Genomic DNA, 246,180 nt, shown 5'->3' with positions numbered 1-246,180 from the left:
GTCCAATTGTATATACTAACATGGAAAATATATTGCTTCGGGAGTCTACAGCTTATGTAAGAGACACAAACTCTCTCAAATGTTTGGAAATTCAATGAGAAAGTCACTGAGTTCAGAGGCTATAAAATTAGCAAGTGTTCTATTTCTTCCAAAATCTTGCTCAATTAAGCCTCATAACAACCAGTTTTGTCCCTTAAAAAGAACAATGGAAAGGAAGGGGGATGGGGTTTAGAATGCTTATAGTCTGGGGTCTTCTTGGCAGATCCATGTACGGATACTGTAAAATCTCCACCCCAATCCCTCTGGATTTCTGATCACATCACTACAGGTAGTGGTCACTGACCTGCCCCTAAGAACATAGGTCATAGTGATCCTGCATATCTATGGGAGTGCTGTACCCATTGGACTCAGTAGGCCTCTTCACTCATTGGATGCTAGCATAGCATCCAATGCAAGCTCATTGATGCAAGCTCGTGTGTGTGTGTGTGTGTGTGTGTGTGTGTGTGTGTGTGTGTACATGCCCATGTGCGTGTGTCTTGGGGCTTGAACTCAGGACCTGAGCTCTGTCCCTGAGCTTATTTGCTCAAGACTAGCACTCTTATCACGTAAGCCACAGCTCCACTTTTGGCCCTTTGGTAGTTAACTGGAGATAAGAGTCTCATGGACTTTCTTGCCCAAGCTGACTTTGAACCATAATCCTCAGAGTTCAGCCTATTGAACAGCTAGGGTTATAAGCATGAGCCACTGGTGCCTGGCTCTGGATCACTTTTAAATGAAATCGAACTATATCAGGGAGTGGAATGTTCACATCTAGTCCTCAAGTGAGGACTAGAAAAGTGAGTGAACTTGAGACTGTTCATGTTCACATCTGCTGACACTGGCGATGTTGGACAGCAGCCCTCACCTCTCAGCTGGTGGGAACAGCCATGCCACAGCCTCAAACATGGCCAAAGTGCATCCTATATCCAGTGAGGACCCAGAAGGAGAGAGCTGCTCCTGCACATAGAACAGCAGAGAAGCCACGAGACCCAAACCACCTTCAGGTCATCTTGTGACTGAGGCCACTGTGTATATGGGAAGCCATAGTCACACCAAGCACAAGGGGAGATGGGGCAGGGACAGTGCTCAAGCCTCTTGCCCCTCAGCTTGACTTGGATTTCCATCTAGTTAATATTACACAGACTCTCCCCACACCTGGAGCCCTATCTCCTTGCCTCCTATTCCTAGTTCACCCTATGCTTCCTGTTCAATAAGGCCAGCATTCAACATTCCTAGTTTAATTTCAAACAGGCAAGTGTTCATGGCAATATTAAAATATATTCAAGACAATGCAACCACTCAACAAAATTATATTCAAAGTTAGCCTAATTAGCCCAGCACTAGTAGCTCATGCCTATAATCCTAACTACAAAGGAGGCTGAGATCTGAGGATCACAGTTCAAAGTCAGCTCAGGCAGGAAATGTCACATGACCCATCTTCAATTAACTATTAAAAAGCTGGTAAAGTGCTAGCCTTGAGCAGAAAACCTAGGCCGTGAATTCAAGCCCCAAGAATGGCATGTGCGCACGCACACACACACACACACACACACACACACACACACACACACACACACACACAATTGGCTGGACTAGAACTTAATATTCCCAACCCTAGCAGCTTGTAAACACTGGCCTGGGTTTCAATTGTTGTTACCAACTCCCAGTTTGCCATGAAGAAGATATAGGAAGTTCCCACAGGTAGATCCTGATTTTTCTAAATTTGATCTCTCCCATCTAGCCTCCAAGAGGCTCTTGACATCATCTTTGACCCCTTCTTTTCTCATCCCAATTGGAGTCTTGAACTCCTGGTATTTCTCCCGCAGAAGATACCCTCAGGTGATGTGGATTTCACAGCCTTGATGTCTCATAGCAGACAGGCCACAAGTACCTTGAAAGATCAATGATCGAGCAGAAGACTCCGCCGTCAAAACTGAATAGGGTGCTCCTTTCAGCAGTAGGCCTACTGGGTACAAGAATAGAAAGGAAACAAGACCTTTGAGAAATTTAACAAAAAGTGTTTTCTTCCTGATCCATACCTAGCTACATTTCAAGGTCCCACTCTCTGGAATCAAAACAAACTAGGTTTATACATAGTACCCACGTACCTGGGGACATTATTTTGCCAGGATCATTCACATGACTCTTAGAGTATCTCCTGATTCTGCCATTGCTGGTTTATGCTCTATGTGATAAACTGTACACACACACACACACACACACACACACACACACACACACACACACACACACACACGCCCCATATCCTAGCTATGTACCTTCCAAGGAAAGTCATGCTTTGGTCCTGTAGTGTATGTGGAATAGAAACATCACTACATAACTAGAATACTGGCCCAGTAGCTTCAGGTCTACCCACATCCTCTACTCCTCCCTGAGTGGCCAGGGAAGACAACGTTTCCTAGAGCAGTGGCCATCATTGACCTTCATCCTTAGTGTTTTCCACTCCTCTCTTCCCTCAGCCTGGGAAATCTCACTGGCTGAGGAGGCTGAGGTCTCCTATGATCTGGGACCAAGCCTCTGGCTCCTAATCCTGGTCACAGCTTGAAGGGCATCTCCCTGTCTTCCACACACTCAAAGCTCCTAAATTGCTCCTTCAATATAAGACTTCAAATTAGTCATCCTCTTTTTATCTCAGACTTTAGACCACAATCAATATGATCTAACAATCCAGGCAAATGCTGGTTTCTACTTTAGGAGTCATAAGAGGAAAAAAGCAGAGCATTACCTGTTCTATTAGGACAAGGCACACAGAGACTGGGCTGTTAATAGGAATGGAAGCATCCTTTCCACAGAAGAGAGTTCACAGAGAAATAATAGCCCATTTGTGGTGCCTGGCCTTAGTAAGGTGCCTCACTAAGGTAAGACACAAGACACATGTGAGGATTGGTCCTGTGTGGCTACCAGCACTCATAGTAGCTGTCCACTGTTCTGAGTCAATTAGTTGATGTCAGCTCTACGCTCTACTGGGGACTGGAGAAAATGCCTGCCCTCAGCCAATGCATCAATATTACTGAGTGAGACCTGAGAGAGAGGCGGTGGAGTGTGAGGACAGTGTCAGGGAAACTACAGGATGCGTTTGTCTAGGACTGGGTATGGCTTGAACTGAAAGAAGCTCAGCCACAAAGGACCTTGTTGCTGAACCAGGGCACCTGGATTTTTGCCTAGGGTGAAGAATCTAGGGTGAGTGGCACAGTCCCCAGGCTCTTAGCATGAGTTGTGTGGTAGAGCCTGGTGATGTCAGAGACAGAACAGTGTGCTGTGGGGGTGCGGGAGACACAAGTCTGAGGTGAACAAGAAGAAAAGTAGCAGATCTCCCATGACGATGGAACCTATGGGCTGTCTCAGCCTTCACTACTATTTTGAAATTTCAGGAGGCTCTCAGGTGAAGGGACTTTGGATCCCTATTCTAGCACTTTCCAGGTCTCACCTTGGTTTTTATGACCATCTGGGAATCAGCCAATGAGGGACCAATGGGCAGGATCTAGACCGTCTCTTCTGAATGCCACAGAGGGACTGGAGACTTCCTGGACACGCTCGGACCCATGGCGTAGGCAAAAGGACATGGGTGCCAGGTAAGGATGCCAGTGGGGGATTCCCCCAACTTTTTGTATCTCAAGTGAGGGGCAGTTTGGTGCTTGGCCTTTTGCTTTATCAGAAACCTCAACTTCCTTACCAGAGAGAAGGAGGCTTTGCTGGAACTTCTGTGGGGAAAAATAGGATTCAGCAATGTCTAAGAGTCCTCTCTCCACAATTGGGGAGAGGAAATTATCCTGCAACGGGGAGCCATCTCAACATACTAGAAGTATAGGCAGCCTGTAACAGAGCCAGAATGGTGGGGGAGGGAAGCAGGTGGGAGGGTAAGGTATATATTAGTGCTCCATGTAAGACATTGTATTAAATGCTCAACAACAACAACAAAACACAAGACAGATCTTATTTTCCCTTCATGCAGTAATGACACACAGGCTCAGAAATGTTGGGTAGCATGTCCAACACCACACAGCCAGTTTCCACAGGCTCTTTCTGAACCCACATCTACTACCAGTGGTGGTATGAGGCTTCCTCTTGGGTGAGAGTAAAAAGACACACTCTGGAGCAGGGTGTCCATGGAGGTTCCTGGAGGTTGGAAGCTGTGTGGGAACTCACAGGACTTCCTCTTTCTCCTACAGGGCTACAGGGAAGGTGTGAACTAAGGTCTAGATTTGGGTCACGGATGCTGGTATCTCAAACAAACACCTCCCCATGGCTCCTTATCACATCCGCAAGTACCAGGAGAGTGACTGCAAATGGGTCCTGGCCTTGTTCTCCAAGGGCATGGAGGAACACATCCCTGCCACCTTCCGCCATGTGCTGAGGCTGCCCCGAACCTTCCTGCTCTTACTTGGGTTACCTATTGCTCTACTCCTGGTCTATGGCTCATGGATTTTGGCTGGTTGTTGCACCTGCATGCTTCTTCTTTTCCTGTGGTTCATTGCAGAATACCCTTGGAGGCGCTATATGTCCACCTGTTTACGCACAGATCTGGCTGATATCACCAAGACCTACCTGAGCTCCCGTGACTCCTGCTTCTGGGTGGCTGAGTGTGAGGGGCAGGTGGTGGGCATTGTGGGTGTCCTGCCTGTCAAGGATCCTCCCTTGGGGAAGAAGCAGTTAGAGCTGCTTCACATGTCTGTGGCCTTGGAGCACCGGGGGAAGGGGATAGCTAAAGCTCTGGTCAGGACTGTTCTCCAGTTTGCCCGTGACCAGAGCTGCAGTGAAGTTGTCCTTGAGACCACAATTATGCAACATGGGGCTCTGGCTCTCTATCAGGGAATGGGATTCCAGAAGACTGGCCAGTCATTTTTTACCATATTAAGAAGGCTAGTGGATATACCTACATTTCAACTAATGTACTGTCTCCCTACTGTTCAGAGGGTGGACCTATAATCTTATTTCTCTGTGTCAGAATGAGGTTGATGCCAAAGTAACAAGTAAATCCTAAGATCTCAGTTGCAAATCATTAAAGTCCATATTTTATGTACAACCAATGCCAGTCTGCTTGGTGGTTGGGTGTGGGCACTGTGGATTCAGTCCATTCTTTTCGAAATTCTGTGTTTAATTTTTCTAACAATCGTGGTAATGTTACACCAAAAATGATAGAAACAAGACTTATTTCACTAATAAATCTGTAGATAAGGAATGTCTCCCAGAGCTTGACTGCATAGCTTTATGTGTATCGGGACACCTCTGGAAGCATCCTATATTGCCTGAATTTCCAGGTCCCTGTGCTTCATCCTGTTCCAGTGTGCCAGCTCAGGCAGTCTATAAGATCTTGGCAAAGAAAAGTCAAAAGGTGCAAAATATTTTTAAAATTTTGAATTATCTTTAACTAGTTGTACAAAGGAGATATCATTTACCAAAGCAGTTAATGAATACAACACATTTTTTTTATTGTGAAAATACTGTACAGAGGGGTTACAATTACATGGGCAAGATAATCAGTACATTTCTTATCAAGCATTGTAGCCTCCTCCTTTGTTTCCCCTTCCCATCCCTTCCCATCCTCCCCCCATCCCCCCCCAATCCTCCCCGCTCCCCCCACCCCGCACGAAAGTTGTAAAGTTCGTTTTCGACATAACGACTTGTCCATCTCATTGTTGCAATGGGTCCACCTGTATCCCTATTTAAGCGATTTGATTTTCCCCTTCCCCTCCACAAATATTACCGACATCAAATACAGTGATCGCAGGGGTTATACTGTGGGGGAGGGACATACAAAGGAATACAACGCATTTTAACCAGTGTCATCACTTTCGCCATTCCCATCCTCGTTCAATCCACTCCTTTCCTTACTTTTCCTAATTTTGTGGCTATATATATAATGGATTCTTGACTGCATTCTCCTCCCCATTTCCTCCCTTTAATTGTCTCTCCTTTTCCCCTTAGCCCTACATGCCCTCTTGCAAGTATTCATTTCCTGGTGCTTGTTTTGCTGGACTGTGACTTTGAATGCAAAAGGTTTCCAGAGACCCTGCAAGTGATTGTACAGAATAATCTGACACTCAAGTTGTTAGAGCCACACTGCAGTAGAGAATTGGCACAATGCAGGTAAAGGCAAATGGTGCAGTCGTGTGAAGAGGCAGTGATTATTTTATCTGTTCTGGAACCAGGTCTGTGCATGGGAGGAGGGTAGTGTCCAATGAAGTGGTGACAGAGGTTTTTATGGCCCGACATGGACATGGTGACCCCTCATGGCTATCATTGGATGCAGCTTCTTTGCCAGTATGACTGAAGGGAAGGCAGAATATAGAGGGTCAGTATTGTGCTGGAAGAAAATGTGGATTGGTACGTTCCCCCAGAGCATCCATCCTTGGGATCCAGGCTGAACCCTCCCCCTTTCCCCAATAGCTCAAAGACTCTAGAAACTTGTATATATCAGCTATGACCTTGTCAATCTGGAGGTCCCCAATAGAAGAGAGTGGGGACATAGGTTTGTTCTGATGTTGTGGATCATCTCTCTTTCTCAGCTTCTTCATCTCTATCATTGGGCACCTGTGGAGGACTGGAGTCTCTCAACCAACCCAGAAGCTGATCTCTCATTTATCAAAGAATGAAATATACCCTTCAATCCGTATCTTATACCACTAGGCTGGAATTGGACGTGTGCTCCATTCTGGCAAGGTGTCTGGCTTATTGCTATCTCCATGGAGGGTCATATGGGCAACTCTGCCAGTCCTGTAACTAGCTTTGTCACATACCCATATCATACATGGAGACCTTTTGCTAGACATTGGATGGTTCCAAACACAAATCACTTGCAGATTCCAGGTTTTGCATACCTTCCCATGCCACTGTTCTAGCCTTTGGGCTTGAAAGCCACCACGGAGCATCCTCCATGCCTGCCTCTGTGTGCTTTTCTGAAAATTCAACCATCACACACTCATTCCCTGCTGCTTCATACTGTTCATACAATGTGTTTTCCTGTTTAATGTGGACAGCTTCATGTTCAATGGAGCCATCAGAATAGCCCCTTGAAGGCTGACAGGTGCTGGGCAGATAGATTATTTCCTGTTTTAGGACCACCAGTTCTCTCCCACCAAGACCAGTGCTTCCAGAAGCTTTTCCAAGTCAACTGGTGCAGGGTCACGATATGAGGGAGGACCATCTTAATATTTTCTCTAAAGCAAGGAAATCATCAGAACACTTGTGGGCAGGCCCTGCTGTGAATCAGAAGAGCCAAGGCCAAGGAAAGGCCACGTGGAAACACTGGGATATTAGTGAGGTGATGGGGGAGTGAACACCTAGGAATGCTGAAAGTACCTCCCTGGTGGAGGCACCGCAGAAGACCAAATCGTTGTTCCTGCAACTTGGGATTCTGCTTTCACCCTGGACTCACTCCCCCAGTGCAGCCAGATGCTCTGGATCAATCAGTTTTACTGGAGACTTTTAACTGTGCTACTCCTTTGGCCTGGAACATTCTCACATCTTATCTCTATCCATACTTTTGTCCATCCAGCAATAGCAGTTGTCAAGTGGGAAGTAAGATGACTGTGATGGAAATATAACTTAGTAGAGGCAAGAAGGCCCTTTCTTCTGCTTGTGTTCCAGCTGTCAAAAATGTAGCTCTTTGGGCTGGGAAGGTGGCTCAGTGGTAGAGCGCTTGCCTTGCATGCCTGAGGCCCTGGGTTCAATTCCTCAGCACCACATAAGCAAAAAGAAAAAAGCCAGAAGTGGCACTGTGGCTCAAGTGGTAGAGCACTAGCCTTGAGCTGAAGAGCTGAGGGACAGCGCCCAGGCCCAGAGTTCACGCCCCATGACCGGACTCCCCCCCCCAAAAAAAAGAAAACCCAAATAGAATTTTTTGGAAAGACTGGTGCAGGGAGAGAGAATTTAAGGTTATACATTTGAGCTTGGCAGTCAATGTGTGTCTTTCTAGATGGAAGTTTCCTTCTTGGAAACTTAGAATGTATAACTTTGTTATCTCTTGTTTGGTCATACACGTCCATTGATGAGCTCCTATCAGCTGGTAGACTTGCTCTGGACACTGAAGGACATCACTGATATATCAGTGAAGCAGAGGTCAGATCCCCCTGGGTGGGGAGGGGGTTTAAGAACAAGATACATGTACAGCGTTTACATGCTGGAAGATGCTGAGAGAGCTTTGGTGTAGATAAGGGGAGGATGAATGAGAGGCCAGGGTAAACTTCACAAGAGTCATGGGGAGGACTGGTAGAGAGGAGGCCTGGCATGAGGCTGTGGTTGGAACCAGCCACCCCGGACATTCAGGAAAGGAGGGTGGATGGCTCAGTGGATGGACCTAATGGCCTTTTGTCAGATGATTTAGGAAAAAGATGAGTTCTGGACAAGCATCCATTGGGAAGGCTGGTCTTCCTTCCACAGCAGGCCCCACATGCGTATACCAAGAAACCTTGGTCTTGAAATGAAAACAAAGTATTTACTAAGGAACAATGGTTGACTAATGGGACAATGGCTCCATGTGGGACTTCTATCTACTGGCTGGATAGATATTGACTGAGGAGAAGCTGGGGTGCTGTGTCGCATGGGCAAAAGAGCTGAGGGGAAAGCAGGGGTCCTCCTTGTCATGGAGATCAGAAGGAGGTAACAATGTGGAGCTCAAGTACAGGCTAGCAAGGCCTTGGGACCTTTAATGCCAGGTGCCAGAGGCTCAAGTCTGTAGTCCTAGCTATTCAGGAGGCTGAATCCTCAGAATGGCAGGTTAAAGCCAGCTTGAGCAGCAAAGTCTGTGAGACTCTTATCTCCACTTACTTACCAAAAAGCCAGCATTGGAACTGTAGCTCAAGTGGTAGAGTACTAGCTTTGAGCAAAAAGGCTCAGGGACAAACCCACATGCACACGTGCGCGCGCGCGCGCGCGCGCGCGCGCACACACACACACACACACACACACACACACACAATGTCTTTACTATGCCACTAGTCCTCTACCTTGCCATGGCCTTGTCTTACTCCACAACCAGGATTGACAAGATAAAATCCTTTGTGACAAAGTAACAAACATAACCTTGAGGTATCAGGCATAAATACTGAGGCACATTAATGGCCTCAAGCTTTAGACCATGGCTTCCTGGGACTCTAATAATCCACTGCATCTTATCCTTACATAGTACATGGTTGAGGTAGGGGGAATTGTAGATAATCTTCCTTTACACTGACAAATTCACTTTTACCCACATCAGAGTCCTAGGAACACACATTATCTGCAAAGCAACCTACCCTCTATTGGTATTTTATCCAGATTTACTCTCTAGGTCATCCTAATAACCAGGTAACCTGAGTAGCCTGGCTAGACCTGCTCTGGTGCAGGAGAGGCAGAGTGGGCTGAGCTAAGGGAAATCTCACTTGTCCAGAGGTGTCAGAAATGAAAGTGCTCAGAATTCCTCTTTCTAAATATTATAGGGTTCCTGGAATCTTTTAAGAGGTTCTTTTTCATGGAAATAGTGAACAGAAGTGTGAAGAATGGATGAATGTTTGTTCTAATTTTGCTGCCTGCTAGATAGTAGGATTAGAACGTCTTCCAGACTTGAAGAAATAAAATAAAAATCCCCCAATGTAGAAGGCTTCCAAAGGAATAGGATAGAAAGAAAATACTTTCAGTGATGAACATTGTTTTACCGCAGGGGCTGACACATCACAGTCATCCTATGAGAATATGGCAAAACAAAAAGGAATATCACCTGTATAGAAGCCCATGGATACATCTGCTTCACTCTCTCTTGATGAGATAATATTCTCCTGATGATAAATAGTCCTTGGTAGAGCACTGACCAGCACCAGGGACACAAATTGTCACTCTAGGTTCATCCTGGATACCTGCCCTTCTTATTACTCACAGAATCTTCGGGAAAGGAATCAAGAACTTCTATCTCCATGACTTGCACACCCAGCCTATGTCAGGACCACCTAGTCTCCAAGGCCTTGGGAGAAGCTCTCTTCCTGGTCATATCAAACAGGATGCCCAAGCCCAGTGCTAGTGGTTCACACCTGTAATCCTAGCTACTCAGGAGGCTAAAGATCATAGTTAAGCCAGCCTGGGCAGGAAAGTCCATGAGACTCTTATCTCCAATTAACTACTCAGAAAAAAAAAAGCGGAAGTAATGCTGTGGCACAAGTGGCAGAACGCTAGCCTTGAGAAAAAAGAATCTCAGGGATAGCACCTAGACCCTGAGTTCAAGCCCCCTCTCCCTGCCACACTCCTAAACAAATAAACAAAAAAACCAGGATGCCCAAGTCCTTGAGAAGACAATTGGCAAGAGGCCTATCAGTTGTTAAGGTCTGTACACATTTCATCAAAATTAAAAGGTTTTCTGAAGACTCTTCTTTTTTCAAATGTGATGTTTATTACATGTTTATTACTGTGCCCATCATTAAAATAACCAAAGAAAAATCAATTTAAAAAATGCCCAACTGGGGCTGAGAAGGTGGCTCAGTGGTAGAGCGCTTGCCTTGCATGCTCAAGGCCCTGGGTTCAATTCCTCAGTACCACATAAGCAAAAAGAAAAAAGCCGGAAGTGGCGCTGTGGCTCAAGTGGTAGAGCGCTAGCCTTGAGCTGAAGAGCTGAGGGACAGTGCCCTGGCCCAGAGTTCAGGCCCCACGACCGGACCCAAAAAACAAACAAACAAACAAAAAAATGCCCAACTGTTAGTCCAGGCAGTATTGACGTTTCAGCTTGACTGGTTCATGGTAGAGCATAAATGTGTGGGCATCTGAAGCAATTCCTTACAGACCCAGCTTGGTTCTCCTCCAGTGTCTTCTCTTGGAGTTGTACCTGATTTTGTTACCAGTTTTCATCTAAATCCACGGGGAAATGGGGCGATTTTGCTTTTGCTTCTTGACCAGAAACCGCTTGATTCTGAAAGTCCTGTGAGAAGACATTGTGAGAAGCTCAGGAAGGCACATAACCAGGATGGTGAACAAAAGCTGAAGAGCTGAAGACTCTTAAGAAAAGCCAGAGATGACATATCTTCCAACACTCAAAAAAGAAAAAACACACCGAGAATTCAAGTTTTCATTGTAATTTTTCCTTAACCTTACTCTGCTTCTAAGGGTAGTCCCAATACTGCACTATCAGGACAACAGGACCTCCAGCACTAACACAAAGACTGTGAATGGGTATTTTCTCTTCATCTGAAGGAATGGGAGGAAATGGGCTGGCTTAGGCTTTTGTGAAGAATTGCCTAATTCATAGAACAATCCTAACGCTGAGGTTTATAATTAGCTAACACATCTGGAGGCGCTTCACTGTTCCTTTGCCAACTTCCCTTAGCAAGGCCTCGCAGTCACCACTCACTGTCACACGACAAGGTCTGAACCACAAGAACTTTTGCCTACAGGATACACCACATTCCTTCACTTATCCACTATGGTGAGATCTGCAGTAGATATCCAATTCCAGGCAGCTCCCAGGGCCTCTGGGACCCTACCATTGTTTAGTAATTGCAACTAAACTAGAACCATGAACTCTGCTAAAGAAGACATATGAGATGGTCAAGTTTGAAAGTTCTGAACATTCTAGAAAAAGAGACACTTTCATTATTTGATTTAGAGAGTGATTTTGGACATTTATTTTAGCCAAACTAGCAACCTTATCACGTGTGTCGTATATTTTGCCAGAACTAGTCTTGCTCATAGCTCCCTGAAACCATCAACCATGACCTTCAGGACTGGGCATGTAGCTGAGTGTTAGAGCATGTGTTTTGTATACCTGAGGTCGTAGGTTTTTCTCCCTAACAATAGGGAGAAAAAGATTTAACAAAGTAGCTGAAAAAGTCAAGAAAAGATTTACTTTGTCTCAGTGTCCAGGTTTCCATTTATGACCATGGAGTTCATTGTTTCTGCACCTGTGGTGAGGCAGCAAGCACATTACATTAGAAGAGTGTGATGGAGCAAAGCTGCTCACCTCATGGTGGCCAGGAGCAGAGGAGGGGGACTCACAGACAAAACTTATCCCTTATGGTTACATCCTAGTGATCGAGTGTCTCCAATTAGGAACCACTTCCTAACATTTCCACCACTTCTCAGTAGCCTATCAGCTTAGAAACAAGCCTTCAAACAAGATTCAATGGGGGAACATTCTGGATCCAAACTGTAATAGTGCTCCCCACCTCCACTCAGTATGTGTTTTTATCTCTAGTTCATGAAGTATTTACCTCCAGCCTGAAGGCAAGGAAGCCAGGTTAGCCAGCATTCTCCTAAATGTGTTGTTTGTGTCAGGTAGGTCTTGAAAAGCTCCAATCCTAGAACTGAATGACGTTTCATTAGAGGTTGCCTAGATGCTTCCACCTTGGGTGTTCTGAGGCTCTGGGCTGGACTAATGCTCATCAAAGTACTGTGAATGTGCTTAATGACACTGAATTGCAATTAAGAACAGTTTTCCTTAATCCAGGTACATGTAGGCATTGTAAGAATCACATCACTTTTCTATTATTATATGTTATTATTATAATCACTTGAGTGCTATCCTCTCCTGTCTTCCCTTAGCCTGGAAGCTCTCCCTACTGCCCTGGACAAGATATCCTCTAGTCCAGGACCAATCACCCTACCTGGGCATCCTTATTGCCCTCTCTTTCAGTCTTTCTGTTTGAACCCTCTGGAACCTGGTTACAGCTGTGAGGACATCCATCTGGCTCCCACACACTCAAAGCTCCTGAGTTGCTCCTTCAGTGTGAGACTGCATGTCAGCCACAACATTGTTCACCCCCTGTACTATCCCAACCCTTTGTCACATGATGAAATGTTCAGCATGAACAACACACTGTAGGCAAATACTTGCTTCCACTGTCAGCCACTTCAAGAGCCAAGAGATGGAGAAGATAGGGCTTTAACTTCTCTACAAAGTTGGGCATGAAAACAGAGGCTGAGCTATTTTGGGAACAGGAGCATCTTGTTCACAAAACAGAGTCCATGAAGAAAGGACTGGCCTTCTGTGGCGTATGACCTGTCCTAGTGAAGTGCATCCTTGGCTAACATACATGATGAGTGTGAGCACTTGTCACATCAGTAGTACTTCTAGGGGGTGCTACTGTCCTGAACCTGTCAGCTGATGTCAGCTCTGCTTGGGGAAGGAAAAAATCACCTGAAGTTTAGAAGGCACATCGATACCACTACTGAGTTGAGAAGAGAGTGACAGTATAGGGGAACCACCCAGATATATTTGTCTAGGCTCAGGAGCAGCTCTGGCAGAGGAGGACTGTGAAGCTGAGCCAGAGGATTTGGACTCTTGCCTAAGATGAACAAGTCCAGGATGAGTGACATAGTCCCCAGGCTCCTTACAGGGTTGTACAGAGGACCAGGGTGAGTGTCAGAGAAGGAAGAATGTACTGGCAGGAGAGATGCTAGAGCCTGATTGAACAAGAAGAGAGATGCTGACCTCTTTTAGATGAAACCAAGGGAATGGAATGCCACTTCTCATCCCACCTGTCAGCTGGTGGGGAACAGAGATGCTACAGCCTCCAACATGGCCAAAGCACATCCTACATCCAGTGAGGACCCAGAGGGAAAGAGCTGTACCTGCACACAGAATAGCAGAGAAGCCACGAGACCCAAACCACCTTCAGGTCACCTTGTGTGTGACTGAGGCCACTGTATGTGGAAAGTCATAGTCATACCAAGCACAAGGCAAGACAGGGCAGGGACAGTGCTCAAGCCTCTGCCCCTCAGCTTGAATTGATTTCCACCTGGTTAATGTTGCATAGACTCTAATTATTGCACCCCACTGTACCTAGAACCCTACCTCCCTGCCTGCCCTTCCCAATTCACCCTCTCCTTCATGTTCAATATTCAAGGTCAACATTGTTACTTCAACTTCTAATGTTCAAGTGCCAGAGACACTATTAAAGTGTATCTAAGACAATGTAATCATGTACATTAAATATATTAAATGTTAGCTCTAAACTGCGATTAGAAGTTAATATCCCAAATATCAACAGTATCCACCAGGGCCCTCAGTTCCAGCTCCCACTCTCAGCTTCCAGTTTGCCATGAAGAAGCTGCAGGCACTTCTTACTACAGGAGGTCCTGGTCTTTCCATTGCCTCCACCCAGTGACCTCAGGATGCTCTTACCACAGTCCATGCTGTCTCTGCCCCCTTCTCTGTACTCATGCCCATTGGAATCAATTAACGCCTCTATTACTGCTCACTATGCATATCCAAAGAGCTCAGATTTCAGTGTCCTGACTGTCTCAGGTCCCAGGTGAACCTATAAGGTACACAGCTAGGGCAGAAAGCTCATTTGTCAGCACCAGTAAAGGAACCTCCTTTAAACAATAAGCAAATTGAATGCATATAAGCATCGAGAACTTTGTAAGTATCAAGACCTGAGTAGGCAACCAAGACCTTTGGAAAAATTATCCTCCAAATGTTTATTCCTGATCCACTCTCAGTCAAGTGTCATGAGTCCTTTTCTAGGAGTCAATATAGACTAGGTATTAGTTCCTAGTAAGCCTTATAACCAGGAGTTTCTGTGCACTGTGCAACCTAAACACCTATGCCTGGGTACCTTATTTTCTCAGCAACATTCCACATGTCTCTTGGATTATCTCCTCTGTAGTATATTCATGCTCCATGTTAACACACATACACACACACACACACACACACACACACACACACACACACACACACACACACATCATACACCATGACTCAGTCATGCAGTTTCACAGTTAAAATTATACTTATGGCCATCAATGCTACCTAACCAGGATGCTGATCCTGCAGGGCCTGGCCCTATGTGTCTTACTCATTCTTTCCCTCCCTGCCTAGGTCAGCTGGTTTATCCAAAGTGATGGCCACCATCCTCCAAAAACTATGCTTCAGCCTTCCTGAATGTCTTCATTTCCACTGCCTAAGAACTTCCTTCACAGCCCTAGAGAGGACTGTCTTCTAGATTTCCTGGACCAGGGCTGCAGTGAAGTTGTCCTTGAGACTGGCACATTGCAGTCAGGTGCTCTGGTCCTCTACCAGAGAATTGGCTTTCAAAGAGCGGGTGGCCATAGAAGCAGACTTTTGACAGAAAAAGTCCTCGATCACAGGTCCACCTATGTTTGCCAAGTTGCTTTACACAAAAGAAACAGGGACTCCTATCCTCATGATGAAATGGATTTTCTCACATTAATGCTCATGTATCCCAGAACCTGAGAGGTGGGAGCCACCTCCCTGATGATTCCAGCTCCAAGAAGGTCCTCAGGTCCTAGAGAAGGTGCATAACTGACTAGCGACTCATTCCTGTAAAGTTTGCTCACATCTCAAAGGAGCAGAGGAAGGTTTGACAGTGACATGCTTTCTAAGACAGTGCTCTAAGAAAAAAAGGAAAGAAAATAACTTCCTTTTTTTAGTTTTTAGTTTTAAAATGTATATATATTTATTGTTTTGTAAAGGTTGTGTACAGAGGAGTTATAGTTGCATAATGTCACCCTTTCCCTTGCTCTCTCCCAGTAACTTTTCCTTTTTATTCTTTTCTTTTCACTCCTTAACTCTCTTTACTTCCTTCCTTCCTTCTTTCTCTCTTTCTTCCTTCCTTCCTTTCTTTCTGTTGTGGAACTGAACACAAGGATTCAAGAAAGCCAAGCTGGATCTTTACAACTGAGCAACAGGCCATTACCCTTTTTTTGTTGGTCATGGGGATTGAACTCTGGGCATGGGTGCTGTCTTTAAGCTCTTCAGCTTAAGGCTACCATTCTGCCACTTGAGCCACAGCACCACTTCCAGTTTTCTGGTGGTTAATTGGAGATAAGAGGCTTACGGACTTTCCTGCCTGGGCTGGCTTTGAACCATGATCCTCAGATCTCAGCCTCATTAGTAGCTAGGATTACAGGTGTGAGCCACAGGTGCTTGGCTTCCATTACCCTTTTCTAACAGCGAAAAGTTAATCTCTAACTTTTCATCTTTGTTTGCCTTCACATTGCTTCTGAGAGCTATGGCCTGAGGCTCCTGGGTCAGGCTACCAATACTTTGAGCTGATACACAAATTCTATAGAGGAAAAAATTATCTTCTGAATTACTTAGCCATCACCAAATAAAAAAATCAAATAGCTTACTATTTTGTATGAATGTCCTGCATGTTGCTTTCTAGGAAATCCTTACTGAAAAGCAATGTGACAAAGGGAAGACAGCTCCTGGTACTAGGTTGTTCTTGTGCTCCATTCCCTAACCCAGGCCTCCTGGGTTTTACTTATATGCACAAAGCCTGACTTGAATCATAAAAGCATTTCTATCCAGGATACATGCATATTCACCCCCTTTTTAAACTTTGGAGTGATTGCAGAAAATGTCCTGGTAGACCTTTGGACACATCGTACACTCTTTTTGTCAATGATTAATTGTTCTTTTAATAATAAACCTTAAACTTGAGAAGCAATAGCAAAAATATACCCAACTAATAAAATCCAGAAAACAAGAATAACTTTGCATTTGTTTTTAATGTTCATAACAAAAGCACCAAGAGTTCAGTTAAAGGCAGACAAGAAGCAGAATTATGTTTTTGAAGCAGCTATAATAATTAATTCTCTTAACTTTATTTGGGTCATTAAGGACCAGATCTCCAGGATTTCCTACAGATTCCATAACAAGCAAGAATTTCACCTGACACTATTAAATGATGCAATAAAAACTAACAGTAATGTACCCACTGGTATGTTACATTAACTTACAATTAAACTGTACTTGCTTCCCTTCCTCCTCCTTTTTTTGTGCCAGTCCTTGGGCTTGAACTCAGGGCCTGAACAGCTTGAGCTTTTATGCTCAAGGCAAGCACTCTACTACTTGAGCCACAGCTCCATTTCCTGTTTTTATGGTGGTTAATTGGAGATATGATTCTCATGGACTTCCTGCCTGGGCTAGCTTTGAACCTCAATCTTCAGATTTCAGTTTCCTGAGTAACTAGGATTACATGTATGTGCTACAGGAGCCTGGCTTGTACTTGCTTTTATTTTTTGTTGTTATTATAATAGTGATGTACAGAGGGGTTACAGTTATATAAGTCAACTAAAGAGTGCATTTCTTTTTAGACAATATCACCCTTTCCCTCACTCTCAGTTTTTTCCTCCCACATCTTACTCTTTAGTAATAAACTAGAACCACAGAGTCTTTAAACAGAAAGATATTTCACAAATGAGTTACTTGGCTAGTTTGGACATATTTGAAGACCTGGTATAGAAAATTATCCCACAAATTTGTCTCAGTTAACATTTGAATCCAAACTAGGCTGACCTATAGCTCCCTGAACCCATCAACCATAACTTCCAGCAATCAGCAGACCTGGCTCAGCCCACTGAACTGCTCAAGTTCAAGACCTTTGTAAACTATCTGCTCTGCCTGGCACTTCCCCAACTTGTAACTAAATCCCTCTTACCCCAAGCAAAACTTGCACCTGTCCAGTCCATGTCATTCTCCCCTCTAGCTGGAAATGTTTATCTCTTCTCCTGTGCAGGGAAGCCTGCCTAGCTATGATTGGTCTGGACATTATTTTATACCTTGTCTTAGACATTAGGAAAGTCCAAACATAGAACTGAGTCCTGGAATTTCTCTTGTATTTTGACTGAAGCTCATACCCAGGACGCTAAGGTTCAGATTTGAACTAAAAAGAATAAAAAGAAAGAAAGGAAAGGAAAGGATAAAAGTACTCTTTCCCATATTGCAAAATGGTGGGTGAGGTCTGAGAAGCCACACATTAAGGAGAAGAAATTGGAAGCCACAAGGGCTAGTGCCCATGGCAAGCTGCTGAAGGCTACCCTGAAGGCTAAAAAGCCCAAAGGCTGAGGCCCCGCTGCAGCTGAAACCGGGTCTGGGTCTGAGGAATGTTAGATACTCTTGAGCTGCCATGTATGCCAGAAAAGCCAAGGATCAGAGGAAGTAGTTGACTGCTAAATCCAAGGTTGAGAAGAAAAAGAAGGGTCTTTGTGTCACAAAACCAGTTGGTGGTGACAAGAATGGTGGTAACCTGGGTGGCTAAGCTTCATAAAATGCCTAGATAGCATCTCACTGAAGATGTGGCCAGGCGGCTGCTGAGCCATGGCAGAAATCTTTCAGTCAGCATCACTCCAGGGAACACCCTCATCATCCTCACTAAGCGCCACCGAAGCAGGAGAGTAGTTTTCTTGAAGTAGCTTGGCAGTGGCTTACTACTTGTGACTGGACCTCTGTCCAGCAAGCATGTTCCTCTGTATAGAAATGTGTTATGGCCACCTCCACAAAAATCGATATCAGCAAGGTGAAAATCTCCAAATGCCTCACTGATAATGACTTCAAGAAGCAGCAGCAGCTGTGGAAACCTAGAAACCAGGAGGGTGAGATCTTTCGCACAGAAAAACAGAAATACAGGTTACAGCGAAGCACAAGGTTGAGCAGAAAGCTATGGACTGACATTCTACCCCAAATTCAAGCTATTCTTCAGCTCCAAGGCTATATGCCATCTCTTTTTGCTCTAACAAATGGAATTTATCCTCACAAAAGAGTGTTTAAACTTACCATTTGTACATTTAAAAAAATCCAGTTCTCATCGCACAGTATTGGAATGTCCTTACTGCTGCTCAGTTGTGCACCTAAGATTGCTTACAATGGTAAGTTCCATGTTCTCCATATTCTTACCAACTAGCCAAAAGAAGATGGACTCCGGGTTTGTTTCTCCCACAGCACAAGCTGTGTGCCATAGTTTCAGCTCTGCTCAGGGTGGCGACATGGCAAAAACAAGGACGGCAAGCAGGGGACCTCCAGCCCCAACCACACCGAGTCCATATGAAGACTGGGTACTGCATGTGTGGATGGTGGTAGGAGTGACAGATCAACGGTGCCCACCAGCTTTATACTCTGTCAGAGCAGCCATGACCTCTGAGCAAGTTGGGGTAACTTCATTGGAGTCAAGGTCCAATTTAGCTCATCTTAACTCAGAGAATATAGCTTCTTCTTGAAACCTGCACTAGGAAAGTGACTCATTTGTTTTAGATATCAATGAGAAATTTATTCAGCTGTCAGAGGTCCAAAACTAGAGTGTGTTCTCTTATCTCCTCTAACGTTGTTCCCCATTGCCCATCAAAGCAATTCTAGTCTTCCTCCTACTTGTCCCATAATAAGCTCCCATAATGAGCTTATTATGGGACAGGTAGGAGGAAGTGGGCAGGTGGGAAGTGGGCACTCAGAATATTCACTCTGAGATCTCAGTGTCTTTGTAAATCCATGAGTTCAGAGGTGTGTAAACACTTGCTGCTGCCCACCAGCACCCATGCTCCACTAAGGACAAATTCCCCCATAGTGAACAGTGGTCATAGGCAAATCAGTCCCCCAGATCCTGGGAGCATTGTGTTCCTTCTATCTGTGAGAGTGGCAGTCACCACCATCTCCCAGTATCCGCCTCCTGTATTTGGGTTGCTGCCCTATTTGGCCTCACAAAGGAGCTCTTGTACCGTTGGGTTGTCTGGATGTGTGGGCATGAGTAGACTTCCATTTCTGCTTTATAGTGCTGGCATCCCTGGGACAGGATCTCTGTTCAGATTGCCCTGAGATTGCTGGATCCTGATGTGAATTGTAGTGGCAACAGCTAGGAATGGGAGATGCTTTGAGATTGACCAGTTAACATTTACTGACACTGGGAATTCCTCAGCTTTAGTGGGTAGGGGACAAGGAAGCCACAGCTTCAATCAGAGCAGAAGAGCATCTGATATCCAATGACGTCAGTGTCAAAAGAAAGGTAACAGCAAGCACCGAATACCACCAAGTACTTTGTCAAACCCATCTTCAGCCGGTTACCTTTGTTCATGGACATGTCAGCTTGAGGAGCAATTCCATTCACTAATTCCTCAAGCCAGTTTGTAGGTGGCCTACTGATACTTACTACATCAAAGCCCTAATTGCCTGGTTCAGCCTCCTACCATAGTAGTTCTGGGTTGGATGTCTCCAAGCACTGACCATGACCTCAGTCAGACCTTGTGTGTTGTGCTAAGAGAACATGACACAAGGTAAGAACTCACTTGCTATATGCTGAATAAAGACATGAGTCAGGAAAATAAATCCCAGGCTCCTGTGGAAAGGGCCTCAAAAGTATAGATGTATATTAATGCCTGAGAAAAACTAGATCTTCAGTGTAAAGTAAGGTTTTAGAGAAGATACAGTCACCAAGAGCCTATGGGAGGAAGAGGACAGTGTACCAGCTTCTTGCCTGCTTATTTGGACTTGGTTTCTGCCTGGTTAATGTTGCCCAGACTCCCATTAGGGTGCTCACTTGCACCTGGAGTTTTCATCTCCCCATCTCCCATTCCCACGTTAACTTCTGCTTACCATTCAAGTGTCAGGGGCAATACTAAAATGTTCTGAGAACACATTATTCATATGAAATGGTAAACATCTGTCTTGAGTACTTAGAGGGTGTGGAGGATCACAAGGCTCAGCTGTCTTCACCCAGGTTTAACCGGTGGTTGCAGCATCCAGTTTGCCCGAGGAGGCTGCAGGCAGCACCCCCAGCCACATCCTGACCTTTCTAAATTGGTCCTGCCCCCTAAATGCTTTGCTATATTCTTGGCCATCATCTCTGACCCCTGCCAAAACTCCATCCTCATTTGAGGCATTCTCAACCCAAATGCAATTCTTGGCGATCCAGGTCTCACAGTGATGATTGTCATGCTTTGGTCACTATCATGACACTTGAGCCTTTGCTAATCTGATGACTATCGTGAACCAAAGTACTTTGCCTTCAACCATTGAACAATACCTTTATGCGAAGTAGAAATCAGTGCCTTTTCTTCTAGTGAGGCTTGGCAAATTCTGGCTTCCCCTTTCTTGCACTTCAGGAGCCATTAGAGAAGGCCAGGGCCTTAAAATGCTCCACCAGGGCAGGAAACAGGGCAGGAGGCTGAGCTTCAGTGGGAAAGAAATCATCCCTTCCAGGAAGGAGAGGCCATGGTGCTTGGCTTGACTTAGGAGGCCCACCCTTAGCTAACACATGCAGAGCTCACAGCAATTTCCCATTGTCCTGGCCTGTCAGCTGGACGTTAGCTCTGCTGGGGAATGGAAGGACACCTACAACACAGCAGGTATATTGACACCAGTGCAGAAAGGGGGTTGGCAGAGAGGAGGAGTGGAGGATGGTGTGGCAAATACTAGGATCTGTTTGTTTGAGACCAGATTCAGCTTGAGCACAAGAAGCCCAGCTGTGTGCTCAGGGAACTAATTGGAGGCCAAATGCATCCAGTGAGAGACACTGCAGCCTAAAAGGAACAAGAAGAGGGCTGGCAGGCCTCCCATGACTGTGCGAGCACTTTGGCAGGGGTTCGGCAGGAATCATGGGGTGAATGGATTTGGATTTTTACTCTCACTTCTCAGTTCTTTATGTGCAGTTTTGTGATTACATAAGAGAAAGCTATTCAGGCACCAACCCGGATCTACTCCCTAGAGATCAGACAGGACCCACACAGACTCTTCTAGACACCACTTGGAGGCTGAGGCCATGCCGGACGCTCTCGACTCTAGAAGGTGAGAGATGATCGGGGAGGGGGGGGGGCGGGTAGGGTCTCCTGGGACTGCCCAGGACCTTCAGGGACTCAGAAGTGGAGTATGTTGTGTTTGGTTCCTTGCCATGTCTGCAGACAAGCCCTGTATACACAAGCTGGAAAAGAGCTTTGCAGAAACTTATGCTCAGAAACACAAGACTAGAGAGGAAACAAAAAGCTGGTTACATGAGAAAGTCCCGTGACAAGGAGTCATGGCAATGTACCATGAAGTTTCTCCTCATGGGACAAGAGGGAGAGAGGGGAAGGGAAGATAGGGATGTGTATGAATTTCATGCAAGATCCTCAAAAAGATCCTAAAGTGAGGAATGTTTTACCCTGTGAACACACAGGCTTAGAGAGGTGAAGTTGCCTGCCAAATACTTCCCAGCTAGAAAGGGGAAGAACTTAGGGTTTCAAGAAGCTGTTTCTGATCTCACACCTTCTCCCAGTGGTGAGGTCATGTTTCCTCCTGAGTGACAGCAGAAAGAAATGGCCTTGAGCAGGCTCTCTATGGCTCCTGGGGCCTGAGAAGCAAGGAGCTCACTCACCTGGTATTCTCTGTCTCCTACAGGGCTGTAGGGAAGGTGTTCAGATAGATCAAGTCCTGGCTGGTGAACCCTGAGATTTCAAGTTATAGACGTCTCTCCATGGCTCCATATCACATCCGCAAGTACCAGGAGCGGGACCACAAAAGGGTGCTGGAGTTGTTTATCAGCGGCATGGAAGGAAACAGCCCTGCCACCTTCCGTCTCATGCTGACGTGGCCTCAAAGCCTGCTGCTCTTAGTTGGGCTGCCTGTTGCCATGCTCTTGTTCTCTGGCTCATGGCTTCTGGCCATTGTCTGCTGCTTCACCCTGCTCCTGTTCCTCTGGCTCTATGCCAGATATCCCTGGAAAACACATGTGGCTAAATGTTTGCACACAGACATGGCTGATATCACCAGACACTACCTGAGCACACCTGGCTCCTGCTTCTGGGTGGCTGAGTGTGGGGGGCAGGTGGTGGGCATGGTGGCTGCCCAGCCTGTCAGGGATCCCCCCTTGGGGAAGAAGCAGTTGGAACTGTTTCAACTCACTGTGGCTTTGGAGCACCGAGGAGAAGGAATAGCAAAAGCCCTGGAGCCCTGGTCAGGACTCTTCTCCAGTTTGCCCGGGACCAGGCCTACAATGAAGTTGTCCTTGTGACCAGTGTAGTGCAGCAAGGTGCTCAGGCCTTATACCAGCATATGGGCTTTCGAAAGACACATGAAGTCTTTTGGGACCTGACCCCGAGGCCAATGGCTATTGGTATAATCCATTTAACATACCACATCTCTTCTCCTCAGGAAAGGGGGCCGTAATACTTAATCACATACATATTCATACATATATATCCAGTTTATCCTGCCATGGTTAACACTCAGTTCCTGACATTTCTGTAGTTTAAATCATTAAAGATCATTTTTTGTGCATATCTGACTCTAGTCTGTGTGGTGGTGAGACATGGCTTCTGCAGTTTTGTTTTCTCCTTTTTTGAAGTGCTGTGTTTTGTTTCTAAAATGCCTAGGAAAGTGTTAGACATATATATCACTAGTGAGGCTGTGGAACAGTTATGTTTCTCCCTAGGCCTGGCTAGGCAGCTCTTCCGGTCTTAGGAGAGCTCTGTAGGTGTCCTAGGTGGCCTGTCAAAGTGCCAGGGCTAGCCTACTTCATCTTGTCTCAGCAGCTCAGCTCAAGCAAGGCTCGAGGTCTATCCAAACCAGTCAAAACAGAAGCAGAAAGGAGGGGGAAAATTCCAGGCCTCCTCATAAGTCACATGTGCAAAAACATCTGAGACTTTGATCTACTTCCTTGGCAGTGGAGCTGCACAATCAGAGGGCAAAGGTTTGGGGCATAGTCCTGTGAGAAGAATTGGGGCAGTGACATGCTCCATTTGCTCCATAACCAGGTATGTACAAAGGTGGAGAACAGTGGCCACCGAGGCTGGTGGGGAGGACTTCATGGTCTGACCTGGACGTGGTGACCCCTCAATGCCACTAGTTCTATGCCTTCCTCTGTGCTCAACCATCTACCCACTGGATCTCTTGCTAGTATTTCTATCAGGTGTCTGTTGCCACTTGAGTTCTGTTCCTCCCCTTATACTCATTGGCAGATCCCTAGGCACATCCACACTGTTCCCAGAGGTGCAGGCCGTGCAGCCTCTGTCCTAATGTGCAGCGTCTGGTTCTCCTCCCCGAGCAGGCCCAGTGCTTCCAGGTTCAGGTCCCAGGGGGTGGCATGAAAGTGGACCATAGTGATTTCTATCACTATCACCATAGTGATTTAAATGGTTTTTTTAATTCAATATCAGGGAGTTGCTTTCATTCCCGTAAGACTTGTGCAGGCAGGCCCTGAAGGTGCCCAGATGACTGAGAGGCAGAGGAAGCACCAGGATGGAAGGGATTGTGAAGGGTTGTGGGAATCCTGTGAACCTGGAAATGCCAGGAGAAGCCCCATCCCCCTCCCTGGTAGAGGCTGCTTCAGGGACCACATCCACTCCTCCTAAATACTCAAACCCCAAGTTGCCGCTCACCTTCTTGGGCTCTAATCTCTGCATTCATTCCTCAACTAGCCAACTTTTTTGCTTCATTCAATGCTGCCAGATGCCCTGTGTGCTCTTTCTTGGCCTGATTTGTTTTTCTTTTGTGTTTTTTTTTACGTTATTGTTATATTAAAGATAATGTACAGTGGGATTACAATTACATGAGTCGTGTAATGAATACATTTCCTTTAGTATAGTGTTTCCCATTCGCTCACTCTCTCCCAGTCCCTCCTTCCCATCTCCATAGTTCATGAGTATCCAGTGAACTCTCTTGCTGCAATTTTGCACCCTTTCCTTCAAACTCTGTAACCTTCCTTCACCCTCCTAAAGATAACGCACCACATATTAAGAAGACAGCATCACCAAAATATAAAAGATAAAAAAGAGCTCTCCTGTTCCTATACCTTGGAATTCATTTTGATATACACACATATAATTTTTTATAAATATAAAGAGGCATATATGCATTGCACCACCTTTGTGTTTCTCTCCTCTGGGTATCCCCTTTTTTGGTCTCATAGTGTGTGAGTATCTAGAATCCTGCATAATTTATCATATCCCAGTGTATTTTAGGTCTAATTTCCTCATTTCAGAGAAATCATGCACTGTGTGTCTCTCTGAGCTTGGCCTACCTCACTTAATATGATTTGGTGTTGTTTTATCCATTTCCCTGTAAATGGCATCATTTTATTCTTTCTAGTGGCTGTGTAAAACTCCACTGTGTACCACATTTTTTGGATTCCCTCATCTATTTTAGGGCATCTGAGCTGTTTCCATATCTTTTTTATTGTGAATAGTGTGGCAACAAACACGAATGGACAGGTGTCTTTATCACTAACTGGCTTTTGATGTTCAGGGTAGATGCCCAGGAGTGATATGGTTGAGTTGTAGGAAAGATCTTTGTTTGGTTTTATCGAGAAAACTCCAGACTGCTATTCAGAGTGGTTGTACCAATTTACATTCCCACCAACAGACATAAGGGTTCCTTTTTCCCTGGTTCATTCTTATACCTCCTTTCTACTCATATCTTTGGGGTTCTACAAGAGCAATTTTTAGGTGATGGGATGATGACTGCTTTGGAAATAGTGAGCAGGGAAGAGGACCTTCATCTTGTTTGTATTCTGGTTTCCATCGAGATTCACTCTTCACTCTTCCAAGTACAGTCCTTATACCAGCCACCACATTACCCAGATGCCCTTTGAAAACAAAAGGATATATGAAGCTTCCTTTGTCCTAAAGACTGAGACCAGCAGCATGTGAATGTTCGCCCTACACAGCTCCTTCCACAGGCAACATGGCAGCCAGCCTCCAGGAGGAAGAAGGGATAGGAGAGTTCCTTGTTCTTTGAGGCTCTCAGGACTTATCACCACTGTAATAGCCAGGGAGTGAGGGCTCCGGCTCTCACTAATTCATCCCTGCTTATCTTTCTGGTCCAAATCTGTACTTGCAGTAGGGTAACACAGCTTTTCCTGAAGGACTCAGTATAGAGCCCCACATCTTGTCAAGTGTGTGTGTGTGTGTGTGTGTGTGTGTGTGTGTGTGTGTGTGTGTGTGTGTGTGTACATCAGAGTGGGCATTATGGTTCATGGAGTGAGGGTAACATGAGAGGAGATACCATTGGATGACTGACTGGGAAACTCACATGATAAAAAAAAAGAAATTGCACTATGAGATCTGAGACAAATAATGAAAACCTATAGGAGGTCATCAAAGAGCCTGGAGGTGGCCAGCTTCTGCTCATAGTGCTAAAACGCTACATCTTTCCTTATTAAGTCACTATCCACAGAACTGTTTTTTCTCTTGCCCAGTTCTCCAGAAGAATGAGCCTTTCAGGGGAAAGGAAACAATTCAGAGGTCTAAATAGTAAAGTTGAAGAAGCAGGAAGAGAAGGAGCAGGAGGAGGGATAGAAGAAGAAGAGGAAGAACAAAGAAGAATTATTTAACTCCTCTGTACATGATCTTTATAATAACAAGAAAAGAAAAAGAATTATGAAAGTGTAAATCAGGGGCTGGGAAGGTGGCTCAGTGGTAGAGTGCTTGCCTTGCATGCATGAGGCCCTGAGTTCGATTCCTCAGCACCACATAAACAAAAAGAAAAAAGCAGGAAGTGGCGCTGTGGCTCAAGTGGTAGAGTGCTAGCCTTGAGCTGAAGAGCTGAGGGACAGCGCTCAGGCCCAGAGTTCAGGCCCCACGACTGGACCCCCTCCCCCCAAAAAAGAAAGTGTAAATCAGACCACCAGGTCAAAAGCTCTAGCTTGTCCTCTAGATGAGAGGTGTTATACTCAAGCTGAAGTATGCGCATGTGCGTTGTGAATGTAGCTTCTTACTATGGCACTCCCAGAAAGAATAGTAAAATAGATGGCAGATATGGTATGAATGATTGAAACGTAAAACATAAAACAGTCTCCACAAAGATCTATGCCTTATCTTTTTTAGTAGCTTCCATATAACTAAAGAATATTTAGAAATAAAATAATTATTTCAAGCCAGCCCCTTTTTCTTAAAAATTTATCTATGACAGTAGAAATAAGAGGTCTTCCTAACACATTAATTAGCTAAGCTTTAAAGCTCAAGTTTCATGTACTATTTGTGGCCTCTAAATATTTGTGGCCTTTAAAGCATTTGTGCTTACACACACACACACACACACACACACACACACACACACACACACACACACACTCACACACTCACATGCCTTACTAGATTTAGAACTCAGTTCCTTGTAGTCCACTTTCACTTGCCTTTTGCCCTTATGGTTGGTGGTCTGTCACTTGAACCATACTTCCAGCTTTGACCTGGTTATTTGGAGATAAGATTCCCAGATTTATCTACTCAGGCTGGTTCTCAGATCTTAGCCTCTGGAGTAGCTAGTATTATTAGTGTTAGTCACCAAGACCAGGAATATACACACACACACACACACACACACACACACACACACACATGTATATGTATATCTTGAACTAAGGGCCTGGGCTCTGTCCTAAGCTTTTTTAGCTCAAGGTTGTACTCTCCCGCTTGAGCCATGGCTCCACTTCGGCTGTTTTGGAAATAAGTCTCAGAGACTTTCCTGCCCAGGCTAACTTCGAACTGCAATCCTCAGATCTCAGCCTTCTGAGTAGCTGGGACTAAACATGGGAATCACCAGTGTTAGTTTAGACGTATATTTTTTATATGCATGAATATTTCTATAGCATAAAAGAGAACCAAAACTAGTAATAGCAGTTGCCTTTATGGGGAAAAGCAATATTTTCTGTGCAACTAAAATGTCTCCATCTAGTAACCAGTCACCATCCTGTGATATTTCCTGGTACTGATAGTTCCTGAAATTATTACCTTCTCGACTTCAGTTGTAATGATCATCCATGTTGTTTGTAACCAGCCAGCTATGTCAAGGGTATGAGTCCTTGCAATGCAGCTAAATAATACACTCGCTCCCCGCCCCTTCCCCCCTGGTTTGAATGGGAATTTTCCACTGACTTTATCAACCTCCTCCAACTGTAATATTTAGCTGCTCCATTCCCAGCCCTGTTTCTAGCCAGCCTTGGTGAGAAGAATGTGTGCCTTTGCCTCCAAAAGGAGAGTATCTCATCCCAAAAGGATAGTATGCTGCCCTAGTAGCATCAACAATTAGAGTGTTTTCCAAGCTCATTATATTACCCCATCACTCTAACCAACTGGAAAATAATCATGAGCCTGACTCCTTAGCAACAAAGGAAACGACAATGTCACCCTTTGTACTGAGATAAAAAACAAGCAAGCCTCATACCAGGTATGCCTGCCTAGATCTGGGAAGCATAATGGCAGTGCACCCCTCTTTACAGAAGTAAAATGCCTTGATGAAATCTCCTGTATCACTTGTGTGTCTATTTTTCCAACACTTCGAGAAAAAGAATTCAGTGGCTATAGTAGAGGGTAAACAGATAAGAGAGACACAATTATTCAGCTTTCTGTAGTTTCTGAATCTCTGCTATTGCAAGCTACTCATTAATTCAATTGATATCTGTATGTGTTTATTATGAAGATACCATGGGAAGTTAAGTGAAGGGATAGTTTTAGGGATTCACTGGAAGCTTGCTTGCTTCAATAGTTGTTTTATAGTTGGAGTAGTGCTTCTGAAATAGTGGCTCTGGAAAGCAGTCCATCTCATGTAACTGAAGCAGTCCTCTGGAGATCTGGTATTTTTACTCTCCATTTCATAAACCTTTGAAAGTCATGCCCAAGGGATGCTTGAATTCACTGGCTCTCTCAGAGTGGTCCGTGGGTCTTTGAGAGTTGCTGAGGCCCTTTCAGGACATGTGCAAGATCAAAGATACTTTCAAACCACTAAGGCCACTGTGTGTCTTTTTCTCTTGTTGTACTTATGGAGGCAAAAATCAATGGAGAGGAGCTTAGGACTTCAGAACCACTGTTGAAGACAGACAGCAGCACCAATCTGGTACCAAAATGTCAGCAGTGCCATGCAGCACACAAAGCACTTGTAGTCCACCCTGAAATCTGGTAATCTGACTTAGGAATATGACAGACATTCTCCTGACAAGGAAGAATGAGTTGCTCACTTCAGCTGAAGAAACAGCTGACAGTATTAACTGCCAATGGAAACAAGTGAGCTTAAGAATACAATTCTGGAACACTTCTATCTACCTAGACAAGCTTGAAAAGTGTCCAGTGCTTAGACTTTTCACTGGATCAGCAGTAATATTAACAAATGTGACCATTTTTATCACTTTTAAGTAAATTTGTCAACACTGGAAAATCTGAAGAACACACTTGCCAAAACATTCCACATAAAACTACCACTTTTTGGGTTTCAAGAAGATTGAGCTGGGTGTGGTAGAATATATCTATAATGTCAGCACCGGAGAGGCTGAGGCAGCAGGAATGTGAGTTCCAGGCCAGCCTGGGTTACAAAACAAGACTGTGGGGGCTGGGAAGGTGGCTCAGGGGTAGAGTACTTGCCTTGCATACATGAGGCCCTGGGTTCGATTCCTCAACACCACATAAGCAAAAAGAAAAAAGCCAGAAGTGGCGCTGTGGCTCAAGTTGTAGAGCGCTAGCCTTGAGCTGAAGAGCTGAGGGACAGCGCCCAGGCCCAGAGTTCAGGCCCCAAGACCGGACCCAAAAAATAAAACAAAACAAGACTGTGCCTCAAAGAATCCAAAGCAGAAAGGATTGATTACCTGGAAAGAGCATTAAGCTACTTATTTGTCTAGGTTCTGGTTACATATATGTGGAGTCTGATTCTTTAAATGTGTACTTTAACTAGAATGACATGTGACAACAGACAATTCAGAGGGAAACAGGAAGTCCAGCTGACTTCCTTTAAACCACAGAAAGAGATTTGTTAAAAAAAAAAAAGTAAAGCAGTATCAGCCTTCTCACTATAGTTTTTTGTTGTTGTTGTTGTTGCTGTTTTGGAAGATATCTTTATCACTTAAAATAGACTACTTATGGTAGTATACAATAGGCTTATTATTATTTTTATCTTATTGCTGCTTTAAGTGGGTTGAGGAATCATTTTTAAGGTTGGAGGTATGGCTCAAGTAGTACCACATTTTGCCCCTGTTTTCTTTTTTATTTTATTTTATTTTATTTTATTTGAGAACATACTGTACAGAGGGGTTACAATTACATGGGCAGGATAATGCATACATTTCTTACCAAGCATTGCAGCCTCCTCCTTTGTTTACCCTTCACCTCCCTTCCCAGCCTCCCCCCCCACCCAATCATACCCCCCTCCCCCCCCACACCGACATTGTAAAGCTGGTTTTGACATGACATTTTGTACTTCTCATTGTTGCAACAGGTCCACCTGAATCCTTAAACGACTTGTTTGTCCCCATCTCCTCCACATGTTATACTGACATCAAATATAGTGAAAGCGGGGGTTACACTGTGGGGGAGGGACATACAAAGCAACAAAGAAATAATCTTATAAATGCGTTAGAAACACATGCATGAAAGAAACGAAAACATTAAAATACATATTTAAGGGTTCGTTTTCCTAACATCACATTATCTGACCTTTTCCGCTTGACTCATACCTATACTAGATATTGCAAATAAGGGAAACCATGGGACCTATGTTTCTTTGGGCCTGGCTTACTTCACTTAATATAATTTTTTCCAAGCCTTTCCATTTCCTAACAAATGGGGAAATGTCATTCTTTCTGATGGAGGCATAGAATTCCATTGTGTATATATACCACATTTTCTTGATCCATTCATCTACTGAGGGGTATCTGGGTTGGTTGCCCCTGTTTTCTTTAACCCACTATTTCCCTAAAGTGACTTTTAGTGGGTTTCTTCCTGTTCATGAGCACCACACCCTAGATATCCAGCCATCCAATGTGATGATGGGATACAGCAATGCTGGGCTAAATGCTTTCCTTAAAATGGTTGAGTTTAGAGAGGTTTTTGTGAGATGCATTCACATACCTCTGTGCCTGCTAACCTCATTGCTTTCTGTCTTCCACTGGTGTCATTTCTCTAAGGATTTATGAGCAGCTTCCAGGAGTACAGGAAAAGAGAGAAGTGGAGAAGAGAAGATCAAAATATAAGTTCAAAAGGCTACAAGCTCAGTTCTTCAGAAAGGTCAGCTGAATTGTTCCTCTGCTCAGGGTGGGATAACCAGGTTTATCAGGGGAGAAAGAGGTGGAGAGAAACAGTCTGACCTATTTGTGCAATCTGTTGGAATTGAATTTGAAAAATGATGTTAGCTCAAAAAGCACTGCTATAGTGCTAGTATTTTGGGCATGAGACACCTGTGATCCGCTTTAGCTCCTCAACCTTAATTGCAACAAAACCAAATTTTACACATAGGAAGTGATTTAGATAGCATGGTGGAAAAATCCAAAATAGCAGACTTGATAGAGTACCAGTAATTTTCATTCCCCTCATGGGTAAGTCAGATACCTCCAATTTTTTTTTACATGAACTGAAAAATATCAGTTAGAATTAAAAATATTGTTTGTAGCTTGGGTGTCAATGGCTTATAACTGTAATCCTAGCTATTCAGAAGTATGAGATCTGAGAATCATAGCTCAAAGCCAGCCCAGGCAGGAAAGTCTATAAGACTCTTACCTCCAATTAACCAACAAGAAGCTGAATGTGGAGCTTTGGCTCAAGTGGTGGGGACTGCTCTCAGGCCTCGAGTTCCAGTACCAAGACCAACATATACACACACAAAAAGCATTGCTTGTATATCTTCTTTATTAAATGCTTGAGGAAGAATTACTGGTTAATTGCTATCATTTCATAGCTTAATAACATAAACAAGGAACAAAGCATGGGGAGAACTACTGGGTCTCTTCAAAACATAACTGGGGTCAAGAGTTTCATCTTCCCTACAGGGAAAGTTTACTTGACTTCTTTTCAGCCTTTTTTTCTTCCATAGAAATTAATCAATCAACTCTTGGAATTAATGTAAGATTATTTGCCTCAGAGTCTTGGAGTTACTTTTTAAATTTTAATCTATAAGTAGTTGTATAAAGCAATTTACAAATACAATATACCTTGGTCAATGTCACTCCTTTCAACATTTTCACCCATCTCTCTCCTATCCATCCCTTTCCTCACTCTTCTTAATTTTGTAGGATATACATTGGTTTCTTGTCTGCCTTTCCCCCCCCTTCTTCTCTTGTTCATCTGCCCTTTCCTTTTGGATTCACCCCCACCCCTTTTGAGTATAGGCTTCCTAGTGTTTTGTTTGTTTGTTTGTTTGTTGCAAAAGTTTGACTTTGCCTTTCTAAGGAATAACACTATTTGAGATCTCCTTTGAATTTTTGAATTTTAGTTAATACATTTGTATATATACTTGCATGCCATCAATGTATTTAATTATGAGTTTTTTAACTAAATATAGTGCTTCTATTAGGGGAAAAATGTATCTGTTGTCTCTCTGGGACTGACTTACTTTATTTAACATAATTTTTTCCAAGTCTTTCCATTTCTTACAAATGGTACAATATCATTATTTCTAATGGATGAGGAAAAATCCATTGCATATATACATTTTCTTGATCCATTCACTCATTGAGGGGCATCTGGGCTGATTCTATACCTTGGCTGTGGTGAACAGTGCTGCAATAAACATGGTTGTGCTGGTACTTTGACTGTATCTTGACTTTTAATCTTTTGGGTGGATGCCCAGGATTGGAATTTCTGGATCATATGGTAGTCTATGCTTAAGTTTTTGAGGAACCGCCACACTGCTTTCCAGAGTGGTTAAACAAGTTTCCAATCCCACCAACAGTGTATTAGGATTCCCTTTTGGCCATATCTTTGCCAGAATTAATTCTTGTTTGTTTCTTGATAATTGCCACTTTAACAAGGGTGAGGTGGAATCTTCAATAAATGGTGCTGACAAAACTGGATGTCCATATACAGAAAACTGAAACTAGCATCAATTCAAAATGGATTGAGAGCCTCAATGAAAGACCTGAAACCAGGTAACTATTATAGGAAATTGTAGGGAAAACATTAGGAATTCTGGGCACAGGTAGAACTTTCTGAGTAAAGACCCAGAAGCACAGAAAATCAAAGACTTGATGAATGAGACTGCATTAAACTAAGAAGATTCTATATGGCAAAAGACATAACCAACAAGCTAAAAAGATATTCTACAGAATTGGAGATTTTTGCCAGCTATACATAGACAATGGCTTAATATCCAGAATATAAAGACAAGTTAAAAAGTTAAATCCTCCAAAAACCAACAACCCAATTAATTAATGGACTAATGAGCTAAACAGTCTTTTCAGAAAAAGTAAAAATGGCCACTTCACAATGTCACTAGAACTGTTACCATGTTCATGTCACAACTGGGAAAAGTGAATAAAGTCTCACGGGTTAACAGCAGAATCTCTTGTTCATGGAGTATATACAGAGCTCTTGGCTCTTCTAGTCTGGAGAACCAAGCAACTTGCTCTTCGAACATCAGGAGCCACTTTCCTCAGACATGCTCAATACCTTTGCCATAAATGAATGCAAATCAAATAACATTGAGATTCTTACTGATTTCTTAAGGGGACTGAGGAGTAATCACACAGGAGAAAAAGAGAGCTTTACAAAAGTAAAACTAATGTCTGGTTTCTGGGAGGGAACTCTTGGGTCATTTCTACTGCCATTGCCCCTTGTTCCCCAAGATAAACATCCTCTACTGAGGAAACTCCATTCTTAACAAACAAAATTATTTCCAAGAACGCCCTTGTTACTTTTTAAAGGGAATTACATTTGAAATTTCTTTTACATATGTTAACATGGATAGATGCAGCTCTTAACAGGTCCTCTCCTAACTTTAAGAAAGCCATGTTTGGCCAGAAATAGTAACAAACCATCTCCTCTTTAGGCATTATGGTACAACCTGTGTACATGTGTACATTTCTCGCTGTGTCCTTGGAACTGTTTCCTCCAGTTCTAGTAGTTTTCTTTTGAGTACTGGTAATGTTGCAACATTGGGATCCAAGACTCTGTACTGGACTTAGAGAAATGGAATTCTCTTCACAGGTTCAGCTCAACTGTCTTGAGCCTTGGATATTTGAAATGTTTCAAAGGAGGTTTGACCAAATTTACATAATCCTGTGGCTCCTGACCAAGTCTGATCAGAGTATACAATCAGACTCCACTTAAGAGCCCAACATTAGAGTTGAAGTAAAGCCCTCAACCAACTGTAAGGCAGATGAAGTTAGACTGAAAAACACAATCCAGTTTTGTTTATGAGACTAAATTACAGAAATGGTGGTAAATGTTTCAGCACATACTCACTGTCCATTCCTAGACCAGAGGCTGACAGTTTTTTTGTTTTTTGTTTTTGTCGGTTGTGGGGCTTGAACTCTGGGCCTGGGCGCTGTCCCTCAGCTCTTCAGCTCAAGGCAAGCGCTCTACCACTTGAGCTACAGCGCCACTTCCGGTTTTCTGGTGGTTTATTGGAGATAGGAGTCTCACGGTCTCTCCTGCCTGGGCTAGCTTTGAACCGAAATCCTCAGATCTCAGCCTCCTGAGTAGCTAGGCTTACAGGCGTGAGCCACCAGCGCCCGGCGAGGCTGACAGTTTTGACCAGACAGGACTGGAGAGAAAAAGATGTACAGGCCAGCACTATCTCCTGTCAGGAGTCCAGAAAATAACTAGGAATATAAAGCTATGGAGTTTAGTGGTGTTTTGATGTTTGTTTGGTTGTTTGCTTGGAAAGCTTTGTTTCCTTGTTTTTATTATACCCTCAGCTGTGAGAAGGCAAGACTCATAACTGCCTTGTTCACTTTATCAGGCCAAGCACATGTGTAGCTCCATAAAAATCTGTGGATTGCCCCAACAACAAATCCTCAAAGAAACAACTGCCCAATAAATAAGTGGGCTAAAGACTTAAAGAGAAACTTCTCTGAAGAGGAAAGAAGGATGGCCAATAGACACATGAAGAAATGCTTAACCTCCCTAGCCATAAAAGAAATGCAAATCAAAACAACATTGAGATACCACCTCACTCCAGTTAGAATGGCTAAAATGAAGAACTCTAATAACAACAGATGCTGGAGGGGATGTGGACAGAAGGGAACCTTACTGCATTGTTGGTGGGAGTGTAAACTTGTTCAACCACTTTGGAAAGCAGTATGGAGGTTCCTCAAAAGACTCCACATAGAACTCCCCTATGACCCAGCAATCCCACTTTTGGGCATTTACCCAAATGTTTACAAACAAGACCACACTAAAGCTATCAGCACTAGTATCTTCATTGCAGCATTATTTACTATAGCTAAGATATGGAACCAACCCAGATGCCCCTCAGTAGATGAATGGATCAAGAAAATGTGGTATATATACACAATGGAATTCTATGCTTCCATCAGAAAGAATGACATTGCCCCATTTGTTAGGAAATGGAAAGGCTTGGAAAAAATTATATTAAGTGAAGTAAGCCAGGCCCAAAGAAACATAGGTCCCATGGTTCCCCTTATTAGTATATGTCTGAGTCAAGCAGAAAAGGTCAGATAAGGTGATGTTAGGGAAATGAACCCTAAAATATGTATTCAAATTTTTTTCTCTCATGTGATTGTTTCTAACACATTTATAAGATTATTTCTTTGTTGCTTTGTATGTCCCTCCCCCACATTATAACCCCTGCTTTCACTGTATTTGATGTTGGTATAATTTGTGGAGGGGAAGGGGAAAAACAAATCGTTTAAATAGGGATACAGGTGGACCCATTGCAACAATGAGATGTACAAGTCGTTATGTTGAAAACGAACTTTACAACTTTGGTTGGAGGGGCAGGGAGGATGGGAAGGGAGGGGAGGGGAAACAAAGGAGGAGGCTACAATGTACTCATTATCTTGTCCATGTAATTGTAACCCCTCTGTACAGTATTTTCACAATAATAAAAAAAAATCTGTGGCTTGATACACAGAGGGTGATCAGCTCAGACTTGAGGCCAGTAGGCTCTAGAAAGGGGATTAAGTAGCTAACTGATCATTTTCCTAAGGCACCTGAATATTATAAGGAAACATTAAACATTCCGATAATGTCTAAGGTTAAAGAGATGAGACACAGAAATCTGAGTACCGACAAGAATATAACAGGTTTTCTTCCTTCTGACTTTCCTAATCAAATGCTGTTTGTTCAACAGTCTCTTTGACAAGACTGAGAACAATTGGCTGCCAGTGTCTTATGTGAACATGTCTCTCTTGCATGGATATGCATATTCCAGATCTGGTCCTCAAAAACACTCGTTAATCCTTTAATCAGAAGGTGGCAGCCCTCCTAGGCTCAAAAACCAGCTCTCTGAATTTCTCAGGCCTGAGTCAGCCCAATTCTACTGAACTCTCTAGCTTCAGTGACTGATTTGCTAGTGCTGAAGGTCTACTACAATCCAGAACTGGAACCATGTGTGCTTAAGTTACAATTCTTCAAATGGGCCTTGCTAGGCAGAAGAGTTCCAGAGAACTCAATCAGATGTGTCCATCCTTCCTTAGGATTCCTGCAGGAAATTATATCGGAACTGAACTCAAGTTTAGAATTCTAGCTAGTATCCACAGGAGAGTTGCCAGATTTTACAATAAAATATATCAGACTCCAGTAAAATTTGACTTCCAGAACAAAAAGTGGTATTTTTTTTAGCAGTATTGAGGATTAAACTTAGGACCTCACATGCTAAACAAGTCTACTACCACTTAAGCCATTCCTCCAGCATCTCATGGAACTGGTTATTTCTGAGGTAGTCTCACCATAGTCCTCCTACTTGCACTTCCTGTACCACTGGGGCTGACAGCTACCCACCACTATACCCAGGCATTTTGATTCGCCTGTAATGGGGATGTAACAAGTGCATGCCATTGTGCTCAGATAGTAATTAAGAGGGGTCTCAAAAAAACTTTTTTTGCCTGGGCAAGCTTTGAACTATGATTTCTTATTTTCTGTTTTTCTCATAGTTATGATTACAGGCTTCAGCTACTGCTCCTAGATCAACCTTTTTTCTTTTTCTTTTTTTTTTGTGCCAGTCCTACGTGATACCAATAAACTTTTCTTTCTTCACCTTTACCTCCTCCTGCGTGTTCTTTCCTTGCCTAAAACCTTACACTAAGGGCTTGAACTAAGATCCTGGGTGCTGTCCCTGTGCTTCTTTTGGTCAAGGCTAGATAACACTCTACCACTTGAGCCACTGCTCCACTCTTGTTTTTGTTGTTGGTGGTGGTGGTGGTAACTAATTGAAGATAAGAATCTCACAGACTTTCCTGCCCTGGTTGGCCCTGAACCATGATCCTCAGATCTCAGCCTCCTAAGTAGCTAGGATTACAGGCATAAGCTAATGGTACCTGGTTTGACCATTAGTTTTTCGTGTAAATCTGTCATGTGCTAGCTGGGCATCTAGGGCTCACACCCGTAATCTTAGTTACTCAGGAGGCTGAGATCTAAAGATTGCAGATGGAAGCCAGCCTGAGAAGAAAAGGCTATGAGGCTCTTATCTCCAACAAACTACTCAGAAAAAGGCAGAAGTGGTGCTGTGGCTCAAGTGAATGCCACCTACATGTCCTCCAGTGGCTGATCAAGTCCCCAGGTAAGTGAAGAGTCTAAAGGCCTAGATTTCACTGTGCAGGCTCTGTGCCTCTCTAAGGGAACTTCAGGGCCCCCCCTCTGAAAAACTTGGCCAAGTACCTAAGCCACATTTCTGAGAGCCTCCGTGGCTGAGGGACAATGTGGCAAAACATGGTGACATTTCCCACTGGTTGTTTCCCACTTTCTGGGCCAAACTGCACTGCGCAGGACGCTTCATAGCTGCTTTTGGTTCCAGATCACTGACCATGGGCAGGACACAATCTAATATTCCTGACATTCCTCAGGACTCCCCCATGGGTGTTCTCCTAAATAATCTAGAAATGCTTAACCTTGAATCTGACATTGACTCACAGGAGCTCATGCATTTCTGTACTGAGATCTGGCCTGAATATCCACTGGACAATCAGCCCACGTGGCCCATTCATGGGACACTGGATCCTGATATCATACAGAATCTATCCAACTTCTGCAGGTGGTTGGGCAAGATGCCTTCTCTTTCTTTCTGTCCTTCCTCCAAACTGAACTGTTGGGAGCCAACAATCTCACTGGAACATCTTGAGGCTGTTTCACCTTCTCACCCTGCCCTAAGTAACGACCACCTTTTCACCTTGCCCTAAGCAAGCACCCTGCAGCTGCTTCGGCCAATGAAAAAGCTTCCTTATTCTAAGCATATAAATACCACTGTGTGAAAAATAACAATTGGCAGCTAGATCAGAATCCTTGTCTTGCTGTCATTCTTCGTGTCTCTTGTCCCTTCATTCCTTCTCGCTTAGGTTCACTGCCCTCATTGAAGTCCTGCGGGTCGGGACACTGAACTTCTTCCTGAGTCCTTATGTTCTCTGCCCAACTCCTCCTGGCCACTGGCTTATAATACAGACTCTATTCCAGATCTGGTGAATGAGTTGCCACCATTTTAAACAGGTGGGGCAACAGCCCCTCCTGCTGTGCCACAGGAGGCGGGACTTCCACTAAAGGAGATGGGACTTCTGTCAAAGGGGGTGGGACTTCTACGGGAGGTGGCAGCCCCCTCTTCCCATTGATTCGGCAGCCCCCAGCCTGCCAGTCACCCATTCCTGCACCCTCTGCTCCTGCACCAACCAAGGCCAAGGCCCCCTTCCATCAGCACCCCTTCTTCCACCCCAGGACAAAAGCGTGCCTGGCCTGGCCACTGGGAACCAGCTGCCTCAGAAACATTGAGTACTATCCTTACCCAGGCCCAAGAGCCTGCTACAGATCAGAGTTCTACCTCAGCCCACGTTCTCCCATTCCTGAGGTGGCAGGGGCTGATGGTATAGTCACAGTGCACATGCCGTTCTCATTAAATGACCGAGCACAGATCAAGACACGCCTGGGATCTTTCTCCAGGAATCCACCTACAGGCATGTATTCCTATCCTATGAGGTAACCTGGCGTGATATATACTTAATCTTGAGTAATTCCCTTTTACCAGGGGAACAGCCGAATGTTTGGGAAAAGGTCTGCTGCTATGCAGATGAGATCCACAGGACCACTCCCATCACCCAATTGGGACCAAGGCAGTGCCTGACCAGGAGCCTCACTGGGATTAAAATTCTCAGGGTGATCGCCAAAGGGGAAACCAATTTACTGCCTGTATAATTAAGGGTCTCAAACAGGCAGACCACAAAGCCATTGACTATGACAAAAGCCCATGGTCACACAAGACAAAAATGAAAACCCATCTGCCTTTTGGGCCAGACTGAATCAGACCCTCCTTCAATATACTAACCTAGATCCCGAGTCTGTGGACAAACAGCGCTGTTTAATGACTCATTTTATTAATCAATCCACTCTAGACATCTGGGATAAATTAAAAAAAAAACTAGACAGGGGGCCACTAACACCCACTAGTGAGGCTATGGAGGCAGCCTTTAAGGTGTATCCTGCAGGGAGGAAAAGGCCAAACAGCTCAAGTACCAGATGCGAGTCAAAATCTACCAGCCTCTAGCTTTGCAACCAACCCCTTCCCGACAGGGTCCACCTGAGCCCTGCTATGTCTGTGGTCAAAAGGGACACTGGATGGAAACCCGCCCCCTGAAGAAGTTGTCCTACCATTGTGGCCTGCCAGGCCATAGGGGCCCAGCCTGCCCACAGCCACGTGAGCCAATCCAACCATGGCCCAAGTGCAAAGTTTCAGGGCACTGGACCGTGGACTGTCCATCATCCTCTCAAGGATGATGGCCATCCAGGAAGGCCCCAATGCCCCCTCCTGGCACTCAGGGACTGGCAGCCAGAGAAGACTGAGGCAGTCCTGAACTCCTGGCCCTGAACACTCCCATCACCGCACAGGAGCCCAGGGTGACAATCATGGTTGCAGGTAGGATGACCTTGATTTTGGTGGACACAGTTGCTCACTGGGTTCCATGGCCAGACCTACCTAACTGATACTTCCATAGTCAGGATGGAGAGAAAACCTTATACCCCTCCCCTTTGTCTTTTTTCAGGCGTAACCTGTCATTCCTTCCTTGTTATTCCTCACTGCCCAGTTCCACTGCTGGGCAGAGACCTTTTGGTCAAATTTGGAGCCTCTATTACCCTATGCCCTTCCCAATTGACACATATTGATTAGCCCCCCCCCCCCACGATCTCCTTTTTGATGCCTTTAGTAGGCTCACCTAGCAACCCCTCAGATTTCCCTTTTTCACCCTTTGAGGTGGACCCCAAGATGTGGGATACCCTCAACCCCTCTATTGCTAACCTTCATTTGCACTGGTTGCTTACTTGTCGAAATGCCTAGACCCCACCACTAGGGGCTGGGCTCTTTGCCTTCGTGTTCTAGCCACCTCTTCTGTCCTATTACAGAGTCAAAAAAAAAAAAAAAAACCCACTAACCTTTGGTGCAAACCTTACCATCCTCTCCCACCATCATCTCTCTGAGTTACTAACCTACAAGGGGTTGCAAACTATGTCTCCCTCCAGTATTGTCTCCCTTCAGTGTCGCTGGTAGAGGACCCCATGCTAACCTTCCAGTCCTGCCTTCCATTAAACCCCTCAACCCTATTACCCATTCCAGATCCGACTCCCCTTTCCCCCTCCCCAATGCTGTCCTCTCTCCTTCAGCACCTGCGCACTTTTCTCTGCAAGTATGTGGACCAATATGAACCTAAGCCCTCCACAGTGCTCTCCGAGCCTTCCATCAAGGCTGGGGACCTAGTGTACTTTTCAAGAAATTACCTGCCATGGGCACCTAGTTCCACCAAGCTGTCTGCTAAGTGGGAGGGACCCTACTCAGTAACTCTCTACTCCCACAGCCGTGCAGGTTCAGGTCTGTCCACATTGGATTCACATGTTAAACATCAGGTGCCTGATGGGCGCTCACATACATCTGTGCCAAGTGGACCCCTGTCTATACGGATAAAACAGATTGGACCCTGTCTTCCTCCAGTCATTGAGGACCCAGAGGACCCTGCTCTGGACAAGTAACATCTTCATAACCACATGACCTTGGCCAGCTTTGTGTACAGTGCCTGGCGTCCCTCTCCCCTTCATTGACTACAGTGCCCCTCTCAGCAGGAGGTAGCTCCAGAAGAAAAGGCCTTTGTCCATATTCTCCGCCCAGTACTGTACATATTAAACCAAAAAGGGAAGAAATGTAAGGAAACACCCACAACGCAGGCCTAATCTCTGCCCTCCAAGGCAGCGCATGCGCAGTAGCAAGGCACCGCCCACTTCCGGCCCCCAATATAAAAGGAGCCTCCAAGGAGCCAGACGGCGCCATTTTCTCCCTTTCCTCATGAGAACTTGGCCTTGTCAGCTCTGCTGGCAATAAATCTTTTCTTCTACTTGACTTCTGTCCACATAGTCTTTTGGATTACTTTTTTGGGGGTTACTTCCTGCCTAGGTTTAGATTTTCTCCTTCATGATCCAATAAGACATAAGAGTTTTTTGCTTGCTTTGTGGGATATGGGGCTGGAAAACAAGTTTACCCCATGTACAGGTCTTGTCCTTCTGTTCATCCTTCTATTGGCTTGTACCAGGCAGGCCTAAGCTACAGAGGTTTTGCAGTGTTTCTGTGTTGCCCATACTGGCTTCAAACTCACAATATTTCTGCCGTAGTCTGCCAAGTGCAGGGATTACATATGTGTAACACTATGAAATACAAGTATTTTTTGTTTTAAACATTGTTATTATAAAATTGATATACAGAGAAGGGCTACAGTTACATAAGTCAGGCAAAGAGTACATTACTTTTTGGACAATGTCATTACTTCCCTCCTCACCCACAAGTTGTATTGTGCATTTGCAACAGAGTGTCTAGTGAGTACCACTGCTGTACTAATGAAATGTCAGGAACTGAGTGTTAACCATGGCAGGATAAACTGGATATATACGTATGAATATGTATGTGATTAAGTATTACAGCCGCCCTTCCTGAGGAGAAGAGATGTGGTATGTTAAATAGATTGTACCAAGAGCCATTGGCCACGGGGTCAGGTCCCAAAAGCCTTCATGTGTCTTTCGAAAGCCCATATGCTGGTATAAGGCCTGAGCACCTTGCTGCACTACACTGGTCACAAGGACAACTTCATTGTAGGCCTGGTCCCGGGCAAACTGGAGAAGAGTCCTGACCAGGGCTTTTGCTATTCCTTCTCCTCGGTGCTCCAAAGCCACAGTGAGTCGAAACAGTTCCAACTGCTTCTTCCCCAAGGGGGGATCCCTGACAGGCTGGGCAGCCACCATGCCCACCACCTGCCCCCCACACTCAGCCACCCAGAAGCAGGAGCCAGGTGTGCTCAGGTAGTGTCTGGTGATATCAGCCATGTCTGTGTGCAAACATTTAGCCACATGTGTTTTCCAGGGATATCTGGCATAGAGCCAGAGGAACAGGAGCAGGGTGAAGCAGCAGACAATGGCCAGAAGCCATGAGCCAGAGAACAAGAGCATGGCAACAGGCAGCCCAACTAAGAGCAGCAGGCTTTGAGGCCACGTCAGCATGAGACGGAAGGTGGCAGGGCTGTTTCCTTCCATGCCACTGATAAACAACTCCAGCACCCTTTTGTGGTCCCGCTCCTGGTACTTGCGGATGTGATATGGAGCCATGGAGAGACGTCTATAACTTGAAATCTCAGGGTTCACCAGCCAGGACTTGATCTATCTGAACACCTTCCCTACAGCCCTGTAGGAGACAGAGAATACCAGGTGAGTGAGCTCCTTGCTTCTCAGGCCCCAGGAGCCATAGAGAGCCTGCTCAAGGCCATTTCTTTCTGCTGTCACTCAGGAGGAAACATGACCTCACCACTGGGAGAAGGTGTGAGATCAGAAACAGCTTCTTGAAACCCTATGTTCTTCCCCTTTCTAGCTGGGAAGTATTTGGCAGGCAACTTCACCTCTCTAAGCCTGTGTGTTCACAGGGTAAAACATTCCTCACTTTAGGATCTTTTTGAGGATCTTGCATGAAATTCATACACATCCCTATCTTCCCTTCCCCTCTCTCCCTCTTGTCCCATGAGGAGAAACTTCATGGTACATTGCCATGACTCCTTGTCACAGGACTTTCTTATGTAACCGGCTTTTTGTTTCCTCTCCAGAGTCCAGAATCTTGTGTTTCTAAGCATAACTTTCTGCAAAGCTCTTTTCCAGCTTGTGTATACAGGGCTTGTCTGCAGACATGGCAAGGAACCAAACACAACATACTTCACTTCTGAGTCCCTGAAGGTCCTGGGCAGTCCCAGGAGACCCTACCCCCCCCCAATCATCTCTCACCTTCTAGAGTCGAGATCGTCCAGCATGGCCTCAGCCTCCAAGTGGTGTCTAGAAGAGTCTGTGTGGGTCCTGTCTGATCTCTATGGAGCAGATCCGGGTTGGTGCCTCACTGGCTTTCTCTTATGTAATCACAAAACTGCACACAAAGAACTGGGGAGTGAGAGCAGAAATTCAAAGTCTGGTGACCACGTGATTCCTGCAGAACCCCTGCCAAAGTGCTTGCACAGTCATGGGAGGCCTGCCAGCCCTCTCTTCTTGCTCCTTTTAGGCTGCAGCATCTCTCATTGGATGCATTTGGTCTCCAATTGGTTTCCTGAGCACACACTGAGCTTCCTGTGCTCACGCTGAACCTGATCTCATACACTCCGCCTCTCTGCCAACCCCCTTTCTGCACTGGTGTCAATAAACCTGCTACAGGCATCCTCCCCAGCACAGCTAACATCCAGCGGACAGGCTAGGACAGTGGGAAGTTGCTGTGAGCTCTGGATATGTTAGCTAAGGATGGGACTCCTAAGTCAGGCCAGGCACCAATGAAAGGCAATCCTTTCTCCATGGCCTCTCCTTCCTGGAAGGAAGAATGATTCCTTTCCCACAGCAGCTCAGCCTCTGCCTCTGTGCCCTGCCCTGGTGGAGCATTTAAGGCTCTGTCTTTCTCCTCTCTTGGCTCCTGAAGTGCATGACAGGGGAAGCCAGCATTTGCCAAACCTTGCTGGAAGAAAAGGCACTGATTTCATTGTTCAAAGGTGAAAGGCATTGTTCAAAAGTTGACAGTAGTTTACATTGGTTTATGATAGTCACCAGACTAGCAGAGGCCCAAGGGACATGATGATGACTTAGACCAGAGCAAGACAATCATTGCTGTGAGACTTGGATCTCCTAGAATTGCATTTGGGTTGAGAATGCCTCAAATGAGGATGGAGTTTTGGCAGGGGTCAGAGATGATGGCCAAGAATATGGCAAAGCATTTAGGGGGCAGGACCAATTTAGAAAGGTCAGGATGTGGCTGGGGGTGCTGCCTGCAGCCTCCTCGGGCAAACTGGATGCTGCAACCATAGGTTAAACCTGGGTGAAGACAGCTGAGCCTTGTGATCCTCCACACCCTCTAAGTACTCAAGACAGATGTTTACCATTTCATATGAATAATGTGTCCTCAGAACATTTTAGTATTGCCCCTGACACTTGAATGGTAAGCAGAAGTTAACGTGGGAATGGGAGATGGGGAGATGAAAACTCCAGGTGCAAGTGAGCACCCTAATGGGAGTCTGGGCAACATTAACCAGGCAGAAACCAAGTCCAAATAAGCAGGCAAGAAGCTGGTACACTGTCCTCTTCCTCCCATAGGCTCTTGGTGGCTGTATCTTCTCTAAAGCCTTACTTTACACTGAAGCTCTAGTTCTTCTCAGGCCCTTTCCACAGGAGCCTGGGATTTACTGACTCAGGTCTTTATTCAGCATATAGCAAGTGAGTTCTTACCTTCTGTCATGCTCTCTGCTTGGCATAAAAGGCAAGAGATGTTGGAGATGTGGCTCTCGCCCTTAGCACAACACACAAGGTATGACTGAGGTCATATAGTCAGTGCTGGGAGACATCCAGCCCAGAACCGCTGTGGTAGGAGGCTAAATCAGGCAATTAGGGCTTTGATGTAGTAAGTATCTGTAGGCAACCTACAAACTGACTTGAGGAATAAAGTAAATGGAATGGCTGTCTTGTCCATGAATAGGGTGTAGGTGACTGAACATGGGTTTGACTATGAATAGGTTTAGGTGACTGAACATGGGTTTGACATAGTAGCTTTCTGGTATTCCGTGCTGTTACCTTTCTTCTGACACATACCTCATTGGATATCAGTTGCTCTCCAGCCCTGATTGAAGCTGTGTCTTCCTTGTCCCTCACCCACTAAAAGCTGAGGGATTCCTACTGTCAGTAAATGTTAACTGGTCAGTCTCAGAGTCTCTCGCATCTGCTGAGGACTAACTGTCACAACTACAATTCACAGCAGGGACCAGCAATCTCAGAGGAATCTGAACAGGGATCCTTGTTTCCCAGGATGCCAGCACTGTGATGGAGATTGAGGACTGATGTAATCCCAGGAAACCAGATCTCAATCAGAAATGGAGGTCCACTGCATGCCCACATGTACAGAAAACCCAATGGTACAAGAGCTCCTCTGTGAGGCCAAATAGGGCAGCAAGCCAAACACAAGAGGAGGACACTAGGAGATGTTGGTGACTGCCACTCTCATGGAAGCATACAGTGCTCCCAGGATCTGGTGACTACCACTCACCGTGACGAATCTGTCCTCGGTGGGGCATGGGTACTGGTGGGCAGCAGCAAGTGTTTACACACCTCTGAACTCATGGATTTACAAAGACACTAAGATCTCAGAGCGAATATTCTGAGTGCCCACTTCCCACCTCTCTGCTGATCTTATTATGGGACAGGAAGGAGGAAGAGTAGGATTGCTTTGATGGGCAGTGGAAAACAACGTTAGAGGAGACAAGAGAACACACTCTCATTTTGGACCTTTGACAGCTGAATGAATTTTTCCTCAAGGTCTGAAGTAAATGAGTCACTTCCTACTGTGGCTTTCCAGAAGAAAATATATTCTCTAATATGAACCAAACACTCTAACAAATTTACCTCATCTTGCTCAGAGGCCACAGCTACTCTAAGCTGGTGGGCACCGTTGCCTCTGTCACACCTTCTAGCACCATCCACACATGAAATTCAGGAGTCTTCACAAGGACTCGGTGTGGTTGGGGCTGGAGGTCCCCTGCATGCTGTCCTTGCTCTTGCCATGTCACCACCCTGAGCAGAGCTGAAACTATGGCACCATTGTCCACACCATGTGCTGTGGAAGAAACAAACCCGGAGTCCATCTTCTTTTTGCTAGCAGGCTAGAATATGGAGAACATGGAACTTACCATTGTAAGCAATCTTAGGTGCACAACTGAGTAGCAGTAAGGACATTCCAATACTGTAGGATGAAAACTGGATTTAGCACATGTCCTTTGTTGCTTTTCAAGGAATATATAAATGTTAAATGTAGAACACTGTTTTGTGATAATAAATTTCATTTGCTAGAGCAAAAAGAGATGGCATATAGCCTTGAAGAATAGCTTGGTTTGTGGGTTGACTGTCAGTCCATAGCTTGCTTGCTTGCTTTCTTCCCTTTCTTCCTTTCTTTTTTCTTTCTTCTTTCTTTCTTTCTTTCTCTTTTTTGTCGGTCATGGGGCTTGAACTCTGGGCTTGAGCGCTGTCCCTCGATTCTTCAGCTCAAGGTAAGTGCTCTACCGCTTGAGCCACAGCGCCACTTCCGGTTTTCTAGTGGTTTATTGGAGATAAGAGTTTCACTCACTTTCCTGCCCAGGCTGGCTTTGAACCAAGATCCTCAGATCTCAGCTTCCTGAGTAGCTAGGATTACAGGCATGAGCCATGGCATCCAGCCCTTCCTTCCTTTCTTTCTCTTTCTTTTTTTTCTTTTTCTCCATTCCTTCCTTCCTTCCTTCCTTTCTTTATTTCTTTCTTCCTTTCTTCCTTTTCTTCTTTCTTTCTTTTGTTTAGATCTGAACCTTACTGCCCCTGGGTGTGAGCTTCAGTCAAAATACAAAAGAAATTCCAGGACTCAATTCTAGGGTTGGGCTTTCCTAATGTCTAAGACTGGGTACAAAATAATGTCCAGACGTATCATAGCTAGACAGGCTTCACTGCCACAGGAGAGGGGATAAACATTTCCAGCTAGAGGGAAAATGACATGGACTGGAGGACAGGTTCAAGTTTTGCTTGGGGTAAGAGGGATCTACTTACAAGTTTGAGAAGCACCAGACAGAGTAGATGGTTAAGAATGTCTTGAACTTGAGCAGTTCAGTGGACTGAGCCAGCTCCTCTGATTCCTGGAAGTTTTGGTTGATGGATTCAGGGAGCTGTGGGTCAGCCTAGTTGGGACAAGATTTCATTCTCCTTATTCAATTGATGATTTAACTAAGACAAATTTATGGGATAATTTTTTGCACTAGGTCTTCAAAAGTGTCTAAGCTAGCAAAGTAGGTCATTTGTAAAATACTGTATCTTTCTTCTTGAAGACTCTGCGGTTCTAGTTTATTACTAATGAATAAGGTATGGGAGGGAAAAATTGGGAGAGAGTGAGGGAAAAGGTGACATTGTCCAAAAACAAATGTACTCTTTAGCTGACTTATGTAACTGTAACCCCTCTGTAGATCACCATTATAATAACAATTAGGTGAAAAGCTAAAGTCATTTCCTCTAAATTCAGAAATGAGACAAAGATGTTCCCTCTCTCCACTCCTCTTCAATTTTAGTATTAGAATGCTGCTAGAGCAGTAAGACAAGATGCAAACATAAAGGGAATCCAAATAGGGAAAGATGAAGCAAAACTCTCCCTCTTTGCAGATGACATGATCTTGTATTTTAAGAATCCCATGGACTCCACTCCCAAGTTACTTGAGCTGATCCAAAACCTTGGCAAAGTAGCAGGGTATAAAATTAAACCTCAAAACTCAATGGCTTTTCTGTATGCCAGTAACAGGAAAAGTGTGTCTGAAATCAGGAAAGCAACTCCTTTTGTAATAGCTCCACAAAAAAAAAAAAAAAAAATCTAGGAGTTAACTAAAGAAGTGAAGGACCTCTTTGAAAACCTGAAAAAGGAAATTAAAGCAGAACTAAGGTAGTGGAAAAACTTCACATGCTCCTGCATTGGGAGGATTAACATCATGAAAATGGCAATACTGCCAAATTCTGTCTACAAATTCAATGTGATACCTACCAATATCCCAGCCTCATTTTTCAATTAAATAGAAGAAGCAATCCAAAACTTCATATGGAACAATAAAAGACCCAGAATAGCAAAAACAATCCTTAGCAGAAAAAACAGTGCTAGAGAAATATCAATACCAAATTTCAAACTCTACTACAAAGCCAAAGTATTCAAAACAGCTTGGTACTGGCACAAGAACAGACCTGAGGACCAATGGAATGGGACTGAAGACCCAGAAATAAACCCACAGACCTACAGCCACCTAATCTTTGATAAGGGAGCTAAAAAAACAGAATGGAAAAAAGACAGCCTCTTCAGTAAATGGTGGTGGTAAAATTGGCTAAACACCTGTAGAATACTAAATCTAGATCCTTATATATCTCTCTGCACCAGAATCAACTGCAAATGGATCAAAGACCTCGAAGTCAAAGCAGACTCCCTGAAAACTTTACAGGATGGAATAGGAGAAATTCTAGGGCTCCTTGGCACAGGCTGAAATTTTTTTAATAAAGACCCAGAAACACAACAAATCAAAGAAAGTTTGGACAAGTGGGATTGCATGAAACTGCAGAGTTTCTGCATGGCAAAGGACATAGCTAGCAAGATCAATAGAAAGCCACATGGATTGGGAGAAGATCTTCACTAGCTATACAACAGAGAAGGTCCTCATATCTAAAATATATTTAGAATTCAAAAAATTAAATCCCCAACAACAAATCCTCAAAGAAACAACCGCCTGATTGAAAGTGGGCTAAAGACTTAAAGAGAGACTTCTCTGAAGAGGAAATAAGAATGGCCAATAGACACATGAAGAAATGCTCAACTTCTCTAGCCATAGAAGAAATGCAAATCAAAACAACATTGAGATTCCACTTCATCCAGTTAGAATGGCTATAATCAAGAAATTTAATAACAAGAGATGCTGGAGGGGATGTGGCCAAAAGGGAACCCTACTGTATTGTTGGTGGGAGTGTAAACTTGTTCAAACACTTTGGAAAGCAGAGTGGAAGTTCCTCAAAAGACTCCACATAGTGCTCCCCTATAACCCAGCAGTCCCACTTTTGGACATTTACCCAAACGATCACAAACAAGGCCATACTAAAGCTACCAGCACAACTATGTTCATTGCAGCATTATTCACCAAAGCTAAGATATGGAACTGTTGGGAGCCAAGAAAGTGTATGGAAAGATAAGATTCCTCCAGCTCTAAGCAAACAACATTTGGATAACCATAAATATTCCTCCAGCCCTAAGCAAACAACATTTGACTAACCATAAATATTTCTCTTATCTCCAGCCCTAAGCAAACGGCGCCTGGCTAACCATAAATATTTCTTAGAAAGACTAGCACAACGGCCAAAGGAAAAGCATGACCCATCCCTGACCCCGGGACTTCTCACCCTTGCTTCTGCAAAATTTTTTCATTCTTTCCCTTCCCCTGTCCCTTCGGGTATATAAACCCTGCCTCACTTCAATAAAGCAGACCTTGACGCGACTCAGACTGACTTTGTCTTTCTTTATGCGCTTGGTCTCGTTTCTCTCTCGCCCCCATTGGTTTTTAGGAGGTGCCTCCTCGAGCCTAACGAATAACTGAACCTGCTGGATGGGTCATGGAACAAACTCAGGTGCTCCTCAGTAGATGAATGAATCAAGGAAATGTGATATATATATATATATATATATATATATATATATATATATATATATATATCACACATACATACATACATATGTACATGCATACATACATACATACATACAATGGAATTCTATGCCTCCATCAGAAAGAATGATACCACCCCATTTGTTAGGAAATGGAAAGACTTGGAAAAAATTCTATTAAGTGAAGTAAACCACACCCAAGGAAACAGGTCCCAGGGTTTCACTTATTTGCAATAACTAGTATATGTCTAGAATAATATTACCAGACAAGCAGAAAAGGTCAAAAGCTATGTACATATGACCATATAAGATGATGCTAAATAAAATGAACCCCAAGATAGGGACACTTTTTGTTGTTTTTAATGCACTATGTGAGTTTTTTGTTTCTTTTGTATGTTCTTCCCCCATGGTACAACCCCTGTTGTCACTGGATTCTGGTTCCCTGCATCTTGTATATACATTTTTCTAATTTGGGGAGGGGAAGGGAAATAACAAAATGCTGAAACAAGAATATAGGTTGACCCATTGTAACAATGAGATGTACAAGACACTATGTTGAAAACAAACTACAACTTTGGGGGTTGGGAGGAGGGAGGAGTTGGTGAGGTGGGGAGGGAAGGGATGGTAGGGGAAAAACAAAGGAGGAGGTAACAATGCTTGATAGGAAAAACAAAGGAGGAGGTAACAATGCTTGATAGGAAATGTACTTATTACCTTACTCATGTAACTGTAACCCCGCTGTACAGTATCTTTACAATAAAAAAATCAAAAGTAAAAGCAAGTACAAGACTCCAGTCACCTATGCATGTAATCCTAGCTACTCAAAAGACTGAGATTTGAAGACTGAGGTTTAAAGCCACCCTAGGCTGGCTGACAACTGAAGGATTGACCCCCCCCACACACACACACACCCTGTTTTCCCAGGTGCATACTGAAGTTAGGCAAGCCGTCAAAGTATGTGCAGACTGCCTGCCAGTGTGAGGGCAATCCACCTAATCCTGGCTGTAAACATTCCATGGGCCAAACTGAAGAGTGCCTCACCTCCCTAGACCTAATGGCTTTTTCATTAACCTCTGATCAGAGGTTAATTAACCTTATTGATCAGACCTCATAAAAACCAAATTCCTGTCTCACCTCTTTGCACAGTCTCCCAGCTTGCGGGAAGGCTGTGCCGGGCTCTGCTATATCTCAATGAACAGTCCTCACCTATGGAATAGAGTCCTGCCTGTTCCTTCCTTCCTCTTCCATTTTCCTAATATATGGTGCCAATACTTGGGAGAGGAGAAATGCCAGGAGTGGATGGTCCCCTCCACTCACCTTTTGGCCACCTCTCATCAAGCCTCATTCTTTCTGAGGCCTCTCTCCACCAGGAGCACAGAGCCCTCTGTGCCTCTTCTTGCTCCATCTTCCTCTTCTATTCCCTCTCGTCTGTCCTTAGACTCCCTATCTCCAGGCAGGATGCTCTTGGCCATTTGATGATGCACTCCATCCATCACGCAAAAGCCTTCAGGACAAGGTAACCAGCCTTGGTCTGTGGCAGAGGCACCAATATGGGAATTTTAGGAATCCCTCACTTTTCATCTGTGGGGACACCAGAGGCCCCAGGAATCTCTCACGCTTTGCTGACCCCCTGATATCCTTTAATTAGGACTTTGGGGATGGCCTCTCCTAATTATTGGACCATCTGTTTGCCTTCCCAAAGCCTCAGGGACACCTGAACTGGCAAAATAGGTCACTCCAGATCTGGCCTCAGCACAAACTCAAGCCTGCATTTAATACTTTTGATTTTAACTTATTGACTTGAAACTATACGGCGAGGGGTCCGAGGAGCTCTACACCCAAGCCTTGCTCTATTTCAGCTCCAGAGACCACCCATCCTGTTCTGCCCACCAAGTCATTCTCTGACCTCCACTTGAGGTTCCCCTCTGCTAATCCTGCCCTGCTCACCAAGGCCTTCTCTGCCATAACCCTCCCAACCATCTCCTCTAAAATGTTAACTTTCCTTGTCTTGTAGCTGCTCAATCTGTCTCCCTCCCCACCCCACCCCACTTTCTCTGACGACCTCCAGACTGGAGATTATTTACCATTAAATTGGCTCCACTCCAGCCAACAGACCTTCGGCTTGTGTCCTTGAGAATGGGATACAGGCTGGGTCCCAGGGACCCCCTCTAGGTTCCTTCTTAAAGGCTAGCCATCCTGAATCAGAGGTTCCCTAAGCCCAGGTCTTTTCTGCTTCCTTGCTCTTGTAACTACATTCTTACTTTCTGAAGTTTGTCCAGATTCTCTAAGCTAAAACTGCCTGTCCTCTAAGCAAACTTCCTCTATCGACCTTTGCCTGTGTGCATGCCTGCCTGCATACCTGTTAGCAACAAGCTAACAGCCCTGCTTAAACTCCAAAAGACAAACTTCACAACCAAAGCAACTTAATGAGACTTCTTCCCTTTGACACTCAACCTTCCATAAAAATTCCCCTCATGGACAAGGCCTTACACTATCCACCTTTTCCATACTTCCAAGTGCTTCTCCAAATGCCTGCCCCTCCTCATAAACCTTGCCAAATAAGCCCCTTTGTACTTACACATTTCCCAACCCCCTTCTCTGGCTAATATACCTTCTTCTCTTCTAGACCCTAAATAAATGCGCCTCTGCTCTGGCTCTCTCACTAATCTATCACTGACAGTGGCTGGCTGGCCAACACACTAGGGCCAGCTTCTTTCTCTTACTTCTCTCTCCTTTTCCCACCCCAAAAACCCATAATGGGAGCAGTTAGACAGATAGCTTACCCCAAAACAAACCCATCCAAGTGGGAGGGAAGTGATGGTAAGGGAAAAACAAAGGAGGAAGTAACAATGCTTGATAGGAAATGTACTCATTTTCTTACTCATGTAACTGTAACCCCTCTGTACAGTATTTTTACAATAAAAAATTCTTGTACCCAGATAAGGATCCTCAAAGACTACCAAGGAGCTGATTCTGATGTAAGCACATGAGAGTCATTTATTACAAGCTTGAGCCTGGATTCACAACCATCACCGACGCAGTGGGTCAGAGTTGAAAGCCCTGACGCTTCCTCTAGCAGGGTTTTTATAAGGTTTTTAGGGACTTCTGTGCATCATTGCAACACTTAACAAATCATATCACACTGCGGGAAAATCATAAAATAATTCTAAAAGATGATTAGCGTAACCAGTAGTAGGAACTGACCAGCTATTAGGGATTAGCTGGTTCACGGAGTTGATGCTCTTCAAAATGATTGGCTAAAGAAGATGGTCTGAGCTGCAACCAAGTCGTCTTTAACTTGCAGGAATGTCTGAACTTTGGGTTTTTCCTGTTATCTGCTGATTAGCTATAGTTAGTGGAATTTACTGTAAAGAGGGTTATTCCTGGAATTTGCACTCAAGGGGATCAAGGGGAGCTGCTGACACATTTCCTAGATGAAATGGAATCCAAATCTAAAATTGCTATATTTTGTTCAGGCTTCACAAAAATATATTTTTTTAAAAAACATCCTTTTTGTCTTTGGGACTCAGACACTAATCCAGTCCTATTCTCTTTCCTGAGTCTACTCATTTTAGAATTTGGGTTCTTAATTTCTCCTTTAAGGCAAACTCCTTTAGGAGACAGCTAAAGCCCCCTAGAGAAACTACTCCTCCCCCCCACCCCCCAGTTTACTATGAAGGTCCTGGAGACTGACACCTAGGAAGAGACAAAGGACCCATGATGGGTTTTTCTGCAATCCCTACTCTTCTACCAGGCTTACTCTGTCTTCACTCCTCTAGATGTTCAAGGTCCATTCATATACTAATGTGCCTCATTACCAAATTGTCTTAAAGATTTTGTTCTTGTTATCAATGTTTGTTTAAGAATGGAGATTCTGTTAAATTCTCTTTGTTGTTTGTAGAAGTTAAAGTGCTTCTGCTTTGTTGCCACTTGAGTTTTGCCTTGTATTTTGTTTGGCATTGCCTGTTTTTCTAGCACTGTCCATGTGGTTCTATCATACAGTGGACAAAAAACGAAGTCTTTTGCCATTGTAATTCTAAAACATTTATGGCAGATTTTCATTTTTTAAAAACCTAAGCACACCTTAAAACTTTTGTGCATGTGTGTGTGTGTGTGAACATGTTCAAACTAATCTACATTACATAAAAACTGTCATCATGGTGTAAAAAAGTAATCTTTTTCTATTTTTTGGTACTGATATTGAAGTGAGGAGGCTGAGTCTAAATGACTTCTTACAGCCATCCTGGTGCCTCTTGCTGGGTGGAGAGAGTTCTCCACCCAGTACTGAAAAAGCCTGCAGGTGAGACCTGGACCATTCATTGAATGCAGATGCCAAGATCAAGGTGAGCTAGGAGAGCCCTGCTTCAGAGATTCAGATGTCGTAGCCTTACAGAATTCTGATTCTGCCTTGATTACCTCCCTGAATGGCTTGAATTACCCACCTCTGAGGAGCCTCTAACATTTCCTCTATATGGAAAGTTGAGGCATATCTTCCCTAGAAGGAAAAATTGTGCTGGTACCTGAGCTTGTACCTGTGTATGTCCTAATAAGGTCTGCTTTTGCTTAGCCCCCACCCCAAGCATGTGGTCTTTGTCCTTAAAAGCTTGGTGCAGGCTCATTCAGGGATGCAGATCTTTGAGACAGTGGTCCATCTGCAGTCACCAGCCTCCAATAAAGACTCCAAATTTGACTTCTCAAAATGTGGCTTCTCTGTTTTCTCCTGACTGGATTTGTATCTGATTTACTGTACAACATTCCTTCTTGAAATTATTTGTTCCTTGACCACAAGTGTAAATCTGTGTCAACAGAGTTCATTATCAAGTGTTCTGCTTGTTAAAAGGAAAAATATTTATCAATGGAAACAGTTAAAAGGAATGAGACCCAGCCCCATTCCTAGCCAGTGGTGATGGAGATAAGGAGATAAAGAAATGTAAAGAAAGCGGAAAGTTAGTAAACAAAGTGTTGGGAAAGGAATTGAGGAAACAAAAATTGGTTTCTTTTGGATAAGAAAGGAATTGGGAAGTAAGAATTGCCTTAAATGTTTGTTCCCAAATGGAAAGACAAACTCCAGAAAGTTCAAGTATGTAGCAGATGGTATGAGTATGTCTTTTTTTTTTTTTTTTTTTTTTTCAGTCATGGGGCTTGAACACTGGGCCTGGGCATTGTCCCTGAGCTCTTCAGCTTAAGGCAAGCACTCTACCACTTGAGCCATAGCGCCACTTCCCATTTTTCTGGTGGTTTTATTGGAGATAAGAGTCTCACAGACTTTCCTGTAGTGGCTGGCTTTGAACCACAATCTTCAGATCTCAGCCTCCTGAGCAGTTAGGATTACAGCCATGAGCCACCGGTGCCCTGTAGTATGTCTTGAAAGATAAAACTTATAAGTAAAACGGGTAAAGTTGGAATGTAATTAAGTTGTGTACTATTAAGTTTGTAACACAAAACTAAGTTGAAGTCAGACAATAATTTTCCTTCTAGTACAGTGTCAGTAACCATGCATAAGAGCATTTTTGGGGGGGTCACTTTTGGGGCCTGAACTCTGGGCCTGGGTGTTGTCCCTCAGCTCTTTAGCTCAAAACGAGTGCTCTACCACTTGAGCCACAGCAACACTTCTGGCCTTTTCTGCTTATGTGGTGCTGAGGAATCGAACCCAGGGCCTCATACATACAAGGCAAGCACTCTACCACTGAGCCACCTTCCCAGCCCCAAGAGTATTTTTTAAAATAACCTCTTAGCTTTACTTCCTTTTGGAAGTTTGTTTACACAGTTGACTCAAACTTATGATCCCCGTTTTAGTACTGCTAGTGCTGGAATTAAAGGCATGTATTACCACATCAGCAAGACTCGATTTTATTTATTTATTTATTTAGTTAGTTAGTTAGTTATGCCAGACCTTGGACTTGAACTCAGAATCTGGATACTGGCATTGAACTTTTTTGCTCACAGCTCTATCACCTGAGAGCCACAGCTGCTGCTGCTGCTGTTCCTCTTCCTCCTCCTCGTTAATTGAGGACAAGAATCTTCTAGTCTTTCCTGACCCAGCTGGCTTTAACCATGATCCTCACATTTCAGCTTCCTGAATATCTAGGATTACAGGCGTGAGCCACCTACAGCCAGCCAACTCCATTTTAATTTCTTTTTTGTTTTTTGGTAAGTCATGGGTCTTGAGTTCAGGGTCTGAGCACTGTCCCTGAGCTCTTCAGCTCAAGGCAAGTGCTCTACCACTTGAGCCACAGTGCCACTTTCAGTCTTCTGGTGGTTAAATGGAGATGAGTCTCACAGACTTTCCTTCCCAGACTGGCTTTGAACCGAGATCTTCAGATCTCAGCCTCCTGAGCAGCTAGGATTACAGGCGTGAGCCACTGGCAGGCACCCTGCTCTCCATTTTAATTTTAACAGCACCTAGACTCACACCCTCGAACAGTTCTATGTGAACACATCATTGATCAGCTACCATGTGGTTTGGTTTTAATTGTCCCTCCTAGCCAGTATGAGATTTTTCCTGGTTGGTCTGGACTTGATCCCAAATTGGCTGGGGGTGGGGGGACAGGAGGAGACAGTGACAGACAGCTTGTAGTCCATACTAGTAAGACCCCTTTGGCCAAACTCAAGCAACTATGAAGTTTAGGAGTGTCTCATAGACTGACTTTATCAGGAGTCTAGTCTTAGAATTCTGTCTGCTCTGTAGGTCCTATTATCTCAAAACACTGCTCATGTTGACTTTTTAGTGGTTATGTTTTTGCAGAATATAAACAGGTAACAGTTATAGGGACTTTCTTGACCAGGTTTGCCAAGGACTCTTATTTCCAATTAACTACCAAAAACTTGGAAGTGGAGGTATGGCTCAATGGTAGAGCTCTAGCCTTGAGCACAAAATCCCAGGGACAGCATCTAGGCCCTGAGTTTAAACCCCAAGATAAGAACCAAAACAAAAAAGCAAAAATGAAATAGCCCCAGTCTCTGATCATTTAGTTCTTGGAATTCCAGGAACAGATTAAGTTTTTCTCAATGCTTAATAAATCAATATACAATAACATAGGAAAGGTTATATTAATTCAGGACTCATTCTTCAATAAGCCTTCCAGTTTATAAGTTTTTAATTTGTTATTTTAAAGATGAAGTACAGAGAGATTACAATTACATGAATCAGGTAATGAGTATGTTTCCTTTTGTACAGTATCCTCTGTTCCCTCACTCTCTCCCAGTCCCTCCCTCCTGTCACCAACCACAAGTTGTATTTCACTTTCATCATGTTGTAAGGGAACTCAGTTACAAGAAATAGAGAAGCCACCACTCAAGAGGCCAAATTGGGATTCTTTATTAAAGGGCTAGTGCCTGTATGGTAGATTCCTGTCTCAGATCAGCAGCAGCAAAAGCAGCTAGCATAAAGCTTATATAGACCAAAACCACATAAGTCCAGGGGAAATCAAGGGCCAATTGTCTAAGGGAAGTTAAGACTTTACAGGAGCTTAACAATTTAGGACATATTTGTAATCCAAAGGATGTCCTCTATTACCTCTAGACTTTTTTTCAGAGCTGTGTAGAAATCCTCCTGTGCCCAGAAAGGCACAAAATGGCTTGGAAGGACAAGGTATATTGCTTCAAGGCATATTGTTTAGACGCAGTCTCCTTACTTCATCAGTGTCCAGTGAGCTCCACTGCTGCACTTTTTTACCCTATTCCCTTGAGTTTTATTAGTCTATAAAGTTTTGGGTTTTTTTTTTTAAGGTAGGTCATGGGGCTTGGACTCTGGGCCTTGGCACTATCCGTCAGCTCTTCAACTCAAGGCAAGTACTCTATCACTTGAGCCACAGTGCCACTTCTGGTTTTCTGAGTGGTTTATTGGAGACAAGAGTCTCATGGAGTTTCCTGCCCGGGCTGGGTTTGGACCATGATCCTCAGATCTCAGCCTCCTGAATGGCTAGGATTACAGGCGTGAGCCACCAATGCCCAGCTATAAGTTTTATAGTTACAAATAAACGTTTCCCTGAAGACTTCCAAGATGGAAGATTAAAGACATACCATCACATGACTTTATCTCCATGAATCAGAGATAAAACCTCTCTCAAGGAAAGGTGGGCAATTTGGAAAAGTAGGAGAGGACATCAGTGTTTTAAAAAGAAACAAAAAACATGAGTGAGAAAGAGAAATTTAAATTTAGAATTATTGAAAATTACAGTTATGAAAGAAATGAAGAGAAGGCTTTGTTTAGGAGAAACCCAGAACAGCCACACACTGTCCCCCTGTCCAGTGCTAGTTGTAGGAGTGAACAAACTGTAGCAGGTGTCTTGAGCTATGCCATATTTATGTGGCACATGTTACTTTGCAAACATAGCACCAGTAAGGCATTCTAGGGCCAATCTCATTACAGCTGAGACAGGGGGCCAGGGCTACTCAAAACCCTGAGACCCCTCCCAGGGCAAGCCACAGGCCCTTGGCTGTGAGAGTAGACAGAATCCATGGAATGTGTCCTGACTCACTCTACCCCTGTGAATTTGGGTGACAAGAGTCAGCCACATGCAAACAGAGCAACAGCCCAGTATTGAGAGGAGATGGCAAACTTTGCTGCAGATGAGCTCGAGTTACTTAGCACCCTGAATCTTCCATCTAGAGGATCCAAGGCAAGCAGTTGAAGGGGGAAACATAGCAGCTCACACCTCAACTCACTAGCTATGCTGAGCAACCATTCTATCCCCTATAGCCATTGCCATACACCCCTGGAGGAAACCCATCTCCAACACAACTGCTGCCATGGGCCCCTCTTTCCACTACTACCCACACCCCCATCAGGACATGGTCTACCTTCCTAATATTCATTTTTTAAAGTTATGTTAATTGTTCAGAGTCTTTTCTATTGTGTCTCACAGACATATGCCATATGTATGTTTACATGTATGTTTATCGTTTAGTCTAACATCTACTGTTACTTTTGTGCTTCCTAACCTAGCTTACTTCACTTATATGATGGTAATCTTCAGCTCCATCAATTTCCCTGCAAATGATAAAGTTTCTTTATGGCTGTGTAACATTCCATAATATACATACACCATATTTTTTATATTCATCAGTTGTATAGGGCATCTGGGCTATTTTCATAGTTTGGCAATTGTGAATAGTGCTGCAATGAACATGGATGTTCAAATGCCTCTCTTATATTCTGCCTTACATTCTAATCAGTGTCCAAGAGTGGTATTGTAAGGTAGTTGTTTTTTTTTTTTTTTATTTTGAGAAAACTTCATCCTAATTTCCATAATGCTTGTAACAGTTTACATCTCCACCAACAGTATATATGGATTTTTTTTTTTTTTTTTTGCCAGTCCTGGGGCTTGAATTCAGGGCTTGCTTGGATGCTATCCCTGAGCTATTTTGCTCAAAACTAGCACTCTACCACTTGAGCCACAGTTCCACTTCCAGCTTTTTGGGTAGTTAATTGGAGATAAAAGTCTCCGACTTTCTTGTCTATACTTGCTTAGTACCATAATCCTCAGATCTCAGCCTCCTGATAGCTAGGATTAAAAGCATGAGCCATGGGGTCCCCAGCCCATGAGGAATTCTTTTATCCTCACATCCTCACCAACATTTGTTGTTTGTGTTAATGATGGCCACCCTGACTAGAGTAAGATAAAATCTCCTTATTTATATTTCCTTTAGGATCAAAGATATTGAACATTTCATTATATATTTACTGGATATGTGTAATTCTTTTGACTGTTCAGTTCATTTGCCCATTCATTAAGTTGTTGATTCATTTGGGGCTTGAACTCTGGGCTTGGGAGCTATCCCTCAGCTTTCAGCTCAAGGTGAGCGCTTCTCTAAGTAATTTTAGAAAGAAGAGTTTAGATACACTTAAGCCATATCCAAAGAAACACAGCTTGCATGTTTCCCACATTTGTGGTAATTAGGATATGCCTATAAATCTACAAGTAAACGCACTGAAAAATTTAACTGTATATGTATACATATATATACATGCATATATCCATACACTGGGGCATGATAAATTGTACAGGTCTCTAGACATTCACAGATTGAGACCAAAGGAAGATATGCATAGAACAGATCAGCTATGTGCACATGACCATACAAAATATTTACAAAATGAACTCCAAGAAAAGGAAATCAGATTTTTTAAGTTGCTGTTTTTGTTCTCTTTTCCTTTTGTCTTGTTTGACTTTGGGAAGGTAATGGGGGCAAAGAAAAGCTGGAACAATGGGTGAAAAAATACAACAGTGGTACTCACTAGACACTATATAAAAATGAATTATACATCTTGTGGGTAGGGAGAAGAGGGGAAAATGGAGATAATGAAGGAAAGAGATACGTGGTTCAAAAGAATTGTACTCATTACCTGACTCACGTAACTGAAACCCCTCTGTATATCACCTCTACAATAATGAAATATTAAAAAATGGGGGTAAAATCTAAGTTGGGTAAAGGCGGCCAGGGAGAGCAAAGCTGTTAAGTTTTATGGGAGAGTTGAAGCTATATCATCTGCTTTCACCAAGCCACCAGGAAAGTGGGAGGGGCCATGCTGAACCCCAAGTCCACTGGCTACAGAGACTTTAAAGGCATTCCTTTGGCCAGCCTGACACCATATTCTATCATGGAAGAAAACTAGTAATAGTACTGACAGTTGCCATTGGAACCTAAAGATCATTGTGTCCCTAAGGGATTTGAACTTGGGCCAAGCAGGCAGGCTGTTGCTAGCTGGGAGCCATGAGAAGGGAAAGATATTGAGGGAGGCAGAGATTGCTTTTGCCTGAGGTAGGACTATGGGCAGTGGGACATGGCAGCCCTTGAATTACAAGGCTTCAGGAAGTGGACAAAAGCAGATTTGTAGGAACTCATTTGTGCAAATGAATGGAACATTGATGATTTTCCAGAAATTAGGGAGCGTTGGGGCCATGTACAAATCATTCGACATTCAATAGGTAGAAAATCTAGGAAGCTGATTCCAGATTTTTTTATTCTGTTAACACCATTTTGTTTTCAATTTGAAGGGAAAGATTTTTGCTTTGAAAGTGCTAATAACAGACACTAAGATTCCTTCTTGTGTTACTAGTATACTGGTATTCCAAGTAGCCTTCATTTTTTGTTTTTGATTTTTCTTCTCTGGCCTATGTATCTGCCCAGCCCCCCTGTGTGCATGCTGGAGGTTGTGGGTGTGTGCAGGAAGGGTCTGCCAGCCCAAGCTACTTCAGCCTTCCCCAACCTATATTGTGACACAATTTGTGCAAAATACAATGGGCCATTTAAAAGTGTACAATCAGTGTACTCATTACCTTTGCAATATTGTATAACTGTCATCACTATGTTTTTTTTAAACTACCCAAACAGGAACTGTGCCCACTAGGAGAAACTTCCTGTCTTCTCCATCCTCTGCCCTGGCATCCTTGGTTCTGCTTGCCTAGTCTATATCTCATGTAAGTGGAAATATGACTGGTTCTTTTGGGTCTTGCTTCTTTCATTTTTCTGATTCATTTTGTGGTAGCTTCTATCAGAGTTTTCTTCATTTTTAAAGGTCAGATTTATTCTACAATATGTGTACACCACCTTTTATTTACTACTGATGTCATGTCAAGGCATAACAGCTACCCTTCTCCTCCATTACCCTGTCATGTTCACATGTTCTTTCTTTCCTCATTCTTTCCCTTCCTTCACCCTACCTTTTCCTTCTCCCTCCTTTCTCTTTCCCTTCGTGGTATTAGGGCTTAAACTTAGGATATGCTTACTAGGCAGGTGATCTACCACTTGATCCATGCCCTCAGCAATAACTTTCTCATTTTCAAATTCTGTCCTTTCCCTTTAGATCATTTGATTTTTTTCTCACTGTTGTAATACCTCTGAATGGTATCGCTTAATATGTAAGGCTTCTGATTTCCTGATACTTTCTGCTTCATGACTCTGCATATAAATGGAATGGCATAGTATTTGTCCTTTGTGTTTCTTTCTTTCCCATCCTTGTCAACTACCATCCTTAAAAACCTTGTATCTCATGGTGTTACATACCTGTGATCCCAGCATTGAAAGGCTGGCAGAATTGTCAATCTGAAGCCAGTTTGGGCTTGAGACAGAGACCCTGTCTCAAAAAAGCTACAGCTAATGCCTGACTGGTGCAAGCCAATAAAATGATGAGCAGGAAGACAAGATCTATACATGGTGGTATCCTGCTTCCCATCCCCACACCCCACAAAACAAGCAAGGAAACTGCTAGTATCCTCTTGGTTTGTAATGTTTTATTTGCACTCTTAAGTGATACATTTATTTAATTTATACAGGATTTCACCAAATGGCCCAGGTTGGCATTTTTATGTGTGTGTATCAGTCCTGGTACTTGAAAGGCTAAGGTGCTGTCCCTGAACTTTTTTTGCTCATGGTTAGCACTCTACCACCTGAGCCACAGCTCCAGCTTTGTGGATTGCCTGCATTGTTTCCTGATACAATCTGGGTTCTCTGAATCTTTTTTCCCACCTTTCTCCACAATCCATACAAAACTCTAAAGCTTTATTCTATTGCTACTTCTGCACATGTCCCTGTTGCTGCAGGCCTCAGCCTAGTATGTCCTCCAGTACCTGTGCGTGAGGTTTGGCAGATAAATATGGGCCCTAATGTTTATAGAAGCTTTATTTTGTAAGTGCTAAAGATTTTACTTATGAACCTGTTTAACAATCTAATAAACCATTAGAAAACATCTGATACACTAAAATGTATGTGTTATATACAAACATATTATATATTATATAAAATACATTACATAAATTAAATGATCATTCATGAACATACCACCTGATTGATGAATAAAGGTCTCTTTACTGTAGACAAGACTTTTAAAGCTGTGTCTCTTTCCCAAGCCCATCTCTCTGAAAAGTGAAATTTTTTCTCAATTTAATCAGTCTATCATCTATGTATGTTTCTGTCGGTCTATCTGCTTATGTATTTCAAAACCACCAGGGTCCACATGTCACTGAACACCTTTACTCTGGCTTGTTTTTGAACTTTATTTAGCATCACACTAATAGTCCTTCAACCTCAGTCTTCCTGTTTTAGAACATTAATAATGACAGTATTGTACAATGTATTCTGTAGTTTTCTACTCAGTTATTCCTAAGATTCATCAAAATGAATTGGCTGTTGTTTATTAATTTTCCCCTCTGTCTAGAATTCTTTTGTGTGAACATGCCAGTTGCTTACCCATTCTCTTGTGAAAGGGCATCAGAGTTGTTTCCAGTTGTTTACTGTTCATTATATATTCTGAATGAAAACCCTTTGTAGTTTACATGAGCTACAGTTATTCTCTCCCATTTCCCACATTGTCTTTTCACTGTCTTAAATAACATTATTACATCTTACTTATACATTTACTCTTCTTGTTGTTTGGTTTACTGTGAGTCAATCAGAAGTGATTTATTTTCTAAACTAAAACACATAAAAAGAGGGGCTCATTCTTGAGTACAATTAAGACATAATACCATTGGGATTTACAACACTGTGGCAAAAGCCTCTATGGAGAAAGAACTGCTTTTAAACCATCTGTCACTCTACTTGACACACTGCCCCACATCCCAGAAATGACTAAATTACATAAGCACACAGAACACAAAGAATAAGCTTTATTAAACCAGATCCATAAAAATAAGGACTATGTTTCTCCGGGTTCATAAAAAAATAACTCCAAGACTCTGAGAAAATAATCTTACATTAATCCCACGGAACTTTTCTTCCCAGGAGTTGACTGGTCAATTTCTGTGAAGGAAAAAAAAGGCAAAAAAGAAGTAAGTGTGCCCTCAAAGGCAGGTGGCACTACTGACCCCAGCTTTGTTGTTGAAGAGACCTAGATGGTTCTCTCCACAAGTTGTTTCTTGTTTATGTTACTCAACTATGAAACTATGACAATTAAAGAATTCTTCCTAAAGTGTTTAGAAAAGATAATCTACAAGCAACATTTTTAATTCTAACAGATATAGACAATCTCTAGTCATGACAGACTGAGCACACCATAAATATATAACACACAAGCACAGCAAAGGGATCAGTTCTGTGATGCTAACACAGTAGCAAGGCCACACAGAGCCCTCTGCCTTCCCCAGTGTGGGCTCAGAGCACTCCAGAGACAGTTCTCTAAGTCAGTGTGGAAGGATCTGGGATCCAGTCTTTTGGTAATTGACTTTGACAGTACTCAGAGGTATAGTGAGGAGGCTGGGAGGAAACAAGAACAGTAAAGGCATGGTCCTCCAAGCCCAGTGGCCAGTCTTCATCCCAGGGAATCCATTTGAGCAAGACTCTTGTTCATTCCACCATGAGATAATATCATCTCCTATGCGCTGGTTTCATTGCAATTAAGGTTAAGGAGCTGAAACTGATCACAGGTGCATTGTGTCTGAAATACTAGCACTACAACAGTGCTTTTTGAACTCACTCCACTTCTCAGGCATTGAGAGGTGCTTCCCTTCATCTCTCTCTTAATAAACCTGGTTATCCCACTCTGAGCAGAATGACAACTCAACTAACCTTTCTGAAGAGCTGAGCTCGCAGCCGGTTGGACTTATATTCTGATTTCCTCTTCTCTTCTTCTCTCTTTTTCTGTACTTCTGGAAGCTGCTCATAAATCCTTAGAGAATGGCACCGGTGGAAGACAGAAAGCAATGAGATTATCAGGTATAGAGGTATGTGATTGCATCTTACAAAACATCCCTAAATTCAACCACTCCAAGGCATTTACTCCCTTGTACATGTCCAGCACTACTATGTAACCCATCATCCCATTGGAAAGTTGATATCTAGGGTGGGGTGCTCATGATCTAGAATAAACAGGTCAACAAAAATATAACAAAGCCTTATCAGTAGTCACTTCTGGGAAAATAGTGGATTTTAAAAAGTTGGGGGGCAAAATGTTCTACCACTTGAGCCATGCCCTAGCCTTAAAAATTACTTATTTCTTAACCGACTTAAAAATAACAGTAAGCTGAAACATAGTAAGCCTATTACATGTCTAAAAATAAAGGTATTTTCCAAAACCACCACAACAATAACAAAAAACTGTAGGCTGGTACAGTGTTTTACCTTTTTTTTTTTTTTTTAAACAAATCTCTCTGTGGTTTAAAGGAAGTCAGCTGGACTTCCTATTTCCCTCTGAATTGTCTGTTGTCACATGTCATTCTAGTTAAAGTACACATTTAAAGAATCAGACTTCACACATATGTAACCAGAACCTAGACAAATAAATAGCTTAATGTTCTTGCCAGGTAATCAATCCTTTCTGCTTTGGATTCTTTGAGGCACAGTCTTGTTTTGTAACCCAGGCTGGCCTGGAACTCACATTCCTGTTGCCTCAGCCTCTCCAGTGCTGACATTATAGATATATTCTACCACACCCAGCTCAATCTTCTTGAAACCCAAAAAGTGGTAGTTTTATGTGGAATGTTTTGGCAAGTGTGTTCTTCAGATTTTCCAGTGTTGACAAATTTACTTAAAAGTGATAAAAATGGTCACATTTGTTAATATTACTGCTGATCCAGTGAAAAGTCTAAGCACTGGACACTTTTCAAGCTTGTCTAGGTAGATAGAAGTGTTCCAGAATTGTATTCTTAAGCTCACTTGTTTCCATTGGCAGTTAATACTGTCAGCTGTTTCTTCAGCTGAAGTGAGCAACTCATTCTTCCTTGTCAGGAGAATGTCTGTCATATTCCTAAGTCAGATTACCAGATTTCAGGGTGGACTACAAGTGCTTTGTGTGCTGCATGGCACTGCTGACATTTTGGTACCAGATTGGTGCTGCTGTCTGTCTTCAACAGTGGTTCTGAAGTCCTAACCTCCTCTCCATTGATTTTTGCCTCCATAAGTACAAGAAGAGAAAAAGACACACAGTGGCCTTAGTGGTTTGAAAGTAGCTTTGATCTTGCACATGTCCTGAAAGGGCCTCAGCAACTCTCAAAGACCCATGGACCACTCTGAAAGAGCCAGTGAATTCAAGCATCCCTTGGGCATGACTTTCAAAGGTTTATGAAATGGAGAGTAAAAATACCAGATCTCCAGAGGACTGCTTCAGTTACATGAGATGGACTGCTTTCCAGAGCCACTATTTCAGAAGCACTACTCCAACTATAAAACAACTATTGAAGCAAGCAAGCTTTCAGTGAATCCCTAAAACTATCCCTTCACTTAACTTCCCATGGCATCCTCATGATGAACAGACCAAATTAAGTAAATGAAGGTAATGTTTACAATGGCACAGACTCAAATGGTATAAAAAGGTAAATATTTGTGTATTTCCTATTCTGGCTTCTGTAACCTAGCCATAAATTTTTTCCCCCCAAAAGGATCCGCTATTACCAGGCTTGTGTGTGTGTGTGTCTTATAGAGATATTATATAATATATACACATACACACATATACAAAGTACATTTACATAAGCACAAATGCTTCTTTTTAGAGGCTCCCAAATAGCACCTGTCTATGCATGCTTTTGTAACTTGATTTTGAAAGCCTAACTAAATGTGCTGGAGAGAATGCTTCTTTTTCACTTTATTAGATAGACTGCTAGAAATAGTATTGCTAAGAAAAAAAGATTAGCCTCAAATACACAAATTATTTTCTAAATATTCTTTAGTTACAAAGGCATGGACATCCATAGAGCCTATTTTTTGTTTTGTATATGAATCATTTATACCTTATCTGCTATCTATTTCACTATTCCTTTTGTACTGAGAGCCATAAATGAGGGTAAGGTAGAGTTCTTGACCACCTAGTGGCTTGATATACATTTCCATAATTACCTGTTGTTTTTTTTCCTTACCGTTTAGACCTCTGAATCATTTCCTTCCTCCCAATAGGTTTGTTCTTCTGGACCATCCTAAGAACTAAGAAAGAAGTGATATTTATTGATTTAATCAGGAAAGGTTAGTGATAGTCTAGAGCTACAAGAAGAAGCTGCTAGCCTTTGACCTCCTAACCTGAGCTACCCATATCAGATATTGAACACTGACTGTGGCCAAGGCCAAAGCAGGACTGGATAGGGCAACTGTGAGAGCAGCCTGTGGTCCTTGTGGCACAGACCAGACAGTGGGAACTCTAAGAACAACCAGTTTACAGGTTGTGATGACAGCATTAGGTAGTACTTCACAGTTTTCACAGCTTTCATGTTTCATTGCTTGAGATCTTAGGTAAATATCTTAGATATTTATTGTACCTACCACAAGATGTACTATGAGACCACCAGAGAAGGTGGAAGGATTACTACCGGTTTCCAATTGTTGTTACTACCATCATATGAGGTAGACAGCCAGAATTGGGTCCTTCTTCAAATGAATCAAATTGTTCATGACCCACAGCTAGTGTATTAAAAAAAAACTCTTTTTACACATGTTCTCCTTTGTAAAATGCAGTGACTGGTCAGAGTAACTGGTGTACTTGGAACACAGAAGTGTTGAGAACTAGGTTGTGCTGGTCTGCTACCACAGAGATTTGAGTCTCAGCAAGCAAAAGGCACATTCAACCCTCCTACGTGGCCTCACACTCAGCAGCACTTTCCAGCAGAGCAGCAGCCCAGCCTTCTCTATCACTCGTAGGTACCTACCTCTCTTAGGCAGGGGGTGCATGGCATTAAACAGCGCATTCCGCTCACTCTGAAACACATTCTGCAGCTTCCTTTCCTGGACTATTAACTTGAGGCGCTTAACCCGCTCTCCAGAGCGAGAGATGAAGTCAGGTCTGTGAAGCTGAAGTGATTCCTAAGGAGAAAAGGCCCAAGCTCATATGAATGATGGAGTCTGATCTCTTAAGTGCCCAGAAAAACAGCCCTTGCCTAGCAGGTTTGGAGATCCTCTTTCTAAATCACAGAAAAAAATCTAGAATAGAACGATTCTCTGATCACACAAAACTGGGAGAGCTCTAGAAGGGAAATCAAAGAGCTCAAAGAAGTGTTTTTGGTTTAAGCTCAGAACTAAAACTGTGGCAGTTACAACTTTCTCAAATGTTGATAAGACAAGAGTTTAATACCTTTTTAATATCCTCTTCAAACATACCTATCATTAAATAACATTTATTTTAGCCCTCAAAGAAGACATTTGTTGAGGGCTGAGTGTCATTCAGAGGGGCAGTGCTTGCCTAGTATGTGCAAGGCCCTGGGTTTAGTGATCAATACTGGAAATAGAGTAAGAGAGATAAGGTAAGAGACAGAGACAAAGAAAGAAAAAAGAGAGAGAGAAGAGAGAAAGAACACAACACAATTACCAGGTGCCTTTTGATTTTTTTTAATTTTTTTTTTCCTTTTGTTTGTGGTGCTGAGGAATCGAACCCAGGGCCTCATGCATGCAAGGCAAGCGCTCTACCACTGAGCCACCTTCCCAGCCCAGCCAGGTGCCTTTTGAATCTTGTATAAAATAGAAACAGACTACCTAAGTACAGAAACAAATACAATGTTGGCATACACCAGGCTTCTATGAACTCCACAGGTTGGTATTTAGGCATTTGACAAGTAGTGCCATAATCACTTCCCTTCTATTGGCTTGTCTCCACATTTCAGGTGAGATACACTATTTAAAGCATTATGAATATTACAGACGTTGACTAATGAGAAACCAAGCCCTTACACAGTGAAAGAGATGAACTGCATAGCTGCTAACAAGGTCATGTAACTAAACCCCAGAATGCCAGTCACACACCTAACTCATCTGTGACTTGTCCTTTTCCACTCTAAAAATACCTGTAGAGTTGTCCTCACGAATGGCGTCAGTTGCTCTTGGCCAACATCTCCTCCTGGGCCCGGCTGTAATCCCCAACCAACCATGCACTGCTTCTGCCAGTTCTGTTCTCGCAGTGGCTCTCTCCAAGGTTTGGTTCTGGACATTGGCTCAAACCAGGAGATACCAGGACCATAACTCTTAGGACAGTTTTCTTTCTTAGTTGCAGGCTTCACATTTTCCACAGGAACAAACCAGGAAACTCCTACAGGAAATATTTTTAAGAAGAAGAGAGATTTTTTTTTTTAGTCCCACCCAACTACCATCAAAGACAAGTATATAATACAGACTTTTAGGGGCTCAGCTGTCAGGTACCCCTAGGGTGCCCTTGAGTATTAACTGCAACACTGCAAATATTGTTCCAGATATTTTCAAAATTTGTCCAAATAGTGGATGGGGGTTGGAAGAGCCAATACAGTCATCCAAAAACAAAGACTCTCAGCATTGTAAGAGACTTCACTCACTACTTTTTCTGCCACAATGATTATAAGCTAACTGGAATGAGAACTCAACCTTCAAAATAAAAATTACAAAAGAAAGAGAAAATGCACTGACCTTCATAGGAATTCTGCTTACTCTTTAACTTTTTGTCTTCAAGAGGACTGGCAAAGAGTGTTTTCTCTTTGATTATTTCTTCTGACACAGAAGTCTCATCACTCTCCTCTTCTAATCTGGCTTCACTAGAACATGGAGTTGGGAAAGTCATTCCAACATCACGAGTATGTTTTTTGACACCATCCAAAATCTCCAAGTTACCTGAAAGAAAGATCACAGATGTCTCTGGAAACATCTATGGGGTTTAGGTGATGATGGTTTTATTTTAAGTCAACAGGTAAACCCTGCAAAATGATTCAAAGAAATGTTGCCTTTTTAGTGAGTAAGGAAACAAGAAGAAAAAGGGAAGCATGGTTAAGAAATTAGAGACAGGAGGAAGAAGAGAAGGAGAAAGAAGGTTTTTGTTTCTAAGTTTACATATTAGAGACAAAGACTAAATATGCATTCATATGTAAATGATTTGGTTCTGATCTCAAGTGAGAAAGACAGTAAGCACTTGGGAGATCCTTAATGGCAATTACCAAGGTATGGAAGATGTTTATAATGACAACTACAGATACAGACAACTAAAGGGAAGAAAAACAAGATCTTTACTTATTGTTACTTTATAAAGTCAAAAGGTACAGAAAGGTAAAAACTGAAAACCCTCCTTCCACCCTTGTGTTTTATTCACTCCATGAATCTTATCATTCCAGAAAATTGTTTTTATAGGTTCAAGAAATTCTCCTGATTCCTTTATTTAGAAAAAAAGTGTGTGTGTGTGTGTGTGTGTGTGTGTGTGTGTGTGTGTGTGTGTGTGTGTGTGTGTGTGTGTGTGTGTGTGTGTGTGTGTGTGTGTGTGTGTGTGTGTGTGTGTGTGTGTGTGTGTGTGTGTGTGTGTGTGTGTGTGTGTGTGTGTGTGTGTGTGTGTGTGTGTGTGTGTGTGTGTTCTGGCCAATGGTAGCTTATGCCTACCTACTAAGGAGGCTGTATCTGAGAATCTCAGTTTAAAGCCAGCCCAGGCAGAAAAGTCTGTGAGACTCTTTATCTCCAAATAACCACCAAAGATCTGTGGCTCAAGTGATAGGAGTGATATCTTTGAGCAAAAAAGCTCAGAGACATTGCCCAGGCCCTAAGTACAAGCCCCAGGACCAGCCCCAAAATCAGTTAACCAACCCAAAAAAGAAAAAAAAAAACCACATGTAGTAATAATAATCCTTTATTTAAAAAAATATTTTGTTGGTCATGGGGCTTGAACTCTGGACCTGGGCACTGTCCCTCAGCTCTTCAGCTCAAGGCAAGTGCTCTACCTCTTGAGCCACAGAGCCACTTCCCCATGTAGTAATATACTATACACTATTATATCCCTTGAGGCTTTTTTTTTTTTCCAATTATATACCTTGGAGATCTTTCTGTATTAGGACAGAGAGAGCTTGCTTATTCTACACAAGATTTCATTATATGCAAGTATAAGAACTGATTTAATCATTCAGCTACTGATGAGTACCAGTTTTAATTTTCTTCTATCTGAGGTAATATTTCAATATTCATACTTGACATTTTGCAAATATCCAAGTATACATATCTCCAGGCTAAACTGCCACAGCAAAAATGATGGGTTAAAATAATTTTGCTAGAAACTGCCAAATTACTCTCGCAGAGATTTTACCAAGTTATACCCTTACCAGGAGGAGCATAAAAACTAGATAATTTCTAGCTTATATACTTGGATTTTTGTCAATTTATAAATGAAAAGTAACACCTAGATGTCTATAGTTTTGATGTTGATTTCATACTTATTTATCTATTTATTTACTTATTATTTTGCTGGTCCTGGGGCTTGAACTCTGAGCCTGGGCATTGTCCTTGAGCTTCTTTTGCTCAAGGCTAGCTCTCTACCACTTGAGCCACAGCGCCACTTTTGCTTTTTTTGAGAACTGGAGATAAAAGAGTTTCATGGACTTTTCTGCCCTCGCTGGCTTTTAACCATGATCCTCAGACTCCATCTCCTGAGTAACCAGGATTATAGGCATGAAACATCAGCACCTGATTTTATTTCCTTTAATATGTGAGAGGTGAATCTATGTTTAAGAACCCTTTTTATTTTAATAGAAGAGTTGATTTACCTGCTTGGATGCCTTTGTTGAACATGGGCACTATTTGCTCAGTGCAAAGAGTAGACTCCAAGCTCAAGCAACTACTGGCAGATGCAACAGAGTCAGAAGAAATCCTGTGGTTTGCCATCTGAAAAGTCAAGAGACCCTGTTGTAATTATCTGTAAGCAATGACACAACCATCTCCAGGATAAACAAGCTTACTGGTTCTGAAGAGTCAAACAGTTTGTTGAGATGCAATTGGAGGAAACTGTGAATGATGTGAACATGGACCATGTATGTGCCAGAGAGAATTCTGTTTCAGCAGAACAGAGACCATGGTGTTATAAAACAGGAAGACACAAGGATGTTATTGGGTATTTTCCCAGGGCTTGGAAAAAAAAAAAGATGCTCCTCTAACCTTAGCCTGATGCCTCTCCAGAATGATATTTTCACTTGACACCTATACATAATTTTGATGCTACCTAAGAAGGCCTGGGAGGAGCTAAGTGATGAACTGCATAGAGTGCTCTTTCTACTCAGAGTGGATTTGGACACTCACACAAAGACAAATAGCAAAGCACTAAAGGACCTGTGATGTTTCTTGAGTAAGTGGAGTATTATAAATCACAGGGAGCCTGAAAGGCCTTTACAGCTATATTATGAACAAGTAGAACAATAAAGATAAATTGTTATTGAAACTGATAGAATGTTGGTGAGAAATGAAAAGATCATCCAAACATAGTTGAACAAATATAAAACAGTATTACTTAAACTTGTTTCTCAAAGAAATGTCTTGCCCCAGGTTGTGGCTTCAACATTGTAGGAGGAAGGTTGTCTTCTTGATGTGTTGATGAGCCTGAAGCAGTCTTACAGACTTTCCTAATCAGGCTATCTTTGAACTATGATCCTTATCACTTAGCCTCCTGCACAGCTAGGATCACAGCATAAGCCATGGGCACCTGGTTCTGGAACAGTCTTTTAAGACCCACCAGAGCATCTAATTTGGCCAAGATGTCCATCTGAGGAGGGCAGTAAAATTCCCAGACTCAGTAACCACCAGGAGTATTAAATGTCCAAGGACAAGTACTAGATTCACATCATTTTTTACTCTAACCTGTTTAATTGAAAAAGTTCTAACCTTCCATCTGTGATGATCCCAATGGATGGTTGAACTAATTACCAACCATAATTGTCAACCATAACCCTACGTGGGCTAATGTATAAACAGGGTTCAATATAACATTGCCTTCAGGAAAAAAAAAAAGACATCTTAAATGAGGTTAATGAGAAATTTCAGATCCTTCACCAGGCTGACAACAAAACACTCCAGATCCAAGAAATTCAATACTGACAAGGTTGCTAAATTAGAATCCAAATTCAGATGATAACATACTCCAAGTACATCATTATCCTAAGTGTCATGCAAAGGTTCAACAGAAGGTATCTAAGACAGATGTTTAAAAATTACATCAGAGGACAAATAACCCCTGAAGTCTGGTTAGAAAAAAATATACCAAACCTACAGGCAAATACTAGGTTTGTTCTAGAAGCCTCTGAAAATATATGGACTATCAATATGACCTTCACTGGGCAATACTAAGTGAAAACTACAGGACTGTGGGCATGAACGCTTCTTAATTAACATAGCCCACAAAGTCTATAATGAGATGGCTTAATAAACCACGGCTTTTGCTGAATCACCCAGAATTAGAAATCTAGAACTGAAAGTCCTACTTAAAAAGGAAAAAAAGTTCTTAGGGGAAAACTGATATGCATACTTTGATGAGTATTAAAAGACAACCAATTCCAAACTCTTAAAAAAAAAAAAAAAAGACAGCTAAGTGCTGGTGGCTCACACCTGTAATCCTAGCTGCTCAAGAGGCTGAGATCTGAGGATCTCAGTTCAAAGCCAGCCCGGGCAGGAAAGCCTGTGAAACTCTTATCTCCAATAAACTACCAGAAAACCGGAAGTGGCACTGTAGCTCAAATGGTAGCAAGCTAGCCTTGAGCTGAAGAGCTAAGGGACAGCGTTCAGGTCCAGAGTTCAAGCCCCATGGTGGACCAAAAAAAGAAAAAAAAGACAGATTTGAGAAGTTTGTTTTTTTTTGGTCGGTCATGGGGCTTGAACTCTGGGCCTGGGCACTGTCCTTGAGTATTTCAGCTCAAGGATAGTGCTTAATTACTTTGAGCTCACAGCACCATTTCTGAGAAATTTCTGATGACAGGAATCAATGGTGATTTTGATGGGGACTAAGAAGTCCTCTGACAAATCTTTAGGCTCCAAACATTACTTCCTCACAGAAGATTAGGGCACACAACTGACAGTGTAGTACAAGCCCATAGGTTCCTAATCAATAATGAAGCTATATTATTTAATGACTCCTTTAGCAAAAAGGACTAATTGGATTCTACCTATTACTGAGTATTGGGAAAGCCCCAAAAGCAGATTTTCCTACAGCCACTAAGGTGACCTAGTATTCTGATTCACAGCTTTCTGTATGTGCTAGTGTCTAGTTCCACTGGTATGGACAAACTTGCTCTGTGAGCTCAATTATTAAGTGACCTTCCTCCCAGAGAAGCAGTAAATACAGGTGTATGTGCCACCTGAATAGGCACTCCATCTTCAGCTGATGTTAACCCAGGAAAAGCCACCAAAGTGTCATGCCTTCTACTGTCGTCGTGTTTCTGTTTAAGATACTCTAATTCCACCACTTAAAGGTTTAAAAGAAAATAAAAACCAAAACAGTAGGCATTTGAGGGAATCCAATTCATAACTCCTCCAAATTCTAAAGTGAAATCTGATCCAGCCCTACCACTCATTTTTAAAAATACAGTATTTAATACCCAACCCAACATGATAAGCTTTAGTTCCAACTACATTGTAAGTAAAAGCCACATTTGATATTACTTTCTAATAGAGTTTATCAATTGTGACCCAAATGGACAAGAAAGTAAACAACACTACTGAGGTAGTCTATGAGGCTAGGCTGCTGGCTATTTACTTCAGCCATGCATTATAGATAATAACTCAAGAAAAATTATTTTGAATGGATATTATAATTGATACAAAAACCTTTGAGAACTCCCTGAATGAGTGAGCAATAAGTAAATGTGAAGGTATAGGACATTATAGCACATTACCATTAATGATGTGAAAACTTGGCTAACATTAAATTTATACTTAATTTTATTTTTCCTCTATAACAAATTGACCTTAGATTACTGAATTGATTTGTATGCTGTTCCACTCACATTATTATACTTGTATCATGTCAGTTTAACAATAAACTGAATGCTAGCTACTCAGGAGGTGGAGATCTGAGGATCGTGGATTAAAGCCAGACCAGGCAGAAAAGTCCATGTGGAGCTGTGGCTTAAGGGAAAAGCACTAGTCCTGAGTTTAAACAAGCCCCACAAGTGACAAAAACCAACAACAACAAAAAACAATCTGAGGACTAGTATTTTATTCATTATCTATAAGCCATTAATAAAATTGTTCAGGATATTTACCCTTTAGTACCTAACCCTTACATTTCTTATTGGCAGAGGGTAAATGGTTCACTTGCTTTTCCATACCTTTTGCCTTCAAATGGACAGACTCTCATCGACTATTCTTTAATATTGTTTGGTAGTGCTGCCACTTGGATTAAAAATCTCACCAGTGAGCTTTGAGGATATATTAACTACAAGAGTTTTAAATGTTATTATTTGAATTGGGGAACTCCGCTGCAGTATGTAGATGATTTGCTCATCAAGAGCCTCGCCTAAGAAACACCATCCAGATTCAGAATCACTTTGCCGAATGCTGGTATAAAATGTCTTTTTCTGAAGCAAAATTTGCAAAGAACAAGTTGTTTACCTGAGGTTCCCGTTATATCAAGGTTAGTGAGGACAGTATTTAGGTCCCCAAGACCTGAATGAAGTTCAGAAGGTTCCTGCGACTGACAGGCTACTACAGAATACAGATACTTAATTTGGAGCTTATAGTAGTGAAGCCCTTAGCTTTAATTAGGATAGATCTTGAGCCTTTAATTTGGTTAACAAATGTTAAACTGCTCTTAAAACTCTCAAGGACTGATGGAGGTTTGCCCATGCTCAACCTTGTTCTTTTCAGTTGCTTGGTAGTTTCCCAACCTGTATTTCTCGAAGCAATTGGACTATATGGCCAATGGGTGCCTTTGAGTTCTTGCTTGGCTTTTTTTGCTCATTGCTGGTGCTTTACCATTTGAGCCATGCCTCCAGCCCAGTACCCACTTGTGATGTGAAGGAAGCTGAAAAGTTTACCCTTGGGATGATCTACTGCTATTACCACATCAGGTCTTAAACTTGCTGAACTGCCAGGAGGTTGAACAAATATCAAGCGATCTTGTTAGATGACCTTAATGTGACCCTTCAAACAACTATCAGGTTTAGAACTAGCTATGTTGCTGTCTGCCTGCAGGATCTGATCCTCTAACCATGATGGATTGATTTGCAGAAGTTCTTTATACTTTTGTAGCTGACAGGTGTGACACACTAGAAGTAGGTTATGCAAACTGAGAACTCTTCATGCATGAAAAGAGTTTCATGTATTATGTAAAACACCACTCTGGTTATTCAGTAGTGCCTCTACAAGAGCTCATCAAATCAAACTACCCCCAGAATATACATCTGCTCAAAAGGTTACATTAATAGTCTCCAGGACAAAAGTATGCCTTTATGATTATCTATGCCTATGGTGTTATATGGAGAAAGGTTTCTACCTCCAATAATGATACAAAGGATCCTCAGATGATATGCAAGCTCCTTCATGGGCAAAAGAGGTAGCAATCAATCACACACTGCCCTAGGTATCAAAGGGAGACTGTAAACAGGTAGAAGAGCCCAACAATGAAATTTATGAAACTCTTTCTCTATTGGAATGTAAACCCTCATACAGACTTATCTGAAAAGCTTATTTTTGTTATGGCTTAACTATCTCCATTAAGACTCTAATGTTGAGTGAATTATATTAACTTAATTTTTTCAGGTGATACCTCAGAGGGCCAGGATTACATCCAATAATAAAAGAGGTAATCCAGAGATGCCAACTTTGTTTAAAGAGTATCTGAAGAAAAAGAGCTGCCTATAATCTCAGGGTGCTCAGGATTATGGTCAATTCCTTTAAAGACTGAAAGTGGACTTCACCCATATGCCTAAGACTGCTGAAAACTTCAGTTACCTACTAGCTTTTGTTCATACATTTTCTAGTTGGGTCAAGGCATATCCTATAGTACCAAAAGAGCTTCAGAGGTGGTATGAGCTCTGCTAAAAGACATTATCCCTATATATGGCATACCCGATTCCTTACAAAGAACAGAAGACTCCTCTTGTTTCATAGGTAACAAAACATGGGTGACATGGAATCAAGCCAGGTACCAGGGAGTTCATAGCTGTAAACCTAGCTAGCTTCTTCAGGAAGCTAAGATTAGCCCTCCTGATCCCTACAAAATCTACGTTATCCCATTACACAGAAATTTCCATAAAAGACCTCAAATATCTCTTCAAAAAAGACACTTTATCCAAGCAGCACACCTGAGTCATTAATTATACTTCTGTCACTTCACTTTTTCCTTGTTCCAAAGCACCTCAGTCTATCTTTTTCCAGATTAGACTCTGTAGTTTCTGAAGTCCATTGGCAGACTAACTTGCACGTACAAGAAGCTCCCCTTCTCTGCCCCCATTAGACTGCCTTGGAAAAACCAGTTAATTGGTTTATAATAAAAATTGTCCATGTGGCCTAGAATTGGGAAGCATGTATTTTTCCTTCACCTGGCAGAGAATGCCTATTCCTATCCTCTAATAAAGAGCACCCTGGGATGTTTTAAACAGTTAACTGTAACAAAATTGTGTTTGCTTTAGTCAATGCCACTCCAGTTTGGGCTATGGAGTAAATGATGAATCAAGTGGTTAAGGACAAAACAAGTTCAGCTAGGAAAATATAGCTCCAAGCAGTTAAAAATAGTAATTATTGTGAAACCCTCTGAATCATGGGTTGTGCCCCAAGAGATGGTTATATGAAATCTATCAAAATTGAATCCATGGCTTAGCCAACAAATTCATTTCACAGACAAGGGCACATTTCGTACCACAAGGATGGCTATGTAAATGCAAAAACCATGAGTGGCCCTGCTTGCCCTATGAATGCATTGTTTGGCGCAGCTGGAGTTGCCCATGTTTCTAGAACAAACTGTCTCCCATTTGTTAGCTCCCTATAAGCCAAACACAGTAAAAGCCAGAAACCAAATAAAGAGAACTTCTTGGTGGTTCTACTCATGGCTATATTCAGTATAGGAGTATATTAATATACAGGTCCTATTCAATATAAGGTTTTTACTTAAGCACTAAACACACACACACACACACACACACACACACACACACACACACACACACACACAGAGCTTTTAACCAATTAAGACAGGCTACCACCACTCTTAAATCATAGACTACACACTTCCTTTGCAAGAAAGCTTCCAAAATCAGATTGCCTTAGGCATGACTGCTGTTCAAAGGAAAACTTGTGCTGTTATCAAGACAGAGTATTGCTGGGTGCTGGTGGCTCCTAGTTACACAGGAGGCTGAGATTTAAGGATGGTAGTTCAAAGCTAGCTGGGGCAGTGAAGTCTGTGAGACTCTTATTTCCAATTAACCACCAGAAACCAGATGTGGCACTGTGGCTTGAAGTGGTAGAGTGCTAGTCTTGAGCAAAGAGAGCTCAGGGACAGTGCCCAGGCCCCAGGTTAAAGCCCCACAACTGGGGGAGGCAAGCGTGCTGTAATTATATCTTTAATTATTCAAACAGTGTAACTAAAGTGATGAGATATAAACATATTGTCTCTGCTGATCAATTTAGTAAATGGCTAAAGTCATTTTTTTTTCTGAATGGAGACACTTATCTTTAAGCCTGTTATTTTCCTTTCATTTCTCCTCATCAGTGCTGTTTAACTTACTTCAATTCGTAAGGCTAGAGCCCAGACCATCTGTACCAACTTAGAAATACTTCTGTTGGGCTGGAAAGGTGGCTCAGTGGTAGAGCGCTTGCTTTGCATGCATGAGGCCCTGTGTTTGATTCCTCAGCACCACATAAGCAAAAAGAAAAAAGCCGAAAGTGGCGCTGTGGCTCAAGTGGTAGAGCACTAGCCTTGAGCTGAAGAGCTGAGGGACAGAGCCCAGGCACAGAGTTCAGGTCCCACAACCGGACCCAAAAAAAGAAAAAAAAAGAAATACTTCTGTTAACCTGTGGGCAGGAACAGGAGGGGGAAACAGGGGGAAAGCAAAGCTAACGTACAAAAACAAAATATACTCATTATCTGACTTATGAAATGGTAACCTCTCTATATACCACTTAATAATAAAATTGTATTTCAAAAAATACTTGTTATATTCCCCACAAAAGGCATATGAAATTAATTCTCTAATCCTGTCAAGATCTTCCATTTTGAGATCTCTACTATGACCCAATCAGCAATAAGTAGCTAGTAAAGAAAATGGCCTTGGCATGATTGTTCCTAATGAGCCTGATTTGTTTTCCCTGGTTTGTTGTTTTCCTGGTTTCTAAGCACAAAATCATTAACATATAATCAAAACCATTAGAGTGGTATGTGGAGCTTTATGACTACAGAGTGAATGATGGCACCAGATAAACCAGTTTGTTCCCCAAAAAAGAATGAAAAAAAGGAAGGAAGGTGAGAAGAGAGGAAGGGAGGGAAGGGGAGGGGAGGGGAAGGGAAGAGAGGAGGGAGGGAAGAAAAGGGGAGAGGAGGGGAGGGGAGAAGAGGGAGGTGGCTTTGGGACCTTAGCTCCCATGAAATTAACATTGTGACTTGACAGTGAGGAATTGAAGGAGGGCACCAATGTTACCAACTCCATTTTGTTCTTCTCAGGCTCTATGTATACCTCTTTGATTTTTTTTCCTGAGTCTCATATAATCACCTAGGATTCCAGAAGGGACAGGACTGATTGCTAAAATTTTTATATGAAGGAGGACCAAAACTCCCCCCAAGCAATAGCAAGCCTTGCAGAACAAAGACATCCCACAAAGGGCAATAACCTGTAACGACTGTAAACTGGAGCAGTAACTTATAGCAGAAGTAATTGTGAGACCCAGGTTGCTGCTCTCAAGTGATGGTAGTGATTGTAATTTCTCCAGGAACCATTCAAGACTAAGATGATGATCAATCAGACCACTGACCTGGTCAAGCCTATCTGCTATGTCAACTATGCATATTTCAAATCCTTACTCTTGCCTCTTTTATTCTATAAAACCTTGAAGTTCCAGTAAGCTCCTTAAAGATAGTTTGGGGGCCTGTGTTCAGATGCAGCTATGTTCAGCTAAATTTCCTTTCTCTATCTTCCACTATTACTTGTCTCTTTAATCAACATATTGATGTGGATAGCACAACTTAGTTCAGTTGGGGACCCTGGAGTGGGGACTTTTTGCCCTAAAATCTCCTCTTACCAAAGGACAGTGAGGAAGATGAAATCATGTAGATACACAACATCCAAGGTGGCTCTAAACAAGGGAAACCACGTGAGGTACCCTTCTCAGACTTACTTTCAAAGGAGACATTTAAAAAGGAAACTGTGCTACCAATTTTATGAGAAATGGTAGAAATATATATATATATATATATATGTGTATATATGTGTTTGCTGTTTTGCATATAAATGTTTGAAGAAGAGGTAAACTTCTTTTCATTCATAAATGACAGGATCCTACCTATAGAAAATACTAAAAATTCACAAAGACATGTTCAAAATACTACTAAGTTTAGCCAGATTGCAGACCAGTAACATTAGAGATAATAAGTAAGGATATTTCTGTATTGTTGCAATGAACAAACAAAATTTAAAAAACAATACTATCAAAAACATAAGAAATAAAATATTTAAGAATTAAGTTATAGATATGCTAAGCTTGAATATTAAGGACTATAAAAGATTTCTGGGAAATACTAAAGATAAAAATAAATTATGAGACATTTCACATATATGGATTAGTCTAAGAAATCTGTAACTGTTCTCAAGCTTCCATGAAAATGTAAAGAACTATAAGAGCCACAAATTATTGAGGAAGAACGGTGGCCAAGTGTGGAAAAGCATACCTGTAAAACTAGTACTTGCCTCCCAGAAGGCAGAGGCAGGAGGATGGCCTGGGCTACAAAATTAAACCTTGTCTCAAAAATAAAACAAAACAACAACAAAAAAAGATAGAAAACTTATGTTTTCCAAGTTAAAAAGTTTCAGTAATTTAGACATTGTGGAATTCATGTAAAACTGACAGATATAGTGATTAAAAGAACAGAAGAACTAAGAGTCTAAAAGCTCATTTATTGAAAAGAGCAAGGCAACTCACTGGAAAAAGTCCTTTGAACAAAGTATGGATCACCACATATAAAACCACTAGCTTAACAGGGCACTGGTGACTTACCCAAGTAAGCCTTAACTACTTACGGGGCTAAGATCTGATAATCACTATTCAGAGACAGTCCAAGCATAAAAGTCCATGAGTCATAACACCTATTAGTAGTAAAAAGCCAGAAGTGGAGCTATGGCTCAAGTGGTAGAGTGCCATCATGGAGGGAAAAAGACAAGCAACAGCATGGGGCCCTGGGCTCAAGCCCCCAGTATTGACACAGGTATGCGCTCACACACACACACAGAGGTGTGCACACATGCACGCTCATTCACAGAGATCAATTTAAATACATCATATACAAATATGACCTCAAAATGGAACATAGACCTAAATAACAGCTATTATAATTATTAGTTTTAGTATTTAAAGAAGGAGAAAATCTGTGACTCTGGCTATACAAATACTCTCAGCTCTAACACTATAAGCACAATCCAATTCATAAAGGAAAAACTTTTTAAAATTGACTTCATTATTCACCACCTGTATTTCAAAAGACATTGTTGTGAAATAAAGACAAATAATAGACTGGGAGAAATTCTAATATTTAATAAATAATAAATACATATCTAAAATATCTAATAAAAGACTTACAAACAGAATACTAAAAACTCTCACAAGCCAGGAGCCAGTGGCTCACACCTGTAATCCTAGCTACTCAGGAGGCTGAGACCTGAGGTTACAGTTCAAAGCCAGCCTGGGCTGAAAAGTCTGTGAGACTCTTATCTCTAATTAACCACTAGAAAACTGGAAGTGGCATTGTGGCTCAAGTGGTAGAGCACTTGCCTTGAGCTGAAGAGCGCAGGGATAGCACCCAAGCTGAGAGTTCAAGCCCCACAACCAACCAAAAACAAAACAAAACAAAAAAAACCTCTCACAAGTAGGTAAGAAGATAAATGATCTTATTTAGAAATGGGCAAAAGATATGAGTGATCAGTAAGCACAAGAAAAGATGTACACCAGCAGCTATTAGGAAATCCAGAATAAAATCACAAATAATATTGGTTCACCACATGAACAGTAACACTGCTCTCAAGGATGCAGAAAAACTAGAATCCTCAACATACTGCAAGTGGGAATTTAAAATAGTATAGCCACTTTGAAACATCTTAGCAGGTACTTAAAGAAAATATTACTGTATGACTCAGCAATTCCATAGCTAAATACCTTAAAAAAAAAAAAAGAAAAATTTTATCCACCCTTTAAATGAATGTTCTAGCAGGATTCATAGTATTAGAAAAATAAAACCAAAATGTGCATCAACTGATAGAGAAAATGTGGCAAACCCCATACAAGTGAATATTATTCAGCAGTAACAGTACTGGTGTATACTGCAACATGATGAACTTTGGAAGTATTATGTTAAAGAAAATGTTAGAACGTATTTTGTATAATTGTATTTCTATGAAATGTTGAGGCAGATTACTGTTGTCTGAGGCTGGAAAAAAGGAATCATTGCAAATCTTTCTAGGGTGACAGAAGTGGATGGTGGTGATGAGTTGTATGAGTAACTATTTCTGGACTGTTGATGATGGCTGAGAAACAGGAAGGACACTGATACTCCTACATATTTCTAACATACCATATGGCTATATTACTTGTTCAGAAGTATCAGCAAAATAAAAGCTTTCAGAAAAGGGTGTAGCAATACAGATTTAAGGAGTGGCTGGTGGCTCAGGCTTGTAATCCTAACTACTGAGGAGGCTGAGATCTGAGGATCTTCGTTCAAACCCAGCCCCAGGCAGGAAAGTTCATGAGACTCCTCTCTCTTATTAATCACCAAAAAGCCAGAGGTGACGCTTTGTCTCAAGTGTGGGAGAGCACTACCCTTGAACAGAGAAACTCAAGGGTAGTCCTGAGTTCAAGCCCCAGGACCAGCAAAAGAAAAAAAAAATTAATGATTTAATGAGTTCAGCAGGACTAAATGATGTGTTAGGCCATGAAAGTGTTCTGTCCTTAGAAAGAAATGGGGGTGAATTAGTTCAAACACTTCACCATCTAAGGCACAACTAAAGGGGATCTTTAAAATTAGGACATCAAACAAATTTAGATCTAAGAAAGCTGCCCAAAAAAGAAAAAGAGTAGAAACCATGACCTATAATGAATGGTTCAGAGTGAAGACCTACAAGAAAATACTTCAGAGAAATTAAAAAGGGCACCAGGAAAGAAAAGTATGTTTTCTGTGCCTTCAGAGAAGAATGCTGGGGACCGTGCAAGGAATTCCAAAGCAAATGGATTTCAGATCTTTTTTTTTTTTTTTTGCTGGTCATGGGCATTAACTCTGGGCCTGGGCACTGTCCCTCAGCTCTTTAGCTCAAGGCTAGCGCTCTACCACTGGAGCCACAGCGCCACTTCCGGCTTTTTCTGTTTATGTGGTGCTGAGGAATCGAACCCAGGGCCTCATGCTTGCAAGGCATGCACTCTACCGCTGAGCTACCTTCCCAGCCCAGGATTTCAGATCTTTTAAAGTAACATCTTTAATAGGTGGTGCCTAAAACTAATAAAGCTGCTGAAGCAGATCCTGGTGTACTTTCAGTGCAGATGAAGCAAAAAATGTTGATATGATGAAATGAGTGGACAGCATCATAGGCCTCTTGCATCCTTCCAAGACTGAGACACTGTGAACCTCTTGCATTTTCATAGTACATGATCAAGCATGGTATGTTTCATAACTAGTGGCAAAACTTGTTTACCATGTACTATTAGATTAGGAGACTTAGAATGTTTTTCCATATTAGTTCAAATATCTTTCTGATTAATTCCCGACTAAAAAGATAAACATTTTAGAGAATATAATCTAAAAAATAAATTCTTTCTAAACAAAATATATTAATCAGCCTCTAGGATGGTAAAAATCAAAAGAACAGACAAAAAATAGGGTTTACTGGGATGCAGAGAAATTGGAACCTTCATTTGCTGGTGTAAAATCTTGTTGGCACTTTAGAAAACCATTTCAAATGGTTAAAACAGTTTCATGATTAAGCAACTTCATCCCTAAGTAGATTCCTAAGAGAATGAAAACATAGCCACACACAAACATACACATCAATTTCAATAGTTTTGCTCATATTAGTCAAAAAATGAGAACCTAAACTGATATTTGGCCATAAAGACAATGAATATGTGTGTATTTGTGTGTGTGTATGTATACTGGTACTGGTCCCTCAAGGCTAGCACTCACTTTACCACTAAAGCTACAGCTCCACTTTTGGGGTTTTTTTTGGTGCATAATTGAAGGTGAGTCTCACAGACTCTCCTGACTGCTGATTTTGAACTGTGATCCTCAGAGCTCAGCCTCCTGAGTAGCTAGGATTACAGGCATGAGCCACTGGTATCTGGCCTAATATAATTTATATTTAACAAAACTACCAAACTGCACACTTTAAATAATAATTCATATTTTATGGCATGTGAATTATTTCAAGAAAGCTGAGCTGGGTGTGGTAGCATGTGCCTGTAATACTTGGAATGCTGAGGTGGAAGATCACGTTTAATTCTAGTCTGGGCTGTATATATAGTTCAAGGATATGCCTGGATTACACAGTAAAACAATCTAAAAAAAAAAGAGAGAGAAAGCTGTGCATGCATCTTTTCTCCTTTCATTCAAAAAAATTATGGGATTTAGAGGTTACACATTCCCCCACACACAGAGGACAAATATTTGTACTGATATATATCACCCAGCATGAACAGTGTTGCGAAGAGTAGTTAACCAAGTCACATAAGGACGGGCCTATCAGGAGGATGACAAGATTTCTAAAGTGGGAATAAGTTCCTGTGTTTTTCTGTTTACAAACTGCAATAGACTATGAAGCTTTGTTTAGAGAAAAAAGTTGTATCATGTACTATGTCTTGGACATTTCCTACGTTACTAAGGCAGAGACATAATAACAGAAAGTAACTAACAGAATAACAAAAGTATGGGCATTAGATTCCCTACATAAGATGTAACACACAGTACTCTGGTGCCAGTACAATGGTGCCATATAATGTTAACCTCCCTCATGTAATGTTAACTTCCCTCATACATTCACCATAAGCACAATGCAGATCTGTATTTGTGTCTAAACAATTTGTTTGGACCATGGGATAGAACATTTAAAAAAATTAATTCACAAATGCTACTGGTAAAGTACCAACTATCCATGGTGAATCACAAATATCTCATCAACCTTCAGAACTAAGTGTGAATCAGCTCACATAGTTCTATGTAATGGGGCTGCCACATATAGATGTGACTATAAATATAAGTGGTAACTGACATTATCAGCTACTATGGTTTAAATGTGTATAATCCGGCAAGGAACTATGTGCTTGTTCTCTGCTTTAGTTTCAATGTTCACTATTACAAGAACAAACTTATTACTGATTGTTGCTTTATTATGAAAAAGGAAAAAAGAAAGGAAATGATATTTCAGAACTTTTGAATTGTATTTGTTTCAAAAGTATAAGGTAATGGGTGCCAGTGGCTCATCCACTTATATAAGGCTTGTGGTTGAAAGACAGCCAATGTAGTACTGTAGTACCAAAAAAGTGCCAAAGTGGAGCTGTGGCTCAACTGGTAAAGCACTAGCCTCGAGCAAAAGTAGCTCAAGGATAGTGTCTAGGTCTTGAATTCAAGCCCGAGACACAGCGCGCGCGCGCACACACACACACACACACACGCACACACACGCACACACACACACACACACACACAGATTATTAGGTATGATTTAGGGTGTAACTCATTCTCAGACTTGTTGGTTAGAGACATCAGATACAGAAAAGCTTTTCAATTAAGAAATAACTTCCTACATAAAAATGAGCCTGGATACACATATCCATTCTTTATGTAGGAAGACTGTTACTACTGCTCACCAGACAGCCACGAGCTTGGAGGAGATTCTTTTCCTTGTGAGGAACAGGTTTGTAGTAATTAATTTAAAATCACCTAAGTTTAGGACCAGATAAGTACATTGATAAAAGTTTGAGTCATATTGAGGAGGCAATAATACTTGATCAGAAATGTACTCATTACCTTGCTCATGTAATTGTAACCCCTCTGTACAGTATTTTCACAATAAAAAACTTATAAAAAATAAAAAAAAAATAAAAGTTTGAGTCAAAATTAGAAATAAAGTCTAGGATCCCAAAAGACAGTGTTTTGTTGTGAACAGTTTTTGGAAATGTCCAAATCAATAAAAAAATTACAGACCCCATCATCTCTGGCAATACTGGGGTTTGATCTCAGGTCCTCGAGTTTACTAGGTCCTGGGTAGGTTCTACCACTTGAGCCATGCCTCCCAACCCTTTTGCTTGGTCATTTTTCAGGCAGGGTTTTTACCCAGGGCCAGCCTCATACCACATTCCTTTTACCTATGTTTCTAGCACAGCTTTGATTACAGGACACCTGGCTTGGTTATGGGATCTCATTCATTTTTTTGCCTGGGCGGGCCTTGAACTATATCTTCCTGATCTCTACTTCTTGAGTATCTGGGATCACAACTGTGTGCCATCATGCTTGGCCCTGAAAATTATAGTTTTAATAATAGAATTTAGAGGTTACTAAGGGGTGAACCAATTATAAAGTATAAAAAGCACCATTTATACCCTGTTTTCACTGTATTTGATGTTGGTATAATTTGTGGAGGGGAAGGGAAAAAACAAATTGTTTAAATAGAAATATAGGTGGACCCATTGCAACAATGAGATGTACAAGACGTTACGTCGAAAAACAAACTTTACAACTTTGGCAGGGGGAGCAGGGGGGAAGGGAGGGGGGAGGATGGTAAGGGAAAACAAAGAAAGAGGCAACAATGCTTGATAAGAAATGTACTCATTACCTTGCTCATGTAATTGTAGCCCCTCTGGTACGGTATTTTCTTTTTTTGGGGGTCCAGTCATGGGGCCTGAACTCTGGGCCTAGGCGCTGTCCCTCAGTTCTTCAGCTCAAGGCTAGCACTCTACCACTTGAGCCACAGCGCCACTTCCGGCTTTTTTTTTCTGCTTATGTGGTGCTGAGGAATCAAACCCAGGGCCTCATGCATGCAAGGCAAGCGCTCTACCACTGAGCCCCTTCCCAGCCCAGGTATTTTCACAATTAAAAAAAAAAGTGCCATTCCGACATATACATATACATACACACATACACACATACACACACACACACACACACACACACACACACACACACACACACACACACACACACACACATATAAAATGTTGGTCATAGGGCTTGAACTGAGGATATGGGTGCAGTCCTTGAGCTTTTTTGCTCAACACTAGTATTCTACCACTTTGAGCCACAGCACCATTTCTGATTTTCTGGTAGCACTACAAGATAGAGTCTGGACTTCCCTGCCCAGGCTGGCTTTGAACCATGATCCTCAGATTTCAGCCTCCTGAGTAGCCAGGATTACATGTGTGAGCCACCAAGGTCTGACCCACATTTTTGACATATATTTATTTAATTCCAAAAGACAGGACTGAAAAATTATAAATCAGGAACTCAGGTCATTTTAGAAAAGCAGAACTTGGTATCTACTTTCTTAGGTATGGTAGATAAATAACTATGAAAAATACCAAATCTCCATTTTGTTTGCATAATAGGTCCTTAGAAAATTTCCTGTGATACCAGAATAAGACTGCAGAATGAAAAAAACTGTAAAGCCAAAATTCAAACTATAGCTATGAGGATTGCTAAAATATACCATGGAAGTCATTATGGCAAAAGGTTATTAAAACTGAGTTCAAAGCTAGCCTGGGCAGAAAAGTCCCCATAAGACTCTTATCTCCAATTAACCACCAGAAAACCAGAAGTGGAGTTACGACTCAAAGTGGTACAGTGCACCTTGAGCAAAAAGTGCTAAGGGACAGCAACCAGGCAGAGTTCAAGCCCCAGAAAAAAACAAAAAACAAACAAACACCACCAAGAAACTGAAGTTAAGATCTGAAACTTTAAATCTGCTACTAGAAAATATAGGGCAGCACCTGGAAATTGTAGGTATTGTTAGATATTTTCCAAATAGGATTTCAGTTACCCAGAGGATGAGACCAAGAATTGATAAATAGAATTACATCAAATTGAAGGGTTTCTACATAGCAAATCCAACAATCATTAGAAATAAGAAACAACCTATGGAATGTGAGAATATCTTCACCAGCTATCTAACCAATAAAAGACTGATATTCAGAATATACAGAGCTCAAAAAATTAAACAGCAAAAGAGTAATCCAAGCAATAAATAAGCAACAGAACTAAATACAAATGGCTGATATATGAAAAAAATGTTCAACATCCTAAGCCATAAAAGACATGGAAATCAAAACGAAACGAAGATTAGTCTTACTCCACTCAGAATGGTATCAATCAAGGAAACAAACAACAAATGTGTGTGTGAGGAGAGAAACCCTCATATGCTGTGAGAATGTAAACCAAGGCAGTCACTATGGAAATCAAAATGGATTTTGATTTTCCTCAAAAAACTAAAGCTAAAACTATATCTTTCCTTATAACCCTGTTGTACCAATACTGGGCATAAATCTGATGGAGAGTAAATCAATACCAGAAAAGTAGCTGCAGCACTATGTGGAATCAGCTGAGGAATCCAATAACAAATGAATGAATAAAAATGTGATTATTACGTATAATTTTATAGATCACATTTGTGTGTGTGTGTGTGTATATATATATATATATATATATATATATATATATATATATATATATACATACTATGGATACACAAACCATGAAGAAAAATGAAATCATGTAATTTGAAGGAAAATGGATGGAATTTGAAGACATCATATTGAGAGAGACAAACCAAGCTCAAAACCCCAGATACTGTATTTTTATGCTCTTATGTGCAAGCTAGACCTAAAAGACATGGAGATATAAATGTATGTGTACACATATACACTGTACACATAATTAAATATATGGGTAAGCATAAAATGTGAGTCTGAAGGACTATACTTATGAGAAGAGGGAGATGGAAAAGAGAAAGACAGTAAAAGATTTTATAATATATCGGAACTATATATGAACACAGTAAAAAGAACTTTAATGAAAGCTTTGACTTTCATTAAGGGGTTGGGAAAACAGAGAAAGAGAAAAACAGCTCTGTTTGAGGAGGTACTAGTAGGAGAATAAGGAGGTGAATAAGAATGGATAGAAGTGGATTGTTTGCATATATGAAAATAGAACAATGAAGCCTACTGAATTTTGAGAAAATGGGGAAGTAAAAGAGAGGAATAAAGGGGGTGAGGTTGATTGGAATACACTATACACAAGAGTGGAAATGTCACAATGAAATCCTCCCTTGTATAAGTAATATATGCTAATTTTTAAAAATTAGAGGTCAAGAAACTATAGTAAATTTCCTGGCGGAGATTGAAGAGAAACCCACAGTGAAGTACTCAACTCATGGGTGGAAAAAAAAATCAGAAATTTGACAAATGATCATGAAAACCCTGTAAGATGATAGTAGTGAGTTAAAATGGGTCCCAAAGATTTTTTATCAGATTTGAAAATTCAAGGTCTAGAAGTTATCCCATGTTTTCCTTCTTTGCATTCTGCCAAATATTGCTCGTGTGTGTGTGTGTGTGTGTGTGTGTGTGTGTGTGTGCAAGTGCAGATTATCCAGATAACTGGATAACATGCAAAAGAGAACAAAACTGCATCCTCTACATACAAACATTAAAAAAAAATGATCATGAATCTAATTGTAAGAGCCAGTATTACAAACCCTTTAGAAGAAAATAAAGCAATAGAATTTGTTTAAGCAATAATTTTGTGTTTTGGTGTTTTGCTTTTTTTTTTTTTGGAGGGGAGGGAGATGTCAGTCATGGTGCTTGAACTGTACCTTAGCTTTTTCACCAATACTGTACCCCTTTGAGCCATAGAGCCACTTCCTATTATCTGTTGGTTAATTGGAGATAGGAGTTTCATAGACATTCCTGCCCAGGATGGTTTCAAACCACAATCCTCAGATCTCGGCCTCTTGGGTAGCGAGGATTAGGCAGGAGCCACTGATATCCAGCTGACAATAGTTTTAGATATGACACGAAAAACACAAATGAGAGACATATATAAATTGGACTTGGTCAAATTAAAATTTGTGAACTATTAAATGCAACCATCAAGAATTTGAAAAGCCTAAAAAATAGAACATGTTTGTAAAGCATGTATCAAATAAAACATTTGTATGCAGGATTTAGAGAATTTATAGAACTTATATTCATAATAAAATGAGAACACAATTTAAAAATGAGCAAAGGATGAAAACAGAAATTCTTCATAGAAGATATACAAATAGCATGGCTGATAGTACAAGAAAAGGCATTCAATATTACCAGTCATTAGGAAAATGCAATTCAAAGGTAAATGAGATACTACTGCCTAAAATCCATTAGGATAGCTATAATTAAAATACAGATGCTAACTGATAATAATACTGATAATAATACTGATAAAGATATGGAGAAATTTGGCTGGGTGCTGGTGGCACCCAAGTAAACCTACTTGGGAGGTTGAGATCTGAGGATCATAGTTCAAAGCCAGCCCAGGCAGGAAAAGTCTGTGAGACTCTTATCTCCAGAAAACCAGAAGTGTCACTGTGGCTCAAGTGGTAGAGCACTAGCCTTAAGTTGAAGAGCTCAGGGACAGGGCCCAGGCTGAGTTCAAGCTCCACAACCAACAACAACAACAACAAAAGATATGGAGAAACTAGAGTCCTAATATGCTCAGTGGTAATGTAAAAAGTTAAAACTGCTTTGGAAAACAGATTAGCACTGGGCATGATGAAGCTGAGGGGGAAGATCAAATTTAAGAGCAGTCTAGGCTACATACCAAGAACCTGATTCTTAAAATTAAAAAAATCCAGGGTGGCAGGTAATCATGGATTAAATAGAGATGTACCATATGACCTAGCAATTCAACTTCTGACAATTTCCAAGAAAACTGAATAAAATAGGTCCACACAAAAACACACACCTTTTTATAGTAGCATAAGTCAGCATAAGAGTATAAAAAGTAAAACAACCAAAATACCCATTAACTTATGACGATGTAAACAAAATGTATAACCATGTAAGGTGTTTATTCAGACATAATAAGCAATGAAGTCATACATGCTGCAATGTAAATGAACTTTGAAAATATTACTTAAGTAAAAGAAGCTACACACAAAAGGTTATATGATTCTGCTTATATCAAGTGTTCTTAATAAGTAAATGTGTAAAACCAGAAAGTGGGTTTGTACTGGCAGGGAGGTGTGGTAATGAGCATAGGGTTTTGTTTTCAGGAAACAAAAATGTTTGGGTATGACTGAAAAAGACAGTAGAGTCTTTAAATATATTAAAAGTAACTGAATCATATACTTTAAAAGGTGAATTGTGTGTGAACTTGATTTCAATAAAAGTAATAGTGACCAGTACTGATATAATCTGGAAAAGTAATGAGACTTTTTTAAAGCTTAAAAAATAAAAATATATTTTACAACAATTTAAAAAAATAAAAACATTTAAGAATCCAGGAATAAGGATTGGAAGGATTAACATATTGAAAATGGCAATACTTCCAAAGGCTATCTACAAATTCAATGCAATCCCTCTCAATATTCCAACCTCATTCTTCAATGAAATAGAAGCAACCCAAAAATTCATATGCAACAATAAAAGGCCCAGAATAGCAAAAACAATCCTTAGCAGAAAAAACAGTGCTAGAAGAGTATCAATACCAAATTTCAAATTCTACTACAAAACCATAGTAATCAAAACAGCTTGGCACTGGCACAAGAACAGACTTGAGGACCAATGGAATAGAACTGAAGACCCAGAAATGAACCCACAGACCTATAGCCACCTCATCTGTGACGAGACCTAAAAAACAAACAAACAAACAAAAACCAGAATGAAAGACAGCCTCTTCAGTAAATGGTGCTGGCAAAACTAGTTAAACACTTGCACCAGAATTAACTCCAAATGAATCAAAGACCTCAAAGTCAAAGCAGACACATTATAAGAATGAATAGGAGAAACTCTAGGGCTCCTTGGCATAGGCTGAATTTTTCTTAATAAAGACCCAGAAACACAACAAATCAAATAAAGGCTGGACAAATGGGATTGCATGAAACTGCAGTTTCTGCATGGCAAAGGACATAGCTAGCAAGATCAACAGAAAGCCCTCGGATTGGGAGATCTTCACTAGCCATACAACGGACAAGAGTCTCATATCTAAAATATACTTAGAACTCAAAAAACTAAATCCCCCAACAACAAATCCTCAAAAAAACAACAATAAATAAGTGGGCTAAAGACTTAGAAAAGTCTCTGAAGAATTAAGAATGGCCAATAGACACATGAAGAAATGCTCAACCTCCCTAGCCATAAAAGAAATGCAAATCAAAACAACATTGAGATTCCCTCACCCCACTTAGGATGGCTATAATCAAGAAATCTAATAACAACAGATGCTGGAGAGGATGTGGCCAAAAGGGAACCTTATTGCATTGTTGGTGGGAGTGTAAACTTGTTCAACCACTTTGGAAAGCAGTATGGAGATTTCCTATGACCCAGCAATCCTACTTTTAGGCATTTACCCAACCGATCACAAACAAGGCCATACTAAAGCTACCAGCACAACTATGTTTATTGCAGCATTATTTACCATAGCTAAGATATGGAACCAACCCAGATGCCCCTCAGTAGATGAATGGATCAAGAAAATTTGGTATGTTTATATAATGGAATTCTATGCCTCCATCAGAAAGAATGACATGTTAGGAAATGGAAAGACTTGGACAAAATTATATTAAATGAAGTAAGCCAGGCCCAAAGAAACATAGGTCCCATGGTTTCCCTTATTTGCAATAACTAGTATTAAGTCTAGGACAAGCAGAAAAGGTCAAAAGCTATGTACATATGACCAGATAAGATGATGTTAAGTGAAATGAACCCCAAGGGACACAAGTGGTTTTCTTTTTCTTACTATTGTTTTTATTTAATATGTACTATGTGATTTTTTTGTTTTTCTTGTATGTTCTTCCCCCATGGTAACCTGTTTTCACTCTACTTGATATTGGTGCCCTGCATCTTGTATATACATTTTTCTAATTTGGGGAGGGGAAAGGAAATACAAAATGCTGAAATAAGGATACAGTCTGACCCAGTGTAACAATGAGATGTACAAGACACTATGTTGAAAATGGACTTTACAACTTGGGATCGGGGCGGGTGGGGGGGAGGGAGAAGTTGAGGAGATGGGGAGGGAAAGGATGGTAGGGGAAAAACAATGGAGAAAGTAACAATGCTCGGTAGGATATGTACTCATTACTCATGTAATTGTAACCCCTCTGTACAATATTTTTACAATAAAAACATTTTTAAAAAAGAATGCAGGAATAAAAAACCATAAATGTGGTGCATTCCTGTAACTCAATACTCCAGAGGCTGAGACAGGAGGATCAATAAGAGTTCAAGGCTAGTGAATTTTTTGTTATTGTTGTTTTGCTGGTACTGTGGCTTGAACTTATACCACATACAAAAATTAACTCAAAATGGATACAAAGCCTATAACCATAAAACTTTCAGAATATGGGAAAATTTTTATGACAATGAACTTGACAATAATTTTCCTGGATATGACACTAAAAGCACAGACTTTGAACAAGGTTAAAAATAGACAAGTTTGATATCAAACTCAAAACCTGTATACCAAGAAACACAATCGTCAGAGTGAATTAGCTGAATTCAGAATGGGGGGAACAACACTTAAAAACATGTATCTGAGCCAGGCATTAGTGGCTCTTGCCTGTAATCCTAGCTACTTCAGGAGGCTGATATCTGAGGATCTTGGTTTGAAGTCAGGCCAGGCTGGAAAGTTTATGAGACTCTTAAATTAAACACCAAAAATGCTGAAAGTGGAGATGTGACTCAAGTGGTAGAATGCTAGCCTTCAGCAAAAAATCTCAGGGACAGCACTCACAACCCAAATGCAAGCCCCAGAAATGGCACACATACACATGTGCACACACACACACATGCACACATGCATGCACACACACATGTATCTGATAGTAAGATAATATCTATAAAATATAAAGAATGCTTGCTACTAAAAAGAAAAAAAAAAGAAAAGAAAACTTGATTGTCCTTAAAATAGATGGGGTCCAGTGCAGGTGGCTCACACATATAATCCTAACTACTCAAGAGGGTTAAGATCTGAAGGATCAAGCTCTGGAGGTCAGTTTTGCAGAAAAGTCTGCAAAATTCAATCTTCAATTAATTTTAGACTGGAGGTATGCTCAAGAGGTACAGTGCCAGCATAAGAAACCTGAGTATTGGAAGGGATGGGAAGGAGAAATGTACTCATTATCTTGCCCATGTAATTGTAACCCCTCTGTACAGTATTTTCACAATAAAAAAAAAAAAAAAAAGAAACCTGAGTATGTATGAGATCCTGAATTCAAGCCCCAGGACTAGTACATGTACACATACACACACACACACAAGTGCACACAATTCTAACAGACTACTTTCAAAAGCTATACTCTCTAAAGGAAGAAAATCTGGCAGAAATGGATGCATTTTTAGAGAAATACAAGTTGCCCAAACTGAGCAAAGAAGAAGTTAACCAATTAAATAAGCCAATATCCTATAACGAGATATAGGAAGCTATCAAAAGTCTTCCAACAAAAAAAAGCCCAGGACCAGATGGATTCACAGCAGAATTCTATAAGACCTTTAAACAAGAACTAATACCCATACTCCTCAAGCTCTTCAGAGAAACAGAGAAGGAGGGAGCTATCCCAAACTCATTCTACGAAGCCAATTATCACACTCATCCCCAAACCAGGCAAAGACCCAACCAAAAAGGAGAATTACAGGCCAATTTCCTTGATGAACACAGATGCAAAGATCCTTAACAAGATTCTAGCTAACAGAATCCAGAAACACATAAAAAAAATAATACACTATGACCAGGTAGGCTTCATCCCAGAGACACAGGGATGGTTTAACATACGTAAGTCAATAAATGTAATCCAACATATCAACAGAGCCAAGGTCAAGAATCACATGATTATCGCCACAGATGCAGAAAAGGCCTTTGATAAAATTCAACATTCATTCATACTAAAAGCTCTGGAGAAAATAGGAATAGAAGGAACATTTCTAAAAACAATAAAAGCCATTTATGACAGACCAATAGCCAATATTATACTTAATGGGGAAAAGCTACAACCAATTCTCCTAAAATCAGGAACAAGGCAAGGATGCCCACTGTCGCTACTCCTCTTCAATATAGTTCTGGAACCCTTAGCCAGGGCAGTAAGGCAAGAAAAAGACATTAAAGGGATCCGCATAGGGAAAGAAGAAGTTAAACTATCCCTTTTTGCAGACGACATGATACTATACCTTCACGATTCCAAAAACTCCATCCCCAAACTCTTAGAAATCATAAATCACTTCGGCAAAATAGCAGGCAGGATACAAAATAAACCCACAAAAATCAGTTGCCTTCCTGTACACTGACAATGTACAAGAAGAGAGGGAAATAAAGGGAGCAACCCCATTCACAATAACCTCCCCAAAAATAAAATATTTAGGAATTAACCTAACCAAAGATGTAAAAGAACTATTTAATGAGAACTATAAAAAGTTAAAGAAAGAAATTGCAGAAGACACTAGGAAATGGAAAGACCTCCCATGCTCCTGGATAGGCCAACTTAATATAGTAAAGATGGTAATACTTCCAAAACTAATATACAAATTCAATGCAATTCTTATTAAAATCCCAATGACGTACATCACTGAAATACAGAAAACAGTCCAAAAATTCATATGGAACAACAAAAGACCTAGAATAGCCAAAACAATTCTAGGGGATAAAGACAATATGGGAGGGCTATCCATGCCAAACTTCAAACTCTACTACAGAGCTATAATAACAAAGACAGCATGGTACTGGCACAAAAACAGACCTGAAGACCAATGGAACAGAATAGAAGATCCAGAAATAAGTCCACAGGCCGACAGCCAGCTGATATTCGACAAAGGAGCCAAAGACATACAATGGAAGAAACACAGCCTCTTCAACCACTGGTGCTGGGAAAACTGGGCAGCCACATGCAGAAAACTAAAAGTGGACCCCAGCCTATCACCATGCACCAACATCAACTCAAAATGGATTAAAGACCTTAACATTAAACCTGAATCTCTGAAACTACTGCAGGACAGAGTAGGAGAGACACTTGAGCTAATAGGCACAGGAAGGAACTTCCTGAACAGAGTCCCAGGGTCACAACAAGTTGGAGAGAGACTCGACAAATGGGACTACCTTAAAATAAAAAGCTTCTGCACAGCTAAATCTGTTGCAACTAAGCTAGAAAGACAACCAACTAACTGGGAAAAAATATTTACCAGCAATATATCAGACAAGGGGTTAACATCCTGTATATACCGGGAACTCAAGAAACTAATCCCTCCCAAACCTAACAAACCAATTACTAAATGGGCAAGGGAACTAAAGAGGGACTTCTCAAATGAAGAAATAAAAATGGCAAAGAAACACATGAGGAAATGTTCATCATCCCTGGTGGTGAAAGAAATGCAAATAAAGACAACCCTGAGATACCACCTTACCCCAGTCAGAATGTCCCACATCCACAAATCAGCCAACAACAAATGCTGGAGGGGATGTGGAGAAAGAGGAACCCTATTACACTGCTGGTGGGAATGTACACTTATACAACCACTTTGGAAAGCAGTCTGGAGGGTCCTTAGAAAGCTAAAGATTGACCTCCCTAACAACCCAGTCATACCACTTCTAGGCATCTACCCTGAACAACAGGAACCAATATACAAGGACACGTGCACCTCCATGTTTATTGCAGCACTGTTCACAATAGCTAGGATATGGAAACAACCCAGATGCCCCACCACAGATGAATGGATCCAAAAATTGTGGTATCTATACACAATGGAATATTATGCAGCCATTAGAAATGACAAAATAATGGCATTTGCAGGGAAATGGATGGAGCTAGAAGGAATCATGTTGAGCGAGGTAAGCCAAGAACAAAGAGACAAACAGTACATGGTCCCCCTGATAAGTGGATGCTAAATCCAAAATGTTAGGTGATACGAAAAAACTAACAGGACTTAAGTAACAAAGAACTCCCACTCATCTGGTTGAACCACTACTAAATATCCCCATGCTGCTGATCACATATATGGTATATAACATGTGAACACTGTTATATGTTACGGACTGTGATAGACAATTTGCTCCAGGAAAGTTAGAATGAACTTGTAACTTTAAATGAGCATCATTACTCCACAATACTGTGAAATTCCGGAAATTATGTAATCACTTAATCACAATAAAAAAAAAAAAAAAGAACCTCGGGGAAGGGAGGGAGGGAGGGGATGGTAGGGGGAAAACAATGGAGGGGGTAACAATGTTCAAGAGGAAGTGTACTCATTACCTCACTCATGTAACTGTAACCCTCTGTATAGTATCTTTACAATAAAAAAAAGCAGATTAGTGGTTAGCAGAGGCTGACATAAGAAGAAAAAGTTAAGGGTACAGATTTCTAAGACAAAAATGTTTTAGAGACCTATTTCTCAACAATGTAAATATACTTAATATTGCTGACTCAAGAATGATTAAGATGCTGAGTGCTGGTGGCTCACACCTGTAATCCTAGCTACTCAGGAGGCTGAGATCTGAGGATCCCAGTTCAAAGCCAGCCCGGGGAAAAAAGGCTGTGAGACTCACTCAGAAAACTGGAAGCAACATTGTGGCTCAAGTGGTAGAGCGCTAGCCTTGAGTTGAAAAGCTGAGGGACAGTGCCCAGGCCCAGAGTTCAAGCCCCATGACCATCCCCTCCCCCCCCCCAAAATGGATTAAGATGAAAAATTTTATGTTTTGTAGGGTTTTTTTCACTGTAATAAATGCCTTCATAAACAGAAGGCTGAGGCAGGAGGATCATTTGAGCTCAGGATTGGAGGTCAGCTTGGCAAACAGTAAAATTGTATTAGAAAAAGTTATTTTAACCCACCCTACTCTTCCAGTGTGAAATATTTACTTAATAGAAACACCAAAATGGGGGGGGGGGAATTAGGAAAAATTATATTTAACCCAAACATATTGTGACTTCACATGAAGTAAATCTACTTAAAAAGATTCTCACACTAGCAGAGAGGAGGGAGACAAACTTAATTAGATGCTACTTACACTGAACAAAGTGACTCACAAAAGCCAGAAACAAAAGGACCAGCCAAGTGCATTTTGCAGATGCCAATTTAAAATGCACTAGGTAAAAGAAGATTACAGGCAAAATATATTTAATGGTAAATGTTACTTTACACAATTTATGGTAAAAGCTACAGTGAATAAAGAAGTAATATATGTGTATATATATATATATATATATATCTTATATATATATATATATATATATATATATATATATATATATATATATTTCCCATTTGAGTAGTTTCCATGTTGAGTACTAGTGGCTCATGCCTGTAATCGTAGCTACTCAAGAGGGTAAGATCTGAGGATCATGGTTCCAAGCCAGCCCAGGCAGGAAAATCTGTGAGACTCATCTCTAATTAATCACCAAAAAGCTGAAAGTGGAGCTGTAGCTCAAGTGGTAGAGAGCTGGCCTTGAATAAATATACATACAAAAAAGCTCAGGGACAGCACCCAGGCTCCGAGTTTAAGCACCCAGGACTAGCACACACACAGAGTATAAATATTTCCTATTACCAAAAGATGAACTAACTTTAAAATATACTTTTTTCATATATACTTAACAGATCTTTTTCCAGATCTGAAAAAAATATTTAGAAAAAATTCAATCAACAAAGATAACAGGTGCAATTCTAATGCCATACTTTACACAGAAATTCTATCTTGTGTATAAAACACACATAGAATACTTTTTCATAGTAAGCAGGAAAGAAAGCCTCTATTCTTAAGACAGAAACACAGTGGATATAGGCCCATTTTCCACTTGGTCATGTAAAGAACTAGATCAAACATTGTTTCTACCCTTATAGTAATTACATTGTACAAATTGCAAACTCATGGCTTTTCCTGAAGGTGGAGTACAGGTTGATACCTATAGCAACATAAGAGACAAGAGTTACTAAATCACCTAAATACACAATTAGACACCAGGAAAAAGGCCGGACACCATATTAAGTGGTTGAAGTGAAGTGTGCACATGTTGTGAATATGATGCCCTTAGAGGCTATAGAAATTAATGTCTATGTTCTCTTACAGGCTAACTCTCCAGAACATCAAATAAGGGAAAGAGAGAAGACTTTAAAAAAAGTATGTGTTATGTTGCAGACATGAGAAAGAAATGCAAAGTTGTGAGTTGTGAGAGGCACACAAAACTTAACTTTGACTTCAACAAAAATGGTGGAGTACAGACTTAAAGGATATGGGGGTGAGGGGACATGCTTGCCCTAGAACCTCCAAAACAACCAGGCAAAAGGCCATCAAAATCAACCTTATCAAGACTATGAAAGATAGTCAAAGCTTTATAGGAACCAACACAAAGGTTACCTAGAGAAGGTAGGAGAATTTCATAGCATTTTAACTTATCCTTGTGCCATACACAGCACAGAACATCTTAAATATAGTAGCCTGAATTTCTAATGTAGGTAAGCGCCCCCCCCCAAAGAGCAGAGTACCTTATTCCCATGAAGGTTTGTTTGAATTTTCTCTGAAGACTGATAGAATCGCTTGTCTGTGCTTCACCTAACTTGGAATTCTCTCAGGGTAAAATTGCTCTACAAAAAAATGAGTGTTCCTTGAAAACAATGAAAACCAAATGAACAAGAAACTGCTGCCTGAGGGGAAAAATAACAGTTGAGAAGTACAGCTGAAATCTTAGAGGCATAAGGATTTGAACAATTACCCAGGGAAAAAGAAAGTATGCAAAGAATAAGATCCATGTCAGAAAGACCTAGACCATAAACTTTCAAACATAGGCTGAATTTAGGTACAGTAAGAAACAGGATGTGAGGCTAAGGCAGAGCTGAAAATTCTCCAACAAAGACTAACCACCGAGAGGGAAAGAGAAGCAAAGAAACAGAGAGAGAGAGACAGAGACAGAGACAGAGACAGAGAGACAGAGAGACAGACACACAATTTGTCTACCCTAGGTCCTGTTCCAAAGCTTTATGCTCAAGATTAGTGCTCTCCTATTTGAGCCACAGCTCTGATTCCACTTTTTTAATACTGACTAGTTGGAGATAAGAGTCTCTTGCCTAGGCTGGCTTCAAACATTCTCAGCCCAGAATAATTAGGATTATAGAACTGATTTTCAAGATTATGAGAGAGATAAAGGCTGTTTCCAGCCTGGCAGCCCCAAAGTTCCCAAGCCACTGACCTCTCTACTGACGATGGAACTGAGATGGCAAGACTTAATATGTTCAAACTAAGCTTGGCCCAGTAGCTCCAGGCTGGCCCAGGCTAAGGTGAGAGGACTGTATGCTAAGAAGCTTAACATAATCTGACCAGAAAATACCAAGTGGTAAAAAGCTGCTCACCATCATTTGTCAATACAAATACAGTGAGGCACAATCACAACCCTATCAAATCCAGGGCAACACAACACCATATTCAGTCCAGTATATGGACAGACAGCACTGTCTTCCCTGCTGGTGGTTAGGAAAGAATAGCAGCTACCTTCAGAACACCTGGTGGTTCTCTGTTAAAGTACCCTAGAGTCAGTCTCTCTCTTTTACTCAGAGGAGCTGAAAACTGAGTTCTACCAAAAGCCTGCACACAGATGTATATAGCAGCTTTATTCATAGGTGCCAGAGCTTGAGTAAAACCAAGATGCTATTTCAACAGGTAACAAGTGAGGGCTTAGGCACATCTATACTGAGTGATGCCGCCAGGACTCCATTCATGACACACTGGAAGAGATCTTAATGTTATTTTACCATGTGAAGGAAGCCAGACCCTTCAGGCGGCGGCCTACTACATGATGCCACTTAAAAGATTTTCTGGAGAAGACTTTAAAACTATTAAGGGTGAACCAGGCACCAGTGGCTCACACCTGTAATCCTAGTGACTCAGGAGACTGAAATCTGGAGGGTCACAGTTTGAAGCCAGCCTAGGCAGGAGAGTCCTTGAGACACTTGTTTCCAACTACCCAGCAAAAAGCCAGAAATGGTGCTGTGGCTTAGGTGGTAGAGTGCTAGCCTTGAGCAAAATCAAAATCTCAGGAACAGTACCTAGGCACATACGTACACACACGTACACACACGTACACACACACGCACGCACGCACGCACGCACGCACTCGCGCACGCACGCACACACACGCACGCATGCACGCACCACCCCCACCCCCCCACCCCCACCCCAAAAAAAACTACACAGGTGGAGAGATGGGCCATGTTTGTGCTGATGAAGCTGCTGTGATTTTATTTTCTAATTATTAAATTACTTTAGTGTTAAAAAATATTATGAGGCATATGAAGAAACACCCCATTCATTGAGCTGAGGAGGGAATGAAGGGATGAAGAAACTGTACCTGAGGAAGCACAGATAGTGAGCTCATTACACAAAGTTTTTACTTTAATAGACTTATAGATTTGAGAGTTGTGGTCTTACTAGATAGCTCAAGTTAAGTTGCAACTACGTATCCAGGCTGGCCTCCAACTCATGTTTGGAAAATAAGCATGAGCTACCATTAGCCTTAGACAGAGACCTTAAATCAGTTGCTTTACATATGCTCAAAGAGCTAAAGGAAACCAGATGATGAACTAAACATGTGAAAAACTTACCACCAAATAGAAAATAACAATAAATATAAGTAAAAGTTATGAACCTAAAAAGTGAAAAATTCACTAGAGCATTTCAACAGCAAATTTTATCACACATGTGAATTCTATCAGTAAATTTTAGCATAGGTGAAATGAAATTATCTAGTCTAAGGAAACAAAGTGAGCAAAATGAAGACATCATCCAGTTTACCTAATAGTATATATTTTGGGAGTCCCAGAAAAAAAAATAATATGCATTTCTATACTCCCCAAATTTCATAGAAGACATGAATCTAAATAGTCTAAGATATTCAATGATGTCTTAATAGGAGATATTATCATCAAAGCATCAAGAGCTTAAGATAAATAGAGACTCTTGAAAGTAGTAAGAGCAAAAGTACTAAGATTTATAACATACAAGGAGGGATCATCAGTCATCTTAACTTCCATTTCTCATTAGAAATCATGGTGAATAAAAATAACTTATCTCCATGAGCCAGGTATGGTGGCTCAGGAGGCTGAAGTGGGACAATCATGTAAGCCTAGATGTTCGAGACAAACTTTGATAACATAGTGAGACTTCATCTAACAACAAAAACTAAATTAAAAAAATAAAAGAAACCTGTTTTCAACAAAACATTCCATTAAGAAAAAAAAAGAACAGGGGATGAGGGTAAAAACAGTACATTAAAAGCATCTATCATTTTGATTCCATAAAGGGAACAGTCAAATTAGACAGGAGAGACTATATTATATTCTGAAGAGAAAAAGAAAAAAAAAAACTATCAAGAATCACAAAGAGGTAGCAAAGTAATAGAAAAGCACAGAACAGACAACAGAGAAAAGTAGCAGCTACTTCCAAGCTCTGTCCCAAGGGGAAGGAGAATCGAAACATGCATTCACAGGTAAACCAAATGGCACTAGTAACAGACTAGAAATTCTAGTTCCAAGACAAACCGACACTTCCTAAAAGCTTTATACCCAGAAGATTTGGAAAGTCAGTGACTTCTCTGGTAAGGAAAACTGTTCTCTGGTAGATAGAGACTGTCTCTCCCTTAACCATACCATTTTGAGGGTCTACTATTTGAGATTAAGACACTCTGTGGGCTTGAAAACAAGGAATAGTCACAGTTCAAGGAGTTTTGGGAATAACAGTCTTCCATACTTGTCTAGATAAGAGGCAGTCACAAGAAGTGATTGTGGAGACAGAGGAAGTCTAATGTGGTGCCACATAAATATTCAGGCAATGGGAAATATCCAACAGCAAAAGGGTGGAGTGGGTTGGAGACCCTTCTCAGCAAGGTATGAGTCCTATCTTGAGGCTTGTAGTAGAAACAAATACTATAGTTGCATACAGAATTTGGCCTCTGGAACCTGTGTCCTAGGTTTCATGTGTTGACAACTCAAGTCAGTTCCCTCTGAATTATGTGAAAGCCACAGCTTCCCCCTCTCCCACCAGGAAAGTAAACTGTTTGACAGGGTCTGAACATACTAAGGCATGCTTTCCTGAATATAATGAAACATGCTCCTGGGAACTACATCCCATCATGTACTTGCATCTAGGTGAATGGGGGGAAAGTATGCAAAACATAAAGAAAACATCACGACTGGAAAAGGAAGTCCTTTTCTATGTGCATTACTTTAAAAAATAAATTGGTTATGGTCTCTAATGAAAAGACAGAGATAACAGAATGAATCCCAAAACATAGCCACTCGTGTCACTTTAGACTTAAAGACATGGAATTTCAAAGTAAAACCATAGAAAAAAGTAGTACCAGACAAACAGTACCCTATCCTAAAGACAAAACAATTTCAATTTAAACATGGTTATAAGAGTCAACGGAGGGGCTGGGAAGGTGGCTCAGTGGTAGAGCGCTTGCCTTGCATGCATGAGGCCCTGGGTTCGATTCCTCAGCACCACATAAGCAAAAAGAAAAAAGCCGGAAGTGGCGCTGTGGCTCTAGTGGTAGAGCATTAGCCTTGAGCTGAAGAGCTGAGGGACAGTGCCCAGGCCAGACAGAGTTCAGGCCCCACGACTGGACCAAAAAAAAAAAGTCAACGGAGGAAATTTTACTTAAAGGCCAATCCAAGAAGAGGTAACACTTATGAACATACATGCACCTGACTATAGAGCCTTACAAATGACAGAACTGAATGGAGACAGACAGTTCCACAGTAACAGCTGGCAATTTCAATACTTCCCCCTTTCTGACAGGATGTTATTATGTAACCTGTCCTCAAAGTAGGTAACCAAAGCTAATCCTGAACTCAATAACCTCCTGCCTCTGCTCCTGATTGCTCGGATTGCAAGCATGTACCATCACACTTAGCAAATATTACACTTTCAATATGGATTTTAAAAAAACTAGAAAGACCAATAAGAGCAGTAAGAACATACAAAGCTTGTCCAATTCTGATCAACTAGTCCTAAAACATATTCAGAACATATCACAAGTTACCAACCAATTTCTTTTATGAATATAGATGTAAAAGCCCTCTTCAAAATTCAAACAAACCAAATGTAGCAGCTTATGGCATGACTAATTGGGAATTTTCCCAAGAATGCAAGCATTCAACATGGTTCAACATATGCTTATCAATAAAGATATACTAAAATAATAGAAAAGGGGAGGGGAGAACCCAGCTGATCATCTCAATAGGAGCTAAAGCATTTGGCGAAACCCAAAATTCTTTCATAATAAAAATCATCAAAACAGAAAAAAAGGAATATTCTCAGCATGACACATTTCATATGAAAAATTTGGTTAACATCTATCTTGCCCACCCTTCTTTCTTGTCTCTTTCATAACGTTTTTCTCGATGGTGAAAGTTAGGTAATGTTCCTCCTGAAATCATGAAAAAAAAAATACCTGTTTTTGCCACTGTTATCATTAGATTTAACAATGATTTTGTGTGTGTTTGTGTGTTGGTACTAGAACTTAAATTCAGTGCCTGAGCACTATCCCTGAGCTTTTTTATTTAGGCTAAAGCTCTGTCACTTGAGCCACAGCTCTACTTCCACCTTTTTTTTGGTAGTTAATTGGAAACAAGAGTCTCATTTTCTTGAGGCTGTGAACCTCAATCCTCAGACCTTAACCTTTTGAGTAGCTAGGATTTACAGGCATAAGCCACCAGTGCCCAGCATGAATGAATTTTTTAAGTAGCATAGGAAACAAACAAACAAAAAAACGGTATGTTAAACCACATCAAAATTTAAAATTGCTGGGTGCCAGTGGCTCATGCCTGCAATCCTAACTACTCAGGAGGCTAAGATCTGAGAATCACTGGCAGCAAAGTCCAGGAGACTCTTATCTCCAATTAACTACCAAAACCCAAGCTGTGGCTCAACTGGTAGAGCCACCAACCTTAAAGAAAAAAAACTCAGGGACAGCAATCAGGCCCTGAGTTCTAGCCCAAATATTAGTAAACACATATGTACACGTACACATATACACATACATACACACACACACATACACACACACATATACCCACACAGCAAAGTTATCTCCCTCCCGGCTTCAACTCATCTTTTCATCCCTCAATAAGTTTATTTTTAATAAACCATGATGTAGCTTACCCCAGCTTCAATTTTTCTATCATCCCAAATTTTGATTTACTTTTAGAACTTCATATTGTATTATTTATGTTATGTTTTTGTGTGATTATAGGCACTTAAATATTTCTTCAAAGACAGGAAGAGTAGAAAAATAAACAAAAACCAGGTAATGCTGTTCAGAATAGATGTTATTCTGAACTTGAACCTCCCATGTCAAGAGTGTACTCTGTAGATAATGAAAGCCCCCTCTCATCCAGAGGGAAATTGGTAAATGAGTGTTGATGAAAAGAATGACAACTCACTGTACTACACTTTCTCACTCTTTTCCATTTAGTAAGAAATGTTATAGCGCGGAAAAGGGCAAATGGTTTTTTTTTCACCTGTATGCAGAGATTAACTATTTAGAAGTCCATAAACAAGGCAGTCAGATGCAATTTGCAGCCAGATGCAATTTGTAGCCATGTACCTGGATGTGCTTCCTTCTGGTGTGCTCAGAAGTCATTTGGGGATGACTTATGTTCAATGCTTTCTTGGTATGCTTGCAACGCTTCTCAAGGTATCTCCTCTGTTGGTTGGTGATGCTGCTATATAACTTAATTTGCCTGGGTGACAAACATACTCTTTCATGGCCAAAAGCTTGAATCAGTCTTGCAGTGTCAATGGTGGAAATGGAGCTACTCCTTTCATGCAAAGTAACCTCTCTGTCTGTTTGGGTTAATATATCTGAGTCAAGAGGAGAAGTGGTGGTAGAAAGAATGTTGGTGGTAGTATCTGTGAATAGCTCACTTTCCTCTGAAGGCCTAGAATCTGAAGAAGTGTTGCTGATATAATTTAAATAGGGTTGTTTTTTCAGAATATATTTATCAAATTTAATCTGTTCGATCTTAATCTGACTAGACTTCCCAGTTTGATGAGAAGCTACCTTGCTTTTTCTAAGATCACCTATGTTTTTATGGCCTTTTTCTAGACTTCTATAGCGCTTCTGCTTCTGAAGTTTTTTTTTCTGCTGTTTATTATTCCATTCCTTAAAGTCTCGTTCCCCTCTGCTATCATCTAGTGTACTTTCTGAGACCTGAAGAGAATGTGTGATGGGATTCTGAAGAAGTTTAGCCAGGCGATCAAGACGCTCTATTAAAGACAGTTCTTTCTTGTCACTGACATCAAGTGGTTTCTGTGGTTTCTGTTGCTTCTGTCGCTCCTGGTACTTGTTCCAAAGTTCATTCAAACTTGTAGTGGGCTGTGTTGTTAGTTCTGTGGTAACTTTATGGTCCTTTTTTGGATCATTTATTTGTCTTTTATTTTTTAGATTATCTCTGGCCTGACTTTTAGAAGCATGTGCCTCTTCATTGTCTCCCAAATTCATATTGATGCTGAGGCTCTTTCCTCTGGAGTAATCCATCTTAGTCTTGTCCACACTTTGATAAGAAAGAGGAAGACAAGTCGGCTCTCTAAGTTTGTTTGAATGATGCTGAAAGAAATCTTTCCAAGACTGCCTCATAAGAGTACTCTTTCCCAAAGACTCATGACAAAAGTCTTGATCATTTGGTAGATGCACTGGATGATGAAAGTAAAATTTGGCTGATCTGAAGACAGAATGAGTAGTATTTTCAAATTCTGAGTGACACTTGGATTCTGTAAGAAAAAAAGATTGAATAAACTTAGGACTATTTTCATTCCCTTCAGAGAACTGTTTGTTGAATTCCTTAGGTATAAGACAAAAACTGAAAAACTTACATAAAGTTTCAGAAAATTCATTCTTATCAGATACTTACTATACTTAGCAATCAGACTGGGAAGGATCAAAATATCTCGATTCTGAGTTGAACTATGCTATTATATGACAGAGCTATGTGACTTAAAGTCACATAAAGAACTTTAGTCTACAGATAAGCATAGCTGCTGATTTACTCACTACTCACTATTATACATAGTGTTATTACATGTATTCTATTTTGTTTTTTAAAAAATTCACCCTATTAATAAAACTGAAATGGTTATGGGTAACCCAATTTTCAGCTGAAAAACTAAAGACTTTATTTTCATCAGTCATTAAATGGATAAAATAAAAAATATTTTTATAAATTTTTAAAGCCTTCTAATAGTTTTACTACGAACTATCTCCATTTATTTCCTCCTCCTCCTCCCCTCCATCCTCCTCCTCCTCCTTTTTATTATTATTATTCTACAATAAATAGTCATTTGGAAATGCAGTAGTATTTTACAACCCGTTATAGTTTCAATACTTGTGCTCTCTGAAATTCATATTACAATTTAATCCCTGAGGCTATTGTAGTAAGAGATGTTGCCTTAAGTAGGTGATTAGGTTAAGATGGCTCCACCTTCTTGAGTGGGATCAATACCCTTTAAAAAGGACTTAAAGAAGCCATCTACTATGTGAGGGCATAACCTTTTTCCTTGAGACAACAAAGCACTGAGGTGTCATCTTAGAAATAGACTAGGCTCATATTAGACACCAGATCTGCCAACACCTTGAACCTGGACTCCTCAATCTCCAGAACTGTGAGAAATAATTTTTTATGACAGCAGGATTGGATGGATTAATACTAAATTAAATACACTACAGCCTACTTCATCTCCTTCGGTTCTTTGATCTATTATATTTCTCATATATTTAGGTCATCCCTCTTTACTGGACCTTTTCCAATTACAACTTTTAGTACATAATAATCTCAGAAAACCTTCATATCCTTTCAAGTATTAGCCCACTACTCTGCTTCTTTTCACAGTCAAGCTGCTAAGTAGAATACAGATTTTTTTTTAAAATCCTCTTTATCCCAATTTTCTCTTCAAATTACTCTCCTAAAAGGAGCTATACCACTAGACTAAAACTGCTCTACTAAGATCAATGAACCTCCATATGCAACTAACACTAGATTATTTTTACATATCTCAAGACTTCTAGAATCAAAATATAAAACATAGAAAAATTTTTCCTCTTCTTGAATATGATTTTTCAGGCTATATTGTTCATTTTTTTCTTCTTTATTGTTTTGGTCCAAGACCAGGACTCGAACTCAGCACCTGACATTTTCATTCACTAGCTGGCACTCTATCAACTGAGTCATACCTCCAACTCTTGTTTTTCTTTTACAAGCTGTGTCACACTATCCCCTACAGAGCTGCAATATTTTGATTCTTCATTTTTTGTGTATGGTTAAAAAAAAGTCTCTTTACAGAAGTAGCAATTATTTTACAAACTAATACATACGTCCATATAGATAACACAGCATTAAAATGCTGTTTTTAAAAAAAGGAAAAAAAATAAAAAAACCAAAAATGAACAAAAAAGCCTTTGTTTAAAGCATGAAGCTATAGCCTCATCAGAAGAAAGAAAAGAAAGAAAGAAAGAAAGAAAGAAAGAAAGAAAGAAAGAAAGAAAGAAAGGAAGGAAGGAAGGAAGGAAGGAAGGAAGGAAGGAAGGAAGGAAGGAAGGAAAAAAGAAACAAACCAGTCCTCACACATACTAGCACACACATCCCAATCCCATTACCTGAAATATCTATTTGTAAGGATTCTTTCTCTTTCGGCCTGGCTTCCTTACAAACAGTCCTTTTAATATGGATTTCCTCTTTCTGTTTAAAGGCTTTAGTTTCTGGTAGGTTCTCAATCTTCTTGTCTTGTATTTGAGCTGAGTCCTCAGCAGTGATTGTCTCATTAGAATCTAAGAGAGGAAACAACACATTAATAAAGACTGGATGGTAACAAAAATAGTAAAATGCTTCTACTATGTCAAAAGTATTGTTACTGGTATGGAAAAATAATGTGTTCAATCAAAATGTGTTTAGAAAACAATCTAAACTGGAGAACAAGTAAGTCAATCAATAAATCAATTATATGAATGGATCAGACAATTCCCATAAGAAACACGAAAGACCAATAAATACATTTTAAAAATTCAACATTGTTAGTCACCAGGAAAAAGCAAATCAAAATAGTACTGAGATTCCATAAAATAGCAATAAAATGTTGATGAGGATATGGATCAGAGGGGGAGGAATCCTTCCTTATATACTCTTGGTGGGAATGGATAATGAATGCAAATAAATAATGGATGCAAATCAATTTTTTGGAGTTGCCTTAAAAAAAAAAGTAACAGAGAACTACATGATTCTATTCCTAGATATTCACCGAAAGGAATATAAATCATACTCCAGGAACAACTCTAGTCTCAACAGGCAAACTATGGAATCAACTAGGGAGCCCATCAACACATGAACAAATAATCAAAATATGGTATATGTACACAAAGGAGTTTTATTCAGCCATAAAAAAATATGTAGCTTCGTGTGATCTCACTCTGTGACCAAGTCTAGCCAGTAGGATGTAAGTGGAATGATATATGCAAATTCTGAAAAAATCCTTAAAAATAAATATGCTTTTGTAATACTATAGCTAATAACTACCATTTGATAATGAAAGCCAAAAATGTTTGGGCAACAGAAGAAAAAGAATATTGTTCCCTGCTACACTGCCAACCTTGAAGAATGTCTGTCTGAGTTTTTACAAGAAAGATATGTTCCCGTTTCCTTCCTTCCTTCCTTCCTTCCTTCCTTCCTTCCTTCCTTCCTTCCTTCCTTCCTTCCTTCCTTCCTTCCTTCCTTCCTTCCTTCCCTCCCTCCCTCCCTCCCTCCCTCCCTCCCTCCCTCCTTGCTTCCAGCCGGATCTGGAAGCAGTCTCTGAACTCTACCACCTTGAGCCACAGTTCCACTTCTAGTTTTCTAGTGGTTAATTGGACGTAAGAGTCCCATGGACTTTCCTGACCAGGTTGGCAGGATCCTCAGATCCAGCCTCCTAAATAGCCAGGATTACTGGCTCCTGGCATGCTTCTGTTTCTTCAAGCTCGTGTTTTATTTTTGTTTTCATCTCAAAGTAATTCTAATTTAAATATACTATCATGGGAATTTTTAATCAACATATTCCTGCTAAAGTAAAATAAAGAGCTAGTTAATAGTAAATGAATTAAATTCCTATAGCTGAGGTATAAGTATCCATATCTTGTAGTATCAAATTTATTTTATCAGTAAAGAGAAAAAGTTCACTAAGCACATTTCTGACAATAAGATTAACATGTTTCATATTCAAAAGTTCTCCAGGAATATCCTGTTCAGTTACCTTCAGTGTCTTTCTGCAAATATTCATTTCCTTCAGGCCAGGCAATCTTAGTCACAACCCTTTGACTAAATATCTCTTCTTTATGTTTACCTGAGAGAATCTCCGGCACTTGAATTGGAGCCTCTGGAATAATAACATATTAGATCCCATAGAGAAGGAAAATATAATAGATACAATGTGCAATATGTCTTCACCCTCATAAAATCCCAAGCCCTTTTTAAGTTAGGAAAAATACACTTCAGCAGGATTCATTATATAAAACCATGACATGAATTGGTTAGTTTTCCATATTTTTCTAGGTATAACAAGTTATATAAAAATTTTTCTCATAGTTTGATGCAAAAGTAAAAACCAAATAAAAGATCAGGTTGTTTTTCTCAAAGTAAAAAGTAGACTTAAACACTTTCTGGCCTTAAAAAGACAATCTGTTGTCATTTATGGAGCCAATTTTGGTATTTCACTTAATCGAAGAAAACACCTCATCTAGATTTCATTTATAGAATTTTCATATAATTTTTAAAAATTTCATGTAGTTATGTTATTTTGAATTTGTCTAAAATTTTGTTTCTTATATCTTTCTTATATCTTTCTCTTTCTTCTTGGTCACACTTCATTTTTTTATCTCTATGCTTATTTCTCAACAAAGAAATCAAAAAGACAACAGAGATTACTAAAGCCAAAGAATCAGTCTAAATTTTACTTATCATGCTCTTTTCTTTTAAATTCATTGTGCTTTCCTACTCAATATGACTTCAATACTGCTAACCTATTTGATCTAAATGTATTCTGAAATATTTAGAACACTTCGCTAAATGTTAATAAAACATTTCGGGAATACCAAAGGTATAAATAACATAATAAACATGAAAGTATTAACAACTAAACTTAATAAAACATTACAGACATATGCCATCAATAATGCCATTTTCTCTACTCAAATCTTATATTGAATTTAGAGCTTATCAATCTCAAGGATTCTTATTAACTTTTATAGATTGCAATAATACTAACCAATTAATAACTGTTAATAAGGTATAATATTCAAATAAATTTCCTATAAAAGGTTCAATATCATATTCAATGCTGATGATTTAGATTTAGCCAAATCAATATGTGACTCGTGATTTTCAGTGTTATTTTACTATATTGTTATTCTACTATTTTATTACCATATCATCTCACCATATCATCAACACAAGGTTGTTTCCAAGTTTTTTACATTAAAAAGCACTACAATGTAGTCTTATAAAACTTACCATTGGTGGGGAGTCTCCACGAGGATCCCACCCCCACCCCTCACTCTCCACCGGAGCAGAGAGGCTCCATCCCGCCAAAGCCGCTCCGCACCAGGCACCAGCAGGGCACCAGGCACCAGCAGCGCAACAAAGGGACCTGTCGGCAAACCACCCGCCCTATGGATTGCAACCGCAAGGACCCGGCGGGGGGCCGCTCGGGCCCCAGAGGCACCGCGAAGAAGCTGCCTGAGCGTGGACACTTTTGACCCCACAGCTTCCACAGAGGCAGAGACAGAAAAGAATCACACAGAGCCACCACCGCCCAACCCAGCCTGCAACCATCCCAACTGAACTCGGATTGCAACAACAACTGACGACCTACACCACACAGAAACAACCAGCTCCAGGGTGAGTACCCCACAGGGGAAGTGTATCCCTCAAGGGAGACCAGAGCTGGAGGGAATCCCCAGAACCTGACCTAGACTCCCTACCCCAACACCCGGACCACAGGACCCACTAAAACTGGGAACTGTTTGAGAGCTCCACCAGCCCGTGGAGCACACTCAGCTGGCCAGGCTAGAGCAAGAGCGCCCCTGGAAGGGAGCTTAAATGCCCTAGCCAGGAACAACGCCCCTGGGTCAAGACTACCAACAGTAGAAGAAATTTGAACTGTGTCCCCCAGGCTGCATAACCTAGGTGGTATACACATCAGCACAGGCCTAAGGAGCGCGCTCCAGGCTGGGGCCGGAACCAGGCCCGGGGATCCGGCACCTGAACAACACAACCAAATCCTCCCAACTGAAGTAAAAAGCTGAGCATACGCCTCAACAGAGGGGAGAAAACCAGGAAACAACACTCCCCGGGAAGCACGCCTGTGACAACAAAAGACCTGGAGGCCCAGGACAAGAGAAGCCCAAACCCCACCAAAACTCCACCCATATACCCTAGGCTGGAAATTGGGCAACACAGGCTGCCAGCACTTGATAGTAAGCAGGAGCTCAGACTGTTAAGGCGACTCAGCAATAGAGTGATAGTCTTGGATGTATGAGGCCCTGGATCTGATTCCTCAGCATCACAAAAGCAAAAAGGGTCAGAAGTGGTGCTGTGGCTCAAATGGTAGGGTGCCAGCCTTGAGCTGAAAAGCTGAGGGACAGCACCCAAACCTAGAGTTCAAGCCCACAACCAGCCCAAAACAAACAAACAAAAACACATCAGGAGCCCATAGCAGACTCCAGTATTTGGGAGAGTGCATCCAGAGCATCTGTTCTTCACAAGAGCACCCGTAGGAGCAAACACAAGCAGTCTAGGCTGCTCAACCCTTCCAAAGGCGGGAACTGCCAGCAATCTACAGCAGAGAGCTGAGAATCCTAAGTAAGTCAGAATAGCAGCTGTAAACAGGCTCCCAACAGAACCCAGATCAGGCATAGACTCTCTCTACCAATACAGAATCAGCAACCAAGCAAAGACAGACACACCAAAACAAAATTGAAGAGCAGTCTCCTGAACCTCCATGCGAAAATCACAGAGAAAAATCACAAGGACAGCAAGCTCACCTCAAAAGCCAGCAGCCACGCAGGGGAGAGCCCCAGTGGGAGCAAAGCAGGAATGGAAGACAAAAGCTACATCCAAGGGTTGCTGGAGGCAATGACTCAAGAAATAAAGCGAGAAATTGATCAGAAATTGAAAGAGCACAAGGATGAACTATCCAAAGAGATACAGGGTATCAAACAAGAGATGCATGCAAAAATAGAAGCTGCACAAACCTCAGTAAGAAGTGAGATAAATGCCAAATTAGAGGTAATGCATACCTCATTGAGAGGTGAGATCAGTACTCTGAGAACCAACATTGAATCCATAAAGGGATCCATTTCCTCCATGCAAACCACAATAGAAGCCACTGTCAACAGAGTGAATGAAATGAAAGGTAGAGTGTCAGATACAGAAGACAGAATACACCAACTGGACCAAAAAGCGACAGATATGGAAAAATCACTCAAATTAAACCAAAGGGATATTCAAGAGCAAGCAGATAATGCTAAAAAATTTAACCTTCGCATAATTGGAGTGGACGAAGGTGAGGAATTCCAGAGCAAGGGAATGCAACACCTATTTAACAATATAATCAATGAAAATTTTCCCCACCTCAAAAACGACCATCTTAACTACATCACAAAACCTTATCGAACACCCAACAAGCAAAACCCCAGGAGAAATACTTCTAGACACATTATAGTAAAAATGATAGATCTGAATAATAAGGAAACAATCCTGCATGCAGCAAAAATGAAGAAGGAGCTATACTACAACGGGAAAAAATAAGAATCACTGCAGATCTCTCCACACAAACAATGAATGCAAGAAAAGCCTGGGAAAACACCATACCAGCCCTGAGAGCCAATAACTGCCAACCCAGACTGATCTACCCGGCAAAGCTAGCATTCACATTCGATGGAGAACTGAAAACTTTTAATAGCAAAGAAAAACTAAATGAATACATAAACATTAAGCCAGCATTACAAAGAATTCTAAGAGGGGGGACACAACCTGAAGAAAGCAACCAGGAACTGGGGCCTGCCCCAAACAGGCGTTACTCAAAGTCTAACTGAGCAAGCACAGGAGGAAAGGAAAAAAGAAAAACTTAGGAAAACGGAATGGCAGGGACAACAATGCATCTCTCTATACTTTCTCTTAATATAAATGGGCTGAATTCGCCAATTAAAAGAAAACGAACTGAGGACTGGATCAGAAAACAAGACCCATCCATCTGTTGCCTTCAGGAGACCCCACCTCTCAGCCAAACATACAAACTCAGAGTGAAGGGGTGGAAAAGGATCTACCAATCAAATGCCCCCAGTAAGAAAGCAGGTGTAGCTATCCTGATATCTGACAAAATAAACTTTTCATTAAAATCAGTACAGAAAGACAAGGACGGACACTACATATTAATAAAGGGAACAATCCAAGAGGAGGATATAACCATCATCAACTTATATGCCCCAAATATTGGTGCACCCAGATATGTCAAACAAATGCTCTCAAACTTACAGAATAAAATAGATCCCAATACGATAATACGAGGAGACTTTAACACACCACTCTCACCAAAGGACAGGTCTACCAACCAGAGGATTGGCAAAGAAGCTACCGAATTAAGAGAGGCCATACTTCAAGCGGAATTAACTGACATCTACCGAGTATTTCACCCTAAAACAACACAGTACACATTCTTCTCAGCAGCTCACGGAACTTTCTCCAAAATAGACCATATCATAGTTCATGCAAGGAACTTAAGCAAATACAAAGGGATCGACATAATCCCCTGTATCCTATCTGACCACAGTGGAATCAAGCTAACTCTCAATAACAAAGCATACCGCAGAAATTTCTCTAATACATGGAAATTGAACAGCACACTCCTTAACAATGCCTGGATAAAAGAAGAGATCAGAGAAGAAATAAAGCATTTCCTACAACTCAATGAAAATAAAAACACCTCACAAAGAAACTTGTGGGACACAGCAAAAGCAGTCCTGAGGGGCAAATTTATTGCCCTCAGTGCCCACATCAAGAGAATGGAGACAGACCAAGTAAATAATCTCATGTTGCAATTAAAACAGCGAGAAAAACAAGAAAAAATGGGACCTAAAGCTACTAGACGAAGCCAGATAACCAAATTAAAAGCAGAGATTAACCAATTAGAAAATCAGAAAACCATAACCAAAATAAACCAAACAAAAAGCTGGTTCTTTGAAAAAATAAACAAAATTGATGGTCCATTGGCTAGATTAATTAAAAAAAGAAGAGAGGAAACCCATATTAATAGGATTAGGGATGCCACGGGAAACATCACAACACGTACCCAAGATATCCAAACAATTCTAACAGACTACTTTCAAAAGCTATACTCTCTAAAGGAAGAAAATCTGGCAGAAATGGATGCATTTTTAGAGAAATACAAGTTGCCCAAACTGAGCAAAGAAGAAGTTAACCAATTAAATAAGCCAATATCCTATAATGAGATACAGGAAGCTATCAAAAGTCTTCCAACAAAAAAAAGCCCAGGACCAGATGGATTCACAGCAGAATTCTATAAGACCTTTAAACAAGAACTAATACCCATACTCCTCAAGCTCTTCAGAGAAACAGAGAAGGAGGGAGCTATCCCAAACTCATTCTACGAAGCCAATTATCACACTCATCCCCAAACCAGGCAAAGACCCAACCAAAAAGGAGAATTACAGGCCAATTTCCTTGATGAACACAGATGCAAAGATCCTTAACAAGATTCTAGCTAACAGAATCCAGAAACACATAAAAAAAATAATTCACTATGACCAGGTAGGCTTCATCCCAGAGACACAGGGATGGTTTAACATACGTAAGTCAATAAATGTAATCCAATATATCAACAGAGCCAAGGTCAAGAATCACATGATTATCGCCACAGATGCAGAAAAGGCCTTTGACAAAATTCAACATTCATTCATGCTAAAAGCTCTGGAGAAAATAGGAATAGAAGGAACATTTCTAAAAACAATAAAAGCCATTTATGACAGACCAATAGCCAATATTATACTTAATGGGGAAAAGCTACAACCAATTCTCCTAAAATCAGGAACAAGGCAAGGATGCCCACTGTCTCCACTCCTCTTCAATATAGTCCTAGAACCCTTAGCCAGGGCAGTAAGGCAAGAAAAAGACATTAAAGGGATCCGCATAGGGAAAGAAGAAGTTAAACTATCCCTTTTTGCAGACGAGATGATACTATACCTCCACGATCCCAAAAACTCCATCCCCAAACTCTTAGAAATCATAAATCACTTCAGCAAAATAGCAGGCAGGATACAAAATAAACCCACAAAAATCAGTTGCCTTCCTATACAAAGATAATGTACAGGAAGAGAGGGAAATAAAGGGAGCAACCCCATTCACAATAACCTCCCGAAAAATAAAATATTTAGGAATTAACCTAACCAAAGATGTAAAAGAACTATTTAATGAGAACTATAAAAAGTTAAAGAAAGAAATTGCAGAAGACACTAAGAAATGGAAAGACCTCCCATGCTCCTGGATAGGCCGACTTAATATAGTAAAGATGGTAATACTTCCAAAACTAATATACAAATTCAACGCAATTCCTATTAAAATCCCAATGACGTACATCACTGAAATACAGAAAACAGTCCAAAAATTCATATGGAACAACAAAAGACCTAGAATAGCCAAAACAATTCTAGGGGATAAAGACAATATGGGAGGGCTATCCATGCCAAACTTCAAACTCTACTACAGAGCTATAATAACAAAGACAGCATGGTACTGGCACAAAAACAGACCTGAAGACCAATGGAACAGAATAGAAGATCCAGAAATAAGTCCACAGGCCGACAGCCAGCTGATATTCGACAAAGGAGCCAAAGACATACAATGGAAGAAATACAGCCTCTTCAACCACTGGTGCTGGGAAAACTGGGCAGCCACATGCAGAAAACTAAAAGTGGACCCCAGCCTATCACCATGCACCAACATCAACTCAAAATGGATTAAAGACCTTAACATTAAACCTGAATCTCTGAAACTACTGCAGGACAGAGTAGGAGAGACACTTGAGCTAATAGGCACAGGAAGGAACTTCCTGAACAGAGTCCCAGGGTCACAACAAGTTGGAGAGAGACTCGACAAATGGGACTACCTTAAAATAAAAAGCTTCTGCACAGCTAAATCTGTTGCAACTAAGCTAGAAAGACAACCAACTAACTGGGAAAAAATATTTACCAGCAATATATCAGACAAGGGGTTAACATCCTGTATATACCGGGAACTCAAGAAACTAATCCCTCCCAAACCTAACAAACCAATTACTAAATGGGCAAGGGAACTAAAGAGGGACTTCTCAAATGAAGAAATAAAAATGGCAAAGAAACACATGAGGAAATGTTCATCATCCCTGGTGGTGAAAGAAATGCAAATAAAGACAACCCTGAGATACCACCTTACCCCAGTCAGAATGTCCCACATCCACAAATCAGCCAACAACAAATGCTGGAGGGGATGTGGAGAAAGAGGAACCCTATTACACTGCTGGTGGGAATGTACACTTATACAACCACTTTGGAAAGCAGTCTGGAGGGTCCTTAGAAAGCTAAAGATTGACCTCCCTAACAACCCAGTCATACCACTTCTAGGCATCTACCCTGAACAACAGGAACCAATATACAAGGACACGTGCACCTCCATGTTTATTGCAGCACTGTTCACAATAGCTAGGATATGGAAACAACCCAGATGCCCCACCACAGATGAATGGATCCAAAAATTGTGGTATCTATACACAATGGAATATTATGCAGCCATTAGAAATGACAAAATAATGGCATTTGCAGGGAAATGGATGGAGCTAGAAGGAATCATGTTGAGCGAGGTAAGCCAAGAACGAAGAGACAAATAGTACATGGTCCCCCTGATAAGTGGATGCTAAATCCAAAATGTTAGGTGATACGAAAAAACTAACAGGACTTAAGTAACAAAGAACTCCCACTCATCTGGTTGAACCACTACTAAATATCCCCATGCTGCTGATCACATATATGGTATATAACATGTGAACACTGTTATATGTTACGGACTGTGATAGACAATTTGCTCCAGGAAAGTTAGAATGAACTTGTAACTTTAAATGAGCATCATTATTCCACAATACTGTGAAATTCCGGAAGTTATGTAATCACTTAATCACAATCAAAAAAAAAAAAAAAAAAAGAACCTCGGGGAAGGGAGAGAGGGAGGGGATGGTAGGGGGAAAACAATGGAGGGGGTAACAATGTTCAAGAGGAAGTGTACTCATTACCTCACTCATGTAACTGTAACCCTCTGTATAGTATCTTTACAATAAAAAAATTAAAAAAAAAAGAAAATAAATAAATAAATAAAAAACTTACCATTGGTTGTATGATTGCAAATATTCTTTGAGTCTGGTAGGTTGGTTTTGTTTTGTCAGTCATGGGGTTTGAACTTAGGGGCCTGCGCATGGGCACTGTCCCTGAGCTTTTGTGCACTCAAGAATAGCACTGTACTACATTGAGCCATTACACCACTTTTGGTTTTCTGGTGGTTAACTGGAGGTAAAAGTCTCAAGAACTTTCTTGCCCTGTCTGGGCTTTGAACCCTAATCCTCAGATTTCAGCTTCCTTCTCAGCTAGGATTACAGGCATAAACCACCAGCACCTAGTCCTCAGTCTGTTTTATCTGTTACAATTTATGTCTTTTATGCATAAAAGTTTTCATTTTAACAATGAATGTTGTGTTTTTTCTCTCTAGGGTCTTATGCTTTGTCTTGCTTAAGATATCGTTAATTTTCTTTCAGGTGACTGTTTCTAACACATTTATAAGATTTTTTTTTTGTTGCTTTATATGTCCCTCCCCCATGGTATAACCCCTGCTTTTACTGTATTTGAGGTTAGTATAATTTGTGGAGGGGAAGGGAAAAAACAAATCGTTTAAATAGGGATACAGGTGGATCCATTGCAACAATGAGATGTACAAGTCGTTATGTGGAAAAACGAACTTTATAACTTTGGTTGGGGGGGGAGGATTGGGGGGGGAGGGGGAGGATGGGAAGGGATGGGAAAGGGAAACAAAGGAGGAGGCTACAATGCTTGATAAGAAATGTACTTATTATCTTGCCCATGTAATTGTAACCTCTCTGTACAGTATTTTCACAATAAAAAAAGATATTGTTAATTACCCATGGTCATAAAGATAAACTATCTAAATTCTAAAAAGTTTACCTTTTCCTTTTTACACTGAATATGCCTGGAATACATTTTTGTTCATCATGAAGTTGGGATTTAATTGCTGTCCAAGCTCTAAAGAATAGCTTAATCTTCATTTCTTTATACATTGTTCTGCCCTCTCTGTATATAGTAAACTTCTACATTCATGAATGTATTTTAGGGTCCCCTTGTTTCACTTTTCTGTTTACTCTTTAAGAAATGATACTTTAAATAAGCTACATACAGAATAAGTTTTGATGTCTGACATAGTAATTCCCTTACCTTATCACTTCCACATATTTTTCAATTTCCCATAAAAGTTACACTATCTACCTGGCAAATTCCATTCAATAGTCTACTGGAAGGAACCACTGGTGCCCAGCTCTTTTTAAAGGATTAGATTAATATCTTACTTTCTTCTATATGCCCAATATAATATCAAGAAAAAAGAGCACATAATGAATCAGTAAAAGGTTAAAGACTATACAATATTCTCACCTAAATGAAAAGGGGGAACAGGTCACAGAATACACAAAGTGTCATTACCTGCATCATCTTTCTGAAAGGGCTTTTTTCCAACCAAGAAGGATGCCTTAGTTACTGCTCTTTTACTGTAGATCCCTTCTTCATGTTTAATATTTACGGTGTCTCGGGGGTTATCATCCCTTGTGCCTAGCACTTGAGCTGGAAAGTCTGGAGCAATAGCATCATTGGATCCTATAAAAAAAAATGTAGGGGAAAAAAATAAACACTAACACAGACTTCAAGTTGAGAAAGAAGTCTAAACAAATTGCCTCTCAGAAAACATCTATGAAAGAAGCACTGTGACACGAGTGTTACAGAGTAAATTAGGCTATGTTAACCAAACTAAAGCTATCAGACATTTGGAATAAATGCCAGCAAAGAAGCAAATGACATCAAGACATAAAAAGTGAAGCATTATTTTCAGGAAAAAGACTACTTCCAGCATTCCAAAAAGTTTTTGAAGGAAGAAGAAAATAGATTATACCTTGAGGATTGAGAAATAGGCTTTTCTGGTCTGAGGAGAAAGGTAGAAAGGCATGAGAACTTGCCTAAAAATAATTAAAGCAAAAAAGGGTTGGAGTCTAGAAAGTATGAAGCCCCAGGTGAAAAGTTCATTATCACCCCCTTCTCAAAAAAAAAAAAAATTCTGTAGTAACTGCAGAACTGTCTTTTACAAAATAGATTTTCTTTTCAAATGAAGGATTCCTTGTATTATAGGAATCTGATCTATAACATAATCACAACAGATATTTTGTTCACCTTTCATAAATCTGCTTCTTCCTCAACCACCTTTTTAACAAAAGGCACTTCTACTCATCCAGTTTAGTTTCTCACTCTAGAAAACTAAAGATCATTCTTCACACACCCTTATCCTTTTTCTTTCCATATGCTATCACCATATGCTATTTCCAAACTAAAAGGTAATTCTATTAGTTACATCACTTTAACCCTAAAAGCTTCCACCTCTGCTACTGATTAGTGCAACAGCCTTATAATCAACATGACTTACTTCATCTTTCTTTACATTGACTCTGACTTTTCATCAACAAGTCATGTCATCACACAGGCAGAATCAATCTTACAAGTATAAATAAAATTGCACTTGCTTACTAAAGTCCAAATGCTTTAATATAGTTTACATGCCTGTGCATGATTTTTTTTTATCTATCTTTAAACCATATTCACCCACTATTCTAACATTATCCTGCTAAACACATCTTATTGGAGGGTCACTGTTTTGGACTAAGCTCATGCAAAAGAACAGACCAAAATGGAGTCACTTGTGTTAAGCGCCATGCAATCAAACAAAAACTTCGAACAGGAAAATATTCCTAAATAGACCCATTTTCCATTAAAAGTGAGGTTTGCAGCAACCAACTGAAAAAGACCATTTTAACAAAATGGGAAGAAAAAGTAAGCCTTTTCTTTAATCCTTACAAGGAAGTAACATGGGAATCAAACTGGTAGGGGGGGGTATTATTATTTCCTTGTTCTTGTTATCTTATTAAAACCAACTAATTTGCCAGCAATCAATTATTTAGCAATCAATTATGCAGTGGGTTACTGCCTGGTTCAGGGTATTTAATAAAAGCCAATTTGATTTTTAAACTAAAGTCTGAACTTAGGGCCTCTACCACTTGAGCCATATCCCCTAAGCCTTTTGGCCTAAGTTATCCATAGGCTCTTGCACTTTTGTCCATGACCAATAGCTCCTCTACTTCTGGCTTGTGTTTTTGGTGATCAATTGGACATAAGTCTCATGGACTTTCCTGCACAGTTGGCTCTGAACTGTAATCCTAAGGATCTCAGCCTCTTGGTAGCTAAGATTACAAGGCATGAGTCACCAGCACTCCATCACATTGAAGGCAAATGGCTTCCGGGTTTGAGGCACAGTGGTCAGAATACATCTTGCCTCCATTCTTTGCCCTCATCCTCTATATTTCACCTTAAAAGTTGCCTCCCAGAAAAGGAGAAAATAGACTGCACCTTGGGGGTTGAGGATCTCCTAAAACTGAAGGGGTCCCCTTGTTTTGCTCACAGAACTCTTCCTTAACACTTACTATTTGTAATTATGGACTTATGGTTTGTTTGATGACTATCTCCCTTCTTGAATTTAAACTCTATCTTAGGAGGGGCCATGTGTAACTCTGTATACCCCTTGTAAATATAGCACCTATAAATCTGCTTGGAACCTATTAACAATTTTTTTTGGGGGGTCCGGTTGTGGGGCCTGAATTCTGAGCCTGGGCACTGTCCCTCAGCTCTTCAGCTCAAGACTAGCGCTCTACCATTTGAGCCACAGCGCCACTTCCGGCTTTTTTTCTGCTTATGTGGTGCTGAGGAATAGAACCCAGGGCCTCATGCATGCAAGGCAAGCACTCTACCACTGAGCCACCTTCCCAGCCCACAACTTTAATTTTTTTTAATCTTTTTTTTTTTTTGGGGGGGGGTCATTCGTGGTTCTTGAACTCTGGGCCTGAGCACTGTCCCTCAGCTCTTCAGCTCAAGACTAGAGCTCTACCACTTGAGCTACAGTGCCACTTCTGGTTTTCTCGTGGTTTATTGGAGATAAGAGTTTCAAGGACTTTCCTGTCTGGACTGGATTTGAACAGCAATTCTCAGATCTCAGCCTCCTGAGTAGCTAGGATTACAGGTGTGAGCCACTGGCACCCAACCAACTTTAATATTTATTTGTTGAAAAAAGCAAATGAATATTAGCTGATAGCTTCCTTCATTAAAAAGTATAATCTAAACAGGGCACCAGTTTAGAGCCTCATGTCTTTAATCCTAGCTACTCGAGAGGCTGAGATCTGGTTCAAAGCCAGTCCAGGCCGGAAAGTCTATGAGACTGTTTTCTCCAATTAATCATCAGAAAACCAGACGTGGTACTGTGGCTCAAAGTGGTAGAGTACCAGCCTTGAGCAAAAGAGCTCAGGGACAGCACCTAAGCCCCAAGTTCAAGCCCTGAGACCTACTTAAAAAAAAAAAAAAAAAAAAAGATTTTCAGCAAGGCACCTATAATCCTAGCTTGAGCTAAAGAGCTCAGGGACAGGGCCCAGACCCAAATTTCAAGCCCCATGACCAACAACAACCAAAACAAAACAAAACAAAAGTTACATATATATATTATACGTAATTTTATACATATAGTCTTGCTTAAAAAAACAGAAAAACAATGTGAAAAAACAAACTTGAATGTGTACTGGGATCAGATCACATACAGTTTCATATTTTTTCACTCTAGGAGCAATATATTTCCCATGACATAAGACACAATATCACTGAGTAATTTTCTTCTCCATCATCCACCACGATGTTACATTTTAGGTTAATGTCTTCAACTAGATGGAAATCTCAGAAATGTACACAAATAGCAGGACACTAGAACTGTTCACAAAGTACTGGGACACTTGACTAGATTTCTATTATCTATAGATATTCTGTCATTGAAACAAATGTCTTTACAACTAAGAGTGGGAAAGACCATAGAATTTCCTATTGGCAATAAATTAAGTGAGCCTGTTTCACTTCTAGAAAGTATGCGTTTAAAAATCAGTCAGCCAGGGAGTTGGTGGTTCACAACTGTAATCCTAGCAACTGAGGAGGAAAAGATCTGAGAATCACAATTGAAAGCAAGCCCAGGTAAGCAAAGTACATGAGGTTCTTACCTCCAACCAAACACCAAAAAGTCTTAAATAGACCTGCCATTCAAGAGACAGAGCACCATTTGAATAAAATGCTGAGGAGACGGTGTCCAGGACCTGAGTTCAAACCCAACTACTAGTGCATGTGTGTGCCCCACCACAAACAAAATCTTTCTTTTTTAAAAATTTTATTGTCAAGGTGATGTACAGAGGGGTTTACAGTTACACAGTAAGGTAGTGAGCATATTTCTTGTCGAACTTGTTACCCCTTCCCTCATTTTTCTCCCTCTTTCCCTACTCCCATGCCCCTGCAAGTTGTACAGATCATTTCCAACACAGTGTCTTGTATCACTGTTATATTGGTTCCCCCTTTGTTCTGTCTCACTATTTTTTTGTTCCCCTTCCCTTCCCTTCCCTAATTCAATATATATATATATATATATATATATATATATATATATATATATATATATATATATATAATACAATACCTAGAGTACTTCAGTAGAAGAATGGATAAAGAAAATGTGATATATACACACACACACATATATATATACATATACTTACATACAATGGAATTCTATGCTTCCATCAGAAAGAATGACACTGCCCCATTTATAAGGAAATGGAGAGCAGGGGGAGGATGGGAAGGGATGGGAAGGGGAAACAAAGCAGGAGGCTACAATGCTTGATAAGAAATGTACTCATTATCTTGCCCATGTAATTGTAACCCCTCTGTACAGTATTTTCACAATTAAAAAAAAAAAAAAAAAGGAAATGGAGGGACTTGGGGGAAAAAAAATCATATTAAGTGAAGTAAGCCAGACCCAAAGACCCATGGCTTCTCTTATTTGTAATAATTAGTATATGTCTAGGACAATCTTAGCAGATGAGCAGAACAGCTCAGTAGCTAAGTACATAACCATATAGGATGATGCTAAGTGAAATGAACTCTAAGATATGGACACAGACATTTTCCTTTGTTGTGTTGTTGTTGTTAATGTACTACGGGATTTCTTTTTTCTTTTGTGTTTTCCCCCTATGGTTTATCCCCTGTTGTCACAAAATCTTTCAAGGAATGAAAACATCTTGAATTCTGGTTATAGACCCAATATGCACACTTGATGAGCATTTTTGTGGTTCATTTATCTCTATCAATCAGAAAATTAAGAGGTTATATCAAAGACTTTAAAACAGCTGCTATTAGAAATTACTTGGTCCTCAGTTAAAATTGTTTTAAGAAATGAGGGCATAAGGGAGACAGAGTAGGAAAGAGTACATCACATACATATATATACATATATATAACTAATAAATGCTAATGAAAAATCTTTTAAAAAGAAAGAAACTACTTAGTCTCTTAGAAAAACAAGAAAAAAATCTGCCTACTACTAAGGTCAACTTCTCTTTTTCATGAACACACACACACACACACACACGGACAATGAACACACACACACACACACACACACACACACACACACACACACACACACACACACACACACACACACACACACACACACACACACACACACACACACACACACACACACACACACACACACACACACACACACACGGACAATGAAGAAAGCCATTTGTCAAAGTAAACTAAATATCTCCTATACACCATTCAAAATGTTATCCCCTCAAATCAAACCATCACACCACACCAACTCGCTATACTTCAAAACAAAACAAAGCTAAGCCAAGCCAAGCCAAGCAAAATAAAATAAAATAAACAAAACACATGTCACAGATAGCACCTATTAAGCTCTTTCCACTTTGTGGTTTGCCAGTGAAGAAGTCAAAGGATGATGCTGAAAGCTATCTTAAACTTCTAGGGAAACAGTGATATTCAGTACCAGATGTATTCCATGAACAGTAAGTTCCAGGCAGTTCAAAATTTCAACATTGGATAGTATTCTGTTCTTTTCTTTTCTTTTTTTTTTTTTTGTCGGTCGTGGGGCTTGAACTCTGGGCCTGGGCGCTGTCCCTCAGCTCTTCAGCTCAAGGCGAGCGCTCTACCACTTGAGCTACAGCGCCACTTCCGGTTTTCTAGTGGTTTATTGGAGATAGGAGTCTCACGGTCTCTCCTGCCCGGGCTGGCTTTGAACCACGATCCTCAGATCTCAGCCTCCTGAGTAGCTAGGATTACAGGCGTGAGCCACCAGCGCCCGGCTTATTCTGTTCTTTTCAATGCTATTAAATCTTTCAAACAGAAGATTTTATGTTGTTGCTATTATAAAAAACAAATTGGAATGGCTGTGACTAATTTCATCTGAAACAGGGAGAAGTGGTATAATGCCCAATGGCTGCACATAAGCCATCTGTTAGTAACTGCATTTCCAACTTACTTATTCCAACATATTTTTTATGAACTATTTTCTTTCAAAAACCAAAGCCAAAAATAAAAGTTCTGTTTGCTAAGTTGTTAGATCAAAACAGAATTTCTCTATATCCAGAAGCTGCTTGAAAAAGAACTCTACATGCATTATATGCAGATTGAGAAAAAAATAGAAATATTAAAGACACTATGAACCAAGAAAGCTTAGAAACTTTTTCCCTAGATGGAGTCCACTAATTGAAATAATTGACCATATAATTTTCACCAAATACTTACTAAATGCTTAATGGTATACAGCATATATGATTACTCACTACCTATCTGAATCAGATCAAGACATGAAAAGCTTTATATTTCACAGAGTTTAAAGATCCCGAAACTTTCACTTAACATTTTTTTTTTTTTTTTGCTGGTCATGGGCATTAACTCTGGGCCTGGGCACTGTCCCTCAGCTCTTTAGCTCAAGGCTAGCGCTCTACCACTGGAGCCACAGCGCCACTTCCGGCTTTTTCTGTTTATGTGGTGCTGAGGAATTGAACCCAGGGCCTCATGCTTGCAAGGCATGCACTCTACCGCTGAGCTACCTTCCCAGCCCTCACTTAACATTTTGTGAACACAAAATTTCAAACAATAAGATTTTGAATAATTTCTGCATTAATACCTGAATGTGAGCTCTCAAGGGTAGTGTCTGATGATTTGCAATCTGGAAATGAAGGAATTGCTTCTAATTGTGGAACATAGTACATCTTCTGACTACCAGCTGGCTTGTATGGCAATAGTACAGGCTGACCTAAGGGGGTAAAGAGCAAAACAATTCATAAGACAGCTGTTAATTTATTGATTACATACTGAATAACATCATGTTCCAGGAAATGTTTACATTTCTCAGGGCACATAAATGACCTCAATTGAAATCTACCTTTGCTTTTAAGAGGAACCGGAATGCTAGAGGCAGAAGATATACAACACATCAATAAACAAGCAAATTAGATGCTATTGTAATAAATTATAAATGGCATACTAAAAACAAACAAACAAAATACTGTAAAAGATTAGGAATACAGGAGAAATCCCAGCAGGAGGCAATTAAATTGGATGGTAGGAATAGGTTTCATTGAGGAGTTTTTTGTTTTCTTTTTTTTTTTGAGGAGGGTGATACAGTCTTAGGGCTTGAACTCAGAACCTGGGCACTGTCCCTGAGCTTTTGTGCTCAAGGTTAGTGCTCTATCACTTGAACCAAGTGTCTTACAGACTTTCCTGCCTAGGCTGGCTTCAAACCACAATCCAGCAATCTCAGCCTCCTCAGTAGCTAGGTTATAAGTGTTAGCCTGTTTTTAAGTTATTGCATACTATCTGCATTTTTGCAAAAATCATTAAAGTAGTATAAATTTCACATGTTAACTCTACCAGAAGTTAAGATACTCTTGTCATAACTATGTAAATAAAAGATGGGTAGAATAATCATCTAGATACTAATGCTTGGATTAAAAGTAGATTTAATAACAAGAAAATCAGTGACAACTTTCTAAGGTAATTACATGCAAAATTTGGTACAACGACCCTTACCATCTGCACCATGTGAAGGACTAATCTGTTGCACTGAAGATGATGAAGCAAACTTCACAGGAACTGTGGGTGGCTTTGAGGTACTGCGTTCTTCACAGTTGCCAGCATTAATAAAAATCTCAGATGAAAACATGGTCTTTTCTGGACTTTCTGTTGTTATCTGAGTGACAGCATCAGATGATAATTTGCCAGAGGAGGCCGAAAAATGAGGCTTACTTTGTTCTCGTGAACTGAAAAGAGAAGAGATGGCAGATCATATCCTTGGCCATAAATATTTTGCAAACACATCAATCTCAAATGTTCTTAAGGTATTTCCACAATACCCTTCATTTTCTTAGGAACACATTAATAAGTGGTCATGTGTTTACTTTTATAATGCATTATATACTTTAACTTGGGAAACAGTACTTTTAGTTTTTAAATTATTAGATGGCCACTATGAAATAAAAGACAGGGGTAAATGCCTGGAGTGTTCAAAAAATGAAAAAAGTAATAGTCTTCTCTTAAGGGAAACCAGAAGCTCTCAAATTTATATATATAAATCAAGAGTCAATAAATGGTCAATATAGATACTAGCTGTCAAATTTGTATAAAGATGATAAAGAATTTACAGTAAATGAGAACAGAGCAATAAATGGTCAAAATAAATAACTAAGGAGTAAATGCAACTTTTGCTTTAAAAGAATACTGAATAACACAAGTAGACACCTTCCTACCAAAAGTGGTAATATTTAATCTTCACCTACCTCCTTGAACATTGATTTCAAGGAATATTGTATAAGAAGGGAGAAACAGTAACTTCATAGTGGAGAAAACTGGAAAACACTACTTTATCTAAGTGATGAAGGCTGACATCACCAAGGAGGACTTGTTGATATCATATTTCCTATATGATGTAAAAGGAGCACTTGGGCTGTGATATTATTTCCCCAAACCTGAGACCTGCCAAAACCAAATTTAAGAACTACCTAGAAAATACCTAACACTACATTATGCAAGGTTATGAAAAGAAAGGAATGACTGACAACTGTTTTAGTCTGTTTGCACTGCTATAACAAATGCTACAGTCTGTATAGTATTTATTATCTATAACAGAAATTTACTGTTCACATTTCTGGAGCATGGGACATACAAGATCAAAGCATTGGCAGATTTTATGTCTGATAAAGGCTCTCTTTCTGGTTCACAGATGGTGTCTTTTCTTCATGTTCCCATATATACAAGAGACTACATAGATAATTTGAATCTCTTTCCTCGTTCATAAGGGTATAAATCCCCTTCATGAGGGACTCACTTTCATGACCTCATCCCTTTCTAAAGACTACATCTCCAAATTTCATCATAATAGGGATTATATTTGGGCATATGAATTTTGGAGACACAAATATTTAGAGCATTGCATTCTGTCCCTGCCCATCAAAATTCAGTCCTTCTTACATATAAAAATCCATTCATTATATCCTAAAGCCTTAATTCACTGCAGCAAAGAATAAAATCAAGTCTAGAGCATTGTCTTAATCAGATATGAATCGATTCAAGTTATAATCCACTTAAGGCAAATACTCCCCAGATGTAAACCTGTGAAGTTAAGCCCATTATGTGCTTTCAAAAGACAATGGTAGGACAAACAAGCACAGGATATACATTCTCATTCCAATAGGAAAAAATGAAAGGGAGAGGTGAGAAGGAATGAGTCCCAAGAAAGTCCCAAACCCTAATTCTCAAGAATGGCCCTAACTAAAGGGTTTGCACTAGAGTGAAAGTTCATGCCTTCTGGACCCACAGCTTTGAACAATCTTGCCTCTAATGCAGAGTTTTGTGGTAGATCTACTTCCCTGATGACTCAATGAGCAACACTGGTGGGCTGGACTTATACCCAGGTGGCACTATTCTGGTACCTTGGGACAGCCTTGTCCTCATGACTGCTAAACAATGCCTGCAGTGGTTCTCCCTATGGCCTTGCTCTCACAGTGACCTACCTGGGCTCTGTGGCTCTCTACAGCATTTGTACCCCTACAATGTTGCTGGGAGCAGCACATGCAATACTCACACCTCAAAGCCACACCTCCAAGATGCATCAAAATTGACCTTGACTGTTGATAAACAGCAATTAATATAGGCCTTTTCTAGCGTGTTTCTAAAAAAACTCTTCAGACTTCTCTCCATTACAAACTTTCAAAGCCACTTCCACAATAACAAGTATTTGCTATAGCAGCACCCCCAATTTCTTGCCTTAGTCTATTCAGGCTGCTAAGAGAGTATCACATGCCGGATGACATATAAACAATAAAATTTACTACACATAGTTCTAAAGCAGGGTACTGGTATATTTTATGCTCTCTGCTTCACAGATAACACATCTAACCCTGTCTTCACAGGGCAAAAAGGATTTGTAGCTCTCTGAAGTCCTCTTATAAGATACTAATCTCATTCAAAAGAGATCCACCGTTATGATCTAATTATCTCCCAAAGATCCCTTCTATTCAATAGTTAACTTTAGGAGGATACAAACATTTATACTAAAGCAATAACTAACAAAATGGAAGGTACTGGATTGGGTCATGGAACAAATATGGACATTAATAGGAAATGTAATAGATAGATGAAAAGATGATGCAAATAAAAACCAGAATTTGGTTAATCACAATGTATGCATTAGTTTCTTAATTTTCACAATATTCTTTACACTAATAATAAATAATAATAAATCTATGTCATCTTGCACTAATATCAATTAAAAATGGATCAAACCTCAGACTTGAAACCTTGAAACTACTACAAGGAGTAGGAAAACTTAGAACTTATTGGCATAGGCAAAAACTGAGTAGTTTCAGGGCTCAGCAAATAGACTCCACAAATGGGACTGCGTCAAAAAAATTTCTGCACAGCAAAGGACATAAGCTAAAAAGATAGCACACAGAATGGGAAAAAAATCTTTACCAGCTTATAAACCTAACAAGTCCTAATATCCAGAATATATAAGGAGCCTAAGAAACTAAACCCCCTAAAAAATCATAACCCAATTAATAAAAGGGCAAAGGAGCTAAAGAGACTTTTCACATAATAATGGCCAGTAAACACCTGAGGAAATGCCACACACTGGCCATACAAGAAATGTAAATCAACACAACATTAAGATTTTATCCCATCACAGTAAGATTGGCATCATCCAGAATATAAACATTAACAAATGCTAGCAGAGATGTGGAGAAAAAGAAACCCTATTTACACTGTTAGTGGGAATGTAAACTAGTGAAACCACTCCGGAAGAAAGTTTGGAGATTCCTCAAAAAACTAAACTATCCCTATCCAGGGATACCACTCTTGGCATGTACTCAAAGTATTACAGGTCAGGATTTAGTAAACACACTTGTACATCCATGTTCACTGCTGCACTGTTCACAATCATCAAGGTATAGAAACAGCCCAGATGCTCAAAGGTGGATGAGTGGATCAAGAAAAGGTACATATATACAATGGAAATTTACTCATCTATTAGAATAATATGACATTTTCAGGGAAACAGAAAGACATAGAAAAAAGTAGGTTAAGTGAAGCAAGTCAGGTTCAGAGGGACAAATGGCACATTATTTTCTCTCCTACATGAAAGCTAGATCTAAAATACAAACATATAAAATACAAACATATATACATGTATATAGACTCAAACTGACTATCCATATACTTAAGAGAGTAGTCCAAAGACCCAAATTGTTTAACAAAATGAATACCAGGAAGCTGAACCATGTTTGGGAAGATATAAGGGAGGGTACATGGATGGAGGATACAATGATGAGCAAATGCAGTCATTATATACAATCTACATTATGTAAATACTGAAGTACGTAACTTAAGAGTAGGGGGAGGGATTGGGGAAAATAATGAAAGGGATGACATTAATCAAGATGCACTATACTGATAACCTGATGTATAGAATTGTAGTCGCTTTGTACTACTACTTAATAATGAAATTGTAAGAAAATGTAAGCTGTTAACACTGGATAAGCTGGGGGAAGGCTGTAAGAAACTTTATTTTTAATTAACAAATTAGTAATTAATTTATACCAGTACCAGGACTTGAACTCAGGGTCTTGGCTTTCTTGTTCACAGCTGGCACTTAAGCTACCACTTAAGCCACATCTCCAACCCAGCTTTTTCCTTTTCTGTTCCTGCCAGCTTAGAACCACAATCCTCTCAGTCTCAGTCTCCTTAGTTAAGATTACAGGTGTCAGCCAGCAGTGCCTATCAATGGCTATTTCTGAAAATGAGTCTATGTTCCATTACATGGCAACAGTTCTAACACAAACTAGCTCTTCTGTCTAAAAACTACATTTACCAAAATAAAAGAATAAAATTGCTATATTTGAAGTTTCCTGAGAGAAGAGGCTAAATACTTAATCCCTGAGGGAGAAGTTCAAAGGCAAGGAACTAAACACCCATCAGATTCTCAATCAAAAGTCAAAAGAAGGGTTAACACTATCCAAAAAAAAAGAAATGTATTTATTGCCTGACTTATGAAATGGTAGCCCCTCTGTACAACATTAATAGTAACAATAAAAATATTTTTTAAGCCAAAAGGACCACCATCAAGAAAGGGGCTGGGTTAGAAATAGTAAAATTATTTACAAATCTTACAATGCTTAAGAAATAGATTTCCATTGAAAAAGTGTAACTGGAGCAAATACATAGCATATATTCTTTTTTTTTTAATTTTATTTTATTTTATTTGAGAACATACTGTACAGAGGGGCTACAATTACATGGGCAGGATAATGCATACATTTCTTACCAAGCATTGCAGCCTCCTCCTTTGTTTACCCTTCACCTCCCTTCCCAGCCTCCCCCCTCCCCCCACCCAATTATACCCCCCCCCACACCGACATTGTAAAGTTGGTTTTGACATGACATTTTGTACTTCTCATTGTTGCAACAGGTCCACCTGAATCCTTAAACGACTTGTTTGTCCCCATCTCCTCCACATGTTATACTGACATCAAATATAGTGAAAGCGGGGGTTACACTGTGGGGGAGGGACATACAAAGCAACAAAGAAATAATCTTATAAATGCCTTAGAAACACATGCATGAAAGAAACGAAAACATTAAAATACATATTTAAGGGTTCGTTTTCCTAACATCACATTATCTGACCTTTTCCGCTTGACTCATACCTATACTAGATATTGCAAATAAGGGAAACCATGGGACCTATGCTTCTTTGGGCCTGGCTTGCTTCACTTAATATAATTTTTTCCAAACCTTTCCATTTCCTAACAAATGGGGAAATGTCATTCTTTCTGATGGAGGCATAGAATTCCATTGTGTATATATACCACATTTTCTTGATCCATTCGTCTACTGAGGGGCATCTGGGTTGGTTCCATATCTTAGCTATGGTAAATAATGCTGCAATAAACATAGTTGTGCTGGTAACTTTAGTGTGGTCTTGTTTGTAAACATTTGGGTAAATGCCCAAAAGTGGGATTGCTGGATCATAGGGGAGATCTATGTGAAGTCTTTTTTTTTTTTTTTTTTTGCCAGTCATGGGGCCTGAGCTCTGGGCCTGGGTGCTGTCCCTCAGCTCTTCAGCTCAAGGCTAGCACTCTACCACTTGAGCCACAGTGCCACTTCTGGCTTTTTCTGCTTATGTGGTGCTGAGGAATTGAACCCAGGGCCTCTTGCATGCAAGGCAAGCACTCTACCACTGAGCCACCTTCCCAGCCCCTATGTGAAGTCTTTTGAGGAACCTCCATACTGCTTTCCAAAGTGGTTGAACAAGTTTACATTCCCACCAACAATGAAGTAAGGTTCCTTTCTGTCCACATCCCCTCCAGCATCTGTTGTTGTTAGAGTTCTTGATTTTTGCTGTTCTAACTGGAGTGAGGTGATATCTCAATGTTGTTTTGATTTGCATTTCTTTTATGGCTAGGGATGTTGAACATTTCTTCATGTGTCTATTGGCCATCCTTCTTTCTTCTTCAGAGAAGCTTCTCTTTAAGTCTTTCGCCCACTTATTTATTGGGCAGTTGTTTCTTTGAGGATTTGTTGTTGGGTGGTTTAATTTTTTGAGTTCCAAGTATATTTTAGATATGAGACCCTTGTCCGTTGTATGGCTAGTAAAGATCTTCTCCCAATCGGTGGGTTTTCTATTGATCTTGCTAGCTACATAGCATATATTCTAAGACAATAAGGATGGAGAAATTAAAAAGCTGAATTCCAAATAGCTGAAGGGTTCATAGTAATCATTGAAGAATCAAAAACTTATGCAGCAGGAATTATGAGAAAATCAGACAAGAAAAGGGTACTCCAAAAAAATGAAGATCCTGAGACCCTTCCTTCAGAATCATGAAAGGACTTTAAAGTCATTATGAGCTTGCAGTTTTATCTATCTCCTACCCTAAATTCTATTTAGCTTGAAACCAGTGTCAGTACCTCTAAAGATAGCTAAAGATATCCTGAAGTGCTGCAGGAGTTGCAGGGGGGTGGGGGTAGGAACGTGCCTGTGTAGTCTTTCTTTGCCCTTTATTGTTTCTCTTTATTTAGCATGTGGAAGCAAATAGATAACATGGGACACATGGATTTGGGTTGAGGTCTAAAAACTTGGCAAGCACAAGACTTCAGTCACATACAATAACCTTGAATATAATCTTTCTATAGAAGGATGAACTGCTACATGGAATCTGAAAGAACTGAGACTCTCAGAGAACAGAGAAACTGAGTGCCTCAGTTCTCCAAAACTATTAAGAACTCAGCGCAATCACTAGTTCATCCCACTATCAGGCACATTAGGGAGAAATTTTGAAAGGTGCCATGTGTGCCACAGGAGACACAAACAGGTAGACCTGTGGGGCAGTTGACCCACAGACTAAATAAAGAGCACTGTGCCATCAACAATGGCTTCCAGTAAACAAAGAAAGGAAGCCTAAGATAGAAATAGCACAAAAGGGGATAACTGATCCTTGACCAGTCCACTCTTAATTTACATATAATATCAATCTATACATAAGAAAATACAAGATATGCTAGCTATTTCTCATCTATAGGATCTATAGGAGTGGTGGTGGAGGACCAGCTCCATGCCCTGAGCACATGGGCAGATGGGCAAAAATCTATATACTGAGCTATCCCCCTTGTCTGGAGAACAAAAACTACACTATCCCTCCCACAACAAATTCCTTCCCAAGCACTAAAAAACACTTTAGATGCAAGACTATAGGTAATTAAAAACTTAAAGAGCAAAGTATTCTAGGATGTATAAATCTCAACACAGAAACACAAATATGAAAAAAACAAGCCAACATGATATCTCCAAAGGTCAACAAAAGACATTACCAATAATGAACAGTAAAAAAGCCTAAAGAATTAAAAAGCATGATCATAAGAATGGTAAACAAAATAAAACAAGACATGTATAAAAAGATAAATAAAAGATGATACAAAGCTGGGTGCTGGTGGCTCACTAATCCTAGATACTCAGGAAGATTGTGGTTTCCAGATAGGAAGACTGTGGTTTCCAGACTAGGCAGGAAAATACATGAGACTCTTTATCTCCAATAAACTTCTAAAAAGTCTTAAGTAGAGCTGTCGCTCAAGAAGTCTTTAGCTCCAATAAACTTCTAAAAAGTCTTAAGTAGAGCTGTCGCTCAAGAGGTCTTTAGCTCCAATAAACTTCTAAAAAGTCTTAAGTAGAGCTGTCGCTCAAGAGGTAGTATGCTAGCCTTGAGCAAAAAAAGCTTAGGTATGAGTAGCCAAGCCCTGAGTTCAAGCCCAACACATACCACACCCCCACACACACACACATATGCACGTGGGCACATGAATACAAACAGCTTAAGGAGCTGGTTTCCCTTATTTGTAATATCTAGTATATGTATGAGTCAAGCGGAAAAGGTCAGATAATGTGATGTCAGGAAAATGAACCCTTAGATATGTATTTTAATGTTTTTTTCTTTCATGCATGTGTTTCTAACGCACTTACAAGATTATCTCTTTGTTGCTTTGTATGTCCCTCTCCCACAGTATAACCCCTGCTTTCACTATATTTGATGTCAGTATAACTTGTGGAGGAGATGGGGAAAAACCAGTTGTTTAAGGATACAGGTGGACCTGTTGCAACAATGAGAAGTACAAGTTGTCATATCCAAAACGAGCTTTACAACATCGGTGGGGGGGGAAGGGGGGGGATGGGGGGATTGGGATTGGGGGGGGAGGGGGGAGGCTGGGAAGGGATGTGAAGGGTAAACAAAGGAGGAGGCTGCAATGCTTGGTAAGAAATGTACGCATTATCCTGCCCATGTAATTGTAACTCCTCTCTACAGTATGTTCACAAATATAATTAAATTAAATTAAAAAAAGGAGCTAATAAAACCTAATTTAAAAAAAAAAACAATGTTGGATATGCAAAAGAGAAATCCAATAAAGAAATCCTGAAAAATAAATTGAAATTCTGAAAATAAGTCAATTAAAAAGAAGGAAATCTCTCTAGCAGAGAAGATTGAACTGAAGACAGAACATCAGACCACCTGGACATGGTAGTAATGTTAGAAAAGTCAAATGAACAAATAGGGAGGAAAAATTAAGAAATACAATGAAACCTCTAGGAAACAACTAAGATATCAAAACTAAGAATTATGAGCATAGAATAAAGAAAAGAGATACAAGCTCAATGGAGAGAAAACATATACAAAATAGGAAAAAAATTCCCAAATCTTGAAGAAAGAGCCACACAATTACAGGAAGCTTTTAGGACACCAACAGACCAGATTTAAAAAAAAACACTCCAAAACACATCATAGGTAAAAGATTAAGGATAAAGTATGGAAAGCTAAAAGAGGGAAGCACCAAGTCATGTACAATGGTAACCCATCAGAATAACAGGATATTTTTCACCAGAAACTTTAAAAGGACATGGAATGATATACTTCAAGCACTAAAAGAAAACAGATGCCAATGTAGACTAATCCACTCAGCAGAGTAGATTATTCATAACTGAATGACAAACTATTTCAATGAAGTAAATTAATTTATAACCACTAACCCAGAACTGAAGACAAAAATGTTTTACACACAGAAGAGAAATAATAAATATATCCATGAAAATATTTTAGAAAACAAATTCCACAAGATCAGTAGATAAACAAATGAAGGGGAAAAACAAAACACTATAAAAACAAATGCAGAAGTCACTATACATACTTTCCAATAGTAACACTGAACATCAATGGTCTTGATTCTCCAATCATAAGACATAAACTGGCAAGCTGGCTTAAAAGCATAAGCCAACAATTTGTTGCCTATAAAGACAAGCAGCTTAAGCCAGGCACTAGTGGCTCACACCTATAATCATAGCTACTCAGGAGTCTAAGATCCAAGGATCATGACTCAAAGGCCAGCCCAGGCAGAAAACTCTGTGAGACTCTTACCTCCAATTAACCACCCAAAAAGAAAAAAAACCCACCAAATCAAAATCAGTCAGAAGAGATAAAGAAGGCCATTTCATAGTAATAAAGAGAACAATCCATCAAGAAGTATCCATTGCTAACATCTATGTGCCAAATGTACATTTGAGTAAAGATAGCCTCTTCAATAAATGGTACTGAGAAAACTACATATACACATTCATAAGACTGAAACTAGATTTCTATCTCTTATCCTGTTCTAATATCAAATCAAAGTGGATTAAGTATTTTAATGTAAGACCTGAGCCTTTGAAACTACTACAAGAACACAAAATACAACTTATTGGTAGTAACTTCCTGAACAGAACTGAATTTGCTGAATTGCTCAGCAAAGAAAAGCAAAGACTGACAAATGGGATTGCATCAAACTGAAAAGCTTCTGTAGTCACTGGACTGAAAAGACAGAAAATTTTTGCTATACATCAAAAGGGAATAATAACCAGACTATACAGGGAGCTCAAAAAACTAAACTCACCAGGAATCAACAACACAATTGACATTTAAACCAATAAACTGAACAGACACCTCTCCAAACTACAAATGGTCAGTAAACACATGAAGCAATGTTCAACATCCTTAGCCTTAAAGAAATCTGTATCAAAAACAATACTGAAATCTCATGTCATTCCAGTCAAAATGACTTTCATAAGCAACACATACAGCAAATGCAGGAAACAATTCAGGAAAAAAGAAATCTTTGTTATTAGCCACTATGGAAATCAGTATGGAGGTTTTTTAGAAAACTAAACAGAACTACTATGTGATCTAGTGATATCAGTCTTGGGCATATATCCAAAGAAATGTAAGTCAAGATATAATACAGGCACATGCATACCCATTTATTGCAGCACTTTTCACAGTATCTAAGCTGTGGACACAGCCCAAAATAGCACCCCACCACCACCAACACACACACAAAATGGAATAATTTTTAGCCATAAAGAAAAAATTCGGGGCTGGGAAGGTGGCTCAGTGGTAGAGCGCTTGCCTTGCATGCGTGAGGCCCTGGGTTCGATTCCTCAGTACCACATAAGCAAAAAGAAAAAAGCCGGAAGTGGCGCTGTGGCTCAAGTGGTAAAGCGCTAGCCTTGAGCTGAAGAGCTGAGGGACAGCACCCAGGCCCAGAGTTCAGGCCCCATGACCAGACCCAAAGAAAAAAAGAAAAGAAAAGAAAAAGAAAAAAAAAGAAAAAATTCGGTTTTCAGGAAAATAGATGCAATTCTCATCATGTTAAGGAAAGTAAGCAAGGTTCAGGACACAAGTCACATGTTTTCTCTCCTATGTGAATACTAGGTCTAAAAGATAAAACATACATGCAAACTTACATATACATACAAACACGCATAGATACACATAAAGAGAGAATATGTTTGTAATTGTGGGACTATTTGCAGGGACTGCAGATGTTAAGAGGGTGAAAAATATCAAATAGCTGGGTGCCAATAATCTGCAATCCTAGCTACTTAGGAGTCTGAGATCTAAGGAGTGAAGTTCAAACCCAGTCCAGGCAGGAAAGCCTGTAAAACCGCTATTTACAATAAATGACCAACATGCCAGAATGGAGCTTTGGCTCAAAGAGTCCAGCACTAATCTTGAGTAAAAAAGCTAAGGGGCGCACCCAGACCATGAATTCAAGCTTCAGAGACAAGCATACAAAAATATCAAAATACATCATCTGAAATGAAAATAGCAGAGCCGGGCGCCGGTGGCTCACGCCTGTAATCCTAGCTACTCAGGAGGCTGAGATCTGAGAATTGTGGTTCAAAGCCAGCCCAGGCAGGAAAGACCGTGAGACTCCTATCTCCAATAAACCACTAGAAAACCGGAAGTGGCGCTGTAGCTCAAGTGGTAGAGTGCTCGCCTTGAGCTGAGGGACAGCGCCCAAGCCCAGAGTTCAAGCCCCATGACCGACAAAAAAAAAAAACGAAAATAGCAGAATGAAATCCATTGAATGCTATTGAATAACAAGGTCAGGAGATGAAGAAATTGCATAAGAGGATCTGTTTGATTAAAGCATGTATATGCATTGTGAAATGTAAAACTCTTTTGAACAATTAGCATATAATTTTAAACAATGAATGACAGCAATGTAAAAAAGATCATTTGGGATGTGAGTTTAGTGAGAAGAGAAATAAATGGAGATGAAGAGAATTTGTATTTGTTAATACAAAAAAAACTGAAGTTGTTATCTAAGACAAGTATACAAACACAGGGAGATTGAACACTATACATTTGTGTGTATACACCAGTACCGGGGCTTGAACTCAGGGCCTAGTCTAAACATTATCTCTCAGCTTTTTCACTCAAGGCTAGCATTCTACCACTTGAGCCAGAGCTCTGCTTCTGGGGGTTTTTGCTGGCTAATTGGAGATAAGAGTTCAATATACTTTTCTTGCCCATGGCTTCAAACCATGATGAGATCTCAGCCTCTTCAGTAGCTAGGATTTCAGGTGTATGACCCACCAATGCCCAGTCTATGAATGATATACTTTTAAATAACCAATATTGAATAAATCTGGAAGGCAATTATAAAATTCCTAGAATCAAATGAAAACAAAAATACAACATACCAGAACCTGCCAGATAAAACAAAGGCAGTTCTAAGAGGCAAGTTTATAGCAATAAGCACCTATATTAAAAAAAAAAAAAGATCTCAAACAGATAATCCAGCAGATGCACCTCATAGGAAAACAAAAACAACCAAATTAAAAATTGGTAGGTTGAAAAGATAAAGATCAGGACAGAAATTAATAAAATGGAATCCTAAAAAAAATCACAACACACAAAGAATAAAAGAAGTTATGAACAGATTGTCTAATTCCTAGTTAGAAGAATCAAGAGAACAAAGTTAATGAAATTAGGGGGGAGGCTGGGAAGGGATGTGAAGGGTAAACAAAGGAGGAGGCTGCAATGCTTGGTAAGAAATGTATGCATTGGGCTGGGAAGGTGGCTCAGTGGTAGAGCGCTTGCCTTGCATGCATGAGGCCCTGGGTTCGATTCCTCAGCACCATATAAGCAAAAGGAAAAAAGCCGGAGGTTGTGCTGTGGCTCAAGTGGTGGAGTGCTAGCCTTGAGCTGAAGAGCTGAGGGACAGCGCCCAGGCCCAGAGTTCAGGCCCCACAACCGGACCCAAAAAAAAAAAAAAAAGAAATGTATGCATTATCCTGCCCATGTAATTGTAACTCCTCTGTACAGTATGTTCACAAATAAAATTAAATTAAATTAGAGAGGAAATGGGTGATGTTACAACAGACAACAATGAGATCCAGATTATCAGAAAGACATTTTTAATGAACTAAAAAAATCTAGAAAACAATGTAGATTTCTAGATACAGATGACCATATGACCTACCAAACTTGAACTAAGAAGATATAAACAACTTACGCAGATACCTAATAATTATAGACACTGAAGCAGTAAGTTTCCCAACAAAGAAATCCCAAGAATGGATGGATTCACTACAAAATTTTACTAGACCTTTAAAAATGAAACTCAAACTGGGAGCTGGAGGCTCATGCCTGTAATCCTAGGGATATATCTAGAAGACTGAGATCTGAGGACCTATATATCAATGCCAGCAAGCAGGAAAGCCCATGAGATTCTTATCTCCAAATAATTACCAAAAAAAGCCTCAAGTGAAGCTGTGGCTCAAGTGGTGAAGTGCTAACCTGAACAAAAAGCTCAGCAACAGTACCTAGGCCCTGAGTTCAAGCCCTAACACCAGCAAAAAAAAAAAAAAAGGGGGGGGGGGGGCTGTGAAGGTGGTTCAGTGGTAGAGCGCTTGCCTTGCATGCATGAGGCCCTGGGTTTGATTCCTCAGCACCACATAAGCACCACATAAGCAAAAAGAAAAAATCCGGAAGTGGCTCAAGTGGTAAAGCACTAGCCTTGAGCTGAAGAGCTGAAGAGCTGAGGGACAGCGCCCAGGCCCAGAGTTCAGGGCCCACGACCGGACCCAAAAAAAAAAAAAAGGGTGTGGGGGGGAACCCTTATACTTGTTGATATAAATTTAATCCAGCCACTACAGAAACCAGTATAGAAGGTCCTCAAAAAGTAGAACTATACATACACAGTCTGACAAACCCAGGTTCAAATCCATGAAATGGCCATGTGTGATCTAAAAACACTTATTATGTCTTATGTTTTAAAAAATACCTAAAATTGAGGCAATCCTATCTATTCCCAATGATTATACTAAATATAAAGTAATGTAAGTATTCATCATGCCTGGCATTTAATACATTCTAAGCAAATGGCATTGCTATTAGGTTCATTTTTATAATTTTTATAATCATCTATTATTTTCTTTTCATTCCTAACTTTATCTGATTTTTTTTATTTTTTCTTATTTTCTTGGTACCTGGATTTGAACTCAGGGCCATGTGCTTGTACACCTTGCTTGTCTCTCAACTATCTGAACTATACATATTCCATCCTGGCTTTTCTCTAGCTATTTTAGAGTCTCACTGACTTTTCTGCCCAGTCTGGCTTTGAACTGCAATTCTTGGAATCTCAGCCTCCTGAATAGCTATGATAACAGATGTGACTCATCAGCACCTGGCTGCTTTATCAGTTTTTGAGGAATTCAGTTCCAGTAAGTTGGCATTTAAACTTTGAAAGATTTCAATATTGTACAAAATTTGTTGACTTTCTAATTTTTAAACATTTTAAAAATAATCAACACTGCGTTCTAGAGTCTCCTACCATTTTTAATCCTGAAACAAGACTGATGTTCATTTTCCTTGCACCATTCTCACACAGGAGTATGAGATTTAGTAAGTTGTCCAAGATTGTGGCTAAAAATGTCAGTAGTGTTCATAATTGTGAGAGAGATAGTAGTATTATATAAGAAAGCAAGTTTTTGCTTTGATTAAACATTGAATTATCCCTTTTTTTCTTACAGACTCACTTAGTACAAGTAGCCCATGTCAATTTCAGTTTCCTAGTGAATAAACAGAAATATTAGCACTAACTTCACAGGATTGTCATGTAGACTAAATGAAATAGGATATTTAAGTTTTATGGCCATCAACTACCATAGCAGATATAAGAATTTTTGCCCTTTCCAAGTCCAGAGTTATTTTCACTGTGGTATGTTGCTTTTTAAACCATAAGATACAAACAACTAGCCACAATAAAACTCATTAAACTTTGTCATTAAATAACAAAGTGTTAAAAGTAGCCTAAATAAGATCAGTTTTAATACATTTATTGCTAAGTTTGGTTTCATTCCCTGTAACACAATTTGAGGTGGGCATATCAGAGAGAAATTATGATGATATGCATTAGTGATACTAGTGATGCTAAATTAACATATGGCTAAAGTAGTTATCTGCCAGGATTCCCCACTATAAAGCTGCCTTTGTCTTCCTTATAAATACTAAACATTTTAGAAAAATTATGAAATAAAATTAAGAGGGAGAGAAAGCAGGAGAGATACACACACACAAAAAGCATGCACACACATGTAATGGCGAGTTCAACTTGACTGGATTAAAAAATACTTAGGAGATTAACCCTCTTCTACCACATGCTCCAGTAGCTATGATGATGTACATAAGTCCATAGGGTCAAGCAACCATGGACTGAACCCTCTAAAAACCAAGAGCCATAATAAGTCTTTCTTCCCTTACGTTGTCAGATATTTGGTCACAGTGACGTGAAGACACAACTAAGACAACATGCAACCCTTCAAAGGAGATCTTCAGGACATTTCCAACATAAAATCAATTAGTGAATCATTAGTACCATTGAATGATCAAAGTTTATACAGTAATTCAGTTCCTTACAACACTTGCTATTATCTTGGAAAAAGGCCTTTGACAGCATATAGTACCTTCATATGCTCTTATTTACATATTTCTTGAAAGACTTCTGCATATTAGCAGATATAACCTCCCTTAAGAAAAACTGAACTGCATTTTCCCCAAGCACTTACATTTGCTTAAATATTTAAACCCTTCACAAATTTCATCAGCTTGCTGGTTATCACAAAGAGACTCACCCATCTGCTGATACCGGAGTCTCCTCTGGTTTGGAATATCCTTCCAAATCTGAAATGTTCACTTGTGTTTGCCTTGAGGTAACTATCTGGCTATTCTGAGAAGGTAAGTTTTTCAAGTCCTGAATAATAGTCTTACTATCTGGAAAAGGAGATTGTACAGCTTGCAAGTCCGGAGGAGTTTTAGGTCCTAGAAAACCTACATATTCTTGATCCTGTGCTAGAGGTTTACTGGTCAATAATTTGGAGGTTGGTTCCAATGATTCCGAAGATTTATATTGTAGGTCACGATTAAACTCACTATTCATCCTTGTTTTAGAAGCAGGATCCAATAGGTGAAACCTTTTATCTAAGGTTCCACTATCCAACTTGGAAGGAGTCTTGGGACAAAGAGTTATACGAATACATGAAAGTGCTTTTCTATTTGATGGTGGAGTAGATGCAGATGTTTCTAATTGACAGTAATCGGGGGCCGACTGGGATATCACATTATTGAACTTGGCTTCAACATTTATCAAATTAGAAATGGGTGAGTTAGGTCTATGTTGAGTCTTTTCTACCACACAATCCTGACCTTGCGAAAAAAGGAAATGGTGGGCATCTACACCTGGGGCTTTGCTCTGATGGTGTTCAAAACAAATAGGAGAATGAAGGTCTGAAGCTACAGAATCCTGACATTGAGGAAGGGGAGTATGGCTTTCTCTCATCTCATGATCTACATGTGGGACTTTGCTTTGTTCATAGAGTTCTTTTTGTTCAAGAAAAATGCAAGGAGGAAGGTTTAGACAAGGGGGAGAATGGTGTTTTCTCACAGAGTGATCTGTATGTGGAGATTTACTTTGTTCAAAGAGCTCTCGTTGTTCAAGAAAAATGTGCGAAGGAAGATCTGGAGTTATAATTACATTCTTCTCTTTTACTCCTAATGAGGAACTCGGTCTGTCCATGCTAATTAGAGTATTGTTATCAGAAAGCTGAACTTCCTTGGAATTGGTACCATTTCTGGGCTCAGAATGACTGACTTTAAAACCTGATCTTTCTAAGAGTTTTTCTTCTTGGTGAGAATGCTCAGAATCAACAGGTAATGTTTGGCTTTGCCTACTCCCTTCTGCTAAAATAGTCATTTCTCTATCTGGTAAATAACTAAGTTTTTTAATTGATGAAGGGGAAGAGGCTTTCTGTTTAAGATCTCTAGGAGAAATTTGCTCTTCAATGACATGTGAATTAAATACCCCCACAGGTGTTCCAGTATACTGGCTACCTTGAGTAACACCAACCTTAAAAACAGAGGAATCTGAAATGCATTTAGAATGTCGGTGAGATGAAAAAGTGATGGAAGTAGTAAACTGTTTCATGGGTTCTGAGGGCAGTATTTGTGGTGAAGAATGAAAATCCACTTCCTTAGGTGGCACAAAAGCAGGTTCTATCTCTGACAACCAAGGATCTATGTTTTCACGGAATGGCATTCCAAAACTCTTGCTAATTTTGAAGTCATCATGCATAAGGTTTTGAAAAGGGGGATGACTTTGTAACTGCAAGGAATTCCAAACTTTGAGATGGGGGTTGTTCTGATCTAGTGATTTAGAAAAGTTGATGTGTCTGTTTCTCCAGGGTGCTGGGCTCCGTCGTCCTCTTATCACTTCTGAGGGTTCAACAGATCTAGAAACACAAGGGTGGCTGTTCACTTGTGGTGGTTGAGTAGACACAGTCCTGAAACATCCTTTTTCATGGCTCTCAATAATAATGTGACTGCATACAGACTCAGGTGGACATCCTATTCCTCGTGGACTCTGTAAACCCAAGAAGATACAAATAGATTTTTACCTAAAGTAGTTCAAACAGTTATACTACACAAATCAGTTCTCTATTCGTGCTAAAATCTGACCATGAAGATCATTTATTCACCTATGGCAGGTCAAAAACAGCAAGAAATGACAATTACACTCTACTAACTACTAAAACCATTTAGTAAAGTTCTACAATTTTCTAGCAAAGTATCAGAACAAAAACTATTATTGTCCTCCAGCACAGTTTTAACTTTCTTCTATTTAGTTAACTCACCAAACTTTTGTTGGCCATAGCTACGAAATTGTATATATTTTCTTCTTTTGAGGCTAATTGTGATCATATGACCAACTTTAGTCTAATAGAATAGGAGCAAAAATCGTTAATAGTTAGCTTCAGCTTCTTGTCCTTAAAGTCCAATTCTTGTCCTCCATGTTCTCCTCCTACCACCTGTACTACCAGTTTACTCCTTTTAATGTTTTTTTAATTTACAGAATAATGGGCTTCATTATGATCCATCACAATTACTCTTGTCACCTGAAAATGCTGATGCCAAGAACAACCATGGAGTCATGGGTAATTACGGATAGTTTAGTTGTCCAGCCAACATGGGCCTTTGGATGATTTCAAGGAACAGAGCTCACTTTTCAAGCCTAGACTAGGACATAAAGAGAATTCTGCTTTATTTGAGCCATTCAAAACTAATTTCTATTTATTTTTGGCTCTCTACTGCAGAGGCTTAATCTACAACCCACTGTTTTATTCCCCCAAAACAGGAAAAATAATTAGTGCCTTTTCCTAGGGCGTGGAGTCAGTGCTCAAGGCTACCATAAATACAAAATTTCACTGAAGTTTCTGTATTTTATCTCTAAGTGTGTTATACTTTAGCATTCTATTTGATGATATAGAAATTTTATTTCATACAAAAATTTTAAACTTTTATCTATTTTTCACTTGATGAAGATATAGTTTTTCCTAGTCTTCCTATATAAAACTAAATCTTCTGGTCATTACAGAGGAAACCAATACAGAACATATAGAGAAGGCAAGAAGACTGGCTACAGATTTTAGAACTTGGAGAATGATATGGTGATGACACCTCTGGATTTTCTTTTCATCTCAAATATCCAAAGTTGAAGAGTCCAGCAAACACAGGAACAATAGGCACAGCCAAATCTCTAACAAAAACTAGGTTTTAAAACAACAACAATGAAGAACAGTAAAGGTATGAGCTATAAAAGGAGAACTGTATGGGCGAGGCAGAACAAATGACAAGATATTAAAGGCATGAAGTAGATCCTCAAGGTTTGTTATTGTTTTCTTTTTTCTTTTTCTTTTAGTGCATGTCCTAGTGCTTGAATTCAGGGATTAGGCTTTTATTATTATTTTTTAACTCAAGGCTATTGCTCTAGCATTTGAGCTACAGCTCTACTTCTGGCTTTTTGGTGGATAACTGGAGATAAGTGTCTCATGGACTTCCCTGCCCAGGCTAGTTTTGATCTGGGGTCCTCAGATCTCAACCTCCTGAGGAACTATAGGATTAAGGCATGAGCCACCTGCAACCAGCCAACCCCCAAGGTTGTTTTTGTTGTTGTTGTTGTTTGTCAGTCATCAGTCTTGAACTTTGGGCCTGGGCGCTGTCCCTGCACTCTTCAGCTCAAAGCTAACACTGTACCACCACTTCAGTCACTGCACAACTTCCATTTTTCTAGTGGTTAATTGGAGGCAAGAGTCTCCAGACTTTCCTGTCGGGGCTGGCTTTGAACTGTGATCCTCAGATCTCAGCCTCCTGAGTAGCTAGGATTACAGGCATGAGCCACCAGCACCTGGCTAACCCTCAAGTTTTTTAAACACACAAAGAAAGCAAAATAAAATTGAAATCCCCTTGTACAACTTAAAAGATTAAAAAAGGAAAAAATAAGTCAGGCACTAGTGGCTCATGCCTATAATCCTAGCTACTCAGAAAGCTGAAGAATTGAGGATCACAGTTCAAAGCCAGCCTGGGCAAGAAAGTCCATGAGACTCTCATCTCCAATTAAGCATCCCTTCCCCCCTCAAAAAAAGCGCCAGAAATGAAACTATGGCTCAAGTGGCAGATTGCTAGCCTTAAAGAAAAAAGCTCAGGAACTGAAGCCCTGAGTTCAAGCCCCAGGACCAGCACAACAAAAAAGAAAAAAGAAAATTCACCAAATACTTTTTGAGGGCAAGAGAGAGAGGATAAAGGAATATAATAGAGGGGATGAACTTGGTAGAGTATATTATACACAGCTATACAATTATCACAAAGAAGCCCATTTGCATTATATACATGCTAATAATAACAAAATAAGACAGAAAGCCTTTAATCTTTATACAACTAATCCTGAAAAAATTGTAGTCTTACCTATACCAATACTAAACAAAAGCCAAATCAGAAGCCTAGACTTCTCTTCTTGTAAAACTAGAATGAAGAGCCAGGCGACGGTGGCCCATGCCTGTAATCCAAGCTACTCAGGAGGCTGAGATCTGAGGATCACGGTTCAAAGCCAGCCCAGGCAGAAAAGTCCGTGAGACTCTTGCCTCCAATTAACCACCAGAAAATTGGAAGTGGTGCTGTGGCTCAAGTGGTAGAACACTCATCTTGAGCTAAAGAGCACAGAGGGACAGCACCCAAGACAGAGTTCAAGCCCCACAACCAACCTCCCTCCCCCCGTCAGGGGCGGGGGTGGGGGTGGGAGGACACACACACAAAAAAAAACAGGATAAAATGAAGTAACACATCTCAGGAGCCCATGACTTGATTTTCATTGTGTTTATGTGTGATGGTCCTAAGGCTTGAACTCAGGGCCTGGACAAGATCACTAATCTTTCTCTTCAAGGACTGCACAGTTCCACTTTCTGGCTTTTTTGTGGTTAAATGGAAATAAGAGTGTCACAGAGTGCTTCCCTAACATATGTGAGGCTCAAAATTCAAACCTCACCACTGCAAACAGACTAAATATACAACAGTGGAAGAAAATGGCAATCTAAATAGGAAATAGGCAAAGCATAGATAATTAAACAGGATAAAAATCAATGCAAAATAAGGATATAAAGAAGCAAAGTGTAAAATCACTAACAAATATATATAAATTAAAACCCAAATGTGGTATCACCCATGTACCTGCCAGGATAGCTAATATGAAAAATAATGATAATATCAATGTTGGTGAAGATGTGGAATAATAGTGGGTCACTTATACATTGCTAATAGGAATAATAAAATAACAATGTGTATCCACCAAGAGTGTTGGAAGCTTGGCCTCAACGTGACAATGTGGGAGTCGGTGTGATCTCAAAGAAAACAGAGTAACTCTGAGTACTTATTTATCATCTGGAGAGGGGGAAACAGAAAAGGAAGGAGAAGAGAAGAGGGAGAATGTGTGTATATATGTGTGTGTTTAATTACATTCATACATACTATCTACTAAGAGGACATAAAGGAAATGACCTCATAAGATCACATCACACCAAGATCTTAGTATCTAAACAGTTTCTGCTAAAAAGAAATCAAGGCTTCCTAGAAAACAATGATGGGAACATGACAAAAAAAAAAAAATACACATTAACTAGCTTTAGAAAGTTCTCACTTGCCAGGTGCTGACTGCAGTTCAAAGCCAGCCCAAACAAAAAACCAGAAGTAGAGTTGTCGCTCAAGTATATATATGAAGACTGAGGCTCAAGTGGTAGAATGCTAGCTTTGAGCAAAAAAACTCACAGTACCCAAGCTCTGAGTTCAAGTCACAGGACTGAAAGAAAAAAGGGAAACTGCCAGCCACCAGTGGCTCATAGCCTGTAAACCTAGCTACTCAGGGGACTGATATGTGATGATCACCATTCATAAGACTCCTATCTCCAGTTAACCACCAAAAAGCTAGAAGTGGAGCTGTAGATCAAGTGATAGAGTACAAACCTTGAGACAAAAAAAAAAAAAAAAAAAAAAAACAGAACAGAGCCAAGCCCAGAGTTCAACCCCCAGGACCAACCCCTCCCCCCAAGAAAACAGTTGAAAGTACTTGGCGGTACTGAACTCAGGTCTTATGTTTGCTAGGCAGGTACACTACCACTTGAGCCACATCTCCAACTTCTTTCATTTCTGCTTTAATTCTGTGGATTTTTTGTTTGCTTTTGCTTTTTTTAAAAAGCTGTTATGTACATATCTGGCCCAGTCTGAATGTTGTTCTTCTATTTATACTTCTTGTATAGCTGGGATAACAGGTACACATCACCACACCACACTCAGTTTACATAACTGTTCTTAAACAGAGAAAGTATAAATATATACATATATGGATGTGTGTGTGTGTGTGTGTGTGTGTGTGTGTGTGTGTGTGTGTGTGTGTGTGTGTGTGTGTGTGTGTGTGTGTGTAAATGAATGAATGAAACTAGCTAGGCTTCACTTTCTTTTTTTGGGGGGTGGGGGGTTCGGTCATGGGGCCTGAACTCTGGGCCTGGGCGCTGTCCCTCAGCTCTTCAGCTCAAGGCTAGCGCTCTACCACTTGAGTCACAGCACCACTTACGGCTTTTTTCTTTTTGCTTATGTGGTGCAGAGGAATCGAACCCAGGGCCTCAGGCATGCAAGGCAAGCGCTCTACCATCAAGCCACCTTTCTAGCCCCTTCACTTTCATTTCATGTTAACTATAAGAAAAACTAAGAATGGGCAGATGTCTGTGGCACCCACCTATAACCTTAGCTACATAGGAGGCTGAGATTTGAAGACTGAGGTTCAGAGCCAGCCAAGGCAGAAGACTAATCCAAGAGATTCATCACAAATTAACAAGCAAAAAACTAGAACTGGAGTTGTTGTTCAAATGGCAGAGTACCACCCAGGAGCAAAAAAAATCAAGTGAGAATGCAAGGACCCTGAGGGAAAACCCCAAAGGGGGCAGGGGACACCCAGGAAAATGTGTGTATGTGCTTGTGTGTGTGTGTGCATCATTCCTAGGGCTTTAACTAAGCCTAGGCACTGTCCCTGAGCTCTTTTGCTCAAGGCTAGTGATCTAACCACTTGAACCACAGCACCACTTCCAGCTTTTTCTGAGTAGTCTAAGACTCATGGACTTTTCTGCCAAGGCTAACTTAGAATCACAATCCTTAGATCTCAGCCTCCTGGGGAGCTAGTATTACAGGCATGAGCCACGGGAGCCTGCAAGCATACAAGTAAATAAATTCTTATTTTTATAAGTTATATTTTTCTCTCTAGATGAATTTGCAATAAACATTTCCAGAATCTAATCCTTAAATCTTAACCTTGGAAGAATTAAGACTCCTAACATTTTAGCCCAAGATCCAAAATCATCAGCAGTTAGAATCATAAGAAATCAAGTAAGAGATCCAATTTCCATCTCCCTTTCTTTTACATTTGGCTTTCATTATTAGATTTCTTTATACCTCTGAGAAGTCGGTTGTTCTCCCTTCACAAAACAACTTTGCTTTGATCTCTTCTACTTTCCTTCTGTCATCTTCATTTAATTCTGAAATGGGGTATCCATAATCATGTGCTAAATTCAACTTTAGCTTCCAGGCTAGAGAGAAAGCATAGAAACACTTGAGCTACAATGTAAAAGTAATCATTTTTCAATAATTATGCTAGCAAAGAAAATCAACATATACAACTTAGTAGCTATCCCAATGTGCCCTCAATGACAGGACAAAATTCTTTTTTGTTTTTTTTTTTTTGGTCCGGTCGTGGGGCCTGAACTCTGGGCCTGGGCGCTGTCCCTCAGTTCTTCAGCTCAAGGCTAGCGCTCTACCACTTGAGCCACAGCACCACTTCCGGCTTTTTTTTTCTTTTTGCTTATGTGGTGCTGAGGAATCGAACCCAGGGCCTCATGCATGCAAGGCAAGCGCTCTACCACTGAGCCACCTTCCCAGCCCCAGGACAAAATTCTTGAAGGATGATTTCACAGAAAGGTATGATTTTTTTGAGATGTGGTCTAAGCTACACAGTCTCTTGAAGGTAATCCTCTTGCCTTGCCTTCTCCAATGATGCTATGGATTATAGGTATGTACCACTATGCTTAGCCCAAAAGTTTGATTTTCTAAGTTACAGAGTAAAAAAGATTCACAGATTCAAAAATACCACAGATTCAAAAAGCTCACATTAAATAAAAGTATTCAGTCAGTTTTATCTCAACCTTCATTACAATCAAGCGAGTCTCTAAGAATTCAACCTCTTTTTACTGTCATTGACAGTTACTGTCACTTGTATGAAAACTAGCTTTTGGGAGTGGGTACTAATACTAAGGCCTAGACACATCCTAACACTCTAACTTGGCTTTTTTACTCAAAGCTGGCACTCTGTCATCTGTGCCACATCTCTACTTCTAGCTTTTTACTGGTTAATTGGACATTAAGAGTCTCAGGGACTTTTCTCTCAGAGCTGGCTTTGAATTGTGATCCTCAGATCAGTATCCTGAGGAGACAGAATAACAGGCGTGTGTCATCAGTGCCTTTGCCAAAGCTGATATTTTAAAATGGAAGGTAAGTTTCTCTTTTTTTTGTCAAGGGCCATTTTGATATTTGTAAGCCTAAGATTTACTGAATTTTGCTTTACAAAAAACTCTGAGAGCCGGGCGCCGGTGGCTCATGCCTGTAATCCTAGCTACTCAGGAGGCTGGGATCTGAGGATCATGGTTCAGAACCAGCCCAGGCAGGAAAGACCATGAGACTCTTATCTCCAATAAACCACTAGAAAACCGGAAGTGGCACTGTGGCTCAAGCGGTGGAGCGCTCACCTTGAGCTGAAGAGCGTAAGGACAGCGCCCAGGCCCAGAGTTGAAGCCCCATGACCGACCAAAAATAAAAATAAAAAAACTCTGAGAGTCACTGAAGCCACCTACTGTTGGCCTTGACAGAACCTAACCAAATGGCAGAGCCAGAGCAAATGATTTAGATGGCCTTATATGGTCTGTGAACCAAACGTTTCCCACCCTTCTTTTAAAATGAGACTCATCTCCAATTAGCCACCAGAAAACTGGACGTAGTGCTGTGGCCCAAGTGGTAGAGTACTTGCCTTGAGCTGAAGAATGCAGGAACATTGTTCAAAGCCCAGAGTTCAAGCCCCACAACCAACCAAAAGAAAGAGTGTAGACAATTAACCTCAAATATTCCCAAGTTTCTGAATTACTTATTAATTACCCTTCCAACAACATGTCTTAAAAGTTGTTGCTTTCTTGTTTGCTTAAGTTTTTTGTTTGGGGTTTTTTTTTTTTTTTTTTTTGTGCCAGTCCTGGGGCTTGAATTCAAGGCCTGGGCACATGGAGCTTTTGTGCTCAAGGCTAGCACTCTACCACTTGAGTTATAGCTCCACTTCCATCTTCTTGGTGTTTAACTAGAGATAAAAGCCTCAAGGACTTTCCTGCCTAGGCTGGCTTTGAACCATATAATCCTCAGATTTCAGCCTCCTGAATAGCTAGGATTACCTGAGTGAGCCAATGATACCCAGCTATTTCCTTCCCTTTTAAGAGAACCTATTAATAAAATTAATGGTATTTCCAAATGAATTCTTTTAAATCCCTTACCCATTCTATACTATAAAATACCTTAGTCTTTATTTTTCATGTCTAAGATCAGCTCCAAGAATTTTATTAGCAAAGAAAATAAAATAAATATATATAATTTTAGGACACAAAATAATGCATAGCAAAGTAAACTGCAGACTTTTTCTGCTTCAAAAATAAACATACAGCCAGGTGCTGGTAACTCATACCTATAATCCTAGCTACTCAGGAGGCTGAGATCTGAGGATCGAGGTTCAAAGCCAACCTGGGCACGAAAGTCCATGACTCTTATCTCCAATAAACCACTAAAAACTGAAGTAGCACTGTGGCTCAAGTAACAGAGTGCTAGCCTTGAGCTGAAGAGCTGAGGGGGACAGCACCCAGGCCCAGAGTTCAAGTCCATGACTGACAATAAACAAACAAACAAACAAACAAACAAACAAACTACAATGGAAGGACTGGGGAAACATAACACCTTTAGGAACTTGGAAGCCCAATCTACTTTCTTACTTCCTATCTGACATCAGAATCCACTTTTCTTAAGACCATAGATTCAAATTAGTGTTATTAATGCTATAATTAGCTACCTCATTTGTTAAATTTTTTTTTTCTGGATTGCTGGTGGAAAATGTTAAGCAATCAAAAATTCTACAGAAAAATAAGGAATATCTTTATTTTAAACAAATTATCAACCACAATGTTTATAAACCAAAGTGTGCCTATCACAAATGATCAGTTCTTACCTTGTGCTCGTACCCGACTTTCCTCTTCCTCTGCATTTTTAAGTATTTGTCTGGCGTGATTCAATGAGGATTCACACTGCAGAAGGTTTTTCACATGTGCAGCCAGTGAGTCTACACTATCATAACCATCCTCACTGTCTGACACACACTCTTCCTCTCTGCTATCTGTTATGCTTGTCTTTGGTGAAACACATGGAAGAAAGTTTAGAACAACATCAGAAACTGATTCCAAAGACTCTGGTAAATTACTGTCCCATGAGCAGGAACCATTTCCATCACTTACATCACTACTTGAATCATTTTTTATGATAGTCATCATAGGTATAATAATCTTATTCCCAATGGTTCCATTATAGCCTTCAGGTTCAGACCTCATCATAGATCTGGCTGCTTCATACTGCCTAAAAGGTCCATCCAATGTCACTCTGGGTTTGCTTTCTGCTTCCTGTAGAGGACTTCTAAGTGTAGTTGAACTAATAAACTCCCAATTTCCAATGCCTCTCTGGAATTTCAAATTTGTCTGTGTGCCAATATCCTTCTGTATACATCTGATACTTGGGCTTTCCTCTGTAAATGTTTGTCTCTGCAATAATTCATTATTAGTTACATCAGTTTTGGAGGGTTCTTTGAAGCAAACCATCTTCTTCGATTGTACAAATGGAATATCATTAACATCTCTGAAAGGGACAAGGGGGGCAGAAAAATTGCATCGTTTCAGAGCTATATTTTCTGCCTCCATTAAGAGAGTCCGAATTTCTTTAAGCGTTTTGGAACCGTTGTCTGAATCCCGGATTTCCTCAGAGACAACATCTCCAAAGCTCTGAGATTCTGGCTTACTTACTATAACTCCATCATCAGTTTCAGAATTTAAAAGCATATTATTTGAGCTGACATTGGAGTCAGAATTCAAATTATCTGCTAGTCTTTGGACATGTTCTGATACAAGTTCTTGTTTCTTGTCATGTGAGTAAGTACCAGAGGAAACTGTAGGTAATCCAGTAATTTGTTCAGCTTTCCCAAGACCACTTGAGCCCTTCAGAGAATTTTCAGTTTGATGTCTATCTGGCAAATCCTTCTGATAGAAACTATTCCCTTTTTCTTTATGTGAAAAGGAACTGGAAGAAGCTGTTGGCAACACCGTTTTCTGGTCCACTGGCTCAGGAGCTGTTGAAACCTTTAGCACATCTTCAGGTAAATGTCTGTCTGACAATTCCTGTAAAGAAATAACACTAGCTTTCTCTTGGTGTAAATGAGAACTAGGTAAAGGTATTGGTATCCCAGTTTTTACATCAGTTGGTTCGGGGACAGTTGAAATATTTTTACTTTGTTCTTTATGTGGCAACTGCTGTTGAAAGAAAATGCCAGGCTTTACTTTTTGAGAATAGAAGCTACGAAAAACTGCCAACGGAGTCTTCTGGTCATCTGATCCAATCACAGTTGAAACCTTGGGCTTCTCTCTCTGTAAGTAGGAACTATGGGTAGCTGTTGGTAACTCAGTCTTCTGGTCATCCAGTAGATTTGCAGTTGAAATCTTGAGTTTCTCTTTATGAGAGTAGGAACTTGGTACTGTAGGACTCCTATTCTGCTCAGTTGGTCCAGGAGCTGTTGAAGACTTCAGAGACCCTTCAGTTAGATCACCATCTGGCAAGGTCTGTTGGTAAAAATCACTGGGATTCTCTCTCTGAGAGAAGCTAGAAGGTCCTGTTGGTTTCTTCTGTTCTGCTGATACAGAAACTGCTGAAACTTTCGGAGCCTCTTCAGTGAGATGGCTGGCTGGTAACCCTGGTTGAGAGAGAACAATGGGCTTCTCTATGTGTGAGTAGTAACTTACAGGTACTGTTGGTACTCCAATATTGGGGTCACTTGCTTCAGGAAAAACCAAAGCATCAGCAGCTTCTTTACTAATTTTTGGCAATTCCTGCTGAGAAAAACCACTGGGCTTCTCTGTATGAGAGTAGGGACTAGCGGTCATTAGTTGTATACCAGTCTTCAGCTCTTTAGGTCCAGAAACCCCTGTTTTCAAAGTTCCTTCAGTGAGAGATGGTACCTCTGGCTGGTAAGAGATAACAGGTTCCTCTTTCTGTGAGTAGCCAGAAGAAGGTACTATGTATATCCCAGACATGTCATCAGCAAGTCTAGGAACACCTATAACTTTCAATGCTTCTGTAGTAATATCTGGCAACTCTTGCTGGTAAGAAATAATGGGCTTCTCTCTATGTGAGTAAGGAGTAGAGGTTACTACTTGTATTCCAGTATTCTGTTCAGCAGGTCTAAAAACACCTAAAACTTTCAAAACTTCTTCACTATGATCTGGCAAATATTGTAAAGAAATTCCAGACGGTACTGTTGATATCCTAGACTTTTGGTCAGTTGGTCCAGGAACAACTGAAACATTCATATTCTTTTCAGTCTGATTACTACCTGGCAATTCCTGTTGGTAAGAAACAATAGTTTTCTGTTGACTTGAGTAGGATGAAGAGGTTACAGGAGGTATCCCAGGCTTCTGGTCAACTTCTTCGGGAAAAACTAAAACTTTCAAAGGATCTTTATGTAAATGACTCTCTTGCAAGCCCTCTTGGTAGAAAATGGACTTTTCTCCAAGTAGGTAGGAATCTGAAGGTCCTACGGGTGTCCCTATCTTCTGTTTAGCCTGTCTAGAAATAGCTGAAACTTTCAAAGCTCCATTAGTTACAGGGCTACCTGGCAAAGCATGTTGATAGAAAATAATGGACTCCTTACCAAGTATCGGTGTTCCAGTATTCTGGTCAGCTGGACCAGGAACAACTGAAACTTTCAGAGACTCTCTAGGTATAGGACTACCTGGTACAGCCTGCTGGTAAAAAATACCAGGCTTCTCTCTCTGTAAATAGGAAGCAGAAGGTATTGGTGTCTCTGTTTTCTGGTCTCTTGTTCCAGATACACCTGAAATGTTCAGAGTTGCTTCAGTTAGATGACTCTGTGACAACCTCTTCTCATAGAAAATACCAGACTTCTCTTTATATAAGTAGGAAGTAGAGGGTGTTATTGATACACCAGGTATTTGATTAGCTGATCCAGAAACAGATAAAATTTTGTTAGCCTCTACAATTCTATCTGGAAGGGTGTGTTGGTAGAAAATGACAGGCTTCTCTCTCTGTGAGTAGGGAGTAGAAGATACTATTGATATTCCAGACTTCTGACCATCTGGTCCTGGAACAACTACAACTTTTAAAGACTTTTCTACTTGATGACTATCTGGCAACTCCTGTTGATAGATGACACTAGGCCTAGAGGGTACTGCTCGTATCCCCGAATTCTGGTCAGCTGATCCAGAATCAGATGCAACTTTCAGAGCTTCTTGAAGCAGATGATTCCCTGGCAGCGTATGTTGGAAAAAAATACTAGGCTTCTCTCTATGAGAGTAGGAACTAGACAATTCTGATGGCATACCAATCTTTTGGTCACCTGGTCTAGGACTAACTGAAACTTTCCGCAACTCTTCAGTTGGATGACTTTTTGACAAGGCCTGATGATAAAAAACATGAGACTTTTCTCCATTTGAGTATAAAGCAGAAGATACTATAGGTATCCTGGTCTTCTTGTCATCAGACCCAATAATACCTGAGGTTTTCAGAGATTCCTCATTTAAATGACTCTCTGGCAACACTTGTTGGAAGGACTTATCAGGTTCCTCTCTGTATGAGTAGGGAACAGAAGTTACAATTGGTATGCCACTCTTCTGGTCAGCTGGCCTACGGGTAACAGAAGCTTTCTGAGTATCTTCAGGTAGGTGACTCCCTAATCGAGACTGTTCAAAGAAAATATCAGACCAATCTCTCTGTAAATAAACAGCACTTACAGTTGGTATGCCAGTTGTCTGGTCAGCTGGAGTAAGAGGGAGTGAACCTTCCACAGTCTGTTCAGGTAGATGGCTACCTAGCAGAGACCGCTGGTAGAAAGTATCAGGCTTATCACTTTGAGAATAGGAGGTAGGGGTTACTGTTGGTATGCCAGTCCTCTGGACAGCTGGAATAAAAGTGGCTGAAACTTTCAGAGTCTCTCCAGGTAGGTTACTACCTGGCAGAGGCTGCTGGTATAAAAGACCAGGTTTCTCTCTTTGTGAGCAGGAAGCAAAGGTTACACCTGGTATACCAGTCATGTGGTCAGGTGATTTTGTAGCTGCTGAAGTTGTCAGTGGCCAATCAGTTGGGTGACTAACTGGCAAGCTCTCTTGGTATTTTCTTTGTGAGTAGGAATTTTTAGTTGAAAGTGATATCCCAGTCTTCTGGTCAGCAGGACCAAGAGGAGCTGAAGTTTTTAGAGTCTCTTCAGGTAAGTGAACTTTTGGCTCAACTGGCTGGTAGAAAATACCAGGCTGATCTCTAGGTGAGTAGGGAACAGAGGACACTGTTGGTATCCCAGACTTTTGGTCATCAGATGTCAGTGGCTGACCAATTAGATAATCTTCTGGTAAACCCTCCTGGTATAAATTACCACCCCTCTGCTTATCTAAGTAAGCAGTTGTAGGTACTGTTGTTATCTCAGTGTTCTGGTCAACTGGCTCATAAATATCTGAGACTTTCAGATTCTCTTCAGTTAAATGACTATCTGTCACAGCTTTCTGACTAAGAGTATCAATGTGTTGACCAATAGTGCACTCTTGAGAAGAACTTGCAGCCAACCGAGATAATTCCTCAAAGGACATAGATAAATGAGATCCAAGGTCTGAATCTCCAGGAGTGGTAGTGATAACTGATTCCAACTTAGATTCAGTAATTTCAGCTTTGCCTCCTTCAGTAGTATCTCCTAAAGAAAGAGAGATTTGTATGTGTGTGTGTGTGTGTGTATATATATATATATATAAATATATATATATACACACACACACACACACATACACACATATATACATAGATATATGTGTATATATACATATACATATATATTCAATTCTTAATACCTTTATTTTCACTGGGAAAAAAAAAAACAAGCTTGGCTACCAAGGGCCATTAAGTGTTTATAAATCAACCCTATGGAAATAATCAGGAAAGGAGACAAATATATATATGAAGACATAAACTGTAAAGCAAATTAAACAAATACATTAAGTGCTTTAAAATAAACAGAATATCCACTTATAAAGTATATATACACAGGTGTTAGAGTCTGGATTTTTAAAGAGTTTCCAATGAGATATGAAAAGGTTGTTGGTTCTAGGGTTTAATTTCATCCTCCTCACAAGCCAACAGTTGACCTGTTATTTCATGATTGCTGACAGAAGACAGAATACTCTTGTCCAAGACAGACATCTTTATTATATATATCACAGCAAAGATCCATCAGCTAATTTCCAAGGATTCTTCTTACCCTCAACTCTCAAAAGGTTACCAACAGGATCAAGTAGATGCTGTGCATGTAGTGACTTGACTGACTCTTCTTGTATAATACAGTTCTTAAGTATACAAAACTATAAAAGGCTTTAAAGGTTAGGCTGAGAAGCTGTTGGCAGTTTTGAATCATAATCCAGAAATATGAGTTCAAGGAGGGTAGAAAGGAAATGTGGATGTCAACGCAGCAAAACTCAATGGAACTTTCTATGACAACAAAAATGTCCCCCAGCTTTTCACTCTCATACACATATAAATGAAAATAGTTCTAAATAACAATGTAAATAAACAGCTGCAACACAAATGACAGAGTCTGATAAGTTGTACTCACAGGGTCTGACAAGTTGTACTCACTAAAAAAAATGTTTACTATAGGCCAGGCACGGCTCTAGACATAGGATATAGCAATAAACTGCTAATAAACCCTATGTTACAATGCCTATAAGCTAGCACAAGGAGTCACACAACAAATTCATGCATAGAATATACTGCATGTTAGATGTTACTAAGATGGTTACTATGTAGCAAGCATTATGTGTTCTTTACATACAAGGAAACTTGAGTTTACACCACCCAAGATAACTACTATATGATGCTTCTCAATGTAGTTATCTTGGTTACTTGCATATACTGATTCAGGAAGACTGGAGCTTTTTACAAGTTCTCTAATAATGTCCAATGCTATTGATCCTTGGACCACATAGGTCTAAGTAAGAAAGATCTTTTTTTTTCCTAGGGATACAGAGTAAGCAACAAAAATGAGCACATTCCTTTAATGCTAGCACTAAATTCCAAAGTCTTCTCATTACAACTGACTGCCCTTCTCTAAAACTATGGGTGAGCTTCAAAATGCTAGCTCAAAATAAAATGAAGTTTGAGGATTAAATTATAGGGTAAAAAAAAAGAACGCTTTTAAAAATTCAAAGCAAAAAACAACTGCAGACTGTATTGTAAACTAAGAAGGAACAGGAGTTATATTTTTGTCCACTGATGTAACCATACTCACAGGCCTTCTTCCTGCTTGCTCTGTGTCTGTGTCTCTGTCTCTGTCTGTGTCCTGAGACTTGAACGCAGAGTCTGGGTACTATCCCTGAACTTTTTTTGCTCAAGGCTAATGCCCTATTCTAAAGCCAGAGCTCCATTTCTGGCATGTTTTTTTGGTGATTATTAATTAAAGATAGAGTCTTGAAGATTTTACTGCCTGGGCTGACTTTGAACCTCAATCCTCACTCAGATCTTAGCCTCCTGAATAGCTAGGATTACAGGTATGATCCACTATGCCCAGCTAGTCCATATTTATTTTTATTTTAAATATTTAAAGTGGAAAGCTCTCCTGCAAATTTAAAAAACTAGAAAAAATACAGATAAAAGGGGTCCAAAAAAATTAAATGAATTTCTAAGAACTTCAAAACTCCATTAAATGACTGAGAATCACAGAGTTAGTAAAGGGGAGGAAATGTTATCTAAAGGCATATGAAACAAAGTAATAGCAGAAAACTTCCTGAATCTTGAAAATGAGAAATCCAGTCAGGTCTAAGAGGCATTAAAAAAAAAAAAAAACAGACCAGACCAGAATACAATCTTCTCCACAATAGGCCATAATTAAAACAACATAAATATAGAAGACAAAAGAAGATAACTGAAAGTTTAAGATATAAACCAGTATTATAGAAGGTTCTCAAAGATATCCTAAACACAAAACAGAAAAATCAATATAAACATGAAAAAAGTGGAGAAAACTAGTTAAGTGTCAGTGGCTCATTCTTGTCCTGTCTACTCAGAAGGCTGAGATCTAAGGATCTCAGTTCAAAGCCAGCCCAAGCAGAAGAGCCTCTGGGACTTTTTATACTCAGATACATCTGATTAAGTAATTTCAAACCTAAATTAGTCAGAGCAAACTAAGAAGGCGTCATCATATTAATAAAAGTAACTTTCCATCAAGAGGACATAATAATTGTTAACATATATGGTCTAAATGAAAGGACATCCAACTTCATTTAAAAAAAAAAAAACACTTGGACTTAAAGCTCACACAGATAACAGATTTAATGACCCCAACAAATGACAGCACTTTACTGATAGCAGACTTTAATGCCCAACACAATGATAGGAAACTTTTATACCCACTTTCACCAATAGGTCATCAAATTAAAATCAACAAAGAAACCCCAGACCTAAACAATACCACAAACCAACTGGACCTAACAGACACAAACAAAATACTTTACTCAGCAGCTACACAATACATATTTTCCTCAGCAGCCCATGGATCACTGTCCTGAAATGAAGTTTGAATAGGTAAAAGGAAGCCTTAATGGAAAGTGTGTAGATAAATGACCAAGTCAATGAGGGACAAATATAATCTCTCAATTGAGATTCCTGAGTTTATTCCGTATTTTCTAAGAAATATTATTCCTTGCTTCTTACATCCACAACTCTCATTTGACAATTTATATTAATAGCCAAAGAAAGTAACACACCTGAGTTAAGTTTCCAAACTTAAAACTTACTTTCCAAACATTTTCTAGGCTCGGGCCAATGATACAAAAATGCACTTTTCCCTTCCCTTCTCTGGAAATAATTCAATAATCACAAAAACACTATGAAAGGTAGAAAATGGGTGGCAGACGGGTTAAGGATCACAGAAAGAGAGGAATGACACAGTAATAATTTCCCTTTGTTTTCCTTCAACTCTCATTCATGTGTCCTTTGCTAGATGCTAAAAAAAGCATGAAACCTGGAGCTACTACCAAGAATAGGAAGGGAAAAGGGAAGGGAAAAAAGAAAGGGAGATCTGAGAATTACTGTTCAAACCCAGCCAGGGCAGTCAAATCATGGCTCAATTGGTAGAGCACCAGTACACCAGCTATAAATGAAAAAGCCAAGAAAGAAAGCAAGGCAAGGCAGGATTCAAGCTGAAGTACTTGCACACACAAAAAAGAAAAATCATATTGCCATTATGTTCAGCATATATAAAATATATTTAATCATATTTAAAGTGGGAGGGTACAATCAACTTAGTTTCCAGTGGTAGAAGACTGATACACATAGAAAATAGAAAGGTCTATGACAATAATGTGATATCCAGAGCAATCACTAAAATACCTACACAAAGCAATATGCTCAAATATTCTGGATAAATAAAAATGTAATACAAAATATGTAAGAGAGGAAATGGCACTGTGGCTCAAGCGGTAGAGTGCTCTCCTTGTGTTGAAGAGCACAAGGACAGCACCCAAGCCCAGAGTTCAAGTCCCACGACCGACAAAAAAAAAAAAAGATACCAAAATATGTAAGAGAAAATAAAGTGGCAGATATAAAGCCCAGTAATCAGAAAGAGTAGCAATAGCTACTTTTAATAGTCTAAATACTCTAACTAAATACAGATGTGGATAATCTGTATGGATAATGGAGTGGATAATAAAATGATCCAACTATGTGATACCTATAAAACAAATTCACAACATACATAAATCAATAAACATAAAACATCTCAAAAAGGAGCCAAAAAACAGCCAGGTTCTGGTGGTTCACACCTGTAATCCTAGCTACTTAGGACGCTGAGATCTGAAGGTTGCAGGGGTGGGGGTCCGATCGTGGGGCCTGAACTCTGGGCCTGGGCGCTGTCCCTCAGCTCTTCAGCTCAAGGCTAGCGTTCTACCACTTGAGCCACAGTGCCACTTCTGGCTTTTTTCTTTTTTGCTTATGCAGTGCTAAGGATTCGAACCCAGGGCCTCAGGCATGCAAGGCAAGCGCTCTACCACTGAGCCACCTTCCCAGCCCCTCCATGAGAATCTTATCTCCAATTAACCAACAGAAAACTGGAAGTGGTACTGTGGCTCAAAGTGGTAGAGCACTAGCCTTGTGCAAAACAACTCAGGGATAACCCCAGGTCCTGAGTTCAAGCCCCACCAACCAACAAAAATAAAAATAAAAAAGAGCCAAAGACAAGAACTACATGATCATCTCAATAGATGCAGAAAAAGCCTTGGACAAGACCCATTCATGTTAAAAGCTCTGGGAAAGATGGGAATAGAAGGAATATACCTCAAAATAATAAAGGCTATATATGACAGGCCAACCGCAACATCATACTGAATGGTCAAAACTAAAACCATTTCCTCTAAAGTCAGAAACAAGGCAAAGCTTTCCACTCTCCCCACTTCCATGTTCATGGATATGTAGAATTAATATTGTGAAAAATGGCCATACTGCCAAAAATTTACAGATTTAACACAATTCCCATCAAAATCCAATGAAGTTCTTTACCAACAGAGAAAACCATCCAAAATTTTACATGGAACAACAAAAGACCTTGAATAGTCAAAGCAATTCTAGGCAAAAAAAAAAAAAAAAAAAGCCAGAACTATAATAACAAAATAATAAAAAGCTATAATAATAAAAACAGCTTTGTATTGGCACAAAAACAGACCTGAAGATCAATGGAACAGACTAGAAGACCCAGAAATAAAACCATACACTTACAGTTATCTGATATTTGATAAAGGAGCCAAAGATATTCAGTGGAAAAAAGATAGCTTCTTCAATAAATGGTGTTGGGAAAACTGGGCATCCATATGCAGAAAACTAAAGTGCATCCCTATTTGTCACTATGCACCACCCTCAACATCACACCTGAAACTTGGAAATGACTTCAAGAGGGAGGAGAAACACTGGAACTTATTCTAGGCATAAGCAGAAACTTTCAAGAGTCTCAAGGGCACCGCAGATAGGAAAGAGAATTGACAAATGGGATTACATCAAAATAAAAATTTCTACAGCCAAGGACATAGTTACTAAACTAGGAAGACAGCCCACAGACTGGGTAAAGATCTTTACCAACAATACATCTGACAAAGACCTAATATCCTAATATTGAAGGAGCTCAAGAAACTAACCACCCACTCAAAAGAACCTAATAAACCAATCACTAAATGGGCAAAGGAGCTAGAGAGACTTCTCAGAACAAGAGGTAAGAATAGCAAAGAAATATAAAAGGAAACACTCAACATCCCTGGCCGTTAAGGAAATGCAAATCAAAACAATTCATACACCACTTTACCCCAGTTAGATTGGCCAATATCATGGATTCAAACAACAGCAAATGTTGGTAGGATGTGGGGTGAAAAGAACCCTATTGTACTGTTGGTGGGAATGGAAACTAGTACAACCACTCTGGACAGCAGTCTGGAGGCTCCTCAAAACACATAGATCTTCCTTACAACCCAGTCATACCACTCTTAGACATCTACCCAAAATATCACAAGCCAGCATACCATAAGAATAATTACACATCCATGTTCACTGCTGCACTATTCACAATAGCCAACATATGGAAACAGCCCAGATGTCCTATAATAGACGAGTGGATCCAAAAAAATGTCATACCTATACGCAATGGAATTTTATACAGCCATTAGAAATAATAATATGTCATTTGCAAAGAAATGATGGACCAAGAATAAATCATGTTAAGTGAGGTAAGCTAAGCCAGATAGATAAACAGCACGTTTTCTCTCATATACGGAAGCTAGATCTAAAATACACCAGGACATAATGAATTATACAGGATTCAAGGCATTCACAGTGAGACCAAAGGAGGATAGTCATAGGGGAGGAAAACAAAGGCGCAATACCTATGTGCCTCTGATCATATAAACGAACTCCAGGAAATGCAAACAAGAGTTTTCTTTTTGTTGTTTTTACTTTTCTTTTTGTTTTATTCATTTATCTGTAAGGGGATAGACACAGAAATGGAGAGACAAAAGGGTGAGCAATTGCAGCAGTGGTACTCACTAGACACTATGTTGAGAATGAACTATGCAACTTGTGGGTACAGATGGAAGGGAAAATTGGGAGAGGGAGAAGGGGTGATACTGTCTAAAAAGAAATTACTCATTACCTGACTTATGTAACTGTAACCCCTCTCTGTACATCACCTTTATAACAACAAAAACTAAAATAGAAAAACAGAAAAAGAACTATTATATAAAATGAGCATGGTGAAAAACACTTAAAATCTCTGCACTTAGATAATAGAAGGTAGCCTGAGCTAAAAAAGCAATGTACTATCTTTTTAAAAATAAATTATATATAATGCATATATTAGTATATCATTTATTAGTATATTCACATATATTAATATATGCTAACATATATATTAGTGTGTATGTGTGTGTATTCTACAAACAGTATTCTTTTAAAAATAGGAGCAAGCTATGCCAGTACCAGTGGCTTATGCCTGTAAATCTAGCTAATTCAGGAGGTGAAGATCACAAGGCTCTTGAAGCCAGCCTGGGCAAAACATTTACTAGACTCCATCTCAGACTAACAACTGGGCATATTAATATGCCCCTATCAACTCAGGTTGGCAGGAGGCTGAGATCAAAAGGGTTGCAACCAGCCCATGAAAAAGGCCACAAGACTCCATCTCAACAGAAAAGCTGTTCATGGTGGCACATCCCTTACCAGATTGAGGGAAGAGAACATAATAGAAGCATAATGGCAGTGCTGACTCTGGCAGCAAAAAAAAAAAAAAAAAAAAAAACAACTATCTCAAAAATAATCAAAGCAAAAAGGCATGGATCAAGTAGTACAGTGCTTACCTAACAAGCACAAGGTCCTGAATTCAAGATACAGTAGGACCAAACAACAACAGCACAGGTACAAGTGGCTACACCACCAGATAAAATAAGATTCAGAATAAAATTTTCTAGGGATATCACATAGCAATTACGATTAGTACAACATCAAAGATACATATTATAGATATATGCACCAAGTTAAAGACAAATGTACAAAAATCCAATGTGACAAGACAGAGGAACTAAGAAATGAAAATGGAAACAAAGAGTAGGAACAAACTAAGAGTAAGAAACTTGATAAGAATTTAAACTATCTCTCTTCCGTGCATTCTCTACTGGAACACCTTTCTGCTATACTGTATTCCGTAAATTCCGCTCTTGGTAGTTTGTTCTCTATCCAAAGGTAGAAAATCTTTTTTTCTGCCAAGGGCCATTTGGATACTTACAACATCATTCATAGACCAAACAAATTATTAATATAGGCAAACAGGTCTTACGCAGCTGACAAGAAGCATACAAAAGTATGTGTATTTACCCTGCCCTGTACCAAATGATTTTTTTAAGCCCTATAAGGCCCACTACCCAACATTCCTCAAAATGAGGAATGTTCTATATGCTTCCTCAAGAAATTCAACTAGTTGGATTATTTACTCATTCATTCATTTTGGTGATAGTGAGGTTTGAACTCCAGCCTCATGCTTGATAAACAGGCAATCTACAACGAGTCAGGTTGTCCATTTTAAAATAAGTCATGCACTAGTGGCTTATGCCTGTAATCCTACCTCCTCACGAGGCTGAAATCCAGAAGACTGAAGCTCAAAGCCAGCCCAAGCAAAAACTTCAAGACTCTATCTCCAATTAACCAGCAGAAAACCCAACTGGAGACACAGCTCAAGTGGTAGGCCACTAGACAAAGAAGCAAGCCAACTAGGCACAAAGCTCCTGAGTTTAAGTAATGGCTATACAAACAAACTGAAAATAAATAGAATAAAAAGTAAAATAGCAGGGGAAATGTTATCCAGAGCCCATTTCAATCCAATTATTTATTGAACACAGACATAAACTTCTTTTATCTGCCTCTTCTTCATCCAACTGGTAGAGGGATTTCTACCTAATGGTTATGGGGATGCAAAACATGTGACACCTGAAACTGGACAGACGAGAATGACAATTTGTTAGTTACATACTCACAGCCTAAGGTCCAAAGACTAGGTTACACCTGGCCACTGAATGAACAAATAGGAACTGGAAGAAGCACAACTAAAATATAGTAGCTAAGTGTCTTTTTTATTTGAATAATGTCATGGGCTAGGAGAGGAATTAAGCACATTATGATGATTACCAGGTGATATACAACTCCTACAATTGATAAGTGAGCCTTTCCAACTGGTTGGAAGTCATACGTGAGAGCAGGAATTTTGTGATTAAGCCTTTTGATGCCTAGCTTAACATGTCAAGACAGCATATAATAATGAATCGTAATTTAAGGCCTTCTATCATAGTACTATCAGGAGCTCAGGGTCTTATTGGTAGGAATGAAATGTAGCATCTGAGCACAACAATAGAACAATGCATAATGTAACAAGGTAGAATAGGGAAGAAATAAATAATGGGATAAAGATATAAAGGAAGAGCACAGGGCCAATTTACTTTTCCCCAATCCCCATTTGCAAAATGGAAGATTTACTCCATACATGAATAGGACTGGGACCCAAAAAAAAGCATGAAGTACATTTGCAAATATTCAAAAACAGATAATTTTTGGTAACATCCATCTTATAAAAAATAACTAAAGAAGCTAGGCACTGGTGGCTCACACCTGTAATCCGAGCTACTTAAGAGGCCGAGATCTGAGGAGGACAGTTCAAAGCCAGCTCAAGAGTCCATGAGACTCTTGCCTCCAATAAACCACTAGAAAACTGGAATTGCACTGTGGCTCAAGTGGAAGAGCACTAGCCTCGAGCTGAAGGGCTCAGGAACAGTGCCCAGGCCCAGAGTTCAAGCCCCACAACTGACAAAATAAAATAACTAAAGAGAGCCATGTGCCAGTAGCTCACACCAGTAATCCTAGCTACTCAGTAAGTTGAGAACTGAGGATCTAAGGATCCTGGTTCAAAGGCAGCCCAAGCAGGAAAGTCTGTGAGACTCTCATCTCCAATTAATGAGCACAAAGCCAAAGTAAAGCAGTGGCTCAAGTAGTGAAAGCAATAGCGATAAATAAAAAAGCAAAAAACTCAGGGATAGCCCCAGGGCCCTGAGTTTAAGCCCCAGGACCAGCACAAAAAAAATAAAAATAAAAAATAAACAAAGCCAGGCAAAATGAAAGTAAGTATGAGAAAAGCAAAGTGCTAGTAAAGACAATAATGTGACTAAGCACAAAGACATCAAGTTTACACATCTCCCTTCCTGTATTACAAATGATTTAAAAAAATTTTTAAATACATAAGGTAATAATATATGCAATTGTATCTGGGAGCTATAACAAAAACATAATACACTTCACAATAGCAAAATGATGTGAGGTGCAAAGCTGGAGTAGAATACAGAAGTTACATTAGACAGAAGTCTACATAAATAAATTAAAGCGTTAAGAAATAGGTAATATAGCCAGGTGTGATGGCTCATGCCTGTAATCCTAGCTACACAGTCTTGAGATCTGAGGATCACAGTTTGAATCCAGATTGGGCTTAGGAAACTCCATGAGACTCTATCTCCAATAAACTACTAAGAAAAAGACAGAAGTAGTGCTGTGGCTCAAGTGGTAGAGCACTAGCCTTTAATAAAAAAAAGCCAGGCCCAGAGTTCAAGCTCCAGGTCCAGCAAAGGAAGAAAAGAAACAAAGAAAAGAAAAGGAAAAGGAAGGAGGAGGGAATATAAATATCTACTCTTTTTCTCTAAGCTTCTTTAAGATATATTAAATGATGTAATTACAATAATAAAGCAATCTATTGGGGGATTTGTAACACATTATTTATAATATGTGTAACAGAAATAACACCAAAAGAAAATAAAAATAAGAAAGAAGGGAGTAACATAGGACTAAAGCTTATTACACTAGACTTAATTTACTATAAATCACGAGTATATTTTGATCAATTGATATTATTAGCTTTAGAGTCAAGAATAAGAATTTAACTCTTAAAAATTTCTCTGGAACTTGTTGTTACTATAAAATATTCACTTAGTGAATAAAAAGTGGTAAAGGAACAAAAGAATAAAAACAGGAGTATTCCAAAAAAAGTAAATGAGAAAACTTAAGTTCTATCAATCATGACATTAAATATAGCTAAATATCACATCAAAAGTCAGACTGCCAGACTGAATTCAAAATTGAAAAACTCAATATACAACTATGCTACTTAACAGAAGATACATTTTAGATTAAAAATTTAAATATAGATTCAGTGATGAAAAATAATAAAGTTACAAATATCAAACATAAGAGCTAAAAAAATGTCTACAACATACATCAATACAGACATTAAACAAGAACTGTTGCTAGAAATAAACATATAAGTCTAACAATAGATCGATTCTTCAAGAACAGGAATAACAACATATATGAACTTCATATCACAATCTCAAAATACAAAAAGCAAATCAAAGAGAAAAAAGTGAGAAATAGATTAACAGTTGAAGATTTTATTACCCTCTTTTGAAAATGAAGAAAACAATGAGGTATACCAACAAGGATACAGAAGACTTGAATATATAAACCCTCTAGAACTAAGAGACATCCATAGAATATTCTTCTCAAGCATAAACTGTACATTCTAAGGATAAACTATGTGTTTAAGCCACAAAACAAGTCTCAATAATTTCAAAGGGCAGAATAATCACACTAAGTATATTTTCTAACAAAACATGAATTAAGCCAGACATTGGTGGCTCATGCCTATAATCCTAGCTATTCAGGAGGCTGAGATCTGAGGATTTCAGTTCAAGGCCAGTCCAGGTAGAAAAGCACCTGAGCCTCCTAACTCCAATTAACTTTAAAAAATAAAAATAAAAATAAGTAAAAAGGCCGGGTGCTGGTGGCTCACACCTGTAATCCTAGCTACTCAGGAGGCTGAGATCTGAGGATCGCGGTTCAAAGCCAGCCCGGGCAGGAGAGACTGTGAGACTCCTATCTCCAATAAACCACCAGAAAACCAGAAGTGGCGCTGTAGCTCAAGTGGTAGAGCACTCGCCTTGAGCTGAAGAGCTGAGGGACAGCGCCCAGGCCCAGAGTTCAAGTCCCACGACCGACCAAAAAAAAAAAAAAAAAAAAAAGTAAAAAGCTATCAGTGAAACTGTGGCTCTAAGTGGTAGAGTACCAGCCATGAGCAAAAGAAGTTCAGGGACAGAGCCCAGCCCCTGAGAGTTCAAGTCCCAGAATCCACACATAAAAAAGAAAAAAAGACCTGAACTGAGTGAAATCAATAACAGTAGGAAATACATAGATATATGGAATTAAACAATACATTCCTAAACCTAACAAAAAGAACAATGAACAAAACTCACAATGGAAACTGCTTTTAGATTGATTAAAACCAAACACAAGAGATTTATATTGTTTAGTTAAGAGTCTTGGAAAATTATAATGCTATAAATAACTATATAGGGATATTAAGTCACTATCCTAACCATAATTAAGAAAAAAGAAAACACACAAATGAAATCTAAAACAAGTAGAAAGACTAAAAAAAAATTTAATAAAAAAAGACAAGAGAATTCAAAGTTTATTTAAGAAGATCAGCAAAACTGACATTTAAATACTCAAGAAAAATGGAGGAAAAATTGAGATTACTTCAGGAATGAAGGGGGCATTATTACCAACCTAACTGAAATAAAAAGGATTGTATGAGAATATCTTACACAGTTCAAAAAGAACTAAAGCAAAGGTGGTAGACCAGCTGCCTGTAGACTATCCCCAGGACCACAAAACAAAACAGTACTACCCGAAAGGAGGAAGAATTGGAGAGGAGAGGGATGGAGAAAGAAAAGGAGGAAAGGAGAAGAAGATATAGGAAAGGAGGGAAATGACAAGTCGGGGGTGTGAAAAGAGTGATTTGGTAGAATTTATGCTGAACTGAACATGAGATGCAGTAAACCAAGGAAAAGGGTTAGCTGGTAATTCTGAGATTGAAAGCAATGATTTTATAATGCTGTCAGCTTTAAAAAGCTTAGTGGTAGTAGCTGGGCACTGGTGGCTCACACCTGTAATTCTAGCTACTCAAGAGCTGAGATACAAGGATCAAGATTAGAAACCAGCCCAAGCAGACAAATCCACGAAACTTTTTAATCTCTATTTAATCAGCAAAAGCCAAAAGTAGAATATGGTTTAAATGGTAGAAAACCAGCTTTGAGCAAAAAAGCCAAGGGAGAGGACAAGTGCTAAGTTCAAGCCCCAGTACCAGTATAAAAAATAATAATCCTTAAACTAGCTGGACATGATGACATATATATAATCCCAGCACAAAGAAGGCAGAGTCATTAAGATTGCTGAGTTCAATGCTTAGTTACACAGGAAGTGGAGAGCAGTCTAGAATATATAGAAGACCCTCAATGGAACCTCACCCCCGCCACCCCATTATAAAAAGAAGAAAAAAAAAAAAAAAGGAGGAGGCAGTAGCTAGTGCTTTGGCTCAGTCATTCCTCCAGAGGCCTCAGAACAAGGAAAGCCAGTAGTGTAACTTTCAGTCTGATTTAAAAAAAAAAAAAAAAAGGCTGAGAACCTTAGGAATCCACTGGTGAAAGGCCAGCACTGGTGGAAGGCCAGAGAATCAGGAGGTGCAATGTCCAACATCAAAAGAATGATCTTCCAGCTCTAGAGCAAACAAATTTGCCTTAATCTACCTTTTCTTCAATCCCCAAAACTCTGCCAAACTGAGTTGGCTGGTGGCTCACGCCTGTAATCCTAGCTACTCAAAGAGACTGAGATCTGAGGATCACAGTTTAAAGCCAGCCTAGGTAGAATAGTCCATTAGACTCTTATGTCCAATTAACTACCAGAAAACTGGAAGTAGAGCTGTGGCTCTAAGTGGTAGAGTGCTAGCCTTGAGTAAAAGAGCTCAGGGACAGCACCCAGGCCCTGAGTTCAAGGCATACAACTGACAAAAAAACTCAGCCAACTGGATGGACTCAGTCACTTTAGTCTAACTTCTTCCCCACAAAGCCTCACAGCTGTCTATCAAGATATTTCTTAATCTAGACAGGTTGCTAAGAAGGTAAAGCAAATATTTTTCATGAGCCATAATGAAGACATTTAATATCTCCTTTTCCTACATACCTACAATCTTTGTTACAGTGTCAGGCGATACCCTCAACATTCTCAGGTTTGAAGAATGATGTTCCGAGTCTCTAGTTGGCTCATATGGAGCAAATGAAGGCAATGTAGATGAAAAGGACTGATTAATGCACAAATTAGAATGACTTACCTATTAAAAAAGGAATAAATATAAGATTAATTTCAGATTTCATTGGATGAAAAACTTCAGTTTTAAAAATAAACATTGAGCAGTTTTTTTTTTGTTTTTTGGGGTTTTTTTTGGGTCCGGTCGTGGGGCCTGAACTCTGGGCTTGGGCGCTGTCCCTCAGCTCTTCAGCTCAAGGCGAGCGCTCTACCACTTGAGCCACAGTGCCACTTCCGGCTTTTTTCTTTTTGCTTATGTGGTGCTGAGGAATCGAACCCAGGGCCTCAGGCATGCAAGGCAAGCGCTCTACCACTGAGCCACCTTCCCAGCCCCATTGAGCAGTTTTAAAATGTACTTAAGATTATAGTTATAACCCTCCTGAATTCATACACAGTTCATATCTTGTTTAGTAAATTCTGAGAAGACTCTACAACAAAGATGTATCCAATCTAAAATGGTAGCAATACTGAGAAGACTTCTTGACACAAAGTACACTCTTTTTATTATATTTAAGTAATTGTACAAGGGGGTTGCCATTTAACAAAGCAGTTTATGAATTTATCTTGATCAATGACATGCCTTTCAAAATTCTCACCCATCCCTCCCCGACCTTCCCTCACTCTTGTTAATTTTGTAGGATATACATTAAATTCTTGACTGTATTTCTCCCCCTTCTCCTCTTCATTTCTCTATCCCTTTCCCCTTGACCCCACCCCATCCCTTTCAAGTACCCATTTTCTGGTGTTTATTTCATTGAACTTTGAGTTGGCCTTTCCAAGGAATTACACTATTGGAGTTCTCCTTTGAATCTACTGTATTTTAGCTAATACTTACATACCACCCAACATATTTATTTATAAGTTTATAAGCTAAATCTAGTTTCCACATATAAGGGAAAACACGTATCCCCTTTGTTTCTCTGGGCCTGATTTACTTTACTAAACATAATTATTTTCCCACATACAAAGTACAAACTTAAGTTTTAATTCATCCCACTCGAGTCTTTTTTTAGTATAGCTCATTTATATATGTATGTATTAATCATGATACATAGATATTTGTAAGAAAACACGTGTTTCTCCTTGTAGCATCCAAATTAACAAGAAACCTTAGCTTAGGAACAGTGCACAGGATCCTGAGTTCAAGCCCCAGAACTGCTCCAAAAGATGGCCTTTTCCAAGACACCACAGAACATACCGTTGTTTTTATAGTTGTTGTTGTTGTTGTTGTTTGGTGGTAGTCCAGGGCTTGAACTCAGAGTGAGGTTCTGTCCCAGAGGTTCTTAGCTCAAGGGTAAGGCTCTGTTATTTGAGCCACAGCTTCATTTCCAGCTTTTTGTTGGTTAACTGGTGGTAAGAATCTCACAGACTTTCCTGCCTGGGCTGGCTTCAAACCTTGATCCTCAAATCTCAACATCCTGAGTAACTAGGATTGTAGGCATGAGCCACAAGCACCTAGCTTGAACTCACTAACTCTTATAGTCTGAAACAAACGTTTCTTTTACATATTCCTAGATGTCAGAGAAGACCAAAGTATAAATCACAAGTAGGTATTAGAAGATATAAGTGGCTGCTTTACTTTCATTATCACTTTTCAACTAAAATAATTCTTTTCCTACCAATGAGAAATGTCAAGTAGAAAAACTTACAGGTTTGTTCTCCTTAGATGATGATTGTAAAGTAGGCTGCCAATTCAAGGAGCTCTCACAAAGATCATCAATCAAGTTCTCTAAAGTTGCTAGCTCAACATACTCACTAGTAGCTAAATTATATTGATCACATGTCTAGGAAATAGTAAAAAAGTAAAATAACATTTCTAAAACAATACTAGAAAAGAATATATTTTCTACAATTATTTTATTGTGTCTTACGTTTCCTTGTAGTTCATCAACTTTTTCACAGCACACAACAGCATGTTCATCAAGGCTACGGCATTTACTGTCACCATCCAGAGTAATCACATCAGACTTAGCCTTCCCATGCAGGTCCTCTACAAAACAGGAATAATTTTGTATAATTGCATGTATAGTAAAACATATTGTATGTATAGTAAAAACTGCTCCTACAGGCTGAGGAATTTCATGCTGGCCTATATCAGCTTTCAGCAATGTCTCTTGGCCAACTACAATTTATGATTTAATGATGCATTACCAGTCAGTGATAAAGTACCTTGTGACTTTGCATCATATGTCACCAAGTTTGCTGAAAAGCTGTTTTCTGCAGCTTCAGATACCTTCAATGGCATTACTACAATTTACATCCTTACCCAAATTATGGTCTGAGGAATCTGCAACTTCTTCAAAGGTCTGCTGCTTTAAATCTTGTTTCATTGGACAAATAATGTTTGAAAATCCTACCTTCTTTGCAAGATCAAGACCAGAAATGGACTTTATCTTCCCAAAGGGAAGAAATGATTCATTGTATTTATCACACTGAAATAATGCTGACTGTGTTTTCCCTTGACCAACAGCCTGGTTGTAAGATTTTTCACTTAAAGAATCAGATGGTTTAAGCTCTGAAATAACAAAAAGTGGCTTAATGAACATGTTCTGAGGAGCATTAGGGGGTGATTTTATATTTGGATACCAATGTAGGGAGCTATCATCATATTCTTTAGGCAACAATGATTCCGAATCTGCCGGTTCAAACACCCCAAGAGCAGACTGATAGTTTGGATGCTTAAACTTATCAAAGAAAGAATTTTCATCAGGATAGTTTAATTGGGAAAGATCTGGATTTGGGGGTTGTCTCTCTTGGCTGTCATCTGTTAAAGATAATCTTTTTATTGATGTCAGTTTGGATTTCACTTACAGTACTCTCTGTCTTTGTAGACTCAATAGAGGCAATAACTGCCTCAAAAGCTACATTTTCAGTAGCATCAATATTATTCTCACCAAAAATAGAAGTTGCCTTTTGGTTTCTTTCCTCTTCAAAATACAGTGGCTCTGATGTCTCATCCAGCTGGACTTCAACTGTCTGAAGAGAACCACTAGAAGCTTCTGTCTTAGAGATATCATGTCCCCTGGAGAGTATATGAGCTTCTGAAACCCGTACAGAATTATCCACAACTACAACATTCTCAGCATAATTCATCTCTGGAGATGTGGGATGTACCTCTGAAGATACCAAATTACTTCTACTCTCATTTTGTTCAAAATATCGGGACAACTCTTTCTGCAGATCTTCTTCATTTCCTTCATATCCCTCCAAAAAATCCACCTTTTGTTTCACCTCATTCTCAGCTGGAACTCTTAAATCAACATTCTCAAAATAATGATTTTCAGGGTCCAAAGGGGCCCCCTTTTTTCCTCGTCTTTCCAATAAACATCGCAGAAAAGAATATGACCTTTTATTATGAGGAGGAGTAGCAACTTCTTGTGGAAAACAAATGTTGTCTGTACTGTTTAGACACGTTTCTGCTTGCTGTAAAGCTTCCTCTTTCCAACACTGCACATGTTCAGAAGAAGCATCAAAACTGTCATTTGACTTAGTAGCTATGTTGTCATCACTAATGGCAGATAAAGTTGAAACTGAAACTTGATCTTTATCAGCTAAATTGTTTTCTGACTGCTTTGTATCTTTTCCTGGCTTCCATGACATATATGAACAAAGAACATCATAACTGTCAAAGTCTTTGGGGGTTTTTTGGTCATTAACAACATATTCTTCACTCTTTTGTTCAGGAGATAAACAAGAGTGCTGAGACCCAATATTTGTGCTACTTATAAGAGGATACTGAGATACACTAAAGCAACTGTTAACCAAATCTGAAGATGCTTCTGAAGTAGCCTGGAGCAAAGCTTCACTAACTTCTGATGGTCGAGAAAACCATTCAATATCTTCAGATTTATCAGGAATGCCTCTGAAAATATACAGTTGAAAATAAATAACATATTAACAGAACTTTTAAGTACTACTACAAAAATATAAACCTGATGTCACTGAAACCGTTTATTTGAAAGCATGTTAATAATAATAATAATAATAATAAACATTTGACCAGGTGCTATTGGCTCATGCCTGTAATCCCAGCTGCTCTGAGGCTGAGATCTGAGGATTGTGATTTAAAGCCACCCCAGGTAGGAAAGTAGCAGGAGACTCTTACTTCCAAGTAACCACCAAAAAACAAGAAGTATGTTGAACTGTGGCTCAAATGATAGAGTGTTAGCTTTGAGCAATAAAGCTTAGAGACACACCCAGGCTCTGAGCCAGGCCCCAGGACTGGCACCAAAAACCAAATTAAAAAGGGAAAAAAAAATCTTGTAAGGTGACTAGTGAATGAATAAAGAAAATTTTGTGACCAGAAAGTAAACTACCATCCTGTTTTCCAGATATTATCTCAGACTTCTCCTAAAATAAGACAATGATCTGATTTCCCATTACTCAAAACAAATTTTATAAAGAAAAATTCAAACTAATCTCTTAATAAGCTCTACTGTTTTAAGTGCTCATCCACTACTATTTAATATTCATTATACATACATAGACTTATTTACTACTCATCTATCATTTAGTGAAAAAAAATCAAATGAGCTACTCCCAAAATGAAACAGTCTTAATCATTGGTTGACAATCTAGTGTGCACAGAGCACTCTTCATAAAAGTACCAAAAAAGTAATGTATAGCCTAAGAGGCAAAAGGACATTTTTACTATCTAAATATCTATAGTTTTTAATTAAAGGTGAATTTTTATTTCAGTTCTAAAAAGACATGTTTATGGATAGATAGTTCAAAGTATGGTTTGAAGAATTCTTTCCCATTATGATTTTTCTAAAAGAAAAATCTTAAAATTTTTATTACTTCAGATTCATATGTACTACAAGGTAAAATGAACTAAGCTGACCAAAATAAAAGAGTAGAAAAAGTTTGTAATCTAGAAATTAATGCTTTGTTGCAGAATGAGGGTGAGGGAGGAGGAAGATAATACCAGAATAATGAGGAACCTTAGAATAAGGAAAATCTAGTGTACGTAACAAATTCAGTGTGCTTGAAATGCTAAGATACTTTAGAAATGTTTTTAAATAAACTACAGTTACCTAGCACATCTCTACAGATATATTACTGCCATATTAATACTTATCATTTAGGACTTGTTATCTTCAGAGTGTATGGTAAGAAAATCTAATCCCAACTTCAAAATTCAACCTTAGACTGAAGTCATTAACAACAACTTATAAGAAACAGTAGAAGCTGGGCACCTATGGCTCACGTCTTTAATTCTAGCTACTCAGGAGGCTGAGATCTGAGGATCAAGGTTTGAGACCAGCTTGGGCAGGAAAGTCCATGAGACTCTTATCTCCAATTAACCACCAAAAAGCTAGAAGTGAAACTCACTCAAGTGCCTTAAGCAAAAACAAGTTCAGGGACACACCCTGAGTTCAAGCCCCCCAAAAAAGAAAAATGGTAGAAAGATTAAAGAAAAATAAACCACCCTACCTCAGAGGTGCAAAATCTAGTTCACTTTGGTGAAATAAGGAATCAGGCCCAAACTCCTGGTCTTGTGTCAAACATGTCAGCAAAGGCAAATCAGGAGTAGCAAAGTCATCCTGTATTACTGGAAAGTTTCAAATACAAAAGTACTGACAATTTGAAATGAATTCTTTGGCTTATTTATGAAATACTTTAAAATATCTAAATATGCTATCTGAAAGTATCTACAAACTTTAGAATAATAACAGCATCAGCTACCATTTATCAATCCTGACATTGTCCAAGCACTTAACATACAACATTTTATTGAATATTCATCATAACCTTGAATGATAGGTACTATTATACTTACCTTAAGTAAAGAAACATGATTAACAAAGTTTAAGAAATATTAAGTAATTTGCCCATATTTAAATATTTTAAGCATCAGAATGAAATTTTATATTCTCTTTAGCAAATATGAAATTGAGTACTTCTTAACTATTATAAGCATTGTTCCAGCCTGAATAACATAAAAACTTAATATTCCTTATATCAAAATAATTCAGGGACTCTTGGGCCCTAATAAATTCTTAAGAAGTAACTAGGATCAAAGTTAGATTCAAAATACTATGAAAAGATCATATGCAGCTAGGCACCACTGGCTCACACCTATAATCCTAGCCACTAAGGAGACTGAGATCTGAGGAACCTGGTCTGAAGTTAGCCTGGGCAGGAACACTTATGAGACTTTTCTCCAATTAACACCCAAAAAAGCCAGAAGTGGAGATAGCTCAAGTGGTAGAGCACTAATCTTAAGCAAAAAAGTCCCAGCCCAAGTGCAAGCTAAGGACAGGCACAAAAAAAAATCAAAAATCATATGCAACCAAGTGCTAGCAGCTCACACCTGTAATCCTAGCTATTCAGGAGATTAAGATCTGAGGATCAAGCTATTCAGGAGATTAAGATCTGAGTATCAAGGTGAGAAGCCAGATAACTAGCAATAGAAATTATGCATAGAATACTATGCAATGGTATTATCTTGAATGAATAATTTTTTTAATTGTTCAGCTTTAAAAATCCAAGAGTCCATCACTGTGAAGATTAAAAGGTGTTTGTGACTTTAAAATAAACAAATAAATAAATAATCCGAGAGTTGGAAATCAGGAAAATAGTGGTTAGAGGATAGCCCAGAGAAAATATTTGTGAGATTCCCATCTCAACTAATAACAACAACAAAAAGCTGGGTATAGTGGATGTACCTGTCATCCCAGCTATGTTAGAAGCTTCAACAGGAGCGTCTCCAGGCTAGAGGTGTAGCTCAAGTGGTAGAGAACCTGCCTAGTAAGCACAAACCCCAGTACCATTAGAAACAAAAGCAAAAGCAAAAAATTTATCAGTTTTAAGTTCTAATGTAGGAAATATCAATAATCCAGATAAACAAAATTCTTCGAAGTTGTGTTTAAAATGTGTAAGGGAGACAAGCTTGACTGACTCTTGCCTGAAATCCTAGTTATTCAGGAGACTGAGATCTGATGATCACAGTTGGAAGCCAGCCCAGGTATAAAAGTCTGTAAGACTCTCATCTCCAATTAATCACCAAAAAGCTGGAAGTAGAGCTTCTGGCTCAAGTGGTAGAGCATTAGCCTTGAGCACAAAAGCTCAGGGACAGAGCCTGGTGCCAGTGACTCACACCTATAATCCTAGCTACTCAGGAGGCTGAGATCTGAGGCTCACAGTTCAAAGCCAGCCTGGGGCGGAAAAGTCCATGAGACACCTCTCCAACTGACCAGCAGAAAACAAGAAATGGCACTGTGGCTCAAAGTAGTAGAGTGTTAGCCTTGAGCAAAAGAGCTCAAGGACAGTGCCCAGGCTCTGAGTTCAAGCCCCACAACAGATAAACATATATACATATATACACATACATACATACATACACACACACACACACACACACTCCTATCCCATTGCCCTTACATATGTACAAAACAGACATAAAGTATTTATTCTCTATTCAATCATACAACTATAAAACAATATTAGTGGAAATAAAATTTTATTTGTGGGCAGGTGCTGTTGACTTACAGCTAGGGGCAATCCTAGCCACTGAGAGATCAAGATCTGAATGGTCATAGTTATAAGCCAGTGCAGGCGGAAAAGAAAAGTCTGCTAAACTCCCTCCCAAAATAACCAGCAAAGAGCAGGAATGGAGACATGTCTCAAATGGTACAGAGTCAGCAGAGCAAAGAGAGAAAGTATAAGACTCTAAGTTCAAGCCCCAGTACCTCCAGAAAAAATTTTATAAAGAAAACACATTTGAAATTAATTCAACTTTGCAACTATTTTCCTAAAACTAAAATCATTTTTCTCAATACAAATGTAATATTGATTTCTACAATATACTTTCTTGATTTTAGAATGTCTACAACTGCATACAAACTGAGGATTCCATCCTCAAGCCACTGTTCTCCCTGAAATTACTGTCAATGAGTGTTCACAGAGCTCACTATGTTGTCTTCTGCCCTGAGTGTACCAGTACATTCTCACTGCTCTCATTCCCTTCACATTTTCCCAATTCTTCACTGTCATTTGAATCTTCAGTCTGTTTGCTTCTCCCAATCGATGCCTACTTCATCACAGCGCAATCCCAAGTGAAATATCTGCTACACTTAGTTAGAACTCAGATTTATTTATTTACTGAATTTAATGAGAAATTGAGCTGGATTTATGCTCATAATCCTAGCAGCTCAGGAGGCTGGGACCTGAGAATCATGGTTCAAAGCTGGCCCAGGCAGAAAAGTCATAGACTCTATCTCCAACTAATCAACTCATAGTGAAATCTTTAACCCAGTACTGAAATCCTTCTATCATAGAAATTTGTATTACAATTTTGTTGAGACATTTTGCTGTGGCATAAATTCACTTTACTGTTATATTTCTTCTTATAGACATTTTTCGGGTATCAAATTGATCAACAGCTCAGTTTAAGCTATATGAGCTCATTTTAACTTGAACACTGAGTTAGCAAACACTTTGTAAAGGGTCAGAGAACAGATAATTAGGTTTTAAATATTAGGTGGATAAAATACAGACTGTTACACATTACATATCCTTTGTTTTTACAATCTTTTAAAAATGACAATGGTAGAGCACATAGCTCAGTGGCAAAGGATTTGCCTAGCACGTATAAGGCCTGGGTCCAATCCCCAGTACTACAACAACAGTAAATAAAAATGTAGCTGGGCATGCTGGAAAATTGAAGCACTGGGAGGCTCAGATACAAGGATCTTGAGTTTAAGGCAAGCCTGGGCTTAGACAGTATAAAATCAAGCCTTAGTGTGTGGGCTGTAGTTTATAGACTTGCCCTCCAGATCATCATAATACCTCATTCCACTGTATTGTTCTTTTCTGAATAATCTTTTTTACTGAATAACCTTTCGAAAAGAGAAGGAGGTAGCTTCATCTTTCTGTCCCTAGCATCAAATAAATACAAATTGGGCACTTATGGACACTTACATTTATGAATGAATTAAAAATGGGTTGCTTCCTCTTTAGTATGACAGCCTTGCAAATGTGATTACATCTACCAAACTCCTCCCAAAGGTACTCTTAATTTTGTAAACATTTTTCTCAAAACACAGACATAAAACTGACTTTAATGTCATTAAGAACTGAATGTCAATCCTAGAATGTTAGCACTAAATATGTTGATTTGGACAGCATTGGCATATTTGAAAAGAACTTGCTGAATTCAGTCCTATTCATGCTAATTTACAAAACTCTATAAAACCATTTGAAAGATACTTTAAAGTTTATTTTTGGTAAGAAGCTAATAAATCTGTTTTATACCAAAAAAAGGAAAGTAGTAAGATCTTCTCAGATAAAGCAAGCCACTTAATCTCTTTCTCCTAATTTTTTGGTCCCAAACCTGAAGATAATATATGCCTTAATTCTTAACTCTTCAACTGCACATTTCATACATAACTACACTAGCCACCCAATGTGAAAAATCAAAACCTAATTCCTTCGAGTACAACTCTATAGAGATCTTCAACTCAAAAAGTCTTAGCCCCCCCCCTCACCCCAAAAGTGTTTTACAAATGTGAGACGTTGCTACTAGATAAAAACACAGAAGCATTACCTAGCAGTGGAGAGCTCAATTTCTTCACTTGGCCTTCTGATTGGGTCAACACACCTTCTTCCAAAAAGGAAGACTCAGTCACTTTAGATCTTTCTGCTTTCAAATTAATCCTGGTCTGGGATGTATCCAAGCTTTGAGGAGAAGACTTTTTTTCTTGTAGAAGACCATGCCAAGATTCCATTCTCTAAAACATTAATTTTAAAAGAAAATATGCTGTCATTAATTGAGTTAACATATATATTAATAGATTAAAATGTTCACTCATGGCCTAGAGCCAGTGATTCATAGCTATAATTTTAGCTACTAAGAGGCTGAGATCAGGAGAATCTCAGTTCAAGGACAGTACAGGTAAAATAGTTCTAGAGACAGCTTTTTAAACCAATAGCTGGGCACAGTGGTTCATGCCTATCATCTCAAGCTATGTAAGAAGCTGAAATTGGAAGGATCAGGATTCTAAGCCAGCCTAGAGAAAATCTGTAAGAGTCTATCTCCATACAAGGCACTGGTGGCTCACACCTGTAATCCTAACTATTCAGGAGGCTGAGATATGAGGATTGTGGTTCAAAGCCAGCCCAGACAGTAGAGTCTCTGAGATTCTTATCTCCAATTAACCACCAGAAAACCGAAAGTGGTGCTGTGGCGCAAGTGGCAGAGCCTTGCCTTGAGCTGAAGAGCTCAGGGACAGCACACATACACACACCCAGAGTTCAAGCCCAATGACAAACAAACAAATAAATAAATAAAGGATAGAGTGTGGCTCAAGTGGTAAAGCACCTGCCTGGCAAGTGTAAAGCCAGTAGTCAGATCCCAAAGTACTGGGGGATGAGGAGAGAGACCTAAAACATGTACAGACAAATGCCTCTGTTGTAGAATTAGGAAGCAATAGCATCTGTGGCTGGCTATGTCTTGCGTGTTTCTTTCCTAAATTTTTTAAACGATATGCAAAAAAAATTTTTTTTGGCAAACCACAGTCATATTCTGGTTAACATCTTACAAACTATGATTTGAGAAGAAGTAAAATCAGCAAAGGACACTGAGAAAGAATAGCTGTAAGAGTAGAAACAAAATCAGAAAAAGTCAAGAAAGAAAGTGATTTTAAGAAGTTCTGCAATTATTATTACCAAATATTATACATTAAACCTAAGGTTAAAATACAACAATATTTACTATATTCAGCAACACAAATGTAGCTACAAAAGTATTTATCATATTCAACTACCCAAGTGTTGCTTTCATAGGTTTAGGGTCAGAACACAAAGTAATCAGTAAGCAGAACCTAACCAGTACAGTAACAGTTAAGGGGGGGGGGGGGGGGAAGAGAGTGAAATATAAGGCAAATATATTTTAAAAAAAAAGAAATATAGCTGATATGAAACATAAAAAGTCCTTAAAATATATAAGAACTTGTAAAACTAGTCATTGAGGTTAGCAAGGTCACAGGCTCCAAGATCAATGTCTATTTCTATAATCATGTACTGAACTACAAAAAAGTAAAAATTTTTACATCAATTAGTCTAACAGAATATGTAAGCCTAGTACAATGAAGATAAAATACTGACAAGCCAGACGCTGATGGGTCACTCTGATAATCCTACCTACTCAAGAGGCTAAGATATGAGGATTGAGGTTTGAAGAATAACCAGGGCAGGCAAATCCAAGCTCTAATTCACCAGCAAAAAGCCAGAGGAAGAGGTGTAGCTCAGTGGAGTGCCAGCCTTGAGCAGAAAAACTAAGCAAGATCTCAAGGCCCTGAGTTCAAGCCCCTGTACATCTAAATAGTTTAGTGAGTCATTAATATTGTTAAGATGTCAATTCACTCCAAATTGATTTATGTAACCAATAAAACCTTAATCAAAAATGCAGCAGGCTCTTTAAATAGGAATTGACAAATTAATACTAAAATCTGTAAATTTCGAGAATCTAGCATTAAAAATTTGTTGTTGTTTTTTTCTAAAAAAGGATGTGGGAAACTTACTATTTGATTTTAGAACAGTACAATAATTAGGAGAATGACACTAGCATAAAGATAAATCAGTGGAACACAGAGAGGAGAAATAGGCCCATGTATATAAGGTTAGTATATTTTTAACAAGATGTGAAGAAACCCACCAAAGAAAAAAATAACTCATAGTGCTAGACTAACACATAGATATTAAGAAAATATAGTTAAAACCAGGTACTGAGCTGGGCGCCGGTGGCTCATGCCTGTAATCCGAGCTACAGAGGAGCAGAGATCTGAAGATCACGGTTCAAAGCCAGCCCAGGCAGAAAAGTTAATGAGACTCTTATCTCCAATTAACCACTAGAAAACCGGAAGTAGTGCTGTGGCTCAAGGGGTAGAGCACTCGCTTTGAGCTGAAGAGCTGAGGGACAGCACCCAGGCCCAGAGTTCAAGCCCCACAACTGCCAAAAAAAAAAAACAAAAAACAGGGCTGGGAAGATGGCTCAGTGGTAGAGCGCTTGCCTTGCATGCATGAGGCCCTGGGTTCGATTCCTCGGCACCACATAAGCAAAAAGAAAAAAGCCAGAAGTGGCACTGTGCTCAAGTGGTAGAGCGCTAGCCTTGAGCTGAAGAGCTGAGGGACAGCGCCCAGGCCCAGAGTTCAGGCCCCACGACCGGACCCAAAAAAAAACAAAAACAAAAACAAAAAACAGGTACTGGTGGCTTAATCCTAGCTACTCAGGAGACTGAGACTTAAGGATCACAGTTCAAAGCTAACCTGAGCAAAAAGTGTCTGTGAGACTCTCCCTCAAAAAAAAAAAAAAGCCGGGCATTGGTGGCTCACGCCTGTAATCCTAGCTACTCAGGAGGCTGAGATCTGAGGATCGCGGTTCAAAGCCAGCCCGGGCAGGAGAGACCGTGAGACTCCTATCTCCAGTAAAAAACCACCAGAAAACCGGAAGTGGCACTGTAGCTCAAGTGGTAGAGCACTCGCCTTGAGCTGAAGAGCTGAGGGACAGCGCCCAGGCCCAGAGTTCAAGCCCCGCGACCGACAAAAAAAAAAAAAAAAAAGCTGGATGCAGAACTGTGGCTTAAGTGGTAAAATGCTAGCTCTGGACACAAAAGCTCAGGAACAGCACTGACAGACTAAGAGACACACAGACACACAGCCACAAACACACACCAAAAAAAAAAAACAAAAACCCAGAACAACAATGAATACACAGATCTGCTTATATACATTCTTTGATATATATGTTACATATTATAGTATGTTATACTATATATCATCAACTCATTAGACAGATTATCAACTCATAGATAGTGACTCACACCTGTAATTACAACTATTTAGGAGTCAGAGAAAAGAAAGATTGAGATTTAAGGCCAGCCTACACAAACTGACAGCAAGATTGCATCTCAACCAAGAAGATGTACATTGGTGCATACCTGCCATCCCAACTACTCAAAAAACTTATGAGGAGCTGGGTGCCAGTGGCTCATGCCTGTAATCCCTAGCTACTCAGGAGGCTGAGGTCTGAGGATCATGGTTCAAAGCCAGCCCAAGCAGGAAAGTTCCTGAGAAGAGTCTCCAATTAACCACTAGAAAACCAGAAGTGGTAGAGTGTTCGCCTTGAGCTGAAGAGCTCAGGGATAGTGCCTAGGCTCAGAGTTCAAGACTCATGACCAACCAAAAAAAAAAAAAAAATAGGTAGAGAGTGCTCCAGGGCTAAAAGATGACTTCCTAAGTGAAAAATAGGAAATAACAAAAATAGAAGTTTGGCTCTAAAAGGTATAGCATGTATAAAGCAAGAAGTGCTGAGTTCAAACCCCAATACCACCAAAAAGTTCACTTGACAAAGTATACACTTAAAAGAAAGAATATCTCTATATTTGATTTAGACATCAATAAAGTTGACTTTGAAAATGTGAGAGAAAGATAAAGGAACACAGAAAATATTAATATATTTTTCACATACTCATAGCAAACTTCTTGTGCTGCTAATCAAAAAACAAAAATAGTTTACCAGTTGATCTACAAACGTACCTGATCATCCTCAGAACTCCACTGGCTTGTTGTTTCCAATGAGACAAAACTGGTATCAGAAATTTGTGTTCTAACATTGCCTTGATATAATGGCTGTTGCCATATATTACAGGTCAGTGGAACAATCTGCAAACCAAAAGCAAACATAAACAGACTAGTAACACTTAGTACTAAAGAAAGAAAGAAATTAAAAATCAGAACAACAATTAAGTAATGACAAAGTCAGATGTCACATAGGTTCTCTAAGGTATATAAACCAACTCTCATATAGGTTTAGGGCTAAAATTTATACCTCTTTTGTACAATGTCCCAACCTACAAAATCAAATTCAATTTCAGAAGCAAAGCGGGTGAGGAAAAAAAGCACAGAAAAACAATGTAAAAAAGACAAAATAAGATGGATGAAATTGTTTATCTGCAATAATGGTATATAAATGTACTAATTCATTTGTTTAAAGAAGCCACATTTAAATATAATGTTATTTGTAAACTTACATTATTTAGAACAAATATAACTAAGTCATAAAAAGACCAAAATTTAAAAAAAAAAAAAAAAAGTATAGAAAACAGTATGGTTAGAGTCAAGCTACACTGGCTCTTATCTATTATTCTAGCTATTTTGGGAGGTGATATCAGAAAGATCATGGTTCAAGGCCCAGCCAGGAAGAAAATTTCACAAGATCCTTCTCAATCATACCTGGATGCAGTAGCACACACCTGTTATCCTAGATACCTAGGAGACTGAGATCAGAAGGATCATGTTCCTGGTAAGCACAGTCCAAGATACTTGGTCTCAATGGAAGATGGCCATGGTTGCACCTGTTATGCCAGCTTACATAGGAAGCCTGCAAGAGGCAGACTGTGGTCCAGATGCACATGTAAAAATAAAAGCTCTATTTCAAAAATAATCAGCACAGGGAAAATTGGGTGACCACATGCAGAAAACTAAAAGTGGACCCTAGCCTGCCACCATGTACTAACATCAACTCAAAATGGATTAAAGATCTTAACATCAAACCTGACACTCTGAAAGTACTTCAGGACAGAGTAGGAGAGACACTTGAACTTATAGGGACAGGTATGAACTTCCTGAACAGAGTCCCAGGGTCACAACAAATTGGAGAGAGACTCAATAAATGGGACTATCTTAAAATAATAAAGTTCTGCACAGCTAAAGAAAGAGCAACCAAACTAGAAAGACAGCCAACTAATTGGGAAAAAATATTTACCAGCAATATATCAGACAAGAGCCTAATATCCATTAAATACAGGGAACTCAAGAAACTAACCCCTCCCAAATCTAACAAACCAATCATAAAATGGGCAAAGGAGCTAAAGAGAGACTTCTCAGAAGATAAAAATGGCAAAGAAACACATGAGAAAATGTTCATCATCCCTGGCTCCAAAGATACACCTTACCCCAGTCAGAGCGGCCCACATCCTAAATTCAGCCAACAATTATTGCTGGTAGGAATGTACACTAATACAACCACTTTGGAAAGCAGTCTGGAGGTACTTCAGAAAGCTAAATATAGACCTCCCCTATGACCCAGCCATACCACTCCTAGGCATCTACCCTGAGCAACAGGAACCAAGATACAAGGACACATGCACCTCCATGTTCATTGCAGCACTGTTCACAATAGCCAATATATGGTAACAACCCAGATGCCCCACTATAGATGAGTGGATCCAAAATTTGTGGTACCTATATACCATGAAATATTATGAAGCCATTAGAAAGGACAAAATAATGGCATATACAGGGAAATGGATGGAACTAAAAAAAATCATTTTGAGCATGGTAAGCCAAGAGCAAAGAGGCAAATGGCACATGGTCTTCCTAATAAGTGGATGCTAAAGTCAAAATGCAAGAAGACAAAGTAAACAGGACTCGAGAAACAAAGGACTTCCACTCATTTTGTCATATCATTGCTAAATGACTCCATGTTCTTGACCACATATATGGTATATTGTAGAGAGCTGCGAGAGGCCACACCTGGAAGATGGTGCCAGCTTCCGCCCTCCGCCTTCCCCATGGCGAGTGCTCTCTGTGTAAACAACTCCTGATATGGCTAAGGCAAAGAATCTGGCTTGCTTCCGCGCACCTGAACCTATTGGTGGTTCCCACATGGCGTATCAGGGTTGGCTACCCAGCGGGTACTTAAGGCTGTGGGGAATTCTCCTCGGGGTTGGGGTCAGAAGATTACAAAAAGGTCCTGAATAAACTGCAGAGAGAAGAGTTCAGTGTCGCGTCTTCCTTGCTGGTCGAGGCGGTAGTGACACGTGGTGGCCCGTACGGGGACTCAGCCATAACCCCAACGAGAACTCAGAACTCTCTGCGGTCAGGGTGGTGCACCAGTAAGTTCCCAGGTAAAAGGGGAATCCGTGACAAAAGCAGGGGTAAGTCCCCAGGTAAAAGGGGAATCCGTGACAAAAGCGGGGGTAAGTCCCCAGGTAAAAGGGGAATCCGCCACAAGAGCGGGGAGTAAGTTCCCAGGTAAAAGGGGAATCCGCCACAAGAGCGGGGGGATTTTTGCTCTTCTCGGTAGATAAAGAGAGAGCGAGAACCCGGGGCTAGTCAATAGAGTAGCCAAAAGTGAAAGTAAAAGTTTGTTTACCAGCTTTAAATGTTTAAAACATGGGCGCTTCTTCTTCGCACCCAATTTTTTGGCTCTCAATGAGCTACTGCACTCAAAAAAGTTAAAAATAAAAAAGAGTACTTTAGAGAGATTTTTGAATGAATGTGACATCGTTGCCCCGTGGTTCGCTGTCTCCGGAAGCCTCACGGTGGGAGAAACTAGGGAGGGACCTAGATTTTGCCTCTGAACAAGGAACGCTTAAGAGCGGAGTGAGACCAATATGGAAACTGATAAGAGGCTGTCTCGAGGACCAGCGTTGCAGTGAGGCGGTAGAGAATGGTCAGGCCGCCCTAGAAATGCTGCAGGAAGAAAGATCGGAAAGGGCAGACAGCGAAAAGGAGGAGAGCAGGGGGGGGTTATACCCCGATTTTGCCGAACTAGAGACCTCTGAGTCTACAGATTCAGAGGAACTACAATCACTCATAGAACAAATAGAAAAAACAAAGATAAGAAAGAGGAGGAAAGGGAAGGAGAGAGAGGACCCAGATAAAGACGAATGCATGCCCTCCGTGCACCGCCCCACACCTTCGGCCCCTCCGCTCTATGTGGAGGACCCCGGAAGTGGCAGCCCCGGCTGTTCTTTCAGCCCAGGCGTGTGGAAAGCGGTCAGAACCAAGTTACATCTAGCCTGTCCAATATTTCAGGATCCACAGGGACAGCGGTATCATGAACCCTTAGATTTTAAGGTGATAAAATCTTTAGCTGAGTCTGTGCGGACATACGGAATCACGGCCTCCTTTACTGTAGCCCAGGTGGAGGCCCTAAACAGACATTGCATGACACCCGGTGATTGGAGTGGGCTCGCACGAGCTTGTTTGAGCCCAGGTCAGTATTTAGATTGGAAGGCCTTTTTGATTGAATTTGCTAGTGAAGAGGCTGCGGCCAATCAGGCTGGGGGAAACCCAGCTTGGGACAGAGATATGCTGCTTGGACAGGGGAGATTCGCCAATCAGCAGATAGGCTACCCGGTTCAAGTTTATGAACAAATCAATAAAATTGGCATAAAGGCATGGAAGGCCTTACCAAATAAAGGCGAGGTGAGTGGCAATCTCACCAAAATCCTGCAGGGCTCTATGGAGCCGTTTTCGGACTTTGTTGCCCGTATGGTCGAGGCTGCTGGCAGAATTTTTGGTGACCCAGACGCAGCCATGCCATTAATTAAACAGCTTGTTTACGAGCAGTGCACTAAGGAATGCAGAGCCGCCATAACCCCATATAAGAATAGGGGACTAGAAGCATGGATGAAAGTTTGTAGAGAGCTGGGCGGACCACTAACTAATGCTGGATTAGCTGCTGCTGTGGTGCAATTAACCCAGAAGACAGGGGCTGGGAAGATGGCTCAGTGGTAGAGTGCTTGCCTTGCATGCCTGAGGCCCTGGGTTCGATTCCTCAGCACCACATAAGAAGAAAGAAAAAAGCTGGAAGTGACATTGTGGCTCAAGTGGTAGAGCGCTAGCCTTGAGCTGAAGAGCTGAGGGACAGCGCCCAGACCTAGAGTTCAGGCCCAGGAAAAAACCTATTTAAAAAACGCTGCAAATTTGTCTAAACAGTTGTCTAGTTATCTTTTAGGTAATTGAACTGGGGAGTTCAACAGCCTGATGGAACAGCTTAGGATTGCCATCGTCATGGTGAACTCGACCCAAGTGGATGACGGATTGGCGGAGGGGTTATCTTCATGGATCTCCGCTGCTATGAATCATCTTAAGGAATGGGCGGGTTTGGGAGCCCTGATAGGCCTCCTGGTGTTAGCCTCCTTGGTATGTCTGTGGTGCATTTGCCAAATTAGAGGTTCTCAGCGTCGCAGTGCAGCCATGATTATCCATGCCTTTACAGTCATTGGAGCAGGTCAGTCCCCCTAAGCGTGGCTTGCCACCCTAAAACAATGAACACAGATTGCAAAGCCAAAGTACTGCAGTCGAGAGGCATGAGTTTTGCCCTCGAGGAGAGCATGTTTGATTGCACACGGGTTCGATTCGCCTTTTCCCGTCCTTGTGAAAAACGAATCAATGGACAGGCTGAGTCATCCCTAGAGAAGGCGCCCTCTGGGAGAAGGCTTGTATGCAGTCCTTGCAATTGCACAACAGGGATCAGACCTCTGTTCTCATCTGTTCTTTAAACAAAAAAGGGGGAACTGTAGAGAGCTGAGAGAGGCCACACCTGGAAGATGGTGCCAGCTTCCGCCCTCCGCCTTCCCCATGGCGAGTGCTCTCTGTGTAAACAACTCCTGATATGGCTAAGGCAAAGAATCTGGCTTGCTTCCGCGCACCTGAACCTATTGGTGGTTCCCACGTGGCGTATCAGGGTTGGCTACCCAGCGGGTACTTAAGGCTGTGGGGAATTCTCCCCGGGGTTGGGGTCAGAAGATTACAAAAAGGTCCTGAATAAACTGCAGAGAGAAGAGTTCGGTGTCGTGTCTTCCTTGCTGGTCGAGGCGGTAGCGACAGTATATGTGTGCACGCATCTGAGGGAAGGTAGGAGGTCACAGAATCAGAGGGAAATGGGAAAACGTAAAACAGAGAGGCCTATCAGCTGCACTGGACATAGATGAAAATGAACTAAGCAACTCAAAGGTAGCGATGAGAGGGAGGGAATGAGAGGGAAAGAGGGAACAGCTTACACTAAGCAAAAGAAAAGAAATGTATCACCTGATGTAGAAGAAATAGTTGTATTGTCAAAGCTCATAGAATTCACAAACTTTAGGGGCTGGGAAGGTGGTTCAGTGGTAGAGCGCTTGCCTTGCATGCCTGAGGCCCTGGGTTCGATTCCCCAGCACCACATAAGCAAAAAGAAAAAAGCCAGAAGTGGTGCTATGGCTCAAGTGGTAGAGCACTAGCCTTGAGCTAAAGAGCTGAGGGACAGTGCCCAGGCCCAGGCCCAGAGTTGGCCCCACGACCAGACCCAAAAAAAAAAAAAAAGAATTCACAAACTTTTTAGACCGTGATAAAGACAATTTGCCTCACAAAGGTTAAAATGTGGTTGTGACTTTAACTAAGTAACACTATTCCATAATACTGTGAAATATGTGAAAATTATATAATCACCTAATCTCAATAAAAAATTTTTAAAAATAATCAGTACAAAAAAAGGCCTAGAGCCATAGCTTAGTAGTACAGTGCCTGCTTAACAAGCATGAGTCCCTGAAAAAGAAAAAAAAAAAAAAAGCATCAAAATAATAAAAATATTGTTGGAGCCAGATGAAAATATTATTAATAGAAGTGAATCATAATGTTGAGATAATAGAAACTCAAAAAAAAAAACAAACATCATGTTTTTGGTCATATGCAAAATTTAGATTTAGATTTAAATAATGGAACATGAGTATAAAAGAGACCTATCTGGCAGAGGGAACCAGAAAGATGGAAGAAAGGGAAAGAGAAGGTACTGGAAGAATAAACATGACCCAAATAGAGAGACAGAGAGAAAGAGAGAGAGAGGGACAGAGAGAGAGAGAGAGAGAGAGAGTTTAAAATGATAGCATAATGAAACTCTCTAGATACTGTTAGAAAATGCATTGTACTTTGATAATGAATTGAAAATATATTGTACACATCTATGGAAATCAAGTACACAATGATCAAAGACACTGCATTCACTTATGGAAATATCACAATGAAATCTCTTTCCTCATCTGTATAACTAATATAAGCTAAAAAAACTGCTAAAAAAAAAAAAAAGAACAGCAATAACAAGAGGAGGAGGAGGAAGAGGAAAAAATTCCTTTATAGAATTAATCTTTGCTAATAACACTAAGAGGAAACTTTTTAAGTATACAAAATAGTATGTCATAAAAATATTAAAATAAGCTGGGTGCCAGTGGCTCACACCTGTAATCCTAGCTATTCAGAAGGCTGAGATCTGAGGATCATGATTCAAAAGCCAGCCCAGCCACGAAAGTTCATGAGACTCTTACCTCCAAAAAAAGCTGGCAGTGACACTGTGACTCAACTGATAGCAAAAGCAGCTCAGGAGCAGTGCTAAACCCAGAGTTTAAGCCCAAGACCAGAAAAAAAAAAAATTAAAATACTGTATTATCTACCAACCTCCCCATCCATTCTTGACTCAAAACTACCTACTATGGTGTTGAAAAATCCCTCCCTATCTGGAGGGAATCTGCACTATTTAACCCAATGCTATTTTCATGGCATACCCCAAGTACTAACCTTGAAGTATTCTCAGAAAAACCTCACCCCCAGCCCTGGATGAAAGTGCCCAAAGCCCTGGGCAGGCCCGTTAGCAGCAACTGATCACAACCTGCAACTGGAGACATACACATACCCTTTCCACTCCATTGTATCTCCAAGTCTGTTCTGTTACTTGGTGCCCCTCTTCACAACTGATAAAAAGTCTGATCTGATCTATTGATATCTGTCCCCTTTCCTTTCATCACTTGATCTTTCATAACAATACCGACCTTTCTTCCTTTTTCTCATCCTTTGTCTCTATGTCTCTTTTGTACCATGTTAATGCTATTTTAGGGTTCTTACCACTGCCACTATTGATATGTGGGAAGATTTTATGGGAGGTTGTCCTGTACATTGTAAAATGCAGCAGCATCTGTGTACTGATAAAATGGCCCCAGAAATGACAATGAAAAAATATCACCACTGCCAAATATCTCATGGGCATCAAAATGGCTAGAGGTGAGATGACTATATGGTATAAATTAAAACTGAGAAGGAGAAAAAAAAAACTAGGACTGAAAGATAGCTAGATTGGGGCTGGGAAGGTGGTTCAGTAGTAGAGTGCTCACCTCACATGTAGGAGGCCCTGGGTTCGATTCTTCAACACTACATAAACAGAAAAGGCCGGAAGTGGCACTGTGGCTCAAGTGGTAGAGCACTAGCCTTGAACTGAAGAGTTGAGGGACAGCACCCAGGCCCAGAGTTCAAGCCCCACAACAAGAAAGAAAGAAAGAAAGAAAGAAAGAAAGAAAGAAAGAAAGAAAGAAAGAAAGAAAGAAAGAAAGAAAGAAAGAAAGAAAGAAAGAAAGAAAGAAAGAAAGAAAGAAAGGAAAGAAAGGAAAGAAAAGAAAGAAAGAAAGAAAGAAAGAAAGAAAGAAAGAAAGAAAGAAAGGAAAGAAAGAAAGAAAGAAAGAGGAAGGAAGGAAGGAAGGAAGGAAGGAAGGAAGAAAAGATAGCTAGATAGCTACACCCAGGTGCTCATGCCTATATTCCTAGCTACTCAGGAGGCTGAGATCTGAGGATCCTGATTCAAAGATAGCCCAGGCAAGAAAGGGCAAGAAAGTCCATGAGACTCTTTTTTTTTTTTTTTTAAGTCCATGAGACTCTTATCTCCAATAAACTACTCAGAAAAGGCCAGAAGTAGTACTGTGGCTCAAGTGGTAGACTGCTATCCCTGAGTACAAACTGGCTCAGGGACAGTGCCCAGGCCCTTATTTCAAGCCCTGGCTTAAAAAAAAAAAAAAAAAAAAAAAAAAGATAGCTATGTTATAATAAAATTGTCAGTTCACCTAGAAGATATAGCAATTTGAAATTTGCTTATACCTAACTTTAAATATTGAAACTATCTTATTAAGATCAAATTGAGAAATTTTTAAAGATCTTTCTAACAGACAGAAAAAAATTACGACTGTAAGAACAATCTTGATCTCTTCATCTTTATATAAAATTTGGCAGAAGATTCTTCTCCAAACAAAAAACTTACAAAAACAAATTTTACAAACCTATGAAGTTAATCTCAATTAACTCAAAATTTTTATCAGCAGATCATATTCTAACTACATAACAATTAAAGTAGAAAAAACTATAGAAAAAAAACTAAAATTCTATTCTCTACTCTTAAATTTCAGCTCATAAATTACACCAGAAATTAGAAAATGAAATTAGAAAATAAATGAAATTAAAATTCTTTTTAAAAATGTTACAAGAAATACTGTATCTCTCAGATGAGCCAAGGAATAAAACAAAAAATAATCAGAAAATATTTGTTTTTAAATTCTATTGCATATCAAAATTCATGGGATATAACTAAGTTGTACTTAGAAAGGAACACTTTCTTAAATGCATTTATTAAAAAATAAAACTAGAAAATCAATGAGAATAACCCTTTAATTCAAGAAGCTAGTTGCGAGTCATTGCAATGTCAGCACTCAGAAGGCGAAAGCAGGAGTATTTTAAGTTCTGGCTAGCATGAGCTATAATACATAATGAGACTTGGCCTCAAATAAATAAAAAAATTAAAAAAGATGAGGGCTGGGCATTGTGTAAGTGGCAGAGTACTTGATTAGTGTGAGAAGAGCTCCTTATCTAGTAGTTTACTTCCTTTCTGTCAATATTGTGACAATCAGTTTTTTTGAAATGTTCAGCTTTGGCCAGGTGGTTTGGTCCTTGTTGATTACATTTTAATTGCATCTTTTTCCTACTTCACTTTAAAATATCCTGTTAGATGCTCCTTGAATTTTAGTTGTGTCCTATTAATTTAGTCACATCCTTTTGCAATTGTGAACCTAACAGAGCTTTCCCAATCTAAGCAGAGGGGCTGGACCTATTGGGTTAGGGATAAAAAAGAAGCAGCCTGCCCATTCACAGTGTACTTGCTTGCCAGATTTCTAGCTGATGGCACATCCTTCTACAGAAGTAAACTTTGCCTTTCTGAATTCCTTTTAAGTTAGTGTCCTTATTCATATATAGTACCCCAACACCCTGAGACATTTCTAACAGAAAACCAAAAGCCTTGAGATCAAACCTAAGTACCACCAAAAAAAATTTTAAGAAAAAGAAATTCAAAAAAGAACAAAGAAAAAAAAAACAGAAAATAATAAACTTAAAAAAAAAAAAAAAAAGAGCCAGACAGTGGTAGCTCATGCCTATATAAATTTAGCTCAACCAGTGGCTCACGCCTATAATCCTAGCTACTCAGGAGGCTGAGATCTGAGGATCGCAGTTCAAAGCCAGCCTGGGCAGGATAGTCTGTGAGACTCTTATCTCCAATAAACCACTAGAAAACCAGAAGTGGTGCTGTGGCTCAAACGGTAGAGTGCTTGCCTTGAGCTGAAGAGCAGAGGGACAGCACTCAAGCCCAGAGTTCAAGCCCCATAACCAACCAAAAAAATAATAATAAGTTTAGCTCCTCAGGAGGCTGAGATCTGAGGATCACAGTTCAATGCAAGTAGGACAGGCAAGTCCCTAAGACTCTCATCTCCAATTGAACATAAAAACTGGAAGTAGAGCTGTAGCTCAAGAGTTAGAGCTCTAGCCTTGAATGAGAAAGTTAAGTGATAGTATCAAGGCCCTAAATTCAAGATCCAGTACCAGCAATGATGATGATGATGATGATGATGATGATGATGATGATGATGATGATGAAAAAATTGTAAAAAAAATAAAGATATGATCAACAAATTACTGTGATTTCAACATATAATTGATCCTGGCATTAATTCTGGCTCTTAAGAGGCAGATGCTAGAGTATTTCAAGATGAAGGCCAGCATAAACTAGGTAAAGACCTTCTCAAAAACAAAAATCAAACTAGCACCAGTAGCTCATGCCTATTAGCCTAGATACTCAGAAGGCTGAGATCTAAGGATCATGATTCAAAGCTGGCATGAGCAGGCAAGTTCATGAGACTCTTATCTCCCAATTTACCACAAAAAAGCCAGAAATGAAGCTATAGCTCCAGTAGTAGAGCACCAGCCTTAGGTAAATAAAGCTCAGGGACCCTGCCTAGGCCCTGAATTCAAGCTCCAGTAATCTCTCGCTGTCTCTGTCTGACACACACACACACACGCACGCACGCACGCACGCACGCACGCACGCACGCACGCACGCACACACACACACACACACACACACACACACACACACACACACACACACACACACACACACACACACACACACACACACACACACACACACACACACGTAACCCTGGCTATCAAAGATTGAGATTCAAGGGGCTGGGAAGGTGGCTCAGTGATAGAGCGCTTGACTTGCATGCATGAGGCCCTGGGTTCGATTCCTCAGTACCACATAAGCAAAAAAAAAAAAAAGCTAGAAGTGGCACTGTGGCTCAAGTGGTAGAGTGCTAGACTTGAGCTGAAGAGCTGAGGGACAGCGCCCAGGCACAGACTTCAGGCCCCACAACCGGACCCTCCCCCCCCAAAAAAAAGATTGAGATTCAAAGGATCCTGTTTTAAACTAGCCCACACGAAAAGTTCAAGAGACCCTTCTCAACCAGAGTAATTAATCTGTCATCTCAAGTACAAGGGAGGCTGAGATCAAGAGGGGATATCATGGTTCAGGCAACACGGGCCAAAAGAAAAAAAAAGTTCATGAGTCTTGATCTGAACAGAAGCTGGACACTGTGGCACATGCCAGTTATCCCAGTATAGGAAAAAAAAAAAAAAAGCGTAAAATAGGAAGATCACGATCTAGGCAAGAACCCAAGCAAAACAGAAAACTCTATCCCAAAATAATCAGTACAAAAAAGGGCTAAATCATTGCTCAGGGGTAAGAATGTCTGCCTAGCAAATTTGACAAAGTCCTGTGTTTAAATTCCAACACAACCAAACATTTTAAAAAAGAAAGACTTAAGAGGGAAATGTTTATAGCAATATGAGATTCACAAAAAGTGGACAACTTTCTATTAAGAAATGAATTGTTACTAATCAAAATAAATTAAATCAACAATAAAAAAAACTTTCAAAGTGACACTAAATTCAACCAAAGACAAAATGAGAACAAGATGGTATACTAGTAAGTTCCTGGCACTCATTTCTTTAAGTAAATACCACATAAGTAACAAAGTCCTGTTTTAACTCTAGAATTCAGAGAAGCTGCAGAACCAAGTGTACGTTTAAGCAAGAAAGAGATATACTCAAAAACACTAGGGAATTTAATGGTGTTTTTTCTCATGCTTGTCCCACTCACAACCCACCACAACATGAAAAGTAGGGAAGAAGTTACCTCATTTTCATTTTTAGATCAGGATGGAAGGAGTAGAACTTGCAATGAACTAGCTTGTCTTGAGGCTGACAAAGGGATTTGTTTCTGTCTCACCTAACTCAGAACACTGCTAGGAATAGGTATGGTTTAAATTTCAGGTTGAAGATCACTATAAGCTCTGGTGCACCTATGGCATGAGAGTTGCAGGGCCTCAACACTGCACAAGTAGTGGAAGAGAGAGATTATAGGTAGAATATAACAGAAAGACTCAAGCCATCAGGAAAGCAAGTGTGAAACTTTGGGGGTAATAAAAAAAATTTTAATTGAACATATGGAAGAACTGGAATAAAATCACATATACAGATCCATGGTAGACATGCTCAAAAAAGATGTACAAAGGACCATGCATGGTCCTTCACCCAGGCTGATTAGTAAAGATGTTCCCTTTTCACAAAACCAATCTTCAAATACCTAACTTTCAACAAAGCACTTTGAATACAAGAAACAGGAAAAAATGTGACCCATTTGAACAAACAAAATAAAGTCTGTAAAAATTAACCCTAATGAAACAGACGTCTCTGCCTTGCTTAACAAAGATTCTAGAACCTTTAAGCATGTTAAAGGAGGACAAGACAAAAAATCAGGAAAATGGTACTTACGGTAAAAATATAAACAGATACAATCAACAATTTTTTTTTTGTCAGTCATGGGGCTTGAACTCTGGGCCTGAGCACTGTCCCTCAGCTCTTCAGCTCAAGGCTAGCACTCACTCTACCACTTGAGCAACAGATTATTTTTTAAATGACATAGCTTGACTTCAATGACTCACACCTGTAACCCTATCTACTCAGGAGGCTGACCTAGCAGAACAAGGTTCAAAACCAACCTTGACAGAAATGTCAAATCTCAAATTAAGCGGTAAAATGCCAGAATGGAGTTGGCTTAAGTGGTAGAACACAAACTGAATGTTGAACAAGCACAAGGCCCTGAGTCCCTGAATTCAATACCCACCCCCACCAAAAAAAAAACAAAAACAAAACAAAAAAACACCTAGGTCCATGTTTGTAATCTCAGCAGGATGATCAAGGTTTTAGGCAAAACTGAATTACACATCAAGCTCAAGGGACTGGTGGCTCACACTCTAACCCTAGCTTCTCAGGAGGCTGAGATTTGAGGATCGTGTTCAAGGCCAGTTCAGGCAGGAAAATCTGTGAGACTCTTTTCTCTCACAAAAAAAGCTGGAAGTGGCACTGTGGCTGGCTCAGACAGCAGAGTGCTAGCCTTCAGCAAAAGGAACTCAGGCCCAGAGTTCAGGCTTCATGACCAGAAAAAAAAAAAGTTCAGGCAAGCACATAGTATAAAGCAAGATTGTCTCTAAGTTAATTTAAAAATTAAAGCTGGGTCCCTTATTTGCAATATCAGGTCAGATAATGTGATGTCAGGAAAATGAACCCTTAGATATGTATTTTAATGTTTTTTTCTTTCATGCATGTGTTTCTAACGCATTTATAAGATTATCTCTTTGTTGCTTTGTATGTCCCTCCCCCACAGTATAACCCCTGCTTTCACTATATTTGATGTCAGTATAACTTGTGGAGGAGATGGGGAAAAACCAGTTGTTTAAGGATACAGGTGGACCTGTTGCAACAATGAGAAGTACAAGTTGTCATGTCCAAAATGAGCTTTACAACGTCGGTGCAGGGGGGGGGGGGGGAGAAGGGGGGGAAGGAGAAGGATTGGGATTGGGGGGGAGGGGGGAGGCTGGGAAGGGATGTGAAGGGTAAACAAAGGAGGAGGCTGCAATGCTTGGTAAGAAATGTACGCATTATCCTGCCCATGTAATTGTAACTCCTCTGTACAGTATGTTCACAAATAAAATTAAATTAAATTAAAAAAAAAATTAAAGCTGGGAACCAGTGGCTCAGATCTGTGATCCTAACTATTCACAAGGCTCATAATGGGTTGGAAGCATGGCTCAGTTGGTAAGTGCTACCCACTAAGCAAAAGCAAAAAGTTGGACCTGAAAAAAAAAAAAGAAAGAAAGAAAACAGAAGATGAGATCTGAATGTTTTAGTTCAAAGCCTCTTACCTCTAATTAATCAGCAAAAAGCAGGAAGCAGAGGTGTAGAAGCACTAGCCTTGAGCAAAAAAATGCTGAGGAACAGCTCTCGGGCTGAGTTCAGGCCCCAATACTAGCAAAAAAAAAAAAAAAAGGAGGGCCAAAATGTACATTATTTTTAAAATATTCACTATTCATATTGAAACTAAGAACACAAGTAGACTGATTTAAAAAAATACCAAAAGATATTCCATGTAAATGGCAACCAAAAGACAGGAGTACTAATATCTGTCAAATCATATATAAAACACAAAGAAAGATATGATAACAAAAGGGTCAATTCACCAATAAAACAATTAACATAAACATATTCAATGTTTTTATTACCTGTATATTTTAATATTTTATAGTTAATGCTTAAAAAATACACATTTACAACATCAGAGCTCAAATATTTAAAGCTAATTGGCTTTTAAAGCTAATTTAAAGCTAACTGAACAAAGCTAGCTCTACAATAATGGTAGACATTGAATGGTTAGACATTAGACAAAAAGTTAATAAAGCAGCAGGAACCTAACACGTATTGTGAGAAAAACTGTCTTTTCTATCAAAGTGTACTGCTTTAAAAGTTCTTGCTTTGTCCTCATAGCTGGGTTCTTGTTCAGGAAAAGAGGAACAGCTTTGGGATAAGAAAGAATTTTTTGAAATATAATGTTTTGTTTATACTGGTATCTTGTCAAGATGGAATTAGACTTGCCCAGACTGTACAAATAATAACAGAAGGTATGGGTATATTTTAAGATTACTAGTGAATTATTAATCTTATTTCAAAAATCTTATATAAATATATTTTCCCTATTCAAACTAGAAAATCTCCAGCAGATTGTGAACCTGAGCTCAACCAATCTGGGCAGAGGGGCAGGTCCTGCTGCCTTAGGAATATCAGAGCAGACTGCCTGTTCTGTGTGCTTCCTTGCCAGATTTTTGGGTGATGGCATGCCTTTTGCACAGGTAAATTTTGCCTTGCTGAGACAATTCATTATTTTCATGTCTATCGTTGTGACTCCTGTGGCTCTTGGAGAGCATATTTACAACATGTATACACAGAACACTACAACTAATAATAATACAATATATATTCTTCTCGATAACAAATGGGCTATGCATCAGAATACACTATTATTAGGACATAAAACAAATCCTAAATTCAAATTGCAATTCTGCAAATTATCTTTTCTGATAACAATGAGTGTGGGTATGTAGCACCAGTCTGGGGGGGGAGGGGAAGGCCCACCCACCAGACCACTCCCAATCATCCAACTGCAATTTAGGCAGTGCCCCCACCAGGAGCCTCACTGGGATTACAATACCCCCCCCCCTACTGGTCGCCAAAGGTGAAATCATTTTACTGCCTGTATAATTAAGGGTCTCTAAGAGGCAGGCTGCAAAGCCATCAACTATGACAAAATGACTGCGGTCAGTCATACAAGACAAAAATGAAAACCCATCTGCCTTTTGGGCCAGATTGAGTCAGACCCTCCCTTCAGTATACTAACCTAGACCCCAAGTCTGTGGACAATGATGTTTAATGACTCATTTTATTCATCAGTCCGCTCCAGACATTCGGGATTAAAAAAAAACTAGACATGGGCCCCTAACATCCACTAGTGAGGCTATTGAGGTGGCCTTTAAGGTATGGTATCATGGCAGGGAGGAAAAAGCCAAAAGATTCAAGTACCAGATGTTAGTCAAAAATCTACCAGCCTCGGGCCTCGCAACTAACCCCTTCCAGATGGGGTCCACCTGGGTCCTGTTATGGATATGGCCAAAAGGGGCATTGGAGGGAACCTGCCCCCTAAAGAAGACATGCTACCCATGTAACCAGCCAGGCCATAGAGGCACTGCCTGCCCGTAGCCACAAAAGCAAACTGGGCCATGCCCCAAGTGCAATGGTTCAGGGCACTGGGCTGTCCATAATCTTCTCCATGACATCGGCCATCCACTAAGGCCCCTCGCCCTCTTACAATGTTCTGGGACTAGCTGCTGGAGGGCCTGGACTCCTGGCCCCAACCACTCCCATCACAGCACAAGAGCACAGCATGACAATCACGGTTGCAGGTAAGATAATCTCACTTTTGGTGGACACAGGTCCTATGTGTCTGTGCTCACTGAGTTCCATGGCCAGACTTAACTTGTTGTAAAGTAAATCATCCCAGAAGCCACATTTTTTTTTGGGGGGGGGGGGAGGGGTCAGTTGTGGGCCTTGAACTCTGGGCCTAGGCGCTGTCCCTCAGCTCTTCAGGTCAAGGCGAGCACTCTACCACTTGAGCCACAGTGCCACTTTCTGTTTTCTGGTCATTTATTGGAGATACAGTTTCACAAACTTTCCTGCCCGGGCTGGCTTTGAACCGGAGTAGCTAGGATTACAGGCGTGAGCCACCGGCCCCCAGCATCCAGAAGCCACATTTTAAAATATAGAATATTGGAGTCTTTATTATACAGTTAACAGGCTGCAGGCCGCCAGTTGTTACAAAGGCCTGCAGCACTCAAATACACATAACACAGCTAGGAAAAATGCTAAAGAGGAAAGAAATAGCAAAAACAATACCAACAAGCCAATTCAGCTCCAATGGAGGGCTGAATTGGGATGCCATGATGACTGGAGATGAGCCAGGACACAGGACACGATCACAGAGACACACGTGTGTCCTGGAGGATAGGCTGGTCCAGGCCTAAATAGGTTAGCCCAGGGAAATTCTCAGTCCCAGGCCAGTACTGGACTGACAGATTCAGATTCAGTAACCAATCAGTCAAGTGCCTACTCCTGCCTCCAGAGGTCTGGGCATGCCCATTACCAGGGAGGCAGGTGATGCCCGGCGGGGGGGGGGGGGGGGGGTTGTTCCTTTCCCCAGCACGAAGACAAGTTGCCAGACCCTACAATCCACCATGTGGCCAATATAGTGCTGGCCAGACCTAGCCTCCTTACTTCAGATCTAGCCTCCTTACTTCAACCTCTGTAATACCTCCATAGTCAGGATGGAGGGAAAACCTTATAAACCCACCCACCCACCCCACGCCCCCCCCCCAAAAAAAACCTGGCATTTGTCTTTTCTCTGGAGTGACCTTATTTTCCACTGTCAATTACTGCAGTTGGGCAGAGACCTTCTGGTCAAGTTTGGAGCCTCTGTCCTATGCCCTTCCCAATTGTCAAAACATGACAATGATTCAGCCTCACCCACAATCTCCTTGTTGATGGCTTTAGTAGGCTCACCCAGTGACTCCTCAGATTTTCCTTTTCCACCCTCTGAGGTGAAAGCGTGGGACACTCACAACCCTTCTATTGCTAAACACCACCCCTTCCTAATTCACATCTACCTGAGGGACCCCCAACACTTCCCTTCACAGCCCCATATCCTCTCCCACAGTCTTCTGGGACTGCAACCAATTGTTCAAGACTTACTGAGAAAAGGGTTTTTACATCCCCCTTTCCTTATAATACCCCCATTTTAGCAAGAGCTGAGCTTAACAGCTTGGCCGTTATCCCCTTACACCCTATTGTGTCCAACCCTTATATGCTGCTTTCCATAATCCCTGCGACGGTTGCCAATTGGACTTAAAAGATGCCTTTTTTACTACCCCTTTGTCTCCCTCTTCCCAGGACCTCTTTGCCTTTACATGGACTGACCCTATTACCCAAACCTCAATTCAGCTCACCTGAACCCCGCAGGGGGATTCCAGGATAGTCCCCACCTGTTTGGCCAAGCTTTAGCAAGGAATTTAAGAGACCTAAATTTAAAACCATCCACCCTTATCCAATATATAGATATATTCTCCTCTGCAGTCCCACCAAGCTATTATGTTCCAACCTTACAGTAACGCTTCTTAACTTCCTACCCTCTCAGGGATACCAAATCTCACCCAATAAGGTACAGGTCACAGTCTGTGGCTTATCTGGGAGTTCAATTTATTCCCACGCACAAGGTTATTACTATCCCCAGGAAACACCTGATTACTAATTACCCTACCCTCCTCCACTAAGTCTAAGCTTCTATCCTTTTTGGGTCTAGCTGGCTACCTCAGGTCCTGGATCCCTAAATACTCCCTCTTAACCCATCCTTTATATGAAGCAGCTGGAGGGTCACCTGAGGAACCTCTTTTGTCCCCCTCCACTCTCATTTCTCCTTTTAGGAGGCTTTAACTGGCCTTATTCCAGGCCCCTGCCCTCAGGATGCCGGATCATTCACACCTGTTCTTTCTATATATAACTGAAAACCAGGGATTTGCATTGGGAGTTTTAGGTAGGTCAGCAGATCGGACATTGTTTGCACCAGTTATTTGTCAAAACCCCTAGACCCTACTATTAGGAGCTGGACTCCTTGCCTCAGAGTCCTAGCCTCCTCTTCTGTTTTAATACAGGAAGCAAAGAAGCTAACCTTTGGTGCAGCCCTAACCATCTTCTCCCACCATCACCTGAGTTACAAACCTATAAGGGGCTACAGACTATGCCTCCCTCCCATATTCTCTCCCTTCAAGAGTTGCTGGTAAGCAGGGTGCTGGTGGCTCATGCCTGTAATCCTAGTTACTCTGGAGGCTGAGATCTGAGGATCATGGTTCAAAGCCAACCCGGGCAGAAAAGACCCTGATACTGTCTCCAATAAACCACCAGAAAACCAGAAGTGGCGCTGTAGCTCAAGCGGTAGAGCGCTCACCTTGAGCTGAAGAGCTCAGGGACAGCGCCCAAGCCCAGAATTCAAGCCCCATGACCAACAACAACAACAACAAAAGCCTCTAATATTAAGTCCTTTTGAAATTATGTATGGCCACCCACCTTTGCCTCCTCTTTTTCAGGCTTCAGACCTTCACCCGCACCCCCAATGCTGTCTTCTCTCCTTCAGCACCTGCTCACTCTTCTTTGGAAATACACGGATAAATATAGCCCTATGCCCTCCACATTGTCCTCCAGGCCCTCCATCAATGCTGGGGACCTAGTGTACATTTCAAAGGATTACCTGCCACAGGCACCTAGTTCCACCAAGCTTTCTGTAAATGGAAAGGACACTATCTAGTAACTCTACTCCCACTGTGGTGCAGGTTCAGGACTGTCCACATTGGATTCATCCGCCATGTCAAATGTCACCTACCTGATCAACCTTCACACACTTCCAAGCTAACAGGACCCCAGTCTCTACAATCTAGTCTTCCTCCAGTCGAGGAACCAGAGGATCCCTCTCTGGACAAGTAACATCTTCATAACCACTTTGGGTCAACTTCTTGCACAGTACCTGTGCCCCACCCCCAACTGACTACCTCACCCCCTCTCAGCAGGAAGTAGCTAAGAAACAACCTCCAGCCCAAACTCCCTGCCTGGTATAGTATGTATTGTAAGTCAGCAACCCCCCCCCATTTCCCATCCCCCACCCAGACCCAAGCTCCCTGCAGGGCCGGTGAGGCACCTCCCAGCTCCAGCCCCAACAGTATAAAAGGGTCCTCCTAGGAGCCAGATGGCTCCAAGTTCTCCCTCCTAAGAACTTGGTCTAGTCAGCTCTGCTGGCAATAAACCTCTCTCCTCTACCTGACTTTGTCCTCAAGGTCTTTTAGGTTAATTTCCTTTCAAGGACGATCTCAGTTTCAGGCCATTCCAAGAAAAAAAGTGTGACCCTATCTCAGAAACAAGTAAAACAGAAAGTGTTTGAAGTGTAACTCAAGTGGGTACAGTGTCTAATCAGCAAGGATGAAGCACTGAGTTCAAACCCCAGACAGGCCCAAAAAGACAAAGGTATACAGAACTGATACATGCTACACAATGAGTCATAAAAACATCATGGTAAACTAAAGAAACCAGTCACAAAAAAAAAAAAACTCACATATATTACTATATATTACATATATATAGTTTTTTTTTGTTTGTTTTTTTGGTCGGAGGCCTGAACTCTGGACCTGGGTGCTGTCCCTCAGCTCTTAAGCTCAAGGCTAGCACTTTACCACTTGAGCCACAGCGCCACTTCGGGCTTTTTCTGCTTATGTGGGGCTGAGGAATCGAACCCAGGGCCTCATGCATGCAAGGCAAGCATTCTACCACTGAGCCACCTTCCCAGCCCTTACATATATTACTATATTACATTATTACTATCTTTTCACTTGTATGAAATACATAGAATATATAAATCTATAGAGACAAAGTAGCGTTAACAGTGGCTTACAGGGATAAAAAAGATATTAATTACTAAAGTACACAGGAATTTCATTTAAGGTGTACAGAATGTTCTAAAATCAACTATAATAATACCAATCTATGAAGATAATGAAAGCTACTTTAAATTGTATAACATATAAATAATCCAATAAATCTGTAAAATATTTTTATATGAGTTGGGCCGAAAGCCGGGTATCAGTAGCTCACACCTATAATCCTAGCTACTCAGGAGGCTGAGATCTGAGGATCACGGTTCAAAGCCAGCCTGGGGAGCAAAGTCTGTAAGACTCTTATCTCCAATAAACCAGTAGGAAACTGGAAGTGGTACTGTGGCTCAAGCAGTAGAGCACTCGCCTTGAGCTGAAAGAGCTGAGGGATAGTGCTCAGGCCCAGAGTTCTGGCCCCACAATGGACAAAAAAAAAAAAAAAAAGAGTTGGAAGTGTGGCTCTTTTTGCTTTATTTTACCCCGTTAACCCTGGACTAGGATCCTATTTACACTTCCCTCATAACTGGGAAAACAGGCAGATACCAACACACCCAGCTTTATTTTTGGTTGAGATCAGGTCTTGTGAACTTTATATCCAGGCTGAATTTGAACCACAATTCCTCCCTCCCCGCCCCATCTCAGCCCAAATAGCAAGGATTACTGACATGAGTCACCACACCTGGCCTGGCCATGCTGCAAGTCCCTACTGTCCTCAGATCACCATGGCAAAACTCTTCAACTCTCAGTTTGTTTTGATTGTTTTTCTGTTATTTCTTTATTATCCTCCTGGCTGAATTTGCTACCAGTATTAAGTGTATTCATGCTGCAAGTCTAGTTTTTGGCCTAGGCACTGTCACTGAGTTTCTTTTGCTCAAGGCTAGCACTCTACCACTTGAGTCACAGCACCACTTCCAGCTTTTTCTGTTTATGTGGTACTGAGGAAACAAACCCAGGGCTTCATGAATGCTATGCAAACACTTTACCACTAAGCTGCATTCCTAGCCCAGCTACAAGTTTCTTGGGGACATGTATCCTCCTCAGTCACTGGCTTTCTAATAAAGACTCCAGATATGACCTCTCAAGAAAAAAATTAGTAAACTGAAACAATGAAAATTTCAAAACTCCAACAGCTGTTCCCTTGGATGGAAAATAAGCCCCTACCTAGTGAAAACAAGAGCAAAATAAACATAATTACACAATACTGGGAATGAAAAAATAATCATATACGAAATGAACAATACTGTGAGGCACTGCATTATAATTAAACAGAAATCCTTGCTAACATGATGTTTCTAGGAAAATTACGAATTACTAAAACTAACCCAAGTCTAAGTTTATGTGCATAAATTACAACCTGAAAGGAATCCAGATGTATAAGTTTCAGTATTTTCAAACACAAAAGAATTCCATATATATAATGGTTCTAGGGCTTAAAAATCATTCCAGTATTTATCTTTTTTTTTTTTTTTTTTTTTTTTGGTCAGTCGTGGGGCTTGAACTCTGGGCCTGGGCGCTGTCCCTGAGCTCTTCAGTGCAAGGCCAGTGCTCCACCACTTTAGCCACAGCGCCACTTCCGGTTTTCTAGTGGTTTATTGGAGATCAGAGTCTCATGGACCTTTCTGCCCGGGCTGGCTTTGAACCATGATCCTCAGATCTCGGTCTCCTGAGTAGCTAGGATTACAGGCGTGAGCCACGGGCGCCCGGCTCCAGTATTTTTCATAAGAATGGTGTAAGACTGACAAAGTACAAGGCTCTTCTGTGAAATGTTAACCTGGAAGATGTTGAACACTGAATAGAGGCTAGAGAATATAAGTGAAGGGGATAAGGGAAGAACAGGAAATTAATGCACAGTTTTCCAAACACTGTTCATGACTCTATTAAAAGTTAAAGACCGGGGCTGGGAAGATTGCTCGGTGGTAGAGTGTATGCCTTAAAAGCATAAGGCCCTGGGTTCGATTCCTCAGCACCACATAAGCAGAAAAAGCTGTGGCTCAAGTGGTAGAGTGCTAGCCTTGAGCTGAAGAGCTGAGGGACAGTGCCCAGGCCCAGCGTTCAGGCCCCACAACCTACAAAAACAAAAACGTTAAAGACCAGCCGGGCACTGGCGACTCAAACCTGTAATCCTAGACTACGGGAGGTCAAGATCTGAGGATCTCATCTCCAAGTAACCACCAAAAAAAGAAAAACAAAAAACAAAAAAAAAAAAAAAACAGAAGTGGAAGTGTGGCTGAAGTCGCAGAGAGCCAGCCTGCAGAAGAAAAAAAAAAAAAAAGCAACAGCATGAAGCCCAGAGTTCAAGATCGTGGCTGAACTCGGCAAGCTAAACAAACTCGACCAATTGAGCCACTCACTCCTCCAGCTAGGTTGTGCTACTTGAAAAGCAGTATATCTATGGTAGTTTCAAAGTCATCTTCACAGATCGCCCCTAAACCCAGCTCTTTCTTCTTTGTCCACAAAAGCATTGTGATTCTCGTTTTCCCAGAGTGTTTGGAGACTCTGGCATTCGAACTCGCTCCCAACGTCTGGGGTTCCCCACCACAATAACTACCAACGAAGGTGCAGAGCCTCTCGACACCTCTCACTAATTACTCTGGGGGATTCAGGCCCGTCTCCCCAACAAGCTGTATCCCAGGTAACCACTCGCTGGGGAACAACGCGGGAAACCGTAAGCCCCACCTCCTTGCACAGGCGTTAAACTACTGGCTCTGGGGAATCGGGAGGGGCGCCTCCGAACAGCTGCCTCGGTTCAAAAGGCCGGGGGCCCACCGAGGGGGGGAGAGGGGGAAATGAAACCCGAGATGGGGGGATCCGGGAAGAAAAGAAGGCCAGTCACCGGGCTGAATCCGGGCCCCAGAGGCAAGCAGCACCCCTAAACTCCTTGCGAAGCTGGCTGCCTGTCAGGCAAGGTGACAGGCAGGGCCGGAGTGCGGGGCCGGGCGCCCCTGCGCGCGGGACCGGCCCTCGCGCGGCCCCGCGCCCCGTCCGGGCCCCGCTCACCTTCTCCCCGCTGGTCCGCTCGCCCGTCAGGTAGCTGTGCCGCGGAGGCGGCGGCGGAGAGAAACTCGCTTCGGGGGGCGCCTGCAGCCAGGCCTTGGCCTCCTCGTCCTCCTCCTCGTCGTCCACCTCGTCGTCGATACTCTCACGAGACTGAGACTGGAACTCGAAGTCGAAATCCACGTCCAACTCCGGCCTGGCCTCTTCCTCCACCTCCTCCACCAGCACCGTCTCGTCCGACTTCACTGAGTCCTCCTGCTCCGCTACCTCCGCCGGCTCGACCTCCGCCGCTACGTCCGCTACCACCGCTTCGTCCTCCGCCTGCGCATGGTCTTCCTCCACTACATAGTCTTCCTCCACTGCAACGATGTCTCCCACCGCCTTTTCTTCCTCCTCCTCTTCCTTCTCCCCCTCTTCCTCCTCCTCCTCCAGCTCGCCCGGCCACGGCAGGTCTTCAGGCTCCATGTTCGCGTCACGCTTAAGGCGGCTGTGGTGGAGGTGGAGGAGGAAGGGGAGGAGAAGGCGAGGGGAGGGGGCAGGGAAGGGTGGGGAAGCAAGCTGACTGGCGGTTGCGGCCGCGCGCAAGCGCAGATACTGCCTTGCTTCCCACGGGGCGGGGCTAAGAGCGAGCGCGCGGGTTGCTAAGGACGCCCCGCGGGGCGGGCTGGAAGGTGACGGGACTGGGTTGCCAGCGATGACGTCACCACCCACCTGACCCTCGTCATTGGCTGGGACCTTGCTCACAGAACTGTAAGCTCACAATAAACCCGGACTGGGCTCCTCGTGAGGCGCTGGCACCGGGCCAGCGCGAGAAGAAAGGAGAAGGGAAGGGAGAGGAACTTAGGACCCTAGAATAACCACACGCACAAATTAGAGGGTTTTTTTTTAATTTTTAGTTTATTGTAAAGATGCTGTGCCAAAGGGTTACAGTTACATGAGTGAGGTAATGAGAACATTTCTGGTCGAACATTGTTAGCCCCTCCATTGTTTTTCTCCTACTATCCCTTCCCCAACCTCCTCCACTACCCCCCCCCAAATTGTAAAGTGCGTTTCCAATGTATTGTCCTGTGAATATCAGAGATTTTTTTTTTTTAAGATTTTCGTGCCTGTGTGACTGTGTAGCAGCCAGGTGGTTTAAGAACCGGGCACTGGCATCTAAAATGTCAAGAGTTCAAACCCTGAGATCACCATTTTTTCCCCCCTGTCCTGGGGCTTGCACGGAGCCTGGGCACTTTTCCTAAGCTGCTTTTGCTCAAGGCTAGCACTCTACCACTTGAGCCACAGCACCACTTCCGGCATTTTCTGTTTATGTGGTACTGAGGAATCAAACCCAGAGCTTCATAAATGCTAGGCAAGTACTCTACCACTAAGCCACATTCCCAGCCCCTGAGATCACCATTTAATAGTGGATAAAAACATTCCATAATTAAAATAACTAAATGTGAGGAATTTAGTAGTATTAACTTGGTGATTATTGTGCAATAGCTCACCAGATACTTGTCGTTCTCTTAGGTAAATGGACATAAACTTGGCAAGGCTGAAAATCAGCCAAGATGTGGTGTTTCATGAATTTGTTGAGTTGGAAGTCTCAGTAACTTTGCCTACCCTTGCCTAGAACTGTAGCCCTCCTGATTTCTACCTCTGGAGATACTGAGATAACAGGGGGAACCTCCCCAATCTTTTAGTGAGAAAGTACAGAAGATAATTTTAGAGACATCATAAACTGCACCTCAACTTACATACTTTTCTAGTCCATACATACTAATGATTCCAGCTCTGGTTCCAAAGTACTGTGCAAACGTAGCTAGAGATACGTGGGTAGGTAGGTAGGTAGGTAAGTAGATAGATAGATAGATAGATAAAAAGTTTAAGTGAAAATTAAGGGTCCATGGTAGACTCAGAAGGAAAAATAACCATCATTTGTAATAACCATCTATCAAAGCAGAAACCCAAAAGATGAGAAAAGATGGGTAGACCCCCATGAAAGGATGGAACCCTCACCATAAAAAAAATAGCCCTGTATTGGGACTAACAATTCAGGTCCCTGACTTTCATTTTCCAGAGCAGTCCTACATCTAAATGAACACATGAAAACCTGGACTCAGACAACCCACATAATATTCCTGCATCTCCAATTCTAACCTACCCATAGGTTCAAAGAACGACTCTCCTGATCCTGTCTGTGGGTGGTGGTACCCTTCATCTAGAAGCTAAGAGGCAATAAAAGAAGGTACAAAGTCTTTAATAATTCTTCCTGTATCTATTGCCACCACTTTTCTCCTTCCCTTCCTCCTCCTACTCTTCCTCTACCTCTTGCTATTCTCTAGTTTCTGAATAAACAAAAGTAATAGAAGTAAAAGAAAAAAAACAGTAGAGGAGGTAATCTTAATTGGGGTTTAGGAATTCAGCCTTAAGACAAAAGGCAGATTTTAAGAAAAAGTGAAGGAACTGGGTCATTAAAAACACAAAACGGGGTTGGGAATGTGACTTAGTGGTACAGAACTTGCCTAACATGCATGAAGCTCTGGTTTGGTTCCCCAGTACCACATAGACAGAAAAAGCAAGTGGCACTGTGGCTCAAGTGGTACAGTGCTAGCTAACCTTGAGCAAAAGAAGCTCAGGAGCAGTGCTTAGGCCCTGAGCTCAAGCCCCACAACTGGCAAACACACACACACACACACACACACACACAGAGTGGGTTAGAACAAGTAAGGGAGAATGATGGAAGAAGGTATACTACATTATACTCAAACTGATCTGTTGAAATGAAACCCCTTTATATAATTTGTATACACACACACACACACACACACACACACACACACACACCCCACTGAATTGATTTGCAGACCTAAGATAAAAAGGATATATTTTTCTTTAATATGTTCCATCATTCCTCAAACCACATCTAACTGGAAAATAAGAATATTAAGAATCTGCTGGAGAGGCTTGGGAAGTTGGCTCAGTGGTAGAGCACTTGCCTTGTATGCATGAGGCCCTGGGTTCAATTCCTCAGCACCACATAAGCAGAAAAAAAAAAAAAAACCAGAAGTGGTGCTATTGCTCAAGTAGAGGGCTAGCCTTGAGCTGAAGAGCTGAGGGACAGCACCCAGGCCCAGAGTTCAGGCCCCATGACCGGACACCCCCCCCAAAAAAGAATCTGTTAGACACCAATGGCTCATGCCTGTCTGGCTCAAAGCCAGCCTGGGCAGAAAAATCCATGAGACCAATTGACCAGCATAAAGTAGAGGCTTAAATGGTAGAAGGCCAGCCTTGACCAATAAAGCTAAGCAACAGCAAATGTCCCTGAGTTCAAGTCCTAGTACCTGCACAATTGTGTGTGTGTGTGTGTGTGTGTGTGTGTGTGTGTGTGTGTGTGTAATCTGCAGAGTCAAATATATGACCAATGTATCCTCCAAACCTTCAATAACCCCTTGAAGTTGTACCTGGTACTTCTATTGTATTTGTTCTATAACCCATTCATCTTTTTTTTTTAATTGAATTGCTTTGATTGTATGTCACATTTTCCTGTCCTCTATTTTTTTTCCTTTCTTTTTTTTTTAATTTTTTATTGTAAAAATACTATACAGAGGGTTACAGTTACATGAGTGAGGTAATGAGTACACTTCCTCTTGAACATTGTTACCCCCTCCATTGTTTTCCCCCTACCATCCCCTCCCTCCCTCCCTTCCCCAGGTTCTTTTTTTTTTTTTTTTGATTGTGATTAAGTGATTTCATAATTTCCGGAAATTCACAGTATTGTGGAATAATGATGCTCATTTAAAGTCACAAGTTCATTCTAACTTTCCTGGAGCAAATTGTCTATCACAGTCTGTAATATATAACGGTGCTCACATGTTATATACCATATATGTGATCAGCAGCATGGGGATATTTGGTAGTGGTTCAACCAGATGAGTGGGAGTTCTTTGTTTCTTAAGTCCTGTTAGTTTTGTCATATCACCTAACATTTTGGATTTAGCATCCACTTATCAGGGAGACCATGTACTGTTTGTCTCTTCGTTCTTGGCTTACCTCGCTCAACATGATTCCTTCTAGCTCCATCCATTTCCCTGCAAATGCCATTATTTTGTCATTTCTAATGGCTGCATAATATTCCATTGTGTATAGATACCACAATTTTTGGATCCATTCATCTGTGGTGGGGCATCTAGGTTGTTTCCATATCCTAGCTATTGTGAACAGTGCTGCATTAAACATGGAGGTGCACGTGTCCTTGTATATTGGTTCCTGTTGTTCAGGGTAGATGCCTAGAAGTGGTATGACTGTAACCCATTCATCTTGAACCAACACTTTGGCTTCAGTAAAATTTATTCATTCAGTATTTATTTTCTGAATTCCTATAAAATATCAGCCATCTGGGATAAATTTAAAAAAGAGTGACAAAGATGTAGACCTCATGCTTATATTGTAGCAGGGAGACCAGACAAAACTTACAAAAAATAGAGTACCTAGAGTGTTCTTTGAATAAAATGTCATAAACTGGGTGTAGTAACACACAACTGCAGTCCCAACACTTGGGAGTCAAAGACGGGAGGGTCACAAGTTTGATGTCAGCCTATCAAAAATAAGGCCAAAAGGAGGAAGGAGGAGGAGGAAGAGTCTAAGAGTCTATTAGAGTCTAAGATTCTAACTCCAATTAACTAGCAAAAAGTAGGAAGTAGAAGTATGACTCAAGTAGTAGAGTGCCAGCTGTGAATGGGAAAAGTTGAGCAAAATGGCAAGGACCTGAATTCAAGCCTCAGTAGCAATATTAAAAAAGTGAAACCCTGCAGAAAGTGGAAGTGTGATTCAAGTGGGAGAGTGCTAGCCTTGAGCAAGAAAGCTCAGGATCAGTGCCCAGACCTTGACTTCAAACCCAAAGTTCAGGATCAACACAAAAAAGAAAAAAAAATTAAAGTGAAACCCTGTAAATATCAAGAAAACGATGATCCTTTGAGCCAAGACTAGTTTTGTAATTACCATTTAAAGACAAACAGGACTGATTAAAAATTGACAGACAGAAATAGAAAAAGGCTAGAGTTGTAACTCAGCAGTTAGAGTTTATGCCCCAGCAGTCCAATGACAAGAATTCATACCACAGTACCACCAAATAACCAGCAAAAAAGCTGAAAGTGGATGTGTGGCTCAAGTGGTAGAAAGACAGCTATGAGAAAAAAGCCAAGCCACAGAACAAGGCCCTGAGTTCAAGCCCCCCAGCACTAGCACAAAAAGGGAGGGAGAGAAGGAAAGGTCAGTAATGTAGCTAGACACACACACACACACACACACACACACACACACTCACACACACACACACACACACACACACACACACACACACACACACACACACTAGAAAAGGCCAGGGAGATTAGGTTATTGAGTGAGGGGGAGAGAATTGATGAATTAGGTGGATAAATAGACAAGGATCAAGAACACAGGGTATACTGAGGAATTTAAATTTCATTCTAACTATAGCATTGAGCATTAAGGAATAGATAAGTAACACTAGAAGAGTAATCAATATGCATTTTGAAAAACTTACTTAGGCCACTGAGTGGAGAATTGATTGTAAGATATGGGTACAAGAATGAGTTCTAGAAATAGATCTCCCATTGTGGCTATTAAAAGACCTCAAGATGGGAAGATGAGAGATGTTGCCATGTGGCTATCAAAGGGATAGGAGAAAAGAGAAAATAAGGTTTTTGTGTGCCTATTTTATATTATATTTTACAGTCATTGCCCTCTCTAACCTCCAAAGAAAAGTGGGAATGCATTTTACACATGAGAAAATCAAAGGTGAGGTAAGCCGGGAACTAGTGGCTCACACCTGTAATACTAGCTACTCAGAAGGCTGAGATCTGAGGATCACAGTTCAAAGCCAACCCAGGCAGGAAAGTCTGTGAGACTCTTTTTTTTTTTTTTTTTTTGGGGGGGGGGGTCTGGTCGTGGGGCCTGAACTCTGGGCCTGGGCGCTATCCCTCAGCTCTTCAGCTCAAGGCTAGCACTCGACCACTTGAACCATAGCACTACTTCTGGCTTTTTTCTTTTTGCTTATGTGGTGCTGAGGAATCGAACCCAGGGCCTCAGGCATGCAAGGCAAGCACTCTACCACTGAGCCACCTTCCCAGCCCTCCGTGAGACTCTTATCTCCAATTAACCACCAGAAAACTGGAAGTGGTGCTGTGGCTAAAGTGGTAGAGCACTGACTTGAGCTGAATAGCTCAGGGATAGTTCCTCGGCCCAGAGTTCAAGCCCCACGGCTGACCGCCCCCTCCCCCCCCAAAAAAAGGTGAAGTAAGTTAATTTGCCCAATATCATGCAGCCAGTAAGAACTACCTGGATGATCAAAGAGAATTCAAGCCTGTTCTCCCTGGCTACAAAGTTTGTACTCTTCCCACTGAACCACATAGTAGAAGAGATGCCTCCAGTGGGATAGTAGGAAAACACACAAGTTCTGATCCTGCTCTAAGTGAAGTGGGAAAATGTCCACCTTCCCTAAAGTAGCAGCTACATTTTCAGCATTAAGATGGGTATCAGGTAAGTGTGAGAGAAAGTGAGAACAAAGGAGGGCAAAGAAGTTTGTAACACAAAACAGAAATGGAGGATGAGACTCACAGAAAGAGGCATCTAAAAGTTCTGCAGAAAGGAAGTGGGAAGAGCCTGCATTTCTGGGATTGTTGCTGAAAAAAGTTTAGTCATGGTTTCCATCATACATCATACAGATGAGAGGAAAAGTGATGTGTTTAAACCCTGAACTGTCTATGCACGTTACTCTATAGTCTTAGTGTTATGGCTAGAACAACCTACAGGATCTCTCCCATGTAGATGTCTCTTATCCTAATTACTGCCATCTTCACCTGCCCCACTTCAGCCATGCCAACCCCCTCACTGTTCCTAAACTTGTAAAAAGCACTTCCACTTCAGGGCCCTTGTGCCTGCTCTTCTCACTGCCAGAACTACTTCTTTTTTTTTTTTTTTTTTTTTTTTTTTGGGTCCAGTCGTGGGGCCTGAACTCTGGGCCTGGGCGCTGTCCCTCAGCTCTTCAGCTCAAGGCTAGCGCTCTACCACTTGAGCCACAGTGCCACTTCTGGCTTTTTTCTTTTTGCTTATGTGGTGCTGAGGAATCAAACTCAGGGCCTCATGCATGCAAGGCAAGCGCTCTACAACTGAGCCACCTTCCCAGCCCTGCCAGAACTACTTCTATAGTCTGCTCATTCTATTAGAAAGAACCCTGACAACTCAGTACACTCACCCATGCTTTACTTTTCTTAACACTTAATCCAACATCTGTTTCTTATCTACCTCCTCTCATCACTGGAATGCAAGCTCCATGATAGAAGGGATTTTGTCTCTTTTTACCTACTATTGTGTGTCTAGTCCCTAAAACAGTCTTTGACATATTAAGATGCTGCTTGGTGGACATTGTCAAATGAAGATTAAATTGAATAAGGTTCTGAATAGAACTGTTGGGCTGGATTTGGTTTCCAATGGAGCTGATACAGATGTCTGCCTATTGGAGAACTTTTTTTTTTTTTTTCCGGTCTTGGGGCCTGAACTCTGGGTGTGGGTGCCTGTCCCTCAGCTCTTCAGCTCAAGGCTGACACTCTACCACTTGAGCCACAGCACCACTTCCAGCTTTTTCTGTTTATGTGTTGCTGAAGAATCGAACCCAGGGCCTCATGCATGCAAGGCAAGCACTCTACCACTGAGCCACCTTCCCAGCCCCTATTGAAGAACTTTTGATTTCCCCTCCCAGCAGACTCCTGAAGGTACTAGGTGGGCAGAAAGTGAAGTGCATGTGTTTGTGTTGTTGGGAGGGAAGCTGATTATAACTTGCATTTGGCTCCTGGTGGCAACATTGCCTTAGGATGAATCATTTCCATTGATGGCTAAATTAATCCTTTAATAGCTTCATTTCTATGCTTTTATAATCAGAAAAAATGATAAAAGTTTATGGTATATGTAGAAGTTTTATTTTCTCTATGTACATGCATGTGTATATGGCTGTGTAGATAGATTGTTAGACTATATTAGATTTTGCCAGAAAACCACACAGCATCCAGGTACAAAGAACAAAGAAAAGGTTCATTGTCAGTAAAGGGACAGGCAAGACCTCTTCTCATAAGAGTGAATAAGTGCTGGCTATTGTGTCAGGTGACCTTAATAACCTCCTGGGGCTAAGAGGCAGAGACCCCGGTGTGGACCTGTGGACCAGGGTCCCATCACGGCAGGCTAGGATTTATGGCTACTGCCCAAGTAGTAGATAAGGGGTCTTGACAGTTTCTCAGACCTGAAGGTCACTCTAGGGGGATCTTGCTGCCTTCTAAGAGCTGAGGGATAGCGCCCAAGCCCAGAGTTCAAGCCCCATAACCGACAAAAAAAAATTAGGAAAATAAACTTAAGACTTATTGTATTTGAAGACTTATTGAAAATAATACTAACCCACATTTCATCATTTGACACTCAAAACAACGTCCCACCCTGAATGACGAATCCCTCAGGGATGTACTTTAACTCAGAGCCAATTATTTATAATTCCTGAGAGGTCTGGATATTTTTCTCTCCCCAGGTACAGTTACTATGGTGAATAGGCATACGTCCCTTTGGGGAAAGATTAGGAATAGAGTTGCTATATCTAATTAAGTTAGCATAAAATTCAAGGGTCCCAATTTCTCCTTCATTCAACAGATCCTAGACTTTGAACTGATTCAGAGGTGGGAAAAGAGAGAGAGGCTGTGACTTTTTATTATGATAGTTTAAGTCAGAACTCTTTTCATACACCTAAAGGTTGATATATATGTATATATATCAAATAGTAAATATATGTACATATATATAGAGAGAGAGATGTAGTTTTACTGTTTGAGTAGAATCTTAGTGGACTGTCTGTTTTGGTGGTCTGTATGCCCATGTGAGCTACATCAGAGTTTCCTATCAATCAAACTATTTCAACTGTCAATCTGGCCCTGTTGCCTATTAAGCAGCCAAATCCACTTTCTTCTATTGGGTAAGTATCACTCTGTGGCCTCTGCTACTGTGGGATGTGACCAGCTCTACTGAAATGAAAGCATATTATTTCAGGTTGGGCCACAGTACCTGTAATCCTAGTTTCTCAGGAAGCTGAGATCTAGAGGATCTCTGTTTGAATCCTGTAGAAGCAAAAGACATCCAGGAGGTTTTATCTCCAAAATAATCAGCAGGGCTGGAGGTAAGTGGTAGAGTGTTAGCCAAACAAGCAAGCCAAACAAGTCCAAAGCCCTGAGTTTAAACTTGGGTTTGAAGAAAAAAATAAAAAGAATAAATTGTGATAGCAGAATCCCTGTCTGATTTTTCTCTTTTCCATTTCCATCTTTTCCCCCCCCACTTTTATTTTTCTGAGCCAAATGAAAGGAAAACTCTTGGAGTCTTCTTAAGTAGTTTATTTATTTATTCAGTTACTTAGGGAGTAAGTAACCGATCTACATTTGACGAATCCACTGCAAAATTCCAAAATACCCATCTTTGGATTTCTCTAGACCATATTTTGCTATGAGTTCCTGTTTCCTATATTGCAAGTTGACTAGACCACATCAAGTTCTAGTCAACCAAGCAATCAAATTCTCTAAAATTAATTCAAGCCAGTGTATTCCTAATTTTTGGACTCTGTCCACATATATTATACTATAATTTTATATTTTTAATATGACTATTATTATTAAAATGTTATACAAAGAGGTTACCATATTGTAAGTATTATTCATGTCTTATTGAAACAAAATTATAAAACATGAAATTTGTTTGCTAAGTAGGGCTTGACTTTGTAATTAGTCCTCTGGGAGATGGGACAACATGACATGTATTTTGCTACAATGAAAGGAGATGGGGTTGGTGTGAGAACTGGCATTCACTTGCAAGTGAACATCTTAGGAGAGGCAGTAACAAATGCTCCAAGCAGGACAGGAACAAGTGTGGGGGAGGGGGATTAAGGGGAGAGGGTTCTAATGTGAAGAGAGAGGCTCAGTGGAGTTTGAAGTAATTGCTACCAGCCAGATCTGCCCAAATTTCTCCATTCCAATTCTTATAGCACCATTTCATAACCAATCAATGCCCTAGCTTTAACCTAAAAGATCAGGCAGGACGATATAGTCAGTCTCTGTCAATCCATGAAGCCAGCTAACATCCATGTGGGACTACAAGAAGACATGCTTTTAGGACAGCCATAGGAACTCCCTGGTTCTCTAATTATACCTTGGGGCAAGAAGAGAAAACTTTGCTCTTTTCTTATCTTTTTGTTGTTGTTGTTGTTGTTGCCAGCCAAATGACCTTGTGACCTTTTTACATAGTCTATCACTGCAATTGCAACAAGTCATTGTTTGCCAGTCCTAATCACTGGGAAGGCTGAGATCAAGAAGATTGTGGTTCAAAGCCAGCTAGGTCAACAGGAAAAAAACAACAGTATAGTGATGTTTGCCTGTCATCCCAGCCATATTGGGAATGACTGAGGTCCAGGTCAGTCCAGGGAATATTGAGACCCTACTACAAAAAACAAACCAAAAAGGCTATAAGTAAGGTCAAACAGTAGGAGTGCCAGCCTGTAAAGCATGAAGCCCTGAGTTCAAACCCCAGTACCACTGGGAAAAAGTAATAAAAGAAATAGAGGTCTGGGCAGTGACTCAGAGGAATTTCTTCAAGCTGTTGCTCACTAAGAAAAGCAAAATAAACAAAAAGTGTATATGGTATGATCTTTGGAATCTTTTTGATTGATAAAATGAATATATATACTTATGAGTATTATATAAACATAAGGACAGAGAAAAATGCACAGTATGCTTAGGACATAGGTTATAAGGGTGATATGTAAGTGTGAAGTAGAGAAGAAGACATGGAGAGAAGGAAAAAGAAAAAGCTAGGCGCTGGTGGCTCACACCTATAATCCTAGTAATTTAGAAGGCTGAGATCTGATGATCACAGTTCAAAGCCAGCCCAGGCATGAAAATCTGTGAGACCCTAATCACCAATTAACTATCAGAAAACTCAGGTTCAACTTTAACTCAAAGTGGTAGAGTGCTGGCCTTGAGCAGGAAAGTTCAGGGACAATGCCCAGTCCTTGAGTTCAAGACCCATGATCAACAAGAACAACAGCAAAAGAATTCTAGTCAGCTTGTTAATTACATGAATGATTCTGGGAAGGAGGCAATGGTACTCACAGCTAGTTTTCTAGTTTCTACAATTCTCTACATAAAAACAACAGAACAACTAAGTAGCAAAATCAAAGCATATTTAAATATTTATAGTGAAGATTGCCAGATGTAGCAAATAAAATTACAGGATGCTTAAATTTGAAATTCAGAGAAACTAATTTAAAAAATTGTGTCCCAAGCTGGGCGCCAGTGGCTCATGCCTGTAATCCTAGTTACTCAGAAGGCTGAGATCTGAGGATCACGGTTCAAAGCCAGCCCAAGCAGGAAACTCTGTTAGACTGTTATCTCCAATAAAAAACACTAGAAAACCAAAAGTGGCACTGTGGCTCAAGTGGTAGAGCGCCCACCTTGAGCTGAAGAGCTCAGGGACAGTGCCCAAGCCCAGAGATCAAGCCCCAAGACCAACAACAACAACAACAAAATTGTGTCCCAAATACTATGAAGAAATAGAAAAACTAGATATAAATCAAGGAGGGTAACAATGTCAGAAAATCCCAGAGCCAATCACTTTTGTTTTCAACACTACACAAAAGCAACAGAAGAGGGAGCTCTGAGAAATTACAAAAGACTTTCTGGAATGTGTCCTTCTTTTATATATAGTGAATATTCTTTTAAAAAAATTTTAATATGTATTTTTTATTGTAAAGATACTGCACAGAGGGGTTACAGTTACATGAGTAAGGTAATGAGTACATTTCCTATCAAGCATTATTATCCCCTCCTTTGTTTTTCCCCTACCATCTTTTCCCTCCCCTCTTTTTTTAAATTTTGATTGATGGATAATAGATGGATAATAAGTATATATATATATATATATATATACATATATATATTTGTGGAATACAATATGATATGTAAATTCATGTACACAGGGAACTTAGCATATCTACAACTTTAAATACATCATTTGTGGTGAAAACATTTGTAGCTATTTTGAAACATACAATGCACCATTATTAACTGTAATTACCGTACTAAGCACAGCTTATATCTCAGTGTATGTTGTGTCTATCACATTCATTGACGAAAAGATTCACATCTCATTTCTCCCTGCCTTTCAAACCTCTGGAAACAGTATTGTACTCAGCTTTTTCAGATTTTATAGATGAGTGAGATCATTTAGATGTCTTTTCAATGCCTAGTTCATTTTGGTTACTATAATGCTCACCAGGTTCATCCACATTGTTGCTTGGCATTTTTGTGGCTAATTGGAGATGGACTTTCTCAAACTTTTCTGCCCTGGCTGACTTCAAATCTTAATCCCCAAATCTCAGCATCCAACTACATCATTTTCTTAATGTCTAGAAAAAAAATTTCACACAAAAATAAGCAACAAAGTAGTGCCAAGATAAAACTCCACACAAAGTCATTCAAAGAAAAAAGAAAGAAAACACCTGCTGAGATCTGAGGATTGAGATTCAAAGCCAATTCAAGCAGAAACTCGAGAGTCTTATTTCCAATTAACCACCAACAAGCCAGAAGTGGAAGTGTGGCTTTACTGGTAAAGTGGCAGTCTTGGGGTGTGAGGCTTTGATTTCAAATACACACACACACACACACACACACACACACACACACACACACACACACAACTTGTCTTTTTCAGACTGGCTTATTTCCCTTAGTATGATGATTTCTAGTCCCTTTCCCCCATTTTTCATCAGACAACATAATTTTATTACTTTTTTTTTTTTTTGCCAGTCCTGAGGCTTGAACTCAGGGCCTGGGCACTATCCTGAGCTTCTTTTGTTTAAGTTTAGCACTCTACAACTTGAATTACACTGTCACTTCTGGCTTTTTCTTTTCTTCTTCTTCTTTTTTTTTTTTTTTTTTTGTTGGGCATGGGACTTGAACTCTGGGCCTGAGTGCTATCCCTGAGCTCTTCAGCTCAAGGCCAGCACTCTACCACTCTACCACTTCCAATAATTGGAGGTAAGGGTCTCATGGACTTTCTTGCCTGGGCTGGCTTTGAACGGGGCTCCTCAGACCTCAGCCTCCTGAATAGCCAGGGTTACAGGCATGAGCCACCAGTGCCCAGCACTTCCAGCTTTTTCTGTTTATGTAGTACTGAGGAATCGAACCCAAGGCTTCATGAATGCTAGGCAAGTACTCTACCACTAAGCCACATTCCTAACCCCTTTTCCCATTGCTTTTTGTTAGCATACAGATACAAGAGGGTATAAGATGGTTTCATTGTAATAATGAAATAGATGCATCCTTTATTATATTCCTTATAGTCCCTTTTCCTTCTTCCTCATTTTTTTTCTAACAGTGTTTAATGGGTTACATTTTGCTACCTATATTTGTGTGTGTGTGTGTGTGTATATATTTTCTATGTATCTGTATGTCACTCAAGGTCTTGGCATGAAAACGAATTTATCATACATGGTTCAATGAAAAGACTGAATTGAGGAACTATCCACAGCGGTGAGGATTTCTGTGTTCAGAGACTCACCACAGGGAGAAGTTATTATGATCACTAAGCTAAGCCCGTAATGTGAGAGAAAGAATTGCTCCTGAAGTGCGAGGAGAGCTGAAACTACACAGGAGCCACTCAGTAAGAGCTGTGGTTATAGAAGGCCATTTATTTGTATGACTCTGTCAATGAATATACCATAATGCATTAATCTATTCTATTATTGATAGACAAATTTGAGTTAATTGCAGATTTTTGTTAGTGTTGAGCCAGACACTGATGGTTCACTCTTGTACTCCTAAGTACTCAGGAGACTGAGATCTGAGGATTGCAGTTCAAAGCCATCCCAGGCAGGAAAATGTCCTGAGACTCTTATCTCCAATTAACTACCAGAAAACCAGAAATGATACTGTGACTCAAAGTGGTAGAGTGCTAGCCTTGAGCAAAAGAGCTCAGGGACAGAGCCCAGGCCTTGAGTTCAAGGCCCACAGCTAACAAAAAAGAATAGTGTTGCTAAGAATATTCTTCTACATGTGAGTTGGTGGACATTTGCACACATTTCTACTTAAAAATAGAATTTCTGGGTCATAGCATATATGAATCTTCAGCATGTACTGTAAAACTTTTTCAAAGTCTGTATACCAATTTGAATTCTAACAATATGTAAGAATTCCTCTTCCTCTAGTTTTATCAACATTTGCTGGTGAAGATAGACTAGAAAGGAGGATCTACACAGTAAGATAGCAAGATTCTTTTTTTCTTTATTTCTTTTGGGGTGGGTGGGTGGGTGGATGTGGGGGAATACCTATCCTGACACTTAACCCAGGGCCTAGGTGCTGTCCCTGAGCTTTTTTGCTCAGTGTTAGTGCCTCTGGGAAACTTTTACAATATTTTACTAAAGGCAGGTTACAGAACAGGTTCAGTGAAAGGCCATTTGCTGAAAGAAAAGTGTATCTTTCTTTGTGCTTGTGTATGTGTGTGTGTGTAAGTGTGTATGCATGTGTTCAAATAGATTAAGTAGAAGGATTCACTCCAAAATATTAATAATGCTTGACTATTAATATTATGATCACAAGGTTGTTGAAGTTTTAGTCTCTTCTAAATTCTTTAATTTTTCCATATTAAACATCTTTTATGCAAAAAAGTTTAAAAATCTATTCAAACTGAGAGAGAAGGAGGGAAGTGGTAACATTGTCCAAAATGAAATGTACTTATTGCCTGACTTACGTAACTGTAACCCCTTGGTGCATCACCTTTATAATAACAAGAGGTTTAAAAATATCTGTTCAGGGGCTGGGAAGGTGGCTCAGTGGTAGAATGCTTGCCTTGCATGCATGAGGCCCTGGGTTTGATTCCTCAGCACCTCATAAGCAGAAAAAGCCCAAAGTGGCGCTGTGGCCCAAGTGGTAGAGTGCTAGCCTTCAGATGAAGAGCTGAGGGACAGCGCTCAGGCCCAGAGTTCAGGCCCCACGACTGACCAAAAAATAAAAATAAAAAAATCTGTTCAAAACTATGTCTCTTATCCATTAAATACTCTATCAAAGTAACCTTTTGTTCTCCGATGGCATCTTAATTTGACAAATTGGCAAAATCAATCCATTGTGTAAAGCCTTAAGCAAAATTCAGCAATGGCTTCAATCCCTTGCTCTCCTGCTCTGTGGTCTTTTTTGTTAAATCTGATTTCTCTACACCTAATATCCCATTCCTAGTGACTTTCTGGAGCTTGGATTTAAAATTACCCTGTTTTTCTTTGTTTTCCCAGATTTTTATTTTCTTTATTTTGCTTATAAAAGACATGCTCCAAAATCTCTTGACACAAACCAGGTAAGTGGCTTACACTAAAAAATAACAAATTGTAACAATGTATTGTTTGTATACATAAATACTTGCATTATATTAAAAATAATAACTAGACTTCTTGAAGTGTTTACTGTTTGTTACACATGGGTTAGTTAAATGCTAGGTTCTGGGTGCTGATGGCTTACTCCTGTAATCCCAGCTACTCAGGAGGCTGAGATCTGAGGATTACAGTTTGAAGTTAGTCAGGGCATACAAATTCAAGAGACTCTTATGTCCAATTAACCATTTTAAAAAAATGTCAGAAGTGGAATTTGTTAGGTTTTTAAAAAGAGGTAGCGGAGTTAAGAACAGCACCACGCACATGGTATTCAGGTAAGGGGTAGGATTATTCATTGTTCTGGCTGGCACCAGGCCATGTTGACCCTCCACACTGCTGGGAAAGGCCTCGGAAAGAGAGAGAGCTGGGAAAGAGAGAGAGAAAGAGAGAGAGAGCTGGGGAAAAGAGCTAAGAGAGAGCTAGAAAAGAGAGAAAATAGCTAGAAAATAGGATAGCTAGAAAAGAGCAGAGAGAGAGAGTCTGGGCCTGGGCTAGGCCTTATCTAGGGTATGGGCGGAGAAAGGTGTGGCCACATCAAATTCAGATGTGACCTTCCAGGTGTCCCAGTTGCCTAGGTAATGCAGGTACTGGGTGGAGACTTTGCTGTGAGGAGGGTGGAGTCTGCTCGCCATCCAGGAGAGGACCTTACAGAATTGTGGCTCAAGTAGTAGAGTACTTGCCTTGAACAAAAAAGCTCAGGGACAGTGCCCAGGCCCTGATTTCAAGCCCCTGCCACCACTCCCCTACACACACACACAAAGAAGAAAGGAAGAAAGAAAAGAAAGAAAGAAAGAGAAAGAAAGAAAGAAAGAAAGAAAGAAAGAAAGAAAGAAAGAAAGAAAGAAAGAAAGAAAGAAAGAAAGAAAGAAAGAGAAAGAAAGAAAGAAAGAAAGAAAGAAAGAAAAAACAGGGAAGAATGAAGGGAGGGAAGGAAAGAGGAAAAGAAGGAAGGAGGGAAGGAAGGAAGGAAGGAAGGGAGGGAGGGAGGGAGGGAGGAAGGGAGGGAGGGAGGGAGGCAGTATGCCTGTATAGAAATGTCACAACAAAATCCTGCTTTTGTCATGAAAAAGGAAAAGAAAATAGAGAGGGGAAAGGAGCTGGTAATGAATAAGTGCCAAGAAAGTGGGAAGGAGTCCTAGCTTAGATGGAGAACTTTCTTTCACTAAGTAGGAGGGAAGAAAAATGGCTGGGTTGAGAGAAAACTTAGTCTGTAAATGGTTGGGAGAGTTGTGGACTGATAACTTCAGTTCTCCTAGAGGCATAAGCAAGTCCTTAGCTAAAAAAGCAGAGGATTTGAGGAGAGAATGAAGAGATCAGATTACTGCTGGAGAGAGGGGAAATGGCCTAACTTCTGACTTCTAGAAAGATTAATGGGAAATTATAAGGGTCCAGATGACATTGAAAACTACAATGAGAAATCACTCTCACCCGATGCTGGTGGCTCACACCTATAATCCTAGCCACTCAGGAGGCTGAAAACTAAGGATTGCTGTTCAAAGCCAGCCTGGGCAGGAAAGTCTGTGAGATTCTTATTTCCAATTAACCACCAGAAAACGGGAAGTGGCTCTGTGGCTCTGTGCTTACTTTGAGCTGAAGAGCTCAGAGACAGCACCCAAGTCCAGAGTTCAAGCGCCAGGACCAACAAAAGAAAAAAGAAAAAAAAACACTCTCGTGTGAATTTCTCAGCTGAGTGAAAGAATGCTTGGCTTAACTGAGATAGGACTCGATAGACAAGTAGTCTGATAGAATAAGCAGCAAGGAGGATAGAGAAATGAACAGGATAAAAGAAGGATTCAGGATTCCAGATCCAGTAAGAAATAAATGATAAGCCAGGTGCCAGTGGCTCACACCAGTAATCATAACTACACAGGAGGCTGAGATCCAAGGATTGTGGTTCAAAGCCAGCCCAGGCAGAAAAATCCCCGTGAAGCTCTTATCTCCAATTAACCACTCAAACAACAACAGAAATGACACTGTGGTTCAAGTGGGAATGCTAGCCTTGAGCACAAAGAGGCACAGGGACAGTGCCTAGGTCCTGAGTTCAAGCCCTGTAACCTATGAGGAGGAGGAGGAGGTGGAGGGGGGAGGAAGTACATGATGGTATAAGGATACTGATTTCATCTGGGAGAATGTGGAATGGGCCCAGGATCTGAGGGTGAGTGTGTAGTCAGGAGGAGATTATAATGGAAATGCATCACAAGAAATGCCAGATTCCAGAACCAGTCCTATAAATGTTTTAAACCTCATTTTCAATATTTACAATGACACCTCAATATAGTGGTGGGTATTTGTGGGAGGGTACTGGAGCTTGAACTTGTGGCCTGGGCATTGTCCCTTGAGTTATTTTGCTCAAAGCTGGTGCTCTACCACTTGAAGCACACCTCTACTCCTGGCTTCTTGCTGATTAATGGGACATAAAAGTCAGTCACAGAATGTCCTTCCTGGGTTGGCCTCTAACTATGATCCTCAGATCTCAGCCTCCTGGGTATCTAGGATTACAGGGGCGATTCTGCAATGAACCTGCCATAGCATAGTCTTTTTCAGTTAAAACTACATGGCCAGCATTAGCCTAGAATACTGTTTTGTTTGAGCAGCACACGATGTAACTGGCATGTGTTTAGAGGCCAAATTGACAAACAAGAGAGAATGTGCTTTAGGTTCTAGAATCACAGTGAGGGCCTCAAGGTTCTTCCACAAGAAGTGCAAAGGAACTGAGGTCAACCCAGGAAACACAGATCCTTGGCTCCCACTGTGTTCTCACTCCCCGACTCATACTCTTCAACGGAAAGGCAGAGAGGCAACTGTGCTATTTAAACTGTTCCTTCTCTCCAGTTCTCATTTTCCCCCAGACTGTAGACCAAATTTAAATTAGTTAAAAACATGAATGATGTGATTCAACTATTTTAGGAATAAGAGAACGAGTGAGCTGAAATAATTGGAGGCTGTGGTCTGTGTGAATCATCAGAGACTAAGATTTCAAAGGTTCAGAAGGTTGACAGGGCCAAAGGACAAGTACCAAATAGCTGCCATTACCAATTAATATGCTGCTTCCACAAAGCTCATCCTAGACGGGGAAGGAGAATAGAGAAGATGAGTGAGGGTGAATGTGGTAGAAGTACTTTATTTGCATGTATGAACATCAGATGATGGAATCTATTGAAGTAGTTTTCAGAAGGAGGGTTGACAGAGGGAGTAAGGTTGATGGTGCACAGTGTTTACCTGCCTGGAAATTTTGTAATGAAATTCCTCTTGTATAACAAATACATACTAGGGGTTGGCAAGATGGCTCCGTGGTAGAGTGCTTGCCTTGCATGCCTGAGACCCTGAGTTCGATTCCCCAGCACCACATAAGCAAAAAGAAAAAAGCCAGAAGTGGTGCTGTGGCTCAAGTGGTAGAGCACTAGCCTTGAGCTGAAGAGCTGAGGGACAGCGCCCAGGCCCAGAGTTCAGGCCCCACAACTGGACCCCCCCCAAAAAATACATACTAATAAAAATCATTAAAAAAAAAAAATCTCCCTCCATAGCTGGACATTGGTGGCTCACACCTGCAATCCTAGCTACTTGAGAGGCTGAGACCTGAGGCTCACAGTTCAAAGCTAGCTGGGGAAAATCAGTAAGACTCTTTCCTCCAATTAACCATTAAAAGGAACTATAGCCTAAGTGGTAGAATGCCAGCCTTGAGAAAACAAAACCCTCAGAGACAGCACTGAGTTCAAGCCCTGAGACTGGTACACATACACATCCCCACACACAAATCTCCCCCCTATCCAGCTTGCCCTCACACTCTACACAATTTGTTACCTAGTTCTGGTCTTACTTGTATACCCAGTCACAGACCCATTTGCAAGTAACTTTAATTTTTTTCTCTCTCTTTTCTAAGACAGAATCTCACTGTAGCACAAGTTGACCTTGACTTGTGGCCCTCCTGCACCAGATTCTCACATGCTCTGGTTACGTGTGTGTGTGTGTGTGTGTGTGTGTGTGTGTGTGTGTATACAATCTCAGTCTATCTTCTCCCTCTTCTTTCTTTCTTTGTCTCCCTCCCTTCCTCCCCTCGCTCCTTCCTTCCCTCCCTTCCCTCTCTTCCTTCCTTCTTTCCCTCCCTCCCTCCCTCCCTTCCTTCCTTTCTTCCATCTTTCCTTCTTTTCTTCCTTCCTTTCTTCCCTCCCTCCCTCCTTCCCTTCCTTCCTTCCATCTTTCCTTCGTTTCTTCCTTCCTTTCTGCCCTCCCTCCCTCCCTCCCTTCCTTTCTTCCTTCCTTCTTTCCTTCCTTCCTTCCTTCCTTCCTTCCTTCCTTCCTTCCTTCCTTCCTTCCTTCCTTCCTTCCTTCTTCCTTCCTTCTCTTTACCTTTTTCTGCCAGTTCTGGGCTTGAACTCCAGTCCTTGTGCTCTCCTTTGGCTTTTTTGCACAAGTTTGGCTCACTTCTGCAATTTCATGACCCTTTCTTCTTCCAATATACCTGCCTAGTCAGGCTCAACTATTTGACTATTAATGCACCTGAGCAATTGCAAATCATTGTTGAACCTGTTTCTTTCCAGCATTTCCTGCCTATTTGGACCAATTTCCCTTTAAATTCATGAGTGCAAATCTAAAGTGTGATTGTAAATCTGTTCCTGTCTGACAATCTCTATATCTCTTTAATTAGATGTAAAGACCTTTCTTAAAGAATTCTGTTTTAAAGTGTCTTCTGTCTCCTCAAACCTCCAACACCCTTTCCACCCCCTTTTCTCAGCTGAAGACCTCATGTCATATGTTACTAATCATTGTGACAGGAACATTCTCACCTTTCACCACAAGATCTGCCTCCTCCCATTCACATCCATACATTGACTTCCTTCCTTTCACAGTGGATGAATCTTAACTCTAGGTTCAACTCTTTCATTTCCATCTCTTTTTACCTTAAGATCTTGTGGCTACAACTATTCTCTTGTGCTCTTCCATCATTAACTTTTCTCTCTCTACTAAATTATTTTCATCACTTGAACACAGGTCTTCAGATCTACCACCTTTGAAAATCCTACCTACATTCTTTCTCTAGCTATTGCTCCATTTATCCATCCTTCTTTAAAGCAAAACTTCCCAAACAACTTGCCTGTTCCCACCCTTATGAGCGCCTTACATGTCCTGGAGCTTGTACTCAATTCATGGGCACTGAAATTGAGCTTTGTGCTCAAAGCTAGTGCTCTGGATTTTGGCAGTTAATTGAAGATGAAAGTCTCAGACTTTCCTACCTGTGGTGGCTTCAGACCATGATCCTTAGATCTCAGCTTCCTGAGTAGCTAGGCCTATAATTGTGAGTCACCAGTGACTGGTTCACATCTGCTCTTTATTTCATTCCTTCATTCCACTGAAATTGAATTTATCAGGGTCATCAGTTATCCTCCAAGTGGCCAAATCCACTGGCATCTTATTCAGCCTCTTAGCAACTTTCAACTTAGGTAACTATTTTATCAGCCTTGCCTATCAAGGAACTACAATCTCTTAGTCTCCCTTCAACGTCTTTGGCTACTTCTCTCCTCTACTCCTTCTCTGACCAACTGTTAAATGTCAGTAGGCCCCATGACTTAATCTAGACCCTCACCTTTTCTTCTCAATTTTTCTGGAGAAAACTTATCCAGTTTCATGACTTTAAATACCATCCTGTGATGATTCCCAAAATTATATTCTAGTTCTGTTTCTGCCTTAAGCTACAGGGTTACATATTTAATTGCCTGCTTGACATCTAAGATTTCTAACAGGAAGCTAAAATTTAACGTGACTAAATCAGAATTTTTATTCCATACAATGTCTCCAAGTTAAAATTTAACATGACTAAATCAGAAATTTTATTCTGTACAATGTCTTTAGTGTGTTCTGTCTCCCCAAATTCTATGATCATCCAGGATGTATTGATTTTCTACATAACAAATAAACAAAGCCTTAGGAGTTTAAGCCAACACTCATTTATTAGTACCCAATTTCTAGAGCTTAGAAGTCAGACATGGCTTAATTGGGTTCTCTGCCTGAGGGCCTCACCAGGCTACAGTCCAAGCATCAGCTAAATCTGCAGTCTCCCTGGAGGCATGGCTGCAGAAGAATCGCCTGCCAGGCTCTCATTGGTTGTTTGAAGAATTCGTTTTTCTTGCAGCAGCAGAACTAAGAGCTCTAGTTTCCTGTTGGAAGCTTTCCTTAGCTCCAAGAGGTTGCCCAGAGCTCTTTGCCTTCCAACCACTTATGTCATGCAGCTTGCTTTTCAGAGTCAGGGGAAATTCTATGTAACACAATGTACCCTGGATATCTATTTGTTAGAGACAAGTTAGAGGTCCCAACTATATACAAGAGAGGGTTACCAAAAGTGTGGACACCAGAATGCAGAAATCATGGCATCCACCTTAGATTCTATTCATAGCATGAAGTGAGTTGTTGCTATTGTTTTTTGCCTTCCTGTTCAAAAAGTAACTACTGATCCAACATGTGGGTGAATGTACCACACACAAACACACACACACACACACACACACACACACACACACACACACACACACACACTTGTTTTTTTGGTCGGTCATGGGTCTTGAACTCTGGGCCTGGACGCTGTTCCCCAGCTCTTCAGCTCAAGGCACTTTCGGTTTTCTGGTGGTTAACTGGAGATAAGAGCCTCTCGGACATTCCTGCCCAGGCTGGCTTTGAACTGCAATCCTCAGATCTCGACCTCCTGAGTAGCTAGGATTACAGGCATGAGCCACTGACTCCCGGCCTACACACATTTTATTTTATATTTTTGGGGTCCAGTTGTGGGGCCTGAACTCTGGGCCTGTGGGGCCTGAACTCTGGGCCTGGGCGCTGTCCCTCAGCTCTTCAGATAAAGGCTAACGCTCTACCACTTGAGCCACAGGGCCACTTCTGGCTTTTTTCTTTTTGCTTATGTGGTGCTGAGGAATCAAACCCAGGGCCTCAGGCATGCAAAGCAAGCGCTCTACCACTGAGCCACCTTCCCAGCCCCTAACACACACATATTTTTAATGATATGTTACTATTATCTTGGAGATAGTACAGTCTAAATTTGTATTGCCTAAGAAAAAATTTGTGAGTTGGAAACTGTGGCTCATGTCTGTAAACCTGGCTATTAGGAGGCTGAGATCTGAGGATGATGGTTTGAAGCCAGGAAAGTCCATGAGACTCTGATCAATTAATTACCAAAAAGTTGGAAGTAGAGCTGTAGCTCTTAAGTGGTAGAGCATTAGCTTTGAGCAAAAAACTGCAGGGACAGCACCCAGGCCCTGTTTTCAAGCCCCAGGACTGGCACACACACACAAAAAAAAATGTGAGTGTTTTGTTGAACACTTAGAGGTGGATTAGGGGTGGATTGGGTGGTACTAGGGTTTGAACTGTGACCTTGCCCTTGTCGATCAGGTGCTCTACCACTTGAATCACAACCCTAAGAAAAAAAAATTCTCCTTAACCCCACATAGGTTTTGTGTCACCTCTAGCCTCAAGGGAGAAAGGACAAAGTGAGTTCCTCTGGCCAATTTTACCGCTCCCCCACCCCCCATGTCTCTACTTGCCACTCAAGGCAGTAGTGTCTAGCTTAAGGTCAGGGCCTGTTGCTAAACTACTTCTTTATAACCTCTGTTTAGCTACACAAATTGTTTCTGGAATTGCCCTTCCTCTTCACTCCTAGGGAATTAAACTAAAAACCAAAGCATACCTTCCCTCCAATGCCTGACAGTGAAAGAGGGTGAGAAAGGGCTGTTCCTCTTTGAATTATATAACCAATTCCCTCTTGATTGACATTTTAAGTAATCTTGATTTCCTTTTCTAAATCTGTGCTCTGCTCTGTCATGAGTGTTTTGCTATTTCAATCCATCTCAAACTGGTTTTGAAAGTAGGTGAACAGAAAGGAACCAACTAAAAATAAGTAAACATGTACATTTGTTAATTTCCTGAGTTCTACTTAGATGCTCTGACTGGGTAAAAACTGAGGAGAGATCAAAAAGCAGCCGATCTACAGTATAAATGGTGTAAGCCTTCAGTGTGCTGAAAGATTTACTAGAGTGTGTTACTAGAGCAAGTGTGATGGAAGGACTGGTATTCAAAGTAGAATGAATGGAGATACCAGAGGAATGTAGAAATCAATGGGGTCATACGTTTCTATACTATTTCTTTGGCCTCTCATGACCACATAATTTATTCCTGCTGCAAAGGAAATGGTCCAAAGCCTGTTCTGTTGTTATTTTAGTTCTTTTTTTCCTTTAAAATGATTTTTTTAATTTTAATTTTATTGTAAAGGTTTTTTTACAGAGGGGTTACAGTTATGTAAGTAAAGCAATGAGGATATTTCTTGTCGAACATTGTTACCTCCTCTCTTGTTTTTCTCCCACTTTCCCTTCCCTCCCTCCTCCTCCCCTCTTTTAGTTTTTATTGATTATCTTCTTGTTGTTCTGGATACTTTGGTGCCCAAAGCAAACTTTCCCTGGCACATAGGTGCTTCAAAGGAAAGTATTTAAAAGAAAATATTACAGGGTCTTCCCAGAAACACTTCTGAGAGGGCAGAAGTTGGATGCTAGCCTTATGGTCATGCAGCCACTTTTCTCCTATAGCAGGTTTTAAAGGGAGCTTTTCACAGCCCACATAGCCCCTCTATAGTATGCTGGCACTGAAAAGGGTTAGAACCATTATCATGGTGTTACAGGCACCTCTCATTGGGTCCTTTGAACAATTCAGGAGAAAGTGCCTAGAGGAAAATTAGACTTCTAATTATGGATTGGCCTGCTGAGATAATGTTTGCAGGCATATTTTTCCATGATTAAATCAGGAGCACACTATGCAAAGGAGATATTTCTGTTCTTGCCTCTTTGAAAGTGGCTTTTCTGTCACTAAATTATCTGTCCCAGCAGATCTTCTTTGAGTTCAGTAAAATTGCATCATGAGTTTTCTTTTTTATTTTAAGTTGAAAATTACTCAGCTTAGGAGAATATAAAAAAGAAGTTAGGCTACTAATTGTCATGCTAAAAGAGTTGTGTTTCTACAGCAAACATGAGCATAGTACCTAACTGCCACTGGAAACTAGGTTTTTCCCTCAAAAATCCATTCCTGGTCTGGACACTTGGCTTAGCAGCAGAGTACCTGCCTAACAAGTGTACGGATCTGAGTTCAAAACCACAATAACCAGCCAGGAGCTGATGGCTCATGCCTATAATCCTAGCTACTCAGGAGGCTGAGCTCTGAGGATTGAAGTTCAAAGCCAGCCTAAGCAGCAAAGTCTATGAGACTTTTCTCTCCAATTAACCACCAAAAAGCCAAAAGTAGACATGTTGTTCAAGTGTTCCAGCCTTAATCAAAAAAAAATAAGGGAAAGAGCCAGACTCTGAGTTCAAGCCCCAGTACTGGCACCAAAAAAAAAAAAAAAGATGACTTTGAAATAAAACTAATTTATGTTTCTTATATTAAAAGCAACATATTACCCCAAATTACACAAACATTAGTCTAGATATTTTTATACATATGTGCAAAATGTTAACAACAGCTTTATTGAGATATAATTCACAAGGCACACAATTCACCTGTTGAAATGTATGTGATTCACTTACTTATAATTTTTTTCACAGATCTGTGCAACCATGTCATAATATTTTTAACACTCACAAAAGAAATCCTATTAGTAATCATCCTTTCTTCTCTTTCCTAAGTTGAGAGATACCTTCTGTTATCATGAAATAGGGTTGCTATGAACATTTGGATACAGGCTTTTATGTAAACATGTTTATATTTATTTTTCTTGGGTGGATATCTACAAGTTATTTAATAATTCGATGTTTAATATTTTGTGTAAAATAGCATAAAATTAGCCATTTTTACCAATTTAAGTATAAAAATCAACATCATTGAGTATAATCACACTGGTTTGCAGCCACCATCACCACCAGAGTTTTTTCCTTATAAAACTGAAACTTGGGGGGCTGGGAAGGTAGCTCAGTGGTAGAGTGCTTGCCTTGCATGCATGAGGCCCTGGGTTCGATTCCTCAGCACCACATAAGCAAAAAGAAAAAAGCTGGAAGTGGCGCTGTGGCTCAAGTGGTAGAGTGCTAGCCTTGAGCTGAAGAGCTGAGGGACAGCGCCCAGGCCCAGAGTTCAAGCCCCACGACCAACCAAAAAAAAAAAAAAAAAAAACTGAAACTTGGGCCATTATGCCTGTAATCATAGCTACTCAGAAGGCTAATATCTGAGGATGGATGTCCAAAGCCATCCCCAGCAAGAAAGTCCATGAGACTCTTATCTCCAATTAACTACCAGGAAATAGGAAGTGTCACTGTGGTTCAAAGTGGTAAAATGCTAGCCTTGAGCAAAAAAAGCCCAGGAATAGTGCCCAGGCCCTGAGTTCAAGCCCCATAACTGACGAAAAACAAACAAACAAAAAACCTTGAAACTTGGTACTCATTAAACAATCACGCTGCATTCTATCCTCTGTCCAGCCCCTGTCAACCTCTATGGCACTATCTCCCATGAATTTAACTTTCTAAGAAACTTCTGAACTATTTCCTAAAATATATGCATCAATTTTTTTAACAATCCCAACAATATATGAAGATTGAAACAAGATCTTTCTATGTAATCCTGGATGTCCTTGAACTCCTGATTGTCCTGTAGACTCCTGAGTACTGCAATTACAGGCATATATCACATGCCTGCAGGTTTATTCCTAGTTCTTCACAAGGCTGTGAAAATTGGGGCAATATTTTCTTTGGAGTATAAGAGGAGAAGTAAAATCAATTATGTGAGTTGATTATATAATTCTAATTAGACATAAATCATGAGCAAGGAATGCTTTTACAATAAGTAGGCATATTTTTTAAACTATCAAGAGCTGGAAGCTCATGACTCACACCTATAATCCTAGCTACTTAGGAGACTGAGATCTGAGGATCATGGTTCAAAGCCTACATGGGCAGTAAAGTCTATGAGAATGTTGTCTCCAATTAACCACCAAAAAGCCAGAAGTAGAGCCATGATTCAATTGGTAGAGTGTTAGCCTTGAGCACAGGGACAGTGCCCAGCCCTGAATTTAAGCCTGAGGACTGGCACCAAAAAAAAAAAGTTAAGAGGTGAATTACATTATAATACTGTTATTGTTAAACTATATTTACAAGCCTATAGTTGCTAAATAACAGACAATGAAATATCAGTGTATCCAAGAGAAGTGACTTCATGCACCTGAACATAACTTTAAAACTGACCTGTCACATCCTGGACCTTAGATAAAGAGATAATCAATTCTTATCAGTTCATGGTTATTATCACACTTGTTTTGGTCGAGGCTCTTGTCTAGTTTGTTTGATATTTTAATCACCATTCCCTATCATCTATTCATGTACCTTACTCCCACTCTGTATGTACACACTGAATTTAGAGTATAATCTTGGCTAGTGTAGAGCACTTTGCTTGCGCAAAGCCCTGAGTTAGATCCCCAGCAAATAAATAACTTCATTAATAATATACTTTAATTTATAAGTCTCAGTATTGTTTAGATTTTATTTCTCTGCTTTTCATTTGCTGATCTATATTAACTAAAGCTAACATCTAACCTATTAAAAACCCGTATCTCTCAGAGTTTGTTCAGTTGTTATTTTATGTTTTTCTTTTCTTTTTTTTTTTTTGTTGGTAGTGGGGCTTGAATTCTGGGCCTGAGCACTGTCCCTCAGCTCTTCAGTTCAAGGCTAGTGCTTTGCCACTTGAGCCACAGCGCCACTCTGGTTTTCTGGTAGTTTATTGGAGATGAGAGTCTCATGGACTTTCCTGCCCAAGCTGGCTTTGAGATCCTCAGATCTCAGCCTCCTGAGTAGCTAGGATTAGGGGTAAGCCACCAGTGCCCGGCTTCATTTTATTAGGTCTTATGTATCTGCATGTGTATGTCTGTATATGTGTGTTTCTGTCTTATTTGAGAGTTTCTTGATTTTAATCGATTGATCTTACCCATTTATATTTATTGAGATTGTGAGGACTTATTTAATATTTGCTATGTAAGATATTTCACTTTTACTTTTCACTAGATAGATAAAAGTGAATGCTTTGCCAGGCATAGAGACACTCACCTGGAATTCCAGTTAATCTGGAGGCTAAAGGAAGAAGATCACAAGTTCAAGACTGGTCTGGGTAAGTTAGTGAGACCTGTTTTAAAATAAAATATGATATGACTGAGAATGTGGCTCAGTAGTAGAGGGATTGCCTCATATGTGTAAGCTGCTAGATTCAAACCCCAGTACTGAAAAATAATAAATGTAAAATAATCACTTTACTGCAAAATTGTAACTGATACAGAACTGTAAAGAACCATAAAATTGCCAGGCACTGGTAGTTTATAATCCTACTACTTATAATCCTACTACTCAGGAGCCTGAGATCTGAGCATTGTGGTTCAAAGTCAGCCCTGGGGAAGGAAAATCCATGAGATTCGTATCTTCAATTAACCACTAAAAAACTGGAAGTGTAACTGTACTCAAAGTGGTAGAGTGCTAGCCTTGAGCAGAAACATTCAGGGACACTGCTTAGCCCTTGAGTTCAAGCCCCATGACTGACAAAAAAAATCATAAAAGTTTCAGGTATCAGTGCTCATGCCTATAATCCTAGCTACTCCGGAGGCTGAAACCTGAATATTATGGTTGGAAGCCAGTTAAAGCCGAAAAGTCTGTGAGATTCCATCACCAATTAACTATGGAAAGCCAAAAGCAAGCAAGCCAAGAGAACAAGCAAAACTCTGCCATACTGGTGCAATAAATACATAAACAAACTCACAAAACCTTTCAAGAAAATTAGTATATTTTATTCTAAAGCAAGTTTCTTACAAGTGTGTAGGCAATCTGTAAATGGCTTCACACATAAACACATTCTGAGAATTCTAATAAATCTGAATGGAGAAATCTATTGGAGGAAGAACATAGGTCTGACAAGGGTTCAGTGGAAAAACTGCAACCAAAGAATGGCAGAGAGCACTGGAGGCCAAGACAAACACACACTGTGGGTATGATGGAAGTACCAAGTATAAATGACTTCGAAATATATAACTGACAAAATTTAGATAGGAAGGGAGAACAGGCAGGCTAAGTATAAACATGTTTTGATATGAATGTGTTGCTTCATCTTTAATAGTTTGAACTACATATCTGCCAAATCAAGTGAGAGACAGGAATATATTTAAAGACACAAAGTTTAGCACCAAGGCTATCTATTGAAGACTATCTATTGAAATTAGTTGGAGGGAGGTGGGGGTAGAGGATAAGGAAAGAAAGTAGATATATTTAATCATAGGTTATAGTGGGGAATTAACACCCTATCTAAGGAAGCAGAAGCTTGAGCGACTCAAAATTTCCAGGTAAAATCTGGAATAAAAATACAACTCTTTCAAATTATTAGAAAAGCACACATTCAAAATCAATCACTGAGAAATCTGAAAAAGATTGGTATCTGTATTAATAACAATATTAATTGTGTTATAGTTTTGCAAAAACTTGCCATAGTGTGGAAAATGGGTAATAGAGTTCTTCTAAATGCATGTGAACCTATAATTATATCAATAAAAATTTAATGGAAATGAAAATAAATCAAATACAGAGCAAAAGAGTTTAAAGCTAAAAAAGACTATCTATTTATAATATATTGCAAAAATAAAGCCAAACAAGTCATCCTAGCTGGTAATTCAGCAAAACCTAAGTATTCTGATACAAAGAGCTTTAGACTAATCAGAAGGCAGAGCCAACCTAGATGTTATCTTCTAGAGATACACCTAAAACAAATTAGCACACCATTTCTTCCCATTGCCTGGCTTTTAGTATGTGTTATTTTTCATTGTTAAGATAACATTACATTTCATTCTATAACCTTGATTTCTTTAGTATTTATTTCCATCTGTATGTTTAAACTGGTTTTGCAAGCAACACTTCCAAAACACCATTATCAATTCTTGTTTTGATTCTACTTCTGTCATTACAATGTATTTTTCAAGACAGGTTTAGGTGGGAACAGCAACAAGAAGAATGGTAACAGTACAAAACGTCTTAACTTTGGTTCAGCTCTTGCTATGTACCCACAGTCACTTTAAATTATCTCATTTAGCCCTCAAAACAACCTTATGTCTTGAAACTATTATTACTCCTATTTTATAGTTCCTTGTTCCTTAAACACAGTAATTTTACTTTCTTCTAACTTCGTATCTAAAATTGCATATTCCCTCTCTACACCAGCATTAAATTATATCCTCAAGAATGTACAGATTATTGTACTAAGGATTATGATTATTTAAGCTTAGCAAACAAAAGACCCTACTACTCTTAGAAGGAAGAGGAGGCTTAAAAAAGTAATAGTAACATTTTGTTCTATTACATTTGGGAGTCCAACAGACTAAGCCCTGAACATTTGACTTCAGGAACCCTCCATTTACCCATGAAAGAAGAGATTGAGGAGGAAATGAAAAACTTAGGAGCAAGATATTTTCTTACATGGATAGGAAAGAAGTATAGCCAAAGGAACAGTTGTCCTATGATCTAAAAGTACTCAAGGCCATGTAATAAAATAAGAGGGACTGCTTTATCTTAAATTTCAATTAAAAAGGAAAAAAACAGAATAACTAGTTTTCAAAATTATTGGTTGTGGAATCATACAGAAATCCCAATTGAGGTAGTAATGGAGAAAACAATTACAAAATTCCTATGTGTGGACCCACATAGCCAATCATTTATTTCTGTGTTGCTTCAAGAATTTTAATTACCTTCCTGGTTTTTTTCTCTCTTCTTTAAAATACTAGTTATGGTAAATTTCCTTTCCTCTCTGATTTCCACCTCTCACTATTGTAAGTGGGTATGTAGGTGGTAGTTAAATTTATCATTCATTCTATAGGTTGAATAATGCTGAAATTGTGATGGACTAGATAAAAAAATGAGCATTATCTGGAAATTGCAAACTCCAAGATCAACTAATGGTTCTGAAAAATGAAAACAGCAAAACATGGACTTTGCTTCAAATGTTGGCTCTTCGAAGTTACCTGGGAGTCCTTATAGGGGATTAAATGAAGTCATGCACACACAGGACTGAAAATTTCTTGGAATATTTCACATGCTTTAGAAAAAAATTATGTGGCTGGTGGCTCATTCCTGTAATCCTAGCTACTAATGAGGCTGAGGTCTGAAGATCAAGGTTCGAAGCCAGCCTGGACAGGAAAATCCTGGAGACTTTTTTTTCAAATATATATTTTTTATTGTGAAGATACTGTGCAGAGGGGTTACAGTTACATGAGTAAGGTATTGCGTACATTTCCTATTGATCACTGTTACCCCCTTCTTTGTTATGGAGACTCCTATCTACAATTAACCATCAAGACCCTTAAAGTGGAACTGTGGCTTACGTGGTAGAGAGAGCACCAACCTTGCACTCTGGCCCTGAATCCCAGTACCATCACAGGAAAGGAAAAGAAAAGAAAGGAAAGGAAAGGAAGAAAAAGAGAGACAGGAAGGAAGGAAAGAAGGAAGGAAGGAAGGAAGGAAGGAAGGAAGGAAGGAAGGAAGGAAGGAAGGAAGGAAGGGAGGAAGGAAGGAAGGAAGGTAGGAAGGAAGGTAGGAAGGAAGGCAGGCAGGCAGGCAGGAAGGAAAGGAAGGAAGGAAGGAAGAGAAGGAAGGAAGGAAGGAAGGAAGGAAGGAAGGAAGGAAGGGAGGAAGGAAGGAAGGAAGGTAGGAAGGAAGGTAGGAAGGAAGGAAGGCAGGCAGGCAGGAAGGAAAGGAAGGAAGGAAGGAAGAGAAGGAAGGAAGGAAGGAAGGAAGGAAGGAAGGAAGGAAGGAAGGAAGGAAGGAAGGAAGGAAGGGAGGAAGGAAGGAAGGAGGGAGGGAGGGAGGGAGAGAGGGAAGGAAGGAAGGAAGGAAGGAAGGAAGGAGGGAGGGAGGGAGGGAGGGAGGGAGAGAGGGAAGGAAGGAAGGAAGGAAGGAAGGAAGGAAGGAAGGAAGGAAGGAAGGAAGGAAGGAAGGAAGGAAGGAAGGAAGGACAAAAACAATGGTCTTATTCTTCCATCCCAAACTGTTGAACATGTTGTGTTGGCTCCCAGAGAGCTGCTCATTATCTGATGAACAGAAAAAGGATTTAAAGCATACATGTGAATGTGTTGGAATTCAGCCTTCAATAGCCAAGGGTGTCCTTGCAGTAATGAAAGTAAAAAAAAAAAAAAAAATGGGTCTTGAACTAGCACCTTGTGCTCTCACTTGGCTTTTTCACTTAAGGTTAGTACTCTACCACTTGAGCCACTCATCCACTTTTGACTTTTGTTCTGGGTAATTAGAGGTAAGGCTTTCATCGAATTTTCTGCCTAGGGTGGTTTGAACCAAGATCTCAGCCTCCTGAGTAACTAGGATTGAAGGTGTAAGCCCAGCTTGACTTTTTAATAATAAGATACAAACTGCAGAATCTTCCCTTGTGTTTGGGTGGGATATACAACAGATCCTCTATCCCAGATTCTCTCCTCACACTATTCACCCAAGAACTCAAGCTGAAGACTCCTGCACTTTCACAGAATTTTTCCCTTTCTTTGCACATTTTTTGAGATAGTTTTTCTATGTGGCCCAGGCTGATTTAAAATCTGCTATCCTCCTGCCCTACTATCCCAAGTGCTAGGATAACAGGCATGTGCCACTAAACCCAGCTCTCATATAACACTTTAATGTCCTTATGACTTCATAAGTACAGAATCTTTGGGATGATTCCATCATTTTTCCAAAGAAGTATGCTGTACTTCAGGATGGAGATGGGGTTAAGACATGCTACAGAGTTCTAGAGCCTTGTGTATTTGCAGGGTGTCTACTCCCAATTCATTAGCCACCTGACTCTCCTGCATCTGGTATAGTTTTTCTGTTTAAGAAATTGAGCAGGAGGGCTGAGAAGGTGGCTCAGTGGTAGAGCGCTTGCCTGAGGCCCTGCGTTCAATTCCTCAGCACCACATAAACAAAAAGAAAAAAGCCGGAAGTGGGGCTGTGGCTCAAGTGGTAGAGCGTTAGCCTTGAGCTGAAGAGCTGAGGGACAGCGCCCAGGCCCAGAGTTCAGGCCCCACGACCAGACCCCTCCCCCCAAAAAAAAGAAAAAAAAAGAAATTGAGCAGGGTGGGATGAGGATAAAAGAGGGGAAAGGTCTGTAAGATATGGAGAGACATCATCAAATAGGATCTCCAGTGGTGACAAAGAATGACCAATACCTTGGATACCAGCCATAGCACAAACAGGGTCCATGCTGTACTTAAAAAAACTGGCATCCTTAGCAGATTGAATGTTTTCATTCTGTTTTTAAAAAGTGGCAGTGGTAAGGAACAACCAAACAGGCTAAAAAAGAAACTATTTTATTCCCTCTCTTGTGCAGCTTCTAGAACCCACTCAAGTGGGCAAGACATCCTATTTCAAGGAAGAGTAATGCATTTCATTATTTGGCAATAAGAAGGATTGGATATATTTATTAACATCTTGTTCAACATCCCAGGCAACTCCTGAAATGACAGGAAAGGCTGTTCAACATTTGTAGAGAAACATTTAAGAACTTCCATAAATTTGTGTTTCCTGTGCTGAGCACTGGCAATCCGGAGATGTAATGACGATAATGAAATCTGGGTTTAGGAATTCCTTTGAAACGCGTCCAGGCTTGTCAGTGTCTTTGAGGAGCATATGGCTAAAAGAAGCAATGATGAAGGGGGAAAAAAAGGAGGCACAGCTCAATCAGTCCATTGTTTTCTTTTTTCCTCTTGCTGCCTTTGCCATGTTTATTATATGCTCTCTGGGCTGTTGGCCCTAAGGCTGAAAAGGCCAATGAGAGGAGTAATCTATCTGGTGTGTTATCATAGCAGGAAACATTATTGGTTATTCCCCCCTCTCTTTTTCACTCTCTCTCTCTTTAAAAAATATTTTGGCAAAATACCTGAGACTCTGAAATGGGCCGCCAAATCTCAGTCAGATTCCAGATGGTTGAGATTCCGGCTTCTCATGCCCTGATGTCTCCCCTCCCTCCTCTCAGATATTTTCATGTGTGTTCTCCTCAGAGATAAATATTTTTATGTGAAACAGCCTCAATAGGGGTCATTACTGAAGGCTCTTGATTAATGCTGGGGTGAAGGAAGTCATTCATAGACCTGTGAATTTTCACATCATCCCTTCCCATACCCTAACTGCCCCTTTCAACATCCTTCTCTCTCCTGCTCCTGCTGAGGTGTCCTGTGCAGACCTGACCTACTAATGCTCCCTCTTTCTCTGCCATGTATCTGGCTGCTCCCTAAGAGGCATTCAAACAGTCAGAGAGACATGTGAGTGTCTCTATGATGTCCCCTACTGTGATCTGGGCACCTGACCTTCTCTCTGCTCTTACAGTCCTCACATTGTCTTTGTGGACAGCGTGGAAGGCAATGTGGCAGTAACACAGACCTTGTAGTTAGAATGCTTGGTTCAACTCCTGGTTCTGACTACTGCTATGTGACTTTCAACAAGCTACTTAACCTCTCTAAGCCTCAGTTCCCTCTTCTGAAAAGTGGGACTACTACTTGAGTGGCCTTAGTAGGATTATTGGATGAACTAAACAAGATAATTCATGTGATATGTTCAGTGTGATACATGTACATAATAAATGTTTCATGAACCTTGAGTTACTATTGATATTATAAGTTTATAATTCTGTTTCAACTGGTAAGTGGTGTATGTCTCCTATTCTGGACTGTCAGCAACTTGAGAAGAAAGATGACATCTTTGCTACCTCATTCTCAACATCTAACGTATCAACTAACTATATTTTGCCTAAAGTGGAACATGGATCTTTCAATGGGAGCTGTTGAAAGGTCTAAGCACTAAATAAAAGAGGTCACTTGAATACAGAATGTTCTGTTATATAGAAGATAGAGATATTTCTATTACTTTCCTCATAAGTTCATCTTTGCCTTTAAGGGGAAACAATATCATGTTGTTCATCTCCTCTGAGGGAGGAGGAGCTGCTCAAAGTTGAGTTCTTCCAGAGTTGTGTTTTGCTGGTAGACAGAGTGATCATGTTTCATAACTGATTCGAGTTGGGGCACTAGTCTCTTTCATTCCTGCCTACAAACATTGAACACAGAAGGCTTGGCCATCCTGATCAAACTCCCCTGATCCCATTACCATCCATAAGAGGGAGAGGCGTAGGGACAGGTTCAAGCTCAGCTAGCCCCAGTTCATAACAGGTTGCAGGGAGGTCTTCCCAGGCTTTTACATTTAACCAGCCCTGCTGGTGGATTCAACTTCTGAACTATTAGAAGATACTGTGCTCCCCATTCCCATGCATATAGCTAAGGAACCCTGAGATGGAGAAAGGACACCAAGATCCCACTCAAATCCAAAAGCAGTCTGTGAGATAGGCATCACCACTCTCCTATGCTTTTCCAGAGCACTTCATCTCTACCAGGAGGCAGGGGAATGATGGCAACATTCACCCAGATATTCAGGAGACACTTGGAGCCTGAGATGGCTAGAGAAGAGGAGACCTTCCTGTTACTCTCTCCCCTTCTGTTCTGATTAAATCATTCATGACGAGCACAAATGTTTTCTACATTAAAAATAAAGTGATTAAAAGAGGGGAAAAGGCATTAATCTGGAGACATGCCCAGTGGTTGAACAGCTGCCTAGCAAGTATGCAAGTGCAAGGTCCTGAGTTCAAACCCTTATAGCGACAAATTTTTTTAAATGAAGCAAAATCTCAAGGTATAAAAATAGAATGATGAAATCTGTTGGCATTGTTTTAACAACAGTTGATTGGATAATGCAAAAACCAATGCCAATCTGTGTCTGCTTTGCCTTCTGCAAAATAGAGGTTGGAAGCTTGTTACCTACTTTTCCAGCCTCCCTTATAGCCAAAGGTGATTAAATGGCCTATGAGCAAACAGACATGAGGAAATTGTGCAGGAGATGATTAGAGGTGAGAGGGCTGCTCTGCTTGCCATCTTAACAAGGTTAAGTGTGAAAGAAGGATAACCTGGTTACTCCCTTTCCCCCTTCTTCCTGTTGTCTGAGGATACAGTGTCTGGAATGGTGGCAGCCATTTTTAAACAACAGGATATAATGTAAAGAGATGAGCCAACAGAATAATGCTGAGGAAACCCAGTAAAAAAAAAAAACCAAATTGTTCCTTTCCAGGTTTTGAGCCAATTAAGAAATAAAAAAGCGGAGTGCTGGAGGCTCATGCCTGTAATCCTAGCTACTCAGGAGGTTGAGATCTGAGGATCTTGGTTTAAAGCCAGCCCGGGCAGGAAAGGCCATAAGACTATTATCGCCAATAAACTATTCAAATAAAGCCAGAAGTGGAGCTGTGGCTCAAGTGATAAGGCCCTGGCCTTGATCAAGGAAGTTCAGGGACAGCATCTAAGCCCTGAGTTCAAGCTCCAGGACCAGCATAAAAAAAGAATGAAAGAGAGGAAGAAAGGAAGAAAAGAAGGAAGGAAGGGAGGGAGGGAGGGAGGGAGGGAGGGAGGGAGGGAGGGAGGGAAAAAAAGTAAAACAACAGTCAGCAGTTAGAGTTTAACATGGCAGTCTATTGACCATCCTAAAAGAGAAGTCTGTCCCCTGCTCCCAACTTCATGCTCTTTTGAGAATCCTGCAGCACTGTAATGGGAGCAATAAAGATTCTGCTGCCAGAAGTCCCTGAAATGAATTAGACAGTGTGTTAATTAAATCCAAAACCAGACTACTGTCTCCAAGGCTGAGTGTTTTCTCTTTTATTTCCCAACCCAAATAATTGCTAGCTGTGTCTAACACAGCCTATCAAGATTTCTGCAGCTAGACACCAGAAGAATATTGTGATTCTCCAGTAATGTTGAGTCAGTGGTTTCCCCGAACAAAATATAAATTGGCCCACCAGCAAATTCCCAAGGAAATCACATCCTATCCTTGTAGGTTAAAGTTCAAAGAAACTTGAAGTTCAAAGTCAAATTCTCTCATCCTCATATGTTAAAGTTCACACCACAGGGCCCTGGCTGCTTCTTCAGCCTCTCATTGCCCTTGGAATCAGCCCCACAGCCTCGACCATCTGGCTGGAGTTGTCCTTGGAGGCAGCAGCTTGGGATGCCTCCCTGGAGGAGATGTGGCCTCAGAAGTGAGCTATTTCCAAGTCAAGTCTCTGCTGCACCACACTTAGTTCAATACATTAATTTATCAATAAAATTATATGCGTGTTATTTTGGAAAATGTGGACAAATGGCAAAATTGAGCTAATTAGCACATGCTAACCCATATACTTTGTTTGGTCATGAGAAAAATTTGAACTGATATCTTAGCAGTTTTCAAGAGTACTCAGTTGGCCCTCTGCACAGCATCTTCACAGTAAAATAAAACAAAATTTAAAAAAAATACTCAGGTGGCATCCTATAGTTCAGTGGTGGAGCATATTTAAGGCCTTAGGGGTTCCATTCCTATCACTGCAAAACAAATAAGCAAACACAAATTTTTTTAATATTGATATCTGATTTAGTCACCATGTTGTCTACTTGAAGTTTTGTGTCCTTTGACCAACATCTTTCAAACAAAATTCCATCCTTTAGTACTTGTCACCACTAATCTATTCTCTGCTTCACTGGGTTGGGCCATTTAAGATCTTTCATGTAAATAATGTATTTATTTTTCTGTACCCAGCTTATTTTGCTTAACATAAAGTCCTTCAAGTTTATTCATTATCACAAATGACAGGATTTCTTTCTTTTTTATGGCTTAATTGTGTATGTGTGTATGTGTGTGTGTGTCCATGGACACTGAGGTTGTTTCTGTATCTTGGCTTTTGTGACTATTGTAATGAACACGGGAAGACTGATACCTCTTGAAGATCTTATTTCATTTCCTTTGGATATATACCCACAAGTGAGATTACTGAATCATATGGTAGCTCTATTTTTACTTTTTGAGGAACATCCATACTGTTTCCATAATGGCTAAATTAATTTACATTCCTATCAACAGCATAGCACACTTTTTAAATAGTCCAAAGATTTAAAAAGCAGATATTTGAAGTAATTCACTGAGAGAGCTGGAGAGAATTTCCTTTATTCCAGTGTTATAGGGCACCAGACTATGAAGCTGTTCATAAACCACTCAAGTCTATAAGTCTTTAACTGGAATCAATCTCCTAGCACAAGATTTATTTCAGGACTAAGTGCATAGGACTTGAACTCAGGGTCTCTGGCTGTCACTGAAACAGTACCCAGACCCAGGATTCAAGCCTAAGTACTGGTGCAAAATAATAACAAGAGGAGAAGTCCTTCAGGTAATTATATTCACACTTAAATTTGAAAAATACTGCATCACAGCTGGGCATCAGTGGCTCATGCTTTTAACCCCAGCTATCAGGAGACTGAGGTCTGAGGATCATGGTTTGAAGTCAGCTGGGAAGGAAACTTCATGAGACTCCCCAACTAACCATCAAAAAGCCATAAGTGGAGGTGTAGTTCAAGTGGTAGAGTGCTAGCTTTGAGCAGAGAAGTTAAGGGACAGCACCCAAGCCCTGAGTTCAAGTCCCAGTACTGTTACAAAGAAAAAGAGAGAGGGGGGAAGGAGGGAGAGGAGGAAGAAAGAAATAGAGAGGAGAGAGGAAGGAAGGAAGGAAGGAAGGAAGGAAGGAAGGAAGGAAGGAAGGAAGGAAGGAAAGAAGAAGGGAGGGAGGGAGGGAGGCACTGTTTTATAGAAACAGCCATTTGCCTATGGAAAACATCTTTATAAGCCATGGTCTAATTAATTTTTTTTTTGCCAGTCCTGGGGCTTGAACTCAGGGCCTGAGCACTATCCCTGAACTTCTTTTGCTCATAACTAGCACTCTACCACTTGAGCCACAGCACTACTTCTGGCTTTTTCTTTGTATGTGCTACTGAGGAATTGAACCCAGGGCTTCATGCATGCTAGGCAATCACTCTACCACTGAGCCACCTTCCCAGCCCCATTAAATGTTAACTACCATGTAGGCAGCTGAAAGCTTGTCACCTGAGTCTTAAAATTATTATCCTACCGTCTCTGAGCATTAGCAGCTCCCTCCTATAATCCTAGCTACTTCTGTAATCCTAGCTACTCAGGAAGCTATGAACAGACAAATCCATGAAACTCTTATCTCCAACTAATCAACAAAAAGCTGGAAGTGGAGATGTGGCTCAAGGGGTAGAGTGCCAAGCCATGAGCAAAAAAGCCCAGTGAGCCAAGCTCTGGTGGCTTATGCTTATATTCCTAGCTACTCAGGAGGCTGAGATCTGAGGATCATGATTCAAAGCCAGCTAGGGCAGAAAAGTCCATAAGACTCTAATTTCTAGTTAACTACCAGAAAACTGAAAGTGGAGCTGTGGCTCAAAGTGGTAGAGCACTAGCCTTGAGCAAAAGTGCTCAGCAACAGTGCCCAGGCCCTGAGTTCAAGCCCTAGTACTGGCTGGGGGGAAAAAGAGATTCAACTGCAAAAATATTCCTTCTTCTTAATAAATCACCACAACTGGTTACAAGGCTCCAAGGCACACATACTGACCCCACCCAAGGCTCTTTCATATGAATATTTTGTTTCTCCATATCTCATTCTTAGGTTTTTATTTTTTGTTTGGCAATAAAATGTGCCAATGTGAAATTGCACACTCCCAAACTGAAGACCTTTCTTGATATAAAACTCATTAGTCATGAGAGACAGCATTGAAAATTATAAGAAGAAGAAGGAGGAGGAGGAGGAGGAGGAGGAGGAGGAGGAGGAGGAGGAGGAGGAGGAGGAGGAGGAGGAGGAGGAGGAGGAGGAGGAGGAGGAGGAGGAGGAGGAGGAGGAGGAGGAGGAGGAGGAGGAGGAGGAGGATTGCATGATA

At 40.5% G+C, this 246,180-nt stretch overlaps 3 protein-coding genes, 1 long non-coding RNA gene and 3 pseudogenes across 7 annotated transcripts; 4 read left to right on the top strand and 3 right to left on the bottom strand.

Annotated features, from left to right (window-relative positions):
- Nucleotides 1-3,617: 3,617 nt before the first annotated feature.
- Nucleotides 3,618-5,064, top strand: LOC138804563 (probable N-acetyltransferase CML1). The gene is made up of 2 exons (XM_069988888.1): nucleotides 3,618-3,632; nucleotides 4,230-5,064. Exon 2 carries the CDS (start codon nucleotides 4,303-4,305, stop codon nucleotides 4,984-4,986), a length of 684 nt encoding a protein of 227 aa, XP_069844989.1. The 5' UTR covers nucleotides 3,618-3,632; nucleotides 4,230-4,302; the 3' UTR covers nucleotides 4,987-5,064.
- A 5,058-nt stretch (nucleotides 5,065-10,122) lies between these two features.
- Nucleotides 10,123-11,038, bottom strand: LOC138804640 (large ribosomal subunit protein eL39-like; annotated as a pseudogene).
- A 7,001-nt stretch (nucleotides 11,039-18,039) lies between these two features.
- LOC138804599 (large ribosomal subunit protein eL6-like) lies at nucleotides 18,040-18,671 on the top strand (annotated as a pseudogene).
- Nucleotides 18,672-21,045: 2,374 nt separating this feature from the next.
- Nucleotides 21,046-23,012, top strand: LOC138804638 (probable N-acetyltransferase CML1; annotated as a pseudogene).
- A 15,607-nt stretch (nucleotides 23,013-38,619) lies between these two features.
- LOC138804637 (probable N-acetyltransferase CML1) lies at nucleotides 38,620-42,219 on the bottom strand. Its single transcript, XM_069988983.1, has one exon. The coding sequence runs from the start codon at nucleotides 42,217-42,219 to the stop codon at nucleotides 41,536-41,538; it is 684 nt and encodes a 227-aa protein (XP_069845084.1). The 3' UTR covers nucleotides 38,620-41,535.
- A 20,689-nt stretch (nucleotides 42,220-62,908) lies between these two features.
- On the bottom strand, nucleotides 62,909-207,411 carry Alms1 (ALMS1 centrosome and basal body associated protein). 4 transcript variants are annotated; one of them, XM_069988979.1, is made up of 24 exons: nucleotides 206,873-207,411; nucleotides 184,089-184,214; nucleotides 180,100-180,283; nucleotides 175,986-176,103; nucleotides 173,444-174,411; nucleotides 172,421-172,539; nucleotides 172,199-172,333; nucleotides 170,427-170,574; nucleotides 152,206-156,990; nucleotides 149,352-149,485; nucleotides 142,163-143,946; nucleotides 126,700-126,929; nucleotides 125,795-125,923; nucleotides 119,158-119,328; nucleotides 109,605-109,727; nucleotides 107,983-108,153; nucleotides 104,938-106,103; nucleotides 70,717-70,834; nucleotides 68,612-68,812; nucleotides 68,020-68,261; nucleotides 66,892-67,045; nucleotides 66,112-66,175; nucleotides 63,827-63,926; nucleotides 62,909-63,061 (listed from the first exon to the last, which is right to left on the bottom strand). In XM_069988979.1, the coding sequence occupies exons 1-24, from the start codon at nucleotides 207,332-207,334 to the stop codon at nucleotides 63,017-63,019; spliced, it is 11,877 nt and encodes a 3,958-aa protein (XP_069845080.1). In that variant the 5' UTR covers nucleotides 207,335-207,411; the 3' UTR covers nucleotides 62,909-63,016. The 4 variants fall into 4 exon arrangements, with proteins under 4 accessions (XP_069845080.1, XP_069845081.1, XP_069845083.1 ...); XM_069988980.1 differs by lacking the exon at nucleotides 172,199-172,333; XM_069988982.1 differs by lacking the exons at nucleotides 172,199-172,333; nucleotides 172,421-172,539; nucleotides 173,444-174,411; ... (2 more) ...; nucleotides 184,089-184,214; nucleotides 206,873-207,411 and adding an exon at nucleotides 171,748-172,101.
- A 9-nt stretch (nucleotides 207,412-207,420) lies between these two features.
- Nucleotides 207,421-237,408, top strand: LOC138804636 (uncharacterized). The gene is made up of 5 exons (XR_011365309.1): nucleotides 207,421-207,812; nucleotides 209,022-209,099; nucleotides 222,234-222,295; nucleotides 234,395-234,497; nucleotides 237,234-237,408. It is a non-coding gene; the product is annotated as an uncharacterized lncRNA (long non-coding RNA).
- Nucleotides 237,409-246,180: the final 8,772 nt, after the last annotated feature.

Source organism: Dipodomys merriami, unplaced genomic scaffold, assembly GCF_024711535.1.
Source record: "Dipodomys merriami isolate MVZ:Mamm:240054 unplaced genomic scaffold, mDipMer1.0.p SCAF_37, whole genome shotgun sequence".
Classification (NCBI taxonomy): domain Eukaryota; kingdom Metazoa; phylum Chordata; class Mammalia; order Rodentia; family Heteromyidae; genus Dipodomys; species Dipodomys merriami.
Note: the sequence above shows the minus strand (reverse complement) of the source record. Positions and strands in the feature narration are given on the sequence as shown.

Bases quoted from the DNA above. Each gene is read 5' to 3' on its own strand.
- LOC138804563 (XM_069988888.1), top strand. From the start codon at position 4,303: ATGGCTCCTTATCACATCCGCAAGTACCAGGAGAGTGACTGCAAATGG.
- LOC138804637 (XM_069988983.1), bottom strand. From the start codon at position 42,219: ATGGCTCCATATCACATCCGCAAGTACCAGGAGCGGGACCACAAAAGG.
- Alms1 (XM_069988979.1), bottom strand. From the start codon at position 207,334: ATGGAGCCTGAAGACCTGCCGTGGCCGGGCGAGCTGGAGGAGGAGGAG. The intron at 176,104-180,099 runs GTAATGCTTCTG...GAAACTTTCCAG, and splicing joins ATTGAGCTCTCCACTGCTAG to TAATACAGGATGACTTTGCT. The intron at 174,412-175,985 runs GTAGGGTGGTTT...GTATATTTTCAG, and splicing joins CTAGATTTTGCACCTCTGAG to AGGCATTCCTGATAAATCTG.